The following is a 288330-nucleotide window of genomic DNA, read 5'->3' as shown; positions in this document are numbered from 1 at the left end:
CCATAGTTTTTTGAATTTTTGAAAAAAATGTTATCCTCATTTTTCATCATTTTTGAACATGGGCTATAGCCCCTACCGTACGGCATACTATAGCACGCCGTTTTTCATCATTTTTGAGGATTTGAAGAAAATTCAAAATTTCAAAAAACATGGGTTATAGCCCATCGTTTTTTGAATTTTTGAAAAAAATGTTATCCTCATTTTTCATCATTTTTGAACATGGGCTATAGCCCCTACCGTACGGCATACTATAGCACGCCGTTTTTCATCATTTTTGAGGATTTGAAGAAAATTCAAAATTTCAAAAAACATGGGTTATAGCCCATCGTTTTTTGAATTTTTGAAAAAAATGTTATCCTCATTTTTCATCATTTTTGAACATGGGCTATAGCTCCTACCGTACGGCATACTATAGCACGCCGTTTTTCATCATTTTTGAGGATTTGAAGAAAATTCAAAATTTCAAAAAACATGGGTTATAGCCCATTGTTTTTGAATTTTAAAAAAAAATGTTATCCTCATTTTTCATCATTTTTGAACATGGGCTATAGCCCCTACCGTACGGCATACTATAGCACGCCGTTTTTCATCATTTTTGAGGATTTGAAGAAAATTCAAAATTTCAAAAAACATGGGTTATAGCCCATAGTTTTTTGAATTTTTGAAAAAAATGTTATCCTCATTTTTCATCATTTTTGAACATGGGCTATAGCCCCTACCGTACGGCATACTATAGCACGCCGTTTTTCATCATTTTTGAGGATTTGAAGAAAATTCAAAATTTCAAAAAACATGGGTTATAGCCCATTGTTTTTTGAATTTTTGAAAAAAATGTTATCCTCATTTTTCATCATTTTTGAACATGGGCTATAGCCCCTACCGTACGGCATACTATAGCACGCCGTTTTTCATCATTTTTGAGGATTTGAAGAAAATTCAAAATTTCAAAAAACATGGGTTATAGCCCATCGTTTTTTGAATTTTTGAAAAAAATGTTATCCTCATTTTTCATTTTTGAACATGGGCTATAGCCCCTACCGTACGGCATACTATAGCACGCCGTTTTTCATCATTTTTGAGGATTTGAAGAAAATTCAAAATTTCAAAAAACATGGGTTATAGCCCATCGTTTTTTGAATTTTTGAAAAAAATGTTATCCTCATTTTTCATCATTTTTGAACATGGGCTATAGCCCCTACCGTACGGCATACTATAGCACGCCGTTTTTCATCATTTTTGAGGATTTGAAGAAAATTCAAAATTTCAAAAAACATGGGTTATAGCCCATCGTTTTTTGAATTTTTGAAAAAAATGTTATCCTCATTTTTCATCATTTTTGAACATGGGCTATAGCCCCTACCGTACGGCATACTATAGCACGCCGTTTTTCATCATTTTTGAGGATTTGAAGAAAATTCAAAATTTCAAAAAACATGGGTTATAGCCCATTGTTTTTTGAATTTTTGAAAAAAATGTTATCCTCATTTTTCATCATTTTTGAACATGGGCTATAGCCCCTACCGTACGGCATACTATAGCACGCCGTTTTTCATCATTTTTGAGGATTTGAAGAAAATTCGAAATTTCAAAAAACATGGGTTATAGCCCATCGTTTTTTTAATTTTTGAAAAAAATGTTATCCTCATTTTTCATCATTTTTGAACATGGGCTATAGCTCCTACCGTACGGCATACTATAGCACGCCGTTTTTCATCATTTTTGAGGATTTGAAGAAAATTCAAAATTTCAAAAAACATGGGTTATAGCCCATTGTTTTTGAATTTTTGAAAAAAATGTTATCCTCATTTTTCATCATTTTTGAACATGGGCTATAGCCCCTACCGTACGGCATACTATAGCACGCCGTTTTTCATCATTTTTGAGGATTTGAAGAAAATTCAAAATTTCAAAAAACATGGGTTATAGCCCATTGTTTTTTGAATTTTTGAAAAAAATGTTATCCTCATTTTTCATCATTTTTGAACATGGGCTATAGCCCCTACCGTACGGCATACTATAGCACGCCGTTTTTCATCATTTTTGAGGATTTGAAGAAAATTCAAAATTTCAAAAAACATGGGTTATAGCCCATCGTTTTTTGAATTTTTGAAAAAAATGTTATCCTCATTTTTCATCATTTTTGAACATGGGCTATAGCTCCTACCGTACGGCATACTATAGCACGCCGTTTTTCATCATTTTTGAGGATTTGAAGAAAATTCAAAATTTCAAAAAACATGGGTTATAGCCCATCGTTTTTTGAATTTTTGAAAAAAATGTTATCCTCATTTTTCATCATTTTTGAACATGGGCTATAGCCCCTACCGTACGGCATACTATAGCACGCCGTTTTTCATCATTTTTGAGGATTTGAAGAAAATTCAAAATTTCAAAAAACATGGGTTATAGCCCATCGTTTTTTGAATTTTTGAAAAAAATGTTATCCTCATTTTTCATCATTTTTGAACATGGGCTATAGCCCCTACCGTACGGCATACTATAGCACGCCGTTTTTCATCATTTTTGAGGATTTGAAGAAAATTCAAAATTTCAAAAAACATGGGTTATAGCCCATCGTTTTTTGAATTTTTGAAAAAAATGTTATCCTCATTTTTCATCATTTTTGAACATGGGCTATAGCTCCTACCGTACGGCATACTATAGCACGCCGTTTTTCATCATTTTTGAGGATTTGAAGAAAATTCAAAATTTCAAAAAACATGGGTTATAGCCCATTGTTTTTGAATTTTTGAAAAAAATGTTATCCTCATTTTTCATCATTTTTGAACATGGGCTATAGCCCCTACCGTACGGCATACTATAGCACGCCGTTTTTCATCATTTTTGAGGATTTGAAGAAAATTCAAAATTTCAAAAAACATGGGTTATAGCCCATAGTTTTTTGAATTTTTGAAAAAAATGTTATCCTCATTTTTCATCATTTTTGAACATGGGCTATAGCCCCTACCGTACGGCATACTATAGCACGCCGTTTTTCATCATTTTTGAGGATTTGAAGAAAATTCAAAATTTCAAAAAACATGGGTTATAGCCCATTGTTTTTTGAATTTTTGAAAAAAATGTTATCCTCATTTTTCATCATTTTTGAACATGGGCTATAGCCCCTACCGTACGGCATACTATAGCACGCCGTTTTTCATCATTTTTGAGGATTTGAAGAAAATTCAAAATTTCAAAAAACATGGGTTATAGCCCATCGTTTTTTGAATTTTTGAAAAAAATGTTATCCTCATTTTTCATTTTTGAACATGGGCTATAGCCCCTACCGTACGGCATACTATAGCACGCCGTTTTTCATCATTTTTGAGGATTTGAAGAAAATTCAAAATTTGAAAAAACATGGGTTATAGCCCATCGTTTTTTGAATTTTTGAAAAAAATGTTATCCTCATTTTTCATCATTTTTGAACATGGGCTATAGCCCCTACCGTACGGCATACTATAGCACGCCGTTTTTCATCATTTTTGAGGATTTGAAGAAAATTCAAAATTTCAAAAAACATGGGTTATAGCCCATCGTTTTTTGAATTTTTGAAAAAAATGTTATCCTTATTTTTCATCATTTTTGAACATGGGCTATAGCTCCTACCGTACGGCATACTATACCACGCCGTTTTTCATCATTTTTGAGGATTTGAAGAAAATTCAAAATTTCAAAAAACATGGGTTATAGCCCATCGTTTTTTGAATTTTTGAAAAAAATGTTATCCTCATTTTTCATCATTTTTGAACATGGGCTATAGCCCCTACCGTACGGCATACTATAGCACGCCGTTTTTCATCATTTTTGAGGATTTGAAGAAAATTCAAAATTTCAAAAAACATGGGTTATAGCCCATCGTTTTTTGAATTTTTGAAAAAAATGTTATCCTCATTTTTCATCATTTTTGAACATGGGCTATAGCCCCTACCGTACGGCATACTATAGCACGCCGTTTTTCATCAATTTTGAGGATTTGAAGAAAATTCAAAATTTCAAAAAACATGGGTTATAGCCCATCGTTTTTTGAATTTTTGAAAAAAATGTTATCCTCATTTTTCATCATTTTTGAACATGGGCTATAGCCCCTACCGTACGGCATACTATAGCACGCCGTTTTTCATCATTTTTGAGGATTTGAAGAAAATTCAAAATTTCAAAAAACATGGGTTATAGCCCATCGTTTTTTGAATTTTTGAAAAAAATGTTATCCTCATTTTTCATCATTTTTGAACATGGGCTATAGCCCCTACCGTACGGCATACTATAGCACGCCGTTTTTCATCATTTTTGAGGATTTGAAGAAAATTCAAAATTTCAAAAAACATGGGTTATAGCCCATCGTTTTTTGAATTTTTGAAAAAAATGTTATCCTCATTTTTCATCATTTTTGAACATGGGCTATAGCCCCTACCGTACGGCATACTATAGCACGCCGTTTTTCATCATTTTTGAGGATTTGAAGAAAATTCAAAATTTCAAAAAACATGGGTTATAGCCCATTGTTTTTTGAATTTTTGAAAAAAATGTTATCCTCATTTTTCATCATTTTTGAACATGGGCTATAGCCCCTACCGTACGGCATACTATAGCACGCCGTTTTTCATCATTTTTGAGGATTTGAAGAAAATTCAAAATTTCAAAAAACATGGGTTATAGCCCATCGTTTTTTGAATTTTTGAAAAAAATGTTATCCTCATTTTTCATTTTTGAACATGGGCTATAGCCCCTACCGTACGGCATACTATAGCACGCCGTTTTTCATCATTTTTGAGGATTTGAAGAAAATTCAAAATTTCAAAAAACATGGGTTATAGCCCATCGTTTTTTGAATTTTTGAAAAAAATGTTATCCTCATTTTTCATCATTTTTGAACATGGGCTATAGCTCCTACCGTACGGCATACTATAGCACGCCGTTTTTCATCATTTTTGAGGATTTGAAGAAAATTCAAAATTTCAAAAAACATGGGTTATAGCCCATCGTTTTTTGAATTTTTGAAAAAAATGTTATCCTCATTTTTCATCATTTTTGAACATGGGCTATAGCCCCTACCGTACGGCATACTATAGCACGCCGTTTTTCATCATTTTTGAGGATTTGAAGAAAATTCAAAATTTCAAAAAACATGGGTTATAGCCCATCGTTTTTTGAATTTTTGAAAAAAATGTTATCCTCATTTTTGAACATGGGCTATAGCCCCTACCGTACGGCATACTATAGCACGCCGTTTTTCATCATTTTTGAGGATTTGAAGAAAATTCAAAATTTCAAAAAACATGGGTTATAGCCCATCGTTTTTTGAATTTTTGAAAAAAATGTTATCCTCATTTTTCATCATTTTTGAACATGGGCTATAGCCCCTACCGTACGGCATACTATAGCACGCCGTTTTTCATAATTTTTGAGGATTTGAAGAAAATTCAAAATTTCAAAAAACATGGGTTATAGCCCATCGTTTTTTGAATTTTAGAAAAAAATGTTATCCTCATTTTTCATCATTTTTGAACATGGGCTATAGCTCCTACCGTACGGCATACTATAGCACGCCGTTTTTCATCATTTTTGAGGATTTGAAGAAAATTCAAAATTTCAAAAAACATGGGTTATAGCCCATCGTTTTTTGAATTTTTTAAAAAAATGTTATCCTCATTTTTCATCATTTTTGAACATGGGCTATAGCCCCTACCGTACGGCATACTATAGCACGCCGTTTTTCATCATTTTTGAGGATTTGAAGAAAATTCAAAATTTCTAAAAACATGGGTTATAGCCCATCGTTTTTTGAATTTTTGAAAAAAATGTTATCCTCATTTTTCATCATTTTTGAACATGGGCTATAGCCCCTACCGTACGGCATACTATAGCACGCCGTTTTTCATCATTTTTGAGGATTTGAAGAAAATTCAAAATTTCAAAAAACATGGGTTATAGCCCATCGTTTTTTGAATTTTTGAAAAAAATGTTATCCTCATTTTTCATCATTTTTGAACATGGGCTATAGCCCCTACCGTACGGCATACTATAGCACGCCGTTTTTCCATCATTTTTGAGGATTTGAAGAAAATTCAAAATTTCAAAAAACATGGGTTATAGCCCATCGTTTTTTGAATTTTTGAAAAAAATGTTATCCTCATTTTTCATCATTTTTGAACATGGGCTATAGCCCCTACCGTACGGCATACTATAGCACGCCGTTTTTCATCATTTTTGAGGATTTGAAGAAAATTCAAAATTTCAAAAAACATGGGTTATAGCCCATCGTTTTTTGAATTTTTGAAAAAAATGTTATCCTCATTTTTCATCATTTTTGAACATGGGCTATAGCTCCTACCGTACGGCATACTATAGCACGCCGTTTTTCATCATTTTTGAGGATTTGAAGAAAATTCAAAATTTCAAAAAACATGGGTTATAGCCCATCGTTTTTTGAATTTTTGAAAAAAATGTTATCCTCATTTTTCATCATTTTTGAACATGGGCTATAGCCCCTACCGTACGGCATACTATAGCACGCCGTTTTTCATCATTTTTGAGGATTTGAAGAAAATTCAAAATTTCAAAAAACATGGGTTATAGCCCATCGTTTTTTGAATTTTTGAAAAAAATGTTATCCTCATTTTTCATCATTTTTGAACATGGGCTATAGCCCCTACCGTACGGCATACTATAGCACGCCGTTTTTCATCATTTTTGAGGATTTGAAGAAAATTCAAAATTTCAAAAAACATGGGTTATAGCCCATCGTTTTTTGAATTTTTGAAAAAAATGTTATCCTCATTTTTCATCATTTTTGAACATGGGCTATAGCCCCTACCGTACGGCATACTATAGCACGCCGTTTTTCATCATTTTTGAGGATTTGAAGAAAATTCAAAATTTCAAAAAACATGGGTTATAGCCCATCGTTTTTTGAATTTTTGAAAAAAATGTTATCCTCATTTTTCATCATTTTTGAACATGGGCTATAGCCCCTACCGTACGGCATACTATAGCACGCCGTTTTTCATCATTTTTGAGGATTTGAAGAAAATTCAAAATTTCAAAAAACATGGGTTATAGCCCATCGTTTTTTGAATTTTTGAAAAAAATGTTATCCTCATTTTTCATCATTTTTTAACATGGGCTATAGCCCCTACCGTACGGCATACTATAGCACGCCGTTTTTCATCATTTTTTAGGATTTGAAGAAAATTCAAAATTTCAAAAAACATGGGTTATAGCCCATCGTTTTTTGAATTTTTGAAAAAAATGTTATCCTCATTTTTCATCATTTTTGAACATGGGCTATAGCCCCTACCGTACGGCATACTATAGCACGCCGTTTTTCATCATTTTTGAGGATTTGAAGAAAATTCAAAATTTCAAAAAACATGGGTTATAGCCCATCGTTTTTTGAATTTTTGAAAAAAATGTTATCCTCATTTTTCATCATTTTTGAACATGGGCTATAGCCCCTACCGTACGGCATACTATAGCACGCCGTTTTTCATCATTTTTGAGGATTTGAAGAAAATTCAAAATTTCAAAAAACATGGGTTATAGCCCATCGTTTTTTGAATTTTTGAAAAAAATGTTATCCTCATTTTTCATCATTTTTGAACATGGGCTATAGCCCCTACCGTACGGCATACTATAGCACGCCGTTTTTCATCATTTTTGAGGATTTGAAGAAAATTCAAAATTTCAAAAAACATGGGTTATAGCCCATCGTTTTTTGAATTTTTGAAAAAAATGTTATCCTCATTTTTCATCATTTTTTAACATGGGCTATAGCCCCTACCGTACGGCATACTATAGCACGCCGTTTTTCATCATTTTTTAGGATTTGAAGAAAATTCAAAATTTCAAAAAACATGGGTTATAGCCCATCGTTTTTTGAATTTTTGAAAAAAATGTTATCCTCATTTTTCATCATTTTTGAACATGGGCTATAGCCCCTACCGTACGGCATACTATAGCACGCCGTTTTTCATCATTTTTGAGGATTTGAAGAAAATTCAAAATTTCAAAAAACATGGGTTATAGCCCATCGTTTTTTGAATTTTTGAAAAAAATGTTATCCTCATTTTTCATCATTTTTGAACATGGGCTATAGCCCCTACCGTACGGCATACTATAGCACGCCGTTTTTCATCATTTTTGAGGATTTGAAGAAAATTCAAAATTTCAAAAAACATGGGTTATAGCCCATCGTTTTTTGAATTTTTGAAAAAAATGTTATCCTCATTTTTCATCATTTTTGAACATGGGCTATAGCCCCTACCGTACGGCATACTATAGCACGCCGTTTTTCATCATTTTTGAGGATTTGAAGAAAATTCAAAATTTCAAAAAACATGGGTTATAGCCCATCGTTTTTTGAATTTTTGAAAAAAATGTTATCCTCATTTTTCATCATTTTTGAACATGGGCTATAGCTCCTACCGTACGGCATACTATAGCACGCCGTTTTTCATCATTTTTGAGGATTTGAAGAAAATTCAAAATTTCAAAAAACATGGGTTATAGCCCATCGTTTTTTGAATTTTTGAAAAAAATGTTATCCTCATTTTTCATCATTTTTGAACATGGGCTATAGCCCCTACCGTACGGCATACTATAGCACGCCGTTTTTCATCATTTTTGAGGATTTGAAGAAAATTCAAAATTTCAAAAAACATGGGTTATAGCCCATCGTTTTTTGAATTTTTGAAAAAAACGTTATCCTCATTTTTCATCATTTTTGAACATGGGCTATAGCCCCTACCGTACGGCATACTATAGCACGCCGTTTTTCATCATTTTTGAGGATTTGAAGAAAATTCAAAATTTCAAAAAACATGGGTTATAGCCCATCGTTTTTTGAATTTTTGAAAAAAATGTTATCCTCATTTTTCATCATTTTTGAACATGGGCTATAGCTCCTACCGTACGGCATACTATAGCACGCCGTTTTTCATCATTTTTGAGGATTTGAAGAAAATTCAAAATTTCAAAAAACATGGGTTATAGCCCATCGTTTTTTGAATTTTTGAAAAAAATGTTATCCTCATTTTTCATCATTTTTGAACATGGGCTATAGCCCCTACCGTACGGCATACTATAGCACGCCGTTTTTCATCATTTTTGAGGATTTGAAGAAAATTCAAAATTTAAAAAAACATGGGTTATAGCCCATCGTTTTTTGAATTTTTGAAAAAAATGTTATCCTCATTTTTCATCATTTTTGAACATGGGCTATAGCCCCTACCGTACGGCATACTATAGCACGCCGTTTTTCATCATTTTTGAGGATTTGAAGAAAATTCAAAATTTCAAAAAACATGGGTTATAGCCCATCGTTTTTTGAATTTTTGAAAAAAATGTTATCCTCATTTTTCATCATTTTTGAACATGGGCTATAGCTCCTACCGTACGGCATACTATAGCACGCCGTTTTTCATCATTTTTGAGGATTTGAAGAAAATTCAAAATTTCAAAAAACATGGGTTATAGCCCATCGTTTTTTGAATTTTTGAAAAAAATGTTACCCTCATTTTTCATCATTTTTGAACATGGGCTATAGCCCCTACCGTACGGCATACTATAGCACGCCGTTTTTCATCATTTTTGAGGATTTGAAGAAAATTCAAAATTTCAAAAAACATGGGTTATAGCCCATTGTTTTTGAATTTTTGAAAAAAATGTTATCCTCATTTTTCATCATTTTTGAACATGGGCTATAGCCCCTACCGTACGGCATACTATAGCACGCCGTTTTTTATCATTTTTGAGGATTTGAAGAAAATTCAAAATTTCAAAAAACATGGGTTATAGCCCATCGTTTTTTGAATTTTTGAAAAAAATGTTATCCTCATTTTTCATCATTTTTGAACATGGGCTATAGCCCCTACCGTACGGCATACTATAGCACGCCGTTTTTCATCATTTTTGAGGATTTGAAGAAAATTCAAAATTTAAAAAAACATGGGTTATAGCCCATCGTTTTTTGAATTTTTGAAAAAAATGTTATCCTCATTTTTCATCATTTTTGAACATGGGCTATAGCCCCTACCGTACGGCATACTATAGCACGCCGTTTTTCATCATTTTTGAGGATTTGAAGAAAATTCAAAATTTCAAAAAACATGGGTTATAGCCCATCGTTTTTTGATTTTTTGAAAAAAATGTTATCCTCATTTTTCATCATTTTTGAACATGGGCAAAAGCCCCTACCGTACGGCATACTATAGCACGCCGTTTTTCATCATTTTTGAGGATTTGAAGAAAATTCTAAATTTCAAAAAACATGGGTTATAGCCCATCGTTTTTTGAATTTTTGAAAAAAATGTTATCCTCATTTTTCATCATTTTTGAACATGGGCTATAGCCCCTACCGTACGGCATACTATAGCACGCCGTTTTTCATCATTTTTGAGGATTTGAAGAAAATTCAAAATTTCAAAAAACATGGGTTATAGCCCATCGTTTTTTGAATTTTTGAAAAAAATGTTATCCTCATTTTTCATCATTTTTGAACATGGGCTATAGCCCCTACCGTACGGCATACTATAGCACGCCGTTTTTCATCATTTTTGAGGATTTGAAGAAAATTCAAAATTTCAAAAAACATGGGTTATAGCCCATCGTTTTTTGAATTTTTGAAAAAAATGTTATCCTCATTTTTCATCATTTTTGAACATGGGCTATAGCTCCTACCGTACGGCATACTATAGCACGCCGTTTTTCATCATTTTTGAGGATTTGAAGAAAATTCAAAATTTCAAAAAACATGGGTTATAGCCCATCGTTTTTTGAATTTTTGAAAAAAATGTTATCCTCATTTTTCATCATTTTTGAACATGGGCTATAGCTCCTACCGTACGGCATACTATAGCACGCAGTTTTTCATCATTTTTGAGGATTTGAAGAAAATTCAAAATTTCAAAAAACATGGGTTATAGCCCATCGTTTTTTGATTTTTTGAAAAAAATGTTATCCTCATTTTTCATCATTTTTGAACATGGGCAAAAGCCCCTACCGTACGGCATACTATAGCACGCCGTTTTTCATCATTTTTGAGGATTTGAAGAAAATTCTAAATTTCAAAAAACATGGGTTATAGCCCATCGTTTTTTGAATTTTTGAAAAAAATGTTATCCTCATTTTTCATCATTTTTGAACATGGGCTATAGCTCCTACCGTACGGCATACTATAGCACGCCGTTTTTCATCATTTTTGAGGATTTGAAGAAAATTCAAAATTTCAAAAAACATGGGTTATAGCCCATCGTTTTTTGAATTTTTGAAAAAAATGTTATCCTCATTTTTCATCATTTTTGAACATGGGCTATAGCTCCTACCGTACGGCATACTATAGCACGCAGTTTTTCATCATTTTTGAGGATTTGAAGAAAATTCAAAATTTCAAAAAACATGGGTTATAGCCCATCGTTTTTTGATTTTTTGAAAAAAATGTTATCCTCATTTTTCATCATTTTTGAACATGGGCAAAAGCCCCTACCGTACGGCATACTATAGCACGCCGTTTTTCATCATTTTTGAGGATTTGAAGAAAATTCTAAATTTCAAAAAACATGGGTTATAGCCCATCGTTTTTTGAATTTTTGAAAAAAATGTTATCCTCATTTTTCATCATTTTTGAACATGGGCTATAGCCCCTACCGTACGGCATACTATAGCACGCCGTTTTTCATCATTTTTGAGGATTTGAAGAAAATTCAAAATTTCAAAAAACATGGGTTATAGCCCATCGTTTTTTGAATTTTTGAAAAAAATGTTATCCTCATTTTTCATCATTTTTGAACATGGGCTATAGCCCCTACCGTACGGCATACTATAGCACGCCGTTTTTCATCATTTTTGAGGATTTGAAGAAAATTCAAAATTTCAAAAAACATGGGTTATAGCCCATTGTTTTTGAATTTTTGAAAAAAATGTTATCCTCATTTTTCATCATTTTTGAACATGGGCTATAGCCCCTACCGTACGGCATACTATAGCACGCCGTTTTTTATCATTTTTGAGGATTTGAAGAAAATTCAAAATTTCAAAAAACATGGGTTATAGCCCATCGTTTTTTGAATTTTTGAAAAAAATGTTATCCTCATTTTTCATCATTTTTGAACATGGGCTATAGCCCCTACCGTACGGCATACTATAGCACGCCGTTTTTCATCATTTTTGAGGATTTGAAGAAAATTCAAAATTTAAAAAAACATGGGTTATAGCCCATCGTTTTTTGAATTTTTGAAAAAAATGTTATCCTCATTTTTCATCATTTTTGAACATGGGCTATAGCCCCTACCGTACGGCATACTATAGCACGCCGTTTTTCATCATTTTTGAGGATTTGAAGAAAATTCAAAATTTCAAAAAACATGGGTTATAGCCCATTGTTTTTTGAATTTTTGAAAAAAATGTTATCCTCATTTTTCATCATTTTTGAACATGGGCTATAGCCCCTACCGTACGGCATACTATAGCACGCCGTTTTTCATCATTTTTGAGGATTTGAAGAAAATTCAAAATTTCAAAAAACATGGGTTATAGCCCATCGTTTTTTGAATTTTTGAAAAAAATGTTATCCTCATTTTTCATCATTTTTGAACATGGGCTATAGCCCCTACCGTACGGCATACTATAGCACGCCGTTTTTCATCATTTTTGAGGATTTGAAGAAAATTCAAAATTTCAAAAAACATGGGTTATAGCCCATCGTTTTTTGAATTTTTGAAAAAAATGTTATCCTCATTTTCATCATTTTTGAACATGGGCTATAGCCCCTACCGTACGGCATACTATAGCACGCCGTTTTTTATCATTTTTGAGGATTTGAAGAAAATTCAAAATTTCAAAAAACATGGGTTATAGCCCATCGTTTTTTGAATTTTTGAAAAAAATGTTATCCTCATTTTTCATCATTTTTGAACATGGGCTATAGCCCCTACCGTACGGCATACTATAGCACGCCGTTTTTCATCATTTTTGAGGATTTGAAGAAAATTCAAAATTTAAAAAAACATGGGTTATAGCCCATCGTTTTTTGAATTTTTGAAAAAAATGTTATCCTCATTTTTCATCATTTTTGAACATGGGCTATAGCCCCTACCGTACGGCATACTATAGCACGCCGTTTTTCATCATTTTTGAGGATTTGAAGAAAATTCAAAATTTCAAAAAACATGGGTTATAGCCCATTGTTTTTTGAATTTTTGAAAAAAATGTTATCCTCATTTTTCATCATTTTTGAACATGGGCTATAGCCCCTACCGTACGGCATACTATAGCACGCCGTTTTTCATCATTTTTGAGGATTTGAAGAAAATTCAAAATTTCAAAAAACATGGGTTATAGCCCATCGTTTTTTGAATTTTTGAAAAAAATGTTATCCTCATTTTCATCATTTTTGAACATGGGCTATAGCCCCTACCGTACGGCATACTATAGCACGCCGTTTTTCATCATTTTTGAGGATTTGAAGAAAATTCAAAAATTCAAAAAACATGGGTTATAGCCCATCGTTTTTTGAATTTTTGAAAAAAATGTTATCCTCATTTTTCATCATTTTTGAACATGGGCTATAGCTCCTACCGTACGGCATACTATAGCACGCCGTTTTTCATCATTTTTGAGGATTTGAAGAAAATTCAAAATTTCAAAAAACATGGGTTATAGCCCATCGTTTTTTGAATTTTTGAAAAAAATGTTATCCTCATTTTTCATCATTTTTGAACATGGGCTATAGCCCCTACCGTACGGCATACTATAGCACGCCGTTTTTCATCATTTTTGAGGATTTGAAGAAAATTCAAAATTTCAAAAAACATGGGTTATAGCCCATCGTTTTTTGAATTTTTGAAAAAAATGTTATCCTCATTTTTCATCATTTTTTAACATGGGATATAGCCCCTACCGTACGGCATACTATAGCACGCCGTTTTTCATCATTTTTGAGGATTTGAAGAAAATTCAAAATTTTAAAAAACATGGGTTATAGCCCATCGTTTTTTGAATTTTTGAAAAAAATGTTATCCTCATTTTTCATCATTTTTGAACATGGGCTATAGCCCCTACCGTACGGCATACTATAGCACGCCGTTTTTCATCATTTTTGAGGATTTGAAGAAAATTCAAAATTTCAAAAAACATGGGTTATAGCCCATTGTTTTTTGAATTTTTGAAAAAAATGTTATCCTCATTTTTCATCATTTTTGAACATGGGCTATAGCCCCTACCGTACGGCATACTATAGCACGCCGTTTTTCATCATTTTTGAGGATTTGAAGAAAATTCAAAATTTCAAAAAACATGGGTTATAGCCCATCGTTTTTTGAATTTTTGAAAAAAATGTTATCCTCATTTTTCATCATTTTTGAACATGGGCTATAGCTCCTACCGTACGGCATACTATAGCACGCCGTTTTTCATCATTTTTGAGGATTTGAAGAAAATTCAAAATTTCAAAAAACATGGGTTATAGCCCATCGTTTTTTGAATTTTTGAAAAAAATGTTATCCTCATTTTTCATCATTTTTGAACATGGGCTATAGCCCCTACCGTACGGCATACTATAGCACGCCGTTTTTCATCATTTTTGAGGATTTGAAGAAAATTCAAAATTTCAAAAAACATGGGTTATAGCCCATTGTTTTTTGAATTTTTGAAAAAAATGTTATCCTCATTTTTCATCATTTTTGAACATGGGCTATAGCCCCTACCGTACGGCATACTATAGCACGCCGTTTTTCATCATTTTTGAGGATTTGAAGAAAATTCAAAATTTCAAAAAACATGGGTTATAGCCCATCGTTTTTTGAATTTTTGAAAAAAATGTTATCCTCATTTTTCATCATTTTTGAACATGGGCTATAGCCCCTACCGTACGGCATACTATAGCACGCCGTTTTTCATCATTTTTGAGGATTTGAAGAAAATTCAAAATTTCAAAAAACATGGGTTATAGCCCATCGTTTTTTGAATTTTTGAAAAAAATGTTATCCTCATTTTCATCATTTTTGAACATGGGCTATAGCCCCTACCGTACGGCATACTATAGCACGCCGTTTTTTATCATTTTTGAGGATTTGAAGAAAATTCAAAATTTCAAAAAACATGGGTTATAGCCCATCGTTTTTTGAATTTTTGAAAAAAATGTTATCCTCATTTTTCATCATTTTTGAACATGGGCTATAGCCCCTACCGTACGGCATACTATAGCACGCCGTTTTTCATCATTTTTGAGGATTTGAAGAAAATTCAAAATTTAAAAAAACATGGGTTATAGCCCATCGTTTTTTGAATTTTTGAAAAAAATGTTATCCTCATTTTTCATCATTTTTGAACATGGGCTATAGCCCCTACCGTACGGCATACTATAGCACGCCGTTTTTCATCATTTTTGAGGATTTGAAGAAAATTCAAAATTTCAAAAAACATGGGTTATAGCCCATTGTTTTTTGAATTTTTGAAAAAAATGTTATCCTCATTTTTCATCATTTTTGAACATGGGCTATAGCCCCTACCGTACGGCATACTATAGCACGCCGTTTTTCATCATTTTTGAGGATTTGAAGAAAATTCAAAATTTCAAAAAACATGGGTTATAGCCCATCGTTTTTTGAATTTTTGAAAAAAATGTTATCCTCATTTTCATCATTTTTGAACATGGGCTATAGCCCCTACCGTACGGCATACTATAGCACGCCGTTTTTCATCATTTTTGAGGATTTGAAGAAAATTCAAAAATTCAAAAAACATGGGTTATAGCCCATCGTTTTTTGAATTTTTGAAAAAAATGTTATCCTCATTTTTCATCATTTTTGAACATGGGCTATAGCTCCTACCGTACGGCATACTATAGCACGCCGTTTTTCATCATTTTTGAGGATTTGAAGAAAATTCAAAATTTCAAAAAACATGGGTTATAGCCCATCGTTTTTTGAATTTTTGAAAAAAATGTTATCCTCATTTTTCATCATTTTTGAACATGGGCTATAGCCCCTACCGTACGGCATACTATAGCACGCCGTTTTTCATCATTTTTGAGGATTTGAAGAAAATTCAAAATTTCAAAAAACATGGGTTATAGCCCATCGTTTTTTGAATTTTTGAAAAAAATGTTATCCTCATTTTTCATCATTTTTTAACATGGGATATAGCCCCTACCGTACGGCATACTATAGCACGCCGTTTTTCATCATTTTTGAGGATTTGAAGAAAATTCAAAATTTTAAAAAACATGGGTTATAGCCCATCGTTTTTTGAATTTTTGAAAAAAATGTTATCCTCATTTTTCATCATTTTTGAACATGGGCTATAGCTCCTACCGTACGGCATACTATAGCACGCCGTTTTTCATCATTTTTGAGGATTTGAAGAAAAAACATGGGTTATAGCCCATCGTTTTTTGAATTTTTGAAAAAAATGTTATCCTCATTTTTCATCATTTTTGAACATGGGCTATAGCTCCTACCGTACGGCATACTATAGCACGCCGTTTTTCATCATTTTTGAGGATTTGAAGAAAATTCAAAATTTCAAAAAACATGGGTTATAGCCCATCGTTTTTTGAATTTTTGAAAAAAATGTTATCCTCATTTTTCATCATTTTTGAACATGGGCTATAGCTCCTCCCGTACGGCATACTATAGCACGCAGTTTTTCATCATTTTTGAGGATTTGAAGAAAATTCAAAATTTCAAAAAACATGGGTTATAGCCCATCGTTTTTTGAATTTTTGAAAAAAATGTTATCCTCATTTTTCATCATTTTTGAACATGGGCTATAGCCCCTACCGTACGGCATACTATAGCACGCCGTTTTTCATCATTTTTGAGGATTTGAAGAAAATTCAAAATTTCAAAAAACATGGGTTATAGCCCATTGTTTTTGAATTTTTGAAAAAAATGTTATCCTCATTTTTCATCATTTTTGAACATGGGCTATAGCCCCTACCGTACGGCATACTATAGCACGCCGTTTTTTATCATTTTTGAGGATTTGAAGAAAATTCAAAATTTCAAAAAACATGGGTTATAGCCCATCGTTTTTTGAATTTTTGAAAAAAATGTTATCCTCATTTTTCATCATTTTTGAACATGGGCTATAGCCCCTACCGTACGGCATACTATAGCATGCCGTTTTTCATCATTTTTGAGGATTTGAAGAAAATTCAAAATTTCAAAAAACATGGGTTATAGCCCATCGTTTTTTGAATTTTTGAAAAAAATGTTATCCTAATTTTTCATCATTTTTGAACATGGGCTATAGCCCCTACCGTACGGCATACTATAGCACGCCGTTTTTCATCATTTTTGAGGATTTGAAGAAAATTCAAAATTTCAAAAAACATGGGTTATAGCCCATCGTTTTTTGAATTTTTGAAAAAAATGTTATCCTCATTTTTCATCATTTTTGAACATGGGCTATAGCCCCTACCGTACGGCATACTATAGCACGCCGTTTTTCATCATTTTTGAGGATTTGAAGAAAATTCAAAATTTCAAAAAACATGGGTTATAGCCCATTGTTTTTTTAATTTAAAAAAAAAATGTTATCCTCATTTTTCATCATTTTTGAACATGGGCTATAGCCCCTACCGTACGGCATACTATAGCATGCCGTTTTTCATCATTTTTGAGGATTTGAAGAAAATTCAAAATTTCAAAAAACATGGGTTATAGCCCATCGTTTTTTGAATTTTTGAAAAAAATGTTATCCTAATTTTTCATCATTTTTGAACATGGGCTATAGCCCCTACCGTACGGCATACTATAGCACGCCGTTTTTCATCATTTTTGAGGATTTGAAGAAAATTCAAAATTTCAAAAAACATGGGTTATAGCCCATCGTTTTTTGAATTTTTGAAAAAAATGTTATCCTCATTTTTCATCATTTTTGAACATGGGCTATAGCCCCTACCGTACGGCATACTATAGCACGCCGTTTTTCATCATTTTTGAGGATTTGAAGAAAATTCAAAATTTCAAAAAACATGGGTTATAGCCCATTGTTTTTTTAATTTAAAAAAAAAATGTTATCCTCATTTTTCATCATTTTTGAACATGGGCTATAGCCCCTACCGTACGGCATACTATAGCACGCCGTTTTTCATCATTTTTGAGGATTTGAAGAAAATTCAAAATTTCAAAAAACATGGGTTATAGCCCATAGTTTTTTGAATTTTTGAAAAAAATGTTATCCTCATTTTTCATCATTTTTGAACATGGGCTATAGCCCCTACCGTACGGCATTTGTAAGTGTAAGGCTTAATTGGGTCGTCCACTCACAGTTAACAGTCTTTGTATTGAGTTTGTGCTTGAAATGTAGGCCTACTGTAATTCTGCAAACTGTTAATAAATATTTCAATCAAATATCAATCAAAATTGACATTTCAACTATTGATCAGACGCTATGCATTGACGACACCTAGTGGTCATTCATTTTAATTGCATGCATGCAGAGAAATCACAACATTGTGAGACGCACTGGGTCGTTGCCATGTTTTGCCACGGAAACCAGCGACCTGCCTTGTGTAAGTAAGTAAGTACATTTTATTTATAAAGCACCTTTCTTAACAATGTTACAAAGTGCTGTACAGTGACACAATAAAATCAATCATAATTAAAACAGGACAGTACAACAAGCAAATAAGAACAACATAATCAAGTCAAATAAAATCAGAAAAATGTTCCCGAAATAAAAACGTTTTCAGTGGACGAAGCCAGGCTTGATACGAGCAGACGTGGCAACGCGATCGAAACACAGGGGCAATCTCCCGTTGGCCGAGAGGTTGGAACTCACGGGCCAATGGGAGCCTGTGTCGTGTAATTTCTCCCTTTACACTGACTATAATTCTATCTATTTGAGACAGAAACGGCTAAGCAATACGGCAGGCTGTAGGCTGTAGTCAAAAGCACCGGACGAATGAAGGCAGGCAGAGAGTGTTCTGAAGTGTAGTGTAGAGTCGATCATTTTATTGCAACCGAGACCAAGACAGAGAGCTTCGCCATTGTCCCTGAGCCTGGAGCTCAGGGACTCCCTCGTACTGAACCGCTGCCGCGGCCAGTTTAAGACTCCCTAAACCTTGCATTTTACAGGACATATATACAGTGTTTTTGCATAGACACAGATATACGGAGGTGGAGACTGAAACTTTACATACCGGTATTCATCAACATATTGCCACTTGGTAAGCAAAGGTCTCTCCTGGATACAATAGAATGCTATGTTCCCTATCACACCTGGCCAGGCCAAGCTACTTGACTAAGGCCCACGACACCTTGACTTTAAATTTCAAAGACAGGCCTCTGCAGACACAGTGACTGCAGATAGTGACAGTTGACTTATTTAGCATGCCCTTAGCACAGTGACCAAATGTATAAGTCGGACATTTTAACATGGCTTATATATGAATATCATGAAATATAGATACCACACCTGCATGCTTTTGGGCGGCCAATAAGGGCAGGGGTAAAACAGAGAGAATTGTTCCGGATCCTTAACATCAACTAGCACAGAAAAGCTGTGTTATAGTAACCAGCAGTTAGCTCAGTGTGATGAGTGTCTGTGTTTGTGATCCACAGGTCCAGGGTTCAAATCCCACATTATTCATGTGTCTCTGTGATGCTTTGCTTTGCACACTGACTTTCAGAAGGACAACTTTAAAGCAGCACAGAAATTCCCAATGATTGTGTGCCTCAGTGGACCAACGGATAAGTCAAATGATATCCGTAGTATACCTAGTAGAAGTGTGCCGGTTCGAACCCCGACATACTCAAATCTTTACTGACACTTTGCATTCCACACTAACATCAACTAGCACAGAAAAGCTTTGTTGTAGTAACCAGCAGTTAGCTCAGTGTGATGAGTGGCTGTACTTAGTTGTGATCCACAGGTCCAGTGTTCAAATCCCACATTATTCATGTGTCTCTGTGATGCTTTGCTTTGCACACTGATTTCTTGAATAAAAAATAAAAACTCAAAAGCACCAGGAGACATCTGCTGAATGCCCCAAGGTGGCTTGGCTCAATGGTGTGGAGCGCTTGACCCAGTTGCCAGCTTCAGACAGTTGGCCGGTTCAAGTCCCATGTCATGACATCAAGGTGCTGGGAAGGACCATCGGGAGACGGTGCTCTCTCCCCCTGTTTCCTGAAAAGTAACGGTTGGGGGTTATGCCGTACGATATAGGCTATAGCCCACGGTCCAAAATGATGAGAAACGAGGATAACTTTTTTTTTCAAATTTTCAAAAAACATGGGCTATAACCCATCGTTTTTTTTCATTTATTCCGCAATTTCCGCAATTTCCATTTCCACAATTTCCATTTCCACAATTTCCATTTCCACAATTTCCATTTCCGCAATTTCCACAATTTCCATTTCCGCAACTTCCATTTCCGCAATTTCGCAATTTCCGCAATTTCCGCAATTCCCGCAATTCCCGCAATTCCGCAATTTCCGCAATTACAATTTCCGCAATTTCCGCAATTTCCGCAATTTCCATTTCCGCAATTTCCGCAATTTCCATTTCCGCAATTTCCGCAATTTCCATTTCCGCAATTTCGCAATTTCCGCAATTACCATTTCCGCAATTTCCGCAATTACAATTTCCGCAATTTTGCAATTTCCGCAATTTCCATTTCCGCAATTTCCGCAATTTGCGGAAATTGCGGAATAAATGAAAAAAAACGATGGGTTATAGCCCATGTTTTTTGAAATTTTGAAAAAAAAAAATATCCTCATTTCTCATCATTTTGGACGGTGGGCTATAGCCTATATCGTACGGCATAACCCCCAACCGTTACTTTTCAGGAAACAGGGGGAGAGAGCACCGTGGTGTTCCGTGGTCCTTCCCAGCACCTTGATGTCATGACATGGGACTTGAACCGGCCAACTGTCTGAAGCTGGCAACTGGGTCAAGCGCTCCACACCATTGAGCCAAGGCACCTTGGGGCATTCAGCAGATGTCTCCTGGTGCTTTTGAGTTTTTATTTTTTATTCAAGAAAGTCAGTGTGCAAAGCAAAGCATCACAGAGACACATGAATAATGTGGGATTTGAACACTGGACCTGTGGATCACAACTAAGTACAGCCACTCATCACACTGAGCTAACTGCTGGTTACTACAACACAGCTTTTCTGTGCTAGTTGATGTTAGTGTGGAATGCAAAGTGTCAGTAAAGATTTGAGTATGTCGGGGTTCGAACCGGCACACTTCTACTAGGTATACTACGGATATCATTTGACTTATCCGTTGGTCCACTGAGGCACACAATCATTGGGAATTTCTGTGCTGCTTTAAAGTTGTCCTTCTGAAAGTCAGTGTGCAAAGCAAAGCATCACAGAGACACATGAATAATGTGGGATTTGAACCCTGGACCTGTGGATCACAAACACAGACACTCATCACACTGAGCTAACTTCTGGTTACTACAACAAAGCTTTTCTGTGCTAGTTGATGTTAAGGATCCGGAACAATTCTCTCTGTTTTACCCCTGCCCTTATTGGCCGCCCAAAAGCATGCAGGTGTGGTATCTATATTTCATGATATTCATATATAAGCCATGTTAAAATGTCCGACTTATACATTTGGTCACTGTGCTAAGGGCATGCTAAATAATTCAACTGTCACTATCTGCAGTCACTGTGTCTGCAGAGGCCTGTCTTTGATATTTAAAGTCAAGGTGTCGTGGGCCTTAGTCAAGTAGCTTGGCCTGGCCAGGTGTGATAGGGAACTTAGCATTCTATTGTATCCAGGAGAGACCTTTGCTTACCAAGTGGCAATATGTTGATGAATACCGGTATGTAAAGTTTCAGTCTCCACCTCCGTATATCTGTGTCTATGCAAAAACACTGTATATATGTCCTGTAAAATGCAAGGTTTAGGGAGTCTTAAACTGGCCGCGGCAGCGGTTCAGTACGAGGGAGTCCCTGAGCTCCAGGCTCAGGGACAATGGCGAAGCTCTCTGTCTTGGTCTCGGTTGCAATAAAATGATCGACTCTACACTACACTTCAGAACACTCTCTGCCTGCCTTCATTCGTCCGGTGCTTTTGACTACAGCCTACAGCCTGCCGTATTGCTTAGCCGTTTCTGTCTCAAATAGATAGAATTATAGTCAGTGTAAAGGGAGAAATTACACGACACAGGCTCCCATTGGCCCGTGAGTTCCAACCTCTCGGCCAACGGGAGATTGCCCCTGTGTTTCGATCGCGTTGCCACGTCTGCTCGTATCAAGCCTGGCTTCGTCCACTGAAAACGTTTTTATTTCGGGAACATTTTTCTGATTTTATTTGACTTGATTATGTTGTTCTTATTTGCTTGTTGTACTGTCCTGTTTTAATTATGATTGATTTTATTGTGTCACTGTACAGCACTTTGTAACATTGTTAAGAAAGGTGCTTTATAAATAAAATTTACTTACTTACTTACACAAGGCAGGTCGCTGGTTTCCGTGGCAAAACATGGCAACGACCCAGTGCGTCTCACAATGTTGTGATTTCTCTGCATGCATGCAATTGTCGTGTAATTGAATCATATAGCATATTCATATTTACGTGTGTAGTCATAATGATACAGTATCTTAACTTCTGCATGGCCATTTGTCTCACCGAAGTGAGTCATCACCCACCCCACAGTGTCTTAAACCATTTGCATATCAATTGTCCACAGGCAGGAAGCCTCGTGGCTTCACTCTTTGACTAGATCATTCTTGAGTGATCTTGTATCTGATATTACCTTTAGGGTCTAGACCACCTGTGGATTTGGGCCTTCCTGTTTCATTGTTAAATGACAGAGCCAACAGACTACAGTTGGTCTCTTTACATTTTATGACTCACACACACACACACACACACACACACACACACACACACACACACACACACACACACACAAAAGGTGACACCAGACTGCATGAGGGGGATGGATAAAAGGGGTGGATGGAAAAGGACTTGGGGTTGGTTGTGCTCTGAGGCGGGGGAGTTGGAAAATGGAGGAGGACAGGATGGTCACCATGGCCTGAATGTGCTGCTCAGATGGAAGAGATGACTTTGCTATGCTTGTAACCTGTAACAATGGGAGATGCCTTGATTGAATAAAGACGGACTTGGCCTGGGAATCGGAACTCGTGTGTTGTGTTCATTCTGCATTAGGAAAATAAGGTACAGCTCCACAGGACAGTATACGACACAATTAAAATGAATGACCACTAGGTGTCGTCAATGCATAGCGTCTGATCAATAGTTGAAATGTCAATTTTGATTGATTGATTGATTGATTGAAATACAACAGTTTGCAGAATTACAGTAGGCCTACATTTCAAGCACAAACTCAATACAAAGACTGTTAACTGTGAGTGGACGACCCAATTAAGCCTTACACTTACAAATGCCGTACGGTAGGGGCTATAGCCCATGTTCAAAAATTCAAAAAACTATGGGCTATAACCCATGTTTTTTGAAATTTTGAATTTTCTTCAAATCCTCAAAAATGATGAAAACGGCGTGCTATAGTATGCCGTACGGTAGGAGCTATAGCCCATGTTCAAAAATGATGAAAAATGAGGATAACATTTTTTTCAAAAATTAAAAAAACGATGGGCTATAACCCATGTTTTTTGAAATTTTGAATTTTCTTCAAATCCTCAAAAATGATGAAAAACGGCGTGCTATAGTATGCCGTACGGTAGGGGCTATAGCCCATGTTCAAAAATGATGAAAAATGAGGATAACATTTTTTTCAAAAATTCAAAAAACAATGGGCTATAACCCATGTTTTTTGAAATTTTGAATTTTCTTCAAATCCTCAAAAATGATGAAAAACGGCGTGCTATAGTATGCCGTACGGTAGGGGCTATAGCCCATGTTCAAAAATGATAAAAAATGAGGATAACATTTTTTTCAAAAATTCAAAAAACGATGGGCTATAACCCATGTTTTTTGAAATTTTGAATTTTCTTCAAATCCTCAAAAATGATGAAAAACGGCGTGCTATAGTATGCCGTACGGTAGGGGCTATAGCCCATGTTCAAAAATGATGAAAAATGAGGATAACATTTTTTTCAAAAATTCAAAAACAATGGGCTATAACCCATGTTTTTTGAAATTTTGAATTTTCTTCAAATCCTTAAAAATGATGAAAAACGGCGTGCTATAGTATGCCGTACGGTAGGGGCTATAGCCCATGTTCAAAAATGATGAAAAATGAGTATAACATTTTTTTCAAAAATTCAAAAAACGATGGGCTATAACCCATGTTTTTTTAAATTTTGAATTTTCTTCAAATCCTCAAAAATGATGAAAAACGGCGTGCTATAGTATGCCGTACGGTAGGGGCTATAGCCCATGTTCAAAAATGATGAAAAATGAGGATAACATTTTTTTCAAAAATTCAAAAAACGATGGGCTATAACCCATGTTTTTTGAAATTTTGAATTTTCTTCAAATCCTCAAAAATGATGAAAAACGGCGTGCTATAGTATGCCGTACGGTAGGGGCTATAGCCCATGTTCAAAAATGATGAAAAATGAGGATAACATTTTTTTCAAAAATTCAAAAAACAATGGGCTATAACCCATGTTTTTTGAAATTTTGAATTTTCTTCAAATCCTCAAAAATGATGAAAAACGGCGTGCTATAGTATGCCGTACGGTAGGGGCTATAGCCCATGTTCAAAAATGATGAAAAATGAGGATAACATTTTTTTCAAAAATTCAAAAAACAATGGGCTATAACCCATGTTTTTTGAAATTTTGAATTTTCTTCAAATCCTCAAAAATGATGAAAAACGGCGTGCTATAGTATGCCGTACGGTAGGAGCTATAGCCCATGTTCAAAAATGATGAAAAATGAGGATAACATTTTTTTCAAAAATTCAAAAAACGATGGGCTATAACCCATGTTTTTTGAAATTTTCTTCAAATCCTCAAAAATGATGAAAAACGGCGTGCTATAGTATGCCGTACGGTAGGGGCTATAGCCCATGTTCAAAAATGATGAAAAATGAGGATAACATTTTTTTCAAAAATTCAAAAAACGATGGGCTATAACCCATGTTTTTTGAAATTTTGAATTTTCTTCAAATCCTCAAAAATGATGAAAAACGGCGTGCTATAGTATGCCGTACGGTAGGGGCTATAGCCCATGTTCAAAAATGATGAAAAATGAGGATAACATTTTTTTCAAAAATTCAAAAAACAATGGGCTATAACCCATGTTTTTTGAAATTTTGAATTTTCTTCAAATCCTCAAAAATGATGAAAAACGGCGTGCTATAGTATGCCGTACGGTAGGGGCTATAGCCCATGTTCAAAAATGATGAAAAATGAGGATAACATTTTTTTCAAAAATTCAAAAAACAATGGGCTATAACCCATGTTTTTTGAAATTTTGAATTTTCTTCAAATCCTCAAAAATGATGAAAAACGGCGTGCTATAGTATGCCGTACGGTAGGGGCTATAGCCCATGTTCAAAAATGATGAAAAATGAGGATAACATTTTTTTCAAAAATTCAAAAAACGATGGGCTATAACCCATGTTTTTTGAAATTTTCTTCAAATCCTCAAAAATGATGAAAAACGGCGTGCTATAGTATGCCGTACGGTAGGGGCTATAGCCCATGTTCAAAAATGATGAAAAATGAGGATAACATTTTTTTCAAAAATTCAAAAAACGATGGGCTATAACCCATGTTTTTTGAAATTTTGAATTTTCTTCAAATCCTCAAAAATGATGAAAAACGGCGTGCTATAGTATGCCGTACGGTAGGGGCTATAGCCCATGTTCAAAAATGATGAAAAATGAGGATAACATTTTTTTCAAAAATTCAAAAAACGATGGGCTATAACCCATGTTTTTTGAAATTTTCTTCAAATCCTCAAAAATGATGAAAAACGGCGTGCTATAGTATGCCGTACGGTAGGGGCTATAGCCCATGTTCAAAAATGATGAAAAATGAGGATAACATTTTTTTCAAAAATTCAAAAAACGATGGGCTATAACCCATGTTTTTTGAAATTTTGAATTTTCTTCAAATCCTCAAAAATGATGAAAAACGGCGTGCTATAGTATGCCGTACGGTAGGGGCTATAGCCCATGTTCAAAAATGATGAAAAATGAGGATAACATTTTTTTCAAAAATTCAAAAAACAATGGGCTATAACCCATGTTTTTTGAAATTTTGAATTTTCTTCAAATCCTCAAAAATGATGAAAAACGGCGTGCTATAGTATGCCGTACGGTAGGGGCTATAGCCCATGTTCAAAAATGATGAAAAATGAGGATAACATTTTTTTCAAAAATTCAAAAAACGATGGGCTATAACCCATGTTTTTTGAAATTTTGAATTTTCTTCAAATCCTCAAAAATGATGAAAAACGGCGTGCTATAGTATGCCGTACGGTAGGGGCTATAGCCCATGTTCAAAAATGATGAAAAATGAGGATAACATTTTTTTCAAAAATTCAAAAAACGATGGGCTATAACCCATGTTTTTTGAAATTTTGAATTTTCTTCAAATCCTCAAAAATGATGAAAAACGGCGTGCTATAGTATGCCGTACGGTAGGGGCTATAGCCCATGTTCAAAAATGATGAAAAATGAGGATAACATTTTTTTCAAAAATTCAAAAAACAATGGGCTATAACCCATGTTTTTTGAAATTTTGAATTTTCTTCAAATCCTCAAAAATGATGAAAAACGGCGTGCTATAGTATGCCGTACGGTAGGGGCTATAGCCCATGTTCAAAAATGATGAAAAATGAGGATAATTTTTTTTTCAAAAATTCAAAAAACGATGTGCTATAACACATGTTTTTTTAAATTTTGAATTTTCTTCAAATCCTCAAAAATGATGAAAAACGGCTCGCTATAGTATGCCGTACGGTAGGGGCTATAGCCCATGTTCAAAAATGATGAAAAATGAGGATAACATTTTTTTCAAAAAATCAAAAAACGATGGGCTATAACCCATGTTTTTTGAAATTTTGAATTTTCTTCAAATCCTCAAAAAAGATGAAAAACGGCGTGCTATAGTATGCCGTACGGTAGGAGTTATAGCCCATGTTCAAAAATGATGAAAAATGAGGATAACATTTTTTTCAAAAATTCAAAAAACGATGGGCTATAACCCATGTTTTTTGAAATTTTGAATTTTCTTCAAATCCTCAAAAATGATGAAAAACGGCGTGCTATAGTATGCCGTACGGTAGGGGCTATAGCCCATGTTCAAAAATGATGAAAAATGAGGATAACATTTTTTTCAAAAATTCAAAAAACGATGTGCTATAACACATGCTTTTTTAAATTTTGAATTTTCTTCAAATCCTCAAAAATGATGAAAAACGGCTCGCTATAGTATGCCGTACGGTAGGGGCTATAGCCCATGTTCAAAAATGATGAAAAATGAGGATAACATTTTTTTCAAAAAATCAAAAAGCGATGGGCTATAACCCATGTTTTTTGAAATTTTGAATTTTCTTCAAATCCTCAAAAATGATGAAAAACGGCGTGCTATAGTATGCCGTACGGTAGGAGTTATAGCCCATGTTCAAAAATGATGAAAAATGAGGATAACATTTTTTTCAAAAATTCAAAAAACGATGGGCTATAACCCATGTTTTTTGAAATTTTGAATTTTCTTCAAATCCTCAAAAATGATGAAAAACGGCGTGCTATAGTATGCCGTACGGTAGGGGCTATAGCCCATGTTCAAAAATGATGAAAAATGAGGATAACATTTTTTTCAAAAATTCAAAAAACGATGGGCTATAACCCATGTTTTTTGAAATTTTGAATTTTCTTCAAATCCTCAAAAATGATGAAAAACGGCGTGCTATAGTATGCCGTACGGTAGGGGCTATAGCCCATGTTCAAAAATGATGAAAAATGAGGATAACATTTTTTTCAAAAATTCAAAAAACGATGGGCTATAACCCATGTTTTTTGAAATTTTGAATTTTCTTCAAATCCTCAAAAATGATGAAAAACGGCGTGCTATAGTATGCCGTACGGTAGGGGCTATAGCCCATGTTCAAAAATGATGAAAAATGAGGATAACATTTTTTTCAAAAATTCAAAAAACAATGGGCTATAACCCATGTTTTTTGAAATTTTGAAATTTCTTCAAATCCTCAAAAATGATGAAAAACGGCGTGCTATAGTATGCCGTACGGTAGGGGCTATAGCCCATGTTCAAAAATGATGAAAAATGAGGATAACATTTTTTTCAAAAATTCAAAAAACGATGGGCTATAACCCATGTTTTTTGAAATTTTGAATTTTCTTCAAATCCTCAAAAATGATGAAAAACGGCGTGCTATAGTATGCCGTACGGTAGGGGCTATAGCCCATGTTCAAAAATGATGAAAAATGAGGATAACATTTTTTGCAAAAATTCAAAAAAACGATGGGCTATAACCAATGTTTTTTGAAATTTTGAATTTTCTTCAAATCCTCAAAAATGATGAAAAACGGCGTGCTATAGTATGGGTAGGGGCTATAGCCCATGTTCAAAAATGATGAAAAATGAGGATAACATTTTTTCAAAAATTCAAAAAACGATGGGCTATAACCCATGTTTTTTGAAATTTTGAATTTTCTTCAAATCCTCAAAAATGATGAAAAACGGCATGCTATAGTATGCCGTACGGTAGGGGCTATAGCCCATGTTCAAAAATTATTAAAAATGAGGATAACATTTTTTTCAAAAATTCAAAAAACGATGGGCTATAACCCATGTTTTTTGAAATTTTGAATTTTCTTCAAATCCTCAAAAATGATGAAAAACGGCGTGCTATAGTATGCCGTACGGTAGGGGCTATAGCCCATGTTAAAAAATGATGAAAAATGAGGATAACATTTTTTTCAAAAATTCAAAAAGCGATGGGCTATAACCCATGTTTTTTGAAATTTTGAATTTTCTTCAAATCCTCAAAAATGATGAAAAACGGCGTGCTATAGTATGCCGTACGGTAGGGGCTATAGCCCATGTTCAAAAATGATGAACAATGAGGATAACATTTTTTTCAAAAATTCAAAAAACAATGGGCTATAACCCATGTTTTTTGAAATTTTGAATTTTCTTCAAATCCTCAAAAATGATGAAAAACGGCGTGCTATAGTATGCCGTACGGTAGGGGCTATAGCCCATGTTCAAAAATGATGAAAAATGAGGATAACATTTTTTTCAAAAATTCAAAAAACGATGGGCTATAACCCATGTTTTTTGAAATTTTGAATTTTCTTCAAATCCTCAAAAATGATGAAAAACGGCGTGTTATAGTATGCCGTACGGTAGGGGCTATAGCCCATGTTCAAAAATGATGAAAAATGAGGATAACATTTTTTTCAAAAAATCAAAAAACGATGGGCTATAACCCATGTTTTTTGAAATTTTGAATTTTCTTCAAATCCTCAAAAATGATGAAAAACGGCGTGCTATAGTATGCCGTACGGTAGGAGCTATAGCCCATGTTCAAAAATGATGAAAAATGAGGATAACATTTTTTTCAAAAATTCAAAAAACGATGGGCTATAACCCATGTTTTTTGAAATTTTGAATTTTCTTCAAATCCTCAAAAATGATGAAAAACGGCGTGCTATAGTATGCCGTACGGTAGGGGCTATAGCCCATGTTCAAAAATGATGAAAAATGAGGATAACATTTTTTTCAAAAATTCAAAAAACGATGGGCTATAACCCATGTTTTTTGAAATTTTGAATTTTCTTCAAATCCTCAAAAATGATGAAAAACGGCGTGCTATAGTATGCCGTACGGTAGGGGCTATAGCCCATGTTCAAAAATGATGAAAAATGAGGATAACATTTTTTTCAAAAATTCAAAAAACGATGTGCTATAACACATGCTTTTTTAAATTTTGAATTTTCTTCAAATCCTCAAAAATGATGAAAAACGGCTCGCTATAGTATGCCGTACGGTAGGGGCTATAGCCCATGTTCAAAAATGATGAAAAATGAGGATAACATTTTTTTCAAAAAATCAAAAAACGATGGGCTATAACCCATGTTTTTTGAAATTTTGAATTTTCTTCAAATCCTCAAAAATGATGAAAAACGGCGTGCTATAGTATGCCGTACGGTAGGAGTTATAGCCCATGTTCAAAAATGATGAAAAATGAGGATAACATTTTTTTCAAAAATTCAAAAAACGATGGGCTATAACCCATGTTTTTTGAAATTTTGAATTTTCTTCAAATCCTCAAAAATGATGAAAAACGGCGTGCTATAGTATGCCGTACGGTAGGGGCTATAGCCCATGTTCAAAAATGATGAAAAATGAGGATAACATTTTTTTCAAAAATTCAAAAAACGATGGGCTATAACCCATGTTTTTTGAAATTTTGAATTTTCTTCAAATCCTCAAAAATGATGAAAAACGGCGTGCTATAGTATGCCGTACGGTAGGGGCTATAGCCCATGTTCAAAAATGATGAAAAATGAGGATAACATTTTTTTCAAAAATTCAAAAAACGATGGGCTATAACCCATGTTTTTTGAAATTTTGAATTTTCTTCAAATCCTCAAAAATGATGAAAAACGGCGTGCTATAGTATGCCGTACGGTAGGGGCTATAGCCCATGTTCAAAAATGATGAAAAATGAGGATAACATTTTTTTCAAAAATTCAAAAAACAATGGGCTATAACCCATGTTTTTAGAAATTTTGAAATTTCTTCAAATCCTCAAAAATGATGAAAAACGGCGTGCTATAGTATGCCGTACGGTAGGGGCTATAGCCCATGTTCAAAAATGATGAAAAATGAGGATAACATTTTTTTCAAAAATTCAAAAAACGATGGGCTATAACCCATGTTTTTTGAAATTTTGAATTTTCTTCAAATCCTCAAAAATGATGAAAAACGGCGTGCTATAGTATGCCGTACGGTAGGGGCTATAGCCCATGTTCAAAAATGATGAAAAATGAGGATAACATTTTTTGCAAAAATTCAAAAAAACGATGGGCTATAACCAATGTTTTTTGAAATTTTGAATTTTCTTCAAATCCTCAAAAATGATGAAAAACGGCGTGCTATAGTATGGGTAGGGGCTATAGCCCATGTTCAAAAATGATGAAAAATGAGGATAACATTTTTTCAAAAATTCAAAAAACGATGGGCTATAACCCATGTTTTTTGAAATTTTGAATTTTCTTCAAATCCTCAAAAATGATGAAAAACGGCATGCTATAGTATGCCGTACGGTAGGGGCTATAGCCCATGTTCAAAAATTATTAAAAATGAGGATAACATTTTTTTCAAAAATTCAAAAAACGATGGGCTATAACCCATGTTTTTTGAAATTTTGAATTTTCTTCAAATCCTCAAAAATGATGAAAAACGGCGTGCTATAGTATGCCGTACGGTAGGGGCTATAGCCCATGTTAAAAAATGATGAAAAATGAGGATAACATTTTTTTCAAAAATTCAAAAAGCGATGGGCTATAACCCATGTTTTTTGAAATTTTGAATTTTCTTCAAATCCTCAAAAATGATGAAAAACGGCGTGCTATAGTATGCCGTACGGTAGGGGCTATAGCCCATGTTCAAAAATGATGAACAATGAGGATAACATTTTTTTCAAAAATTCAAAAAACAATGGGCTATAACCCATGTTTTTTGAAATTTTGAATTTTCTTCAAATCCTCAAAAATGATGAAAAACGGCGTGCTATAGTATGCCGTACGGTAGGGGCTATAGCCCATGTTCAAAAATGATGAAAAATGAGGATAACATTTTTTTCAAAAATTCAAAAAACGATGGGCTATAACCCATGTTTTTTGAAATTTTGAATTTTCTTCAAATCCTCAAAAATGATGAAAAACGGCGTGTTATAGTATGCCGTACGGTAGGGGCTATAGCCCATGTTCAAAAATGATGAAAAATGAGGATAACATTTTTTTCAAAAAATCAAAAAACGATGGGCTATAACCCATGTTTTTTGAAATTTTGAATTTTCTTCAAATCCTCAAAAATGATGAAAAACGGCGTGCTATAGTATGCCGTACGGTAGGAGCTATAGCCCATGTTCAAAAATGATGAAAAATGAGGATAACATTTTTTTCAAAAATTCAAAAAACGATGGGCTATAACCCATGTTTTTTGAAATTTTGAATTTTCTTCAAATCCTCAAAAATGATGAAAAACGGCGTGCTATAGTATGCCGTACGGTAGGGGCTATAGCCCATGTTCAAAAATGATGAAAAATGAGGATAACATTTTTTTCAAAAATTCAAAAAACGATGGGCTATAACCCATGTTTTTTGAAATTTTGAATTTTCTTCAAATCCTCAAAAATGATGAAAAACGGCGTGCTATAGTATGCCGTACGGTAGGGGCTATAGCCCATGTTCAAAAATGATGAAAAATGAGGATAACATTTTTTTCAAAAATTCAAAAAACGATGGGCTATAACCCATGTTTTTTGAAATTTTGAATTTTCTTCAAATCCTCAAAAATGATGAAAAACGGCGTGCTATAGTATGCCGTACGGTAGGGGCTATAGCCCATGTTCAAAAATGATGAAAAATGAGGATAACATTTTTTTCAAAAATTCAAAAAACGATGGGCTATAACCCATGTTTTTTGAAATTTTGAATTTTCTTCAAATCCTCAAAAATGATGAAAAACGGCGTGCTATAGTATGCCGTACGGTAGGGGCTATAGCCCATGTTCAAAAATGATGAAAAATGAGGATAACATTTTTTTCAAAAATTCAAAAAACGATGGGCTATAACCCATGTTTTTTGAAATTTTGAATTTTCTTCAAATCCTCAAAATTGATGAAAAACGGCGTGCTATAGTATGCCGTACGGTAGGGGCTATAGCCCATGTTCAAAAATGATGAAAAATGAGGATAACATTTTTTTCAAAAATTCAAAAAACGATGGGCTATAACCCATGTTTTTTGAAATTTTGAATTTTCTTCAAATCCTCAAAAATGATGAAAAACGGCGTGCTATAGTATGGCATGAATTGAACAAAGGGCATTGTTCAATTCATCAAAACATTTAGAGACAAACAAATAGACACTTATATGTAGTTAAAGCAACAGAGTTAAGCAACAGAAACAAACAACAATGGATTCTACAGTGTAAAGACACCAATTTAATTATAAATGTCAATAAAGTTGAATATCTAATAATATCAATTTAAAATGTATTATCCAATACAAATTTCCTTACCATTTTTTATGTTTTAGTTTTGTATTGCTATTTTTATTTGCTAATTGTAGATTGACCTACTTTTTGTTTCTGGCATTCCGCTGCTTGTTATTTTTTATTTTATTTTCATGTGAAGTACTTTGAGTTGCATTTTATGTATGACATGTGCTATATAAATAAAGTTTAATATGTGAAGTACTTTAGTTGTCAAGGATGCAGACAGAGTTGAACCCAGGAGCAAAGTCACAACAAACTAGAGTATAATAATAAAGTATTTAATAAAGAATTACGAGATATCTTACACAGGGGAATGCAGGTAGGAATCAGGCATGAATCAGAATGACATCAAAGTCAACACATGAACAGGCAGGACATCTGTGACACAGGTTATGAACTGACAATGAGTGTTTGTACTGAGTCCAGTTTTATAGTGAGCAGGTTGATTGGAGAAGTGTTCACTGCTGGGCTGATTAGGTAGTTGACAGGTGTGTAAATGGAACTGGGTGTGCTGGAATGGGATATGGGAGGCCAGTGTGGAGACTGAGGGAGAGACAGAATGTGACAGAGTTGCATTTTATGTATGAAATGTGCTATATAAATAAAGTTTACACCACTGACTGTCCCTCCATATAAAATAAAGGCGAAAGTCACAAAAGAAAATTGATCAGTTACAATTCCAGACTATGAAGAATCATTTAATAAAGGAATACTTCCATATTCAGTTAAAGATTAGCTACAATAATTGTGATATTAAAAGTTAAATGCTCGTCATATGACATAACAGAGAGGAATGGGCCGGACCCTGCGCGCAAGGGGACAATTTACAATTTTACAATTTAGGCATTTAGCAGACGCTCTTAATCCAGAGCGACTTACATTAAGCAAGAACAAAAGCATGGGAATACATCACATAAAAGCATTTATCATGAAACATGCGTGCGTATATATAATTGCACCACTGAAGAATCCCAACAATGTGAAGTGAGGGGCGCTCTCATCGTCAGATTCGCCGCATGGAGCTGGGGGGCGATGGGCTGAAGTCCAGGGGCGATGAGCTGGATAGGGGGAGGAAGAGGAGGAGGAGGAGGAGGAGGAGGCAGCAGGTAGGCTGGCGGATGATGAGTGGAGGGAGACTGATGGCAGCCATTGGACGGTGAAGAGAGAGGCTCGGAGCTAATGTCAGAGACACTGGGCTGGTCCACAGTCAGGTGAAGGATCATTTAAAATCACAATAAAGTGGAAAACAGGAAACAAGAAATGGGTAATACATTTTAAATTGACATTGTAATCACAGACTATCTTCTTGGTGTCTTTGAACTATAATTTGACATTTGATTTAAACATACAAAAGGACAAAAGTGTCATCAAAGCAGGTTATTGAGCAATGCAGGGCCTCGCACCCCATATAGGTCAGCAGAAGCTGGCTAATAGTACTATTACCATCGCTTTTCGTGTTGCTTTGCTTTGTGACACTTGAGTTCATTGCATGTGAATAGGCCTAGACAGTTAAATAAATAAAACAAGAAAAATACTAAAATAGCCAATCTACAATCTGGCTCATATTACATAATTTTCACATTTTGTGCCCATATATGGAGCTGAGGGACCTGGCCCCTTTTGTGGCCATATATGGAGCTGAGTGATTGCTGATGCAACACACTCCATATTTGGATAGCGGGACAGACACACACACACACACAGACAGACAGACAGACAGACAGACATGATCTGCTAGGTCTCATAGTAAGTGCTCACTGAGTTCGCAATCACTGCGTTCGCAATAATGAGAAGAACCCAGCTAATGCTAACATATGCTGCAATGTCCATGTCTATGCCAAAATGAACCAAAAATGTTCCAAATTAAAGTCGATTCCTTGGTGAGACCTGGTTGAAGCCACGGTGCATTTCACTAATTTCCAAACGCCTTGTACGATTTAATAAAAAAATATGAAATATTCACACATAATAAGAAGAACCCATCATCATCATCATCATCCAGCAGCTAGCTAACATGCTAACAGATACTACATGTCCATAACTAAGCCAAAAATGGACAGAAATGTTCCAAATTAAAATCGTTCCCTTATTGGCCCCTGGAGAAAGCCCTGCTGCCTTTAAATATTTTCCAAACACCTTGTACGATTTATTAAAATTATGAATACCTCCATCCACCGCACACTGTAACAAGATGGCCGCCGCCGTGCTGTTTTGGAATTACTGAGAGGTAGGGGCGGGACCATGCCCCCATTGGCTCCTGGGTTGGAACCCCAGTTGGAACCAGCCAATGGTAGCCTGCACGATCCGGGCACCGGCCAATCGGTGGCCCGGAAGTTGAAACAATGTTGAAACACTTGGAACAAAAAAAGGACGAAGATGGAACTCGACCAAGCGCGCTGGTTACTACAACACAGCTTTTCTGTGCTAGTTGATGTTAGTGTGGAATGCAAAGTGTCAGTAAAGATTTGAGTATGTCGGGGTTCGAACCGGCACACTTCTACTAGGTATACTACGGATATCATTTGACTTATCCACTGGGCCATTGAGGCACAGAAACATGGTGAATTTCTGGGCTGCTTTAAAGTTGTCCTTCTGGAAATCAGTGTGTAAAGCAAAGTGTCACAGTTTTGACGAGGATTTGAAACCTGGACCTGTGGCTCTCAAACACAGCCTCTCATCACAGTGAGCTAACTGCTGGATACTACTACAAAGCTTTTTTGTTTGTTTTCTTCTTCTGAAATCGGTCTTGAACGTAAAGATATGAGTCAGGTTTGAACCGGCACACTTCTACTAGGTATACTACGGATATCATTTGACTTATCCACTGGGCCATTGAGGCACACAAACATGGTGAATTTCTGGGCTGCTTTAAAGTTGTCCTTCTGGAAATCAGTGTGTAAAGCAAAGTGTCACAGTTTTGACCAGGATTTGAACCCTGGACCTGTGGCTCTCAAACACAGCCTCTCATCACAGTGAGCTAACTGCTGGATACTACTACAAAGCTTTTTTGTTTGTTTTCTTCTTCTGAAATCGGTCTTGAACGTAAAGATATGAGTCAGGTTTGAACCGGCACACTTCTACTAGGTATACTACGGATATCATTTGACTTATCCACTGGGCCATTGAGGCACACAAACATGGTGAATTTCTGGGCTGCTTTAAAGTTGTCCTTCTGGAAATCAGTGTGTAAAGCAAAGTGTCACAGTTTTGACCAGGATTTGAACCCTGGACCTGTGGCTCTCAAACACAGCCTCTCATCACAGTGAGCTAACTTCTGGATACTACTACAAAGCTTTTTTGTTTGTTTTCTTCTTCTGAAATCGGTCTTGAACGTAAAGATATGAGTCAGGTTTGAACCAGCACACTTCTACTAGGTATACTACGGATATCATTTGACTTATCCACTGGGCCATTGAGGCACACAAACATGGTGAATTTCTGGGCTGCTTTAAAGTTGTCCTTCTGGAAATCAGTGTGTAAAGCAAAGTGTCACAGTTTTGACCAGGATTTGAACCCTGGACCTGTGGCTCTCAAACACAGCCTCTCATCACAGTGAGCTAGCGCGCCATCGGGAGACGGTGCTCTCTCCCCCTGTTTCCTGAAAAGTAACAGTTGGCGGTTATGTCTGAAAGAATCTTGTCCACCTAAAATATTACAGATAAGAATTAGGTCAAACGTTTAAAAATAAAATAGCAATGCATTTTGGCCCATCATCTGACAGAATAGGCTGTGTTTTTGCATACTGGGGCCCGATTATAATCGTGGACAATGGCAATGTCATTTTCTTGACTTTTGACAATGAAAAAAAATTGCGGAGGAATTGCGGAGTGTTGCAGAAAAATTGTGGAGTGTTGCTGAGTATTGCGGAGGAATTGCGGAGTGTTGCGGAAAAATGATGTTTTTTTCATTTTTTCATTTTTTTCAAATCCTCAAAAATGATGAAAAAAGCCGTGCTATAGTATGCCGTACGATATGGGCTATAGCCCATGGTCCAAAATGATGAGAAACGAGGATAAAAATAGCTTAGGCCTTAGGGAAATAAACAGGCTTCCCAATAGTTATTTGAAGTTATTAAATAAATGCTCTACCAAACACACATTTCACAGTATTCATGGAAAATGTTGTAAAGAAAAGCAAAACAAAAACATTTCCATAGTGGTCCAGACAAAATTTTGATAATTTTTTTATTTGTAATCACATATAATGCACATATAACAGTACCAAGCCGTTTTCTATCTTCAAACCATTTCTATCTCAACTGTTGTTGTTTTGGTTAAGTGTGTCTGTGGGTTTTGAGCCAATAACCAAAGTATTAGCACTCTGCTTCTGACAAAATAATAATACATTGGATCCATTGGAACACTCGTTATTTAAGAAATATGTAAAAAAAAAAAAACATCCCATGTGGTAATTTGAGTGTAAATGTGTGTAAACTGATGGAGTGCCATGTGCTTTAGGGGTGGAGGGGTGGGTGGGGGACTGGGGGTGTAGCAGAGGGCCAGAGGCATACAGGAGGAAATGCAATCAATAACACATTATGTACATTCATTCAATGTTGACGTGCGGAAGATCCACATGATTTGATTTCTCTACATCGATAAACAAAAGCATAATTGTAGCTAGTTGGAGTCAGGAGGGTAGATGTTGGATGTTCAACTCTGCACAGCCCTATCACATGGGTGCTGTCACTGCTGTGTGTGTGTGTGTGTGTGTGTGTGTGTGTGTGTGTGTGTGTGTGTGTGTGTGTGTGTGTGTGTGCGTGCAGCTGTGCACGTGCATGTGGTGTGTGTGTGTGTGTGTGTGTGTGTGTGTGTGTGTGTGTGTCTGCATGTGTCACACACACATGATTGTGTGAACACAACAGCAAGGTTTGTGAACTGTTCGACAAAATAAGGTCTAATGGAATACAACCACCCTAAGGACTACAATCTGTACCAAGTAGACCTATACTGCACATGTAAACAGAGCTGCGACCTTTGAACACATCTTAAATCTGATTTTTGTATACTATTTAAATAGTCTTGAGGAAAAAAAAGCTTTATACCCTGTATAACATATAACGACGCAATGTGACATATAGCTCCATCTACAAAATGCTGTACCCCCTCCAACTGCATGTACTTTCCCCATTTTCAACTGTTTTTATTGTATTGCGACACTTGCTTTGGCAACGTAAACGTATGTTTTCTCATGCCAATTGAATGCCTTTGAATTGAAATTTGAATTGAAAATTAAATTTTCCAGCAAGATGTGTTTTTAAGCCTGTTAAAATAACATGTGAAATATCCCCTGCTATAGACTATACAGCAACATACCCCCCATGACAAAAATTAGCATTTTAAAACAAAATGTGAGACACCAGAGGGATTTAATAGCAAAATGATAGGCAATATTAGGCCTTTGGTGGAATATGACATCAAGGCGTTTAATAGCAACTTTACTTTAGTAATACGTTGCTAACCCAGTATCCGTCCCGCCCCCCCGTCCTGCACTTGTCCCACACAAGCGATATATACTTGTGTCCCTCAAATGTTGTGCCAGTGTGTGTGTGTGTGTGTGTGTGTGTGTGTGTGTGTGTGTGTGTGTGTGTGTGTGTGTGTGTGTGTGTGTGTGTGTGTGTGTGTGTGAATGCATGTGTGGTGCATAGTGGTGGTGGTGGGGGGCTGTGGTTAAAAAGCATGGCTGAGAGATAACAGGGTGTGTGTGTGTGTGTGTGTGTGGGGGGGGGGGGGGGTATTCCTCTCTCACCACTCCTCCTGGCCTGATGATGCAGTGAAGTGCATTCCACTGATAAGCTCACAACAAACGGATCTTTGGACCTCAGCGAGTTCAGGACACACAGCCTGACTGACTGACGGACGGACTGACAGGTGAGTCTTCCTCTCTCTCTCTCTCTCGTTATTTTTATTAGACTGCTCTATAACATTACCATGGATGTAACTCTGAGAGGTTACAAATGTTACATTTGGAACATTCGTGGTCTGCAGGGATTGTGTGTGTGTGTGTGTGTGTGTGTGTGTGTGTGTGTGTGTGTGTGGGTGTGTGTGTGTGTGTGTGTGTGTGTGTGTGTGTGTGTGTGTGTGTGTGTGTGTGTGTGTGTGTGCGTGCGCGCACGCGCGTGCGTGCGTGCGTGTGCGTGTGTGTGTGTGTTACAAGTACAACACCACCACATACAGCAGCAGTGAGTTAGAATGAATGGCAGGACACAGGTAGACACAGCAGACCAGACCTGTCATTACTCTGGTCGGTTAGGTTGTTTGCACAACAGTTCAACAAAACAGCGGTGAAATGTTGCAACCATACAAGTCACAAGGAGAAAGTTTGTGCGGTGAGAGACAAAAATCGATATACCCCCCCCCCCCAAGTGTTTTTTTTTCTTTTTGCAATGACAGGGCCACAATAGCAGGGGGGACAATGGGTTTGGTTGACAGACGGGGAGACAGTGGAAATACTAATAGGCTAATGAATTAAACATGTTTGCCTACAATGATGACATGTCCTAGATTTTAAGTGGTGAAGATATATATATGTATACAGTACAGAATTCACCTGTGTATATGTATACAGTACAGAATTCACCTGTGTATTTGGAAATGAGTCCACTCAAAGTCTTGAAATAGTAGCCTACTGTACATTCAAAAAATGATTCATTTATTTGAAAACTTTAGATACTAGTTACTTTGTAGATTTTAATTATTATGACACAACATACACTAACCACTTCAGCCCTATACATGCAGCGCAGCCGATTTACAAGCTCACGAGTCACGACATTGTGAGCTTATAGATCTGCTATTTTCAAAAGATTTTTCTTTTGGTACTTTAAGTACACATTGATGCCAATAGTTTTGTACTTTTACTCAATTTCCTTTTGAATTCCAGGCTTTTACTTATAACGGAGTATTTCGAAATATATACTTTACGTAAAACATTTTAGTGCTTTTTCCACCACTGGAAGCTGCATGGACTACATGGACTAGCAAAAGAGCGTGCAAAGTCAAAGTCAAAGTCATACGATTTGTCACCCAAGTTGCCGCAGTGAAATTTGTTCTCCGCATTTGACCCATCTCTTGGAGCGGTGAGCCGCAGCCGTGCCTCGCTCGGGAATCAATTGATTAGTTGATCATGCACATGACCTGATCAACTACTTCCGGGTGCTTCGAACACCACTTAGAAACTTTAATTGAAATTAAAAGCTGGGGGTGGGGCAGTCAGCCCTCTAGTTATAACTATATGGTTGCCATATACATACTCCATACAGAACCATGACCTTTGACCAGAGAAATGAAGTGTTCTTTTGGATTTGATTGTGGGTTTGAAAACTGGCACCAAGTGCAGTTGATGTCAACAAAGGAAGCCATTTCTGAAATCTCTTATCAATAATTGCATTGATAATGATCGTCTTGTTTGGTCAGAAGCCAATTGGAACAGTGTGGTTGCCTGAACCATTCATTCTAGCTAGTTATAACTATATGGTTGCCATATACATTTAACAGACATGTAACAGACATACCGGTATACATTTAATAGACTCCATACAGAACCATGACCTTTGACCAGAGAAAATGAAGTGTTCATTTGGATTTGATTATGGGTTTGAAAACTGGCACAAAGTGCAGTTGATGTCAACAAGGAAGCCATTTCTGAAATCTCTTATCAATAATTGCATTGATAATGATCGTCTTGTTTGGTTGGAACAGTGTGGTCGCAGCAGCCTGAACCATTCATTCTAGTAGCACTGATCAATCATTATATTTATAGTCCAGTACAGTGGTTTTCAACCAGTGGTCCAGGGACCACCAGTGGTCCTTGAGGAGGTTCCTGGTGGTCCCCAGATAAATGATGGAGAGTTGGTAACCAAATTGACCCTTAGAGATCTTTAAAGATGGAGTGCCACAAATGATCAGATCATTCATTCTCATGGCTCTCGTCAATGTTTCTTTATCAGTGCAGTTAATAATTTCCTTGTGTTCATGGCATGTTCACCACTACGCACCGAGTTATGCAATAATCTCTGTTTAATTTGTGTGACACTGTCATGCGACCAAATATGATCTTAATTAATGAAAGAACATAAAAAGGTTGAAATATGGAGGTTTCTGTCAGACAGTGATAGCAGAACTCCAGCTTCCTTGTTGGTTAAGGTTTGTGTGACTCTGACAACTGAAAGGAGAAGAGAAAAACGTGACTTGTGTCTATAAATGTAGGGAAGCCCACAGATAATATATTGTGCAAGAAAGGGGGGTGGCAGGGAAAGTGACCACGAGGTGAAGTTACTACTGTTCAGTTTGTCAAAGAGACAAGAGACACGCAGCACTAAATACTAGGAGACAAGACCAGAAGACTTCAATGGTAACTAATGACAATTAATTCCGTGGGAGACATTCAGTTTTCAGCTTCACCCAGCTAATTACTGCCCAAGAGGTCAGGTGGGGCAGTTAGAGTAGAGTGAGAGAGTGAGTGAGTGAGTGAGTGAGTGAGTGACATATTCATATTCCCTATTTTATACTTTGGATATGAAAAACAAGGTGATCTACAAGCTCATAGTCATAACACATCACGATGCAACATTTTTTGGCTCAAGCACAAAATCTGTTGGCAGCTACTGTCCGTCTGGAAGCACAATGTTCCTTCTGTTCCAGTGTTTGCTTTTCTGGCTGCTAACAGAACAACGTCACATTTTTTTTGTGAGTGAAACGTTTCTGCAGATGTTTTTACTACTCTCATATTACCTTTAGTCTTAAGGTCTACTGCTGCAGTCCTCTCATATTAACAGCAGGGAATACACTGACAGGCTGCAAAGGCTCAGGCTTAATTGGATGAACCACAGACCACAGCCAGGTAAGAAAGTATGGACTGAGCCAGCTATAGGGCTGTTATATGATCATGACATTTTGACCATTAACTGTCATATACAATTAATAGTGATTCATTGTGTTTTTGCTTTGTTATATTGGACAACGTTTAAAAAAAACCATATACAGTATCAGATATGACGAATACATTACTTTGATTTTTGATTGAAAGGTTTATTTGAATAAGCAATTAAAAAAAACCAATATAAACAGAAACGTCAGAATAACAAAAAGTACAAAATAATAATAAAAAAGGCAAATTCAAAAGGAGTGAGAAGAAGCATAGCTTATTGCTCCCACCCCCTTTCCATCAATACTAAATATCATTCAATAATCTATTCAATACTTGTATTACTAAATCAGTGATATCTATGCATACAAATGAATATTACATACACACACAACTAGTACATACAAAGCATGTTACTGAAATACCGAATACAAAGAACTGACTGACAATTACCGGTACCATTAATGAATGATAAACAATGTATTATGGCCAAAACAGGCCATTGACTCATTTCACGTTAAAAAATATGTGAACATTTTTCAACATTTTATAATTGTTTTGCTCGGGACACCAGGTTGAAAGTGGTCAAAAGGGTGTGGACAAGTTACAACAACATAGAAATAAATAATGATGGAAAAGTTAATCTCATCCAGCTGCTAAGCATAATGCCAGGGACGTCGCTGACAATTAGTTTGCAGTACTCGCATATTATTTGTGCTGAATATTGATATGAGTGAATTCAGTCTGTGTTTGACTCTGCTGTGGTGTCGAACAGTGTTGTTAAGTGATCATTCCAGACGTCAGCTAAATGTCTGCCCTGCCACTTCTCATTTCCCGTTTTCTCTGCATTCTCAGCACGGCAGATGTGCAGACAGAAATAACATTTAAAAGAGCAGATTGATATTGATGACATTGCAAAGGAGACGCACACCCAACCTTTCACCTTTGAAGACACATGATGTGTATATGTGCCTTTCCCCACTCTAATGTCTGCTTTGATGTGTTGTTCATCTCTAAAGAACAATTCATACATTAACAATACATTTAAAGAATGACCTCGTTTGCATAAATTGATCTTCTAATCTCACCTTAAAACCTAATTTCACATATATTATATTTGATAAAATATGAATATTTTGTGCCCTATAAAGATATTACTATGTCAACCTATTGCCATATTATACATTCATGTATTTAATATATCTTTATTTCAGCTAATGTGTCTAATGTGCAAATTATCTCATTAACTATGCGCGATACGAAAATGTACAAGGCAGAATTAGATTCTACGTGAAAAATCTATGAAACAACTGAGAAAAGTTTGTCACACCCAGTTAACAGGTTGTTATAGCTTGTGCCCTATAGCTGTCCATCCATGCTCTCTCTCCCGGCATTGTCTGTCTCTCAGTTGTCCTACTGTCTGTCTCTCCTGCACTGTCTCCCTCCCAGCTGTCCTACTGTCTGTCTCTCCTACACTGTCTCCCTCTCAGCTGTCCTATACTGTCTGTCTCTCCTACACTGTCTCCCTCTCAGCTGTCCTACTGTCTGTCTCTCCTACACTGTCTCCCTCTCAGCTGTCCTGTCTGTCTCTCCTGCACTGTCTCCCTCTCAGCTGTCCTACTGTCTGTCTCTCTTACACTCATGTCTCCCTCTCAGTTGTCCTACTGTTTGTCTGTCCTGCACTGTCTCCCTCCCAGCTGTCCTACTGTCTCCCGGCATTGTCTGTCTCTCAGTTGTCCTACTGTCTGTCTCTCCTGCACTGTCTCCCTCCCAGCTGTCCTACTGTCTGTCTCTCCTACACTGTCTCCCTCTCAGCTGTCCTATACTGTCTGTCTCTCCTACACTGTCTCCCTCTCAGCTGTCCTACTGTCTGTCTCTCCTACACTGTCTCCCTCTCAGCTGTCCTGTCTGTCTCTCCTGCACTGTCTCCCTCTCAGCTGTCCTACTGTCTGTCTCTCTTACACTCATGTCTCCCTCTCAGTTGTCCTACTGTTTGTCTGTCCTGCACTGTCTCCCTCCCAGCTGTCCTACTGTCTGTCTCTCCTACACTGTCTCCCTCTCAGCTGTCCTACTGTCTGTCTCTCCTGCACTGTCTCCCTCTCAGCTGTCCTATACTGTCTGTCTCTCCTACACTTTTTCTTTACTTTATTCACATTTGTATTCTTATTATTAACATTACTATTGTTACTATTGACAGGTTTTGCTTGTTGTGAAGCACTTTGTGACTATGTTGTCTGTGAAATGTGCTCTATAAATAAAATGTACTTATATACTTACTTACTTACTTACTTACTTATTTACTTATTTACTTACTTACTTACTCGCTCAATTGCTCTCATCTTTCCCACGGTCTTTCTCAGTAAAGAAACAAACAAACAAACATTAAACATCTGGCCATAATGCAATTATTATGTTGTGGATGATTCTGCATCGCAGAACGTTGTAATTTACAGCCTGAAAAGTTGTGCAATTAGCTCTGACAGGAAGGGGTTACACTACAGTAGATAATATTCCCCAGATGATCCTCGCTGCCGGGGGAAGAAACCTCACATCTCCATATTTGAACTTTTTCAGTTTTTTCCGTAAATCAACACCCTACTCAGTGATCACACAGCGCCACACGTCACCTCAATAATAGCACATATGCAAAGACGAAACGTCTCAAGCTTGTATAGATCTGCTACTTTTGCTATTGTTTTGGAAACCTTGTATCTCCAAAGATGGTGCAAGTGAGAGGGTTTAAGTCTGTCTGTCGTTTTTTTTTTTTTAATATTAAACCAATGAAACGTATAAACAATTGAATTTTATAACTATACTGGATCCATTTGGAGCACACAAAACAGGTTATTTTCTTCCATTTCCTTGAAAAGAGACAGCTTTGGGTGACAAGGTTTCCAACGGACAGCGACGATATGCTTATTGAATATTATCACAGAGAGCTAAAACACATAAATAACAGAGTTGGACAGACATTTTAAAATTGTCACATTGAAATGCATTGAGGTTTGTGGGTAATTGCTTCTATAGAGCTGATCGACCCTGCGTGAACTTTCTCCAACACAGACCATTTCCTCTAGCTGGCTTCTGGGAGGACGGCATTGTATATAGATTTGGGTGATTACTGTCTACATTTTCAGGAATGAAATGAGTACTTCAGACCTTTTTCATAATAGCGAAAATAGCCAATCTACAAGCTCAAAACATGTTGCGATGCGTTTCTTTTTGTTATGGAGGTCCTTGGAATTAAAAATGGTTTGTTTGTTCTGTTGTAAATGTATACAATATGGGGTGGCGGTCATTTGAAATATTTTATTTTTTTTAAATAGGAAAATAAATGACCCACAACAATTGGTCCGTGACACACACATGGTGTGTCACTGGTTCCCTGTGTTTGGGAACCAGTTTTCTAGTTGAGTACTTTGTCCACCACTGATATCCGACCGTGCGTGAACTTTCACCTTCCCAGACCCACTGAGACAGATGTATGTTGCGTTTCTCTGGCAAAGGAAGGACCCCTTTAGCTGAGAGAGAGATGAAGCAGGGACCACGGCCCTCACTACATACTGTATAAAATTGTCTTGCAGATTGAATGTTTTGATATTTCTTCGTGTAGATTTGCTACATTCATCATTGCTGGATTTATGTTAATGTGCATAATTTCGGACCGAAAACAACCAATCTATAAGCTCACAACGCATCGCAGCGTGATGTGTTGTGAGCTTGTAGAGCAGGTATTTTCAGCAAATGGTATACCTCCAGAATAGAGATGCTAGTGTTCAAGTGGTTATAGTTTTCATTTTGTATTATGTTGCTATTACCAAAAAAAATTGGCCAAAAAGTAACGCAGAGGTCCCCCTAGAGGTCCCAGACCCCCTGTTAAAGACCCCTGCATGAGGTATAGGAAGAGTTAAGAGATTAAAGAGATTAAAAGTAACAAACCAGGGAAATGGATGCCGTTATAGCCCACTGGGCATTGTCTCTGCAGTGCGTTGATGCATTTATAATTGTATGTTTAGTGGCCGGTGCTGATTGGGGGCGTCCAGGGTGGCGCCAGGCAGTGTTGTACCACAACAAATTACATTTACAAGACTTTTGGCATCTATACTTTTTTAAGTATTCATTTGTAATATGCATCGTGACACATTTTACGCTCGTATATTGACAATTTTAGACGTTTTGAATTCGGTTTGAGAACTATTTTCATTATTCTTTTTATTTATTTAAACATATCAACATACAGCAGAGAAATCATTTGTTTGAATACTTGAGCATATATATTTTTAAATAAGCCCGCTTTTGAAATCTTTAAAAGCAACAGTCAACTCAACTCAAGTATACAAATTTCACTTTCACTTGCAGTTGAGTAATATTTGACTATAGGAGACTGTATACACGAGTATACTTTGTAGACAGGATGAAGTCCTCATCATCATGGTCTCTTTGTGTGACGCAGGGAGTGAGAGTTGGAGCTGATTAGACAATAGAGTGCAGTGTTGTTTTTGGCAGCAAATTTCTATTTTAGTTTTAGTCGTTGTCTCCTGAATATATAGTTTTCACTTAGTTTTAGTCACATTTTAGTCACCTAGAATGTTCTAGTGTTTAGTCTAGTTTTAGTCGACTAAATGTCATATGATTTTAGTCGACAAAATCTACATTTGATTTAGTCGACTAAAATGTGTTTTGACAGGCCTTGATGTCGTTGTAATGCCATATTTTACACTTTGGTTGCATGCTGAAAATAGCAGATCTACAATCTCGCGACGCGTTGCGAGATTGTAGATCTGCTATTTTCAGCATGCAACCCAGCATAAAACTGGATCTCTTGTCCACTAGTCCCTTCCTAACATTTTAGTCTAGTTTTTAATTTGTTGACAAATTGTCAGTATATTTAGTCTTCGTTTTAGTCATCATAGATTCGTTTTTATTTAGTTTTAGTCAGTGAAAGAAGGTAGTCGACGAACATATTAGTGTGTGTTATGGTTCTCCATGCAGGGTATGCCTATATGCCAGGCTAGCTTGTTGTTGCAGCAGCAGGGTTCATATACTCATGCATGCTATCCACAGTCTGTGGTGAGATTGTTGGGCAGTAATATTAAAAATTAACTGTTGTAACGGACAACCATGATCCTTGAGTCTGCCACTGAAAGTATTTAAAAAATGCACGATTGATGAGGTCAATTAAGACTCATTACCAATAACTACCACGAGAGGGAAATGTTTGTTGTGGTTGTGTTGGGGAGATTGAGGCATCTAATCACTATATACTGTGACTACTTTAGTTGGGGGAGAGTGACTGTAGGCTCTCCCTTGTGGAATTCAGTCGGCCTAGGAGGGAGGGAGAGAGAACGAGACCAGGTGAGCCACAACACACGCACAGCACATCCAAGTGGGTCCAAAGGTTTGAGTTAAGTCTTGTACTCACTTGTGAGATCTCCCTCATACCAGCCTCCTCATGAACAGAGTGATTCCTCCTTCCTCACTCCTCCATTAGTTGAAACTGACTCCCCAGACAGCTTGGGCGTCGGCTCTTTAAAAGCTTCTGGTGATTGCCTTACCGGCTGCAGGTGCGTCCATGTCCAGGCTCCCATTGGCTGCAATACCTGTACAGGGTGATATACTCCCTCTATCACCTCCCCCAGCCTCATTCTGTGGGTAATAGGCCTGGCTGTTTCCCCTGGTTTGCCACAATTACACTTGTTACACAGTTGCCAAAATGGGGACACCAATTATTACTGATATTTGGAAGCTTTGCTGGATGCTTGTGCTGCATTTCAATCACACTCAAAATCTATAGGCTATAGTACCAAGTGAAATTACTTACATGTATGTAAAACTAAATTAACTCAGTCAGTAGGCTATAGTAACAGTGTGTGTGTGTGTGTGTGTGTGTGTGTGTGTGTGTGTGTGTGTGTGTGTGTGTGTGTGTGTGTGTGTGTGTGTGTGTGTGTATGTGTGTGTGTGTGTGTGTGTGTGTGTGCGCGCGTGCATGCGTGTGTTGTAGACCACCTACCCAGTAAAATCCCAAATGTTAAAGTAACTCAGAGATAGCTCACACACTGGATGCAAAAAATATAATATTTTACTTACAAAATTAGGCCATAAAAACAATTAAAAAGTGAGATGGCGAAATAAAGTGACACAGAATGGTCTGTTTTGATGGTCTGAGAACACTTTATGGGTCACTCTTTCACCGTCTGGGTTGTATAGAACTGGGTTATAGAAGGTCATATCATACAACGTGTTGCTGCTATGGGGAGTGTTTTTTAGAGTGCATGTGGAATTCTGGACCCACACGCACACATGTGCGTGGTGTGGGGGGAAATTAACCTTCCAGATGAAATTCGTGATGCTGTTCAGTGCAATTTATGTATGACTCTGAGCGAGCAGACGTCACATGACATTGATTGATTGATTGAAATCTTTATTAACAGTTTGCAGAATTACAGTACATTTCAAGCACAAACTCAATACAAAGACTGTTAAATTTGACATTGATTGTGACGTTGATTATAGTGGTGACTTAACCAGGCAGTTTCCCTTGAGATTTAAACTCCCTTTTCTGTGGAAGTTAATTCTTGACATCCGACTTTCCACTGACAACAAATACCTTCCTGTGTACTAAATGAATGGTCAGGGACCAGTGACCACATGCAATACCTTCACGGACCACCAGTGGTCCACGGACAAAATCTTTTCAAATGGGAGTCCGGTGCCAAGTCCATATAAATGTGCGGTTCCTTGAAATGAAAATGTTTGAGAACCACTGATTTAACAGAGTGTCTTAACCAGAGCAACCAGAGCAACACAGCATGTCACATTTTAATAACGACAGTCGACATCATAGGAATGTACAGTAGTCAAAAGTGTATCTGTCTTTGAAATGTAGCTACTGGTGAAAACAATTGTTACAGAGCAGGGGTTATCAAACGGTGGTCCGTGAACCACTGGTGGAAGTACTGCATACATGTGGTCCCCTGACCATTCCTTTAGTAATGTAGGATTTGTTGATATTATTTTTTACATTTTCTTTCCACTATAGTTGAGAAACTGTGTACTGAATGACCCGGTGACCTACGTATATGACCATCCATGTATGTGTCATTTACTGACAAGTTGGAGGTCAAGAAATTCAACAGAAAAAGGGAGTTAGAATCTCAAGAGGGGGGGAGTGCACCGGATTGTGTGGTTGAGTCATTATTATTAGCAAATTATTAGTAGTCAATGGACCATTGGTTGAGAGACAGTGGGATGTATATACATATGGTTACAAAAGCACCGATCTTAACACCAGGTTGATTCAGAGTCAGGGTGGTGGTCCCTCGTTCACAATCAGTTGTAAACCCCTGTTCTAGTGAAGTACAGATGCTGTGGAAAATGTACTTAAGTGCAGTGTACTCGTATAAATGTACTTCTGAGCAACTAATATCGTGCAGAGCTGCATGTGAGTGGATGGATGGATGGAGGGATGTAGGGAGGGCTGGGTGGATAGATTAGGTGAATAGTTTGCACACTTCTCTCAGCCCCGTACTGCCTTGTACTTAGTGGTACTGTACTGTACATGCACGCACTATAAATTATTCTGTTTTGTTTATCTCACCGACTGATACAGATTCGGACCTCTGCGAGATGAATACAGTAAACCAGAGAGAGAGAGAGAGAGAGAGAGAGAGAGAGGTGGCAAAGTTGGCACCAGTGATACCAACAGCTTTTCACTATCAGCCATGTGCAGACACACGCACAGTCCACACACACACACACACACACACACACACACACACACACACACACACACACACACACACACACGCACACACACACACACACACACACACACACACACACGCACACACACACACACACACACACACACACACACACACACACACACACACACACACACACACACACACACACACACACACACACACACACACACAGGGAGGAGTTGCAGGGAGTATAGGTGTCAGTAGGATATAAACACACACAGTGATGTTATGTTCAACATTCGGTTGGACTGATGCTGTTCCCTGCTGACTGTGAGTATATAGCCTATACTGAATAGGGATGTAACGATACATTTTGACAGCGATACGATACGCATCACGATACGATAACGATACAAGGACGATATTAGTTCTTGCATGCAGGCGATACGATATGTATACGATTCAGCGATTTGGTACGTGTTGGTAGTGCAGTTTTCTTTAAAGGGAAACATTTGTTATTATGGATATCAATAAGTAAACGCAGAGATTTTCTGGCAATACATGGACATTGTATTTGAACACATTAGCGATATTGAATGGAAAAGTTGCCTAATTAAACATCTTTTTATTCTTTTCTTCTTAAAATTCCTAAATACTATATGCACAAGTACTTAGTATCGATACATCCCTATACTATACTGAATATACTGTTGTCGGGCAGAAGCCTCATATCTCCATAATATCAACTTTATTTCTTTATTATTATTAATATTTCTTTCATGGATTAATGCCTTACTTTGTCATAATGCAGTGTCGCACAAAAATAGCCAAAATATCCGCTAAACTTCTTTTCTACTTTTGACACTCTTTAAGTGAAAGTGTGTGTGTGTGTGGGTTGTATAAATATTTAAACCAATGAAAAGTACTATTGTAACTAAATAAAAACGACATTGTATCCATTGCAAAATGTGCAACAGAAGAAATGTTGTCCTGAGAAGTAACAGTTTTGAACATACAAGGTTTCCTGCACCCAACAGCGACGATATGTTGAAATACTGTCACAGAGAGCTAAACAAATAAATTACAGAGGGGGGACAGACATTTTAAATTGTTGAGGTCTGTGGGTTGCTTCTATAGAGCTGATCGACCCCGCATGAACTTTCTCCATCCCAGAGTCAGGGAGGCATGATGTACAACATGTCACTTTGGGACACGCTTGTGAGCTTGTATCTGCTATTTTTGAGAAATTGTGAATACATGGTAATGTTTTTATACACAGTATGTGTATTTCTTTTACTCAAATCTTCTCTTCTGGTGGTCCCTGGTCCTCTTTTCAGATGGGGGTCTGCATGTAGCCAAACTACATTTGCAATTTGGGGATCCTTGACATGAAAATGTTTGAGAAGCAGTGATTTAATGCAATGTGTTCCCGCAGTGTCTTAACCTTGTTATGAAGATCTCTTCATAATCTTTTCACTTCTCATACCCACTTGTCTCACGCACGCACGCACGCACATGCACACACAGTATCAGTCACATTGATTTTGATTTTCAGAGTACCTGTTGATCTGTGAAGGAGGGGTGTGTTGTAACCATGGCGACCACAGCTCCCAGAGACAAGTCAGTGCGCATTAATATGTGTTTATATATAGAATATACTCTTTACATACATCATATACATGTGTACCGTGTACCTTGGTGTGATTGTTTGTGTGTGTGTGTGTGTGTGTGTGTGTGTGTGTGTGTGTGTGTGTGTGTGTGTGTGTGTGTGTGTGTGTGTGTGTGTGTGTGTGCGTGTGCGTGTGAGTGTGTAGGTATAATGGCGTGTGGCTGGTCTTCTTCATGCTGGGATTAGGAACTTTGCTGCCATGGAACTTCTTCATGACCGCTGGAATGGTAGGTACAGTATCTAATGATAACCATAAGCTACAAGCTCACGTAGCCTATACTTATGGCTAATAGCTGTCTGTCTGTCCAGTACTTCACCGCCCGACTGCAGGACCCCTCATTGGCCCGCTCGGCGGCCAATGAGACAGAGGGAGGCGGCGACACGCGCAGCGTTCTGGAAGCCAAGTTCAACAACGTGATGACGCTGTGTGCCATGGTTCCTTTACTGATGTTCACCTGTCTGAACAGCTTCCTGCACACACTGTGAGTCTCTGGTCACAACCACTAATCATATAATACAATTTGAGAAAGACACAGTGTGAGGACCATTTTCCTGGTCATAAGAGAAATGGGTTTACAATTATAGGAAAGGATATAGGTTGGTATTAAGCCTGCATTAAAGATGAGGTTCAGGCATTGGAGTTGGAGTTACTTTTGCCTGATTTAGGCTTCGTTGAGTGCCAAAAATCAAAGCTGGTAGCTTTGATAAAATAGCACACTTTAGAAGCTTGTAACTCTGAGAGTGTATAAATTGAGCCTTACGGGTCCATTTGATTCCATTTGTACACTCCCTTATGATGAATTCCTGTTCTGTTCTTTGACTATATACTGTAGAAGTGTCTATTTGTACGTCTCTAAATGTTTTGATGAATTGAACAAGGTGGACCCTCTCTTGTAAACAAGTGTAATGCTTTATTGGGTCGTCCACTCGCAGTTAACAGTCTTTGTATTGAGTTTGTGCTTGAAATGTACTGTAATTCTGCAAACTGTTAATAAATATTTCAATCAATCAATCAATCAATCAATCAAAGGTCCCATTTTTTGTGACACTATACTGGATGTCTCACCCAATAGGATCCCTCAGAAGCTGCGCGTGGCTGGCAGCCTGCTGATCATCATGCTGGTCTTCATGGTGACCGCCATCTTGGTCAAAGTGGACATGGAGCCCCTCCCCTTCTTCACGGTTACCATGGTGAAAATCGTCATCATCAACTGTAAGTCGACGGCGAACTGATGTGCAATTCCAAATAATTCTACACGTATATATAATATCACTATATTGTGGTCAATACCAAGTCTAACCCCATATAGGCCTGACATCAAAATAAATAAAAAGTCTTCTGAAAGATATATATTAGATAATATATTCAAAGATTTGTGCCACATTTTCACGATTTTTCAAAAATAGCAGACCTATGAGCTTGTAAATCTGCTATTTTTCAATAGCTAAATGATGCTTATATAGTTAAAACACCAAAACGGGTTCCCGTCCAGAATGGGTTAAAGGTGATTACTTCTTTATCCCATTCTGACCGGGCAGCCATTTTGGTGTTAGCATCATGTTATGCTTTAGCTATTGAAAAATAGCAGATCTACAAGCTCATATCGCGCCACCGAGTGGCGCGATATGAGCTTGTAGGTCTGCTATTTTTGAAAAATCGAAGAACGACTGACATTTTTTAGAATCTGATCTCAGGTCAGAATGGGTTGATCAGACCAGTGTGTGTCCAGTGGAAACCTCGTATGAATCTGATCTCAGGTCAGAATGGGTTATTATCATTTCAGTTTGTGTTTTCGATTAATGTTTTCAATTTTGTTTATAGGGCTTTAATTCATTTAGTTAGGCCTACTAGTTAATTTGAAGATTTTTACATGTATCACTTCAGCCCTATATAACAAACACGTATTTGAAAATAGCCGATACAGACAAGCTCTTGTACTTGTGGGGTTTGCTATTTTTAACCCATTCTGACCTGAGATCAGATTCATACGAGGTTTCCACTGGACACACACTGGTCTGATGAACCCATTCTGACCTGAGATCAGATTCTAAAAATGTCAGTCGTTCTTCGAATTTTTCAAAAATAGCAGACCTACAAGCTCGTATCGCGCCACTCGGTGGCGCGATATGAGCTTGTAGATCTGCTATTTTTCAATAGGTAAAGCATAACATGATGCTAACACCAAAATGGGTGCCCGGTCAGAATGGGTTAAGGGATTTTTAATACATTTGGAAAATGTTCTGCATATCGAGTACTTTTACTTTTAAATATGTTTTTATTAGCATATTCATTCCATACATTCTGGACATGGACAAATTAAATCAGAAACCTGCGACAGGCTCTGTCCCCTTTGAGTAAAAGTTAGGATCATATGAAAATGAATTATTTTATTTTAGTTATAGAGGGCAATTAGGCCTATACTCATTGTTGTTTATTCAGAATGTCACGTCTCGCCAGCTCTTCATGAAAAAGAAAATGCATTTTCAAGTCGGGGTACCAATTTGATCCAATCAGAACTCAGTCAGGATACAGATTCATCTATTTTGAATTGAATTAAATTTAAAAAGAATCTTCTAAATCTTCCAGTTTTCAGAAATAAATATTTTCACGATTTTTCAAAAATAGCAGGCCTATACAAGCTTGTTAGCGTGCCACTCGGTGGCGTGCTATGAGCTTGTAGATCTGATCTATTTTTCAATATCTACATTATAACTATAGAAGAAAGTGCTCTTCGGAGCACAATCAGGACGGACGGACGGACAGACGGACAGAGTCTCTGCCATCTCTGTTTTGCACAAATAAAGCTGATCAATGGGTATACTCTCTCATGAATGGCTGCAGGCTTGTCACGACAACCTGAAAATAGACCCCCGCATCAGAAAATAGTTCTTTAGATCTAGATTGTAGATCAGCTATTATCGAGCTTTATAGGCTCATTGTTTAAAATAAATCATTTTATGCCATTCTTAAAATCACAAAAGTGCGGGTCCTCACGTGTGTGTGTGTGCGTGTGCGTGCAGCGTTCGGAGCCATCCTGCAGGGCAGTCTGTTTGGCATGGCCGGGTTACTGCCAGCCTCCTACACCACGCCCATCATGAGTGGGCAGGGCCTCGCCGGCACCTTCGCAGCCTTCGCCATGATCTGTGCCCTCGCAAGTACGTTCATATAAGACCAGGCCCGGCGCCGCCCACAGCGGTGCCGCAGAGGGGCCCTGGCAATCTCCGTTGCAAATTCGGGCCCCCTCAGTTTTAAGTTTCGTCTACATGTGTCACGGTGCGACTCAAGATGTGGAACCCAAATGGAGAACAGACAGGCAGGAGTAGAGTAGATCATATGCAAAGTATTTAATATACTGAAAACACTGAACAGAACACCATAACATAAACTATAATCAAGCCGGGAACACAAGGGACTGAGGGTTTAAGTAGACACGGGGATCACAATACACAGGTGAACAGAACAGACAATCAACACTGGGATTGGCTGGGAGACTCACAGGACACAGGTGGAGAAAACTAGTAATCACAGGTAGGTGAGACAAGACAGGCAAACACAACTAGGCAGAACAGGAAACACTAGGGCGACACTACATAATAAAAGTGCACAACAGACTGATATCGTGACAACATGTTTATTTTTCTATATGAAAAATCAACTGCCCCCCCCTCAGTCATTTAAAAAATGCAGCTGAGCCTGCATAAGACTTGACTTGACTTGACACCTAAACCCTAGGCCTATACGTTGTTGACCAGAGTCGGGGCTATAAAGCCTATATACTTGTCTTAGCATGTCTTCACAGAAAATAGCCAATGGACAAGCTCACAGCGCCTAGCCATAGCATTTGTGACGCGTTTGAGAGCTTGCTATCTTCTGCGATGGTATTCCACATAATACGGATATAAAATTGTATAAGCCTGAACACCTGCACAGGTGTGTTGATACTCAATTCACAATGGATCCTTTCATTAATGTCTCCATTCCTTCCCAGGTGGTTCAGCCATGCAGGATGCAGCGTTTGGATATTTTATAACCGCGTGTGTGGTCATCTCCATGTCCATCCTGTCCTATGTTGCCCTGCCTAAACTGGTAAACATAATAATAATAACACTCAAACATTCATTTAAAGTATAAGGTAAGTGATATCCGTTGTATGTATGTTGTAAGTATTTAGTTAAAAGGTTAAATCACAATAATATATAGTGACCGATAGTAATCGTTGCTATAGAGTGTGTGTTCAGTAACAGGGGTCTCCCTGTTAAACAGAAAATCAATTTTTGAGGTATAGTGACAAATTTTGCTCATTTATTTGTGTCATCACTTACAATTCACTTGTTTAATCTGTATCCTGACTGCGTTCTCTATCCTGATTGGATTAAATTGGGAGACATGGAGACTCCTGTTACGAACAAACTCTATAGCAATGAGTACGAGCTTTTTAACACCAAATAAAATCACTTACCCTATACAGCAGCCATATAGAAAGACATTGGGCGTCTTCTCTTTCTTCCAATCCTACCAATTATACTAATTAAGGCTCTGTTCCATTTAGTGTTAGCCTCACTAAATGTGTTAGCCTGCATGACACTCAGCCTGGATTTTTAATTTCGTTTCAGCGATTCTGCGGCTGGAGCCAGGCTAATTTAGTGTAGCAGTGTTTCTGCAAGGACCTCCATAACTGAGTGCACACATGGAACAGGCCCATTTGGTTCTAGAGTTACACACCTAGCTGTAAGGGGCCATTTTGAACCCCCTCAAATAACTGTGTATATAGCAGAGTGTTTCCAGTGAGCCAACATGCAGAATATCAACACTGCCTGACCTGTGAAGGAGGAGGCGAAACGAAACAATCGAGCCGTCCTCTGCCGGCATTTCAAATCGCCATTCCGATGGGAGGCGTATACTTAACCTATACCGTTAACCCTTCCTTCCAACAGGTGATTCTTAACCGGCCACGCATGTCGGACTGTTCAACGTACATGCCTCGTCGGAATGGCGGGGCGTCGGAATACCACTCTGTCCCCACATGGGTTTATAGCTTATTATAGGCGCTAAGCTAAGGAAGAGGCCCAATTTCTTTCCAATGTGGCTGCTGTGCATATACACACTACACTACACTACACTACACTACACTACACTACACTAAACTAAACAAACTACATTTCACAGGAGTTCTACCAGTATTTCCAGGACAGCAACGCTAATAAAAGAAACAACGAAGAAGACAACACTTTGGACCTGATGAAGAAAGGTAGTGAGAGACGTGAGAGCAAAGCATGCTTCAACACAACACTGATGTCAATGCACTGCTCAGTCAGGACAGGATGAAACACTTGAACCCTATAGCGCCCTCTATAATGGGGGAACATTCACTAAAATGATGCAGGGATAAAGTGGCTGTGACGCCTCCTCACTTTGTCTTTACATTTGTCCCAATATAAATCAAAATAATATAGCTAAATAAGATGTTATTTTTGTAAGATATTTTAAAGATCCTCAACGGTAATTGTCTCTCCCGTCTCTCGTACACTGTCTCCCATACTGTCTTCCTCTATCCGTACTGGTAGGGTACTTCTATAGTAGGCCTACTAAGAATTATTATACTTCTCCTTCTCTGTAGAGAACACTGGAGATGACGGACCATCGGACCACGATGCCAAGCAAAATGTGTCCATGGTCACCATCTTCAAGAAGGTCAGCTCCATTCAGTTCACTATCATCATAATTATATCGTCACTGTAAAGTGGAAATCCCATAGGCTATGCATGCCTACTATGTTATTATTTAGTCACACGCTCTCGTTAATATTCATAGGTTCAATGTTTATAACACACACACACACACACACACACACACACACACACACACACAGTCACACACACACATTAACTTGCACATTGTTTCAAATGTACCAAAACTGTTTGACGCACAAGGATGCAACGCGTCGTGACCTTGTAGATATTTTCGCTACTTTTGCGTGACAGTAAATAAAGTAGTAAAAAAACTACTTTATTGTGTGTAGATCCTGGGCTCTACACACCCTCCGCCAACCTAGTCCCCATATATGGGGGACATGGAGAGAGCAACGGACTTGAACTCATGCTTCCTTCATGCCTGAGTGTCCAAGTTGCTCCTTTACACCTGACAGGGGGGGGGGGGGGGGTTTCCCTGGGTGGACGTAGCGCGTGGAGGGAACACGTTATTCCGACCAGTTCCTTTCCCCTCCATCAGGCGCCCCGGCTGGCCAGGGGAAGGCAGTTTAGAGACCAGGATTACTGCATGTTTTTTGTGAGGATACCTACCCTATGGGGGACACGGGGAGAACATGCAAACTCCACACAGAAGGGCACTTTCGCCAACCCCGCCTCGGGTATATGGGCACTGATGGAAACACGCCCGAATCGAACCCAGGACCTTCTAGCTGTGAGGCGACAGCACTACCAACTGTGCGGCACCGTGCCCCCCCCATATGGTGACCTTTGACCTCTGTGTGTTACAGATCTGGGTGCTAGCGGTGTCCGTGTGTTTCTGCTTCACCGTTACCATAGGAACCTTCCCAGCTGTCACCGCCGACGCCAAGTCCACCATCGCCAATGGAGGAGCCTGGGGTGTGTGTGTGTGTGTGTGTGTGTGCGTGGTTTACAGCACACACTTGTATTACTATACTGCGAGGGTCAACTGCCAACAATAGACATTATGAGGACACCATTTCAGGTCCTCAAAAAGATAAATGGTTGTTTTCTATATGTTTAAAAGTATTGTTTAGAGATGCATCATGCTTTTGATTTATAGCCTACTTACTGGTATTTGTGTGTGACTGTAGGGGGTTGCACCAGTTCACGCTAAGTTCAAACTTAGCCTAGTTATAGTTTACCGTAAATGTCTTTCAGTAATGCACACGTTTAAGCTAACTAGTCTAGGCTATAGCTTTGAACCTAGTGTGAGGTGGTACAACTGCCTCCTGGTTAGCATCTACAAGCTCACAAGCCATCACGTTGTATCACATTGACCCCTTTTCCACCGGTTGGTTCCCAGTGGGAACCGGTTCAGTTCTTTTTGGTTTTTATAGTCCATGAGCCAGAGCTCCAAAATTGGTGGGAAAACTATACCCTATATTAAATTGTTTATAGGATCAATACAAGTAAATTATACATGATAACCCTTCCACAGTAGTAGCTTTATCCTATTTTCGATTATTTTGGATATTTTCCTACATAATGCCTCATTTGCATATTTAAAAATGTAAAATTTGTAATACTATAAATCATTGACTTCGTGTAAGTACTCAATTGGGGAAAATTTCATGGTGATAACAATCTAATATAGATATGGTTTTGCCCACTCAATTCATAATTAAATTTCAATTTTGGTGCTCTGGCTCATGGACTAAAAACCAAAAAGAACCAACCCGTGGAAAAGGGGCCAATTGTGAGCTTGTGGAGGTGCTAGTTTTGGAACGCATCACAGACACACAATTAACACATTGAAAATGGCAAGAACTTTTAAACACGGCATTCATGCACAATGAATTGAAGGGAGAGCCTCCACACACTCCAAAACTGTGAACATTTTATAGCTATTATGTAATGTATCACAACTTAACCCACTTTGGGGGCGGAAACCCCTTTTGGTGTTAGCATCATGTCATGCTTCTACAAGCTACTCGGTGGCAGACCTACGAGCTTGTAGGTCTGCTATTTTTGAAAAATCGAACGACTGACATAAAACTGTCAGTATGTAGAAGACATTTTTAGAATCTGATCTCAGGTCAGAATGTGTGTGGTGTGTGTAATCTATGGACTGCTGTCATTAACTAAACAAAATGACCAATACATGAATACAACATTTTTGTTCTTTTCTTCAGAGGTCTACTTCATCCCAGTCTCCTGTTTTCTGCTGTTCAACCTGTGTGACTGGGCTGGTCGCAGCCTCACTGCTGTGTGTATGTGGGTGAGTAACGGAACGGGCCCTTCAGGGAAGCTGGACTGTGCATTACTGGGTTTGAGGGTCTCGTGGGGGGCCTTCATTGGCCCTTGATTGTGTTAAATGTGTAAAAAAAAGAGAAAAGAAAATCCGGTTTCAGATCTGATGGTTATACTGGACGGTATATCCGATTCTTTTTAATAAATTCTTGGACGTATAAGGTATATATATACACAGTGTAACATGGTATAGAACAAACCACTGCATAAAACTGACCCTAAAAAGTATGCATTAAACCACTGTCACATTATCTCCTGTCTGTCTGTCCAGCCCGGCAACGACAGCAAGCTGTTGCCTCTGTCCATCTCGGCTCGCCTGCTGTTCGTCCCCCTCTTCATGTTGTGTAACGTCCAGCCGCGCCACAACCTGCCCGTCTACTTCCACCACGACGCCTGGTTCATCGTCTTCATGGTCCTGTTCGCCTTCAGCAACGGATACCTGGCCAGCCTCTGCATGTGCTTCGGACCAAAGTAGGTGTTGTAAAACTCTAAGTAGGTACTGAACCCTCGTCTGGCTTGACAAGACAGGTTGGTGTGTGTGTGCCGGCTGGGTGGTGTGTGACAATCCGGTTGAAGTATATACCTTTGGTACGGCGGCGGCGACGGGCCCGGGAAAACAATAACGCGACGCGAGACAGTATCACGCTAAAGGTTCACAAAGTTTATTACACACACACAGGAAATATATAGAGCTGGATCCTAATGACGCGACAACAACACATGAGACATGACAACCGCTAACTGCAGCAAGCTGACCTTGCTGTCTGAGATGTCTCCAGTAGCTATAATTATAAAGTATGCTACAGTTCAGGCAGTACACAATACATAACAAGTACACTGTGCTCTCACGTACAAGTACACAGCCATGGGCGATCAGATTACAACAGTAGGAATGACAGAAAATGTCTCTGTACGTCTGTCTGTACCATAGAGTATATATGAATAGAGACGGCACCCAGAGGAAACCCTGAGGCGAAATGGACATAGTGGCCAAATAAAGGTATTGCAGCCTGGCCCCAAACACATGAACGCGCTGGTCCGTTGACTATCTATCATTGTGCACGTTCACGACGGCAGCACGCTTGCACGTTCAATGGCAGCGCGTTCATGTGTTTGGGGCCAATCCATCCCAGAATGCTCTCTGTTCCTACCCGGAAGGAGGAGTGAAATCGCCTCATGCGCTTTTGAGTAACTTAATGCTAGTGGATGGAAGGAGAACTCGGGTGCCCTCTCTATTCATATATACTCTAAGGTCTGTACGTATACGTGTACGGCTGTAATGCACGTAACTCAAGAACCGTTTGCCCCACCGACTTCAAATTCGACACACGCGTTCCATACCCCCACAGGGACTGCAGTGCAGTGCCCGGTGTCAAGTCGTCGGACTGCACGGTTGTCCAGAACCGCCACAAAAGGCCTCAGGACAGGGCCCTTGTCCAGTGTCTATATATGGAGCTGGCCTGTTCTGACATCACAACACTCCATATTTGGGCATGCCTGACACAGAACTCCATAGGAATAAAGGGACACAAGAGACAGTTACAGAAGTCTCCATATACAGTATGGGCACAAAAGAGACACGGGTATTGCATATAGCCGGGTGGACATGGATAATGGATCTCCAACTTCCATCGTTACTGACTCGGTGCTCAACAGCCAGGCACTGCATGGTCTATACTCATAATTAGTAGAATAAAGAAAATCTGAAAAATGACTTTTCACACAAGTTTACACGTGTAAAGAAGTGAGTGAAATTAATATTTTGTGTGTGCCCGAATGCTCTGTATTCTTGTAGTTTCCGTGAGAAGGGAGAGGAGAGAGGTAGAGTGTAGGAGCAGTGAGAAGGGAGAGGAGAGAGGTAGAGTGTAGGAGCAGTGAGAAGGGAGAGGAGAGAGGTAGAGTGTAGGAGCAGTGAGAAGGGAGAGGAGAGAGGTAGAGTGTAGGAGCAGTGAGAAGGGAGAGGAGAGAGGTAGAGTGTAGGAACAGTGCAGGAGAGAAAAGAAAAACACTAAAATCAAAAACACACGGTGACGTTGCGGGATAGGGAGGAGGACGAGGCGAGGAGAGGATGTTCAAGTTGCTAACTCAATAAGATTGACATGAGCCCAGCGGTCTGTTTCACGAAAGCAAAATTAATTATCCAGGATATAAGCCAATTAAATCCAGGCTTGATAAAGCCTGCTCTGTACAGCCTGGTTTATTCCGTGTCAGTAAAGCCAAGCGAAGCTGACAAGGAGCGAATTTGTCGAGCCAGGATCATAACGCCTGGCTGAATGCACGTACACGTATTTCTTTAAAAGACCATGAGGTCGATCATAGATTCCTTGACCATAGTCCATAACCAATCATGGAACCAAAGACCAGAGCTGCATTCTTGCGCGCATGAAGCACGCGTGTGTGTCTAGTTTGTTCTTTGCGTAAATGTAGGTACTACTAATATATTCTCTTCTCAAAGCATTGTATATTGACTTTTCTTCACCGTTCTCCTCAGGAACGTTCTCCCTCATGAAGCAGAGACAGCAGGAGCCATCATGGCCTTCTTCCTGTCGCTGGGCCTGGCTCTGGGAGCCTCTCTGTCCTTCCTCACCAGAGCACTGGTCTAAAGCCTCCATGAAACCCTTTAAGCCTCTATAGGAAGCCTCTACTATTAAAGTAGTTTGAGACATGACTATTTCTATCATTTACATACCCAGTGGTGTCTTTGACGTCATATTAATTCATTTTCTTCTTCTCTGGTGATATTTTGGTAACATTTCTCAGCGGACTTTGGTACAAGAGAATCTCTTTTTTTATATAGTTTTGGTGTTGTTAATGCAGGGGTCTCAAAAATAATATTCTTTCCTTGGATCTTTGCGCGGATGCGTGTCCGAGCATGGAAAGCTGCAACATGATAGCTCTGAAATGTTTTACAACAGAAACTCTCCGTGAGTCAAAGATACCAGGCGGGCAAGCAGGTAAATGATAGAAGTAAAGTCATGTCTTGGGTGAACTACTCCGGGTGCGGTCACACCGAAGTCACACCGAGCTTTAATTCTGCCTATGAGGGCGGATTCTGCCAATGATTTTCTCTCGGTCAGTTCTTATGGGACCTTCTGTTTTTTTTTCTTCCAGACAGCCCCCCTCTACCCATATTATTTATGGGTGTATACTATAGTATACCATATATATTTTATTCAGTCTTTTTGAAATTACATTACTTAATGTGGGAATTCAACTGACAGATGTTGATCTGATCTGGCATTGACTGTGTTTTTTTTTTATATAGAACACACAAACTGCATCACCTCCCATCCATTATTATTATTAGTTCAGTTCAGTTTTATTTTATTTTCGGGAATGGTGGACATACAGTTCATACATAAAGCACATTATTTATTATATCAATTTTTTTCCCTTGATGTCCTGTCCGATATCCAAAAAAGGGCTAGTGAGAAGCCATAGGCCATAATTTGCATATTTAAGTGCACGTGTTGTAGACTGATGATATCCGTCTACCTGCACAGTGCATACGTTCATGTTGTCCTTAAAGGGACACTTCACCCTTTTTGCAAAAACAAATATGTTAATGACGTTTAGAAGCCTTAGAACACTTTCCTGGGGGGTCTTTATGTGTGTAATATGTGGTTTTAGATATTTTAGATTGTAGCAGTGAGCCCAGTGTCTCTGATGTCATGGACACTGGGCTCACTTCCTTCCTGGACTACAATTCCCATAATACTTTGGTGCACTGCTCCTCCTTGTGGATAGGGCAGGTCTGTCTTACTGAGACCACATGTAGTCCAGGAAGTAAGTGATCCCAGTGTCCATATCATCAGAGACACTGGGCTCTTTAAATATATACATTCCCCTACACATAATTATATATATATAAAGCATACATATAAATAAGCATATAAACATACATAAGCATACATACACACAGCTACTTACATACACAACAATATACATCGCATCAATACAATAATTCCTACTGTGTAGAGTCAATACCTTTCATTGTCATTGTGTTATGGTTTACCAATAATGATCGATTAGGCCAAGGCGGCAAGGAGTAGTATATAGTAGTAGTAGTAGTAGTTATTCATCAATGTGATCAGTATTAATACTTAGCACTTAGTCATTTAAAGTATTATTGAACACTATGTACTAACTTAACATTAATTAATGGAGCACTTCACCCTTTTTCCACCTTATCTTCATGCAATTGGTTCTCACTAATACCCATTATAACATGGCACCATTTCTGTCTACTCATTCTGTGTCTCAGAGGGCTGTATAGTCAGTTCAGAAGTCCGCCTACCAGCGACATAATCGGTGGGTTTGGTCATATCAAACAAGATTTGAAAATGTATTTTGTATTAATACAAGAACAATGGATTCTAATTTAGCATGCTGAATGACCAAGTAGACAAAAATGGTGCCATTTGATAACCCTTTTAAAATATATTTTTTAAGTGTCATAGGCCGGAGAACACATGTATAGTTTACTGCCAAATACAACTTTGTTTAATTCTCATGCCGTTATGTATTATGACATTTTATAGTAGACTATTATAACTGTTTTATAATCATCATTTTACATTCAATGTCATCTTTTTGTCGTCCACTCTAAGAGAACAGGAAGGTAAACACTTTGTGTAAATGTTACTCTGAGTGTACAAATGGAACCAAATGGACGCTCACGGGTCCATTTGTACAAAAACAGTACGAAACAGTGGAATAGAACTACTTTACACTGTCATGTCCTGAGCATTAACTTAACTCTCAGAGTGGACCAAATGGACCCTTATGGGTCAACTTTAAGTGCAACAGAAACCAAGAGCTGTTTGGGGGATTAAACGTATGATATTGTTGCTGTCAGGCTAAACACCCTTTTTATTGAAAAATGAATGCCTTTCTTCAGCACACTAGTGTCCACACACACATAGCTGATTGTTGTGAGGTTGCTATGTTTTTGTTTTGAAAGTGCAAGTGCTTAAGTATGTGTAGTGGTTTTAGGAATATTGTATATAAGTATTATTGCGGCTGTATCTCTAGGCAGTTCAAAAAAGCTGCGAGTGAGAAGCATGCAAACATGGAAGTTTAACATTGTATGACATTTACAAATTCAGGTCCACTCCCAATTCTTTGACCATTCATTTATTCTCCTGACCTTCACACATTAAAGTTAAAGTACAACAGTTCCCAGCAATTAACTATTATACTAACGTGGATGTGTTAAGTTGTGATATTTACGTTAGTTGCAGTAGGCCTATTTGTGTTAATTGCGTTCAACAGAAATTGTCTTCTCCCACACTCTCGTGAATAATAACTACATTGGATCCATTGGAACTCAACAGGTTTTATTTTCTCCATTTCCTGAAAAGTAACAGTTCTGGACATACAAGGTTTCCACCCGACAGCTACGATGGACGTCCTTGTTATGAATAAAAGCAACACTACCTCTTCCATTACTTTGTGAAACATTAAGCATGTAAATGTCTTAGCGTATACATGATACAGTATGACGCATACTGGGGTTTGTATTACTGGTCAGTCTTTTCATTGTAGTGCTCTGACCCTTTTAAGTTGTTTTAAATGTCATTACTGTATATTCAACAACTTAACTCACTTCTAATTAAAAAGAAAGAAAAGAAAATATTTTGTTCCTCTCGTTATATCATATTGCACTGTGCAATACAAACATTCAAGATGTAATTTCAGTGAAATTACTAAATTCAACTGCTATAGAGGGTATGCGTGTGACATCACCATCACAGCCCACACATCCACACAGAAAAGTCCTATCTGATTGAATTAAACAACGTTAAACAATGTTAAAATCACTTTGCATGTTGCTTTGCCACTCGATGTGCCATTCACTTTAAGCATGCGCATACCTTCTATAACTAGAGGGATTTGTGTAAACAGCACATGGAAAATTCCTCTGCATGATAATCAGATAATCTTACATTTCCTCACAGAAAAGCTTGAGTCCAACACTCTTTAACTTTATGTTGCTAAAGGGGTTGTGACTTTGAATTACTATACACACAAAAGTAAAATGGAAAACAGCACACAGTAAAATTGGTCTTCATTTATCAAACTTGCTCAGACTGAAATACGGCTGTACACCGAGATCACTGTCACTTTCGGGATTTAGCATTCTAACGTCACTTTGACTACAGTGTACGACACTTAAATCTGACGTCAATGTGTTGCAGAATTGACAGGCATTTTAACATTATGCAGCAGCCAATATTCACAAATTATGTATCTTGAGTCGCTAAAGTAAGTAATAAATATCATGTTTTCTAACAAAGATTTGCCACAAAGTAAAACTGCCCCCCCACCCCCTATGAGGTGTCATGTGCTTCTTTATATTGCATCTGTCATTAAAGTTTGTCACAAACTTTACAAGGGGTTTTCCCCTGTATCAATCCTCATGTGCGTCTTGAAATTAGCCATCTGCCTAAATCCTGTGCTACAAACTGTACACAAAGGGTTTTTCCCCTGTATGAATCCTCATGCGTGTATTCAAATCACCCATATGACCAAATCCTTTACCACAAACTGTACACATAAAGGGTTTTTCCCCTGTATGAACTCTCATGTGTACCTTCAAATCAGACATCTGACCAAATCCTTTACCACAAACTGTACAAGTTAAAGGTTTTCCCCCCATGATTACTCATGTGTAACTTCAGCTTGTCCTTACGGTTAAAGCTTTTGCTACAAACTGTACACGTAAAAGGTCCTTTCCCCTGTATGAATCATTGCATGTCTCTATTCAAGTTTCCCACTTTTGCCACACTCTGTACAACTAATTAGTTTCTTCTCTGCGTAAATGCAAGTTTGTGTCTTTTGATGTGTTTAGAGCCGACTGGTATTCCCTGGCCTCTGTAAAATCTGAATCTGAATTGATGTTCCACAGTCCTCTACATCAGCGTGCGTTTTAATGTGTCGTTGAGTTGAGGTGCTGGCTATACAGGCTCTGTCTCTCTGTTTTCATCATCATCATCTTCACTTTATCACTGCTAGTAATGTCCACGTTGACCCATCAGCCTCCTCTGCGCTTTGAAGTAGCTCTGCATGTTCATCTTAAATATTATATATCGTTGCTGTCAGGAGGAAACGACCCAACTCCATTTTTTATTTCTCTCTTTTTTTGTAATATACATACTGTGTATATATATATATATATATATATATATATATATATATATACATATATATAAATCAGTGCTATTGAACTGTGTGTCGCTTTGCAAATATTGAACCAATGAAAAGTACAAAATCTCTTGACTCCATTGGACCCAAACACTGTATGCTAAAGCAACTAACTCCACCACCTCTCCCCTCTCATGCAAGTAATTGATAATATATAAAGTCACAACACCAACTTTGATGAGGCAGTATTGCTTTGTTTTCAAAAATATAAGGTTTTCTTGATTTCCTGACATTTGAACATTTTGGAGTGAGGTGGTTTCTTCCCGACAGCGATATGCAATCATACCAATGTAACTAATGTATTATTAATGAAACACCCATACCTGAACTTGAGGGTTAAATGTGACTCTCTTCACAGGCTTCTTGGAGCTGGTGTGATCACGGACTGTCTCCAGAGTGGCGTATCCCTCGTCGTTTACTGCAACCTGGCAGAAGAGAATAGTGTTAACCATTTTAATACTTATTTCAGATTAACTACAATATTTCATTTAAAGTAGAGCTGGTAGTAAAACAAAAATATATGGTTACAAAAAAAATATATATATATATATATCAAAGAGCTTGAGAGACAGGGAAACCCCAGTTACTGAACAAACACTCTAAGCGATGATTACAATCAGAATATAGAACTTTAACTTTTTCTTTTAAAATAATACTATCTTTAATAGGCACATTAACAATAGGATGTCATTTCAAATAAATGGTAAGACATCTTCAGTTCTGTTGATTAGAAATTGATAGTCCAAAATAGTCTCCCTATTGAATTACATTGCACAGTGAAACAGATCTCAGAGGATCATGTTACATTATGATCAGAATCAGAATTGTTTGTTTGTATGCTAAAAGATTGAGTTTGAGACCGGTTTCATTGTGCAAAGTTAAATGGGAGAATATTTAGAATTCTCCTTTTTTTATCAACAGGGAAACTCAACGTGTAATTTTGATTTAATGTGTCAAGCGGTGGCTGGATGGTAACCGCAAAGTTGCCAGTTCAAACCCGGGCTCCCCCAGAGTTAGTGTCGAAGTGTCAAGCAAGACACTGAACATATTGCTCCTGATGTGCTGGTTGGTGCCAGCACAATGTATTTAATACATTCATTCCTCATGAAACACTTACCTTCAGTGTGGGTCCTGTAGCTGGGAGTGGCAGGATGGCACCAATCATCTGCAGATCAACCTGGAAATTAAACAGATGAGAATATTGTTATTTATTTAGTTCTCCAAGATGAATCTGATTTAAGAACACACACACACACACACACACACACACACACACACGCACACACACACACACACACACACACACACACACACACACACACACACACACACACACACACACACACACACACACAGTTAATGTCCTTTTTTAAATGTCCTAACAGGTGTCCCTCTGACTCTCTCAGGAAGACCATGTTGGTTTTATAGCCTACATTAGGCTAGGGGCAAGGACCACCATTTGATACTACAGTAGCCTACAATCTCTAAAGTGTCAATTTAACTGTCTCTGAGAGGACGTCCTATAAACACAACAAAGTATGTAGCCCTAAAGGAGCCAATGGTCAATCCATTTGGTTACATTTGTAAGTCTCCACGTTACAGTCCCGTAATGCGTTTAACGTCCAGTCTATTTTTCAAATCCAAACGTGCATGATGTAGGACTACTGTACACGGATACAGTCCGGTTACCAGTCTAATTTAAAATCAAAACAATTTAGCTAGCTACTGTACTGTACTATGCAGTTAACACAAGTTCAAATGATAACATAAAAATAAGAACCACAATACAATAAATAACAGGGTTATTGGCCTCCCTCTACACAGGCGATACAACAGCTTAACCATTCAAAAGTTCAAGAAGACAAAAAACTAGGCGTGTCGTCATCTTTCATCTTTACTTGAAGATTTGCACAAATTGGTAAAACTGTAACAGAAATACAAAATACAATAAATGATATGGCATTTACATACAAACTTCTTCACACAAAATCACAACATTATACAATAAACTTACAGACGTGACCTTCTAGTCAAAGGAAAGGCAGAAAGTGAGCTCTGCACAGCACCAAACATTTCACACACTGAGAATCACATTAAGCTGAATCCAACTACTAATTAGGCTAGTAATACAATGAGTGAGTGAGTTGCAAAATCAAAACACGCCAACAGGTGGCAAACTTTTCACTTTAACACAAAGGTTATCACAATTTCAGAATACACTTCTACTGTATGTAGAATATAGCCATGGCACCTATAGGGCCATGACAAACAGCGCAGAGGCCGTTGGAACGAGAACAAAGTCCACAACTTTAAAGCTAACCGGCTTCCATTTTTAAATGCCCGTTGTTGGCGCACAGGACAGCCACGGCCACAGGCTCCCATACAGAACCGTAGTGTGGTCGCACAAGCATGTCCTCTCTAAATGCACCGTCATGTCAACTTCCCCATCAAACTAAAACAGGTTGGATGATGATGATATTCATGACACTTACCTGATTAAAGGTCTGAAGTTTAAAGTCCCAGCTGGTCCTCTGGGTGTCGCCGACTGGATCCGGACGACGGGGTTTTGGTCCTGAGACGCACTGGCCCATGATGGACGGTCACTCGGTTGGTTAGGGATGGTTAACTGGTCGGTCGGTCAGCTGGTTGGTTAGTTAGTTGGTCAAGGTCGGTTAGTCAGTTCAGGGGTTTTCAACCGGTGGTCGGCGGGCCCCTGGTGGTCCGCGGAGGTACTGCTGGTGGTCCGCAGCCAGGCATTCAGAAAAGTTGTATTTTTGCCTTTATAATATATATATATATATATATATATAAAACTTATTTGCACTCTTTTTAGTCAAGTGCTCAACGCGTCAAACAAACAAAAAAAAGACGTCAGCTGCTGCAGCGGAACAACCATCCTGCTCTTCCACCCAACGCATTTTGTGCCCAAGGCAAGCACGGTAAGACGTTGCCATAGTTGGTCAGTTGGTTGGTAGTACTCAGGCCCCGAGTGGAACTCCAAATCAGACCGGGAGTTATACTACGCCCTGGCAGGCCACACCGCGCGCGCCGAAATTTTGGGGGCCCTTTGGGGGACATTTTGGGGGCCTTTTACTGCAATTTCACGTGAGAAATGTACCATCTCATGTTATTTATATTATTCCCCCCATTAACATAAGACACACAATGTAGTTGTGCTGCAGCAACACTGCCTGAATTTAATTGAAATTGACTGTGGCTGGCCTGGCCTGAGCTTAGGAGAGATTTCTTTTTTTGCTGGCCTGACCTAATGGCCAGGTCACTAGGAGGCAGGCCACCGGGAATAGTCCCGGTCCTCCCGACGGCCAAACCGGGCCTGATAACTGGTTCTCTCTCTCTCTCTCTCTCTCTTTCCGTGGCTTCTCTCTCCTCTCTCGCTACAAGACTACAACTGCTCTTCTCGGTATTTACCAATCTCAATCTCACGGGAGGCCCGTACGTTGAGTTGACCAATCAGGAATGAGGCCCGCGTGGCGCATGCGTGCTGCGGTTTCTCTGAGAAGACCTATGTACAGTATGATGTAATGACAGGAAACATTCTTCTCTCAACATTACTAGTGGGCGAGCTGGGGGAAGGGGCAAAAATGCTCGTCTGACGCTGGCCTTGGGAAAATGTCCTTCCATCATCTTACCTCCTCTGATGGAACGACATGTTCCCAATGCCTCCAGACCGAACTGATACCTCGGCTTCTCCCCAGCTTCATGTCCACAGACTTCACATCAGCGTTTCACTCAGTTCCTTCCATCATTCGTCTTCCATTTTTCTGGAGTTCAGCCTCTACCTGTAAAATGACACACACACAACGAGATGATTATAAGATCACACAGTGGCATTACAAAGAGCCCGGGAAAACACAATCAAATATGCTACTGAAAACAATACAGTTAAGTGGACATTGTCACATGATTATACACCTTACCTGAAGTAATGACAGGAAACATTCTTCTCTCAACATTACTAGTGGGCGAGCTGGGGGAAGGGGCAAAAATGCTCGTCTGACGCTGGCCTTGGGAAAATGTCCTTCCATCATCTTACCTCCTCTGATGGAACGACATGTTCCCAATGCCTCCAGACCGAACTGATACCTCGGCTTCTCCCCAGCTTCATGTCCACAGACTTCACATCAGCGTTTCACTCAGTTCCTTCCATCATTCGTCTTCCCTTTTTCTGGAGTTCAGCCTCTACCTGTAAAATGACACACACACACAACGAGATGATTATAAGATCACACAGTGGCATTATAAAGAGCCCGGGAAAACACAATCAAATATGCTACTGCAAACAATACAGTTAAGTGGACATTGTCACATGATTATACACCTTACCCACTTCGTACCTACCGTGCACAGAAAATGAAGCGTATGAAGTAATGACAGGAAACATTCTTCTCTCAACATTACTAGTGGGCGGGCTGGGGGAAGGGGCAAAAAAGCTCGTCTGACGCTGGCCTTGGGAAAATGTCCTTCCATCATCTTACCTCCTCTGATGGAACGACATGTTCCCAATGCCTCCAGACCAAACTGATACCTCGGCTTCTCCCCAGCTTCATGTCCACAGACTTCACATCAGCGTTTCACTCAGTTCCTTCCATCATTCGTCTTCCCTTTTTCTGGAGTTCAGCCTCTACCTGTAAAATGACACACACACACAACGAGATGATTATAAGATCACACAGTGGCATTATAAAGAGCCCGGGAAAACACAATCAAATATGCTACTGAAAACAATACAGTTAAGTGGACATTGTCACATGATTATACACCTTACCCACTTCGTACCTACCGTGCACAGAAAATGAAGCGTATGAAGTAATGACAGGAAACATTCTTCTCTCAACATTACTAGTGGGCGGGCTGGGGGAAGGGGCAAAAAAGCTCGTCTGACGCTGGCCTTGGGAAAATGTCCTTCCATCATCTTACCTCCTCTGATGGAACGACATGTTCCCAATGCCTCCAGACCGAACTGATACCTCGGCTTCTCCCCAGCTTCATGTCCACAGACTTCACATCAGCGTTTCACTCAGTTCCTTCCATCATTCGTCTTCCCTTTTTCTGGAGTTCAGACTCTACCTGTAAAATGACACACACACACAACGAGATGATTATAAGATCACACAGTGGCATTATAAAGAGCCCGGGAAAACACAATCAAATATGCTACTGAAAACAATACAGTTAAGTGGACATTGTCACATGATTATACACCTTACCCACTTCGTACCTACCGTGCACAGAAAATGAAGCGTATGAAGTAATGACAGGAAACATTCTTCTCTCAACATTACTAGTGGGCGGGCTGGGGGAAGGGGCAAAAAAGCTCGTCTGACGCTGGTCTTGGGAAAATGTCCTTCCATCATCTTACCTCCTCTGATGGAACGACATGTTCCCAATGCCTCCAGACCGAACTGATACCTCGGCTTCTCCCCAGCTTCATGTCCACAGACTTCACATCAGCGTTTCACTCAGTTCCTTCCATCATTCGTCTTCCCTTTTTCTGGAGTTCAGCCTCTACCTGTAAAATGACACACACACACAACGAGATGATTATAAGATCACACAGTGGCATTATAAAGAGCCCGGGAAAACACAATCAAATATGCTACTGAAAACAATACAGTTAAGTGGACATTGTCACATGATTATACACCTTACCCACTTCGTACCTACCGTGCACAGAAAATGAAGCGTATGAAGTAATGACAGGAAACATTCTTCTCTCAACATTACTAGTGGGCGGGCTGGGGGAAGGGGCAAAAAACTCGTCTGACGCTGGCCTTGGGAAAATGTCCTTCCATCATCTTACCTCCTCTGATGGAACGACATGTTCCCAATGCCTCCAGACCGAACTGATACCTCGGCTTCTCCCCAGCTTCATGTCCACAGACTTCACATCAGCGTTTCACTCAGTTCCTTCCATCATTCGTCTTCCCTTTTTCTGGAGTTCAGCCTCTACCTGTAAAATGACACACACACACAACGAGATGATTATAAGATCACACAGTGGCATTATAAAGAGCCCGGGAAAACACAATCAAATATGCTACTGAAAACAATACAGTGAAGTGGACATTGTCACATGATTATACACCTTACCCACTTCGTACCTACCGTGCACAGAAAATGAAGCGTATGAAGTAATGACAGGAAACATTCTTCTCTCAACATTACTAGTGGGCGGGCTGGGGGAAGGGGCAAAAAAGCTCGTCTGACGCTGGCCTTGGGAAAATGTCCTTCCATCATCTTACCTCCTCTGATGGAACGACATGTTCCCAATGCCTCCAGACCGAACTGATACCTCGGCTTCTCCCCAGCTTCATGTCCACAGACTTCACATCAGCGTTTCACTCAGTTCCTTCCATCATTCGTCTTCCCTTTTTCTGGAGTTCAGCCTCTACCTGTAAAATGACACACACACACAACGAGATGATTATAAGATCACACGGTGGCATTATAAAGAGCCCGGGAAAACACAATCAAATATTATGCTACTGAAAACAATACAGTTAAGTGGACATTGTCACATGATTATACACCTTACCCACTTCGTACCTACCGTGCACAGAAAATGAAGCGTATGAAGTAATGACAGGAAACATTCTTCTCTCAACATTACTAGTGGGCGGGCTGGGGGAAGGGGCAAAAAAGCTCGTCTGACGCTGGCCTTGGGAAAATGTCCTTCCATCATCTTACCTCCTCTGATGGAACGACATGTTCCCAATGCCTCCAGACCGAACTGATACCTCGGCTTCTCCCCAGCTTCATGTCCACAGACTTCACATCAGCGTTTCACTCAGTTCCTTCCATCATTCGTCTTCCCTTTTTCTGGAGTTCAGCCTCTACCTGTAAAATGACACACACACACAACGAGATGATTATAAGATCACACAGTGGCATTATAAAGAGCCCGGGAAAACACAATCAAATATGCTACTGAAAACAATACAGTTAAGTGGACATTGTCACATGATTATACACCTTACCCACTTCGTACCTACCGTGCACAGAAAATGAAGCGTATGAAGTAATGACAGGAAACATTCTTCTCTCAACATTACTAGTGGGCGGGCTGGGGGAAGGGGCAAAAAAGCTCGTCTGACGCTGGTCTTGGGAAAATGTCCTTCCATCATCTTACCTCCTCTGATGGAACGACATGTTCCCAATGCCTCCAGACCGAACTGATACCTCGGCTTCTCCCCAGCTTCATGTCCACAGACTTCACATCAGCGTTTCACTCAGTTCCTTCCATCATTCGTCTTCCCTTTTTCTGGAGTTCAGCCTCTACCTGTAAAATGACACACACACACAACGAGATGATTATAAGATCACACAGTGGCATTATAAAGAGCCCGGGAAAACACAATCAAATATGCTACTGAAAACAATACAGTTAAGTGGACATTGTCACATGATTATACACCTTACCCACTTCGTACCTACCGTGCACAGAAAATGAAGCGTATGAAGTAATGACAGGAAACATTCTTCTCTCAACATTACTAGTGGGCGGGCTGGGGGAAGGGGCAAAAAAGCTCGTCTGACGCTGGCCTTGGGAAAATGTCCTTCCATCATCTTACTGATAAGTCAAAAACGACAACCTTCTTCTTTGTAATATGAAACTTTATATCAGTTGAACATAGCGTAAAACAACAACCTGGCCACTGCCATTGATTCATATAATAGACTGTCTGCTAAAGCCCGCGCATAGTGCAAAGCCCGCTGGGTAGTGGGATGTACCATAGTGACAGAACCGTAAGTACCATAATAGTAGAATGCACAAACAGAATATTTACAATCTCCCACTTTTCTTTTCTTTTTCCCTTTTTTTTATAACAAAGAAACAAAGTCTATTATTAATGTCCATAGGCATGAAAGAACATAATGACCAAAAACAAAAATTACTGTTAAAAGAAAAAGAGTCTCTATTCCAGTTTCCATACTCCAACACTGAGTGCCTTTAGGAGCTGAAGTGCGGATGCACCTCGTTTTGTCAAGCAATCAGCTAGCTGCTCTCCTGTAGGTGCCCACAGTATCCGTTGGATTCTTTTGCTCTGAAGAAGTTCCTTGATACCACTTATTTCAATGCGGAGCCTTTTCTCTGTCACTGACTTAGTAGACTTGATGGCATCAGCAAGAGAGTGGTTATCAGTGACACACACTATTGGTAAGACATGCTGGGTAAGATGTCCAGTGGTTAGTTCTGCATGAAGGTCAGAAAGAGAAATGGCACTGTCAACAGCATCTGCGAGAGCGAGTGTTTCACCAGCAAGTGTGCTTCGGACGACTCTCCTGATCTTCTTTGACTGCCAATAAACAGGTGAGAATCTTCCTTCCTCACCCATCAGCACAATGAGATGTCCCCCTTGAGTGCCACCATCTGGAAGGTTTCCCAGTGAGGCATCACAGAACACTACTAGCTTTAGAGAGTTGTCTTTTCCTAGGTTCTGAAATTTCAGTGTCACTTTTTCTGATTTTAGCTTTCTCACCACCTTGTTTGTGTCATGTAAACTCTGTACAGTAGCATGTTTTATGTTAGCAGCAAGGACACAAGTATCAAACATAATATCAGGTCGACTTTGTCTGGCAACCCACAGAAGTTGACCTATCTTTGATCTAAGGTCATCGATTTCACTCTCAGTCAGGGGAGCATCACGGCTCATCGCTCTGGAGGTGTCCATGTGAATTGGCTGAAGATTCTGTATATAATGGTCTTGATGCATATAAGTTACTCCACTTTCAGTGACATACTCCATGCCTACATAGCGAAAACTGTCATGTTCTTCTCTGCCCACTTGGAAGGCAGTTTGCAGGTGAGGGATCACTGTTGTTGCGAAACTGTGTGAACCACCCCAGATAAAATCATCAACATGACAAGCAAGCACTCCAGACACATTACAATCATTATCCAACCAATAAAAAATGGCAGGGTCAACTTGTGACATCTTTCCTCCAGTTTGCAACATTGTTTCTTTAACTCTATTGTACCAGTACAGTGATGCATCATTTAGTCCATAAACACATTTATTCAGCTTCCACAGAGTTCCTTCACTCTTTGCTTCAGGTGGTGGACGGAGATAAATGTCTCGGGATAGCTCATTTCCTTGAAGGAATGCTGACTTAATGTCCATAGAGTGGGGTGTCCATTGGTTTTGACATATCACTGACATGAGTAGTCTAAGAGACTCTGAGGCACATGTTGGAGAGTCCTTTGGGAGGTCCTTTGTGTTTAGCTCTTCAAAACCTCTCGCCACTAGTCTTGCTTTTGGAACTATGCCGTCTGCTGTGTCTTTGAGTGTGCACACCCATCTTGTGGAAATACACTTTTGTCCCATATTTTTTACTTCATTGAACACTCCATGTTTTTCCCAGTTACTGATTTCAGTAAGTTTAGCTGATTCAAATGACACATCCTTTGTAACCAGTACATCATCGTGGTGTCTGTCAGGTGGCTGTTCCACCCTGTCCAATAGTTCAACCTGCAGTGTGTCAACCTGTGAAAGGTCAGCTGACCTGGTTGTGCCAGTGAGGCTAACTGGCTCAGTGTACTCCAGATTGTACCAGTTCTTGTTTTTTCCTGTTGCTTTTCCTGCTCGGCTGAGCACTTTTGCTGTGTGTGAAATTCCAGTGTCTCTTTCCACATACTTAATGAATTGACCTGCCTTTAGATTCTCACTGCAGTCTGTTCTTCTGATAGTAGGTTGTCGGTTGGATGGATCATTGGTCTGCTCAATGTTGTCTGTGTCATTATTAGAGTCCCCTGCAGCATTCTCTGTGTCAGGTACATCACTAGATTCAGTATCAGGTACATTTACAACATTGTTCATGTCACATTCTGCTGCATTATATTCTGTCTGACTTTCTTGGCTGTCACCTGACTTGTCAGTGTAGTGATCTTTGGCCTTGCGTAGTCTACAGTGATGCACCCGGACATAGGTGCCCCCATGTCTAACAAATATGACCACGCCGTCCCGTCCAATTACCACTCCAGGGCCTTTCCATTCATTGCAGTCCATTCTCTTGTAGTACACTTTGTCTCCAGTTTCGTAGTGTTCATCTGTGGGGCGAAGCTGTGTGCGTAGAGCTCTCCTGATTCTCTCAGAGCACTCTGCCTCAGTAAACGCTGTCCTTGCTTCATGCAATGCTGAAATGTGCTGTCCTACCCATTTACTTATTGTAGTACCCTCCAGGGCAGGCGGTTTATCAACTAGCACAGAAGGTAGGTTTGGATTTTGCCCAAATACTAGCTGATATGGACTAAATCCATGTACATTGTGCATTGTATTCTTTGCCATGAGAGCCCAATCTAGGGCTGTTTTCCAATCACATCCACTGCTTTTCTTCACCTTTAACATTATCTCTGTAAGGGTCTGGTTATGCCTTTCACACAATCCATTACTCCATGGACTGTAGGCAGCAGTGGTTTTGGTTTCAATGTTAAAGTTCTCTGCCATGTCTCTCATTTCCTCATTGTTGAATTCTCCTCCGTTGTCAAAAAAAAGTTTTGCCGGGGCTCCATGAACACTCACCCAGGAATGAATAAAGTGCCTCACAATTTCACTGGATTTTTTTGTGGTCACAATACTACCAGCACTGAACCTGGTGAAATGATCAATCATGTGAAGGTACCACACATTAGGTTCTAGCTCATGCAGATCTAATGCCACAGTTTCATTGTAGGTTGAAGCCATTGGTAGACCAACTGATGGCTTTGGCTTGGGTTTGTTGTACCTGAGACATGTTTCGCAGCTGCTTACAATGTCATTCAAAATAGTAATGCTCTCATCATCATTACTTCCAGCACTAGTCAGTAATTTTTTAAGTTTATCAACTGAAGCATGTCCAAACTGCTTGTGAAGTTTCACCAAGGCTTTGTGTTTTTCATCTTTACTCATGTCATCTGTTATGGCCAGAACCTCATTAGCTTGGGGTTCATTCTCACAAGTGGCTGTGCAATCTCTGTCCACTATGCTGACACAGTAGTGTCCAGAGGAGGTGATTTCAAGGGGCACAGGTTCATGAAACATTGTGGCTTTATCATTCTCAATGTCAAGCACAGCTTTTGCCCTCTTAAGTGATGCTTTGCTTAGTAGTAAAGGAATGTCCACTGGGACCACCTCAGTCTCTATATGGCACTTAGTTTGGCCTATCTTAGCTGGGACTTTCACCTTTTTTGTAGAATGAACAACTTGACCATCACCAAACTTGAAAGCTCTTCTACTCTGTGTACTTTCCATTTTATTCCTCTCACTCTTCTTCAGTGTATGAATGTAACTGTCCAACCATTTTTCACCACAGACTGTTCTGGTGCATGCAGTGTCAATTACAGCTGAACCCAAGGCCTCCACCATGAATATTTCAGCATCAGATATTGACTCTTTAGAAAACAAAGTAATGTTGCACTTTTCAATTTGATCTGCCTCTGAATTTTCTTCCGTCATTTTCACATGCTCAGCTTTGTGTGGGCAGTCCTTAGCCCAGTGGAACGTACTCTGACAAATAGCACATTTTGTTCTTTTTCCATACCTGTCCAGTGGGTTTGAGCCAGTCAATGGCGCCCTCGCATGGTTGGTTTGGGGATGGAATTTGCTCCCGTATTTACCGTCTTTCCTCTGATCAACATACAAAGCATGCTCGTCTTGTCGCACTTGAATTCCTCCACTGCTGCTCGTGGATAACACAGTCTTGTCTCCAAAAATCCTTTTTAGAGCTGACTTCATGCTTGCAAATGTAAGTGTTGAACACGCTGTAAGAGCAAGCTGCTTATCTTTAACATCCAGATCGGCTGTATCCAACAACTTAAATGCTAAAACAGTATCAGGAAGAGTCATGTCAAATTTTCGCATTTTGTTGTACCTCTGCTCGAAATGGACGATGTAATCCGCCATGGAAACGTCACGTTCTCTCCGAGTCTTGTCAAAGTCCGTGTATGCGTCGTAAGCCCGGTCTTTTTCTTCTTTTAGGAATACATTATCCAATGCCTCTACAAGTGTCTTCATCCCATCATCTTTGTTCAAATCGTCCGCAGGTATTTCCAACGCTGTATCTCTAGCTCGTCCCGTCAGTGAAAGAGCAACAGCTAAAGCCTGTTTCTTCGGATCCAGTTCAGTGACACGTTTCCACATTTCAACTTCATTTTTCCAGCTCTCATAAGACTTCTTTTCTTCAAACGCCGGTGGGACTCTGTAGTTAATGTTGTTAGCCATCCTCTGCTACCATTGATAAGTCAAAAACGACAACCTTCTTCTTTGTAATATGAAACTTTATATCAGTTGAACATAGCGTAAAACAACAACCTGGCCACTGCCATTGATTCATATAATAGACTGTCTGCTAAAGCCCGCGCATAGTGCAAAGCCCGCTGGGTAGTGGGATGTACCATAGTGACAGAACCGTAAGTACCATAATAGTAGAATGCACAAACAGAATATTTACACTTACCTCCTCTGATGGAACGACATGTTCCCAATGCCTCCAGACCGAACTGATACCTCGGCTTCTCCCCAGCTTCATGTCCACAGACTTCACATCAGCGTTTCACTCAGTTCCTTCCATCATTCGTCTTCCCTTTTTCTGGAGTTCAGCCTCTACCTGTAAAATGACACACACACACAACGAGATGATTATAAGATCACACAGTGGCATTATAAAGAGCCCGGGAAAACACAATCAAATATGCTACTGAAAACAATACAGTTAAGTGGACATTGTCACATGATTATACACCTTACCCACTTCGTACCTACCGTGCACAGAAAATGAAGCGTATGAAGTAATGACAGGAAACATTCTTCTCTCAACATTACTAGTGGGCGGGCTGGGGGAAGGGGCAAAAAAGCTCGTCTGACGCTGGCCTTGGGAAAATGTCCTTCCATCATCTTACCTCCTCTGATGGAACGACATGTTCCCAATGCCTCCAGACCGAACTGATACCTCGGCTTCTCCCCAGCTTCATGTCCACAGACTTCACATCAGCGTTTCACTCAGTTCCTTCCATCATTCGTCTTCCCTTTTTCTGGAGTTCAGCCTCTACCTGTAAAATGACACACACACACAACGAGATGATTATAAGATCACACAGTGGCATTATAAAGAGCCCGGGAAAACACAATCAAATATGCTACTGAAAACAATACAGTTAAGTGGACATTGTCACATGATTATACACCTTACCCACTTCGTACCTACCGTGCACAGAAATGAAGCGTATGAAGTAATGACAGGAAACATTCTTCTCTCAACATTACTAGTGGGCGGGCTGGGGGAAGGGGCAAAAAAGCTCGTCTGACGCTGGCCTTGGGAAAATGTCCTTCCATCATCTTACCTCCTCTGATGGAACGACACGTTCCCAATGCCTCCAGACCGAACTGATACCTCGGCTTCTCCCCAGCTTCATGTCCACAGACTTCACATCAGCGTTTCACTCAGTTCCTTCCATCATTCGTCTTCCCTTTTTCTGGAGTTCAGCCTCTACCTGTAAAATGACACACACACACAACGAGATGATTATAAGATCACACAGTGGCATTATAAAGAGCCCGGGAAAACACAATCAAATATGCTACTGAAAACAATACAGTTAAGTGGACATTGTCACATGATTATACACCTTACCCACTTCGTACCTACTGTGCACAGAAAATGAAGCGTATGAAGTAATGACAGGAAACATTCTTCTCTCAACATTACTAGTGGGCGGGCTGGGGGAAGGGGCAAAAAAGCTCGTCTGACGCTGGCCTTGGGAAAATGTCCTTCCATCATCTTACCTCCTCTGATGGAACGACATGTTCCCAATGCCTCCAGACCGAACTGATACCTCGGCTTCTCCCCAGCTTCATGTCCACAGACTTCACATCAGCGTTTCACTCAGTTCCTTCCATCATTCGTCTTCCCTTTTTCTGGAGTTCAGCCTCTACCTGTAAAATGACACACACACACAACGAGATGATTATAAGATCACACAGTGGCATTATAAAGAGCCCGGGAAAACACAATCAAATATGCTACTGAAAACAATACAGTTAAGTGGACATTGTCACATGATTATACACCTTACCCACTTCGTACCTACCGTGCACAGAAAATGAAGCGTATGAAGTAATGACAGGAAACATTCTTCTCTCAACATTACTAGTGGGCGGGCTGGGGGAAGGGGCAAAAAAGCTCGTCTGACGCTGGCCTTGGGAAAATGTCCTTCCATCATCTTACCTCCTCTGATGGAACGACATGTTCCCAATGCCTCCAGACCGAACTGATACCTCGGCTTCTCCCCAGTTTCATGTCCACAGACTTCGCATCAGCGTTTCACTCAGTTCCTTCCATCATTCGTCTTCCCTTTTTCTGGAGTTCAGCCTCTACCTGTAAAATGACACACACACACAACGAGATGATTATAAGATCACACAGTGGCATTATAAAGAGCCCGGGAAAACACAATCAAATATGCTACTGAAAACAATACAGTTAAGTGGACATTGTCACATGATTATACACCTTACCCACTTCGTACCTACCGTGCACAGAAAATGAAGCGTATGAAGTAATGACAGGAAACATTCTTCTCTCAACATTACTAGTGGGCGGGCTGGGGGAAGGGGCAAAAAAGCTCGTCTGACGCTGGCCTTGGGAAAATGTCCTTCCATCATCTTACCTCCTCTGATGGAACGACATGTTCCCAATGCCTCCAGACCGAACTGATACCTCGGCTTCTCCCCAGCTTCATGTCCACAGACTTCACATCAGCGTTTCACTCAGTTCCTTCCATCATTCGTCTTCCCTTTTTCTGGAGTTCAGCCTCTACCTGTAAAATGACACACACACACACACACAACGAGATGATTATAAGATCACACAGTGGCATTATAAAGAGCCCGGGAAAACACAATCAAATATGCTACTGAAAACAATACAGTTAAGTGGACATTGTCACATGATTATACACCTTACCCACTTCGTACCTACCGTGCACAGAAAATGAAGCGTATGAAGTAATGACAGGAAACATTCTTCTCTCAACATTACTAGTGGGCGGGCTGGGGGAAGGGGCAAAAAAGCTCGTCTGACGCTGGCCTTGGGAAAATGTCCTTCCATCATCTTACCTCCTCTGATGGAACGACATGTTCCCAATGCCTCCAGACCGAACTGATACCTCGGCTTCTCCCCAGCTTCATGTCCACAGACTTCACATCAGCGTTTCACTCAGTTCCTTCCATCATTCGTCTTCCCTTTTTCTGGAGTTCAGCCTCTACCTGTAAAATGACACACACACACACAACGAGATGATTATAAGATCACACAGTGGCATTATAAAGAGCCCGGGAAAACACAATCAAATATGCTACTGAAAACAATACAGTTAAGTGGACATTGTCACATGATTATACACCTTACCCACTTCGTACCTACCGTGCACAGAAAATGAAGCGTATGAAGTAATGACAGGAAACATTCTTCTCTCAACATTACTAGTGGGCGGGCTGGGGGAAGGGGCAAAAAAGCTCGTCTGACGCTGGCCTTGGGAAAATGTCCTTCCATCATCTTACCTCCTCTGATGGAACGACATGTTCCCAATGCCTCCAGACCGAACTGATACCTCGGCTTCTCCCCAGCTTCATGTCCACAGACTTCACATCAGCGTTTCACTCAGTTCCTCCCATCATTCGTCTTCCCTTTTTCTGGAGTTCAGCCTCTACCTGTAAAATGACACACACACACAACGAGATGATTATAAGATCACACAGTGGCATTATAAAGAGCCCGGGAAAACACAATCAAATATGCTACTGAAAACAATACAGTTAAGTGGACATTGTCACATGATTATACACCTTACCCACTTCGTACCTACCGTGCACAGAAAATGAAGCGTATGAAGTAATGACAGGAAACATTCTTCTCTCAACATTACTAGTGGGCGGGCTGGGGGAAGGGGCAAAAAAGCTCGTCTGACGCTGGCCTTGGGAAAATGTCCTTCCATCATCTTACCTCCTCTGATGGAACGACATGTTCCCAATGCCTCCAGACCGAACTGATACCTCGGCTTCTCCCCAGCTTCATGTCCACAGACTTCACATCAGCGTTTCACTCAGTTCCTTCCATCATTCGTCTTCCCTTTTTCTGGAGTTCAGCCTCTACCTGTAAAATGACACACACACACAACGAGATGATTATAAGATCACACAGTGGCATTATAAAGAGCCCGGGAAAACACAATCAAATATTATGCTACTGAAAACAATACAGTTAAGTGGACATTGTCACATGATTATACACCTTACCCACTTCGTACCTACCGTGCACAGAAAATGAAGCGTATGAAGTAATGACAGGAAACATTCTTCTCTCAACATTACTAGTGGGCGGGCTGGGGGAAGGGGCAAAAAAGCTCGTCTGACGCTGGCCTTGGGAAAATGTCCTTCCATCATCTTACCTCCTCTGATGGAACGACATGTTCCCAATGCCTCCAGACCGAACTGATACCTCGGCTTCTCCCCAGCTTCATGTCCACAGACTTCACATCAGCGTTTCACTCAGTTCCTTCCATCATTCGTCTTCCCTTTTTCTGGAGTTCAGCCTCTACCTGTAAAATGACACACACACACAACGAGATGATTATAAGATCACACAGTGGCATTATAAAGAGCCCGGGAAAACACAATCAAATATGCTACTGAAAACAATACAGTTAAGTGCACATTGTCACATGATTATACACCTTACCCACTTCGTACCTACCGTGCACAGAAAATGAAGCGTATGAAGTAATGACAGGAAACATTCTTCTCTCAACATTACTAGTGGGCGGGCTGGGGGAAGGGGCAAAAAACTCGTCTGACGCTGGCCTTGGGAAAATGTCCTTCCATCATCTTACCTCCTCTGATGGAACGACATGTTCCCAATGCCTCCAGACCGAACTGATACCTCGGCTTCTCACCAGCTTCATGTCCACAGACTTCACATCAGCGTTTCACTCAGTTCCTTCCATCATTCGTCTTCCCTTTTTCTGGAGTTCAGCCTCTACCTGTAAAATGACACACACACACAACGAGATGATTATAAGATCACACAGTGGCATTATAAAGAGCCCGGGAAAACACAATCAAATATGCTACTGAAAACAATACAGTTAAGTGGACATTGTCACATGATTATACACCTTACCCACTTCGTACCTACCGTGCACAGAAAATGAAGCGTATGAAGTAATGACAGGAAACATTCTTCTCTCAACATTACTAGTGGGCGGGCTGGGGGAAGGGGCAAAAAAGCTCGTCTGACGCTGGCCTTGGGAAAATGTCCTTCCATCATCTTACCTCCTCTGATGGAACGACATGTTCCCAATGCCTCCAGACCGAACTGATACCTCGGCTTCTCCCCAGCTTCATGTCCACAGACTTCACATCAGCGTTTCACTCAGTTCCTTCCATCATTCGTCTTCCCTTTTTCTGGAGTTCAGCCTCTACCTGTAAAATGACACACACACACAACGAGATGATTATAAGATCACACAGTGGCATTATAAAGAGCCCGGGAAAACACAATCAAATATGCTACTGAAAACAATACAGTTAAGTGGACATTGTCACATGATTATACACCTTACCCACTTCGTACCTACCGTGCACAGAAAATGAAGCGTATGAAGTAATGACAGGAAACATTCTTCTCTCAACATTACTAGTGGGCGGGCTGGGGGAAGGGGCAAAAAAGCTCGTCTGACGCTGGCCTTGGGAAAATGTCCTTCCATCATCTTACCTCCTCTGATGGAACGACATGTTCCCAATGCCTCCAGACCGAACTGATACCTCGGCTTCTCCCCAGCTTCATGTCCACAGACTTCACATCAGCGTTTCACTCAGTTCCTTCCATCATTCGTCTTCCCTTTTTCTGGAGTTCAGCCTCTACCTGTAAAATGACACACACACACAACGAGATGATTATAAGATCACACAGTGGCATTATAAAGAGCCCGGGAAAACACAATCAAATATGCTACTGAAAACAATACAGTTAAGTGGACATTGTCACATGATTATACACCTTACCCACTTCGTACCTACCGTGCACAGAAAATGAAGCGTATGAAGTAATGACAGGAAACATTCTTCTCTCAACATTACTAGTGGGCGGGCTGGGGGAAGGGGCAAAAAAGCTCGTCTGACGCTGGCCTTGGGAAAATGTCCTTCCATCATCTTACCTCCTCTGATGGAACGACATGTTCCCAATGCCTCCAGACCGAACTGATACCTCGGCTTCTCCCCAGCTTCATGTCCACAGACTTCACATCAGCGTTTCACTCAGTTCCTTCCATCATTCGTCTTCCCTTTTTCTGGAGTTCAGCCTCTACCTGTAAAATGACACACACACACAACGAGATGATTATAAGATCACACAGTGGCATTATAAAGAGCCCGGGAAAACACAATCAAATATGCTACTGAAAACAATACAGTTAAGTGGACATTGTCACATGATTATACACCTTACCCACTTCGTACCTACCGTGCACAGAAATGAAGCGTATGAAGTAATGACAGGAAACATTCTTCTCTCAACATTACTAGTGGGCGGGCTGGGGGAAGGGGCAAAAAAGCTCGTCTGACGCTGGCCTTGGGAAAATGTCCTTCCATCATCTTACCTCCTCTGATGGAACGACACGTTCCCAATGCCTCCAGACCGAACTGATACCTCGGCTTCTCCCCAGCTTCATGTCCACAGACTTCACATCAGCGTTTCACTCAGTTCCTTCCATCATTCGTCTTCCCTTTTTCTGGAGTTCAGCCTCTACCTGTAAAATGACACACACACACAACGAGATGATTATAAGATCACACAGTGGCATTATAAAGAGCCCGGGAAAACACAATCAAATATGCTACTGAAAACAATACAGTTAAGTGGACATTGTCACATGATTATACACCTTACCCACTTCGTACCTACTGTGCACAGAAAATGAAGCGTATGAAGTAATGACAGGAAACATTCTTCTCTCAACATTACTAGTGGGCGGGCTGGGGGAAGGGGCAAAAAAGCTCGTCTGACGCTGGCCTTGGGAAAATGTCCTTCCATCATCTTACCTCCTCTGATGGAACGACATGTTCCCAATGCCTCCAGACCGAACTGATACCTCGGCTTCTCCCCAGCTTCATGTCCACAGACTTCACATCAGCGTTTCACTCAGTTCCTTCCATCATTCGTCTTCCCTTTTTCTGGAGTTCAGCCTCTACCTGTAAAATGACACACACACACAACGAGATGATTATAAGATCACACAGTGGCATTATAAAGAGCCCGGGAAAACACAATCAAATATGCTACTGAAAACAATACAGTTAAGTGGACATTGTCACATGATTATACACCTTACCCACTTCGTACCTACCGTGCACAGAAAATGAAGCGTATGAAGTAATGACAGGAAACATTCTTCTCTCAACATTACTAGTGGGCGGGCTGGGGGAAGGGGCAAAAAAGCTCGTCTGACGCTGGCCTTGGGAAAATGTCCTTCCATCATCTTACCTCCTCTGATGGAACGACATGTTCCCAATGCCTCCAGACCGAACTGATACCTCGGCTTCTCCCCAGTTTCATGTCCACAGACTTCGCATCAGCGTTTCACTCAGTTCCTTCCATCATTCGTCTTCCCTTTTTCTGGAGTTCAGCCTCTACCTGTAAAATGACACACACACACAACGAGATGATTATAAGATCACACAGTGGCATTATAAAGAGCCCGGGAAAACACAATCAAATATGCTACTGAAAACAATACAGTTAAGTGGACATTGTCACATGATTATACACCTTACCCACTTCGTACCTACCGTGCACAGAAAATGAAGCGTATGAAGTAATGACAGGAAACATTCTTCTCTCAACATTACTAGTGGGCGGGCTGGGGGAAGGGGCAAAAAAGCTCGTCTGACGCTGGCCTTGGGAAAATGTCCTTCCATCATCTTACCTCCTCTGATGGAACGACATGTTCCCAATGCCTCCAGACCGAACTGATACCTCGGCTTCTCCCCAGCTTCATGTCCACAGACTTCACATCAGCGTTTCACTCAGTTCCTTCCATCATTCGTCTTCCCTTTTTCTGGAGTTCAGCCTCTACCTGTAAAATGACACACACACACACACACAACGAGATGATTATAAGATCACACAGTGGCATTATAAAGAGCCCGGGAAAACACAATCAAATATGCTACTGAAAACAATACAGTTAAGTGGACATTGTCACATGATTATACACCTTACCCACTTCGTACCTACCGTGCACAGAAAATGAAGCGTATGAAGTAATGACAGGAAACATTCTTCTCTCAACATTACTAGTGGGCGGGCTGGGGGAAGGGGCAAAAAAGCTCGTCTGACGCTGGCCTTGGGAAAATGTCCTTCCATCATCTTACCTCCTCTGATGGAACGACATGTTCCCAATGCCTCCAGACCGAACTGATACCTCGGCTTCTCCCCAGCTTCATGTCCACAGACTTCACATCAGCGTTTCACTCAGTTCCTTCCATCATTCGTCTTCCCTTTTTCTGGAGTTCAGCCTCTACCTGTAAAATGACACACACACACAACGAGATGATTATAAGATCACACAGTGGCATTATAAAGAGCCCGGGAAAACACAATCAAATATGCTACTGAAAACAATACAGTTAAGTGGACATTGTCACATGATTATACACCTTACCCACTTCGTACCTACCGTGCACAGAAAATGAAGCGTATGAAGTAATGACAGGAAACATTCTTCTCTCAACATTACTAGTGGGCGGGCTGGGGGAAGGGGCAAAAAAGCTCGTCTGACGCTGGCCTTGGGAAAATGTCCTTCCATCATCTTACCTCCTCTGATGGAACGACATGTTCCCAATGCCTCCAGACCGAACTGATACCTCGGCTTCTCCCCAGCTTCATGTCCACAGACTTCACATCAGCGTTTCACTCAGTTCCTTCCATCATTCGTCTTCCCTTTTTCTGGAGTTCAGCCTCTACCTGTAAAATGACACACACACACAACGAGATGATTATAAGATCACACAGTGGCATTATAAAGAGCCCGGGAAAACACAATCAAATATGCTACTGAAAACAATACAGTTAAGTGGACATTGTCACATGATTATACACCTTACCCACTTCGTACCTACCGTGCACAGAAAATGAAGCGTATGAAGTAATGACAGGAAACATTCTTCTCTCAACATTACTAGTGGGCGGGCTGGGGGAAGGGGCAAAAAAGCTCGTCTGACGCTGGCCTTGGGAAAATGTCCTTCCATCATCTTACCTCCTCTGATGGAACGACATGTTCCCAATGCCTCCAGACCGAACTGATACCTCGGCTTCTCCCCAGCTTCATGTCCACAGACTTCACATCAGCGTTTCACTCAGTTCCTTCCATCATTCGTCTTCCCTTTTTCTGGAGTTCAGCCTCTACCTGTAAAATGACACACACACACAACGAGATGATTATAAGATCACACAGTGGCATTATAAAGAGCCCGGGAAAACACAATCAAATATGCTACTGAAAACAATACAGTTAAGTGGACATTGTCACATGATTATACACCTTACCCACTTCGTACCTACCGTGCACAGAAAATGAAGCGTATGAAGTAATGACAGGAAACATTCTTCTCTCAACATTACTAGTGGGCGGGCTGGGGGAAGGGGCAAAAAAGCTCGTCTGACGCTGGCCTTGGGAAAATGTCCTTCCATCATCTTACCTCCTCTGATGGAACGACATGTTCCCAATGCCTCCAGACCGAACTGATACCTCGGCTTCTCCCCAGCTTCATGTCCACAGACTTCACATCAGCGTTTCACTCAGTTCCTTCCATCATTCGTCTTCCCTTTTTCTGGAGTTCAGCCTCTACCTGTAAAATGACACACACACACAACGAGATGATTATAAGATCACACAGTGGCATTATAAAGAGCCCGGGAAAACACAATCAAATATGCTACTGAAAACAATACAGTTAAGTGGACATTGTCACATGATTATACACCTTACCCACTTCGTACCTACCGTGCACAGAAATGAAGCGTATGAAGTAATGACAGGAAACATTCTTCTCTCAACATTACTAGTGGGCGGGCTGGGGGAAGGGGCAAAAAAGCTCGTCTGACGCTGGCCTTGGGAAAATGTCCTTCCATCATCTTACCTCCTCTGATGGAACGACACGTTCCCAATGCCTCCAGACCGAACTGATACCTCGGCTTCTCCCCAGCTTCATGTCCACAGACTTCACATCAGCGTTTCACTCAGTTCCTTCCATCATTCGTCTTCCCTTTTTCTGGAGTTCAGCCTCTACCTGTAAAATGACACACACACACAACGAGATGATTATAAGATCACACAGTGGCATTATAAAGAGCCCGGGAAAACACAATCAAATATGCTACTGAAAACAATACAGTTAAGTGGACATTGTCACATGATTATACACCTTACCCACTTCGTACCTACTGTGCACAGAAAATGAAGCGTATGAAGTAATGACAGGAAACATTCTTCTCTCAACATTACTAGTGGGCGGGCTGGGGGAAGGGGCAAAAAAGCTCGTCTGACGCTGGCCTTGGGAAAATGTCCTTCCATCATCTTACCTCCTCTGATGGAACGACATGTTCCCAATGCCTCCAGACCGAACTGATACCTCGGCTTCTCCCCAGCTTCATGTCCACAGACTTCACATCAGCGTTTCACTCAGTTCCTTCCATCATTCGTCTTCCCTTTTTCTGGAGTTCAGCCTCTACCTGTAAAATGACACACACACACAACGAGATGATTATAAGATCACACAGTGGCATTATAAAGAGCCCGGGAAAACACAATCAAATATGCTACTGAAAACAATACAGTTAAGTGGACATTGTCACATGATTATACACCTTACCCACTTCGTACCTACCGTGCACAGAAAATGAAGCGTATGAAGTAATGACAGGAAACATTCTTCTCTCAACATTACTAGTGGGCGGGCTGGGGGAAGGGGCAAAAAAGCTCGTCTGACGCTGGCCTTGGGAAAATGTCCTTCCATCATCTTACCTCCTCTGATGGAACGACATGTTCCCAATGCCTCCAGACCGAACTGATACCTCGGCTTCTCCCCAGTTTCATGTCCACAGACTTCGCATCAGCGTTTCACTCAGTTCCTTCCATCATTCGTCTTCCCTTTTTCTGGAGTTCAGCCTCTACCTGTAAAATGACACACACACACAACGAGATGATTATAAGATCACACAGTGGCATTATAAAGAGCCCGGGAAAACACAATCAAATATGCTACTGAAAACAATACAGTTAAGTGGACATTGTCACATGATTATACACCTTACCCACTTCGTACCTACCGTGCACAGAAAATGAAGCGTATGAAGTAATGACAGGAAACATTCTTCTCTCAACATTACTAGTGGGCGGGCTGGGGGAAGGGGCAAAAAAGCTCGTCTGACGCTGGCCTTGGGAAAATGTCCTTCCATCATCTTACCTCCTCTGATGGAACGACATGTTCCCAATGCCTCCAGACCGAACTGATACCTCGGCTTCTCCCCAGCTTCATGTCCACAGACTTCACATCAGCGTTTCACTCAGTTCCTTCCATCATTCGTCTTCCCTTTTTCTGGAGTTCAGCCTCTACCTGTAAAATGACACACACACACACACACAACGAGATGATTATAAGATCACACAGTGGCATTATAAAGAGCCCGGGAAAACACAATCAAATATGCTACTGAAAACAATACAGTTAAGTGGACATTGTCACATGATTATACACCTTACCCACTTCGTACCTACCGTGCACAGAAAATGAAGCGTATGAAGTAATGACAGGAAACATTCTTCTCTCAACATTACTAGTGGGCGGGCTGGGGGAAGGGGCAAAAAAGCTCGTCTGACGCTGGCCTTGGGAAAATGTCCTTCCATCATCTTACCTCCTCTGATGGAACGACATGTTCCCAATGCCTCCAGACCGAACTGATACCTCGGCTTCTCCCCAGCTTCATGTCCACAGACTTCACATCAGCGTTTCACTCAGTTCCTTCCATCATTCGTCTTCCCTTTTTCTGGAGTTCAGCCTCTACCTGTAAAATGACACACACACACACAACGAGATGATTATAAGATCACACAGTGGCATTATAAAGAGCCCGGGAAAACACAATCAAATATGCTACTGAAAACAATACAGTTAAGTGGACATTGTCACATGATTATACACCTTACCCACTTCGTACCTACCGTGCACAGAAAATGAAGCGTATGAAGTAATGACAGGAAACATTCTTCTCTCAACATTACTAGTGGGCGGGCTGGGGGAAGGGGCAAAAAAGCTCGTCTGACGCTGGCCTTGGGAAAATGTCCTTCCATCATCTTACCTCCTCTGATGGAACGACATGTTCCCAATGCCTCCAGACCGAACTGATACCTTGGCTTCTCCCCAGCTTCATGTCCACAGACTTCACATCAGCGTTTCACTCAGTTCCTTCCATCATTCGTCTTCTCTTTTTCTGGAGTTCAGCCTTTACCTGTATAATGACACACACACACAACGAGATGATTATAAGATCACACAGTGGCATTATAAAGAGCCCGGGAAAACACAATCAAATATGCTACTGAAAACAATACAGTTAAGTGGACATTGTCACATGATTATACACCTTACCCACTTCGTACCTACCGTGCACAGAAAATGAAGTGTATGAAGTAATGACAGGAAACATTCTTCTCTCAACATTACTAGTGGGCGGGCTGGGGGAAGGGGCAAAAAAGCTCGTCTGACGCTGGCCTTGGGAAAATGTCCTTCCATCATCTTACCTCCTCTGATGGAACGACATGTTCCCAATGCCTCCAGACCGAACTGATACCTCGGCTTCTCCCCAGCTTCATGTCCACAGACTTCACATCAGCGTTTCACTCAGTTCCTTCCATCATTCGTCTTCCCTTTTTCTGGAGTTCAGCCTCTACCTGTAAAATGACACACACACACAACGAGATGATTATAAGATCACACAGTGGCATTATAAAGAGCCCGGGAAAACACAATCAAATATGCTACTGAAAACAATACAGTTAAGTGGACATTGTCACATGATTATACACCTTACCCACTTCGTACCTACCGTGCACAGAAAATGAAGCGTATGAAGTAATGACAGGAAACCTTCTTCTCTCAACATTACTAGTGGGCGGGCTGGGGGAAGGGGCAAAAAAGCTCGTCTGACGCTGGCCTTGGGAAAATGTCCTTCCATCATCTTACCTCCTCTGATGGAACGACATGTTCCCAATGCCTCCAGACCGAACTGATACCTCGGCTTCTCCCCAGCTTCATGTCCACAGACTTCACATCAGCGTTTCACTCAGTTCCTTCCATCATTCGTCTTCCCTTTTTCTGGAGTTCAGCCTCTACCTGTAAAATGACACACACACACAACGAGATGATTATAAGATCACACAGTGGCATTATAAAGAGCCCGGGAAAACACAATCAAATATGCTACTGAAAACAATACAGTTAAGTGGACATTGTCACATGATTATACACCTTACCCACTTCGTACCTACCGTGCACAGAAAATGAAGCGTATGAAGTAATGACAGGAAACATTCTTCTCTCAACATTACTAGTGGGCGGGCTGGGGGAAGGGGCAAAAAAGCTCGTCTTACGCTGGCCTTGGGAAAATGTCCTTCCATCATCTTACCTCCTCTGATGGAACGACATGTTCCCAATGCCTCCAGACCGAACTGATACCTCGGCTTCTCCCCAGCTTCATGTCCACAGACTTCACATCAGCGTTTCACTCAGTTCCTTCCATCATTCGTCTTCCCTTTTTCTGGAGTTCAGCCTCTACCTGTAAAATGACACACACACACAACGAGATGATTATAAGATCACACAGTGGCATTATAAAGAGCCCGGGAAAACACAATCAAATATGCTACTGAAAACAATACAGTTAAGTGGACATTGTCACATGATTATACACCTTACCCACTTCGTACCTACCGTGCACAGAAAATGAAGCGTATGAAGTAATGACAGGAAACATTCTTCTCTCAACATTACTAGTGGGCGGGCTGGGGGAAGGGGCAAAAAAGCTCGTCTGACGCTGGCCTTGGGAAAATGTCCTTCCATCATCTTACCTCCTCTGATGGAACGACATGTTCCCAATGCCTCCAGACCGAACTGATACCTCGGCTTCTCCCCAGCTTCATGTCCACAGACTTCACATCAGCGTTTCACTCAGTTCCTTCCATCATTCGTCTTCCCTTTTTCTGGAGTTCAGCCTCTACCTGTAAAATGACACACACACACAACGAGATGATTATAAGATCACACAGTGGCATTATAAAGAGCCCGGGAAAACACAATCAAATATGCTACTGAAAACAATACAGTTAAGTGGACATTGTCACATGATTATACACCTTACCCACTTCGTACCTACCGTGCACAGAAAATGAAGCGTATGAAGTAATGACAGGAAACATTCTTCTCTCAACATTACTAGTGGGCGGGCTGGGGGAAGGGGCAAAAAAAGCTCGTCTGACGCTGGCCTTGGGAAAATGTCCTTCCATCATCTTACCTCCTCTGATGGAACGACATGTTCCCAATGCCTCCAGACCGAACTGATACCTCGGCTTCTCCCCAGCTTCATGTCCACAGACTTCACATCAGCGTTTCACTCAGTTCCTTCCATCATTCGTCTTCCCTTTTTCTGGAGTTCAGCCTCTACCTGTAAAATGACACACACACACACAACGAGATGATTATAAGATCACACAGTGGCATTATAAAGAGCCCGGGAAAACACAATCAAATATGCTACTGAAAACAATACAGTTAAGTGGACATTGTCACATGATTATACACCTTACCCACTTCGTACCTACCGTGCACAGAAAATGAAGTGTATGAAGTAATGACAGGAAACATTCTTCTCTCAACATTACTAGTGGGCGGGCTGGGGGAAGGGGCAAAAAAGCTCGTCTGACGCTGGCCTTGGGAAAATGTCCTTCCATCATCTTACCTCCTCTGATGGAACGACATGTTCCCAATGCCTCCAGACCGAACTGATACCTCGGCTTCTCCCCAGCTTCATGTCCACAGACTTCACATCAGCGTTTCACTCAGTTCCTTCCATCATTCGTCTTCCCTTTTTCTGGAGTTCAGCCTCTACCTGTAAAATGACACACACACACAACGAGATGATTATAAGATCACACAGTGGCATTATAAAGAGCCCGGGAAAACACAATCAAATATGCTACTGAAAACAATACAGTTAAGTGGACATTGTCACATGATTATACACCTTACCCACTTCGTACCTACCGTGCACAGAAAATGAAGCGTATGAAGTAATGACAGGAAACCTTCTTCTCTCAACATTACTAGTGGGCGGGCTGGGGGAAGGGGCAAAAAAGCTCGTCTGACGCTGGCCTTGGGAAAATGTCCTTCCATCATCTTACCTCCTCTGATGGAACGACATGTTCCCAATGCCTCCAGACCGAACTGATACCTCGGCTTCTCCCCAGCTTCATGTCCACAGACTTCACATCAGCGTTTCACTCAGTTCCTTCCATCATTCGTCTTCCCTTTTTCTGGAGTTCAGCCTCTACCTGTAAAATGACACACACACACAACGAGATGATTATAAGATCACACAGTGGCATTATAAAGAGCCCGGGAAAACACAATCAAATATGCTACTGAAAACAATACAGTTAAGTGGACATTGTCACATGATTATACACCTTACCCACTTCGTACCTACCGTGCACAGAAAATGAAGCGTATGAAGTAATGACAGGAAACATTCTTCTCTCAACATTACTAGTGGGCGGGCTGGGGGAAGGGGCAAAAAAGCTCGTCTTACGCTGGCCTTGGGAAAATGTCCTTCCATCATCTTACCTCCTCTGATGGAACGACATGTTCCCAATGCCTCCAGACCGAACTGATACCTCGGCTTCTCCCCAGCTTCATGTCCACAGACTTCACATCAGCGTTTCACTCAGTTCCTTCCATCATTCGTCTTCCCTTTTTCTGGAGTTCAGCCTCTACCTGTAAAATGACACACACACACAACGAGATGATTATAAGATCACACAGTGGCATTATAAAGAGCCCGGGAAAACACAATCAAATATGCTACTGAAAACAATACAGTTAAGTGGACATTGTCACATGATTATACACCTTACCCACTTCGTACCTACCGTGCACAGAAAATGAAGCGTATGAAGTAATGACAGGAAACATTCTTCTCTCAACATTACTAGTGGGCGGGCTGGGGGAAGGGGCAAAAAAGCTCGTCTGACGCTGGCCTTGGGAAAATGTCCTTCCATCATCTTACCTCCTCTGATGGAACGACATGTTCCCAATGCCTCCAGACCGAACTGATACCTCGGCTTCTCCCCAGCTTCATGTCCACAGACTTCACATCAGCGTTTCACTCAGTTCCTTCCATCATTCGTCTTCCCTTTTTCTGGAGTTCAGCCTCTACCTGTAAAATGACACACACACACAACGAGATGATTATAAGATCACACAGTGGCATTATAAAGAGCCCGGGAAAACACAATCAAATATGCTACTGAAAACAATACAGTTAAGTGGACATTGTCACATGATTATACACCTTACCCACTTCGTACCTACCGTGCACAGAAAATGAAGCGTATGAAGTAATGACAGGAAACATTCTTCTCTCAACATTACTAGTGGGCGGGCTGGGGGAAGGGGCAAAAAAAGCTCGTCTGACGCTGGCCTTGGGAAAATGTCCTTCCATCATCTTACCTCCTCTGATGGAACGACATGTTCCCAATGCCTCCAGACCGAACTGATACCTCGGCTTCTCCCCAGCTTCATGTCCACAGACTTCACATCAGCGTTTCACTCAGTTCCTTCCATCATTCGTCTTCCCTTTTTCTGGAGTTCAGCCTCTACCTGTAAAATGACACACACACACACAACGAGATGATTATAAGATCACACAGTGGCATTATAAAGAGCCCGGGAAAACACAATCAAATATGCTACTGAAAACAATACAGTTAAGTGGACATTGTCACATGATTATACACCTTACCCACTTCGTACCTACCGTGCACAGAAAATGAAGCGTATGAAGTAATGACAGGAAACATTCTTCTCTCAACATTACTAGTGGGCGGGCTGGGGGAAGGGGCAAAAAAGCTCGTCTGACGCTGGCCTTGGGAAAATGTCCTTCCATCATCTTACCTCCTCTGATGGAAGGACATGTTCCCAATGCCTCCAGACAGAACTGATACCTCGGCTTCTCTCCAGCTTCATGTCCACAGACTTCACATCAGCGTTTCACTCAGTTACTTCCATCATTCGTCTTCCCTTTTTCTGGAGTTCAGCCTCTACCTGTAAAATGACACACACACACAACGAGATGATTATAAGATCACACAGTGGCATTATAAAGAGCCCGGGAAAACACAATCAAATATGCTACTGAAAACAATACAGTTAAGTGGACATTGTCACATGATTATACACCTTACCCACTTCGTACCTACCGTGCACAGAAAATGAAGCGTATGAAGTAATGACAGGAAACATTCTTCTCTCAACATTACTAGTGGGCGGGCTGGGGGAAGGGGCAAAAAAGCTCGTCTGACGCTGGCCTTGGGAAAATGTCCTTCCATCATCTTACCTCCTCTGATGGAACGACATGTTCCCAATGCCTCCAGACAGAACTGATACCTCGGCTTCTCTCCAGCTTCATGTCCACAGACTTCACATCAGCGTTTCACTCAGTTACTTCCATCATTCGTCTTCCCTTTTTCTGGAGTTCAGCCTCTACCTGTAAAATGACACACACACACAACGAGATGATTATAAGATCACACAGTGGCATTATAAAGAGCCCGGGAAAACACAATCAAATATGCTACTGAAAACAATACAGTTAAGTGGACATTGTCACATGATTATACACCTTACCCACTTCGTACCTACCGTGCACAGAAAATGAAGCGTATGAAGTAATGACAGGAAACATTCTTCTCTCAACATTACTAGTGGGCGGGCTGGGGGAAGGGGCAAAAAAGCTCGTCTGACGCTGGCCTTGGGAAAATGTCCTTCCATCATCTTACCTCCTCTGATGGAACGACATGTTCCCAATGCCTCCAGACCGAACTGATACCTCGGCTTCTCCCCAGCTTCTTGTCCACAGACTTCACATCAGCGTTTCACTCAGTTCCTTCCATCATTCGTCTTCCCTTTTTCTGGAGTTCAGCCTCTACCTGTAAAATGACACACACACACAACGAGATGATTATAAGATCACACAGTGGCATTATAAAGAGCCCGGGAAAACACAATCAAATATGCTACTGAAAACAATACAGTTAAGTGGACATTGTCACATGATTATACACCTTACCCACTTCGTACCTACCGTGCACAGAAAATGAAGCGTATGAAGTAATGACAGGAAACATTCTTCTCTCAACATTACTAGTGGGCGGGCTGGGGGAAGGGGCAAAAAAGCTCGTCTGACGCTGGCCTTGGGAAAATGTCCTTCCATCATCTTACCTCCTCTGATGGAACGACATGTTCCCAATGCCTCCAGACCGAACTGATACCTCGGCTTCTCCCCAGCTTCATGTCCACAGACTTCACATCAGCGTTTCACTCAGTTCCTTCCATCATTCGTCTTCCCTTTTTCTGGAGTTCAGCCTCTACCTGTAAAATGACACACACACACAACGAGATGATTTTAAGATCACACAGTGGCATTATAAAGAGCCCGGGAAAACACAATCAAATATGCTACTGAAAACAATACAGTTAAGTGGACATTGTCACATGATTATACACCTTACCCACTTCGTACCTACCGTGCACAGAAAATGAAGCGTATGAAGTAATGACAGGAAACATTCTTCTCTCAACATTACTAGTGGGCGGGCTGGGGGAAGGGGCAAAAAAGCTCGTCTGACGCTGGCCTTGGGAAAATGTCCTTCCATCATCTTACCTCCTCTGATGGAACGACATGTTCCCAATGCCTCCAGACCGAACTGATACCTCGGCTTCTCCCCAGCTTCATGTCCACAGACTTCACATCAGCGTTTCACTCAGTTCCTTCCATCATTCGTCTTCCCTTTTTCTGGAGTTCAGCCTCTACCTGTAAAATGACACACACACACAACGAGATGATTATAAGATCACACAGTGGCATTATAAAGAGCCCGGGAAAACACAATCAAATATGCTACTGAAAACAATACAGTTAAGTGGACATTGTCACATGATTATACACCTTACCCACTTCGTACCTACCGTGCACAGAAAATGAAGCGTATGAAGTAATGACAGGAAACATTCTTCTCTCAACATTACTAGTGGGCGGGCTGGGGGAAGGGGCAAAAAAGCTCGTCTGACGCTGGCCTTGGGAAAATGTCCTTCCATCATCTTACCTCCTCTGATGGAACGACATGTTCCCAATGCCTCCAGACCGAACTGATACCTCGGCTTCTCCCCAGCTTCATGTCCACAGACTTCACATCAGCGTTTCACTCAGTTCCTTCCATCATTCGTCTTCCCTTTTTCTGGAGTTCAGCCTCTACCTGTAAAATGACACACACACACAACGAGATGATTATAAGATCACACAGTGGCATTATAAAGAGCCCGGGAAAACACAATCAAATATGCTACTGAAAACAATACAGTTAAGTGGACATTGTCACATGATTATACACCTTACCCACTTCGTACCTACCGTGCACAGAAAATGAAGCGTATGAAGTAATGACAGGAAACATTCTTCTCTCAACATTACTAGTGGGCGGGCTGGGGGAAGGGGCAAAAAAGCTCGTCTGACGCTGGCCTTGGGAAAATGTCCTTCCATCATCTTACCTCCTCTGATGGAACGACATGTTCCCAATGCCTCCAGACCGAACTGATACCTCGGCTTCTCCCCAGCTTCATGTCCACAGACTTCACATCAGCGTTTCACTCAGTTCCTTCCATCATTCGTCTTCCCTTTTTCTGGAGTTCAGCCTCTACCTGTAAAATGACACACACACACACAACGAGATGATTATAAGATCACACAGTGGCATTATAAAGAGCCCGGGAAAACACAATCAAATATGCTACTGAAAACAATACAGTTAAGTGGACATTGTCACATGATTATACACCTTACCCACTTCGTACCTACCGTGCACAGAAAATGAAGCGTATGAAGTAATGACAGGAAACATTCTTCTCTCAACATTACTAGTGGGCGGGCTGGGGGAAAGGGCAAAAAAGCTCGTCTGACGCTGGCCTTGGGAAAATGTCCTTCCATCATCTTACCTCCTCTGATGGAACGACATGTTCCCAATGCCTCCAGACCGAACTGATACCTCGGCTTCTCCCCAGCTTCATGTCCACAGACTTCACATCAGCGTTTCACTCAGTTCCTTCCATCATTCGTCTTCCCTTTTTCTGGAGTTCAGCCTCTACCTGTAAAATGACACACACACACAACGAGATGATTTTAAGATCACACAGGGGCATTATAAAGAGCCCGGGAAAACACAATCAAATATGCTACTGAAAACAATACAGTTAAGTGGACATTGTCACATGATTATACACCTTACCCACTTCGTACCTACCGTGCACAGAAAATGAAGCGTATGAAGTAATGACAGGAAACATTCTTCTCTCAACATTACTAGTGGGCGGGCTGGGGGAAGGGGCAAAAAAGCTCGTCTGACGCTGGCCTTGGGAAAATGTCCTTCCATCATCTTACCTCCTCTGATGGAACGACATGTTCCCAATGCCTCCAGACCGAACTGATACCTCGGCTTCTCCCCAGCTTCATGTCCACAGACTTCACATCAGCGTTTCACTCAGTTCCTTCCATCATTCGTCTTCCCTTTTTCTGGAGTTCAGCCTCTACCTGTAAAATGACACACACACACAACGAGATGATTTTAAGATCACACAGTGGCATTATAAAGAGCCCGGGAAAACACAATCAAATATGCTACTGAAAACAATACAGTTAAGTGGACATTGTCACATGATTATACACCTTACCCACTTCGTACCTACCGTGCACAGAAAATGAAGCGTATGAAGTAATGACAGGAAACATTCTTCTCTCAACATTACTAGTGGGCGGGCTGGGGGAAGGGGCAAAAAAGCTCGTCTGACGCTGGCCTTGGGAAAATGTCCTTCCATCATCTTACCTCCTCTGATGGAACGACATGTTCCCAATGCCTCCAGACCGAACTGATACCTCGGCTTCTCCCCAGCTTCATGTCCACAGACTTCACATCAGCGTTTCACTCAGTTCCTTCCATCATTCGTCTTCCCTTTTTCTGGAGTTCAGCCTCTACCTGTAAAATGACACACACACACAACGAGATGATTATAAGATCACACAGTGGCATTATAAAGAGCCCGGGAAAACACAATCAAATATGCTACTGAAAACAATACAGTTAAGTGGACATTGTCACATGATTATACACCTTACCCACTTCGTACCTACCGTGCACAGAAAATGAAGCGTATGAAGTAATGACAGGAAACATTCTTCTCTCAACATTACTAGTGGGCGGGCTGGGGGAAGGGGCAAAAAAGCTCGTCTGACGCTGGCCTTGGGAAAATGTCCTTCCATCATCTTACCTCCTCTGATGGAACGACATGTTCCCAATGCCTCCAGACAGAACTGATACCTCGGCTTCTCTCCAGCTTCATGTCCACAGACTTCACATCAGCGTTTCACTCAGTTACTTCCATCATTCGTCTTCCCTTTTTCTGGAGTTCAGCCTCTACCTGTAAAATGACACACACACACAACGAGATGATTTTAAGATCACACAGTGGCATTATAAAGAGCCCGGGAAAACACAATCAAATATGCTACTGAAAACAATACAGTTAAGTGGACATTGTCACATGATTATACACCTTACCCACTTCGTACCTACCGTGCACAGAAAATGAAGCGTATGAAGTAATGACAGGAAACATTCTTCTCTCAACATTACTAGTGGGCGGGCTGGGGGAAGGGGCAAAAAAGCTCGTCTGACGCTGGCCTTGGGAAAATGTCCTTCCATCATCTTACCTCCTCTGATGGAACGACATGTTCCCAATGCCTCCAGACCGAACTGATACCTCGGCTTCTCCCCAGCTTCATGTCCACAGACTTCACATCAGCGTTTCACTCAGTTCCTTCCATCATTCGTCTTCCCTTTTTCTGGAGTTCAGCCTCTACCTGTAAAATGACACACACACACAACGAGATGATTATAAGATCACACAGTGGCATTATAAAGAGCCCGGGAAAACACAATCAAATATGCTACTGAAAACAATACAGTTAAGTGGACATTGTCACATGATTATACACCTTACCCACTTCGTACCTACCGTGCACAGAAAATGAAGCGTATGAAGTAATGACAGGAAACATTCTTCTCTCAACATTACTAGTGGGCGGGCTGGGGGAAGGGGCAAAAAAGCTCGTCTGACGCTGGCCTTGGGAAAATGTCCTTCCATCATCTTACCTCCTCTGATGGAACGACATGTTCCCAATGCCTCCAGACCGAACTGATACCTCGGCTTCTCCCCAGCTTCATGTCCACAGACTTCACATCAGCGTTTCACTCAGTTCCTTCCATCATTCGTCTTCCCTTTTTCTGGAGTTCAGCCTCTACCTGTAAAATGACACACACACACAACGAGATGATTATAAGATCACACAGTGGCATTATAAAGAGCCCGGGAAAACACAATCAAATATGCTACTGAAAACAATACAGTTAAGTGGACATTGTCACATGATTATACACCTTACCCACTTCGTACCTACCGTGCACAGAAAATGAAGCGTATGAAGTAATGACAGGAAACATTCTTCTCTCAACATTACTAGTGGGCGGGCTGGGGGAAGGGGCAAAAAAGCTCGTCTGACGCTGGCCTTGGGAAAATGTCCTTCCATCATCTTACCTCCTCTGATGGAACGACATGTTCCCAATGCCTCCAGACCGAACTGATACCTCGGCTTCTCCCCAGCTTCATGTCCACAGACTTCACATCAGCGTTTCACTCAGTTCCTTCCATCATTCGTCTTCCCTTTTTCTGGAGTTCAGCCTCTACCTGTAAAATGACACACACACACACAACGAGATGATTATAAGATCACACAGTGGCATTATAAAGAGCCCGGGAAAACACAATCAAATATGCTACTGAAAACAATACAGTTAAGTGGACATTGTCACATGATTATACACCTTACCCACTTCGTACCTACCGTGCACAGAAAATGAAGCGTATGAAGTAATGACAGGAAACATTCTTTTCTCAACATTACTAGTGGGCGGGCTGGGGGAAAGGGCAAAAAAGCTCGTCTGACGCTGGCCTTGGGAAAATGTCCTTCCATCATCTTACCTCCTCTGATGGAACGACATGTTCCCAATGCCTCCAGACCGAACTGATACCTCGGCTTCTCCCCAGCTTCATGTCCACAGACTTCACATCAGCGTTTCACTCAGTTCCTTCCATCATTCGTCTTCCCTTTTTCTGGAGTTCAGCCTCTACCTGTAAAATGACACACACACACAACGAGATGATTTTAAGATCACACAGGGGCATTATAAAGAGCCCGGGAAAACACAATCAAATATGCTACTGAAAACAATACAGTTAAGTGGACATTGTCACATGATTATACACCTTACCCACTTCGTACCTACCGTGCACAGAAAATGAAGCGTATGAAGTAATGACAGGAAACATTCTTCTCTCAACATTACTAGTGGGCGGGCTGGGGGAAGGGGCAAAAAAGCTCGTCTGACGCTGGCCTTGGGAAAATGTCCTTCCATCATCTTACCTCCTCTGATGGAACGACATGTTCCCAATGCCTCCAGACCGAACTGATACCTCGGCTTCTCCCCAGCTTCATGTCCACAGACTTCACATCAGCGTTTCACTCAGTTCCTTCCATCATTCGTCTTCCCTTTTTCTGGAGTTCAGCCTCTACCTGTAAAATGACACACACACACAACGAGATGATTTTAAGATCACACAGTGGCATTATAAAGAGCCCGGGAAAACACAATCAAATATGCTACTGAAAACAATACAGTTAAGTGGACATTGTCACATGATTATACACCTTACCCACTTCGTACCTACCGTGCACAGAAAATGAAGCGTATGAAGTAATGACAGGAAACATTCTTCTCTCAACATTACTAGTGGGCGGGCTGGGGGAAGGGGCAAAAAAGCTCGTCTGACGCTGGCCTTGGGAAAATGTCCTTCCATCATCTTACCTCCTCTGATGGAACGACATGTTCCCAATGCCTCCAGACCGAACTGATACCTCGGCTTCTCCCCAGCTTCATGTCCACAGACTTCACATCAGCGTTTCACTCAGTTCCTTCCATCATTCGTCTTCCCTTTTTCTGGAGTTCAGCCTCTACCTGTAAAATGACACACACACACAACGAGATGATTATAAGATCACACAGTGGCATTATAAAGAGCCCGGGAAAACACAATCAAATATGCTACTGAAAACAATACAGTTAAGTGGACATTGTCACATGATTATACACCTTACCCACTTCGTACCTACCGTGCACAGAAAATGAAGCGTATGAAGTAATGACAGGAAACATTCTTCTCTCAACATTACTAGTGGGCGGGCTGGGGGAAGGGGCAAAAAAGCTCGTCTGACGCTGGCCTTGGGAAAATGTCCTTCCATCATCTTACCTCCTCTGATGGAACGACATGTTCCCAATGCCTCCAGACCGAACTGATACCTCGGCTTCTCCCCAGCTTCTTGTCCACAGACTTCACATCAGCGTTTCACTCAGTTCCTTCCATCATTCGTCTTCCCTTTTTCTGGAGTTCAGCCTCTACCTGTAAAATGACACACACACACAACGAGATGATTATAAGATCACACAGTGGCATTATAAAGAGCCCGGGAAAACACAATCAAATATGCTACTGAAAACAATACAGTTAAGTGGACATTGTCACATGATTATACACCTTACCCACTTCGTACCTACCGTGCACAGAAAATGAAGCGTATGAAGTAATGACAGGAAACATTCTTCTCTCAACATTACTAGTGGGCGGGCTGGGGGAAGGGGCAAAAAAGCTCGTCTGACGCTGGCCTTGGGAAAATGTCCTTCCATCATCTTACCTCCTCTGATGGAACGACATGTTCCCAATGCCTCCAGACCGAACTGATACCTCGGCTTCTCCCCAGCTTCATGTCCACAGACTTCACATCAGCGTTTCACTCAGTTCCTTCCATCATTCGTCTTCCCTTTTTCTGGAGTTCAGCCTCTACCTGTAAAATGACACACACACACAACGAGATGATTTTAAGATCACACAGTGGCATTATAAAGAGCCCGGGAAAACACAATCAAATATGCTACTGAAAACAATACAGTTAAGTGGACATTGTCACATGATTATACACCTTACCCACTTCGTACCTACCGTGCACAGAAAATGAAGCGTATGAAGTAATGACAGGAAACATTCTTCTCTCAACATTACTAGTGGGCGGGCTGGGGGAAGGGGCAAAAAAGCTCGTCTGACGCTGGCCTTGGGAAAATGTCCTTCCATCATCTTACCTCCTCTGATGGAACGACATGTTCCCAATGCCTCCAGACCGAACTGATACCTCGGCTTCTCCCCAGCTTCATGTCCACAGACTTCACATCAGCGTTTCACTCAGTTCCTTCCATCATTCGTCTTCCCTTTTTCTGGAGTTCAGCCTCTACCTGTAAAATGACACACACACACAACGAGATGATTATAAGATCACACAGTGGCATTATAAAGAGCCCGGGAAAACACAATCAAATATGCTACTGAAAACAATACAGTTAAGTGGACATTGTCAAATGATTATACACCTTACCCACTTCGTACCTACCGTGCACAGAAAATGAAGCGTATGAAGTAATGACAGGAAACATTCTTCTCTCAACATTACTAGTGGGCGGGCTGGGGGAAGGGGCAAAAAAGCTCGTCTGACGCTGGCCTTGGGAAAATGTCCTTCCATCATCTTACCTCCTCTGATGGAACGACATGTTCCCAATGCCTCCAGACAGAACTGATACCTCGGCTTCTCCCCAGCTTCATGTCCACAGACTTCACATCAGCGTTTCACTCAGTTCCTTCCATCATTCGTCTTCCCTTTTTCTGGAGTTCAGCCTCTACCTGTAAAATGACACACACACACAACGAGATGATTATAAGATCACACAGTGGCATTATAAAGAGCCCGGGAAAACACAATCAAATATGCTACTGAAAACAATACAGTTAAGTGGACATTGTCACATGATTATACACCTTACCCACTTCGTACCTACCGTGCACAGAAAATGAAGCGTATGAAGTAATGACAGGAAACATTCTTCTCTCAACATTACTAGTGGGCGGGCTGGGGGAAGGGGCAAAAAAGCTCGTCTGACGCTGGCCTTGGGAAAATGTCCTTCCATCATCTTACCTCCTCTGATGGAACGACATGTTCCCAATGCCTCCAGACCGAACTGATACCTCGGCTTCTCCCCAGCTTCATGTCCACAGACTTCACATCAGCGTTTCACTCAGTTCCTTCCATCATTCGTCTTCCCTTTTTCTGGAGTTCAGCCTCTACCTGTAAAATGACACACACACACAACGAGATGATTATAAGATCACACAGTGGCATTATAAAGAGCCCGGGAAAACACAATCAAATATGCTACTGAAAACAATACAGTTAAGTGGACATTGTCACATGATTATACACCTTACCCACTTCGTACCTACCGTGCACAGAAAATGAAGCGTATGAAGTAATGACAGGAAACATTCTTCTCTCAACATTACTAGTGGGCGGGCTGGGGGAAGGGGCAAAAAAGCTCGTCTGACGCTGGCCTTGGGAAAATGTCCTTCCATCATCTTACCTCCTCTGATGGAACGACATGTTCCCAATGCCTCCAGACCGAACTGATACCTCGGCTTCTCCCCAGCTTCATGTCCACAGACTTCACATCAGCGTTTCACTCAGTTCCTTCCATCATTCGTCTTCCCTTTTTCTGGAGTTCAGCCTCTACCTGTAAAATGACACACACACACAACGAGATGATTATAAGATCACACAGTGGCATTATAAAGAGCCCGGGAAAACACAATCAAATATGCTACTGAAAACAATACAGTTAAGTGGACATTGTCACATGATTATACACCTTACCCACTTCGTACCTACCGTGCACAGAAAATGAAGCATATGAAGTAATGACAGGAAACATTCTTCTCTCAACATTACTAGTGGGCGGGCTGGGGGAAAGGGCAAAAAAGCTCGTCTGACGCTGGCCTTGGGAAAATGTCCTTCCATCATCTTACCTCCTCTGATGGAACGACATGTTCCCAATGCCTCCAGACCGAACTGATACCTCGGCTTCTCCCCAGCTTCATGTCCACAGACTTCACATCAGCGTTTCACTCAGTTCCTTCCATCATTCGTCTTCCCTTTTTCTGGAGTTCAGCCTCTACCTGTAAAATGACACACACACACAACGAGATGATTTTAAGATCACACAGTGGCATTATAAAGAGCCCGGGAAAACACAATCAAATATGCTACTGAAAACAATACAGTTAAGTGGACATTGTCACATGATTATACACCTTACCCACTTCGTACCTACCGTGCACAGAAAATGAAGCGTATGAAGTAATGACAGGAAACATTCTTCTCTCAACATTACTAGTGGGCGGGCTGGGGGAAGGGGCAAAAAAGCTCGTCTGACGCTGGCCTTGGGAAAATGTCCTTCCATCATCTTACCTCCTCTGATGGAACGACATGTTCCCAATGCCTCCAGACCGAACTGATACCTCGGCTTCTCCCCAGCTTCATGTCCACAGACTTCACATCAGCGTTTCACTCAGTTCCTTCCATCATTCGTCTTCCCTTTTTCTGGAGTTCAGCCTCTACCTGTAAAATGACACACACACACAACGAGATGATTATAAGATCACACAGTGGCATTATAAAGAGCCCGGGAAAACACAATCAAATATGCTACTGAAAACAATACAGTTAAGTGGACATTGTCACATCATTATACACCTTACCCACTTCGTACCTACCGTGCACAGAAAATGAAGCGTATGAAGTAATGACAGGAAACATTCTTCTCTCAACATTACTAGTGGGCGGGCTGGGGGAAGGGGCAAAAAAGCTCGTCTGACGCTGGCCTTGGGAAAATGTCCTTCCATCATCTTACCTCCTCTGATGGAACGACATGTTCCCAATGCCTCCAGACAGAACTGATACCTCGGCTTCTCCCCAGCTTCATGTCCACAGACTTCACATCAGCGTTTCACTCAGTTCCTTCCATCATTCGTCTTCCCTTTTTCTGGAGTTCAGCCTCTACCTGTAAAATGACACACACACACAACGAGATGATTATAAGATCACACAGTGGCATTATAAAGAGCCCGGGAAAACACAATCAAATATGCTACTGAAAACAATACAGTTAAGTGGACATTGTCACATGATTATACACCTTACCCACTTCGTACCTACCGTGCACAGAAAATGAAGCGTATGAAGTAATGACAGGAAACATTCTTCTCTCAACATTACTAGTGGGCGGGCTGGGGGAAGGGGCAAAAAAGCTCGTCTGACGCTGGCCTTGGGAAAATGTCCTTCCATCATCTTACCTCCTCTGATGGAACGACATGTTCCCAATGCCTCCAGACCGAACTGATACCTCGGCTTCTCCCCAGCTTCATGTCCACAGACTTCACATCAGCGTTTCACTCAGTTCCTTCCATCATTCGTCTTCCCTTTTTCTGGAGTTCAGCCTCTACCTGTAAAATGACACACACACACAACGAGATGATTATAAGATCACACAGTGGCATTATAAAGAGCCCGGGAAAACACAATCAAATATGCTACTGAAAACAATACAGTTAAGTGGACATTGTCACATGATTATACACCTTACCCACTTCGTACCTACCGTGCACAGAAAATGAAGCGTATGAAGTAATGACAGGAAACATTCTTCTCTCAACATTACTAGTGGGCGGGATGGGGGAAGGGGCAAAAAAGCTCGTCTGACGCTGGCCTTGGGAAAATGTCCTTCCATCATCTTACCTCCTCTGATGGAACGACATGTTCCCAATGCCTCCAGACCGAACTGATACCTCGGCTTCTCCCCAGCTTCATGTCCACAGACTTCACATCAGCGTTTCACTCAGTTCCTTCCATCATTCGTCTTCCCTTTTTCTGGAGTTCAGCCTCTACCTGTAAAATGACACACACACACAACGAGATGATTATAAGATCACACAGTGGCATTATAAAGAGCCCGGGAAAACACAATCAAATATGCTACTGAAAACAATACAGTTAAGTGGACATTGTCACATGATTATACACCTTACCCACTTTGTATCTACCGTGCACAGAAAATGAAGCGTATGAAGTAATGACAGGAAACATTCTTCTCTCAACATTACTAGTGGGCGGGCTGGGGGAAAGGGCAAAAAAGCTCGTCTGACGCTGGCCTTGGGAAAATGTCCTTCCATCATCTTACCTCCTCTGATGGAACGACATGTTCCCAATGCCTCCAGACCGAACTGATACCTCGGCTTCTCCCCAGCTTCATGTCCACAGACTTCACATCAGCGTTTCACTCAGTTCCTTCCATCATTCGTCTTCCCTTTTTCTGGAGTTCAGCCTCTACCTGTAAAATGACACACACACACAACGAGATGATTATAAGATCACACAGTGGCATTATAAAGAGCCCGGGAAAACACAATCAAATATGCTACTGAAAACAATACAGTTAAGTGGACATTGTCACATGATTATACACCTTACCCACTTCGTACCTACCGTGCACAGAAAATGAAGCGTATGAAGTAATGACAGGAAACATTCTTCTCTCAACATTACTAGTGGGCGGGCTGGGGGAAGGGGCAAAAAAGCTCGTCTGACGCTGGCCTTGGGAAAATGTCCTTCCATCATCTTACCTCCTCTGATGGAACGACATGTTCCCAATGCCTCCAGACCGAACTGATACCTCGGCTTCTCCCCAGCTTCATGTCCACAGACTTCACATCAGCGTTTCACTCAGTTCCTTCCATCATTCGTCTTCCCTTTTTCTGGAGTTCAGCCTCTACCTGTAAAATGACACACACACACAACGAGATGATTATAAGATCACACAGTGGCATTATAAAGAGCCTGGGAAAACACAATCAAATATGCTACTGAAAACAATACAGTTAAGTGGACATTGTCACATGATTATACACCTTACCCACTTTGTACCTACCGTGCACAGAAAATGAAGCGTATGAAGTAATGACAGGAAACATTCTTCTCTCAACATTACTAGTGGGCGGGCTGGGGGAAAGGGCAAAAAAGCTCGTCTGACGCTGGCCTTGGGAAAATGTCCTTCCATCATCTTACCTCCTCTGATGGAACGACATGTTCCCAATGCCTCCAGACCGAACTGATACCTCGGCTTCTCCCCAGCTTCATGTCCACAGACTTCACATCAGCGTTTCACTCAGTTCCTTCCATCATTCGTCTTCCCTTTTTCTGGAGTTCAGCCTCTACCTGTAAAATGACACACACACACAACGAGATGATTATAAGATCACACAGTGGCATTATAAAGAGCCCGGGAAAACACAATCAAATATGCTACTGAAAACAATACAGTTAAGTGGACATTGTCACATGATTATACACCTTACCCACTTCGTACCTACCGTGCACAGAAAATGAAGCGTATGAAGTAATGACAGGAAACATTCTTCTCTCAACATTACTAGTGGGCGGGCTGGGGGAAGGGGCAAAAAAGCTCGTCTGACGCTGGCCTTGGGAAAATGTCCTTCCATCATCTTACCTCCTCTGATGGAACGACATGTTCCCAATGCCTCCAGACAGAACTGATACCTCGGCTTCTCCCCAGCTTCATGTCCACAGACTTCACATCAGCGTTTCACTCAGTTCCTTCCATCATTCGTCTTCCCTTTTTCTGGAGTTCAGCCTCTACCTGTAAAATGACACACACACACAACGAGATGATTATAAGATCACACAGTGGCATTATAAAGAGCCCGGGAAAACACAATCAAATATGCTACTGAAAACAATACAGTTAAGTGGACATTGTCACATGATTATACACCTTACCCACTTCGTACCTACCGTGCACAGAAAATGAAGCGTATGAAGTAATGACAGGAAACATTCTTCTCTCAACATTACTAGTGGGCGGGCTGGGGGAAGGGGCAAAAAAGCTCGTCTGACGCTGGCCTTGGGAAAATGTCCTTCCATCATCTTACCTCCTCTGATGGAACGACATGTTCCCAATGCCTCCAGACCGAACTGATACCTCGGCTTCTCCCCAGCTTCATGTCCACAGACTTCACATCAGCGTTTCACTCAGTTCCTTCCATCATTCGTCTTCCCTTTTTCTGGAGTTCAGCCTCTACCTGTAAAATGACACACACACACAACGAGATGATTATAAGATCACACAGTGGCATTATAAAGAGCCCGGGAAAACACAATCAAATATGCTACTGAAAACAATACAGTTAAGTGGACATTGTCACATGATTATACACCTTACCCACTTCGTACCTACCGTGCACAGAAAATGAAGCGTATGAAGTAATGACAGGAAACATTCTTCTCTCAACATTACTAGTGGGCGGGCTGGGGGAAGGGGCAAAAAAGCTCGTCTGACGCTGGCCTTGGGAAAATGTCCTTCCATCATCTTACCTCCTCTGATGGAACGACATGTTCCCAATGCCTCCAGACCGAACTGATACCTCGGCTTCTCCCCAGCTTCATGTCCACAGACTTCACATCAGCGTTTCACTCAGTTCCTTCCATCATTCGTCTTCCCTTTTTCTGGAGTTCAGCCTCTACCTGTAAAATGACACACACACACAACGAGATGATTATAAGATCACACAGTGGCATTATAAAGAGCCCGGGAAAACACAATCAAATATGCTACTGAAAACAATACAGTTAAGTGGACATTGTCACATGATTATACACCTTACCCACTTCGTACCTACCGTGCACAGAAAATGAAGCGTATGAAGTAATGACAGGAAACATTCTTCTCTCAACATTACTAGTGGGCGGGCTGGGGGAAAGGGCAAAAAAGCTCGTCTGACGCTGGCCTTGGGAAAATGTCCTTCCATCATCTTACCTCCTCTGATGGAACGACATGTTCCCAATGCCTCCAGACCGAACTGATACCTCGGCTTCTCCCCAGCTTCATGTCCACAGACTTCACATCAGCGTTTCACTCAGTTCCTTCCATCATTCGTCTTCCCTTTTTCTGGAGTTCAGCCTCTACCTGTAAAATGACACACACACACAACGAGATGATTTTAAGATCACACAGTGGCATTATAAAGAGCCCGGGAAAACACAATCAAATATGCTACTGAAAACAATACAGTTAAGTGGACATTGTCACATGATTATACACCTTACCCACTTCGTACCTACCGTGCACAGAAAATGAAGCGTATGAAGTAATGACAGGAAACATTCTTCTCTCAACATTACTAGTGGGCGGGCTGGGGGAAGGGGCAAAAAAGCTCGTCTGACGCTGGCCTTGGGAAAATGTCCTTCCATCATCTTACCTCCTCTGATGGAACGACATGTTCCCAATGCCTCCAGACCGAACTGATACCTCGGCTTCTCCCCAGCTTCATGTCCACAGACTTCACATCAGCGTTTCACTCAGTTCCTTCCATCATTCGTCTTCCCTTTTTCTGGAGTTCAGCCTCTACCTGTAAAATGACACACACACACAACGAGATGATTATAAGATCACACAGTGGCATTATAAAGAGCCCGGGAAAACACAATCAAATATGCTACTGAAAACAATACAGTTAAGTGGACATTGTCACATGATTATACACCTTACCCACTTCGTACCTACCGTGCACAGAAAATGAAGCGTATGAAGTAATGACAGGAAACATTCTTCTCTCAACATTACTAGTGGGCGGGCTGGGGGAAGGGGCAAAAAAGCTCGTCTGACGCTGGCCTTGGGAAAATGTCCTTCCATCATCTTACCTCCTCTGATGGAACGACATGTTCCCAATGCCTCCAGACCGAACTGATACCTCGGCTTCTCCCCAGCTTCATGTCCACAGACTTCACATCAGCGTTTCACTCAGTTCCTTCCATCATTCGTCTTCCCTTTTTCTGGAGTTCAGCCTCTACCTGTAAAATGACACACACACACAACGAGATGATTATAAGATCACACAGTGGCATTATAAAGAGCCCGGGAAAACACAATCAAATATGCTACTGAAAACAATACAGTTAAGTGGACATTGTCACATGATTATACACCTTACCCACTTCGTACCTACCGTGCACAGAAAATGAAGCGTATGAAGTAATGACAGGAAACATTCTTCTCTCAACATTACTAGTGGGCGGGATGGGGGAAGGGGCAAAAAAGCTCGTCTGACGCTGGCCTTGGGAAAATGTCCTTCCATCATCTTACCTCCTCTGATGGAACGACATGTTCCCAATGCCTCCAGACCGAACTGATACCTCGGCTTCTCCCCAGCTTCATGTCCACAGACTTCACATCAGCGTTTCACTCAGTTCCTTCCATCATTCGTCTTCCCTTTTTCTGGAGTTCAGCCTCTACCTGTAAAATGACACACACACACAACGAGATGATTATAAGATCACACAGTGGCATTATAAAGAGCCCGGGAAAACACAATCAAATATGCTACTGAAAACAATACAGTTAAGTGGACATTGTCACATGATTATACACCTTACCCACTTCGTACCTACCGTGCACAGAAAATGAAGCGTATGAAGTAATGACAGGAAACATTCTTCTCTCAACATTACTAGTGGGCGGGCTGGGGGAAGGGGCAAAAAAGCTCGTCTGACGCTGGCCTTGGGAAAATGTCCTTCCATCATCTTACCTCCTCTGATGGAACGACATGTTCCCAATGCCTCCAGACCGAACTGATACCTCGGCTTCTCCCCAGCTTCATGTCCACAGACTTCACATCAGCGTTTCACTCAGTTCCTTCCATCATTCGTCTTCCCTTTTTCTGGAGTTCAGCCTCTACCTGTAAAATGACACACACACACAACGAGATGATTATAAGATCACACAGTGGCATTATAAAGAGCCTGGGAAAACACAATCAAATATGCTACTGAAAACAATACAGTTAAGTGGACATTGTCACATGATTATACACCTTACCCACTTTGTACCTACCGTGCACAGAAAATGAAGCGTATGAAGTAATGACAGGAAACATTCTTCTCTCAACATTACTAGTGGGCGGGCTGGGGGAAAGGGCAAAAAAGCTCGTCTGACGCTGGCCTTGGGAAAATGTCCTTCCATCATCTTACCTCCTCTGATGGAACGACATGTTCCCAATGCCTCCAGACCGAACTGATACCTCGGCTTCTCCCCAGCTTCATGTCCACAGACTTCACATCAGCGTTTCACTCAGTTCCTTCCATCATTCGTCTTCCCTTTTTCTGGAGTTCAGCCTCTACCTGTAAAATGACACACACACACAACGAGATGATTATAAGATCACACAGTGGCATTATAAAGAGCCCGGGAAAACACAATCAAATATGCTACTGAAAACAATACAGTTAAGTGGACATTGTCACATGATTATACACCTTACCCACTTCGTACCTACCGTGCACAGAAAATGAAGCGTATGAAGTAATGACAGGAAACATTCTTCTCTCAACATTACTAGTGGGCGGGCTGGGGGAAGGGGCAAAAAAGCTCGTCTGACGCTGGCCTTGGGAAAATGTCCTTCCATCATCTTACCTCCTCTGATGGAACGACATGTTCCCAATGCCTCCAGACCGAACTGATACCTCGGCTTCTCCCCAGCTTCATGTCCACAGACTTCACATCAGCGTTTCACTCAGTTCCTTCCATCATTCGTCTTCCCTTTTTCTGGAGTTCAGCCTCTACCTGTAAAATGACACACACACACAACGAGATGATTATAAGATCACACAGTGGCATTATAAAGAGCCCGGGAAAACACAATCAAATATGCTACTGAAAACAATACAGTTAAGTGGACATTGTCACATGATTATACACCTTACCCACTTTGTACCTACCGTGCACAGAAAATGAAGCGTATGAAGTAATGACAGGAAACATTCTTCTCTCAACATTACTAGTGGGCGGGCTGGGGGAAAGGGCAAAAAAGCTCGTCTGACGCTGGCCTTGGGAAAATGTCCTTCCATCATCTTACCTCCTCTGATGGAACGACATGTTCCCAATGCCTCCAGACCGAACTGATACCTCGGCTTCTCCCCAGCTTCATGTCCACAGACTTCACATCAGCGTTTCACTCAGTTCCTTCCATCATTCGTCTTCCCTTTTTCTGGAGTTCAGCCTCTACCTGTAAAATGACACACACACACAACGAGATGATTATAAGATCACACAGTGGCATTATAAAGAGCCCGGGAAAACACAATCAAATATGCTACTGAAAACAATACAGTTAAGTGGACATTGTCACATGATTATACACCTTACCCACTTCGTACCTACCGTGCACAGAAAATGAAGCGTATGAAGTAATGACAGGAAACATTCTTCTCTCAACATTACTAGTGGGCGGGCTGGGGGAAGGGGCAAAAAAGCTCGTCTGACGCTGGCCTTGGGAAAATGTCCTTCCATCATCTTACCTCCTCTGATGGAACGACATGTTCCCAATGCCTCCAGACCGAACTGATACCTCGGCTTCTCCCCAGCTTCATGTCCACAGACTTCACATCAGCGTTTCACTCAGTTCCTTCCATCATTCGTCTTCCCTTTTTCTGGAGTTCAGCCTCTACCTGTAAAATGACACACACACACAACGAGATGATTATAAGATCACACAGTGGCATTATAAAGAGCCCGGGAAAACACAATCAAATATGCTACTGAAAACAATACAGTTAAGTGGACATTGTCACATGATTATACACCTTACCCACTTCGTACCTACCGTGCACAGAAAATGAAGCGTATGAAGTAATGACAGGAAACATTCTTCTCTCAACATTACTAGTGGGCGGGCTGGGGGAAGGGGCAAAAAAGCTCGTCTGACGCTGGCCTTGGGAAAATGTCCTTCCATCATCTTACCTCCTCTGATGGAACGACATGTTCCCAATGCCTCCAGACCGAACTGATACCTCGGCTTCTCCCCAGCTTCATGTCCACAGACTTCACATCAGCGTTTCACTCAGTTCCTTCCATCATTCGTCTTCCCTTTTTCTGGAGTTCAGCCTCTACCTGTAAAATGACACACACACACAACGAGATGATTATAAGATCACACAGTGGCATTATAAAGAGCCCGGGAAAACACAATCAAATATGCTACTGAAAACAATACAGTTAAGTGGACATTGTCACATGATTATACACCTTACCCACTTCGTACCTACCGTGCACAGAAAATGAAGCGTATGAAGTAATGACAGGAAACATTCTTCTCTCAACATTACTAGTGGGCGGGCTGGGGGAAGGGGCAAAAAAGCTCGTCTGACGCTGGCCTTGGGAAAATGTCCTTCCATCATCTTACCTCCTCTGATGGAACGACATGTTCCCAATGCCTCCAGACCGAACTGATACCTCGGCTTCTCCCCAGCTTCATGTCCACAGACTTCACATCAGCGTTTCACTCAGTTCCTTCCATCACATGTCTTCCCTTTTTCTGGAGTTCAGCCTCTACCTGTAAAATGACACACACACACACAACGAGATGATTATAAGATCACACAGTGGCATTATAAAGAGCCCGGGAAAACACAATCAAATATGCTACTGAAAACAATACAGTTAAGTGGACATTGTCACATGATTATACACCTTACCCACTTCGTACCTACCGTGCACAGAAAATGAAGCGTATGAAGTAATGACAGGAAACATTCTTCTCTCAACATTACTAGTGGGCGGGCTGGGGGAAGGGGCAAAAAAGCTCGTCTGACGCTGGCCTTGGGAAAATGTCCTTCCATCATCTTACCTCCTCTGATGGAACGACATGTTCCCAATGCCTCCAGACCGAACTGATACCTCGGCTTCTCCCCAGCTTCATGTCCACAGACTTCACATCAGCGTTTCACTCAGTTCCTTCCATCATTCGTCTTCCCTTTTTCTGGAGTTCAGCCTCTACCTGTAAAATGACACACACACACAACGAGATGATTATAAGATCACACAGTGGCATTATAAAGAGCCCGGGAAAACACAATCAAATATGCTACTGAAAACAATACAGTTAAGTGGACATTGTCACATGATTATACACCTTACCCACTTCGTACCTACCGTGCACAGAAAATGAAGCGTATGAAGTAATGACAGGAAACATTCTTCTCTCAACATTACTAGTGGGCGGGCTGGGGGAAGGGGCAAAAAAGCTCGTCTGACGCTGGCCTTGGGAAAATGTCCTTCCATCATCTTACCTCCTCTGATGGAACGACATGTTCCCAATGCCTCCAGACCGAACTGATACCTCGGCTTCTCCCCAGCTTCATGTCCACAGACTTCACATCAGCGTTTCACTCAGTTCCTTCCATCATTCGTCTTCCCTTTTTCTGGAGTTCAGCCTCTACCTGTAAAATGACACACACACACAACGAGATGATTATAAGATCACACAGTGGCATTATAAAGAGCCCGGGAAAACACAATCAAATATGCTACTGAAAACAATACAGTTAAGTGGACATTGTCACATGATTATACACCTTACCCACTTCGTACCTACCGTGCACAGAAAATGAAGCGTATGAAGTAATGACAGGAAACATTCTTCTCTCAACATTACTAGTGGGCGGGCTGGGGGAAGGGGCAAAAAAGCTCGTCTGACGCTGGCCTTGGGAAAATGTCCTTCCATCATCTTACCTCCTCTGATGGAACGACATGTTCCCAATGCCTCCAGACCGAACTGATACCTCGGCTTCTCCCCAGCTTCATGTCCACAGACTTCACATCAGCGTTTCACTCAGTTCCTTCCATCATTCGTCTTCCCTTTTTCTGGAGTTCAGCCTCTACCTGTAAAATGACACACACACACAACGAGATGATTATAAGATCACACAGTGGCATTATAAAGAGCCCGGGAAAACACAATCAAATATGCTACTGAAAACAATACAGTTAAGTGGACATTGTCACATGATTATACACCTTACCCACTTCGTACCTACCGTGCACAGAAAATGAAGCGTATGAAGTAATGACAGGAAACATTCTTCTCTCAACATTACTAGTGGGCGGGCTGGGGGAAGGGGCAAAAAAGCTCGTCTGACGCTGGCCTTGGGAAAATGTCCTTCCATCATCTTACCTCCTCTGATGGAACGACATGTTCCCAATGCCTCCAGACCGAACTGATACCTCGGCTTCTCCCCAGCTTCATGTCCACAGACTTCACATCAGCGTTTCACTCAGTTCCTTCCATCATTCGTCTTCCCTTTTTCTGGAGTTCAGCCTCTACCTGTAAAATGACACACACACACAACGAGATGATTATAAGATCACACAGTGGCATTATAAAGAGCCCGGGAAAACACAATCAAATATGCTACTGAAAACAATACAGTTAAGTGGACATTGTCACATGATTATACACCTTACCCACTTCGTACCTACCGTGCACAGAAAATGAAGCGTATGAAGTAATGACAGGAAACATTCTTCTCTCAACATTACTAGTGGGCGGGCTGGGGGAAGGGGCAAAAAAGCTTGTCTGACGCTGGCCTTGGGAAAATGTCCTTCCATCATCTTACCTCCTCTGATGGAACGACATGTTCCCAATGCCTCCAGACCGAACTGATACCTCGGCTTCTCCCCAGCTTCATGTCCACAGACTTCACATCAGCGTTTCACTCAGTTCCTTCCATCATTCGTCTTCCCTTTTTCTGGAGTTCAGCCTCTACCTGTAAAATGACACACACACACAACGAGATGATTATAAGATCACACAGTGGCATTATAAAGAGCCCGGGAAAACACAATCAAATATGCTACTGAAAACAATACAGTTAAGTGGACATTGTCACATGATTATACACCTTACCCACTTCGTACCTACCGTGCACAGAAAATGAAGCGTATGAAGTAATGACAGGAAACATTCTTCTCTCAACATTACTAGTGGGCGGGCTGGGGGAAGGGGCAAAAAAGCTCGTCTGACGCTGGCCTTGGGAAAATGTCCTTCCATCATCTTACCTCCTCTGATGGAACGACATGTTCCCAATGCCTCCAGACCGAACTGATACCTCGGCTTCTCCCCAGCTTCATGTCCACAGACTTCACATCAGCGTTTCACTCAGTTCCTTCCATCATTCGTCTTCCCTTTTTCTGGAGTTCAGCCTCTACCTGTAAAATGACACACACACACAACGAGATGATTATAAGATCACACAGTGGCATTATAAAGAGCCCGGGAAAACACAATCAAATATGCTACTGAAAACAATACAGTTAAGTGGACATTGTCACATGATTATACACCTTACCCACTTCGTACCTACCGTGCACAGAAAATGAAGCGTATGAAGTAATGACAGGAAACATTCTTCTCTCAACATTACTAGTGGGCGGGCTGGGGGAAGGGGCAAAAAAGCTCGTCTGACGCTGGCCTTGGGAAAATGTCCTTCCATCATCTTACCTCCTCTGATGGAACGACATGTTCCCAATGCCTCCAGACCGAACTGATACCTCGGCTTCTCCCCAGCTTCATGTCCACAGACTTCACATCAGCGTTTCACTCAGTTCCTTCCATCATTCGTCTTCCCTTTTTCTGGAGTTCAGCCTCTACCTGTAAAATGACACACACACACAACGAGATGATTATAAGATCACACAGTGGCATTATAAAGAGCCCGGGAAAACACAATCAAATATGCTACTGAAAACAATACAGTTAAGTGGACATTGTCACATGATTATACACCTTACCCACTTCGTACCTACCGTGCACAGAAAATGAAGCGTATGAAGTAATGGCAGGAAACATTCTTCTCTCAACATTACTAGTGGGCGGGCTGGGGGAAGGGGCAAAAAAGCTCGTCTGACGCTGGCCTTGGGAAAATGTCCTTCCATCATCTTACCTCCTCTGATGGAACGACATGTTCCCAATGCCTCCAGACCGAACTGATACCTCGGCTTCTCCCCAGCTTCATGTCCACAGACTTCACATCAGCGTTTCACTCAGTTCCTTCCATCATTCGTCTTCCCTTTTTCTGGAGTTCAGCCTCTACCTGTAAAATGACACACACACACAACGAGATGATTATAAGATCACACAGTGGCATTATAAAGAGCCCGGGAAAACACAATCAAATATGCTACTGAAAACAATACAGTTAAGTGGACATTGTCACATGATTATACACCTTACCCACTTCGTACCTACCGTGCACAGAAAATGAAGCGTATGAAGTAATGACAGGAAACATTCTTCTCTCAACATTACTAGTGGGCGGGCTGGGGGAAGGGGCAAAAAAGCTCGTCTGACGCTGGCCTTGGGAAAATGTCCTTCCATCATCTTACCTCCTCTGATGGAACGACATGTTCCCAATGCCTCCAGACCGAACTGATACCTCGGCTTCTCCCCAGCTTCATGTCCACAGACTTCACATCAGCGTTTCACTCAGTTCCTTCCATCATTCGTCTTCCCTTTTTCTGGAGTTCAGCCTCTACCTGTAAAATGACACACACACACAACGAGATGATTATAAGATCACACAGTGGCATTATAAAGAGCCCGGGAAAACACAATCAAATATGCTACTGAAAACAATACAGTTAAGTGGACATTGTCACATGATTATACACCTTACCCACTTCGTACCTACCGTGCACAGAAAATGAAGCGTATGAAGTAATGACAGGAAACATTCTTCTCTCAACATTACTAGTGGGCGGGCTGGGGGAAGGGGCAAAAAAGCTCGTCTGACGCTGGCCTTGGGAAAATGTCCTTCCATCATCTTACCTCCTCTGATGGAACGACATGTTCCCAATGCCTCCAGACCGAACTGATACCTCGGCTTCTCCCCAGCTTCATGTCCACAGACTTCACATCAGCGTTTCACTCAGTTCCTTCCATCATTCGTCTTCCCTTTTTCTGGAGTTCAGCCTCTACCTGTAAAATGACACACACACACAACGAGATGATTATAAGATCACACAGTGGCATTATAAAGAGCCCGGGAAAACACAATCAAATATGCTACTGAAAACAATACAGTTAAGTGGACATTGTCACATGATTATACACCTTACCCACTTCGTACCTACCGTGCACAGAAAATGAAGCGTATGAAGTAATGGCAGGAAACATTCTTCTCTCAACATTACTAGTGGGCGGGCTGGGGGAAGGGGCAAAAAAGCTCGTCTGACGCTGGCCTTGGGAAAATGTCCTTCCATCATCTTACCTCCTCTGATGGAACGACATGTTCCCAATGCCTCCAGACCGAACTGATACCTCGGCTTCTCCCCAGCTTCATGTCCACAGACTTCACATCAGCGTTTCACTCAGTTCCTTCCATCATTCGTCTTCCCTTTTTCTGGAGTTCAGCCTCTACCTGTAAAATGACACACACACACAACGAGATGATTATAAGATCACACAGTGGCATTATAAAGAGCCCGGGAAAACACAATCAAATATGCTACTGAAAACAATACAGTTAAGTGGACATTGTCACATGATTATACACCTTACCCACTTCGTACCTACCGTGCACAGAAAATGAAGCGTATGAAGTAATGACAGGAAACATTCTTCTCTCAACATTACTAGTGGGCGGGCTGGGGGAAGGGGCAAAAAAGCTCGTCTGACGCTGGCCTTGGGAAAATGTCCTTCCATCATCTTACCTCCTCTGATGGAACGACATGTTCCCAATGCCTCCAGACCGAACTGATACCTCGGCTTCTCCCCAGCTTCATGTCCACAGACTTCACATCAGCGTTTCACTCAGTTCCTTCCATCATTCGTCTTCTCTTTTTCTGGAGTTCAGCCTCTACCTGTAAAATGACACACACACACACAACGAGATGATTATAAGATCACACAGTGGCATTATAAAGAGCCCGGGAAAACACAATCAAATATGCTACTGAAAACAATACAGTTAAGTGGACATTGTCACATGATTATACACCTTACCCACTTCGTACCTACCGTGCACAGAAAATGAAGCGTATGAAGTAATGACAGGAAACATTCTTCTCTCAACATTACTAGTGGGCGGGCTGGGGGAAGGGGCAAAAAAGCTCGTCTGACGCTGGCCTTGGGAAAATGTCCTTCCATCATCTTACCTCCTCTGATGGAACGACATGTTCCCAATGCCTCCAGACCGAACTGATACCTCGGCTTCTCCCCAGCTTCATGTCCACAGACTTCACATCAGCGTTTCACTCAGTTCCTTCCATCATTCGTCTTCCCTTTTTCTGGAGTTCAGCCTCTACCTGTAAAATGACACACACACACAACGAGATGATTATAAGATCACACAGTGGCATTATAAAGAGCCCGGGAAAACACAATCAAATATGCTACTGAAAACAATACAGTTAAGTGGACATTGTCACATGATTATACACCTTACCCACTTCGTACCTACCGTGCACAGAAAATGAAGCGTATGAAGTAATGACAGGAAACATTCTTCTCTCAACATTACTAGTGGGCGGGCTGGGGGAAGGGGCAAAAAAGCTTGTCTGACGCTGGCCTTGGGAAAATGTCCTTCCATCATCTTACCTCCTCTGATGGAACGACATGTTCCCAATGCCTCCAGACCGAACTGATACCTCGGCTTCTCCCCAGCTTCATGTCCACAGACTTCACATCAGCGTTTCACTCAGTTCCTTCCATCATTCGTCTTCCCTTTTTCTGGAGTTCAGCCTCTACCTGTAAAATGACACACACACACAACGAGATGATTATAAGATCACACAGTGGCATTATAAAGAGCCCGGGAAAACACAATCAAATATGCTACTGAAAACAATACAGTTAAGTGGACATTGTCACATGATTATACACCTTACCCACTTCGTACCTACCGTGCACAGAAAATGAAGCGTATGAAGTAATGACAGGAAACATTCTTCTCTCAACATTACTAGTGGGCGGGCTGGGGGAAGGGGCAAAAAAGCTCGTCTGACGCTGGCCTTGGGAAAATGTCCTTCCATCATCTTACCTCCTCTGATGGAACGACATGTTCCCAATGCCTCCAGACCGAACTGATACCTCGGCTTCTCCCCAGCTTCATGTCCACAGACTTCACATCAGCGTTTCACTCAGTTCCTTCCATCATTCGTCTTCCCTTTTTCTGGAGTTCAGCCTCTACCTGTAAAATGACACACACACACAACGAGATGATTATAAGATCACACAGTGGCATTATAAAGAGCCCGGGAAAACACAATCAAATATGCTACTGAAAACAATACAGTTAAGTGGACATTGTCACATGATTATTGTGCAGAATTCCCCCCTTCCACCAGTAGATGGTGCTGTGTGTTTTGATATGATGCCATGTTACATTATTTCAGATTTAGTTCAGGCAGTGTTTAGGACAGCTAAGGGTCCTTGGATCTGTATAAATGTGCTCAGCAACCATTTTGTGCTCTCTTTGCATCAGACTGTCAGAGGAGTCAGATGAGTGAATGCTCATGTAAGTTGTGTTTGTTGTTTGCCATGTATGCAACATTTATCTGAAGACACACTGTTGTCATTTATATTATTTACAGCACTTGTTTATCTAAGCATTGTATGTTCTTTTGTGCTTGTATTGCAGAAACTATAATACATTCTGACTTCTGTGATGAACAATATAAAGCAATCCCCAACTATGACCTTGCATCCATGTTACTCTTTGACCGGAGCTCATCAGTAGATGAAGAACTGGCCAGTCTACTTAGCTGAGATAGCTATATTCTCTAATATTGGTCCTTCGAACCGGAACCTTCACCTACGGTGGTTACAACATGGCAGAGCAAGGCGCAGCAGCCCCAGATGGATTCTCAAGGGAGTCACGGATCAGATATCCACCAAAGCATCTACAAGAATACGAGGTAACACTACCACCGTCCTTCCTGGGACGAAGGACCTTCAGTGCCAGCACTCAAGAGCTGTGGCAACCAAGTAGTCCGGTCGATACCACTACAGCAGTTGGCCATCTGTACCCAGTGCTCGGGCATCAGACAGGTTTTGCGCCACTGGGACTGGAACAACGTATACCTGTTCTCTCTAGTCAGCTAGGTCAATTTCTGACACTCCACAATACTCCTCCTGTGAGCAGCCATCGTAACAGTGCAGTGGCCTCTGTGCATAATGCTTCTCCTGAGAACAGCCAACACGCCAGTGCAGCAGCCTCTGACGACGGGAGTGATGCGGGCGAGTCTAATGCCTCCGACTCGACCAGCCATCATGGTCTACCACAGATCTCTACTACCCGAAGCGTAATGTCGATGCCCGGCTATGCCTCCACATCAATGACCTCCCAAGCTGGAAACCATGCACCTGTTTCACTGCCCCAGTCGACACATGGACATGACAGGTCGGCACCACCTCCAGCCCAATCGATGACACATAGCTACAGATTGACACAAGCTTTACCTTCCTTGGTGTCATCGACATTACCCGTCCATTCAGCTACAATACATCCACAGCTGGTGTCTCAGTCTTCACAAGTAGGCATTCAAGGCTCATTAGCCTACCAGCCCATGATGTCCAACGCACAGGTAATGTACACCCCTGCTTCAACAGCTGTACATTCACTACATCAGTCTTCCCTCATGGCACAGGCTAACCCATCTCATCAGCCTACACATGTGGCACCATCATATCAGGCCCAAACCGGGGTGACCTCTATATCAGGCTACAATTATGCCCCTTCGACATCTGTGCAACAGGTTTCTTGGCCATCGCAGAATATGGTACCTGTGCAACAGCTCTCTTGGCCTCCATTATCTACGCCATATCTGCCCCCGAATGCGGCACCTATGTCACATGTCTCTTGGCCTCAATCGGCTCCTACTGCCTTCCCCTATCTGCCTCCGAATGTGGCACCGACTCAACAGAGTTACTCCTTTGCTGGTTTACCAGCACAATATCAGCTGATGCCTACTTCCGCTGCACAGCCAGTTTCCTTCCATGCTGGGATACAGATCCCACCGGGGATCCAGTCATTTAACCATTCATCTCAGTTTCCCTACCAATCCTTGCCTCCTCCTAACATGCCAGCTCAGCAGATGGCAGCTCCAGCACATTCAGCATCGTCATTCCCATACCAGCATCATACTCAACCTGTACCAGTGCCGAAACTCCCCAGGCTTGAACATGACAGCGAGAGAGAATTTACAGATCTCAAGATGGCCCTGGATTATCTTCTAGATCCCCACCCAGAGCTCTCTGAGCACTACAAATACAGAGTGCTCATGGAACAACTCATTCTGGATGAAGCACGCTTGATCGCACAGTCATGTCGACATTACCCTAATCCTTACACAGCGGCGATGCAAGCTTTACAACAGCAATATGGGCAGCCTCACCAACTAGCCCAGAGTGAGATCGCTGCCATGCTGAATTCCCCAGATGTGAAGCCAAATGACACAAAGGCATTTCAGAGCTTCGCTCTTCATGTCGACTTACTGGTGGGGATGCTGATATCTCTTGAAGGCCCCTACGGGATGGAGCTGATGTCTACTGGTCATGTGGACCGTCTTTTGAGTAAGCTTCCCAAATACTCACGAGACTCCTTTGTGGAGCACCTACAGGCTCAGGGTCGGCTTCACACCAACCGCATAAACCCTTATAACCTGAGAGACCTCTCACACTGGCTCAAGGGCAAGGCAGAAGCTCAGCGTCTGTCCGCTAAGATGGCACAGCGCTACCAGTCTGAAAATCCTTCAGGCTCAAGGATGGAGAAACCTTCGGCCACAAAGCCGAAGAACCGACCTGTAGCAGTCTACTATGGCTCAGATAATTCCGAGACCAATTATGTGTCCTCCAGTGAGACCGCTCAATTGGACAAGAAGCAGACGAGGGACAAGCGTATCTGTCTCTTCTGCAAGAGCGTTGAACACTACCTTTCGCAGTGCCCCAAGATTACCACCTACACAGCCGAACAGGTGGAAAAGTGGATCACTGAAGGTAAACGTTGTCGACAGTGTGGTCGCACCAATCATAGGCCAGATGCATGCACCCTGAAGAAGGCCTGCAGTGAATGTCAACAGATACACCTTAAAGTCTTGCATGGCATTGCAGAGACAAGCTCTGATGTCTACCTTACTACCCCGATGGTAGCCAAGCAGGGAGGAAAGGTCTATCTAAAGGTTGTGCCAGTAATCATTAGCCATGGTAGTAAATCCTTGCACACACATGCTATCCTTGATGATGGAGCCGAACGCACTATCATCCTCCCTGCGGCAGTGCACTACCTTGGTCTCCGGGGTGAGCCTGAGTCTATGGCTTTGAGAACTGTGCGTCATGATGTTGCACACCTCACCGGTTCCTCTGTGAACTTCCATGTGTCCTCTGTCACACAACCTGATCAGACACATCTTGTTCAAGGTGCCTTTACCGCAAATCGTATGGCCCTGACCGAACAGTCTTATCCGGTAGCAGCCCTGCAGAAGCGCTACCATCATCTGAGGGGGATACCTATCCAGTCCTTTGATAAAGCACATCCACTTCTCCTTATTGGTGCCGATTACACACGCATCATTACCGCTAAGGAGCCCATCCGTCTTGGCCCAAGCGGAGGACCCATTGCAGTTCATACTGAGCTTGGTTGGGCCTTACAAGGTCCAGATGGTCTCACACCACACAGGGTTCAGACCCAAGCTCTTTACTTTACCACTGTCCAACTGACACCTGATGACCTCTATCGGCAGGTGGAGCGCCTGTGGCAGGTCGATGTCTTGCCATTTCGAAGCGAGAACCTGGCGATACGTTCTCGCCAGGACCAAGAAGCTATCGACACCTTGGAGTCTCGCACAGTTAGAGTGAAAGTCGGTGACACTCTCCGATACGCAACGCCTCGTAAGAAAGATGCACCACCACTTCGGGCCCCGATGGAAGCAGTGATGGCAACATTACGAAGCACTGAACGCCGGCTGGTGAAGAACCCAGACAAGGCTCAGATCTATGAAGCGGAAATACAGAAGCTTATTGATGGAGGATGTGTGGCCAAGCTCCGCCCGGATGAAGTATGCCAATCAACAGAGTCATGGTTCATCCCCCATAACCTCGTCGAACATAACGGGAAGCACCGCCTCGTTTTCAACTGTTCGTTTTCCTACCAAGGGTTTTCTCTCAATGAGCAACTGCTCGCAGGCCCGTCCCTTCGAGCGATGTTTCATCAAGTGCGTCTGTTACCAGAGGACCAGCCCCTGGTGAGGTTCGTCTGGTGGAGCCTGCGGAGAGAGGAGCCACCTGACGTATACCAGTGGCAGGTCTTACCATTTGGTACCACCAGCAGCCCGTGCTGTGCAACCTTTGCATTGCAGAAGCACGTCAAGGATCATAAGAAGGGGAACGAAGATGTGCTTCAGTGTCTGGAACAGTTCTACGTGGATAATTGTCTCCAGAGTCTCCCGACTGAATCCACCAAGCACTTGGTTGACAAGATCCGGCAGGTTCTCGCTGATGGAGGGTTCGAGATCCGGCAGTGGGCGAGTAACGATCCATCGACTGTCGCCCATCTACCAGCCACTGCCAAGTCCGAGACCACCGAGCTGCAGCTGTCAATGCCACGTTTAGAGCTGTTTGCAGCATTGACAGGAGCGGAGCTATCCGTCTTGATTCACAGAGAGCTCACTCTGCACATCACCGAGACTAACCTTTGGACGGACTCAACGACAGTTCTCCAGTGGCTGAAATCTGAGTCCTGCAGGTTCAAGGTCCTTGTAGGGACAAGAGTCTCTGAAATCCAGGAGCTCACCCAGGACCATGAGTGGAGGTATGTAGACGCTCCCAGCAACGCGGCAGACGACGTCACCCGAGAGAAGACCTTGGCTGAACTTGCAGTCCAAAACCGCTGGATTGAAGGCCCAGTGTTTCTCCGTCATTCCTCGGACCATTGGCCTTCATCGCCCGTCTACATTGAGCAGGAGGATGCAGATGAGATCAAACGAAGTACGTTCTGTGGGCTCACTCAGACGACTCGAGCCATTCTCATTCCAGATGCAACCCAGTTTAACACCTGGGCCGATCTGGTCAATGCTACTCAACAGTCCTTGCACGGGGCGGCCATGGCTGACCCTGCTGCATCCCCATCAGATCTCAGAGATGCTGAGCTCCATCTGTTCAGAGATTGTCAAGCAGACAGCTTCCCTGACCCTGTGACACCAAGTATGTTGCTGATGGGGCGGCGGAACGCTTCACTGCCACAGGTGTCATATGCTCCTGATGTTCTCACCAAGAGGAGATGGCGACACAGCCAGATGATAGCAGATCACTTCTGGTTGCAATTCATCCGTGGATACTTACCTACCCTTCAGGTTAGACAGAAGTGGCGCCGACCTACTGACAATCTGGCAATGGACGATGTTGTCATGATTGTTGACCTGCAGTTACAACGTGCTCACTGGCCCATCGGAAGAGTAGTAAAGCTGAACGTCAGTACAGATGGATGCGTCCGATCAGCAGAGGTGAAGGTCAAGGACCACATCTATCTACGTCCTGTTGCACGGCTGGTCCGACTGCCAGCCATACCAGATGACGACAGCAAAGGGACTACTCCTGGAACACAGAATTCTGGAACATTACATAATAGCCCTGCTATTCTGGGGGCGGCTGTGCAGAATTCCCCCCTTCCACCAGTAGATGGTGCTGTGTGTTTTGATATGATGCCATGTTACATTATTTCAGATTTAGTTCAGGCAGTGTTTAGGACAGCTAAGGGTCCTTGGATCTGTATAAATGTGCTCAGCAACCATTTTGTGCTCTCTTTGCATCAGACTGTCAGAGGAGTCAGATGAGTGAATGCTCATGTAAGTTGTGTTTGTTGTTTGCCATGTATGCAACATTTATCTGAAGACACACTGTTGTCATTTATATTATTTACAGCACTTGTTTATCTAAGCATTGTATGTTCTTTTGTGCTTGTATTGCAGAAACTATAATACATTCTGACTTCTGTGATGAACAATATAAAGCAATCCCCAACTATGACCTTGCATCCATGTTACTCTTTGACCGGAGCTCATCAGTAGATGAAGAACTGGCCAGTCTACTTAGCTGAGATAGCTATATTCTCTAATAATTATACACCTTACCCACTTCGTACCTACCGTGCACAGAAAATGAAGCGTATGAAGTAATGACAGGAAACATTCTTCTCTCAACATTACTAGTGGGCGGGCTGGGGGAAGGGGCAAAAAAGCTCGTCTGACGCTGGCCTTGGGAAAATGTCCTTCCATCATCTTACCTCCTCTGATGGAACGACATGTTCCCAATGCCTCCAGACCGAACTGATACCTCGGCTTCTCCCCAGCTTCATGTCCACAGACTTCACATCAGCGTTTCACTCAGTTCCTTCCATCATTCGTCTTCCCTTTTTCTGGAGTTCAGCCTCTACCTGTAAAATGACACACACACACAACGAGATGATTATAAGATCACACAGTGGCATTATAAAGAGCCCGGGAAAACACAATCAAATATGCTACTGAAAACAATACAGTTAAGTGGACATTGTCACATGATTATACACCTTACCCACTTCGTACCTACCGTGCACAGAAAATGAAGCGTATGAAGTAATGACAGGAAACATTCTTCTCTCAACATTACTAGTGGGCGGGCTGGGGGAAGGGGCAAAAAAGCTCGTCTGACGCTGGCCTTGGGAAAATGTCCTTCCATCATCTTACCTCCTCTGATGGAACGACATGTTCCCAATGCCTCCAGACCGAACTGATACCTCGGCTTCTCCCCAGCTTCATGTCCACAGACTTCACATCAGCGTTTCACTCAGTTCCTTCCATCATTCGTCTTCTCTTTTTCTGGAGTTCAGCCTCTACCTGTAAAATGACACACACACACAACGAGATGATTATAAGATCACACAGTGGCATTATAAAGAGCCCGGGAAAACACAATCAAATATGCTACTGAAAACAATACAGTTAAGTGGACATTGTCACATGATTATACACCTTACCCACTTCGTACCTACCGTGCACAGAAAATGAAGCGTATGAAGTAATGACAGGAAACATTCTTCTCTCAACATTACTAGTGGGTCGGGCTGGGGGAAGGGGCAAAAAAGCTCGTCTGACGCTGGCCTTGGGAAAATGTCCTTCCATCATCTTACCTCCTCTGATGGAACGACATGTTCCCAATGCCTCCAGACCGAACTGATACCTCGGCTTCTCCCCAGCTTCATGTCCACAGACTTCACATCAGCGTTTCACTCAGTTCCTTCCATCATTCGTCTTCCCTTTTTCTGGAGTTCAGCCTCTACCTGTAAAATGACACACACACACAACGAGATGATTATAAGATCACACAGTGGCATTATAAAGAGCCCGGGAAAACACAATCAAATATGCTACTGAAAACAATACAGTTAAGTGGACATTGTCACATGATTATACACCTTACCCACTTCGTACCTACCGTGCACAGAAAATGAAGCGTATGAAGTAATGACAGGAAACATTCTTCTCTCAACATTACTAGTGGGCGGGCTGGGGGAAGGGGCAAAAAAGCTCGTCTGACGCTGGCCTTGGGAAAATGTCCTTCCATCATCTTACCTCCTCTGATGGAACGACATGTTCCCAATGCCTCCAGACCGAACTGATACCTCGGCTTCTCCCCAGCTTCATGTCCACAGACTTCACATCAGCGTTTCACTCAGTTCCTTCCATCATTCGTCTTCCCTTTTTCTGGAGTTCAGCCTCTACCTGTAAAATGACACACACACACAACGAGATGATTATAAGATCACACAGTGGCATTATAAAGAGCCCGGGAAAACACAATCAAATATGCTACTGAAAACAATACAGTTAAGTGGACATTGTCACATGATTATACACCTTACCCACTTCGTACCTACCGTGCACAGAAAATGAAGCGTATGAAGTAATGACAGGAAACATTCTTCTCTCAACATTACTAGTGGGCGGGCTGGGGGAAGGGGCAAAAAAGCTCGTCTGACGCTGGCCTTGGGAAAATGTCCTTCCATCATCTTACCTCCTCTGATGGAACGACATGTTCCCAATGCCTCCAGACAGAACTGATACCTCGGCTTCTCCCCAGCTTCATGTCCACAGACTTCACATCAGCGTTTCACTCAGTTCCTTCCATCATTCGTCTTCCCTTTTTCTGGAGTTCAGCCTCTACCTGTAAAATGACACACACACACAACGAGATGATTATAAGATCACACAGTGGCATTATAAAGAGCCCGGGAAAACACAATCAAATATGCTACTGAAAACAATACAGTTAAGTGGACATTGTCACATGATTATACACCTTACCCACTTCGTACCTACCGTGCACAGAAAATGAAGCGTATGAAGTAATGACAGGAAACATTCTTCTCTCAACATTACTAGTGGGCGGGCTGGGGGAAGGGGCAAAAAAGCTCGTCTGACGCTGGCCTTGGGAAAATGTCCTTCCATCATCTTACCTCCTCTGATGGAACGACATGTTCCCAATGCCTCCAGACCGAACTGATACCTCGGCTTCTCCCCAGCTTCATGTCCACAGACTTCACATCAGCGTTTCACTCAGTTCCTTCCATCATTCGTCTTCCCTTTTTCTGGAGTTCAGCCTCTACCTGTAAAATGACACACACACACACAACGAGATGATTATAAGATCACACAGTGGCATTATAAAGAGCCCGGGAAAACACAATCAAATATGCTACTGAAAACAATACAGTTAAGTGGACATTGTCACATGATTATACACCTTACCCACTTCGTACCTACCGTGCACAGAAAATGAAGCGTATGAAGTAATGACAGGAAACATTCTTCTCTCAACATTACTAGTGGGCGGGCTGGGGGAAGGGGCAAAAAAGCTCGTCTGACGCTGGCCTTGGGAAAATGTCCTTCCATCATCTTACCTCCTCTGATGGAACGACATGTTCCCAATGCCTCCAGACCGAACTGATACCTCGGCTTCTCCCCAGCTTCATGTCCACAGACTTCACATCAGCGTTTCACTCAGTTCCTTCCATCATTCGTCTTCCCTTTTTCTGGAGTTCAGCCTCTACCTGTAAAATGACACACACACACAACGAGATGATTATAGGATCACACAGTGGCATTATAAAGAGCCCGGGAAAACACAATCAAATATGCTACTGAAAACAATACAGTTAAGTGGACATTGTCACATGATTATACACCTTACCCACTTCGTACCTACCGTGCACAGAAAATGAAGCGTATGAAGTAATGACAGGAAACATTCTTCTCTCAACATTACTAGTGGGCGGGCTGGGGGAAGGGGCAAAAAAGCTCGTCTGACGCTGGCCTTGGGAAAATGTCCTTCCATCATCTTACCTCCTCTGATGGAACGACATGTTCCCAATGCCTCCAGACAGAACTGATACCTCGGCTTCTCTCCAGCTTCATGTCCACAGACTTCACATCAGCGTTTCACTCAGTTCCTTCCATCATTCGTCTTCCCTTTTTCTGGAGTTCAGCCTCTACCTGTAAAATGACACACACACACAACGAGATGATTATAAGATCACACAGTGGCATTATAAAGAGCCCGGGAAAACACAATCAAATATGCTACTGAAAACAATACAGTTAAGTGGACATTGTCACATGATTATACACCTTACCCACTTCGTACCTACCGTGCACAGAAAATGAAGCGTATGAAGTAATGACAGGAAACATTCTTCTCTCAACATTACTAGTGGGCGGGCTGGGGGAAGGGGCAAAAAAGCTCGTCTGACGCTGGCCTTGGGAAAATGTCCTTCCATCATCTTACCTCCTCTGATGGAACGACATGTTCCCAATGCCTCCAGACCGAACTGATACCTCGGCTTCTCCCCAGCTTCTTGTCCACAGACTTCACATCAGCGTTTCACTCAGTTCCTTCCATCATTCGTCTTCCCTTTTTCTGGAGTTCAGCCTCTACCTGTAAAATGACACACACACACAACGAGATGATTATAAGATCACACAGTGGCATTATAAAGAGCCCGGGAAAACACAATCAAATATGCTACTGAAAACAATACAGTTAAGTGGACATTGTCACATGATTATACACCTTACCCACTTCGTACCTACCGTGCACAGAAAATGAAGCATATGAAGTAATGACAGGAAACATTCTTCTCTCAACATTACTAGTGGGCGGGCTGGGGGAAGGGGCAAAAAAGCTCGTCTGACGCTGGCCTTGGGAAAATGTCCTTCCATCATCTTACCTCCTCTGATGGAACGACATGTTCCCAATGCCTCCAGACCGAACTGATACCTCGGCTTCTCCCCAGCTTCATGTCCACAGACTTCACATCAGCGTTTCACTCAGTTCCTTCCATCATTCGTCTTCCCTTTTTCTGGAGTTCAGCCTCTACCTGTAAAATGACACACACACACAACGAGATGATTATAAGATCACACAGTGGCATTATATAGAGCCCGGGAAAACACAATCAAATATGCTACTGAAAACAATACAGTTAAGTGGACATTGTCACATGATTATACACCTTACCCACTTCGTACCTACCGTGCACAGAAAATGAAGCGTATGAAGTAATGACAGGAAACATTCTTCTCTCAACATTACTAGTGGGCGGGCTGGGGGAAGGGGCAAAAAAGCTCGTCTGACGCTGGCCTTGGGAAAATGTCCTTCCATCATCTTACCTCCTCTGATGGAACGACATGTTCCCAATGCCTCCAGACCGAACTGATACCTCGGCTTCTCCCCAGCTTCATGTCCACAGACTTCACATCAGCGTTTCACTCAGTTCCTTCCATCATTCGTCTTCTCTTTTTCTGGAGTTCAGCCTCTACCTGTAAAATGACACACACACACAACGAGATGATTATAAGATCACACAGTGGCATTATAAAGAGCCCGGGAAAACACAATCAAATATGCTACTGAAAACAATACAGTTAAGTGGACATTGTCACATGATTATACACCTTACCCACTTCGTACCTACCGTGCACAGAAAATGAAGCGTATGAAGTAATGACAGGAAACATTCTTCTCTCAACATTACTAGTGGGCGGGCTGGGGGAAGGGGCAAAAAAGCTCGTCTGACGCTGGCCTTGGGAAAATGTCCTTCCATCATCTTACCTCCTCTGATGGAACGACATGTTCCCAATGCCTCCAGACCGAACTGATACCTCGGCTTCTCCCCAGCTTCATGTCCACAGACTTCACATCAGCGTTTCACTCAGTTCCTTCCATCATTCGTCTTCCCTTTTTCTGGAGTTCAGCCTCTACCTGTAAAATGACACACACACACAACGAGATGATTATAAGATCACACAGTGGCATTATAAAGAGCCCGGGAAAACACAATCAAATATGCTACTGAAAACAATACAGTTAAGTGGACATTGTCACATGATTATACACCTTACCCACTTCGTACCTACCGTGCACAGAAAATGAAGCGTATGAAGTAATGACAGGAAACATTCTTCTCTCAACATTACTAGTGGGCGGGCTGGGGGAAGGGGCAAAAAAGCTCGTCTGACGCTGGCCTTGGGAAAATGTCCTTCCATCATCTTACCTCCTCTGATGGAACGACATGTTCCCAATGCCTCCAGACCGAACTGATACCTCGGCTTCTCCCCAGCTTCATGTCCACAGACTTCACATCAGCGTTTCACTCAGTTCCTTCCATCATTCGTCTTCCCTTTTTCTGGAGTTCAGCCTCTACCTGTAAAATGACACACACACACAACGAGATGATTATAAGATCACACAGTGGCATTATAAAGAGCCCGGGAAAACACAATCAAATATGCTACTGAAAACAATACAGTTAAGTGGACATTGTCACATGATTATACACCTTACCCACTTCGTACCTACCGTGCACAGAAAATGAAGCGTATGAAGTAATGACAGGAAACATTCTTCTCTCAACATTACTAGTGGGCGGGCTGGGGGAAGGGGCAAAAAAGCTCGTCTGACGCTGGCCTTGGGAAAATGTCCTTCCATCATCTTACCTCCTCTGATGGAACGACATGTTCCCAATGCCTCCAGACCGAACTGATACCTCGGCTTCTCCCCAGCTTCATGTCCACAGACTTCACATCAGCGTTTCACTCAGTTCCTTCCATCATTCGTCTTCTCTTTTTCTGGAGTTCAGCCTCTACCTGTAAAATGACACACACACACAACGAGATGATTATAAGATCACACAGTGGCATTATAAAGAGCCCGGGAAAACACAATCAAATATGCTACTGAAAACAATACAGTTAAGTGGACATTGTCACATGATTATACACCTTACCCACTTCGTACCTACCGTGCACAGAAAATGAAGCGTATGAAGTAATGACAGGAAACATTCTTCTCTCAACATTACTAGTGGGCGGGCTGGGGGAAGGGGCAAAAAAGCTCGTCTGACGCTGGCCTTGGGAAAATGTCCTTCCATCATCTTACCTCCTCTGATGGAACGACATGTTCCCAATGCCTCCAGACCGAACTGATACCTCGGCTTCTCCCCAGCTTCATGTCCACAGACTTCACATCAGCGTTTCACTCAGTTCCTTCCATCATTCGTCTTCCCTTTTTCTGGAGTTCAGCCTCTACCTGTAAAATGACACACACACACAACGAGATGATTATAAGATCACACAGTGGCATTATAAAGAGCCCGGGAAAACACAATCAAATATGCTACTGAAAAAAATACAGTTAAGTGGACATTGTCACATGATTATACACCTTACCCACTTCGTACCTACCGTGCACAGAAAATGAAGCGTATGAAGTAATGACAGGAAACATTCTTCTCTCAACATTACTAGTGGGCGGGCTGGGGGAAGGGGCAAAAAAGCTCGTCTGACGCTGGCCTTGGGAAAATGTCCTTCCATCATCTTACCTCCTCTGATGGAACGACATGTTCCCAATGCCTCCAGACCGAACTGATACCTCGGCTTCTCCCCAGCTTCATGTCCACAGACTTCACATCAGCGTTTCACTCAGTTCCTTCCATCATTCGTCTTCCCTTTTTCTGGAGTTCAGCCTCTACCTGTAAAATGACACACACACACAACGAGATGATTATAAGATCACACAGTGGCATTATAAAGAGCCCGGGAAAACACAATCAAATATGCTACTGAAAACAATACAGTTAAGTGGACATTGTCACATGATTATACACCTTACCCACTTCGTACCTACCGTGCACAGAAAATGAAGCGTATGAAGTAATGACAGGAAACATTCTTCTCTCAACATTACTAGTGGGCGGGCTGGGGGAAGGGGCAAAAAAGCTCGTCTGACGCTGGCCTTGGGAAAATGTCCTTCCATCATCTTACCTCCTCTGATGGAACGACATGTTCCCAATGCCTCCAGACCGAACTGATACCTCGGCTTCTCCCCAGCTTCATGTCCACAGACTTCACATCAGCGTTTCACTCAGTTCCTTCCATCATTCGTCTTCCCTTTTTCTGGAGTTCAGCCTCTACCTGTAAAATGACACACACACACAACGAGATGATTATAAGATCACACAGTGGCATTATAAAGAGCCCGGGAAAACACAATCAAATATGCTACTGAAAACAATACAGTTAAGTGGACATTGTCACATGATTATACACCTTACCCACTTCGTACCTACCGTGCACAGAAAATGAAGCGTATGAAGTAATGACAGGAAACATTCTTCTCTCAACATTACTAGTGGGCGGGCTGGGGGAAGGGGCAAAAAAGCTCGTCTGACGCTGGCCTTGGGAAAATGTCCTTCCATCATCTTACCTCCTCTGATGGAACGACATGTTCCCAATGCCACCAGACCGAACTGATACCTCGGCTTCTCCCCAGCTTCATGTCCACAGACTTCACATCAGCGTTTCACTCAGTTCCTTCCATCATTCGTCTTCCCTTTTTCTGGAGTTCAGCCTCTACCTGTAAAATGACACACACACACAACGAGATGATTATAAGATCACACAGTGGCATTATAAAGAGCCCGGGAAAACACAATCAAATATGCTACTGAAAACAATACAGTTAAGTGGACATTGTCACATGATTATACACCTTACCCACTTCGTACCTACCGTGCACAGAAAATGAAGCGTATGAAGTAATGACAGGAAACATTCTTCTCTCAACATTACTAGTGGGCGGGCTGGGGGAAGGGGCAAAAAAGCTCGTCTGACGCTGGCCTTGGGAAAATGTCCTTCCATCATCTTACCTCCTCTGATGGAACGACATGTTCCCAATGCCTCCAGACCGAACTGATACCTCGGCTTCTCCCCATCTTCATGTCCACAGACTTCACATCAGCGTTTCACTCAGTTCCTTCCATCATTCGTCTTCCCTTTTTCTGGAGTTCAGCCTCTACCTGTAAAATGACACACACACACAACGAGATGATTATAAGATCACACAGTGGCATTATAAAGAGCCCGGGAAAACACAATCAAATATGCTACTGAAAACAATACAGTTAAGTGGACATTGTCACATGATTATACACCTTACCCACTTCGTACCTACCGTGCACAGAAAATGAAGCGTATGAAGTAATGACAGGAAACATTCTTCTCTCAACATTACTAGTGGGCGGGCTGGGGGAAGGGGCAAAAAAGCTCGTCTGACGCTGGCCTTGGGAAAATGTCCTTCCATCATCTTACCTCCTCTGATGGAACGACATGTTCCCAATGCCTCCAGACCGAACTGATACCTCGGCTTCTCCCCAGCTTCATGTCCACAGACTTCACATCAGCGTTTCACTCAGTTCCTTCCATCATTCGTCTTCCCTTTTTCTGGAGTTCAGCCTCTACCTGTAAAATGACACACACACACAACGAGATGATTATAAGATCACACAGTGGCATTATAAAGAGCCCGGGAAAACACAATCAAATATGCTACTGAAAACAATACAGTTAAGTGGACATTGTCACATGATTATACACCTTACCCACTTCGTACCTACCGTGCACAGAAAATGAAGCGTATGAAGTAATGACAGGAAACATTCTTCTCTCAACATTACTAGTGGGCGGGCTGGGGGAAGGGGCAAAAAAGCTCGTCTGACGCTGGCCTTGGGAAAATGTCCTTCCATCATCTTACCTCCTCTGATGGAACGACATGTTCCCAATGCCACCAGACCGAACTGATACCTCGGCTTCTCCCCAGCTTCATGTCCACAGACTTCACATCAGCGTTTCACTCAGTTCCTTCCATCATTCGTCTTCCCTTTTTCTGGAGTTCAGCCTCTACCTGTAAAATGACACACACACACAACGAGATGATTATAAGATCACACAGTGGCATTATAAAGAGCCCGGGAAAACACAATCAAATATGCTACTGAAAACAATACAGTTAAGTGGACATTGTCACATGATTATACACCTTACCCACTTCGTACCTACCGTGCACAGAAAATGAAGCGTATGAAGTAATGACAGGAAACATTCTTCTCTCAACATTACTAGTGGGCGGGCTGGGGGAAGGGGCAAAAAAGCTCGTCTGACGCTGGCCTTGGGAAAATGTCCTTCCATCATCTTACCTCCTCTGATGGAACGACATGTTCCCAATGCCTCCAGACCGAACTGATACCTCGGCTTCTCCCCATCTTCATGTCCACAGACTTCACATCAGCGTTTCACTCAGTTCCTTCCATCATTCGTCTTCCCTTTTTCTGGAGTTCAGCCTCTACCTGTAAAATGACACACACACACAACGAGATGATTATAAGATCACACAGTGGCATTATAAAGAGCCCGGGAAAACACAATCAAATATGCTACTGAAAACAATACAGTTAAGTGGACATTGTCACATGATTATACACCTTACCCACTTCGTACCTACCGTGCACAGAAAATGAAGCGTATGAAGTAATGACAGGAAACATTCTTCTCTCAACATTACTAGTGGGCGGGCTGGGGGAAGGGGCAAAAAAGCTCGTCTGACGCTGGCCTTGGGAAAATGTCCTTCCATCATCTTACCTCCTCTGATGGAACGACATGTTCCCAATGCCTCCAGACCGAACTGATACCTCGGCTTCTCCCCAGCTTCATGTCCACAGACTTCACATCAGCGTTTCACTCAGTTCCTTCCATCATTCGTCTTCCCTTTTTCTGGAGTTCAGCCTCTACCTGTAAAATGACACACACACACAACGAGATGATTATAAGATCACACAGTGGCATTATAAAGAGCCCGGGAAAACACAATCAAATATGCTACTGAAAACAATACAGTTAAGTGGACATTGTCACATGATTATACACCTTACCCACTTCGTACCTACCGTGCACAGAAAATGAAGCGTATGAAGTAATGACAGGAAACATTCTTCTCTCAACATTACTAGTGGGCGGGCTGGGGGAAGGGGCAAAAAAGCTCGTCTGACGCTGGCCTTGGGAAAATGTCCTTCCATCATCTTACCTCCTCTGATGGAACGACATGTTCCCAATGCCACCAGACCGAACTGATACCTCGGCTTCTCCCCAGCTTCATGTCCACAGACTTCACATCAGCGTTTCACTCAGTTCCTTCCATCATTCGTCTTCCCTTTTTCTGGAGTTCAGCCTCTACCTGTAAAATGACACACACACACAACGAGATGATTATAAGATCACACAGTGGCATTATAAAGAGCCCGGGAAAACACAATCAAATATGCTACTGAAAACAATACAGTTAAGTGGACATTGTCACATGATTATACACCTTACCCACTTCGTACCTACCGTGCACAGAAAATGAAGCGTATGAAGTAATGACAGGAAACATTCTTCTCTCAACATTACTAGTGGGCGGGCTGGGGGAAGGGGCAAAAAAGCTCGTCTGACGCTGGCCTTGGGAAAATGTCCTTCCATCATCTTACCTCCTCTGATGGAACGACATGTTCCCAATGCCTCCAGACCGAACTGATACCTCGGCTTCTCCCCAGCTTCATGTCCACAGACTTCACATCAGCGTTTCACTCAGTTCCTTCCATCATTCGTCTTCCCTTTTTCTGGAGTTCAGCCTCTACCTGTAAAATGACACACACACACAACGAGATGATTATAAGATCACACAGTGGCATTATAAAGAGCCCGGGAAAACACAATCAAATATGCTACTGAAAACAATACACTTAAGTGGACATTGTCACATGATTATACACCTTACCCACTTCGTACCTACCGTGCACAGAAAATGAAGCGTATGAAGTAATGACAGGAAACATTCTTCTCTCAACATTACTAGTGGGCGGGCTGGGGGAAGGGGCAAATAAGCTCGTCTGACGCTGGCCTTGGGAAAATGTCCTTCCATCATCTTACCTCCTCTGATGGAACGACATGTTCCCAATGCCACCAGACCGAACTGATACCTCGGCTTCTCCCCAGCTTCATGTCCACAGACTTCACATCAGCGTTTCACTCAGTTCCTTCCATCATTCGTCTTCCCTTTTTCTGGAGTTCAGCCTCTACCTGTAAAATGACACACACACACAACGAGATGATTATAAGATCACACAGTGGCATTATAAAGAGCCCGGGAAAACACAATCAAATATGCTACTGAAAACAATACAGTTAAGTGGACATTGTCACATGATTATACACCTTACCCACTTCGTACCTACCGTGCACAGAAAATGAAGCGTATGAAGTAATGACAGGAAACATTCTTCTCTCAACATTACTAGTGGGCGGGCTGGGGGAAGGGGCAAAAAAGCTCGTCTGACGCTGGCCTTGGGAAAATGTCCTTCCATCATCTTACCTCCTCTGATGGAACGACATGTTCCCAATGCCTCCAGACCGAACTGATACCTCGGCTTCTCCCCAGCTTCATGTCCACAGACTTCACATCAGCGTTTCACTCAGTTCCTTCCATCATTCGTCTTCCCTTTTTCTGGAGTTCAGCCTCTACCTGTAAAATGACACACACACACAACGAGATGATTATAAGATCACACAGTGGCATTATAAAGAGCCCGGGAAAACACAATCAAATATGCTACTGAAAACAATACAGTTAAGTGGACATTGTCACATGATTATACACCTTACCCACTTCGTACCTACCGTGCACAGAAAATGAAGCGTATGAAGTAATGACAGGAAACATTCTTCTCTCAACATTACTAGTGGGCGGGCTGGGGGAAGGGGCAAAAAAGCTCGTCTGACGCTGGCCTTGGGAAAATGTCCTTCCATCATCTTACCTCCTCTGATGGAACGACATGTTCCCAATGCCACCAGACCGAACTGATACCTCGGCTTCTCCCCAGCTTCATGTCCACAGACTTCACATCAGCGTTTCACTCAGTTCCTTCCATCATTCGTCTTCCCTTTTTCTGGAGTTCAGCCTCTACCTGTAAAATGACACACACACACAACGAGATGATTATAAGATCACACAGTGGCATTATAAAGAGCCCGGGAAAACACAATCAAATATGCTACTGAAAACAATACAGTTAAGTGGACATTGTCACATGATTATACACCTTACCCACTTCGTACCTACCGGCACAGAAAATGAAGCGTATGAAGTAATGACAGGAAACATTCTTCTCTCAACATTACTAGTGGGCGGGCTGGGGGAAGGGGCAAAAAAGCTCGTCTGACGCTGGCCTTGGGAAAATGTCCTTCCATCATCTTACCTCCTCTGATGGAACGACATGTTCCCAATGCCTCCAGACCGAACTGATACCTCGGCTTCTCCCCATCTTCATGTCCACAGACTTCACATCAGCGTTTCACTCAGTTCCTTCCATCATTCGTCTTCCCTTTTTCTGGAGTTCAGCCTCTACCTGTAAAATGACACACACACACAACGAGATGATTATAAGATCACACAGTGGCATTATAAAGAGCCCGGGAAAACACAATCAAATATGCTACTGAAAACAATACAGTTAAGTGGACATTGTCACATGATTATACACCTTACCCACTTCGTACCTACCGTGCACAGAAAATGAAGCGTATGAAGTAATGACAGGAAACATTCTTCTCTCAACATTACTAGTGGGCGGGCTGGGGGAAGGGGCAAAAAAGCTCGTCTGACGCTGGCCTTGGGAAAATGTCCTTCCATCATCTTACCTCCTCTGATGGAACGACATGTTCCCAATGCCTCCAGACCGAACTGATACCTCGGCTTCTCCCCAGCTTCATGTCCACAGACTTCACATCAGCGTTTCACTCAGTTCCTTCCATCATTCGTCTTCCCTTTTTCTGGAGTTCAGCCTCTACCTGTAAAATGACACACACACACACAACGAGATGATTATAAGATCACACAGTGGCATTATAAAGAGCCCGGGAAAACACAATCAAATATGCTACTGAAAACAATACACTTAAGTGGACATTGTCACATGATTATACACCTTACCCACTTCGTACCTACCGTGCACAGAAAATGAAGCGTATGAAGTAATGACAGGAAACATTCTTCTCTCAACATTACTAGTGGGCGGGCTGGGGGAAGGGGCAAATAAGCTCGTCTGACGCTGGCCTTGGGAAAATGTCCTTCCATCATCTTACCTCCTCTGATGGAACGACATGTTCCCAATGCCACCAGACCGAACTGATACCTCGGCTTCTCCCCAGCTTCATGTCCACAGACTTCACATCAGCGTTTCACTCAGTTCCTTCCATCATTCGTCTTCCCTTTTTCTGGAGTTCAGCCTCTACCTGTAAAATGACACACACACACAACGAGATGATTATAAGATCACACAGTGGCATTATAAAGAGCCCGGGAAAACACAATCAAATATGCTACTGAAAACAATACAGTTAAGTGGACATTGTCACATGATTATACACCTTACCCACTTCGTACCTACCGTGCACAGAAAATGAAGCGTATGAAGTAATGACAGGAAACATTCTTCTCTCAACATTACTAGTGGGCGGGCTGGGGGAAGGGGCAAAAAAGCTCGTCTGACGCTGGCCTTGGGAAAATGTCCTTCCATCATCTTACCTCCTCTGATGGAACGACATGTTCCCAATGCCTCCAGACCGAACTGATACCTCGGCTTCTCCCCAGCTTCATGTCCACAGACTTCACATCAGCGTTTCACTCAGTTCCTTCCATCATTCGTCTTCCCTTTTTCTGGAGTTCAGCCTCTACCTGTAAAATGACACACACACACAACGAGATGATTATAAGATCACACAGTGGCATTATAAAGAGCCCGGGAAAACACAATCAAATATGCTACTGAAAACAATACAGTTAAGTGGACATTGTCACATGATTATACACCTTACCCACTTCGTACCTACCGTGCACAGAAAATGAAGCGTATGAAGTAATGACAGGAAACATTCTTCTCTCAACATTACTAGTGGGCGGGCTGGGGGAAGGGGCAAAAAAGCTCGTCTGACGCTGGCCTTGGGAAAATGTCCTTCCATCATCTTACCTCCTCTGATGGAACGACATGTTCCCAATGCCACCAGACCGAACTGATACCTCGGCTTCTCCCCAGCTTCATGTCCACAGACTTCACATCAGCGTTTCACTCAGTTCCTTCCATCATTCGTCTTCCCTTTTTCTGGAGTTCAGCCTCTACCTGTAAAATGACACACACACACAACGAGATGATTATAAGATCACACAGTGGCATTATAAAGAGCCCGGGAAAACACAATCAAATATGCTACTGAAAACAATACAGTTAAGTGGACATTGTCACATGATTATACACCTTACCCACTTCGTACCTACCGTGCACAGAAAATGAAGCGTATGAAGTAATGACAGGAAACATTCTTCTCTCAACATTACTAGTGGGCGGGCTGGGGGAAGGGGCAAAAAAGCTCGTCTGACGCTGGCCTTGGGAAAATGTCCTTCCATCATCTTACCTCCTCTGATGGAACGACATGTTCCCAATGCCTCCAGACCGAACTGATACCTCGGCTTCTCCCCAGCTTCATGTCCACAGACTTCACATCAGCGTTTCACTCAGTTCCTTCCATCATTCGTCTTCCCTTTTTCTGGAGTTCAGCCTCTACCTGTAAAATGACACACACACACAACGAGATGATTATAAGATCACACAGTGGCATTATAAAGAGCCCGGGAAAACACAATCAAATATGCTACTGAAAACAATACAGTTAAGTGGACATTGTCACATGATTATACACCTTACCCACTTCGTACCTACCGTGCACAGAAAATGAAGCGTATGAAGTAATGACAGGAAACATTCTTCTCTCAACATTACTAGTGGGCGGGCTGGGGGAAGGGGCAAAAAAGCTCGTCTGACGCTGGCCTTGGGAAAATGTCCTTCCATCATCTTACCTCCTCTGATGGAACGACATGTTCCCAATGCCTCCAGACCGAACTGATACCTCGGCTTCTCCCCAGCTTCATGTCCACAGACTTCACATCAGCGTTTCACTCAGTTCCTTCCATCATTCGTCTTCCCTTTTTCTGGAGTTCAGCCTCTACCTGTAAAATGACACACACACACAACGAGATGATTATAAGATCACACAGTGGCATTATAAAGAGCCCGGGAAAACACAATCAAATATGCTACTGAAAACAATACAGTTAAGTGGACATTGTCACATGATTATACACCTTACCCACTTCGTACCTACCGTGCACAGAAAATGAAGCGTATGAAGTAATGACAGGAAACATTCTTCTCTCAACATTACTAGTGGGCGGGCTGGGGGAAGGGGCAAAAAAGCTCGTCTGACGCTGGCCTTGGGAAAATGTCCTTCCATCATCTTACCTCCTCTGATGGAACGACATGTTCCCAATGCCTCCAGACCGAACTGATACCTCGGCTTCTCCCCAGCTTCATGTCCACAGACTTCACATCAGCGTTTCACTCAGTTCCTTCCATCATTCGTCTTCCCTTTTTCTGGAGTTCAGCCTCTACCTGTAAAATGACACACACACACAACGAGATGATTATAAGATCACACAGTGGCATTATAAAGAGCCCGGGAAAACACAATCAAATATGCTACTGAAAACAATACAGTTAAGTGGACATTGTCACATGATTATACACCTTACCCACTTCGTACCTACCGTGCACAGAAAATGAAGCGTATGAAGTAATGACAGGAAACATTCTTCTCTCAACATTACTAGTGGGCGGGCTGGGGGAAGGGGCAAAAAAGCTCGTCTGACGCTGGCCTTGGGAAAATGTCCTTCCATCATCTTACCTCCTCTGATGGAACGACATGTTCCCAATGCCTCCAGACCGAACTGATACCTCGGCTTCTCCCCAGCTTCATGTCCACAGACTTCACATCAGCGTTTCACTCAGTTCCTTCCATCATTCGTCTTCCCTTTTTCTGGAGTTCAGCCTCTACCTGTAAAATGACACACACACACAACGAGATGATTATAAGATCACACAGTGGCATTATAAAGAGCCCGGGAAAACACAATCAAATATGCTACTGAAAACAATACAGTTAAGTGGACATTGTCACATGATTATACACCTTACCCACTTCGTACCTACCGTGCACAGAAAATGAAGCGTATGAAGTAATGACAGGAAACATTCTTCTCTCAACATTACTAGTGGGCGGGCTGGGGGAAGGGGCAAAAAAGCTCGTCTGACGCTGGCCTTGGGAAAATGTCCTTCCATCATCTTACCTCCTCTGATGGAACGACATGTTCCCAATGCCACCAGACCGAACTGATACCTCGGCTTCTCCCCAGCTTCATGTCCACAGACTTCACATCAGCGTTTCACTCAGTTCCTTCCATCATTCGTCTTCCCTTTTTCTGGAGTTCAGCCTCTACCTGTAAAATGACACACACACACAACGAGATGATTATAAGATCACACAGTGGCATTATAAAGAGCCCGGGAAAACACAATCAAATATGCTACTGAAAACAATACAGTTAAGTGGACATTGTCACATGATTATACACCTTACCCACTTCGTACCTACCGTGCACAGAAAATGAAGCGTATGAAGTAATGACAGGAAACATTCTTCTCTCAACATTACTAGTGGGCGGGCTGGGGGAAGGGGCAAAAAAGCTCGTCTGACGCTGGCCTTGGGAAAATGTCCTTCCATCATCTTACCTCCTCTGATGGAACGACATGTTCCCAATGCCTCCAGACCGAACTGATACCTCGGCTTCTCCCCATCTTCATGTCCACAGACTTCACATCAGCGTTTCACTCAGTTCCTTCCATCATTCGTCTTCCCTTTTTCTGGAGTTCAGCCTCTACCTGTAAAATGACACACACACACAACGAGATGATTATAAGATCACACAGTGGCATTATAAAGAGCCCGGGAAAACACAATCAAATATGCTACTGAAAACAATACAGTTAAGTGGACATTGTCACATGATTATACACCTTACCCACTTCGTACCTACCGTGCACAGAAAATGAAGCGTATGAAGTAATGACAGGAAACATTCTTCTCTCAACATTACTAGTGGGCGGGCTGGGGGAAGGGGCAAAAAAGCTCGTCTGACGCTGGCCTTGGGAAAATGTCCTTCCATCATCTTACCTCCTCTGATGGAACGACATGTTCCCAATGCCTCCAGACCGAACTGATACCTCGGCTTCTCCCCAGCTTCATGTCCACAGACTTCACATCAGCGTTTCACTCAGTTCCTTCCATCATTCGTCTTCCCTTTTTCTGGAGTTCAGCCTCTACCTGTAAAATGACACACACACACAACGAGATGATTATAAGATCACACAGTGGCATTATAAAGAGCCCGGGAAAACACAATCAAATATGCTACTGAAAACAATACAGTTAAGTGGACATTGTCACATGATTATACACCTTACCCACTTCGTACCTACCGTGCACAGAAAATGAAGCGTATGAAGTAATGACAGGAAACATTCTTCTCTCAACATTACTAGTGGGCGGGCTGGGGGAAGGGGCAAAAAAGCTCGTCTGACGCTGGCCTTGGGAAAATGTCCTTCCATCATCTTACCTCCTCTGATGGAACGACATGTTCCCAATGCCACCAGACCGAACTGATACCTCGGCTTCTCCCCAGCTTCATGTCCACAGACTTCACATCAGCGTTTCACTCAGTTCCTTCCATCATTCGTCTTCCCTTTTTCTGGAGTTCAGCCTCTACCTGTAAAATGACACACACACACAACGAGATGATTATAAGATCACAAAGTGGCATTATAAAGAGCCCGGGAAAACACAATCAAATATGCTACTGAAAACAATACAGTTAAGTGGACATTGTCACATGATTATACACCTTACCCACTTCGTACCTACCGTGCACAGAAAATGAAGCGTATGAAGTAATGACAGGAAACATTCTTCTCTCAACATTACTAGTGGGCGGGCTGGGGGAAGGGGCAAAAAAGCTCGTCTGACGCTGGCCTTGGGAAAATGTCCTTCCATCATCTTACCTCCTCTGATGGAACGACATGTTCCCAATGCCTCCAGACCGAACTGATACCTCGGCTTCTCCCCATCTTCATGTCCACAGACTTCACATCAGCGTTTCACTCAGTTCCTTCCATCATTCGTCTTCCCTTTTTCTGGAGTTCAGCCTCTACCTGTAAAATGACACACACACACAACGAGATGATTATAAGATCACACAGTGGCATTATAAAGAGCCCGGGAAAACACAATCAAATATGCTACTGAAAACAATACAGTTAAGTGGACATTGTCACATGATTATACACCTTACCCACTTCGTACCTACCGTGCACAGAAAATGAAGCGTATGAAGTAATGACAGGAAACATTCTTCTCTCAACATTACTAGTGGGCGGGCTGGGGGAAGGGGCAAAAAAGCTCGTCTGACGCTGGCCTTGGGAAAATGTCCTTCCATCATCTTACCTCCTCTGATGGAACGACATGTTCCCAATGCCTCCAGACCGAACTGATACCTCGGCTTCTCCCCAGCTTCATGTCCACAGACTTCACATCAGCGTTTCACTCAGTTCCTTCCATCATTCGTCTTCCCTTTTTCTGGAGTTCAGCCTCTACCTGTAAAATGACACACACACACAACGAGATGATTATAAGATCACACAGTGGCATTATAAAGAGCCCGGGAAAACACAATCAAATATGCTACTGAAAACAATACAGTTAAGTGGACATTGTCACATGATTATACACCTTACCCACTTCGTACCTACCGTGCACAGAAAATGAAGCGTATGAAGTAATGACAGGAAACATTCTTCTCTCAACATTACTAGTGGGCGGGCTGGGGGAAGGGGCAAAAAAGCTCGTCTGACGCTGGCCTTGGGAAAATGTCCTTCCATCATCTTACCTCCTCTGATGGAACGACATGTTCCCAATGCCACCAGACCGAACTGATACCTCGGCTTCTCCCCAGCTTCATGTCCACAGACTTCACATCAGCGTTTCACTCAGTTCCTTCCATCATTCGTCTTCCCTTTTTCTGGAGTTCAGCCTCTACCTGTAAAATGACACACACACACAACGAGATGATTATAAGATCACACAGTGGCATTATAAAGAGCCCGGGAAAACACAATCAAATATGCTACTGAAAACAATACAGTTAAGTGGACATTGTCACATGATTATACACCTTACCCACTTCGTACCTACCGTGCACAGAAAATGAAGCGTATGAAGTAATGACAGGAAACATTCTTCTCTCAACATTACTAGTGGGCGGGCTGGGGGAAGGGGCAAAAAAGCTCGTCTGACGCTGGCCTTGGGAAAATGTCCTTCCATCATCTTACCTCCTCTGATGGAACGACATGTTCCCAATGCCTCCAGACCGAACTGATACCTCGGCTTCTCCCCAGCTTCATGTCCACAGACTTCACATCAGCGTTTCACTCAGTTCCTTCCATCATTCGTCTTCCCTTTTTCTGGAGTTCAGCCTCTACCTGTAAAATGACACACACACACAACGAGATGATTATAAGATCACACAGTGGCATTATAAAGAGCCCGGGAAAACACAATCAAATATGCTACTGAAAACAATACAGTTAAGTGGACATTGTCACATGATTATACACCTTACCCACTTCGTACCTACCGTGCACAGAAAATGAAGCGTATGAAGTAATGACAGGAAACATTCTTCTCTCAACATTACTAGTGGGCGGGCTGGGGGAAGGGGCAAAAAAGCTCGTCTGACGCTGGCCTTGGGAAAATGTCCTTCCATCATCTTACCTCCTCTGATGGAACGACATGTTCCCAATGCCTCCAGACCGAACTGATACCTCGGCTTCTCCCCAGCTTCATGTCCACAGACTTCACATCAGCGTTTCACTCAGTTCCTTCCATCATTCGTCTTCCCTTTTTCTGGAGTTCAGCCTCTACCTGTAAAATGACACACACACACAACGAGATGATTATAAGATCACACAGTGGCATTATAAAGAGCCCGGGAAAACACAATCAAATATGCTACTGAAAACAATACAGTTAAGTGGACATTGTCACATGATTATACACCTTACCCACTTCGTACCTACCGTGCACAGAAAATGAAGCGTATGAAGTAATGACAGGAAACATTCTTCTCTCAACATTACTAGTGGGCGGGCTGGGGGAAGGGGCAAAAAAGCTCGTCTGACGCTGGCCTTGGGAAAATGTCCTTCCATCATCTTACCTCCTCTGATGGAACGACATGTTCCCAATGCCTCCAGACCGAACTGATACCTCGGCTTCTCCCCATCTTCATGTCCACAGACTTCACATCAGCGTTTCACTCAGTTCCTTCCATCATTCGTCTTCCCTTTTTCTGGAGTTCAGCCTCTACCTGTAAAATGACACACACACACAACGAGATGATTATAAGATCACACAGTGGCATTATAAAGAGCCCGGGAAAACACAATCAAATATGCTACTGAAAACAATACAGTTAAGTGGACATTGTCACATGATTATACACCTTACCCACTTCGTACCTACCGTGCACAGAAAATGAAGCGTATGAAGTAATGACAGGAAACATTCTTCTCTCAACATTACTAGTGGGCGGGCTGGGGGAAGGGGCAAAAAAGCTCGTCTGACGCTGGCCTTGGGAAAATGTCCTTCCATCATCTTACCTCCTCTGATGGAACGACATGTTCCCAATGCCTCCAGACCGAACTGATACCTCGGCTTCTCCCCAGCTTCATGTCCACAGACTTCACATCAGCGTTTCACTCAGTTCCTTCCATCATTCGTCTTCCCTTTTTCTGGAGTTCAGCCTCTACCTGTAAAATGACACACACACACAACGAGATGATTATAAGATCACACAGTGGCATTATAAAGAGCCCGGGAAAACACAATCAAATATGCTACTGAAAACAATACAGTTAAGTGGACATTGTCACATGATTATACACCTTACCCACTTCGTACCTACCGTGCACAGAAAATGAAGCGTATGAAGTAATGACAGGAAACATTCTTCTCTCAACATTACTAGTGGGCGGGCTGGGGGAAGGGGCAAAAAAGCTCGTCTGACGCTGGCCTTGGGAAAATGTCCTTCCATCATCTTACCTCCTCTGATGGAACGACATGTTCCCAATGCCACCAGACCGAACTGATACCTCGGCTTCTCCCCAGCTTCATGTCCACAGACTTCACATCAGCGTTTCACTCAGTTCCTTCCATCATTCGTCTTCCCTTTTTCTGGAGTTCAGCCTCTACCTGTAAAATGACACACACACACAACGAGATGATTATAAGATCACACAGTGGCATTATAAAGAGCCCGGGAAAACACAATCAAATATGCTACTGAAAACAATACAGTTAAGTGGACATTGTCACATGATTATACACCTTACCCACTTCGTACCTACCGTGCACAGAAAATGAAGCGTATGAAGTAATGACAGGAAACATTCTTCTCTCAACATTACTAGTGGGCGGGCTGGGGGAAGGGGCAAAAAAGCTCGTCTGACGCTGGCCTTGGGAAAATGTCCTTCCATCATCTTACCTCCTCTGATGGAACGACATGTTCCCAATGCCTCCAGACCGAACTGATACCTCGGCTTCTCCCCAGCTTCATGTCCACAGACTTCACATCAGCGTTTCACTCAGTTCCTTCCATCATTCGTCTTCCCTTTTTCTGGAGTTCAGCCTCTACCTGTAAAATGACACACACACACAACGAGATGATTATAAGATCACACAGTGGCATTATAAAGAGCCCGGGAAAACACAATCAAATATGCTACTGAAAACAATACAGTTAAGTGGACATTGTCACATGATTATACACCTTACCCACTTCGTACCTACCGTGCACAGAAAATGAAGCGTATGAAGTAATGACAGGAAACATTCTTCTCTCAACATTACTAGTGGGCGGGCTGGGGGAAGGGGCAAAAAAGCTCGTCTGACGCTGGCCTTGGGAAAATGTCCTTCCATCATCTTACCTCCTCTGATGGAACGACATGTTCCCAATGCCTCCAGACCGAACTGATACCTCGGCTTCTCCCCAGCTTCATGTCCACAGACTTCACATCAGCGTTTCACTCAGTTCCTTCCATCATTCGTCTTCCCTTTTTCTGGAGTTCAGCCTCTACCTGTAAAATGACACACACACACAACGAGATGATTATAAGATCACACAGTGGCATTATAAAGAGCCCGGGAAAACACAATCAAATATGCTACTGAAAACAATACAGTTAAGTGGACATTGTCACATGATTATACACCTTACCCACTTCGTACCTACCGTGCACAGAAAATGAAGCGTATGAAGTAATGACAGGAAACATTCTTCTCTCAACATTACTAGTGGGCGGGCTGGGGGAAGGGGCAAAAAAGCTCGTCTGACGCTGGCCTTGGGAAAATGTCCTTCCATCATCTTACCTCCTCTGATGGAACGACATGTTCCCAATGCCTCCAGACCGAACTGATACCTCGGCTTCTCCCCAGCTTCATGTCCACAGACTTCACATCAGCGTTTCACTCAGTTCCTTCCATCATTCGTCTTCCCTTTTTCTGGAGTTCAGCCTCTACCTGTAAAATGACACACACACACAACGAGATGATTATAAGATCACACAGTGGCATTATAAAGAGCCCGGGAAAACACAATCAAATATGCTACTGAAAACAATACAGTTAAGTGGACATTGTCACATGATTATACACCTTACCCACTTCGTACCTACCGTGCACAGAAAATGAAGCGTATGAAAGAATGACAGGAAACATTCTTCTCTCAACATTACTAGTGGGCGGGCTGGGGGAAGGGGCAAAAAAGCTCGTCTGACGCTGGCCTTGGGAAAATGTCCTTCCATCATCTTACCTCCTCTGATGGAACGACATGTTCCCAATGCCTCCAGACCGAACTGATACCTCGGCTTCTCCCCAGCTTCATGTCCACAGACTTCACATCAGCGTTTCACTCAGTTCCTTCCATCATTCGTCTTCCCTTTTTCTGGAGTTCAGCCTCTACCTGTAAAATGACACACACACACAACGAGATGATTATAAGATCACACAGTGGCATTATAAAGAGCCCGGGAAAACACAATCAAATATGCTACTGAAAACAATACAGTTAAGTGGACATTGTCACATGATTATACACCTTACCCACTTCGTACCTACCGTGCACAGAAAATGAAGCGTATGAAGTAATGACAGGAAACATTCTTCTCTCAACATTACTAGTGGGCGGGCTGGGGGAAGGGGCAAAAAAGCTCGTCTGACGCTGGCCTTGGGAAAATGTCCTTCCATCATCTTACCTCCTCTGATGGAACGACATGTTCCCAATGCCTCCAGACCGAACTGATACCTCGGCTTCTCCCCAGCTTCATGTCCACAGACTTCACATCAGCGTTTCACTCAGTTCCTTCCATCATTCGTCTTCCCTTTTTCTGGAGTTCAGCCTCTACCTATAAAATGACACACACACACAACGAGATGATTATAAGATCACACAGTGGCATTATAAAGAGCCCGGGAAAACACAATCAAATATGCTACTGAAAAAAATACAGTTAAGTGGACATTGTCACATGATTATACACCTTACCCACTTCGTACCTACCGTGCACAGAAAATGAAGCGTATGAAGTAATGACAGGAAACATTCTTCTCTCAACATTACTAGTGGGCGGGCTGGGGGAAGGGGCAAAAAAGCTCGTCTGACGCTGGCCTTGGGAAAATGTCCTTCCATCATCTTACCTCCTCTGATGGAACGACATGTTCCCAATGCCTCCAGACCGAACTGATACCTCGGCTTCTCCCCAGCTTCATGTCCACAGACTTCACATCAGCGTTTCACTCAGTTCCTTCCATCATTCGTCTTCCCTTTTTCTGGAGTTCAGCCTCTACCTGTAAAATGACACACACACACAACGAGATGATTATAAGATTACACAGTGGCATTATAAAGAGCCCGGGAAAACACAATCAAATATGCTACTGAAAACAATACAGTTAAGTGGACATTGTCACATGATTATACACCTTACCCACTTCGTACCTACCGTGCACAGAAAATGAAGCGTATGAAGTAATGACAGGAAACATTCTTCTCTCAACATTACTAGTGGGCGGGCTGGGGGAAGGGGCAAAAAAGCTCGTCTGACGCTGGCCTTGGGAAAATGTCCTTCCATCATCTTACCTCCTCTGATGGAACGACATGTTCCCAATGCCTCCAGACCGAACTGATACCTCGGCTTCTCCCCAGCTTCATGTCCACAGACTTCACATCAGCGTTTCACTCAGTTCCTTCCATCATTCGTCTTCCCTTTTTCTGGAGTTCAGCCTCTACCTGTAAAATGACACACACACACAACGAGATGATTATAAGATCACACAGTGGCATTATAAAGAGCCCGGGAAAACACAATCAAATATGCTACTGAAAACAATACAGTTAAGTGGACATTGTCACATGATTATACACCTTACCCACTTCGTACCTACCGTGCACAGAAAATGAAGCGTATGAAGTAATGACAGGAAACATTCTTCTCTCAACATTACTAGTGGGCGGGCTGGGGGAAGGGGCAAAAAAGCTCGTCTGACGCTGGCCTTGGGAAAATGTAATTTCATCATCTTACGTCCTCTGATGGAACGAAATGTTCCCAATGCCTCCAGACCAAACTGATACCTCGGCTTCTCCCCAGCTTCATGTCCACCTTCATGTCCACAGACTTCAGCGTTTCACTCAGTTCCTTCCATCATTCGTCTTCCCTTTTTCTGGAGTTCAGCCTCTACCTGTAAAATGACACACGAGATGATTATAATTAAGATCACACATTACAAACAGCAAGTGCAAAACACAATACGCTACTGAAAACAATGAAACAGCACACAATAATAGTGTTGTCATTGTCAAACAAGTCTATGGAATCTATGGAAAGGTTTAATCTGCAACTATGCAACTTTGAAAACCTGATCTGCAATTCTGCACATCTAACACCAGTAACAACCCTAATATAGCCTAATACAAATACAATCGACACATGACAGTAACAGCATATAATACTAGTACAATAACATAAACCATTAATTATGTAGATTAAAGACATACATAAAAACAACTTCAAAAACCGACATTTTAAATTATGCATAAGGGAAATATGACTCATCAATCAAGCCTCAACAACACCTTAACTATGTACAACCAACCTTCAATAAGATTTTAACCAACCACAACGTGTTTAACCATGCCAACAGACAACCAGCCATTACTGTTATTAGCGTCTTTCTAACGGGACAAATAACACACAAAAATAATGAACTTAAATGTTTCATTTTGCATTACTTTTACAGAACTTTAGCACCCTCCACTGGTAAAACGAGTAGTCCCTGAATCGTTAACATTCACTGTACGAGGAGCGTTGCCAGATTTTGCGGGAGAAATAAGCAACCAGGATATGAAAACAAGCCAGAAACTGCCGAAAGAAGAAGGCCACATCATGACTTTAAAACTATGTGCATGCATTGGATATTTGAAAATAACCGATCTACAAGCTCACAACGTATTGTGTTCGTGAATCAGCAGACCATGACAAACAACCAACAGTCTGGCAACGCGAGACTAGCAGAACAGTAGCCTCGGTCCCAGGCTTACTTTTCTGCGGCAGAACAGACAGTTGGAAAGTCCCGGAAAAGGACTGTTGTGATTGGCCGCCCGTGACGTCATCGCGGAATGAGTCACTCTCATTGGTCGTAAGCGCCAAGTCCCATGTTCAAAAATACTCCGCACCTAGTTATAACGTTACGGAGTTTTAAAGTTTTAAAATCATTGTGTACTTTTACGTTAGCATTAGGCTACATTACGTTAGCATATTACAACTGACATTAACATAGCCTAATCTCTGTGTTTGAAAATATATATCAATTCGGACGTTAGTTTTAAATAGGTCGGGGACATGATGTATGTGTGTACATTAGCATCAGATGACATAAGCGTTCAACATGACAGTTGCTACTAGCTTGTTAACAACAGCTAGTAGCAACAACAGCTTGTTAACAACAGCTAGTTAACAACAGCTAGTAGCAACTGTCGTTGCCTAAACACACAAACACGGACACCACCACACACAGAGAAACCAAGTACAAACGAAACGTAATGATTCTGCCTAATTCTTAAAATAAATCATCTACCTGCATGCAATTGCATGTAACGGTATCCAAGAGAGGCCCCTCCTGGCGAAACCATCGAAACGAGCCGTTGCTCTTTCACAGTCCAGTTGGTCATGGTGCGTCGTCGGTCAGTTGCCAATCTGAGAGCCCATGCCCAAAAAAAAAGAAAAACAGCGCCGAGACAGACTAGTACATAGTACATACATAAAAACAACTTTAAAAAACCGAAATGTAGGTATCCAACTATCCAAAAGAGTCCCCGGGCCTAGTGGTGAACGTCGCCAAGCTTGGAGGGCCATCTGCTGGCGAAACGAGCCGTTGCGAGCGACTGCTCCTTGCTCTTTCGTCCAGTTAAAGTTGACCATGGTGCGTGTCGTCGATCAGTTGCCAATCTGAGAGCCCATGCCGTCAAAGAATAAAGGAAAAACAGACTAGTCAACGGTCTGTCTCAAGAAACGAGTCAGTTGCGGACAGGTGTTGTGGGTGCTGCTGGTCAGGGTGGTGGCGCGACGTCATCTGAACTTCTGGACACAGTGCGTTCGGATCTGACTATTTGCTCCTCCCCCTCCCGCACCCAAGCTCGTGATAGGTTGACAGGCGCCCGTGCACATGAGCAATGAGTCCCGCTCATTAGTCCAAACTGTTGTCAACACAGGTGCTGTGTGCGTGGCCAATGTTGAATTGCGCACTGTAGCCTAGCAACCGAGCAGCCAACCGCTAAAACACTTTGAAACTGTGAAAGTATAACATTTTAACATATGGACGAGTGAAATTAACATGTAGATTAAGTCTACCATCTGTGTTGTTTAAGAGTGAGGTTGTTTGTTTTTTTTGTATTTTTTTTTTCAGGGTTATTATGTCTGTAGGCCAAAATTAAATTAAGATCAGCAGAATAAGGCCGCGGGCGCGTTCGGAAATAGCGCACTGAGCGCACTGTGCAATGCAAACTAATAAATAGTGCGCTCTGGTGCGGTATTTCCGAACGTGCCCCACCCTCCATGCAGAATGCAAATGTTGTCCAGCAGGGGGAGTGGTTTCACCAGTCTACCACCCTCCTGAGCCTATTTTGAATCTCATTGACTAAATCCCCGCCCCCTCACCTCAGGCCAACCAAGATGGCGGCGCCCATTCAGGACTGGGAATGTAACGCAATTTTAATTAATTATAGGTCTGGTGAGCAAATTCTGACGGTCTGTTGGTGCTTGATTTTAGGTTTTGTGTTTTTTTAAAACATTTTGGGCACGAGTTTTATATCTTATCTCCACCTTATGTGTGATATAAGTGCAGGATGCAGGCAGTTGCAATGGAGGAGCACAGCAGACCGTCACCACAGAGGTACGGCGCCTTGTTTTTGGAACATGTAACATTATAAACTAATGTAACATTGTGTGTTTAGATTGCCTGCTTTTTATTTGGTCCTCTTTGAGCCAAGGGAGGCCGTGCTAACGACGTTAGCGTGATGCTAACGCAGCTCACACCGTGAGCCTCACTGTACGTGGCATCAATACACCATTGTCTGATGTCAATTCAAACGTTTTTAATGTTGTGTTGAGTTGGTGATCACACAGGACTGATTAGTTAGATCAACCTGGGATTTTATAATAGGTACTAAGTTGTGTGCTATGTGTCCATCCAGGCTAGCCTAATAATATCCTAAGGATTGATTGTTAGGGTGTACTGATTGTGTGTATTCATATTATTTGAGACATGTGTAGGTGCCTTTGTGTAGTGTACATGATTGTGGATGCTGTGTTCAGCATGTTGCCAACTAGTGTCATATTTAGAGTTGAGGCTTTGGACGGTTCGTTATCAACCACTGCAACACATCCCTATTTTAATTTATTTAGTCACATGCAAGTAGTGATGGTAAGTAGCGATGACATAGCAAACAAAGCCCTGGTAGGTAGTACATGCCAGCTATATGTTGGGATCTGGGTGCAACTCCCAGGAGGGCTGTCAAATGCTGTCTCACTGCTGTCCACTGTCCAGTAGTTGTATGTTTACAGAAAATGTTGTCACGCTGTCCAGTTAACAAATTAAGATCGGCTCATCTGAAACCCACTTATGTTTTCTTGTAGACACTGTCCTACGACCAGATAGCTCTGTGATTACACCTTTAGCACATGGTGGCTTTACTCTGCAGCCACACTAGCCTCGGAAACAGACATTATTTCCAGGAAGAAAAAAATTAACCACTAATAACCCTATTAAAATAGTATAAAAAAAGAAGTGAGGGGTGCTCTCTACATCGTCATGATGTATAATAGACACTGTCTATTTGCTCAGACACTGATGTAAAATTGTCCATTCATTGTCAATGGGAATTTAATGTTTGTGTAAGACAGTGCCCCTCAAAACAGAGCAGGCAGTTTCAAAAATAGTGAAAATGGCCAAGCTACAAGCTCAGCTTGTAGATATTTTCAGAAGAAATCTATTTTTGAGGGGTGCTAGCCTCTCACTCTATGGGTTTGTGTAAACACAACTATTGATGACGAAGGTGAGGACGCAAATTGTGATTGGCCGGAATGAGATGATGAATGATAAGAGTGACCCTCACTTCACACAGGTGTGATTTTTATTTCTCACATGTTTGTTTAAATGTTCTGCAGTGTTGAATTGTGTTATCATATATCTATTCTGCCATTATTCTTCAGGCCATAGGGGGCAAATTTATAATTGTGCTACTGTTAACTACTACAAATAAGATCTTTTACGCTCGAGTGTAAAATGAAGCCAAATGAAACCCTTACAGTCCATTTGGTTTCATTGTACGCTCTTAAGAGTACAATTGTTAAACACCTGCATTACTTCATTTACAGTCTACAGAATTGGAGAATGTTGAATTATTCTGAACAACTCCTGTTGTCTCTTATACCAACATCCATACAGTATGGAATTGTGGACAAAATCCTATCCGTCAACAAAATATTCTGTCTTGAGTCTGAGAGGCTAAGGGCTCCATCTTGCGCCACCCTTATCCCTAAACGTATTTGCCATTTTTTACTATTTTGAAAAACATTTTAAAATAGTTCAACTAGCCGATTTACATCGAGACATTGTGAGCTTGTAGATCAGCTATTTGAACTATTTTAAAAGGTTGTGTATTGAAGAGTAGTTAACATTTCGACTTTTGTGTGAAGTTCAAGGCCTTCTGTCTTGAACTTGACAGCCATAGGGAATCTGAGGGGGGTTCAGGGGAGTCCCTGCTAAATGTGATTACTAATACTACAGCATCAAAATCAGTACTTTAACCACTTAAACCCTATAGGCTAGTCTATTTGAAAATAACAGATCAACAAGTTCACAGGATGGGTAAAATGCAGAGGACGAATTTAACCTATGTGCTAGATATATATGGTAAATGGTGCATTTGTATAGCGCCTATATCCAAGGCGCTTTACATAGATTGTGCATTACATTCACCCATTCACACTGTACACACACATTCATTCATACACCGATGGCGGAGAAAAGCATGCAAGGCACCAACCTGCTCATTGGGAGCAATTTCAAACCTCGGAGGAAAAGTCCAAATAGACTAGCTCGCATAGGATGGATTTGACTTCAATCCGTGGCTACAGGCCAATGAGCGAGCCAGAGGCGTGTTCGCAGGTGTATTAGAATATTTGGGAAATCATGGTTTACTTTATTTTATACATTTGAAAATGTAATGCAACACATAGAATATCACCTGAGGAGAAATATATTAAAACAAGCTTTGAATAATTTGTAAATAAAAGGAAAGTATGTATGGGAACAACCAAACCAAACAATGTTCTTCTTATAACACAGTCTAAGGGCACTGTTTATTTAGCAAATAGCAATATCAACAGTCCATGTTGGGATCTACTGAGTGTGTAGTGTGTACAGCTGGATACCTGAGGCTTACACAGCACAAATAGTTTCAGAATTCCTTACTAACGGTTTTGTTTCATTTAAGAAAAAATAATCAGCATAAAATAGCTGGAGACCCAGTCCAATCATCTATCTTTCTTGGTAGGTGGCTTCCGTTCAGGACTAGTTGGATAAATTTGCTTTTATAAATACGCTCTTTGAAAAAATGAATTAAGATTATTCTTTTAAAATAGCATCAGTTATCAATCTGTTAACTTGTGGCAATATGTATTCGTGCAGAGCAGGATGTAATCAATTCATTCACATTATCATTTCACCCGACCGCCTATGCACTTTATGCAAATGTCAGAAACATCAAAGAATCAACATAAGATGAAACTCTTTGATAATGGAAGTGGAGGTAATGCTGAGTGTCCTTTTCCCCTCTCAATTAGTCAATTCCCCCCCCATCTTTTGGGACTTAGGCACCTTCTCTTTTGCCTAAGTGCCCCTTTCCCCCCCAATTTTTTTTTTCCAGGCTGTAAAAATAGCCGTTATCAATATTATATATTGTAATGTTTACATTGTCTTTTTTTGGGCCTCTGCCCTCTCAGTGCTCTCTGGGACAGAGTAACATAGACCAGAGAATCACAAGTAGAAGACACCTCTTAACTCACACTTGATGGCATTAGCCTAATAATGGTGTGATACTAGAGAGTTGTTTTTATATATCACCTGCTGTTCATGGCCACTATAGTTTCTCATTGTCTAGATCTAGTTGACATTGACTGGTTAATTTTGGTGTGATGTTTGCCAACTTGATGTATTACATTTCAAATGTATGCATGACAGGCCTGTGCAGAGAGCACTGGGGGGGCAGGGGCTCAGCGCGTGGAGTCCTTCCCTTGTGCCATTTCATGTCATTGGACAGTAAAATAAACAATATGTTCTCATTAGTTTGAAACTAAAACTGACTAATGGCAGATTAAAGGATAATTCATTATGATAGTGGAATTTAATTTTTGTAATTGTATTAATATAGCGTCTGTTATCCACATATTATGTCACTGCACACGCACGCACAAGTCTAATTGATATCGCACTGTAGTTAAATAAAATGGTTATAATAATGTGATGCATTTGTGAAAGAGTGGTGGCACTCGGAAAGAGTTCGTATAGGTACAGGTGTAATGGACAAATGGTGGGCAGGCTGGCCACCGGCCAGGCTGACCCCAGAAGAGGCAGAGGCAGATTCCTTTTCAGGTTTTTTATTGGTGTGTGTGTGTGCTGTACAAAGGGAATATACAATGTTTGGCATCAGTAAACATATCCAAACATATCCAACAAACCAAATCATAAATAGCAGTTAAATCCAATAACTTCAATAGTAAATAATATTCATATCATGAAAGAATTAATATCCCAATAAGTCATGATCATCAATAATGTAGGCCTAATAAGTAGGATGAAAGCATCAAGGGCTGCCTATATATAAACACACTATCAAACACCTACACAATACACACATATCTATAATGAATATAATATGTCGAATACACAGTATATATGCATACATATATATACACACATATGCATATATATACACATATACATATATATACACAAACACACATGTGTGTTCACACATGTGTGTGATGCAGTTAGGCAGGCCAAACAATAGGTCTATTAGTCCACAGTTCAATTCAATGAACCATTAAGGAAATAAACAACTCAAAGAACTGCTGTTCATAGCATAAACAATATACACAGTGAGTCCATGATCGGTGATTATGGCAATGAATAACAGTTGGGTTTCCAGAGGCTGTCTGACTCACGCACACAGTTGGAGGGTGAAGAGAGAGATGGTGCTGGAGGTTGGTAGACAACAAGCCGGTGTGGTGAAGCATGCATGAATGAGTGAGTGCATCTAGTCCTATTTGTAGCCTCCCACACCTGTGTGCAGAGCAAGCTGCCAGCCACTCAGCCTTGATTGCAGGATTGGCAGGGAGGCTCCATGGGCCTTTTCACAATTTGTATGCGACTTTGTTATATTAATCATGTATGCCAGGAGATGCAGTTGGCCCTTGGTACCCTTTGAAAAAGGTTTGGACACCCCTGGTCTAGACTAGAGGAACACAACTGCCTGACGTCACGTCAGGCTCGATTCCCGTTCCTTACGACCTCCGCTGAATGTCAAATGTCAAATGTCAAAACTGCTCTCAAAGGGAACCTACGGACGGCTGCAATTCGAAACTGGCCCCTGTAAAATTTGAATCCCCCCCTTTTCCCCTCACTGTATATGTATCTTTTCCCTTTTTGCTTCCTTTATGATGAATTCCTGTTCTGTTCTTTAACTATATAGAAGTGTCTATTTGTATGTCTCTAAATGTTTTGATGAATTGAACAAGGTGGACCCTGTTGTAAACAAGTGTAATGCTTAATTGGGTCGTCCACTCACAGTTAACAGTCTTTGTATTGAGTTTGTGCTTAAAATGTACTGTAATTCTGCAAACTGTTAATACATTTTTCAATCAATCAATCAAGTCTCACCCCATCTCTCTCTCCCTTTTTCCTGTTCATCTCTAGTCTAATTTTTAAGGTTTTGTTCAGAGATTAGACGGCCAATACTGTCAATATACCATTGTCTTTTGTTACTCAACTCCTATACCTCAACATCCCCATCTTCAAATGAGTCCAGTACAGTGACTCTGCTTGGTCCATGGCTGAGTGTGTATGAACTTTTAGCTTATTTTATAAAAACCGCAAAGGAGTTGCAGGCAGGAACTGTTCTGCTTATGAGCAGATTAAGTATGTATGATGTGCATTATAGACATGGGATGCATGCTGTAGTAGTTACCGCAATTTATGTCTGTTTTGTTTCTTTGTACAATGAAAAGTACTTCCTATAGTTTTACTTTTGATGCCCTAACCACTGATTGATTGATTGAATACTGTATCAACACGATTACTGACAGTAGTAGGTTTAAACAGATGCTTTTGATACTTACAAGTTTAAAGGGAGCTTAACTGTCTTCCTGCCCTCAACTTATCTTAACCGCAGTGCATATGTATCTGAACAGTACAGTACAGTACAGTAATTCCTGAGGTGACATTACTTCTTTGCATTGACCCAGCAGTGTTGCTCCAAGTGACCACATGGGGGAGCAGTTGGGCTTTACGTAAAGTGTGTTGAGAGCAATGAAATGTGACTTGTGTGACATATCGACATATGTGACATTTGTCATAGTGCTTTTAATAGTTTAAACAGTTTACAATGCCAGCATTGTTTTCATCAAAAAGTAGGCTATAGTGCAAAGTTTTCATAAAAAAATAAATAAAATAAAAATGGTGCACAATCTATGTAAAGCGCTTTTATCCAAATTCACCACCGGTGGGGTGGAAGAAACCACACAAGGCACAGTGAGGCACCAACCTGCACATCGGGAGGGGTTCAGCGTCTTGCTCAAGGACACTTGGACACTAAAACTCTGGAGGAGCCCAGCCCCGGAATCGAACTAGGAACCTTCCATCCTTGCGGTTCCCATCCGTCTGCTCTACCAGCCTCTACCCCTGAGCACAGGCTGCCACCCATTCAAATAAATGTATACCATGTAATAAACATGGTGGAATTATGGTTTTGAACAGCAACGTCTTGGAGGCAACATATCTCTGAGCTTTACCGGTAACTGAGATTGTTTTGGATAGAAGTGAGAGGGAGCAGTCATTTAAAAGCGTTGTCGAAGCAGAGATAGATAGAGAAGGAATTGCAGCATGTTCCATCAAGGTTACACCTTCAGACCTGGTTTGTTGACACTCCGTTCATAGGACTGACCCCTTGCACAAGAAAGGGAGTAAATTAGACCCTGGCAACTACCGCCCTATTTCTATTCTAAGCTCCATCTCGAAAGTGATGGAAAAAATAGTCTATGAACAGGTTGGAAAGTATCTTGCCACAAATAAATTAATGTACGAGTTCCAATCTGGCTTCAGAACATCCCACTCCACTGACACATGCCTTCTCTATTTGAGCGACCACATCAAACATTAGGTGGATGCTGGCAAATACTGCGGCATGGTCATGCATGTATACGCAGTATACAAAAGGCTTTTGACACCGTGTGTGAACCACTCCATACTGGTTAACAAGCTAAAAGCTATTGGTTTTGATAGCACATTAGTGAGCTGGATGCAATCCTACCAGGAGGGGAGAGAACAGATGGTGGAGGTGAACGGAACTCGGTAGAATCTGCACCTGGCTCGCTGATAACTTACACCTGGGAAAAACTGAATCCATTCTCTTCGGATCAAATAGTAATCTCAGGCAGATGACTTCTTGGTTAGAGTGGGTGACAATATTATCACACGAAAAGATGAAATTACCTACCTAGGTTCCATCCTGGAGGCTAATCTTTCCGGTGATAAAATGGCCTGCACAAACGTAATCAAAAAAGTCAATCAAAGAACAAGATTCCTTTACAGGATCTCCTCAACAAAAAACCCTTGAAGACCTTAACAGGAGCCCTCGTACAAGGTTTCTTTGACTATGCATGCACCTCTTGGTACCACAGCACCTCAAAGGCCCTAAAAACAAGGCTCCAGACCTCCCAAAACAAACTGGTCAGGCTCCTACTTGGCCTCACCCCTGCCCACTTTGACAGGCTGGAATGGCTTAGGGTCGACGACAGAGTACAGCATCTTGTGGCTTTTCTTTTGATTCTTCCATACAAAACATGCAAACGGTTATCAAAATGTGTTTATTTCCTCTTTTGTACAACTTGATACCACGTCGGACCTTGATATAATAAATAAAAATGTCATATAAAACTGCTAGATAGGTTTTCAAACAATGCTGCCCTCCAAAAAAAAAAAAAAAAAAAAAAGACACAGCACTCAGCATTACAAAGAATTCAAAATATCCTACCTAGACTGAGGGGGAAAAAGCACAGGGCTTGTTGAGTGGATAAGCAAAGATGCTCAAACAATTGTAAGTTATCCAGCACAGTATAATTTGCAAATTAATTTCATATTGACACATTTACATGAACACACACACAGTACATTTTTCAGACTTGCCACATTGTTTCATTTTGCTTTCACTGTATAGGGGAGGGACAGGTAGGTTGTATGTTAACATAGATTAGAGTACCCATTTTGATGATGAACTGATTATTTATCATTTTACACAGATGATAATGTTGAGGTAAAAACTATTTGTCATTCAGTGGAGCACTGTTATGGTTTGTATACATTTATGTTTTTTATAGAGGGTCGAACAACCCCCACAGAAATGGCATTGATTGAAAATTGTATATGTTCCAAATTAATGAAAAACAGACAAATCGCAATCCGGACAAATGTTTCCTGGAGTGATATTTTCTCCATTAGTCTCTCAGTTGCCTCCTCCCCCCGGGAGCCTCCTCCCCCCGGGGGCCTCCTCCCCCCGGGGGCCTTCCCTTCAAGGGTCCATCTTAGGCCCACTTCACATCTCATTGGGGCCCTTGGTGCCGGAATCCTTGGCAGACACCCCCGACGCCACCATGGGAAGGATGCACTGTGACGATTCACAATAGCCGTTAATTCCTTGAGCCCCAGGAGGACCGGGAACGCCTGGAACTCCGGGAACGCCGCGCGCTCCCCTCACTCCGTCACGGCCGTCTGTGCCATAGGCTGGTCTGCCATGATCACCTGAAAAAGTTAAAATAAAAATTAGGTCCAGTTAGATTCAAAACAGTACAAATTGCACATTGTCCCACAGGATATTGCTTACACCCCCACATGAGGAGCGCCATATCGTCACTGTCAGGTGGAAACCATCATGTGTTCAAAACTGTTGCTTTTCAGGAGACAAATTCCGAGGTTTGATGGAGATAAGGGGGTTCTGCCCAACAGCAACGACATCAATGATGGGGGTTTACACGTGAAGAAATTGGAAATATCTAGGCGGACTGACAGGATATTTCTTTAGCACCTGCATGAAACTATGAAGAACCATTGCGATGGTTATTACGGTATTGGCCAAATGCGCCCCCAAACTGGAGGGCCTCACGATGCATGTTGAGTGGCCTCCAAAACCTTCTTTTTTTCAAAATAAATTGTCATAGAAATTCTATTTCTATGTTTTTTGTTACAGTAGGCTGACAGGAATTGGGAAGAGAGATGGGGGTGACATGCAGCAAAGGTCATCATTCATCATTTTCAGCAACGACGTGCACATAGAAACGCACAGACAGATGTGCAGGTTCTGCCTGGCTGGAACTATCACAACGATGTATTTACCTGGTAGACCAGGTGTGCCAGGTGCTCCCTTGGACCCTCTTGTTACGGGCCCTCTGTCCCCCCTGTCACCGGTATCACCTGTGGACAAATATGATTAGAAAGGTGTTACTATCCAGGCAGAATCATTTGTCACACCTCAGATACTTAACAACCCTTAGTTGACCGGGGTCTCCCAAGTCTGTTCCTTTATTCCAATGTGCAAGCTCACATATTATGACATGTTGTGAAAAGATCTGATTCTGCATCAGAACCCCATAATCTCACCTCTCTGTCCTTTGCGACCCAGCAGCCCTGGTGGCCCCTTGAGACCGGGCAGTCCTCTTGTTCCGGTATGTCCAGGGAAACCGTTCTCTCCGGAAGAGCCCGGAGGTCCAGGCGGACCTGGCGGACCTGGCAGGCCAGACATGCCTTCTTCAGGCCTGCTCAGGCTGGCTGCTAGCTGGGCCAGCTGCTCTGTGACACAGCAACACATTGTTTCCGCTTATTACAGGCCTACATTTGAGGCATTTGGCTGACACATTAATCCACAATTGCAGTGAGTTCGGCTGTAGCATAACATCACTATACTCATTGGAAACAAAAATGTCTTATCCAGGGTGACCTGCGAAAAGTATGAAATATGACGATGACTGACACTTACCTTGCATTACCCTCATGCAAACTTGTTTGACGTGTGTATCTGTTGGCATCTTGCCCTGTTAGAACAAGGATTTGGTAAGTACAGAGAAAACCACATTGTTCACAGCATCAACATAAGCCTATATGGTTTGGCCTTTCTAGCAGTAGCTCCTCATATCTTAATGATATGTAAGGTCTTTTTTCCTGTGAGATTTGCCACTAAAGTTTCTCAAAGTGGGGCGGGGCGGAAGCAAGGTGCTGCCCGGGGGAAAAAAACACTTTTTCGTAAATCAATGGCCGCTACTGCTTGATCATACTACAGCACACAGAAGCATCAAAAGTAACAGATCTGCAAGCACGAGACGCGGTGCAACGTGACATGTTTAGAGCTTGTACATCAGCTATTTTTGAAAATGTTTAGAAAAATCTTGAATAATAATAATCTGGGGGTCCCTGTGCCTTACCGCTGGGCCCTGTTGTCCTGGGACCCCTGGAAGCCCCCTGTCTCCCTGCATGCCTCGTGGTCCAGGCAATCCTTCCTTGCCCTCTTTCCCTTCTTGGCCTCTGCCTCCCTCGGGTCCTTTGTTTCCTGTCTCTCCTGGTGGGCCTGTCTGGAACAACACAGTGAGTGGGTTTACGTGCAACACAAAATGCCACCTTGCCATCGGCTTTCTTTTGAGATATTTGGTGTTTAGATCGTTCGTCATAGCACAAAATATTCTGTGGGCCTTGAAATATTAGTAAAAACCCTACAAAACGCTGGCAAGGCCTGCAATGGGCTATGTAAAAACTCTGGCAGTTAATGATTAAAATGTTTAAACATTTTTATCATAAACAAGGGACCGGTTTTGTACATACAAGGTTTCCCACACGACAACAAAGATAGATAGCATTTTCAGATTTTTCATAAAACAGGATTTAGAAGGCATGTAGAATTGGCCTCAGGTCTTAAGGGGTTAAAAAATGTACACTAATAAAAAATAAACACTACAGTAGTGTAGTAGTCAAATGATACTTCATGGATGTATGGCTTTTTTGTGCTGAACATACCGATCCTTTTTCTCCTGGTTCCCCCTCATCCCCCTGGAAAGGATTAGACAGATAGACACTGAGATAGCATGATATACTCTGCAACGACACATAGCATGATATACTCTGCAACGACACATAGCATGATATACTCTGCAACGACACATAGCATGATATACTCTGCAACGACACATAGCATGATATACTCTGCAACGACACATAGCATGATATACTCTGCAACGACACATAGCATGATATACTCTGCAACGACACATAGCATGATATACTCTGCAACGACACATAGCATGATATACTCTGCAACGACACATAGCATGATATACTCTGCAACGACACATAGCATGATATACTCTGCAACAAAGTTCAAGGGAGTCAAGCGAGTGTGATCCACCCTCGATGTACTGCTATACCGTATGCAAAATAGATCTGCAACCACCATTTAAAGCATACGTAGTAGATTAGGGAAAATTAAGATAATAGTTTTAGTTGAAAAGTTTGTTTGCACTGCACTGGTAATTGACCATATAGGCCTTATAGGGCATTGATCACATAATCACAACATCCCCAGTTTGATTTTGGTGGGAGAGCTGTGTTGCATCATGTTCTTCGCTCTTTCCCCCTCTCTGCCCTCACTTTCCTCTACTATAGTCTCTACTAGCCTAATAAAGTTTAAATAAATAAAATAAAATGAAGAACAATATTTGGTCACATTATCAAGTAGGGCATTAATTAACAAAAGGTCACAATGCTAAAACACAGAAGGAATCTGAAAGATTTCGCAGATAAGATGAAAAGGGAAAAAAAGAACAAAGCACATATTTTCGTGGCTGATCACTCACCAAGTCTCCTCTTTCTCCTGCCGTGCCCTCAGCACCTGCGTCACCCTGAAACACAGGAGAACATGTCACATCTTTGGCAGGGACTGGCCTGAGTCCCAAAACACTCAATTCTGAAAGACTATAGACGCATTAGTATATGCGTATATGTATTATTGCATCTTGTAAAACATACTGGTTCTCCCGTGGGACCATCTAGACCGACACCACCCTGCAAAAAGAGAACAGACAACTTGGTGTAACCACTTTATTCAAATGTTATACATTGTCTATAAAATAAAGCAAGCAAGGCAATTGCAAACAAGTCACGGTTTGCGAGCTTGTACATCTGCTTCAAGTTGTTGAATTGTTTTCATTTTCACAAATCTTCTCTTCCCTGGCACAAAATATTCTCAGATGGGGGTCCGCGACCAAACAAAGAAAACAAGTTTGAGAACCACACCACTGCTCTAGACTAAAGTGTTTAATCCTTGACTTATCTTCTTAACGTTTTCTTAACGTTTTCTGTCAAAACAATTGTAAAGCGTTAACTTCTTATATTTTTTACATAAACATTTAAACTTTGGCTGGGACATATTCATATGCGCAAAATATGGGGGTTAATTTTTGCCAATTCATCTAGTATGGTCAATGGTCATTGCACTTCAATGGTTGCTCTTACCCTGTCACCTTGTTGACCAATCAAACCAGCAGGTCCTGGGAGACCTAGAAGACCATTATCGCCTTTACCTCCCTGTATGAACACACAGAAACACTGGGTCACCTGTGTGAAGCTATATGCACCCACCATGACATTGAGCCACCAACCATATTTCCAGAATGAAAATGTGTGTGTGTGTGTGTGTAATTGTGGGGGTACTGAGTAGGCCTACTGATTGTGGCATCCTCTGGGCAAACCGATCTCAAGCATTCCTAGGGAACAGAGGTCCCTTTCAGGATTTCTCAGATTTTTTTCCCCCTGCCTTGAATCCCCTTTAACTGAAGAAATACTCTTGGTCCCCCCTGGGCCTTTGTAACAAGAGTTCATTCATCCCCCCCCCCCCCCCCCTACAAGTGGATTACTGCATTACCAGAGCCAGAGAGCCAAAGGTTTTTAGAACGACCTGACACTTCTAATATATACGTCCAGCACATGGCTCCATTTACCTGCAGCAGATGTTCAAGATATGAGGTCCATCTTGGTCAGTGTTCCCCATGTTGAATGATACATTATTATTCATAATGATGCACAGGATGATAGATATTTATATACACTTGATGATCGCCTGCTTTATGTCACGGGGAATGGATTTCTAGTTCTATAGTTAACAGGGCCAAGGTGCGGTAATACAAATCAGGTTGGAATTGGGTGAAATAGCTTACCGGTAGTTTGGCCTAATTTCTTTTTGCTCGTTGGGACTTGAGAAGTGATTAATGATGAAGCACCAGAGGGAAATGAGTGGGCTGTTCGATCTCTTCATGCTTTTTCAGCGCTGCATGACCCAAAATAATTTCATATCCTCAGATTATTTCCTTTCCTTTCTGCCTGGTTTCCGTTCCCATTATGCAGATCTTTCTCAGGGTTTTTATTAGAATGTAGCAGGTTGCATGGTAGACCCATACAGTCAAATGAACAACCTTGTCCTTTTTCATCAACTTGCTGTCAAGCCTTGTATCTTCTCCATATTTCAATGTTTCGTTGTTTCTTGCAAATGAATGCCCCACTTCGTCATACGAGAGTGTTACACAAAAGTAGCAAAATAGCTGATCTACTGTAGAAGCTCACAATGCTTTGTGATGCGACACACTGTGAACTTGTAGATCTCACAGGATGCATCATTGGTATATTTCCATTTATAAAGCCATTCTTGGTGATTTGCCCCCTTACATTTCCAGCAAATTTAATTTGGTAAAAAATGGTCTAAATCTCAGATCAAATGCCTGGCCACGGTGTGTAGAAGTGTCTTGCTTTCTTTGGCCCCTGGTCGTGGAATGATCTGCAATCCAGACTAAAGTTGGCCCCAAAAGTTCCTTTGAGAAGTTTCAAAAGAGTCATCTAAAATGTACAGTCCAACACCTGCACATGTTCGGACGTGTAGGCTACTAGCCTTTGCATAGGCCCTTATATACATTGTTTCCTGTTTTAAAATGTACATTGTACTCTGTGCACAATCTCTTGCGCCCGGTACCATTGTACACTATGCTTTGCACTTTTTTTGATAACCCTGTTTTTAACCTTCTATGATTGATTATATGTTTTAACCATGTGCAATACAAATAAAATTCATCATTATTACTGGTTAAATAAAGGTTGAATAAAAAAATAAAAAATCTTCTATTTTTGCCTTTTTTTAAGTTAAAGTGAAAGTTGGTTATGTGTGTCTATGGGTTTTATATTGAACCAATGAAAAGTATTAACAATAGCTTGTGACTAAATAATAACTACGTTGGATCCATTGGAACACAGGTGGTTTAATCCATTTCCTGAAAATTCATGTTTTTGGACATACCCTTAAGGCTCCTTTAATGTTAAAGAGCTATAAGTAATAATATATCAATATCAACATTTTAATGACATTTTCCTATATTCAGCTATTAGTGTAGATTTTCGTCTTACATAAACATTAAATTAATGGAGAATGTACGTCATATGTGGACGAGCAAAATTTGAGGCAACAGGCATTCTGATTGGCCAGTATGAGACGATGCATGATGACGTACGTACGATGATAAGAGTGCCCCTCACTTCACAGTTCACACGGGTGTGATTATTAGTATTCAGACAGCCAGCAATGGATTAAACGCCCCCAAACAAGTGTCTCCGTGACACCTCTAGGGGCCGCAGTCTGCATTCAAAGATTTTCCTAGAGCTTTGTCATTGGTCCAAACCTTTAAAAGTGAGGGGCACTCTTATCATCTATTGCTTCATTGTTAATTAATGGGAATTTGTGTAGGACCAAAATAGTCTACATATAACGTAAATCCTCCATTCATTGCCAATGCCTTTTATGTTTGTGTTGTCTACATATGACTTAATTCTTCATTCATTGTCAAGAGGAATCTACACAAAATCTACACTATAGCTGAATATAGGAGGGGCTAGCGCCTAGAAAAAGAAAATCATTCAAATGTGGATATAGAGTATATACTTGAAGCTACTTTAAAGCTACTTTAAGTTAATCAAGGCCTCATCCAGGTTACATCTCTTACCTCCTTAGATATGCTCTCATTGTGTTATTCCCAATATACGAAGATCTGGTGTGTCCAAGATGAAGGTTGTCTTCTCTTGTTCATTAGCATAATATCAGGGTACCAAAACACAGCTGGTAGCAGTTCTTCTCTCAACAGATGTAGAGAAGCACGAGGCTCAGAGTGTACAGCACGTATATTCATTCTTACCCTTTATTTTAAAGGACAACTTTAGTTTTTTCCAACCAAGGTTCATGTTTTAGGTTGTTATTAGAGAAAGTAAAAGATGAGTGTTATTATTTTTTTCATTTGCTGCTTTCTTTCGTTTTAGGGATTTTAGCTGTTTTGACAGGGGGAGGGGGCATTCGAGCATGGGGCTAAATATGTATTTCTTTACAAAATTTGATAGCGATTTCTTTCATCTTTTACTTTGTCTAATAACCTAAAACATGAACCTTGGTAGAAAAAAAACTAAAGTTGTCCTTTAACCTCATTGGAGAACCAAATGGGTGGCTTCAACAAGACAATACAACAACATCAGCACCAGAGAGAGAGAGAGAGAGAGAGAGAGAGAGAGAGAGAGAGAGAGAGAGAGAGAGAGTGTAGACAATCACATGTGTTAATTTCTGTAATTGATCACTTTCAACTGTTCTGACGGAGCGGACTCCAACCATTGGCTCTTCTAAGGAGGTTAAAATATAGTACTTGTTCTGTCACAACTATTGCTGCAGACACCATGCATGCACAATCATCACTGCACCATGAAACATCTCAGAATGTATTTTCAGTTTCAGTTTGGCCGTTTCGCCCCCAACATTCATTTCCAGCATTACCATCTTCCCGGGTCAGTTCATAAGGTTAATAATAATGGTTCATGTCTGTGATAAATTACAGATATTTATGCTGCAATATTTATCACTATATCTGGTCTGCCCCATGTCTAGTCAGTGTCCCTCCATAGATTGGATGTTGACAAGAAAGTGGTGAGAGGGTAATTGTCACTGGGATAATCAAGATGCTGTATGAATAATTACTAATCAGTGAATCCTTTGATACCTCTTGGATCCTTCACAATATCTTCATTCTTCTCGTGACTTACCCTGGGTCCTGGCTCTCCCGCGGGTCCTTCATTTCCCCTCGTGCCTCGCTCCCCCTAAAAAGAAGGAATATTTAACTCAGCAAGAGGCTAAAGGGAGAGCTGAGCCTGTCCGCTTGTCATCGTGCCTAATGACGATTAGGACGTGGATAACCCTGCTGACTGGAAAACCGCCACTTAGGTCACATTCCCACCTAATACTTCGGTGGACTCGATGCGAATGGGCGGTGAAATTGGGATTCTTGCAAAATTATACTCATAACGTGCATGTGTCGTGCCGTCTAGGACTGGAACCCCCCCCTCTATCTCTCACTATACGCACGCAGCCACGCACTGTTTCTTTTGGGCATGGAGGCACAGCGCTGAGCGCACTGATATAACAGACAGCAGCGCAACATGTTTACAAGTTTATCGAGTTGAAAGTCCCTACTCCCCAGTCCCCACACAGTGACAGCACTCCATGTTTACGGCACGCACGCACAGACAGACAGAATATTCTGTAGGCTATAATACACTGCAGTGTTTTTATGTGTTTCCTTAAGCAATTGATTAATGTACTCGATCCTCATTCGACCACGTCTATCCACGGTAACGAGACATCTTTGCGCTGCGTAAAATACGCCTTCTCTGTCTCCAACAGCTCCTCACCCGCCACATTGTTTGCTTCATTTCCTTTATTTACTACGGATTGCATTCACACCTGCACCGAATCGTAATCAAGTGCGATTGGAAGCGAAGGGAAACGTAGAATGCGGTTCTTTGATACGCATTCGAATGAGCCTTCACACCTGCCAACCGAAGTGCACTTTCTGACAATCCGCAGCAGGATTCGTTTTAATCGCAGCAAAGCTTTCTAGTGTGAATGTCACCTTACACTAAGCATTCTTTTGTTCATGTTCAGATAAAAAATGTTGTGAATTCCTTAAATGTATCTCTGTAATGCAAACTAGAATCTTTGACAGTCTCCTTAAAACAAATCTTATCTGTGCAATAAAAGGCAAAAAAAAAAGAAAGAAGAAAAGATTGCTGGATCATACTCACAGGTCCACCTCTTGGTCCAGGAGGTCCAACTTCTCCCTGCTCGCCACGTTCGCCCTGTAAGCAAGAGAAATGCTGCCTGACATCTGTGACTATATGGCACAGGACACGATATTGTGACTATACTAGCCGGTTTTACAAGCTCACAACATGTCCCAACTTAATAGATCGTTTATATAAGGTGTGGTTGGGAACCACTGTGGATAGATGTTTTATCTCTACTACTGTACACCACCTGAAAGCCCAATGAAGGTTGTTTGAACTTGGCTCCATACTTACTGATTTCCCTGGAGACCCCATTACTCCAACAACACCTGGGTCCCCAGAAATACCCTGGAGATGAACATATGTACAGTATTATTATCCACGTTGTACTATTTATACTTCATACAATGTCATACCTTATTAGCAGAAATGTACGTCATACCCCTTCGCCACTGACGCCTTTTTGTCCAAAAGAACCTGGCAAACCCTAGGAAAAGAATCACATTAAGAACACCAGTTGAGTCCAGAAGGCACAGCTTGACACTTGTTGGAGTTTGATCGGAGATGCATTGCAGTCAGAGGTAATACATACAGGAAGTCCTTGGAGGCCGGCATCACCTGGACCGCCATTTTTCCCTGGAATACCCTGTATAATAATAGAAACAATAAGCATTAGTTGTTTTAACCATTTTATCAAAGGGTTATTGAGCATGTACACTACAGTATACACACACAGTCAGCACTGTTCTGCTTCGCATAAATAAAATTCAACTATAAAAAAATTTGACCGCTGAGTAGCATCATTGGAGAAAGTGGTCTTAAGTGCCTTGCTCAACGACCAGGAATCTTCCTCTTCTCAAATCTTTAGACAACCACCAGCACCCATACGCTTATTGCTTGCTTCACAGCCACACCAATCAAATAGTTGAGCAGTACAGTACCTTGGATCCGGGCAAGCCAGGAATTCCCTCACGGCCATCTGGACCGGCAAGGCCCTATTAGAGAATGAACAGAGAAATCTACACAATCTGTGTTTCTTTGACAAATACTGTCTGTCCCAGACAGATACTACAACAACAACAGAACAAAAAACAATTTCAACAGGCATTTAGGTACAGTAGACAGACAGACAGACAGACAGACAGACAGACAGACAGACAGACAGACAGACAGACAGACAGACAGACAGACAGAACGTTATATGTGTTTTATAACATTCAACACTAACAATTGCGTTGTGTCACTCACAGGCTCTCCTTTGGGCCCTGGAACACCTCTGATTCCAGGTGGACCTCGAGGCCCCTGCAAATCACCAAGCATAAAAAATTAATAACACAGTAAGAACAATTATATCGTCACTGTTGGGTGGAAACCCATTCACTGTAATTTATAGCCCTACCGACGTCATCAGACAAGTGTGTCAAGCTAAAATACTGAAAGTAGTATTTTCACTATTTCTGAAAGACGCTCTACAATTAAAACTAGTACATACACAGAAAATAGCTACATAATACATACATATTTCATGCAATAATCATGCACAAATCAATACTAAATCATGATCAGAGTAATACGGATGAGTGACGGCTTTCGATGGTGACGTAATGACGATATGTTTTAGTGTCGGGAGGATTAGAGGTAATGCCCCTATGTGTATGTAATCTGACACCACTGCCATATCAAGCACAAGTAGTCATTACATCATACGCTCGCACGGCGCGTACGCATCAAACGGCGTCGCACTAGACGAAATCTACTACTTGCACACTCTGCTTGCGCAAATAATGACACTTCGAGGACATCTTGACAGAACAATGTTAAGTGGTTACGACTAAGTTAGTACAATTATGTTTTCCCTTTTTCCAAGGCATTTACTTACTTGTGCTCCGCCCGGCCCGGTCTCGCCTACCACTCCTCTCTGGCCCACGTCACCCTACAAAAAATAGCCACATTCCGTTTAAGGGACGTTCATTGGAAAGCACAGACAGGGCTCGACAGAGGTAACAGTGGTATAACAACAGCAGCAAACACACAGGCACTTACTGGGGCACCCACGATTCCCTGAGGACCCAGGTCACCAGACTTTCCACGAGGTCCCTGTTTTGATATGAAGTTTGGAATTAGTGATTTAACATGCGCAAGCGCCTTTGTTCCAAACAAAAGGAACAAAGAGTATGCCAAGAAATTGTGAGTGAGAGTAGTGGTGTAAACTTGGTTTACCCTATCACCTTTGGATCCCACTATCCCTGTGATGCCCCTTGGCCCACCTTGACCCTAAAAGCAGATAGAAGGAGAGAGACAGCACCGTATTATCGTGTTAACATGTTTGAGATGTTACGAAAAGACAAAACAAAATGCATTATAATAACACTGTCGAGAAAAAAATAATAAAATATGTTACTGGTAGTCCTTGAGCTCCCAGGTCACCCAACTCTCCTTGATCGCCCTCCTCGCCCTTAAAGAGAACACAACCCAAACGTGTTAATACATGTCAACGTTATATTCTCGAATGCAGCTTGCAAGTCCCTCACACACCTATGAGGGATGTTTGTGAGAGTTGCACAGGAGAATGAGATGACTATTGACCCTACAAAACATAATATGCAAAGAAAATACACTCTTGCAATTCAAATATTTGATTGAGCAAATAAACCCCAAACCCTTTTGTTATTTACTATTGGCCTTATTCTAAATAATACAATACCGTATTTTGATAAAAGCTGATTGTTGAACAATTCCATTCATAGTGTCATCTATTTACATGCAAGTGCCTCTATGCCTCTAGTTTGCTTATACGGCAAGAAGAGTTGAATGTGCTACTTCACCCCAGTTAAATCTTGTTATCTAGAAAGGAAAAACAAAAGAAAAAAGAAAAAATATGCTCTTCGTTGACTTTTACACTTTAGGAAATGTGTTCAAATGCACACGGATATGGGTGAACATAATTTGGTCAGCACTCGGCAACCAATTTGAAAGATCCCTGCTGCGATGTTTGCACCCATTAAAAACGTCCCTTATGCTCAAAGTCCTACACATGGTAACAGTTATTTTTAGCCTCACCACAAACATAACCTCTTATAGTCATAGTTAGATTTAGATTTAGATGTACACATCTAAAATGACCTTCAAACTACCAGTAAGACGCCTGAGTGCGAGAAGCGACATCGCCCTAAAGGGCGAGGTCGCGTGCATGCATGCTGGGTGACAGCAGACTATGGGCGAGCGCTGGCACTTTGGAATGGGGGGTCAGATCAACATATCCGCCTGGGTGACAGCAGACTGCTGGGCGAGCGCTGGCGCTTTTGCATGGGGGGGGGTCAGATCAACATATGGAATATATGGAGCGTGTCTTGAGTGTACAGGGTTTGATGACGTCAGATCAACATATGGAATGTCAGAACAGGTCAGCTCCATATATGGAGATCTAAGGGTGTACACACGAGTGTCTTGAGTGTACAGGGTTTGATGAGGGCCTGTTGAGAACTTAGTTTTCACCAGCTGCCGGGCGCGGTTGCACTAATAACAGTCAATATCAGTCAAAAGGGAGACATCGAAAAGGAAGGATGGATGAGGAAGGATCAACATATGGAATGTCAGAACAGGTTCTGACATATATCCATATATGGAGATCTAAGGGTTTGAGGTTTGAAGTCAGATGAAGAGTTGCTGGCCAATATTGATGACATCAGGGGTCTCCATATATGGGCCTAATTGCGACAGCAGGTCGCATTTACTATGACATCAAGGATCTCCATCCCTGATGATGTCACGTAATGTCACAAGACCTGGGCACCATATATGGGTGCTTTCCCATGTATGGGGATTTTGAGTGATATACTGATGGACAAAAATGTACGATTTCATAGCAGTCTAAATTGGGTTATGCTTACTCTGATTATGCCCTAATCAGAAACCAGCATTACATGGTAATTTCTTATTAATATTATATTATTAATACTGCATTCATTGTAAATGTAGTCAGTTATCATTGTACAATTTTCTTTCTTTTTAATGTTTTTTTTTGTGGCTTTCGCCTTTATTTTATATCTTTTATGGAGGGACAGACAGTAGGCTGACAGGAAATGGGGAGAGAGATGGGGGGTGACATGCAGCAAAGTCCGTCGGGATCGGGAGTCGAACCTGCGGCACACTGCCATGACTGGACCACCAGCCAAGGCGTCTGGACCACTGAGCCACGGCCCAGGCCCACACAATTCACTTTTTAAATAGCAAATGAATGACAGTGGGAGGAAAATAGCATGTCATGCTAATTCCTCCTCAATAAGGACAGGCCTTTGTGAGGATAAAAGTGAAACACTACCTTGTGTCCTTGTTTTCCAGGCTCACCAGATTCACCCTTCGCTCCTTTGTGACCCTAAATGCAGAGAAGACATTCCAAGTCAAATTAGGAATCAAATGTTTTTTTTTGTTGTTTTCTTTAAAACATTCTTCACAGAGTTCACTGTTCAGATATGATGCCATGATATGTGTGTGTGTGTGTGTGTGTGTGTGTGTGTGTGTGTGTGTGTGTGTGTGTGTGTGTGTGTGTGTGTGTGTGTGTGTGTGTGTGTGTGTTTGTGTGTGTGTGTGTGTGTGTGTGTGTGTGTGTGTGTGTGTGTGTGTGTGTGTCAATATCTAACATTCATTGATTGATTGGATACTATATTTGCAAAAAGTACAGTTATGCAATAGGCCTAACTGGTAAAAGGATAACACAAAAAGCCTCGAGGGCCTAATTCCATTGTGATTAGTAAGTACGTGTAAATTTGAGAACCATGTCATTGACTTACTTTCATGCCTGGTAGCCCAGAGTATCCTGTTAGACCTGCAGGGCAGGCATTGGGGCACTGAAAAACACAAAGTCAGCCTATTTGAGGTCATGGAAGAGCCCTGCCACTAGGGGGCTCGACTGACAGTAGCTCACCTTAGCATAATGTGCAGCAAAAGGAAAGGAGGATCTAGAATAATAGCCATATTATATGTATAGCAAATTGTAACTTTGATTGCTACATTTATTGTGCACAGTAATTGTAATTTCATTGTCAATGCATCCCCCAAAAAAAGAAAATTAATGATGTCATAAATAACAACATAAAACACAATATTTTAACAATGTAGACACAAAGCACTGTGAAATCTCTTTTGAGTCCGCCTACTCTTTAACCTGATATTTTAAGGTTGAAAACTGGTCATCATTTTGGCACAGAGAGACAAACAAACAAACAAATAAATAAATACAAACCACAAATACATAAATAAATAGCACAATAAATACATTAATATAATGTATATATATGTATAAATGTGTGCTTTTTATTTGTGTAGGCTATTATGTATTTATTTTATTTGTTTATTTATTTAGATAGCCTATTAATGTTGCACAATAATCCTCATAGGCTACCATTCCAATCTTCCAAAGGATCTGTATAGAACTTTTACTTTTTAACTGTACACTGTGTTGTTTTTACTTTTACTGTCCACTCCTGTCTTAAATGTGACATCTATTTGCCTATTAACTAATTGTATATTGATTTTCTTGTACTGTATGGCATGACATATTTATATATCTGTCCCTGTATTATTGTAATTTGTTTATTTTCAATAGTATCCGGGGAATGTCACAGAGGCATTGTAACTTTAAGAGTCACATGACTGTGGACTATGCAGCTGCCGCCTGTTTTGATGATTACGTGCGTTTCTGATTGGTTGTCTATACCTAGACTATTCTGAATCATGCCTGAGGAAGGTCGAAGGACCGAAACGTTGCACATTTTGGACATTAAATAAAAAGCTCTTGAACCAGCAAGTGACAGTGTGCGGGTCTCCCTCCGTGTACTGTACATAGCAAAATATTCAGTTAGTTTTGTGCACTCTCAAAGTTAAACTAACAATTAATTTTGCTGTATTGGAAACACTGGCATCTGAGCATCATGGTGTTTTGCTGGTGTTTTACAAATGTGTGTAAATGAGGCAATGTAAAACATGAATTTCAGGAACAAGTGAAGTCCAGGTGGCCCATTGGACACATGCAGACCACACGGTTGTGATCATGTCACTCATTTAAATCTGGTTCATCGCCATGTATCAACGCAGACAAACTACATTTGGATCAAACTCACCAGGTCCTCCCCATCCCACACGCCTGGAGGCCCCTAGGAAAGAAACAATAAAAAAAAAACAGCCTGTTGGCTTGCTTGGAATTCTCTTCAGTAGCTGCAGCTCATACATTTGGTGTAACCAGCTGTACCTGATTCATGGCCAATGGGTACAAATACAATGTGCGTATACAGACTATAGTATACACTAAAGAGAAGATCTGAAATATCACTGCAAAATGCACCAGGTCCCGTATACCCATGGGGTATAGGCACAAGACACATTCATTATGTCAACAATCACTCAGACTTGGTGAGCAGCCAGATGAGACAATAGTGCTGCGATTGCGTTTGGGAAGAGAAAGATGTCACTCAATACAAAAGACAGCGGAATGAGAAGATCATAATTTTTCGGTCATGTCTAATGGAATTTTTTTGCAACCCATTTTTTTCCACACAGTGTCAATATCTAATGTAATCCTGGGCACTACACTCCCTCTGCCAACCTGGGGAGAGCAACGGACTGACCTCATGCCCCCTTCTATGCATGAGGAGTCCAAGCTGCTTCTTTTCACCTGACAGGGGGAGTTTCCCCGGTTGGACGTAGCGCATGGAACACGCTATTCCAACCAGTTCCTTTCCACTCCATCAGGCACCCCGGCTGGCCAGGGGGAGGTAGTAGAATAGACTGTACTTTCTGCATGTCCACCTACCCTAGGGGACACAGTGACAACATGCAAACTTCACACTGAAAGGCCTTTTGCCAACCCCACCCAGGGTATGGGCACTGATGACACCGAGGAGAGAACACGGCCCCAGTGCCCACAGCATCCCCAGAGGGAATCGAACCCAGGACCTTCTATGCTGTGAGGCAACAGTGTTACCGACTGTGCCACCGTGCCACCACACCTGTGTGTTTGTAAAAAAAAATCACTCTTCCCAGAAACTAAGAACCACATAGGCCTAAACATTTGTTATACTGTTTATGCATGCGTAATTATTAAACATAATATTTTAATAAGACGACATAGATGCAATTATAATTAAGGACACTTAATTAAATAACTAAAGATAAGGCTTCACAAAAGGGCCCAGTTCATCCCCAGACCAGGCCAATATTGCAGTTATCTTATCCACACTTTTCCTGGCCTGTGTGTGCTCCACTTCCTGTCGATTTGATCCAATGAAAGCCAATGAAACTGGTCAGATGACCAATGATATCCAATGAAATCAACGGGAACTGGAGCACACACAGCCCAGGAAAAGTGTGGATATATTCACGTTAGCGTCCCCCTACTTCCTGGTTCGTGCCCCTGAGGTGTACCCATAGCAAACAAAAATAATTAAAAAAAAGACTACACCACTGTATACATTTTCTTCCATTTACAAAAGTCAAGCTCGAGGTTTTCCATTGTGTCCAGAATTGCCTGAAAATCATAGGTTGTTGTTTTATTTGTTTTCATTTTGTTCAAATACTGTAAGTATATATCTAATATGTTGTGTAGGCAAGATGCAATATGAACAGGAAGGACTGTAATGTCAGTTTTTCATTCATTCTGTTAAATGTGTCATATGATCCCATATGGGATGGGCCAAAGTGGCATGACACGAAAATAAAAATGTCATTCATTCATAGGTTTTAACCCATGATTTGCAGGCAATTCTGGATGCTCAGACAAATAGCGTATATCTACGTCCGAGCATATTGGCCATTGGCCCGTCTTGCCCCAATGGTCTCACCAGACTGTCCTCCTATACTCCGTGGTGGGAAGTACAAGAGAATGACAGTAACTTGTAACGTTTGTAGAAGAGGCAAACTAATATTGTTTATGCCGTTTGCTTTGATTGAATGATTGATTGAACACGTATTTTGTATGATTTGATTTGGGTGTGCTGTCCCCATACATGGGGACAGCTGGAGAGATTGGCCCAAGACCGGGATGCCTGGAGAGCTCATGTTCGTGGCCTATGCCCAAGGTTGGGCGATAGGCGTAAGTAGTAAGTAGTGTTGTAAATTAAAGTTTTAGTGTTGATTATCGTGTATTAATCTCATTATAGTAAACTAATAATATTATACTAAAGGCGGGGTGTTACTCAGACGTAGAATAGATATACGCAGACAAATAGGTTCTCCATTAGAGATTTGTAGAGTGTTGACTTGAGCCATGAACCTTTAGTTGAATATATACTGTACATCACAAAATGCAGGACTCGTGACTTGTGACACATGGGCTTGTCTCAAATGACTTGAGACTTGACTTGATTTGAAATCAGCTCATTCTCACCAAGACTTGGTTGATGAGCCACTCTGTTTGGCTGCATCTCTGATGGTTTTACAGACATAGTTATGATAATTACCCTGTTTTACAGACATAGTTATGATATTTATCCTGTTTTACAGACATAGTTATGATATTTACCCTGGGCCCAGCAGCGCCGGGAAGACCAACTGGACCTTTCTTTCCTCTTGCTCCCTGTAAGCGAACCATGAGTCAAATGAAAACATGTTTAACCCATTCTGACCTGAGATCAGATTCATACGAGGTTTCCACTGGGGACACACTGGTCTGATTAACCCATTCTGACCTGAGATCAGATTCTAAAAATGTCAGTCGTTCTTCGATTTTTTTCAAAAATAGCAGACCTAAAGCTCGTAGCGCACCACTCGGTGGCGCGCTATGAGCTTGTAGATCTGCTATTTTTCAATAGCTTAAGGCATAACATGATGCTAATACCAAAATGGGTTCCCGTTCAGAATGGATTAATACTATAAAAAAGTGATGGTAATAATAGCAATTGTATATATATCATTTTCCTCATTTCATTTATATCATGATGGGTGGAGCAACAATTACTTACAGAGGGTCCAACTTTGCCTAGTTCACCTGGTAGCCCATCTGTACCAGGAATACCCTGGAAACAAAAAGAAAATAAACAGTTTGATGAGTCATCTCGCTGTTGTAATGAAGGCAAATTGTCCTTATTAGTGTATTTTACTTTTGTGGAAGTGCACTTTTTACATTTGCAGTTGGAAGAAAAGGCTGCATGAATAGTTTATCCTTTTTTCTTTTTCTTTTTTAACTAACATTTTATCCCACAGTTTTTGTAACCCATTTCTTTTTTCACCCAATTGCCTAAGCTGTAATCCTCACTGCTACGCTCCCTCTGCCAACCCGGGGAGAGCCCTGAACTGAGCTCATGCTTCCTTCATTGCATGGGGGAGTGAGCAGGCCGCTTCTTAATCACCTGACAGGGGAGTTTCCCTGGTAGGACATAACGTGTGGAAGGAACACACTATTCCAACCAGTTCCTTTCACCTCCATCAGGCGCCCCAGCTAACCAGGGGGAAACAGTATATAGAGACCAGGATTACTGCATGTTTTTTGTGACAGTATACCTACCGTAGGGGACACTGGGAGAACATGCAAACTCCACACAGAAAGGCCCTTTCGCCAACTCTACCTACCTAGGACCTTTTAGCTGTGAGGCGACTTTATCTTTAAAAGAGTGACACAAATATCCAAGAAGTACTTACATCGAGACCGTCAGGTGCCTCGCCCTGTGGGAGACAGGAGACAAATCATGGTAAGCATGTAATGAAGGATAGTTTGGAAACAATGTCATAAAAAAGAGAAAAGAGACCAAATAACACAACAAAAGACAAATCACAGCTGTGTGAAGTGAGCGGTGCAACTATACATGTATTGTTATAGTTACTGTACTGTGGTCTGTATGCTGTATTGTAGTGCACCATGCTCTCTACTGTACTGCCACTTTACTCTGTGCTGTACTTGCACGTACTTGTAGGTGGTGCAGCTTTCCGTGCTTGGACATACAGACACAGGGACAGACATACAGACCCACATAGCTCCGTAATGGAGCGGTGGCACCGCTCAAAAACACACAGTTGAATGTATTGTAGAATATGTTGAATTACCTGCTGAATTACATAATAGGAAACAAAATATATCTATCATGTCAACACACAACCCTTGGGATTGTGACATTTGTTTTAGGTTTTCCGAGCTCAATTGCACCCAAAAACCCTGAACTTTTAACATTCAGTAGATTTTCTGTGGTCTGGGATTTTCTGGCTCAAACAAGTACTCTGATTCTCCTGCTATCTGTGATGTCACAGCCTGCAAATGCCATATATGACAATGGGATTTGCCAATTGCCAGCATGTCACTGTTTTCACTGTTTTGCCTGTTTTCATTTCATTTCATTTCATTCTCAATAGGCTGAAATTGACGGACAGAATAAAATCCCAGAACACAGAAAATCAACTGAATGTTCAAAGTTCGGGTTTTTTGGGTGTAATTGAGGTCATAAAATGAAAATGAATGTCATGAAACCTTTAAATGTCAAGAAGAAACAGCAATAAAAGTAAGAAAGAAAAGTAAGAATTAAGAATGTAACAAATAAAGGGGAAATAGAAAGGTGCATAAATGATTGGAACAATAACCTGGAGTTGTTTCCAAAATGATAGTCTTAACATTCGATAATTTTCAAGACCACATGGACGTGATGTACCACAGAGCCACACTGTGACCATAGACTGTAAAAAAAAATATGGACAGAGCGTTCTCCGGGTCTGATATGGACGGAAAATGAAGCATGTCAGTCCTTGAACCGTTTGGGCCCAGCTGGCCATTGGCTGGCCCAGACAACGAGGCGGAACTTCCCCCCTTCTTCTTCTTCACTCCCGATCATAAACTGTAACGGTAGCCACGCCCCATAGAACATACGTGACTTTATGGTCATTTTTTAATAAATGGGACCATAATTTTCCAAAAAGAATATTATGACATGATAAATGAGACTTTAAACTAGTGACTGGTAGCAGAAAGTATTCATGACCATGTTTATTAAGTTAATACAGTCTAGGTGAAGTTGGGCCCAAATACATGGACTTCTATGGGGCTATGGGTTTTTTTGGGCCCATGAATTTTCAGGAAGTCCCGATTTCCTTAGTGGCTTCACAAAATATCTGTCTGACTGCCCCCCTGACTGTGACAAACATTTTGATGATGAAACTTTGGTTAACATAGGCTTACAGTATAGTACTTCAGGATATGTGCAACTTACAATCTCTCCGAGAGGTCCAGCCAGACCAGTTTCACCCTGCAAACAAAACAGAAATTAAATTAACCTAGTGGTGCAAACCCTGCCTGACCTAACCTCCTCCATAAATGATCTGGTGTACTTTCCGCCCCTTTTACATCTTCCTTTAGCACGTCCATGTCGGTCAGTGATTGATCCATGAGCCTCATGATTGATGCCTGTGTGTCTGTCCCTGGGATATCCTGACTTTTGTCCTTTCAACGCTAAAAGGTCATCTTTATTGTTACCTCTTGTTTACCAAACAATTATGTCAAATAGTTACCAAACATGCCTTTTCTGTACAAGATAGGAACAATACAGTTATTTATTGGAATGCTCCAATGTTTTATACAGACTACAGCCATTGCCCAGCCCTTTGGTATTGGAGGATCAGACGGCAAAATGCTCAGAATGGGACAGACATTTGTATTTCTCAGCTAGCATTGCATGTAATCAAGAAAGTTAATGTCACATGATTGATTAAAATCCACACATTTGACAGTGAATTAATCGATACAAGCCCTTACCCGAGATATTGCCCCCCCGTGGGGGGTACTGCGCCCTGGGTGCGTTTTCGCATTTTTTATTCACTAATAAATTCATTATTAATCATTAATGTGTGAAATCGAAACAAAAGGTTACGCCCTCCATATTATTATGGTCAATGCCTGTGTGAAAAGTGGGAGTGATTGGTGCAGGCAAGTGAGGAGCTACGGCAGTCACAGTGACACACAGACATTCAGACAGACATTTTCAGACATTGTCAGGATTATAGTATGATTATAGTATGATGATGATGATATAGTATGATGATGATGATTGTCCTTTAAACTCCTCCAGTGGAGGCGATAATGCTAAACTTACTTTTGGCCCTTGTGGACCATCAGCGCCAGGATCTCCGAGGGGTCCTATGGGTCCCTAAAAGACAAAACAAAAGTCGAAACAGGTCGAATTAAATAATACGTTGAATACATTAATACGCTGAATAGTACAAATTAGTAACTGCCCTGGCCTAGAGAACATAGTGGGAGTCCCATTGAGAATGTGTTTCTCTTCCCTCCTTTGCATCATGAAATGATGTTATTCACCCATTTAGGCCTGACCTCGAATTTTTTTTTTTTTAATTTAAATCCTCCAGTTTTCTGAAATAAATATTTTTCAAAAATAGCAGACCTACAGCTACGAGCTTGTTCACTTTTGTGAACCCCCAGCATCCGTATTCTGGGAGGGAACGGTTGCCAAAACAACCGTTCACAGCTCGAGCTTGTACATCTGCTATTTTTGTCGAATCAATTTGTATAGACTAAGTGAAATAAGAGTGTATACCAAATGCGCTCTTCACGGGTTCGTTTCATCAAGTAGGGCCTATAGAAGGATTGCGTGGTGTTGAATTTGCAGCTCAATGAAAACCAATTCATCCCAATGTATGTATGTAATAATCAACTAAGAGCTGTGTTAACAATAATAAACAAAATAAACAAATGATCCCGGCGGTTTGACTCATTCTCCTCCATAGAGAAAAACTTCTGTGACCCAGAGGATGAACATGAGTGACTTCAGACTTCGGTAATATATTTCAATGAAGGTTGCTCACAAGTGCATGAAGTGTCTGGAAGAAGTACCTCTACTTCCTGGATTGGCTCAAGGACTGTCTAAAAAGGACGAGACGTGAAGACCGCAAGGGCGCCGCCATGTTGCTCACATGGAAGGAAAGAAACATGCGCAATGGCCTATATGCAGCCGACACTTCCTCGTTCAGCTTCCTTGGTCTCAACTGCGCATGTTTCTTTCCTTCCATGGAGCACCATGTGAGCAACATGGCGGCGCCCTTACGGTCTTCGCGTCTCGTCCTTTTTAGACAGTCCTTGGATTGGCTCCAATATTCAGTTGGATGCACTGTGAGTGGTCAGCTGTATAAGCCTGGCACTGGCCAGACTGATCACATTATGCATTCACAAAAGTTCCCCACCACAGGGCGTTAGCAAATGGTGGAAATATTGTGGTGCCACAGATGGAGGCTGATGAAGTCTTAAACGCTGAAAGGTTGGATTCATATATGTCTTAAAGGGGAATAAATAATACCACTCATCCTCAACATTTTACTATGTCATTAATATACCTTTGAGCTGTTGTGTGGAAATAATAAAAAGGTCCCCCCCACTCTGTGTTTCCTAGAACTGGAGGTATGAAAAACAATCATTAACATTGTGAATCACATCTTGATGATGTCATCAGGATGTGATTCACAATGTTAATGACTTTTTTATTATTTCCAACAGTTGACCAAAGTGCTGTACAGTATAGGCATAAGAATAAATAAAGACGTAATGCAACACAGGGAGAACGTAAACTACAATTAAATACAAAATCAATCGGGGTGTAAAAGCCAATTAATACAAATTAGTTTTAAGATGGGATTTAAAAACAGGTAGTGTAGGAGCCAGCCTGACATGTCTGGGTAGTTGGTTCCACAGTTTGGGAGCAATAACTGAGAAGGTTCGTTGCCCTTCTTTGCATAATAGGCCTGACATCGAAATAAAAAAAAGTCTTCTGAAAGAATATATATTCAAAGATTTGTGCCGCATTTTCACGATTTTTCAATAATAGCAGACCTACAAGCTCGTAGGGCGCCACTCGGTGGCACGCTATGAGCTTGTAGATCTGCTATTTTTCAATAGCTAAAGTATAACATAATGCTTAGTTAAACCACCAAAAGGGGTTCCCGCCCAGAATGGGTTAAGCCTCGTCTTAGGGACGACAAGCAGCAATTGGTCATCTGACCTCAGTGATCTGATATGAATTAAGAAGATCAGAGACGTACATTGGCACTGATCCATTTAAAGATTTAAAAACAAACATTAAAATCTTAAAATGGATCCTAAAACATACTGGGAGCCAGTGGAGTGACGCTAGAATGGGGGTGATGTGCTCATGTTTCAGCAGCATTTTGTACTAATATGTAGGTGATGCCGGCTTTGTGGGCATTACAGTAATCAAGGCGAGGAGTGATAAAAGCATGTATCGCTCTTTCAAAATTACTAAAGACAATAAAGGACTTATAACCTTGAATAAAAGGCGTAGTTGGAAGGAGGATATATGATACCATCATACCAGGGGAAGGTTTTGTGAACCCACGTGATCAACCTGGACTAGCCTCGCGTAGATACTAACACTAATATCAATATGCATTGCAAAGGCAGATGAAGGCTGGCTACACGAGGCTAAACCTGGCCAATGCCAAGCTACCATGGATTGTATCTATTCAAGTTCAATACCGTGTACTCGTATAAAACAAACTATACAAATGAATCGTCAATCTAAGGAACGATCAATAATCAATGCTACAATCAACAGGTATCAATACATCAACCAAAATAATGTGTTAAATGAGGTGTTGACCGTTGGGGGGTGAGGAAGACACTTTTTCACTTTCCCCAAATATAGTTTATTATCTCCAGTCTCCACCAGGCCTGAAGGGCATCTACATTTCAGAACAGTAATATTAAAAATATTAGTGTGTGTGTGTGTGTGTGTGTGTGTGTGTGTGTGTGTGTGTGTGTGTGTGTGTGTGTGTGTGTGTGTGTGTGTGCGCGCGTGCGTGCAATGTTTAATCAGTTTCAATCACAAATCCTGAATGCAGTGTCTGATCTGCCTCAAATTTGAATCACACACAAAATTGCTTCTACAAGCAATTTTACTTGATTTTCTTGAGATTAAGCACAAATAGTCTCATGAATCATGTGACAATGACTGTCAAACAGGTCTTTGCCTGTAATTGCATTCAAGAATGTGTGCATGCGTGAGGCCTATATTTCTTACAAGAAATCACACCCGTGTGAAGTGAGGGGCGCTAATATATTAAAGTCTAACTCATGTTGATTAGGTGATGTAATGGTGATGTAAAACAAATGGTGCCAACACAAACATTAAGCTCCATTAACAATAAAGAGAAAATATGACGTAATGAGGTATATTATGACGTACATTTTCCCTTCATTGTCATTGTCAAAACATTGAACTAAAGACAACCATTAAACCTGTGTACAGGAGGGGCTGGCGCCCCTCAAAAACACATAAGCGTCTGTTTTTTTTAAATGAAGCCAGTGCTGAATTCCCTGCTGTTCTCATTAGTGACCTAGCAGGTGTCGCTATTTCCCCTCCTGCTGGCTGCAGAAGAATTACCACGCTTCGAAAACCAATGGGTCACGTCACATGGACTTCATCCATATTTTTACATACTATAATGGCACACACACAAGGTGTTATAAGGCCAAGTGTACACACACACACACACACACACACACACACACACACACACACACACACACACACACACACACAGGGGCGAAAACATAATATTCGTCTCAGTCATGTGGCATGAAGGAAATAATTAATAAAAGGTATAGCCAAATATACAAGTTAGGATAAGTAAAATGAACTGCTGCACAGCCTCACATTAACTGCTCACTGAATTAATCCATTTAAAAAACACCTGACCAGAGGCCAAATACAGCAACAATCCGTTACTGGCACATGAAACCGTGGCTGATTTTGATTATGTTTTCCAATCAGGTCTAAAACTACAGCAGGTTATAAACATGGCAGGGTAGTAAACAGCTATTTATTTAAAATAAATTACCCTGCTGTAGCTTTTAACCTGAACTGAAAAAAGCTACAGAAATTGCCCCTTTTAAATTGGAGAAATTTTAAGGCCCAAATATATTCCAATGCCTTTCACAATGCCGAACATTTAAATCTGCATGACTGAATTAGCCCAACAACATCTAATTGTATGAAATGGAAGGATTTGTCTGGGACAAAAATCAGGAATAGATGACTATGCAGGTCAGGATCATTTGATAAAGCCCATTGTACACTTTTACATTCAGGACTGGCCGAAGCCTATACTGTCAAAGCTGGATAATTAGCTATAATTCCATGCCATAAATCCATGCGGAACGTGTGCACGCTCGTTTTCCCTTCGTTTTTTCCTCTTTCTACTACATGCTTAAAAAGAATGCCAATAAAAATGAAAACTTTCAATTAAATTACACCAACAGTACTAAGAGCAACTAAGTAGCCACCTCTGTGAGGGATAATCTCATGTACACACTACACAGTATGTATACCTCTCTGTCAATAGGGTTGGGAACATCTATCTATAAATAAGTCTGGCTGTCTAGCTGTCACGTCCCTTTTATGACCATACTGTATAGAGATCCCAAAGTTGGTTCTTTATAGATAGTCAGGTCAGTAATAAACATTACTGGCCAGTACTGATATCAGTTCTGAAAAGCACAGTATTGATGTCATAGTAGTCTTGTTGTGACCGTAGGTCGCATTCACTATGAAAACCTGCATTTCCGTGTTTCACCTCACACCTCCGGTCATGCCTTGTGACATCACGCCTCCATCTCCATATATGGAGCTGACCTGTTCTGACATTCCATATATTGATCCTTCCCCCACCTGTCGTTCCTCTTCCATGTCTCCCTTTTGACTGATACCATGTCCATTCAACCACTAGACGGGCCTGCCCCAAAGTTATTAGTTCAGCCTAGCCCGGCAACCGGCGAAAACTACAGTTCTCACCCGAAACGTAAGGCTTGGCCCTACCTGGACCCTCATCAAACCCTGTACACTCAAGACACTGCACCCGCTGCCACCCTTAGATCTCCATATATGGAGCTGACCTGTTCTGACATTCCATATTGTGGTGTCTCGCTAAGGGACCGCCGGCCAGCTAGGCGCCTCCACGCCGGAGAGAGATGGGCAGAAGGAGGTGGAGCCTCTCAGTCGCATCATAGAGGGGCGGTACATACCGGCTGTCATCCTCTATCAGACCGATAGCTTCCCACCTGCGTCTCTCACCTACAGCCTACAAGTAGCGCAGCCTCCCTCTCAGTCAAGGTCTGGTCTCTCTGGTGTGCACACGCTTGACGCTATCGAGCACCTGGCGGTAAGACACTCACCTCCTTCCCTCACTAAATATGACACGTACTGTATATCGAACACTGCAGTAGTAACTGCATGTCTCTCGTCCGCAGGCAAACTACGGCTCTGACGAGTCATACGAGGACTCGGAAATAAAACCCGGGACGGGACCGGGAGGATACGAGGAACATTCATAATGGAATAGTTGACTTATAGACTGAAGGCAAACCCCCTTTGTTGACGGTTGCCCGAAGCTACGTGACGTCACGTGCCTCGATCACCCCGACCAGAAAGGAAGGGAAATAACTAGTAGATTAAATAAACCTCCCCTCGCGCCTACCAGGAACCACGGGAACCACGGAGGAGAGGAAGGGGATAGACATTTGTTGCCTGAGTGCCTCTGTGAACGGCTACCTTAGTTCACCTCTTTCGGTGGTCAACTCACTTCTAAATAAATGAAGGCTATACAAATACCCAGTAGCGCTGTCTCTGTCTTGGTTTTGTGATCAAAGTGCGGCAATATGTTGATCTGACCTCATCAAACCCTGTACACTCAAGACACTGCCCCCGATGCCACCCGTAGATCTCCATTATATGGAGCTAACCTGTTCTGACATTCCTTATGTTGATCTGACCTCATTAAACCCTGTACACTCAAGACACGCGCCATATATGGCCAGTACAGAATTCATTACATGTTGATCTGACCCCCCCCATGCCAAAGCGCCAGCGCTTGCCCAGCAGTCTGCCGTCACCCAGGCGGATGCGTGCACGCCCACAGGGCGTCTTATTGGTCTAGAGTCCCTATCTTGCGTGCCGCCTTATCCCTTATCCCTTAAATTCTCAGCAATTTTTTAATATTTTGAAAGAATATTTTTAAATATTGCAAATAGCCAATCTACAAGCTCACAACGTGTCGGTAGATCGGCTAGTTGAACGATTAAATAAAAATGTTTTTAAAAATAGTAAAATATGGCTACATGACGTCACGCTGCGGTGGTCAGCCACTCACCGTTCACCCAAACACATCTCTCTGTTTTTACTAACCACCGTTTCAGTATGAATATAGGCCTTAAGACTATCCTCCAAATGCTCTGATGTCATAGTGCATATCCCTGCTTACAACTGTACTTACTGCACAAGTACATAATAAAAGTACAGAGATAGAGAATATTAAGAACCCTACTTCTGTGTTCATATGAAGCCCCCAGAACCGAGAGGAAGAACTGAATGAAGCCCCCAGAACCGAGAGGAAGAACTGAAGCCCAATCGACATGCTGGACAATATATATATATATATATCTGCGGCATATTACTTCACGTCTCATGGGCTCAACTCACAAGCTTGTGCACAAGCTGTGAATGCGAGACAACGCAAAATGTGTCACAGAGGCCCCAAATATGCACCGCCCGTCACACTTTTCCTACCTGGAAGAAGAGGTGAAAAGGGAGTATGCGACTCCATGCAAGTGGATGGAAGGGGATTTCCGGTGCCCTCTCTATTAATTTTGACTCTATGGTTCATATCTGCTTAAGGGTTATATGACTGTGACTGTGAATACCTTGCCAGAATTAGGCCTCTTCTGTTTCTTGTATTGCTGATAATAAAGTTGGAATTCATATGAGACAACAAACGTGACTGAGATTTCCATTATTCTTTCTTTTAACGGGACGAGGTTAACATTTACACATCTGTGTAAGAGATGAATGAATGAAGACACTGCAGTATTGTGGAAGAGGGCGGCGCCTTCCACGGGCCTTCCACCACATATTAACAACTTTTGCTTTGCATTCTGACCATTCAGAGGTTTTAGCAGCCAAAAAGCATGAAAATACTTCAAACATAGTTTTCTTACAACACGGCACTATACTATTGCCAAGGATAGAGCATTGCAGTCCCGCCCTCCTGCGAGGGCACCGGAAGAGAATTTCCCATTAATTTGTCCATAGACGTTTCAGAAAGGATTTATTTTAAGCCTCGGACAAAGCCAACTCGGATCATGATAAATCATGACAATAAACATTCTTTTGGGGGCCGAACAAATAATTAGAAAGAAGTAAAAATAAAATAAAAAAAAGGGGCAGGGTACAACACTTTTGTTTTTCTTTCTATAGTTTGCCAAGCTTTTAAAGGTCTTTAAATAAATACTTTTTGAAACGTCTATGGTGCCCTTGTCCTTCTGAAAGGGGCGGGACTGCGACGCTCTATAGGCCTCCCATTACCAAATGGGGATCCTATAAAGTTTAAAAAGAATGCATGTTGTACATGTATTGTATTGCAGGACCATGGACAAACATGTCTAATTATAAATAATATATGTTTAGTCTATTTCAAAACATTTCTTTGTGCTGCACATCAGCTCGCACCGATCCTGACCACCACTTCTGTCCAGCTGCTTATTCATTTCAATGCTGCTTGTGCAGAACCATCAGCATACACACACACACACACACTGGGTCCATTTTGCACAGCCAACCGTTACCAGCATACAGCTCTTTCCTGTCAGCCATCTCTGGGCATTTGATCCCCCCACTGGCCCAGCACCCCCCTGCCTTATACAAAAAGACTTCTGTTTCTGACAGGAAGCTATTTGAGGCGCACTACTCACCCTCCTAAATATTGATGTATTCGAGACTTTCGTTTTTTCCAAACTTTTTGCTCTGCGGCCAAGATAAACTACTTTCCCCAGTCGTAGATGTGCATATCCTTGTATTCAGATACTACAGTGATTCAGCACAATACCCCCCCCCCCTCCCCCTGAACTAATAGAAGGACATTTATTGTTATTCAAATTCAATACTATGGTTGGTCAGAGTACAGAATTTACCAAATTGCCTTTTAGAATAGAAAACAGACAGGTTAGTTTTGATTTCCCAGGTTGTTACCCAGGTGTTTTAACTTACATCTGCGCCTGGGAGGCCTGCTGTGCCCGGAACTCCGTCTTTGCCATTATCACCATCCAGACCCTGGAATCACAATGTTCATTTAGCGGTGAAAAACAACATATGAATTAAGTTTACAGTATAAGTGGGTATCTGTTCGTGAGAATAACAATGCAGAGAAAGAATTCCACTCACAGGTCCGCCTTCGATGAAGTTGTCTTCTCCTGTCTCACCCTGAAAATATATTATGAATGTCATGCATGCGATTGTGAATATTTATGGAACTAGAAAATTATGCAGTAAATGCATAATGGTCATAAATAACAAAGCTGGTGTTCAACAAAAAAAATGAAGTTAACTAAATGGAACACAAACTATTAAAATGGATGGTAGGCCTACATGTATATGCTCTATCAGAAATGGAATATTACTTTTACTTTTGAATTACTTAAAATGATACTGACCCCCAGCTTTGATATAGATATGAGAAGGAAAAAAGAAGAATTGGGCTTACATCAATGCCATCTACGCCAGGTACCCCAGCTATTCCTGCCGGTCCTGGAAGACCCCTGGGACCAACTGGGCCCCTCTGCAGATAAACAACACAAACAATTCCCCTTAAAAAAACATTATTTTCTGCTGAAATCCATCCTCAAACCAGGGCTGGTGGTCTGCAAGTAGCTCACACAAAGTCCCTTTGTGTGGGAGCAGTCATGGTGCTAGAAGTAATAAGGTCAGGGAATATGAACTAAAGATCCCATTATAGTCGAGGAACTCTTCTTAACTGAATATGCTGAGATTAACTGTTGTTTTAGTCTCATTGGTTCCATATGTCCACTGAGAGGATACAGACATCATTCCTGTTTTGAGTTCCAAATGTAGGCTATTAAAGATATCACACAAAGGAAACCTGTCAAATATATATATTGCAAGGACAGAAGGTTGGTATACCGGATGGACATATTGTTGAAAATGTATTACATCTAGAATTAGCAGTTTACAAAATGCTATGCCTATTGCAGTTTGATACAGTAGCCTAAACAAACTAGCCCATACAGAAGTGGTAAGTACCTAGCCTACTATGGATATAAATAAAACTGAATTAGAGAACAATTTATCACTTACCTGAGCGGAGCAAATTAGGAAGATTTGCAATAAAATCACCAACAAAGACTCCCGGGAGATCCTGGCGCCAGCCATGGTCTTCCTAACGACGCGCGGAAGACGCGAAAACTCCTTTTTCCAGGATTAGTTGGGGTTCGTGGAGTACCTGTCAATATCCCCCTCACTGAACCCCACCGCGTAGTGAAAAGGTACGATGTACTACTAAACACTCATGTTTATTCATGAGGCGCTCCATCGCTGCACAGTGGTTGGAGGAGGGACCGAAGGTGCATGCTAGGATGCTACCGGGGGAGTGAGTTTCTACGAATGTCCACCAGTCCGGTCCACTACACGAGGGTGAGCTTATCTGGCCTACTTCAATAATACCCAAATAAACCAGTGGTTTATTGGTTCTCGAACTTTGTTTTTAATGTCAAGGACACTATACTAGTATACATTCTTCTCTGACAGACAGTGTGCAAATGGAACCAAATGGATCCGTTATTTTCCCTGGTCTAAGTCTTCTCCTCCTGACTTATTCCAATCCATACTACACTATAGCCTAATGCAGGAATCAAATAACCACTATAGGATAGGCCTACATGACTAAATTGGTAAAATGTTAGATCCTAAATCAGTAGTACACAGCACCCTTTTATGGTTTAAATTAAATCATGCTAAATTCTACAATACAACGATTACATTTGCACATACAAACAGTGGATATTGTGAAAACTTTACAATTTTAATTGGCGAAATGTTTTAATTGATTTAATCGTTCGTTCGTATATATCATACTTTTGACATCGTTTTGATTATTTAATTAATTTCTGCTGTGTTTTTTTACACTGCCCCGGTCACATTGGGCGACAGGGGCGCTGTTTCTAAACAAACACACATCCGCGAGGAAGAAGTGACTAGGGCGCAGTGTTGCCATGTCTGCTTATTTTAAGCGATTTTGGGTAGTTTTGATCGATTGATTGAAATTTCTATTCAGATTTCAGAATGAGTACAGTTCAAGGAAAGTACAGGTCAATACAAAATCTCCTAAGAGCGCAAATCCAGAAAAAGCACAAGACTTATTTTTACATATTGGGTCCTCCATTTTCAATTGATCAGAATATAGAATATTATGAATATTATTAGAATATTAGAATTGTCTGTAGGCTACAGTTGCTTAAATGTTGTAGTTGTGGGCAAAAATGAAGGGTTGCATTTTTTAATTTATATATATATATATATATATTATTATTATTTTTTTGGGGGGGGGGGGGTGTTCTTTCTACAGTGTACTTGCTTAATTGGGCTTGTTTCCAGTTCCACATCATCATTATTATTACTAGACAGGTGCCTGGCTGGAGAGGCACTCCACATTTGGACGTATAGCTGCTTTGGGGACTCCTTATATGGTTATGGCTAAGTTAAAAACTTAACTTAAAAATAACTTAACTTAAAATAAATCTTTAAAAAACCCAAATATGTACGAGCTGCGTTCGCTTCCCGCGTTTGCGCGTCTTACTGGTTTAAACCAGTGCTTCTCAAATATTTTCATGTCATGGACCCCACACATTTTTGTGTGCATTCATCCCTATAACCCCCACCTGAAAATGTTTTGTGTCAGGTACCAGATTTTGTTTGGTAGAATGTTTCAAAAACCGTCCAAATATTCCACACTTTATTTAAATGAAAAAAATAGTTGCTTCATATTTATCTCGCAAAACCAAACCTGGCAACACTGCTAGGGCGTCCCTTTCAAACGGCTGTAAACAGTGTTGTTGTCTTGGCACTGGATTTTACTGTTGTAAACAGTGGAGCACTGTGCTGTGTTTTACTAGTTGCGTTCACCAACTATCCATGTAAAGGTAGGACTAGGAAGCATACCCATCAACAACATGCCATATACAAATAGGACTTTTCACACAACGAGCGGTTGTTTTTTTAACCATTTGTAGACAACAACAGAGCAGATTAGCTAGTTGCTGCTAGCTGTTAGCTCGTTGGGTTTAAAGGTGACGCTAGATAGTGAGTAGCCCAACATTTAGACTCTCGTAGAGTTTTTTTCGATTCTGACGATATCGCTCGAGCGATCGAAAAAAACTCTTGGGCTAGATAGTGAGCTTGGTAGACATGATCAGATATCGCGTTAAGCTGCATTAAAGGTGTTCTGTTACCGTCTGTTCTTGCTGCAGCGATACCTTTGCATCCACAATTCATGAATCAATGGTGGTTTTGGTTCTTTAAAACGTCTCGTTTCCTGTAACGCTAGGAGGAGGTCTGGTGGTGGTGTGGTGTGTGTGTTATGGACAACATTCTGGATTTCTCTGAAGAGGAGATAGAGCAACAACTGGCCTCACTCGGGTACAGGGACATACCGAAGCACCGACTGCGTCAATTCAAACAAGGTGGGTACTACGGTATATTTTATATTCAGTGGTTATCAGACCCCCTAAAATCATATTTTAACCTAATCATATTTGAACCGGAGACCCCTCATAATAATCATATTTGAAATGGGGACCCTCCAAAATAATCAATCATATCTGAAGTCTGAACTGGGGACCCAAATTTAAACTGGGGACCCCCACCAACCTGACAAGCACATGGAATTGTAGGAGTTGATGCATTACATTTAGCTTGAGGTGTTGTGAGCTTATAGACAGTCTATTTTCACAAATGTTGAATTTCCTCTTGTCTTATAGAATTTGGCCAATGTTTGACCAGTTTTTGTAGAATAGTTGATTAATTATTTGATGCAGTATTAAATGGTATTTTTCTTTTAAAAGTCCTTAAATTATCACTTCACTGTCATCTGGGGGTCCTGATCTAATAACTGATCTATATATCCGTCTTTGCATAATTCTGTCTACTTTTAGTCGTGGGTGCAACATGCATATTTGTGTGCTGAAAACTGTCTCAATTTGTAATGTTTAGATCTTGATGAGCTGATTCGACATGAGAAATCAAAGAGCCACGATGAGTCATCATTCTTTGAACTGAACTCCTACACACTCACTTCCCAGCCAAGTCCTCCTGCAGTCATCAAGGAAAAAGGTATGTTATGTGTCTGTATAAATTATTAGCCTTGGCTCAATTCAAGACTATCATATATGTATTTTTTTTTTATCAAGTCTGACTTTCACTGTCATATCATAAATGTATGATACGACAGCAAAAGTCAGACTCAAAAGTTTCTCTGGATTAAGAGCGTCTTCTAAATGCCTAAATTATAAAATATAGATCTGACAGTCTTGAGCAAAGGCTACCACTAGTAAATTACAATCATATTTGCACAGCATCTTTATTCTGGATGAAGAAGATGGTTATTGCATATACAATACATTATTGCAAAAACAACGATAAGGGTTAGAGTTAGGTAATAACTAATTTATGTAGCTGACCAAAGCAGTATAAACATCTCCACTAATGGTTAGGTTGTGGTTTGGATGTTTACTTTGAGGACCAACTTCCCATGGTCAGGTTTCACCACAGCCCTAGTGTACTGTATCTCACGTGTACCTTTCAAGTCCGGAAACCATCCATCTACCGTTAAAAAAGTTTTCTTGTCAGTAAGTTATTACAGTTACCAAGTGCTGTACGATTATGTTAATGTCCTCTCATAGCCTGATTTTCATTTAATTTCACTTCAGAACATGTATTTTGTTTTATTGGCGTAGCTAGCGATTCAGGGCTGGAGTCAGGCTAGTCCTCTTAGGGCGGACATGGTACAATATTATATATTTGGAGAAATCTGACTTATCTTTCTCTCCACAGTTAATCAGTCTTATATTGCAGACCCTGGTGATGGGTTCTTCTTGCATTCTGGTAATCCAGACCGTGATAGACAGGTATGTAGTCATCATTCAACTTGCATAGCCTGTATTACCCCTTCTAAGTCGCGCACACACTATTCTTTTGGGCACATGGTGGAGGAACAGCGGATACAGCAGCACAAAATGTATCGGATGTTTACAATATGTACTCCCATTGATGATCCGATCCATCATATAAAATGAGTATGCACATTCCATGTTAGCTGTTTTAGATCATGCTGAGCTAATTGTGTTTAATTTTGAAGTATTTATATTTAAACGAGATGAAGAAAGTCACCACTCCCCACACAGTGACAGCACTCTATGTTTAGGCACAGACATGTTTTTATTTTATTTACAAATTGATTATTGTGCTCGTCTGATCATATTTTGATGAGGGCTTCGGTCTCCTCATTCGACCACATCTTTGCGCTGCGTAAAATATGCCTTCTCTGTCTCCCAACTGTGTTTAACCCATTTTGACCCGGGCACGATTCTGCAAATGTCCTGACTGTTTTCTTGAAAAAGCTATGTTTCTATGTCAGTGGTTCTCAAACTATTTAATGTCAAGGACCGCCGACCCCCATCTGAAAATATGTTATTCCAGGGACCCCCCAGAAGCAACGATTTGAGCTAAAAACAAACACTCTGAAAGAATATATTCAAACATTTGGGCCACATTTTCACGATTAAAAAGAAATAGCAGACCTACAAGCTCGAGTGCCGCGCTATGAGCTTGTAGATCTGCTATTTTTCAATAGCATAATGCTTAAAACACCAAAATGGGTTAATCCTCATTCATCCGCCACATTGTTTGCTCCATTTCCTTTATTTGATGTGGATTGCATTCACACCTGCTGCAGTGATTCGAAGTCAGGTGCACTTGGAAACGAAACCTGTTTCTTGGCGAACTAGAATGCGATTGTTTGATTCGCACCAGAATTCGAATGAGCCGTCTCACCTGCCAAACGAAGTGCAATTTGCAGCAGGATTCGTTTTAACATCCTGGTGTGAAGGCGACCTTAGAACCAGCCTTTACTGCATTGCGATCACTTTCCCATTTATATATGGACTCATGGAGATATGTCATGAAAATTAATATATAAAATCCTTAGTCATGTAGCAGGCCAATATGTGTGTATATACCCTGAAAAAATACAGATACTCTAAACACTACTAGACTGCTTAAATCAAATCTTTGACCACCAATGTGCACTAGCTTATCTAACTATACAACAACTGCAAAAAAAAAAATGAAATTAGAGAAAACAATTAACATCCGCTCACTGGGTAAAGATTGGGAAAAAAAACTAATGTCCTAATGTTGAAATACTAAAAACAAAGACACCCGAGCACCACTATTCCAAACGAAATAGTAAACATGGCACGGTTAACTGTATTATTCCCCTACATACATAGGTACTTATGCCCTGTCAGAACCAATACAATGGGACCAGGATGGAGGGATACTGTGACTCCTATGCACAGCACTCGGTGGCTCCCAAGTCCACACGGCCCTCATCGGCTCCTACCAGTCTAGAGGTGGAGCCCGGCCCGACGGACACCCGATACACTTTCATCCAGACATCCACCCCAGACAGAGACACGGGACAAGTGCACGGGAGGAACTTCATCAAGAGAAAGGTTTTGAGGTAACATCAAACGGAATAATCAGGATATATATATATATATACCGGTGTGTTTGTATATATATATATACTAGAATTTCGCCGGCCTTCGGCCGGCGAATCCTAGTTACATTGCAGCACAATATGGGAAGAAGGAAATTGCGAGTTGACAGACTCCACTTCATGTTTCAGCTGTGTTTTTAAACTCAGTAGTGTGCCCTGCACATGTAGTAACGGATGGGTTATAAATTATTATAATAACAGAAAGTGTTTTTTATTTCTCATAAATACGCAAACATGGTGAAACAACTACAGTCACAGAGAGCAGTGGCAAGGTAGCTGCTGCCTGCTAACGATGCAAACAACAGCCTTGCCTGTCGTGTGTGTGTGTGTGTGTGGGGGGGGGGGATAGCACTAATTTTCGACATTTTACTGTGTCATAAATATTTACATCTGTAGCCTATATTGTGATTACATTTGACCGTACATTTGACTCTTGTGTTATATTCTTGTGAAATATTCAGTAAAGTATTGTGGTGAAATATTCACCCCAAGTTGATAAGATATGCAGAGAATATAATACCAAGAAGCCCCAGTTTGAAATGCATTAGGCCACAGACCCCCATTTGATACCATTTGCTCTCTGGGAAAATCAGGGTCCATTTGGTTCCATTTGTATGCTCTTGGAGTATGATGACTGTGCTAACAGTATTATCATCAAATATGTCTCAGTTTGAAGATTCAAAAAAACATATTTCATATGTGTGAGCTTGTAAAGTCGAACGTTCAACCTAGAGACAGTGTTGCCAAGTCTGATCATTATAAGCTACTTTGGACTTGTTTATCTATTGGTAGTCCTTGACATGGAAATGTTTGAGTTCCACTGCTCTGAAACAACATTAGACAACAAAGTGTGACAGTCAACACTATAATTGATTATTTTAAGACTAATTTCCGGACCATTTCTGATTTACCTACTTTGAACTGGCCTATTAACATTTTTATAGACCTGGTTGCTTGTTTCACTCTCACATCCACGATATGTGGCAACCCTGGTCCCTGGTTTGTTTTGCGTGTGGATGTTGTTTTGTGTTGCTTTAGCATCTTTAGCACAGTATCTATCACAGGGTGCAGCAGCTGCTGCTGTCATGAAAACGCAAGTTTCTGTCCCAGAAGCTCACGTTAGGTCTGCGCACACTGTACGTTGCTATGGCAAGCTGTCATCAAATGCTGCTAACGTTGTGGTCAGCACTGTTAGCATGTGTGCTATCAGGCAAAAGCTGAGATAGATATAAAACTACTGGCCAAAATGTCATACAAAACACAACCCCTCAAATCGGAATGTGATTGTGACCTACAGACCATCATGATTTGCTTGCTGGACCTATAAATAATTTATTTGCATTAAATTGCCACTCGCCTTAGCCTGCATGCCTATTCCTGTGTGTCTCTGTGTGTGTGTGTGTGTGTGTGTATGTGTGTGTGTGTGTGTGCGCGTGTGCGCAAGACAGACGTGCGTGTGTGTGCAGGCTGAGAGCTGCTGACTGTGATTGACGTGTGAGCTGGATAAATCAGTGAGAGTTGGAAAAAGCGCACGCAGAGCCAACTCGCAGGCAGTGCCTCAGGCCAGATGCCTGAGAATCGGCACAGGATTCTCTGGGTCACCAGTGTTGGTGTGACACACACGGCTTCCACATTTAGCTTCATACTGGGTGAAAGTGGCGTTCCAAAAATTATTTTTCCCCTCGGAATTCTTATTCACAATGAGATGGAGTTGAGGTGTTTGTGTTTGCTTGCTGGAGCTATAATTAATGTATTTGCATTAAATGTCCACTCGCGCATCGAAGTAAAAAGCAAGATGGCCGATTGTGAGAGTGAAAAGTAGCTGTGGGGGCGGGCCTGGAGGGCCTATGAGAACACGGAGAAGTGTTGCCAGGTTTGCGAATTGTAAGCGAGTTGTAGTGTGTGTAAATAGCGTGGTTGTGGCCTTGTTTCTGCCCGTTTCTGCCCCTGTTGGGGCAACAGAACATGTCGACCAGTTTTGTTAACCGCTTTTGGTCAGGTGACCAACTCCACAAATGTTAAATTAGATATATATATATATATATTAAATAAATCTTATATTAACCCATTTAGGCCTGACGTCGAAATTAAAAAAAAAACTTCTAAATCATGACAATTTTCGGAAAGATTTGAGGCACATTTTAACGATTTTTCAAAAAATAGCAGTTCATAGCGTGCCACTCGGTGGCGCGCTATGACCTTGTAGAGCTGCTATTTTTCAATAGCTAAATTATAACATAATGTATGTAACACCAAAAGGGGTTCACGCTCAAAATGGGTTAAAATTAAAACCGGGAAAGCATCTGTGCCATTTTATATTTAAGTTATATAGCAACATACATGTTTATGCTTAGGATTTATATAACAGCGGTTCTCAGAAATAGCAGATCTACAAGAAAAACATAGAAAAACTTTGAATAAAACCCCCCCCACAAATCCGTTCCTCTGGGGGGTCCCCTGCCTGGCACAAAACATTTTCAGATGGGGGTCTGCGGCCAAATATATATCAATTTTGGGGTCCTTGGCACGAAAAAGTTTGAAAACTGCTGATTCAGAAGGCATTTGTAGAATCGGCTTCAGGTCTTAATCACCAATCAGGCCCCTGCTTTGGACATTCATTCACACTATATATATATTCACAACTACACGTGTGCCATTGTTGGAAGTGAATCAAATACTATTGTAAGACATTTTGCTTTGTTTTTTCTAAAGGAAACATAAAGGACAACGTGTGGTATGTGATGAATCAGTACACAGTGAAGAATTGGGTAAGAACGATACCAATTAACCATCTCTGTGTGTGTGTGTGTGTGTGTGTAAAATAAATCAAATAAAAACGTACTACTATACTATCATCTTTAAAAATGTACGGTTATCTTTTCCACACACAATGACATTTTTAAATTAAGCCAGCACATATATTTTATTTGGTGATACTAATTTGACTCGGATACAAAAGTTAGAGATGCAATCCCCCTTGTCTCCAGTATTGGGTGCTGTGACACTGGGAGCAGAGGCACTGAGCTAGAGTTAAGGATCTTGAGTACTGGCTAATCCTCTTTAGTACTTGTGTTGAGCCATCTGCCTCAGTCAGCAGTTCACCGTATACTAACCACACAGCAGGTGTACGAGGCCTCCGTTTCTATAACTATGTACAAAATGTACAACGCTCAATGTGAGGACGAGAGCCCGGATGAGAACAGTCTAAAGTCGTCTGAGGAAGAGAAGGAAGAGGAGATCGAGCGAGCGTGTGACGAGGAAGAGTCCATTGTCTCCGAGGACACTCGCTCAGACCCTTCCGTGCGTAGCGAAAGTGAACGGAGCAAGCGGGGCGATTTCGGGGCGATTGAGCAGGGGAGGACCGACGGAGAAGGCTGCAGCACCAGGGGCTGTAGTCCAGACGGAGAAGGCTGCAGCACCAGGGGCTGTAGTCCAGACGGAGAAGGCTGCAGCACCAGGGGCTGTAGTCCAGACGGAGAAGGCTGCAGCACCAGGGGTTGTAGTCCAGACGGAGAAGGCTGCAGCACCAGGGGTTGTAGTCCAGACGGAGAAGGCTGCAGCACCAGGGGTTGTAGTCCAGACGGAGAAGGCTGCAGCACCAGGGGTTGTAGTCCAGACGGAGAAGGCTGCAGCACCGGGGGCTGTAGTCCAGACGGAGAAGGCTGCAGCACCGGGGGCTGTAGTCCAGACGGAGAAGGCTGCAGCACCAAGGGTTGCAGTCCAGCGCTGAGCTTTCTCACGTCCGGCTACGGCACCTACAGACCCGACTCTGTGTGTAAGGACGAGCAAGAGGGAAGTGACTGCGGAGACGACTGCAGTACCATCGCCGAGTTTGACAGAGAGAGTTCCTCTCAGTGCCTTCCCGAGACGAGGGACGACGAACAGGACTGTTGTTCCCTTTCTAACTATGGCGGAGACGGCGGGGAACCCAGTGACACGCGGCTGAAATACGAAGACAAACATTCGTTGGCTGAGTCGGAGGATAGTCGACATGATCTAGACACAGATTTGGACAACGAGGATATCAAAGAAGCGGGACTAGACGTAGATGACCCCTGCAATGCCGAGGAAAATTATGCATGTCTGACGGACGCGAAACCAGCGGAAGAGAAGAGTGGCGATCATCTTCATGCCTCGTGCGATGACAAAGATCTCACAGATACGACGACAAAAGATGAGCATCTCATTGCCGAGGTAGAAGATCATGAGCGTCCAACAGACCGGAAGCCGCTGGAAGATGAGAGTGATGAACACCTCTATGCCTGGTTTGACAACAAAGGCGTTCCAGATATGAGAGCACCGGGAGAAGATGGGCACCACCGTATGGAGGTAGAAGCCGCGGAGGAGCGCTGTTTTAAAGAGCAGATCGGGCTTGTTGTGGATGCAGATTATGAAAGGCTGGTGGTAGAGATGCAGTCACTCGAGGAAGAAGGAACGGTGGAGAAAGGAACTGAATATGAGTTGGAATGGGAGGATGCCGCGGAAGAGTCTTCAAGCAACAAGGACATCAAGTTCATTGATTCCAAAGTGGATTCCATCTACGTGACGTATAACCTTAAACCCCATGAGGAATGGCAAGGGAACTATAGACACGGGAAGGGTAAACGATTTAGTTGTATTTAATATGCATAAATATAGTCGTGGCTAAAATGAGTAACATCAGTGCCATCGGTATACATTTCTAACGCTTCGACATGACATCCCTCAGAGAAAAAACATTTGTACTCACACACTCGCTATATAATGGATGTCGAGTTAACGAGTCAATATACATTTCTCCTAAAACTAATTTCCCACAAAATATGAGAGAGGCTCTACAAAGCCTGTTTGTTATATTAAAAAAAAAAAGACAGCAAATCTCACATTGGTAAGTCACAGCCATGGTCACTCTAATTGTACATTTGTGGTTTGTTCCCTGCAGATGCAGTGAGCGGTCTGGAGGAGCGTCTGGGAGGCCTGCATGTGTCCATGCCCACCCAGGAGAACTCTGAACCAGAGAGTGAAGACGGCCGAAGTCAGAGTGATGAGCAGAGCTCGGAGAATGATGGATTGAGTGCCTTTGAAGCCTACATCAGAGGCATGGTGGGTATTGGAGTCATTACAACAAAAGTCTTAACTAACTAAATTGCCATGTATCTTAAGTATTCTATATTCCATAACTGCATTCAAGCAGATTCATTCAAGAGCTTTTATTTGTCGCTTTCATAGAGTTTGAGTTGAAGTTTAATTGTTTGTATTGAATGTTGTTGAATGTACATAATATGATGGGGAAATAATTTAGCAACCATTATATACAGAATATATAGTACATATCCTGTTTCATATGATGTAACAGAGGGATATAACTGCTCCTAAACAGTCTTCATCTAGACAGAATAAGACCACGCTGCTCCTCCCACTGATATTACAAGGGCTATTTATTTCAGACCCGTCTGAAGTGAGTGGTGCTGCACTTGTGCTGTATGTAGTGTACTGTACAAGCCCTCCTCCCTTGCCTGTTAGGCTGTGCAACAGTGACACTTGGTGGTGAACAATCACTACAATGCTATTTTCGTGCGGACACAGGGACACAGCCACACATATGTCTATAGGAGTGGTTGCACCACTCAAAAATGACAAAATGGTACAACATATCCATCCCTGGGACAGCTACAAGAGACGTATAGTATAGTCAATATATATTCTTTCTGTAACTTATGTCTTCATGAGATGAGTTTGCTTCAAGTCTAGAATGTTTCCAATACACAATCATTAAATGTCATGTCTCTTCAAAACTCAAAACAAATCTATTGTATTTCCGCCAGAGTCGAATGCAGACTCATCACGACTTCAAGCCAAAACCCAAGTCCTGTAAGTATCTAGCACAGTGGTTTCCGAAGTCCCCAGTTGATTATATAAATGTTCAACTTTGTTTTCTCACATACAGTGTATACAGAGTTTCATTTTAATGACTTAAGAGGCAAACGTTGTGAAAAATAGCTCACAACGCCTCGCAGTGTGAGGTGTTGAGCTTGTAAACTTTGCTAACCAACTCATATTCCCTAAACAGTCATCCGCCCAGCACGGGGTCACCCTCACACGAGAAACCTGAAGAAGAATGACCCCGTCACAAAGTAAGTAATCAAGCTGGGTGGAAGTGCCGTTGTTAAAATATCACATTTGATTTAAACCAATAAAAAGCGAGAGAGACTCGTGCTAACACGCAGCTCTCAGCCAATCAGATTCCTTGATCTGAAGAACCAACTGTTGTACAGTATAATCAAGGTTAAAACAGCACTATGTAACTTTCCTCTTCTACCCTGGATTTGAACCTGTTCTGAAATGGCATTGAGCCAATAGAGCCGGCCTGCTTGCTCAGGGGGATGAATTGAATCAGTTAATTCGTGTAATTACGGTCCTGTGTCTAGATGATGAACTTTGACACAATCTAAAGTGTATTTTCAAAAAGTTGCATAGTGAGGCTTTTAACATTAAACTACACACAGGACAAGTGAAAAGCATAACAAAATTACATTGCATCCTGCTCATGCATTCCGTTTGAGAATACGATACTATACTAAAACTGACATAGTATAATATCAGCAATCCCCCCTGGACTTGAGACATGTCTTTTTCCCCCCAAATGTTTTATTAAGTTAAGATTATATACAATTTGTAATTTTTCATAACAAATCTCACTAATCCCTCGCAGGTATTTTGAATACAAGCAACACTGGGAGACATTCAAACTTCCTGGAGAAAGGGACAGGAAAGTTCTACATCGGGAGATCAGGGTAAGTAGTTTGAAATGAACAAATGGAAAAGTATGTTCAAGTTGATTTCTTTAGTTGGGGGAACATAAAAAATAGTAGCGTAAAACCAGTAGCTTCCTGGTTTGACATAATCAAAGATCCTTAATTTAGCAAGATAATCTCACGCCTCTTCCACCCCCATTTTTACTTATCACAATGTCTGCTGTGAAAAGTCTATTGTGGATCCTAGTCTTTTAACCCATTTAGACCTGTTGTACCCTATACGTTTATACCTTTCAATCCGGGAGAAACCTCTGTCTCATTAGTTGTTGCTATACACAAGAATGTGAAGGTTTTAGATAGAAGGCGTTTGGCCTCAGGTCTAAATTGGTTCAAATAGCTTTAGCTCAGTCAACGCCTCCTGTGGTACATGGCAACTTATTGAATTATTTAAATGTTTTTCCTCACTTTCCAGGAACAGCTTGCATACCAGCCTCCACGGGTAAAGTATTGCACTACAAGATTTGCATTGAGCACTTAGTTGAATGAATCTGCAATTGTGAATAAATGCAGATTGGAATTTGGCACACAATGCAATTATTATTTTTACTCTTTTTTTTTTTTCCCCCCAGCCCAAACCTCAAAAAGTGTATGTGCCCAATACCTACGTTGTGCCAACAGAGAAGAAACGCACAGCCCTGCGTTGGGAGATCAGGAATGATTTGGCCAACGGCCTCGTACCACCCAGACTCAATTATCGATTTTAGGCCTTTTTTGTATGTGCTGTGCATGCCTTTTATGGCTCTTTTTGACTACAAGGACTAAGCAAACCGTGCAGTGTATCCTACATTCCACTTAATCTCCATTTTATACTTTTTTTTAAAAACAAATATACGTGTACCTCCCTTCAGGGGTGGTTCTGGTTATAATGGAAACGCAATTCTCAAGTTTCAGGTTATGGAAGCAAGGGTTACCCTTCATAGTCAAAAAGAGCCACTAGACTCTTAGATTAATGACCACATGAAATAATTTTTTATCGTTGACATTTATTTATTGACAAGTTTGTGTAAAGACAATAAAGACATGAAACCAATTGAGGCTTTGATGAATATAAATGTGCATGCTGATCTTTTATGGGAGGTCAGAGTAGGGCAATTTATACGGGTGCACGGGCGAATAGCGATGGTCGTGCCAGAGCAGTTTATTTTCCAAAAACTTGACGGTTTCCAGGGTGAGGATAAGAGTCTCGTGTTTCAACATGCTGTGGACGTTCAGGCCTGGAGAAGACAATGAGGGTTGTTTATATTAGGACAGGAACCTCTTGGGGTACATTTCCTTTTGTTTAGTGGAGATATTACTTATATACATGTAAAAGATGACAGAATACTGTTCCCACAGGTTATATTTTGACAGTCAACAGGGGGTAAATTGTGGTTGAGCACAATGGCAGGTAGTCAAGGGCAACTTCTCCAAAATCTCCACCTACCGAAATGTCTGGGATAGAACAGAACAAGGACAGCCAACACAAACCTGCGATACCGTCCCAATATGAAGGACCACTCTAAGTTGGTTCTGCAATGAATGCAGTTTGTTTGAACCTTTTACAACATTTCCAAATAGTTTCTACAGAGTAGAGATCGCCGATCTGGCTACTCTACACAAGACTAGAGTAACTTATGCTCCATAATGACGTCTTGAATTTTCAGGGAAAACCTTAATTTGTCTTACTTCATAATATATCTCAGCCATTTTTAAATACTTTCTGCCAGGTGTAACCTTACCAATTGCTGGAATGATGTTCACAGACTTGAGACCTGCTGTGGCTTGAATCATGTTTTCAGGAAACTCTTCATCCCTAAAGGCACACAGAAACGAAAGGTTAAAAGGTGTTATTGAAGTGTTTTATATAGGGGATTTTTTAAGTTCCACTGAAGGTTAGAGAAGCATGCTTGTAGACATCAGGCTGATGGTTCCATACCCTGCCTGGACTATGACTGGAAGTGAGCAACACTCACCCCACCCTCAATACGCACAGGGCTTAAAGTTCTCTGTTGCCACAATGGATTGCTGTCATAATACCCACAGAGGGCATCTTTGGGACGGACGCAGCATGCTGGCAATGGAGCAGCTGATGAATATGTAATACATTATGGAAAATCACCTGGAACCCGATATCTAAAAGTAAAGACCTGGTGTATGCTTCTGCACCATTTGCTTAGTGAAAAGGCATGGCAAGAAAGTTCTCGCTCTTAAAGGGATAGTTCAGATTTTTTTAACTTAAGCTGTATGAAATACATTTTCAGTTTTGTATCGTTTTCAAAAATATTAGCTCAACTTTGACCCCTCTATCACATGGAACTATTGTTTGGGCGTAGTGATATGGACACAAAAAACATAGTTCTGTGTGATAGAGGGGTAAAAAAATGAACGAAAGTTGCACTAATATTTTAGAAATGTGTCAACACATTAATTTACTTTTAATGCGTGGCCCCCTGTGCCCCCCACAAAATGACCGGAACTACTTAATATTTCACCAAAACCAGAGCAGAACTCCCACCACAGGACTCTGGCAATCAATTAATACAGTTGCAACCACTATATCAATGACAAGTATTTCATACAGCTTCAGTTAAAAAAAAAATCTGAACTATCCATTTCCAAGAAAGATCCCAAACACATAGCCACTTTATATCAGACCGTGTGAGGCAAAGTAAGTATTTTATATGGCTAAGACTAAAATGTTGCATTCATTATTATTAATGTGCACTCCTGTTATCCTCTGAACATCTTGACTGCTGAAAAGATTATCCTTCAGCAAAGCTCCAAAATGTGCTCGTTATGTGTACCTAACAAACATTGTGTTTAGTTCAAGACTTCAAGTCCATTATTGACACATGCAGTGGGTAGTGACTAGTGAAGACATCTCCTCAAAAAGGGCATCTGTTTTAGATTTTTGAGTGGTGCAACCACTCCAAGGAACAGCAATGTCCGTGTTCACCTATGTACCTATGTAAAATCTGTTCTGGGAGTCCATGGGACAAAGATATTTAGAGATTGGGGTCCACAACCAAATTCATATAATTTTGGGGGTCCTTGGCCACTGATATAGCAACACAGAATTTCCAGAAAACTGTTGTACATACATTCTCCCAGGTGAGAATGTGTGTGTGTAACTGGTACCGTTTGAAGCAGGACATTGAGTGGCGCAACTCTCTTCTCCTCCCCCCCCCCCTCCTCTCTCTCTCATTAGCAGGCAACAGTGCAGCACTATCTCTCTCTGTTTCTGGCACAATAGCGCCCCTACTGGTACTAATAGTCATACTGGTGCTCATTAACGTCACACACATAGGTGAACACAGACATTGCTGTTCCTTGGAGTGGTTGCACCACTCAAAAAACACCTTTGTGCTCAGTGAATCTCAGCCTACATGGATAAATAAAAGGTTAAAGTGTTTTCATACTTACACAGCTACTATTAAAACAGATTCTCCCCAGTGTCTGTCTCTGATCAGATCCATTAGGTACTGTGAGTCAGGAGTGGGAATGTTCAGGGAGTCCACAACATAGAGGTAATCCTGGAATAATACATATTATATATATATATATTTTTTTTTACAGCAGCTTGGAATCATTTTGTAAGAGGTTTGTCAGAGATCAGATAAAACAAGAAAACCACCACTGCCACCATCCAAATTAGAGCGTGTGTGTCTTTGAAAAGTAGATATTCATAGAGCCCCATGCAGGGCAGGCCCATTGATTAAAGCAAAATGTTTGTATGACAAAGTCCTAATGTGCAATTTCTGAAACAGTGTGAAAGGATCTCCCCACACTAGCACTGATTCCTAAACAATGTAATGTAAAATGATGATGTTTTAGTAATATTGTTCCTGCTGTTCTATATGCCAGTGGTTCCCAAAGTGGGGTCCAGGGGTACCTGAGGGAGTTCCAGGGGGTCCCCAGCTAAATGATAGTTTGTAACCAAATGGACCCTTATGGGTCTGTAACTCAGAGAGTGTACAAATGGACCCTAACGGGTTAATTTGGTTCCATTTGTACACTCTCAGTGTTAAAATAACATTGATTTTAAAATATAAATTGGGGGTCCCAGAGATAGAAATTACATTAAATGGGGGTCCGTAGACTAATGCATGTCAAACTGGGGGGTCCTTGGAATTAAACGGGTTGAGAATCATTGCTAGAGCCTTAAAACTCTTCTCTTATGGGGGTCTCTGGCATATCTTTTCAAATGGGGGTCTGCAGGCTAATTAGTGTCAATGTGGGGGTCCTTGACATGAAAAAGTTTGGGAACCACTGCTATATGCCATACTAACAGGTGAAGAAATCACATATTTAGGCTTTAATCTTTGCTTTTTTTTTATGAATCTGAGACTATTAAGATTTTATAGGAGATGCTTCTCCACTCCAAATCCTGTACTCTTAAAATAATGTCTACAAGCTGGCTTCATATGGAATCCAAATGACTGAAATAAGTCATGGCGATAGACCTTTAATCCAGTGTGAATTGTGTTGATTCAAGGTGCGTTCAAGACTTACAGAATACATACAAAGTCAATGCAAAGACGAGAAGTTGTGCGAGCGCCGCGAACGGGCCCGGGCAACCTGGCGCAGCACAAACGGGACGAACCGAGGCGAATATTTAAATGAAAGTCTGAACGCACCTTAAGACTAAAAATAAAAATCGACTAAGGTTTTTCAGAAGACTAAATAGGACTAAGACTAAATGGTGTGTTATTCAAAAGACTAAGACTAAATCAAAATACTACCGTATTCTAAAAAAAAATAACACTGCTTTAATCCATGTCTAGAACTCTTATCTCATTCCAAGGACAAATAAAGGTTGAATCAAATGAGCATCACAAATGAAGGGTTTTCATTGAGGCATTTACCTGAGTCAGCTTGGAGCTGAGAGCCACCTTGAGTCCTTGCACACGCGTCTTCATGGGCAACATGTAATAATAACTGGTTGGACCTCTAGGTCCATGAGCGACCCCACCTGAAATATGCAATCATTCTGTTACAGTTTATTACAGTAAAGTAAGTAGCCTTGCCGAGCCATGAGGCCCATAGGGCAGGAGCCTATCTCCTGTTTCTGTAGCGTGAGGCAGCTTGATGTACAAGTACACCCCCTGGACATGACGCTAGTATGTCGCAGGGACCCCCAATCCAACCCTTGATGCTGAGTGTCAAGCAGGGAGGCACTGGGTCCCATTTTCTCCCAGTCTTTGGTATGACCTGGCCGGGGATTGAACCCCGACCTCCCAGTCTCAGGGCGGACACTCTAACCACAGGGCCACTGAGCTGGTTACAGTAAAGGACACTCTGAAATGGTTACCGTGTGTTTTCTCCTGCATAATGCATGGCTTTTGTGGTATGTGGTATATCTGTATAACTATTGATGGCGTTTATTTGTTTACCTTTCTCTTGCCCTATAATTGTATTGTAACTGCTGTGCTACTCTCCATGCAGGATAAAGTCTCATCTTATTTGATAGCTTCTGGGATTGACGACAGGGGCTACATATTAGAAATCACTCTCGTGTGAAGTGAGGGGCGCTCTTATCATCATACATCACATTCTGTGCTGAGCCAATGAAATCATCACAAATGTCATTCTGGACCAATCACTTTTCTGCCCTCACTTTGTACTTTGCTCAGCCAGTACAAATCATCGCTATGGGCTGATCAGCCAATCAAATCTGGTTCACACAAACAGACAAAGCTGGGCATAGGAGGAGGCCCCTCTAAAACAATAAAATGCCAAAGATGCCGACACAGTACTACCGTTTAATGTAACTGTATTAAAGGGAGGTTGATCATCAGTTTAATCATCATTGCTGTGTTTCATGCTTCGTCATACCTCCTTTCCATAGAGGTGATCTGATACTTCCGTGACGAGCGCGTCCACTTCCCTTCTGTCTCCATGGTTTTTTGCCGCCACCTCTGACCTCTGACCTGACCTTTGTGTTGGCATGGCTCTGAGCAGGGGTTTGGATAGAACAATTAAATACAAAAGCACCGTGTAGTTTGCTGTGTATTTGATTGACAGCAACGTTATTCCATAACGTTAACCGTTCATCACGAACGACTTACAATTCTCTGGTATTTTCTCTGCCACATTTCAACTTCATAGAGAATGTCAAGCCTAATGGAGAGAGAGCACATTATTATTAGATTTATGTGTTTAGCTTTTGGCTATTCAAAACCAGCAGATCTACAAGCTGATTTTCTGAATAAAGCTGGCATGAAACCTTTGCAAATGGGGGTCCATGGCAAATACATATCAATTTTGGGGGCCCTTGACATGAAAACAAAATGTCAGAAACAGCAAAAGTCGCGTCACATTCCGAGCTTGTGGATCTGCTGCTCCTCCGACGCGTTTATGATCAAGCAGGGCGTTCATTTACGAAAAGTTAGAATATGGAGACGAAAGGTTTTTTGCCCGAAAAACAACAAAATGTCTTCAAAATGTTACTGGTATGGCACTTTACCTGGCAGGCACTGCAAAGACATCAGGATGTAGTTGAGCCAAACCTACAGGTTCCCCGTCCTGCTTCTCCAGGCTGTCCACCCAGGTCTGCAGCGGGCTCAGGTGAGACGGGATCACCTCATCACACCTTCTCAAGAGGGGGAGACTGCAATCCAGAGGGGGCGGGGGTCGCTCTGCAAAGGGAAAACATATTAAAGAACAACTGAATTCAACTATCAAAATACCATATAGTGTCGTGAAGGATAATGAAATGTGTCATAACGTGAACATTTGGGAGACAAAGAGCTTTACTTGTTCTTGAAGGATCCACTAGATTTGGGGGGATGAGTAGATTGGACGGGGCCGCGTTCTCACCGGCGAACGATGAGAGCTGAGGGAGAACATTTGAGAAATGCCTTCATTTAGACGTATAGAACTAGCCTAGGATGGTGGAGCAAATGGAATGCATTGTTCGTGTTCTATAAATACGGCCATAGAATACATGGAGGTCACTCAACGGTCCGGCGCACCATCGCACATAATGCAGGTGGCAGCAGGACGCTGCGATATGGAAAATGAGCGCTTCCCAACTCTGACACTTACAAATAATCGATTGACAGAAAGTACTTCATAACATGTCTACGGTGGATTTTCATGAAACAAAAGCTTGGTAGATCTATAGAATCTATAGATCTATACACCCACAACACCAGAGGGAGTGCAACAAACAATGTTGTGCAACCCAGATTCGGCAAAAACAAGGGACTACATTCTTTTCGCTCCTATGCCACCAAAATGTGGAACGCCCCCACCAACAGTCATTAAGACATGCGAATCCCTCGACTCCTTCAAAACCGCTCTCAAAGGGCACCTACGGACGGCTGCAATTCGAAACTGCCCCCCCGTAAAAAATCTGAATCCCCTCCCACCACCCACCCCTTTTCCCCTCACTGTATTATGTTTCTTTCCCCCTTTTTTTACTTCTTTTATGATGAATTCCTGTTCTGTTCTTTTTGGCTATATAGAAGTGTCTATTTGTACGTCTCTAAATGTTTTGATGATTTGAACAAGGTGGACCCTAAATGCTTTATTGGGTCGTCCACTCACAGTTAACAGTTTTTGTATTGAGTTGTACTTGAAATGTACTGTAATTCTGAAAACTGTTAATACATATTTCAATCAATCACTCAAACCAGAGCTAGTAATCGCCGCGGGTAATCCACTCCCCACGATCACTTATTCAAAAATGTGCAATAATAGCAGACCAAAAAGCGACCAGCTTGTATCTTGATGGAGAAACAATTTTGCGTCCCATGGTAAAAAGCTGAAGAGATATACAGTGTTAAAGTGTTTAACTACAGTAACTTACCCTTCTAGCGATGCCTCTGCCACAAGCTATGATTGAAACGCGAAGCATTTCGACTGAGAACAATTCCTCTTAGATCATTAATAACGGTGAAATCATTATAATACAACAGCTTCTTGAAAGGTCATGTGGAATTGTGGATGCACTGTTTGTCGCACGATTAATGACGTCTTCTAAGTTCTCCTCCTTCTTCGTCCTACAGCTGTTGGCATCCATGAGCGTTACATTATCGCCATCTACTGGATCGTAACAGAATCACAGCGCGACAAAATTACAATGTTGTCCAGCAGTGTCCTCTTCTCCTCTACCCATAGAGCTCTACCAGTTGTTTATTCTAATCACAACCACCACTGCCAAACAAAAAAAGAGAAAAAAATAAAGGTGGAAAAAAAGATTCAGATTTACAGTAAGTGGAGATTAAAATGTATTTTTTTTAATCTCTTACAGTTGTTTAGTCTGAGGTTACCCAGGGGATTTTGCTTGTCAAGCTCAGTGGATTTGTTTTTGATTGAATGTAATAGAATTTGAATCTGTTGTAACATGTTTGTTTTTTATTTATATTTATTTATTATATTGTTTGTATTATTTTGTAATTGTATTGTGATTTATGTGTTTTTACACTTTATTCTTGCTTGTATTGATTACATAGCTTATTATGGTTATGATTTGTTTTTATTGTGCTTTCCAATCGGTTTGGAAAACACTTTGGGTCAACTCCTGTTGCTTTGTACTATTATACAAGTCATTAGGTGACGACTTGACTTGGAGTATTATGAGTCTCCAGACTGTCATGAATGGGATCAAAAGGGTGGATAGGGTGGACACTGTACATAGTTATATTAGAGTCACTTATTCTACAATGGCCACCAGGCCTAAGGGCAAGGGGATTGTTTTTGCAAAACCCTACACTGATCAGTGTCAAGCTTGTTATGCACAATGCCAGTACACCAAGGAAGTCAATTATTTTTCAGATTTTATGTATTGTTATAGCACTTGTTTTGTACTTTTTTTGTATAGAAGCCAAGTCTATGGACTTTTAATGTTTGTTTAGAGCACTTATGTCAAACATTGAGTAGCCACATTTTGTTTAAAGCACTTTAAACAAACAGGCGCCACTCACTTCACACAAGTGTGATTAAAATATATTAGATTTTTAAAATATTGAATAGGCCTTTGATCCCTTATTGTCACAGGTTGGTCAGATGAAGTCCAAGATCCATATTGGAGCCATACAAGTCCAACATCCACATTAGCCGTTTCTATGTGGATCTGGTAGAGATTTGCGCTCCATGGAGAACACTTTTCTAGTGATATATTTATATAGCACCTTTACTCAAAGCGCTTTGTGCATTACATTCACACATTCACACACTGATGGCAGGGGAAACCATGCAAGGCACAAACCTGCTCTCATTGGGAGCAACTGCCTTGCTCAAGGGCACTTCGACACTAACACAAGATGCATTTCCCATGCGGCCGCTCTACCTCCTGATCCACCCCCTCTGGTCTGTGTGTTGTGGCTGTCTGTCTGAATTGTCTTTCAAAGAACCAGGAGACCACTCAGTGCATAGATTTCTTGTTGTCCACGCTGCCAGCAGGCCAAGGGAACCCAGTCCGGGAAGATGTTTCACATTTTGTGAATTAATTCTCAGATCCACATACCAGTGATCCATGGAACTGGTGATCAGTCTTACCCAAAAATGGAGCCTGTGGAACCGAACCCCACATTGGGATGTCAATTTCAATATGATGGAGATTTGTCACTGCATTAAAGACTGAGCCCACCTTTCTAGTTTTTGTTTTTGTTTATTCTCTTGTAACTTTATTTAATATGATTGAAATACTCAGAGGTTTACTTTTCACTCGCTACATAAGTACAAGCAGTGGAATGTTGGTGAGACAGAAAATGAGCCAGATGTTCTGAATGCACGTGAAAATACAACGACATATACAAACTCAATGTGTGTTACAGTCAATATACTGTAAATTCAAGTCACCCATCCAAAATCTTGAAGAAGTATTGCACCTCCAATGTTCCATCTTCAGGGATGTCTGTACAGTGGACAGCATTGTGCACTTTGTCTTTGCCATAAAGTGCGCGCAACGTGGTTGGACGTAGAATGCGTCCAACCCCCGGGTCGACAGGTCCACAGAATTCCCGGAATGTTTTCGGCGAGCCCATGCCACGGATCTCCAGGACCATGCAGGGTCCGGAACACAACTCATTTACCATACTACTGTATATGCTTTCCGTCACAACCCCTTTGTAAACCTCATAGAATTGTTCTGCATTCACGCGGACAATATTGAACATCCGAAGAGCGGAGATCTCAAATCCGGCCGCCATAATGGACTTCAGTATCTTCCCGGCCAGACGTTCTGACATGGCGTGGGGTTTAATGATGCAGCATGTGCAATCTATAAACGTCGCCGTGTTTGAGGCGCCGCGAGCAGGAGGAGGCGGGAAGAAGAACTGCAGTTCTCTCGCTGCCGCGTTGTACGAGTGAGAGCCATGTGCCGCGTTCTGGATGCTATCCGTTCCGAACTGGGCACGGATGCTATGCTGAGCCTCGCCCTGTGCCGTGGAAGGTTCTGTTGGTCCCAACAGTCTCCTCCAGACACTTATGGCCTGCTCACCCATGAGCTCCATGACGATGACGGGGCCCGAGGACATGTGCTGGGCCACGTGCAGAAAGGTGGAGTATGGTTTCGATTCTTCTTCCATATAAAAGTCTGCTGCTTGTCCCCCCGTCAGCTTGGTCATCTTGGCTTTGGTCACGACCAAGTCGGTGGTGTATATCATCTCAATGATGTGTCCTATCTTGGCGAACGCGTCCGGTTTTATCATCGCGAGAGTTCTTTCCTTTTGGCTGTCGAGGATGTTTTCTGTGTACAGGTCTCCGTATCCGACCAGGTCGAGCTGCCGGGAGCACACATTTACTCGATTCCCGATATACAGATCCGACTGATTAATGTTTTCACATTTGGTCCTTCTCAGAAAGAGCCGTTTGCTTCTCAAATCAAACATCTCGACTGTGCCATCTCTGGGGTAGTACATCAGCTGGTAACGCAGCATGAGAGACGGATAGGGGTCAAACCACTCCGCAAGGAAAGCATAGCGTTCATCCATTGCATTCACCCATTCATATGGGAAACACGTTGACCGTCATTAAGTTGATGGGCTCCAAATTCTGCACCATACTTGCCTACCACAACAATTTATAATTCATGGCTAAAGGCCGATGACGTCATCTGAAAACATTGAGGGTCAGGTGACCTACTACTGACCAATGGGAGGCCATTAGGCCACCTGCCTCAGAAAGCCGTGTTGGGATTTAAAATGGCACGCGGAAAGGAGGGAGAGACACAATGATGATGTCATTCCTGAGAGCAGCACTGATAACTGCATCAAATACAAGAGCACTGAATATTTCTAGGAGGGCTTCTGTGTCTTATTTCCACAATATCTGTGAGAGACATCAATTGCAATGGCGTCCCCAAAGCCCAAATCCTGCCTACACAGCTAGGCTTCAGTGCTTCAGCAGTTCCTCAGCCCAGGAGAAAATAGTGGGGTCAACTCCACCTGTAGATAAAGTCCACCTCAGTGAATCATGTGTTAAGAGGCTAAAGGAGATACTGGAGAAGGGAGAATATCTGAGGATCCAAGTGGAGGGAGGAGGCTGTTCTGGATTCCAGTACAATTTTTCAATATGTAGTGACATAGCAGAGGATGACAGATTGTTGGAACAGGAAGGAGTGGGAGTACTTGTAGATCAGGAAAGCCTGGAGTTTGTGAAAGGAGCCACCATTGACTTTAGCCAGGAGCTGATCCGCTCCTCCTTCCAAATACTGAAGAACCCTCAAGCGGATAACAACTGCTCCTGCGGCATCTCCTTCTCAGTCAAATTATGAACAACAATATCCCTCTCCATAAGCAGTTCTCCATTAGGACTGGACTGCACAGCATTGATGAGGAGTTCCAGCAGAGCTTCATGGTCAAAAAACAAAAAAGGGGTTAGAAAAATCAGAGGAAAACAAACATACCACGTATACAGCTACACACCAGTCGTCAGTGAATATCGGGATCTGCTGGAGAAATACCAGAGGACTGGACCTAAGCCAAGGACTGATGGTCATCCCTTAACCTTGGTAGCTCCAGCTTCACTAAACCACAGTGACAGTGACACATTACGAGAAACCTCTGTGTTTAGTCATGGGATAAATCCACCTGCAATTTCTACTGTGTTTGTTCTGCAGGAGTCTATAGCCATAGTGGTCTATAAGAGGTTGGTCTGTCTGTCTGCGTGTCTGTCCTTGCAAACTGGATCTCTGGATCGACCGATCAGCACAACATTTCTTGAGAACACGACCAGTATAGGTCACAGAAGTTAGCCTACCTCCACATTGTTCACGCATGTATTTTTTTTATTTTTAATATTTAACAATGGAAGTCAATGGGGCTCTGACCGGGTTGAAACCTTGCCCATATTTGGAGTCACATGATAGATATGTCATACGACTGATGTCATCACAGGCTGGCTACATGATGTGCAAGATCCACAAAACTGTTCTCGCCTCAAAGCAACATGGTATAGAACAGTCAGACGTTATGATGATGATAGTGCAAATGTAGGCTATTCTAACCCTAACTGACATACTTGAAATGATACCTCCCAGTAAGGGCCGATTCATACTCCTATTTTACCGCTGTTTCGGTGCTGTAGTGCCGAAATGATTTCGGCTCGTCAGAAATTTTCAGTAGCACCGAAGACTCGACTTTAGGACGGTACCCGCCCCCCCCGAACCTCAAATGACGTCAAATTGTAGGCTCTACAGCGCCGAACCGACTTTTATTCGGCTCTAAAATAGGAGTATGAATCGGCCCTAAGACGCCCTGAGGGCGAGAAGCGACCTTGCCCTTGCATGCACGCATCCGCCTGGGTGACGGCAGACTGCTGGGCGAGCACTGCCGCTTTGGCATGGGGTGTCAGATCAACATAATGGAATTAATTCTGTACTGGCCATATATGGAGCGTGTCTTGAGTGTACAGGGTTTGATGAGGTCAGATCAACATGCGGAATGTCAGAACAGGATGGACGGGCGGGGAAGTATCACCATAATTATGGAATGTCAGAACAGGTCAGCTCCATATAATGCATGGATGCATGGTTTGAGGTCAGATGTAGAGTTGCTGGCCGGCTCCATATATGCAGATAGGTGACTATCCATTCTTCTCCATGTAGGATATCCAGGGTTAGATGAGTCAGTGTTGCGGTCTTCATACATGGCCATTTATGGTGGCGTGACGTGTCATGAGGTGTGATGTCATGATGCGTGACCATATATGGAGGCGTGATGTCACACCTCGGTGCTAGCCCCTCCTATATACAGGTTTAATTTTGTTTGTTTTTAGTGTTTGTTTTAAAAACACCATTGACAATGAAGGTAAAATGTACGTCATATTGTCTCTTTATTGTTAATGGCATTTAATGTTTGTGTTGGAACCGTTTGTTTTACATCACCATTACATCATCTAATAAACATTTAATATATTAGCGCCCCTCACTTCACACAGGTGTGATTTTTTTGTAATTAGATTAATACATCTCAAGATTAAAATCATTTACCATAGCATGTTGGAACATGCAAGTCCTGCCTTGTATTAAAAATCACAACCATATCAAGTTAGGGGCGCTCATTCATTCTGGCCAATCACAATTTGTGCCCTCACTTTTGTCTTCAATGTTTGTGTTTACACAAACACTCAAAGCTGGCCATTCATTGTCAGTGGCATTCAATGTTTGTGTTTACACAAACCCTCAAAAACATTTCCACTGTTTGTCCTCACAGTTACAGTTGCACAAATCGGTGAACCAATATAGGATCAATTTGAATCCGCCTCTCTAGACCAACCAATCACACTGGCTGGGAAAGGCTAATAACTGGTCTGTAACGCAGAATGTACGGGTCCATTTGGTTCCACTTGGACTTAGGCCCAAACCACACCAATGCAACTATAGTCGCAACTCCTTGCAACAAAACAGTTGTAAGGACAACTGCCAACATGCAATACTACTCGCAACCGTTAAGTTGCATCATGGCGAATCATGATTTGGGCCTTATATCAGACGATTTTACATGATAGATTCGCTTTCATCAATTTGAGGGTCTGTGGACCGTGGCCTAATGCATACCAAACTGGGAGTCCTTAATTGAAGCAAAGAAGGTTGAGCTTTTGTCTCCGTGCTTTCATAGTGCTATCAGACAGTAAAGATCACCGTCTACCTGAAGAGAGCGGACTACCACATAAGCACGCGCGCACACACACACACACACACACACACACACACACACACACACACACACACACACACACACACACACACACACACACACACACACACACACACACACACACACACACACACACACACACACACACACACACACACACACACACACACACACACACAAAAAGATGGATGCTTTTCAATCATCCACATTAATTGTACAATGAAACTTCATGGCAATAAAGCATCTTTATATCATCAAATGATTTACAAGAGATTGTTGTTTACAGTACAAAAATCACACCCGTGTGAAGTGAGGGGCGCTCTTATCATCATCGCCTCCTATATATATATACACAACGTATGTTACATATCAATGTTATTGTTTGTTACGCAATGTTTGTGTTTACACTATTGTCCATTCATAGTCAATGGGAATTTAATGTTTGTGTAGGACAACGTTTGTACATACACACTAAAAGCTGGACATAGGGGATCAAAAATGTTGAGATATCGTTTTAATTCATAAAATAACGTTCACCTAACACACAGTATAGTATAGTACAAACATGCAGTCGCATATAAAATAAGTGCAAGAGTGTTATTCTGTAACAAATAGGACATATTTAGCTGTACATATACAAATATAGAACGATATGACACAATATACAGCAGCATCATGAGTGACAATAAATAACAATGTATCAAGCAATTGAATAAACCCTAGCGTAACATTGCGTCCTTACAAATCTGCTATTTTTGGTGAAGAAGTTGGGTGCAGAGGGAAATACTAGCAAGCCTAGTATAGAGCCCTGGGGGACACCGGTCAGCTAAGTAAAGCATATAGGTTTTAAGTGGTTAAAATAAACGTTTGTATGGCAGTGGTCTGAATTCCACTAGATAAGTTTGGAAAACCAGTATGTTGACCCTTTCAGGTCATCAGCATCTGGAACTTCTAGATCCACACTTGACGGACGGAAGTCAAGCTTTCCAAGTGTGTTCGATTTTCGGTTTGACGTCTTTCCGTCATTTGCTTGCTTGGGGAAAACAGTGACATAATATCCGTCTGTGTCGTCAGATGCTTTTTGTTTTGTGCTCGGTTTCTTTGACCTAATTCTTTTCATGTCAATTTCACCGGCTGTGGCTGACCTGTGGTGGTGACCCTGTTCGTAAAGCTTTGGTATTGGCAACGGTGGAACTGCTACTTTGACACCTTGATCATTCTGCACTCCAGCCGCAGTGAGGTCTAACCTGGAACCTCTGGCTCTGGGAATGTGATCCTTTCCAGTGAAATCGTCAATATTAAGATCCGAAGCCTTCAGATCAACACTGGAACCTAAAAGATCTGCTTTCGGTAAGTCACAATCCAGAAGGGGGTAGCTGAGCCTGGCGTTGGCCTTCCTAGACTTTCTGTTGGTGTTACGCAGTTTCACATCAGCATCTATGTCCAGAACAGGTGTCTTTATATTTGCTCCTGTGATGTCAGACCTTTTATGGGAAGACCCGGTGTATTTTAATGAAGGAGTATCGACGTCAAGCTCTGGAGCTTTAAATTGATAGTGGCGACTCTTCATACTAGCTTTGGGCATGCTATGGTCAACATTTGGAGACCGAACCTTTGGAGCAACAACATTTCCCTTTAAGTCGTGTTTTTTCACATCCATTTTTGCATTTGGAGGATCGATATTGAGATCTAGTGCTCTCATAGTTGCACCAAAGTCAATATCAGATTCTGTCCTATTAAGATCTGGGCTACCGAATTGAGGCATTTTGAAGGAAGGAAGGAAGGATTTTCTATTCTGCAAATCAGTATCAGTTTGAGGACCACTAATTGTAATGTCTGGTCCCTCTATGTTACCTTCCATTCCAAGATCTGTACTTTTTACACCAGGAGAGCCAAATGTCGGCATTTTGGGCATCTTGAATTTCCAAGAGGGAGAGCCAACGTTTATATCTGGAGTGCTTACATCTAATTCTGGAGCTTTGAGGTCTATGTTTGGTAAATCCAATCCACGGGTGTCAATCTGACCTTTAATCTTTGGACCTTTAATCTTTGGTCCTTTTGGTGACGAGAAATCAAGATCAGGTGATTTTAAATCCATTTCAGGACCTTTCAACTTTGGGCCACAGAGACCAAAATCTGGCATTTTCAAATGTGGCTTTTTAAATTTTGCTGATGGGCTCCCAAAATCAAAGTCAGGCATCTCAAACCCACCTTTGGGACCTTTCAGATTTACATTTGGAGCATTTATATCTAAATCTGGGCCTTCTAAATCACCATCAAGGTCCACATCTGGCCCTTTCATGCGTGGAAGGGTAAAAGTGGGCATCTTCAATTTTGGCATTTTGAATTTTGTTTTTGGTGAACCAATGTTAATATCTGGTGTATTTACATCAAGTTTGGGAGCTCTGAGATCCATGTTTGGTAAATCCAGTCCAGGGGTGTCAAACCTACCGCTTATCTTTGGAGCTTTAAGGCTTAGGTCTGGTGTTTTTAGATCTGTATTTATGTCCAAACCGGGTCCTTTTGGCATTGATAAATCAAGATCTGGTGATTTTAAATCTATTTCAGGACCTTTCAACTTTGGGCCAGAGAGACCAAAATCTGGCATTTTCAAATGTGGCTTTTTGAATTTTGTTGATGGGCCATCAAAATCAAAGTCAGGCATCTCAAACCCACCTTTGGGACCTTTGAGATTTACATTTGGAGCATTTATATCTAAATCTGGGCCTTCTAAATCACCATCAAGGTCCACATCTGGCCCTTTCATGCGTGGAAGGGTAAAAGTGGGCATCTTCAATTTTGGCATTTTGAATTTTGTTTTTGGTGAACCAATGTTAATATCTGGTGTATTTACATCAAGTTTGGGAGCTCTGAGATCCATATTTGGTAAATCCAGTCCAGGGGTGTCAAACCTACCGCTCATCTTTGGAGCTTTAAGGCTTAGGTCTGGTGTTTTTAGATCTGTATTTATGTCCAAACCTGGTCCTTTTGGCATTGATAAATCAAGATCTGGTGATTTTAAATCCATTTCAGGACCTTTCAACTTTGGACCAGAGAGACCAAAATCTGGCATTTTCAAATGTGGCTTTTTGAATTTTATTGATGGGCTCCCAAAGTCTGCATCAGGCATTTCAAAGCCACCTTTGGGACCTTTAAGGTTTACATTGGGGACATTTATATCGACATCTGGACCTTCTAAGTCACCATCAAGGTCAACATCTGGCCCTTTAATTCTTGGGAGGCTGAATGTAGGCATTTTAAATTTGGGCAGTTTGAATTTTGGTTTTGGCGAACTAATATCCATATCTGGAGTATTCACATCAAACTTGGGGGCTTTGAGATCCATATTCGGTAAATCCAGTCCAGGGGTGTCAATCCCACCTTTAATCTTTGGTGCTTTAAGGCTTAGGTCTGGTGTTTTTAGATCTGTATTTATGTCCAAACCTGGTCCTTTTGGTATTGAGAAATCAAGATCTGGTGATTTTAAATCCATTTCAGGACCTTTCAACTTTGGGCCAGAGAGATCAAAATCTGGCATTTTCAAATGTGGCTTTTTGAATTTTGCTGATGGGCTCCCAAAATCAAAGTCAGGCATCTCAAACCCACCTTTGGGACCTTTAAGATTTACATTTGGAGCATTGATATCTAAATCTGGGCCTTCTAAATCACCATCAAGGTCCACATCTGGCCCTTTCATGCGTGGAAGGGTAAAAGTGGGCATCTTCAATTTTGGCATTTTGAGTTTTGTTTTTGGTGAACCAATGTTAATATCTGGTGTATTTACATCAAGTTTGGGAGCTCTGAGATCCATGTTTGGTAAATCCAGTCCAGGGGTGTCAAACCTACCGCTTATCTTTGGAGCTTTAAGGCTTAGGTCTGGTGTTTTTAGATCTGTATTTATGTCCAAACCTGGCCCTTTTGGCATTGATAAATCAAGATCTGGTGATTTTAAATCCATTTCAGGACCTTTCAACTTTGGGCCAGAGAGACCAAAATCTGGCATTTTCAAATGTGGCTTTTTGAATTTTGCTGATGGGCTCCCAAAATCAAAGTCAGGCATCTCAAACCCACCTTTGGGACCTTTAAGATTTACATTTGGTGCATTTATATCTAAATCTGGGCCTTCTAAATCACCGTCAAGGTCCACATCTGGCCCTTTGAGGCTCGGGAGACTAAATTTTGGCATTTTAAATTTGGGCATTTTGAATTTCATTTTGGGTGAATCAATGTTTATGTCTGGAGAATTCACATCTAACTTGGGAGCCTTGAGGTCAGTGCTAGGTAAGTTTAAGACTGGGGCATCAATATTACTGTTGATTTTTGGAGATTTAAAGTCTAGCTTGGGGGGTTTCAGGTCCATGTTCAACTCTGGGGCCTTTAGCTCACTACCATGCCCATTCAGCCCCAAATCTGGCATTTTTAAACTTGGCATTTTGAATTGACCGGATGGACTTCCGATATCAACATCAGGCGTTTTCAGCTCTATCTGTGGAGTTTTTAGGTTGAATGCTGGTGCATCAATGCCAGTCTCTGGCTTTGTTAAATCTAGATTAAGATTACCCGATGGCAATGTTAAATCTGGTCTATCTAGATCTGCATCTATATCGATATTTAGCCCTTTCTGACCTTTTAGTTTGGGCATTTTGAATTTCCCTTCTACTTTCGGAGGTTTGAGATCTGCGTTCTGTAAATTCAAATCAGGTGCTTCTAACCCCTTTACATTAATATTCACATCTTTCTTCTTTGGTAATGTGCCAAACAGTTTAAGTTTTGGACGTTTAAGTTTACCAGAAGGAACATTGGGATCTAGCTTGGGGCCTTTGAGATCAAGATCAGGAAAATTAAAATCTGGTGTACCGATTTCACCTTTAAACTTGGGCGCTGACAGATCAATGTCTGGGGTCTTTATCTCATAATCCCCATTCATTTCTGGTCCTTGGTGGTCAAGGTCCAAGCTGGGCATCTTGAATTTGGGTATCTTGAATTTACCCGATGGTGCTTTGATGTCAGCCTCTGGAGTGTCAATCTCTAAATCAGGTACCCTCAGGTCCACTTTGGGTAGATTAACATCAGGGACGTCAATCTTGGGAGTTTTGAGACCAAGACTGGGTGTTTTTACATCAGCATCAATGTTAAGATCTGGTCTACTGCCAGACAGTCCAAATTTAGGCAGCTCGGGCATTTCCATGTAGCCAGACGGATCATCCACATTTAGGTCAGGGTTTCTGAGTTTCTTGGAAGAGTTTACTCTGATTTTATGTGACGGTAATTTAATCTCTGGTGTTTTACGGTCTATGTCTGGGCCTTTCAAATGGACATCTGGAGTATTTATGTCTGGTGCATTAACGTCACATTCTGACCCACTTAAAGAGAGATCTAGGTTTGGCAGTTTAAATTTGGGCATCCTGAATTTGTTTGCTTCTTCAACATCCACGTTTGGGGCATTGACATCAAATGATGGGAGATTTACATCAACTTTAGGCAAAGCTGCATCAACTTCCACAGAATTCTCCAGTCCAATTATTTGAGGTATTTCAACATCTGGCATTGTCAAATCAACTCCTGGACCCTCTGTGTTTGGCAGTTTTACACCAGCTTCGGCTCCTAGCTCTGGGCCCTCTGGTAATGTCCCACATAGTTGGATATCTGGACCATTCAGTTCTGAATGACTTTCATCTATGTTCAAACTTGGTCCCTGAATTCCTCCATAATCTGTGGGTGCTTTCAAGCCCAGGCTTGATAACGGAAGATTCAGGTTGCTTCCAGAAAGATCACCTTCTAATGCTACATCTAAGTCTTGAGGTATGGAGGGGCTCGGTGCACTCAGATTGGCAACAGGCAGTGCCAGTTCTCCACTGGGAGATTCAGGTGTGGAAGGAGTCGCAGCTTTGATTTCTGGTACCTTTAATTTCGGCGTCTTTGTTTTTAGAACCCCAAAATCCACTCCCAAGCGAGGTATTTCAGTGTCGTCTTTTAAGCTGGTCCTGGGAAGCTGGTGTGGCGTGGATCCCTCGGCTCCGACCGATGCGCCCTCTGTGTCCGGGGCGTCGTCCTTCATGAACTTTTTGATTTTGGCATTGTAGAGTTTGTTGTAAGAATCCTTCAGCATCTGGAAAAGATACATTTTGTTGGATTACACTCCAACTTAAATATTCCTTCACTCTTACATTCATATTCTTATTCGTTTCTGTTAAAAAAAAAGGAGGAAAAACTAACTCAAATAACTATTCAGCTATTGTACATACATGAACCAAAACATCCCATGTATACTGTAACATCGTTGCTGTCAGCTGGAAACCTTAATGTTCCAATGGAGAAGCTCTTGTTAATACTTTTCATTAGGTCAATATTTATCAAATCCGCAGGGCGCACTCGACCACCTTGACCCTGGGGTCCCTAATTTCAGCATGTCATCATAGGCAGAAAAATCCAAATGTTTCCAATATAGTGGATGGACGCACACCTGTCACTTCGCGATGTGTTGTGAGCTTGTAGATTGGCTATAACAACTTTTGCTTGACACTGTTATACGACAAAGAAATTAACCAACCAATAAAACAAAAGATTAACAATACAATAGTTGAATGATATGGAGAGTAGACAGGTTTCTGCCTGGCAGCAATGATATATGAAGAAGACAAGGAATCTATACAATCCAAAGATCTGTGTAGATTCAGATGTAATGCACCAACCTCCTCTGGACCTTTGATGCCTTTGTCCAGGTTCCCAAGGCTCTTGCTGAAGTTACTCTTTGTGAGAACTCGGATCTTGTCATTAAATGGCTCCATCAGATTGAGCAATTTCAACACGTCCTCCTTTGACAGTTGTTCAAAATCTATAGCAGCCCCCACAATTTCATCCCCTGCAAAACAAAAGTTTTTGAGATAATTATATTGATTGTTTTAATCAGATGAAAGCACAAAGCAGCCATCCCAGATAACTTACACATGTGGTTGTCAGAAACCTTGAAAAATAAGGTTATTTGTGTGGTATTTCTCTGGACTAAGTTCTTGGTTTGCCTAGTTCTTGAGGCTCTGATAAGAGCCTAAAATTGTAATTTTATATTATTTGGCAATTTATTTATTGTTTGACCAGTTTTGATAGTATAGTTTGTTGATTAATTTTCATGCAGTAATGATTTAGCTATTGAAAAAATAGCAGATATACAAGCTCATAGCGCGCCACCGAGCGAACGACTGACATAGAAACAGCTTTTTCAGAAAACCGTCAGGATGTAGAAGAAATTCTTTTTAATCTGATCTCAGGTCAAAATGGGTTAAAGGTCCTTAAATTGTCACTTTACTGTCATATATGGATCCCCCCCAAAAGGACACTTCAGAACCGCTACTCTCTAGTCTAGAATACCTGCAACAACTGCTTCCAGTAAAAGTGTCCTACCTTCCTGGAGCCCCTGGGCGGCTGAGGAGTCATCAGTGATGCTGGAGATGACCAACCCTCCGCTGTCAGATTCCTCCAGAGTCAGCCCGTCAGACAGGCTCCGCCCTCTCCGGTGTGTAGGCTAAAACAAAGGCACACATTTGACAGCACAATTTATGATCGCCTCACTTATGACAGAATGTATGTGTCCTGAAAAGTGCTGCTTGGCATGTCATATACTATAGGTGAACCTTTAAAGAATGTTTCACATTCTCCCAAAAAATAGCATACATAGCAGATCTACAAGCTCGCGATGCAAGGCATTGTGGGCCTGTATAGGCTATTTTTCATCACAAGTGGTTAATCCAAAGGTGTCTTAATTGCAATATAGGAATCCAATGACAAAGGTTGGAACAATAATGTAAAAAGAAAAAAACAGTCACTGTCTCATACCATGATTCTTGTGATGATGGCACAGAAGTAATGAATAGTCTCTCTGTATTAAACCTATAAGGAAATGAAAATAATGAAACATTTAATCAACAAGTATTGTACAACATGTAATACATGTAAAGAGCTCATGATGTTATGTAGTGTAGTGATATCTGTTTTGTATAGTTATGTTGTTGTTGTTGTGATATCTTGTCATGTTGTTTATCTTTGTATTTTTGTATTTTTTTAGGACCGCAATGGAAATATATATTGTGTTTTTTTTCATCCTCGGTGATGCATTGACTGTATGTCAGAAAGTGCTGTGCACTATTTTATGTCACCAAATACAATCAAGGCTGATCAAATGTGAAATGGTCCATTCATAATGATAATATTGAGTACTTTAGTATTTAGTTAAAGGACCATTTCACCACTTTTCAATCTATCTTCATTATAATTGGTCCTCACTATGTTCATGATAAAATACCACAATCTACTCGATCTGTGTCTTATAGGAGGGCGGTGGGCAGTTCAGAATAATGTATTATCGTGAGAACGATGGCTTCCATTTTCGCATTGCAACTTTTCAGGAATAGAAAGCCCGGGTTTCTGAACTGCCCACAGCCTTCCTATGAGACACAGACTATGCTATTTTATCATTATTATTATTAGTTAGGACCAATTATATGAAGATAGGTTGAAAAGTGGTGAAGTGGACCTTTAAGTATATTTGTATACTTTTGTATACTTTTAACAGAGTACTTCTTCCACCAACTGGGTTCTAAAGCCATGCCAAAAAATGTCTAAAAAGGGAAAGATTTCTGGAACCACGATGACACACAAGTTCTGCGGCCTGAGTACCTTAATTTGCACATCAAATAGGAAAGTGAGTGAAACCTACATAACCTAACTCAGAACAGGTGCGCCTTCAGGTATTCAAGTTATGTCCTCGGGCACGTGGGAAAACAAGGAACAGGTTTGTCTTCTATAGCTGTTACAATTTCAAACAATGTTTGATTCTGTTGTTGGGCGTTTTCCTTTGTGTGTGTGTGTGTGTGTGTGTGTGTGTGTCTGTCTGTCTGCCATTATGCATCCCTAATCCCTATAGATTTGTTTTATGCCATACTGACTGTCAGTGGTGGAAAGTAACTATATAGTACATTTACTTTACTCAAGTATATGTACTTAAGTACAATTTTGAGGTATTTTTTACTTTACTGGATCTCTCCAATTGTCAATACTTTTACTGCTACTCCACTACATCTCAAAGGCAAATATTGTAGGCTACTTAGTTACTAGATACAGTAGCTTGTAGGTCTGCCATTTTCAAAAGATCTTTACGCATTTTATACATTTAAAAACTTAAAAAAAACATGACTACTTTTACTTTTGGTACTGTGTTTTGGTACATGTGACATGCGAGTATCAGCTACTTCTTCCATCACTGTGAACATATTAAAGTATTAGAATATGAGCACATTAAAACTGGCACAAGCACAAAATGGTGTGTGTACTGTGTATGTGTGTGGGTGTGCGTGCAAAAACCAAGACAACCCCGCCCACCACTTTCTAGTATAGAATCTGTGCACAATGCCAGCGCATTCAGTGATAGCAGCTGTGTTATCAGCTGAAAGGTTTATTGTTGTTTAAGTCTTATCATTAACTAGATTTAACTACGCGCTGCACAAAGGTGAGCTGCAATCATGTGTAAAACACTTGCCATTCAAACTCACACTGCTGTGTTCTAAATCCCTTCATTAAGTAGATCTCACACAGCACTGTTTAAACCTAATGTTGGTTAATACATAATAATGATATGGTAATTCTACGATTCTCGGTAAGGAACCTAAAAGTGGATTGGGATAAGTTGATACCATGCATTCCAACGAGGACAAAATCTTATCCAACGATAACAAAATCTAAGTTTTGGGTCTGAGAGGCTAGATCTCATCAAATGGTGGTCCGTGGCTCAAATGCAGAATAAATGGGCCTTGTTATGAAAAAGGTTGAAAACCTCTGCTCTACCATGTTGTGTCAAGAAAGCAGGACAATTCCCGCCGATGACAATAAATACATTACACATCAGCCACAGACACAGTGAGTGCACATACCTAAGGGTAATAAAACCCCCTTTAACATTCTTTGACTATGGACACAAAGCTTGTTTTGTTCTCGACTGTCCGTGCATATCACAAATGTCTCTCAGTTTTACAACACAAGGCTGAATGGCATCTGCACATAAAGATAAAGTCACCTACAATACAGCAGTCTGTGAGGCTTAACCCGAAACTGCAGCAATCAATGACCTCGTAGTCTGCCAACTTGTGTCATTGACAACTATTAGGCTACCAACACTACACGCAGCATGGACCCTGGCCCTGCACATGGCACTAATGTTTAAAAAAAACAGTGTCAGTTTAAAATAAATCTTACCATGTGTTCCATTGGGCAGCCTGCTATTTTGTTGCCATTGCGGGTGTTATTCCTGACTGTTGCAACACAGTGTTATCAGTCCATGCTGTTTGTTCTGTAGGCTGTTCTGTAGCTGCAACTGCCGACCTGGAGAGCCTGTCAAAGGATAAATACTCATGTGGTGTGAACTAAGCAGCCAAACTGGTTCCCCATTGAACATCCTCCCGCCTCTATCGCCCACATGTTCCCACCCATATGATCTGATTCTCTCTCTCTCTCTCTCTCTCTCTCTCTCACACACACACACACACACAATGAACACCCAGAATTTTTATATAGGCCTATTGACCACAACCCCCAACGCCCCCCTGCTCCAAGCACACACACACATACCTGGAAATGACATACTATATACTTTTCATATACAAATACTCAAGTTTGTGGAAGAGTAAAAACCTCACATTTCAGCTAGACAGCTACCCACAGACACAAAACAAAACATAAACACGGCACTCCCCAGAGCAACAGAAACAGGTGTGTGTGTAAGTGATGATATTACGTAAACGCTCACCCAAAGAACCACCACCCTTGGGTGGTACAAGGGATTAACATTCTATCAGAGTAGTCATTGAGATTATAACTAAGGCCCCGGTAGCCTGTAGGACACAATGACTGCTACCTGAACAAGAATGTGGCACCGACTTGTCACTCCTCTGAAGTTATGTTAGGACAAAGTTGCAGGCAAACCCTGTCAGCAGGGGCGGAATCTTTGTATAACGTTCGTGAGTGCTCAAATCAGCGTGAGTGTGGAGATTACCTGGTGGTGTTCGGGTGCATATTGGCTTATTATTTTAACCGTGGGTGTTTCAGCTACCAGGCACCCCCGGAGTCTCCGCGCCTGCCTGTCAGGGCAAAAAGAATCATAGTCCAGACAATTACACAGTAAAACAAAACTATCTGAGACAAATTAAACCAAACCATTATGAGTGAAAGTGGAGCTTGTGGGTCCATTTGGTTACATTTGGGTGTTGGGCGGACGAAGGCTCTACGTCCTCCCGGTGGGGGCTCCAGTCACTGGTAGATGAATCAGTACTAGCTAGGATTCAACAGCAGTGACAAGAAATGTGTGTGGGGAGGATACAATTGGCAAAACGACATAAACGACACAAAATGTAACATAACCCAAACAAATTATAAGTGTGAACATAATGCCAGCTAGGTATACAGTATTTATTTATATTTATAACAGATTTATTCATAAAACACTTACAGTACAAACAGTCATAAAGTGCATTATGGAAAACAAAAGAAGAGCAGGAAAACAGGAGACAACAAACACATCAGAACATGATGTGATGACTGCAGCATTTATAGACCAACAGTACACTACAAACCTCTCTTCTTAATTATTGACATCACAACGCAAATAATTTGCTCTGGACAGATTGTCCTTTATTTCCATTTGTATAAAAAATATTCCCTCTGCTTATACTGTATAAAAACTCTTTCTTCTTTGCCCAAATCCCTTTCACAGGTGACATTCACTATTACGATTAGTTTTTGTTCTTTTCTTTTACAATAAAAGGCAAAATAATTAACTAAATATATATATATATATATATAAAGTCCAGTTTATAAAATTAACCAGACTACTTCCAATTAGCAGTACAGTCCATTCTGACCTCTTCCCCTCACATGCTGTAGTGTAGAAGGTCAACGGTGTCTTGGCTCAAAACGGAGGGATCCAAAACTGACCTAAGATCAGTCCATCGTGCAACAGGGTTCAAAGTGTTTCCGTTAACAGAAGGAATATCATCTGATCCTGTAACAGTGTGTAGAAGAGCATTTCAAGAACTAATTGAGTCAATGACCAGACTGGGTGATCTCCATTCCTTGACAGCAAATAGAACGCTGCCATGATAATGTACGATATCGTTGCTGTCCGGCAGAAACATCTTGTCTCCATAGACTAACTACTATGTGTTTTTTCCCCTGTAAACTAACACCCTACTTGATCATATTATAGTCACACAAAACCATCAAAAGTAGAAGATCTGCAAGCTCAAAACGCAGCGCAAAGTGACCCATTTTGAGCTTGTAGATCTGCTACTTTTGCAGTTAATATTGGAATATTAATCCTGAAAAGCAGACATATGAGGTCCACCCGACAGACATGATATGCTGCATTGTATCGTTCAACAATGTTAGAACTTCAAAACTGGACTGTAAGCGTGAAAAACTCACGCACATCATGACTTATGATTGGAATATTCGTAATATGCATGGATGTTTAGGGCCAAGCCCATCTTTAGTGTGCCACATTGCAGAAAAACGAGGGTGAGGTGGGCAGAGAGGGTGATATTGATCATTGCACGCACTCCTACAGGCTAAGGCGGCACCTGTCAGCTGGGAGTGTTGGGGCGGAATGAGTAGGACAAAGGCCCTCCGTCCTCCTCACTGGCAGGTGAGCCAGCAATGGCAACACATAAATGTGTGTGGGGAGGAATTAGTTGGCATGAGAACTAAATTGGGGAGAAAAGGGGTGTAAAACATTAATGGCTACTAACAATTTTAAACGAAAATGCCATCTCTGCTTGTGGCTACTGGCTAGAAGTCCAAATTAGGCTGTTGTGGCCTTTTAGCTGTGTATTAAAACAGGTTTCCTGAAATAAATAATTCTTCAAAACTAAAAGTCCTTCTCATGTCTTGGCACAGTGTCAATTGTCTCTTCCATCAACTAGTCTGTGGAACACAGTGTTGTCTCTCTGGTACAGAGCAGAGGGCGTGTCGAACTCCACCACCTTCCCAGCATGCATCACCAGCACTCTGTCAGAGTCCATGATGGTGTTGATTCTGGTGACACCAGAAGGAAGGAAGGAAGGAAGGAAGGAAGGACATGTCATTGTTGTGTGAGTGACGGTAAATGACTTGCTCAAGAACTCTTGCCGTTCATTACCAAACCACACATGGATGATGGGGTTCGGGAAACCATCATTTTTATGGGTCACTCATTGGTAAATGTGAAATTAATGGTTTACTAAAAAAGTATAAAACATATGTATTTGGCACTGATCAGTCCTGCAGTTTGCAAGATTAGCTCCGGACACACACAGGCACACACACACCTGCTCTTACAAACTATCTTAATTATCAAACGATAGTAAAAAAAAGTACTTCATAATTACCTGTGAGCAATTGTGAGAACAGTCTTGTTCTGAAACCTTTCTCTGATGGTCTGCTGCAGTAGTTTATCAGTCTTCTGATCCACGCTGGCCGTGGCTTCATCAATACACAGAACCTGTAGACAGGACAGTTTATTGTAGCAGTTATGGAGAGTAATATAATGGTATAAAATGTGTTGCTGTCAGGAGAAAAACAACATTTTTGAGGTTTTGTCAAGGCTATTGAACACCCTTTACGTCTGTGTGTTGGTTTAAAAAAAATTGAACCAATGAAAAGTATTAAAAAGCGCTTCGGACAAAACCTCTTAACTCTTAACATTGGACCCTCAAACTGTCTGCTAAAACAGCTAACTCCACCACCTCTCCCCCTCTCATGCAAGTAATTGACAATATATAAAGTCACAACACCAACTTTGATGAGGCAGTACTGCATTGTTTTACAAATATAAGGTTTTCTTCATTTCCTGAAAGATTTACATTATTCATTTCCAGAAGAATTAGCATTTAGGAGATAGTGGTTTCTCCCCGACAGCAGAGATATATATATATATATATATATATATATATATATATATATATATATAACCAGATAACTGCTTTGAGGACTCTCAAAATACTAGAGGCATCTGTTAGTGTCAGTGAGTGGTAAGAAAGCATTTTTCAGTGTAGTGAGCTGATGTATTTATTCATGTAAGTCTTCTTCATACAAAAAACAGCTTATACGTTATGTTCACCACTAGAGGGGGTGGGAGTGGTTTCTACCAGTAATCGGCCAAAAATACTCCTGTATACATAGGCCCTGTACTGTAGTGTCAAAAACACAATTAAATCATCAATCACAATTATTTATGTGAACATTTTCTTACATTGGCCTGGGTCAGCAGAGCCCTGGCGAGACACAGCAGCTGTCTCTGACCTAGAGAGAACATTTTTCCCTTCTCTCCTACCTCAGCATCCAGACCACCTGAGACACACACACACACACACACACACACACACACACACACACACACACACACACACACACACACACACACACACACACACACACACACACACACACACACACACACACACACACACACACACACACACACACACACACACACACACACACACACACACACACACACACACACACACACACACACACACACACACACACACACACACACACACACACACACACACACACACACACACACACACACACAGAGAAAATGTCATGTTACAGAGGAAGAGTCACTTTCAGTCCAGGCAACAACGCCTGCGTTCCTCGCTTCACGTTTGCAAGGCCCTTACGTCTCACGTGGCCAGACTGATGCCTTTTCAAATGCTTCAAGATACCCATGTACCTGTCTAAATACTTCCTTAATGTCAACAAAGTCCACACGCACAACACCAGAGGGAGCGCAACAAACCATGTGCAGATTCGGCACAAACAAGGGACTAAATACTTTTCGCTCCTACACAAAAATGTGGAACGCCCTACCAGTCATTAAGACATGCAAATCCCTTGACTCCTTCAAAACTGCTCTCAAAGGGCACCTACGAACGGCTGCAATTCAAAACGGGCCCCTGTAAAACCTGAATCCCCGACCCACCCCCTTTTCCCCTCATAGGGTCACTGGGCCCTATTGTAAACAAGTGTAATACTTTATGGTGTCGTTAACCGTTTTGTATTGAGTTGTGCTTGAAAGGTACTGTAATTCTCCAATCTGTTAATACATTAATCAATCAATCAATTCATTGCAACATATTTTGAGATGTGGATCTGCGGCCAATTACAGATCATTTTTGGGGTCCTTGACATGAAATAGTCTGAGAACCATTGATACATAGAAACATAGGTTTTTCAGAACACTGTCGTGATTTAGAATTAGACATTTGTGGAATCTGGTCTGCAGGTCTTAAACGGATTCAACTCTGCTCTCATCCCACACCTGTCCCATGTCTCTCACCCATCCTGTGGACCACGGGGCTGAGGTGACACTGGTCCAGGGCGTCCAACAGGCTTTGGTCCGCGTGCTGCCCGCGAGGGTCCAGATTCTCCCTCACGGTACCGCTGAACAGAAAGGGATCCTGCGGGATGATGGCCAGCTTGGACCTGCAGGGCCAACAGCACACAGCAAATGAATATGGTTTGATCCCCCAGTTATTGGTACATACAATATAGATTCAAGATTCAAGATTCAAGACTTTATTGCCATGTCAACAGTTGATTGGAATTTGTTTCAGTGCACTAAAAACATACATACGATACATACACATATTCACATCACATAATCAGACAGAACACGATACAAAAGTACAGACATCATATGAGGGGGACCAATAAATAAGAAGAATATACTATATAATACTGCATGTTATACACATTCTGTGCGTCTACCCTGCTCATAATGTCTCAAAAACAGATTCCGAGCAATGCAACAGCAGTTGGCGCTGTTTTTCCTTTTTTTGTCGATGGGTTCTCAGATTGCCCTTCTCAAAAACGGCACATAATATCGTTGCTGTCGGGCACAAACCTCTTATCTCCATATTCTAACTTTTGGTGGTTTTTTTTTGTAAATTAACGCCCTACTTGATCATACTACAGTGTCACGCAAATGTAGCAGATTCACAGTAATGGTCTTATTTAATTGTATTTATTTATTTTCTTCTTAGGTATTAAAGGTCTTAAAAGTCCTTAAATTGTCACTTTACTGTCATCTGGGGTCATCATCTGATCTCAGGTCAGATTTCAGGTTATAACTGGTGGTTTGGGTCAGACCTGAGGTGAGCCAGGCCCACGGTGCTGATGTCCACGTCGTCCAGGAGGATGTGTCCGCGGTTCAGCTCCACCATGCGGAACAGGGCCAGGAACAGGGTGGACTTACCGGAGCCGGTGCGGCCCACCACGCCCACCTTCTCCCCCGGGCGCACCGCCAGGCTCACCCCGTCCAGGGCGTTGGGCAGAGACGCCCGGTAGGCCAGCGCTGCGCCGCGGAACTCCAGCCTGCCTTTCTGAGGCCAGGACGGCGACACCTGAGATCAATCACCAATTGATTAAGAAGTATATTTAAAAAAAAATGCTGCCCCCTGCCACACACCACCTCGTTAGCCCATACACTCACCTGTGGGTTGTGGTGCTGTGGCTCCGTGGGCAGGCCGCTGCAGTACTCCTCGGTGCGCTCCACGCTGACCAGCTGCATCTCCGTCTGTGTGAAGCTGAAGACGAGGCCAGACAGCAGGCCTGTGATGGACAGGGCATAGGACAGGGACAGACCCACCAGACCTAGGACCATGGAGGACAATCCACAACAAAAAAAAGAATACACAGCTTTTATTTACACAAAGATATACAGTAGTATTATGCTCATTTTGGATGTTCAAATTGTGGTCAAATGGTGGCTATATATGCACACGCCAGTTTGGAAAGAACTTGGGGCCCCTTCCCTACTTTCTGGTCAAACAGTGGTCAGGGTGCTGCTGTTGTGCATGTATAGGCTCAATGGAAACGCTCTGCTACACCAGTGGGTCTGGTTCCTAATGGCCCCGTACGGGCGTGTAGAACTCTGAGAATGTACATTTGTACACTTATGGGGATCCTTGAAAATTTAGTTTGAGAACCACTGTAAAACTTGGCTTCGTACGAAGCCAACTCTTGTCGTGACAAATCATGACAACACACACACACAATATTTTGGACCAAACTAATAATTACAAAGAAGAAAAAACAACAAAAAAAGTGTTTTTTTTCTACTTTCTAATTCTTTGTTTGGCCCGAAAAATTGTGGTTTTGTTGTCATGATTTGTCACGACGAGAGTTGGCTTTGTCCGCGGCGTATAAACGTCTTTAAATAAATACTTTCTGAAAAGTCTATATGAGGGAAAATGAACGGGACTGCGACGCTCTATTCAGTATTTAAGTCCGACGTCATTTTGTAGTGCTACGTTACGTCCAGGTCCAAGTGGCACCAGCTCCCGTCCACATCCCATTGTAAATAGAATATCTAAACGCATGAATCTTTTTACAATGACGTTATTTTTCAGAAAGGAAGCCATTGAGGGGTTAAAATGGGTCTTAATGCTTCCAACTCGAGTAGAATTATTAATGTTTTGTACAATTAAGTGTCCATGATAATAAAAATATATTATGTGGAGACAATTAAAACTGTTATTATCATTATTATTGAAGGTGGCAACAGTCCATTTGCTCGGTAAAATATTTCGGGGGCATATTTAGAATGCGTGCAGGCTTAGTATGTTGAATCTAGTTTGCATTAATGAGGATTTAGTTGACACAATAAAATAAAATGGCGATAGTATTCCATGTGGGGCAGACGGCCTGTCACAGCCAGATTTGGGAGAGCAGCGCAGCTTTGTTGTTGCGAGGAAAGCGGTAAAATGAGACTTTCGTGGTTGTTTTCGTCTCAGATTTAGTCCGACGGAGCGTCACAGTATAACTCTATGGGGACACAACAGCGACACAAAAGTAGGACCCGGAAGTATCTCAGGAGGGGGCGCTCACGTCACGGCTGAAATACTGAATTACCCGGGTCTATGGAGCTGTAATGGTGCTGGACGACGGCGATGGCGGCGATGCCCGTCACCACGGCGACGCCGATCATCTGCAGGCGGATGTCCAGCCACTGCATGGCGGCGTTGCTGAGGAACACGCAGCGCTGGTTCTGCTCCAGACGCCGCAGGTTCTCCTCCTCGAACCTGGAACCGTCATCGTCACACACACACACACACACACACACACAGTCCCACTTCACCAACCATCGATCGCCACACACTCCATAAGCCAGCGCTTCCCACTCGAGAATCGCGGTGAATATCCAACTTAAAGAGAACATGATCCTCAGGTACTATGATTATACAAGGAAGATCTCTTTTTTTTGTACAGCACGTGTTAAAATGATGTTTTTTATGTGGCCAAATCCACCAGTTCATTAACTCCATTATTGCCCGCTAGGTGGTAGCATAAGCACACCTAACCTGTGCCACCTGTCCACTCTCACTCTACAACCCTTGTTTCATGTAAGTGAGATGGGGGCTGTTTTTGTGAGGACAAGATGTCACTAAAGTGGTGTATTTTGACTGGGCCTTTTGACTCAAAGGCTTTCAGCTCTCAGGAAGAAACCAAATATACACAGGGAAGACATATTTTAATATTATAACCACACCTGGGGGTCTATTAAGAGTAATGGCAACTCCACAGACACATACAAAACAGAAAAAGTACAAACATCAGTAAATCACAGCACTCCATCTTTAAATGACAAATTTAGTCTTTTTTCAACCGAGGTTCATGTTTTAGGTTGTTATTAGAGAAAGTAAAAGATGAGTGTAATTTCTTTTCATTTGCTGCCTTCTTTAGTTTTAGGGATTTTGGCTGTTTTTTACAGGGGGCGGGGGCATTCGAGCATTTCTAACGATTTTATTTTTAAATGATTTACTATAGTCCTACTAGAAGAAATTACATCTGGCCACAAAAGATCACTGAATGTGTCAAACTGACATATTGAGCCTATGTATGACACACAGTGTGGCTTCCCCCCAGTAGGCCTCCTTCACAGTCAATAGATCCTGTGATCCTCTGTGGCCAGATGTAATTTCCTGGGGTCTATTAGGACTATAGTAAATAATAAGAAAATAAATCGCCATAATATTTTGTAAAGAAAATACATATTTAGCCCCATGCTCGAATGCCCCCGCCCCCTGTCAAAAACAGCTAAACTCCCTAAAACGAAAGAAAGCAGCAAATGGAAGAAAAAAAATTAACACTCATCTTTTACGTTCTCTAATAACAACCTAAAACATGAAAAAAAAACGAAAGTTGTCCTTTTGGTGTTGTCATGCTTTAGCTATTGAAAAATAGCAGATCTACAAGCTCATAGCGCGCCACCGAGTGGCGCGCTACGAGCTTGTAGGTCTGCTATTTCTTTTTCATCGAAGAACCACTGACACAGAAACATAGCTTTTTCAGAAAACTGTCAGGACGTAGAAGAACATTTTTTAGAATCTGATCTCAGGTCAGAGTGGGTTAATAATATTATTGGCCACAAAACAAAAACCAGTTTCTGACCTTGCCGAGCTCCGACTGGCCCGGATGGTGCCCAGGCCGCTCAGCGTCTCCGAGAAGTGCGAGTAGACGGGCGAGAGCGTGAGGCTGCAGAGGCGCTTCAGCTCGCGCGACGACCGCCGGTAGAAGGCCTGCGTGTTTAGGTTTATTTAGGTTTATATATTTAGCATGTAGTACAAAAAATAGACAATAACATATCAAAGAACAAAAATACAATGCAAGGAAGGGAAGAAGCCAGCTGGCTTATTTGGAATCCTTTCCTGTAGGAAGAGGTCATTGGTTTAAAAGATTAAAAGTTCATAAAGAACAGTACATAAGTCTACAAGTTGGCAAAGGGGGGCAGCTGTGCAGTAAAGAAATAAAAACACAGACTGCACAAAAAACAGAAATAAACAATACAACAACAAACACACGAAAGAAAATATCAAGGTAAAACATGTAATCTACAGAGAGGAAGAAATTAGATATTTCTTTAGATGTTTTTTTAATATTGGCAAGGATAATGAGGATTTAAGTGAAGCATCTAGGGAGTTCCATAGATGAGGGCCTCTACATTTGATGAAAGATTGATGTTTGGAAGTGCGACAATAGGGTCATTCAAAATGATCTCTTTGCCTTGTGGGGTAGGGGTGAATGTCAGAAGTAACACGGAAGGAATTGTGAAAAGAAGACGGAATGTCTTGTATGCATTCTTTTGAATTTAAACAATTTAAACTATACCTGCGTGCGCTGGTAGAGCAGGGCGAGGGGCATCAGGGGCACTAGGACCCAGGGCAGGCCGTAGCTCATCACCGCCAGCGTGCCCAGCAGGCCGAAGGCGTTGGCCAGAAGGATGTTGAGCACGAAGGGCAGGCCGTCGTCCACCGTGCACAGGTCAGAGGAGAAGCGGTTGAGCACGCAGCCCAGCGGCGTCGTGTCGAAGAACGCCATGGTGGCCTAGAGAGAGAGAGAGAGAGAGAGAGAGAGAGAGAGAGAGAGAGAGAGAGAGAGAGAGAGAGAGAGAGAGAGAGAGAGAGAGAGAGAGAGAGAGAGAGAGAGAGAGAGAGAGAGAGAGAGAGAGAGAGAGAGAGACGGTCAAACGGCGGGGGTTGAGAGACGCAAAGGTATGTTTGGACCACCCGCTTCGATAATCACCAGTAGGTTACTGATGCACTACGATCTCATCGACCTAGTGCAGGGGTTTTCAACTGATTTTGACCCAGGGACCCCCATCCTCACTAAGAGCAACCTGGGGACCCCCATCCTCATTAAGAGCAACCTGGGGACCCCCATCCTCACTAAGAGCAACCTGGGGACCACCACTATTGTGCGTGGCGGGTCCATCATAGACCCACGCCACACAATAGGGGTGGGGGGTTCATGCACCACAGGGAGCTGGAGAAAATAGCTATAATGTCAATATAATATCTAATAAAATACAGTGATTTTGTTTGAAAATGATGGAATATGATTAAGGATTACTGTGATTATGGTAATCTCACATTTCATATCACTCTCACACACACACACACACACACACACACACACACACACACACACACACACACACACACCATACAGTAAGAACTCCTGTAAGTTATTAAAAGTTTAAAAAGAATGCATGACCAGGGACCACCTGCAATATCTCCATGGACCACCAGGGGTCCGCGGACCACCGGTTGAAAACCCCTGACCTAGTGCATGTATACTGGGAGCCTATACTTACAGGCTCACTGGCTTTGATCAACGTGATGATAATCGTTAATCGCAATAATCTTTGCCACAATAATGGTGGCGTGTCATTTTCATAATATGGTCCCATCCCTACGCCACAGAATCAGGTGGAGACAGTTACCCCCCGGGGTTAAGAGCTCAGGTGACATACTGTGCACACACACACACACACACACACACACACCTTAAGGACCTTGTCCAGAAGCCTGTTGTGAATGACCGTCGCAGCACAGATGGCTCCGTAGGCGAAGAGGAAAGCCCGGAAAGCGGCGAACACGGTGTTGCCGATGGCGATGGAGCTGTACACCGTCAGGTAGAACTTCACGTCTGAGCTCACGTTGGCTACAGGAGAGCTTTCCACAGAGGAGGACAATGGAGACCTGTATGGGAAGACAGGCTCAACTATGAAGAACGTCGTGATGAAATCATATTATTTCAATGTTTAAAAACATGCGTAAAGCCTATTTAAAAAAAAGTTAAAACGTTTGTGATCCTTTTCCAACTCAATGACCACTGGGCCATGGCTCAGTGGTCCAGGCATCTTGGCTGGTAATCCAGTCTGGCAGTGTGCCGCGGGTTCGACTCCCGATCCCGACGGCCTTTACTGCATGTCTCCCCCCCCCCATCTCTCCCCCTACTGTCTGTCCCTCCATAAAATATATTTAAAAATAAATAAAGGCGAAAGCCACAAAAAAACATAAAGAAAAACAAAAAAAACAGTGGTTCTCAAACTTTCTAGTTTGAGACCCAAAAGAGAAAGTGAATGTCTCCCCGAGACCCAAACTAGTGAAAATAGCCTATCTCTTTGTGAGCTTGTAGATGTGTTATTTTCCCAACTTCTCAAATGTTCTTTTAAAAAAATATATATATATGACATTTCTTGAAAGACACCTCAGAATTGGCTCCCGAGTCCCGGGCCCGGCCCAGTGTTTGGGGAAATACTGATACGAATGTATGTACAGTATATAGTTACACCACTTCACCACCAACATGAAGTAGGTGTAACGTATAACGTGACGCGTGCTGATGTTGTGTGACTCACACTAGTCCTCCGGGCGAGAACAGCAGCAGGTGTGGTGAGCTGTAGGCCACTGTGCAGGAACTATTGCTGCAGGAGGAACCGTTGTTCTTCAGCTCAGAGATCCAGTGGGACAGCCACCAGTCGGACACGTTCTTGGAGGCTGGATTTGAGAGAACCAAACAATACCAGGTGACTTTCTGACACTGCTGGAAGCAGGCCTTGGGTGCGTCCGATCCCCTACTAATTGATTAAAAAAAACTGCAACCAGAATACTCACAAATACCAACCGTAGGGCCCACATAACCCCTGTATTAGCCTCTTTGACCTGGCTTCCAATTAAGGCCAGAATTGATTTTAAAATGATTTTAACAACCTACAAAGCATTAAACGGGCTGGCCCCTTCATATATTTGTGACCTACTGCCCCCAAAGTATAATGTAAGACCCCTTAGGTCCTCAGACAAATATCTACTGAAGATACCAGGGTCTAACCTAAGAACAAAGGGCGACCGGGCTTTGGCAGTGGTTGCCCCTACTCTTTGGAACGCCCTGCCCCTCATGCTAAAGAATGCTGAGTCAGTAGACTCTTTTAAGAGACAGCTAAAGACATATTTATTCCGTATTTATTTTCCCATGTAGTTTACATACCTATGTTTTTGTGATTCTGCCTCTAGCTTACCATTTTACATGCCTATGTTTTCAGTTTTTGCCTTGTATATTCTTCGTTAAATTCTTTATTGTCTTTTTACTTTATTGTGCTATGTTTTCCTGTTTGGTTTTAACTTGTTGATTGCTTGTTCTGTGTTCTGTTCAGCACCTTGTGACTTTGTCTTGAAAGGTGCTTTACAAATAAAATGTACTTACTTACTTACTTACTAACGTACTACATAGTACATACTAAACAGTATGTGGTTTTCAACATGCTATTGATCCCCTACTAAATAAAAAGTTATGTTTCACATACTAATGAGACGAGACCAGTTAGGAAAGTGCCTCGTCTTGTGGCATATCACTTATTAAAAGTGGTATGTACCACTTTTTGTAGAGTAGTAGTATACCAATTACCAAAGACCACTTTTGGAGCTCGCCCCTTATGGACAGCAGGGGTACTACACATATGTTTCTGTTTCATCACTGCATAGCAGTTAAACCTAAACAAATTTCAACAAAGAACTATATTCTGCAAGTGTTTCATATATGTTATTCAAGGTGTATATATATACAACCTGAAAACCGGTGAAATACAATCGTTTTTAAAGAAAAAGAAAAATAGCTGAGCAATGGTGATTAAGCCGCTGTTTTCTCTCTTTTTCATCTTGAATTAAGATAAGATAAAATATGATTTCAAACTTTATTGATCCTTGACTTGACTTTCTGGTGTCCTTGAAGTGACAACAGCAAAGTTGAATCGGAAAGTTAGATAGTGCTGCTTTAAAACACAGGAAAAAACACAGTTGGAGTAAAGGTAAAATAAATAAATATTAAAGGTTGATTTTCAACCTATCTTCATATAATTGGTCCTCACTAATGCTCATTAATATGGTACCATTTTGGTCTACTCATTCAGTTTCTCAGAGGACTGTGGATTTTAGAAACCCACCTACAGTACCAGTGACATCATCAATGGGGAATCCAGGCTAATAGAAGCGGTAGGATTTTTCTTTTGTATTCCTGGAAAGATATTCTTCAAAAGCCATGCATTGGATGGTCTAGCCTAGCGCCTCTCAAAAAGTGTATTGTTATTTTTTAACATTAATGAGCATTAATAGAGGACCATTTAAGCTCACGACACGTCAAGCTTGTAGATCGTCTATTTTCAGCATGCAAATAAGTGTAAAAAACTGCCATTACGATGCCATCAAGGCCCACTAAAACAATTTTAGTCGACAAAACCAACTGTAGAATTAGTCGACAAAGGTCGTATGATATTTATCGACAGAAGCTAGACTGACACTAAAACGTTGAAGTCGACCCAAATGTGATTTAAAGGACCACTTCACCACTTTTCAACCCCATCTTCATATAATTAGTCCTCACTAATGTTCATGATAAAGTAGGCTCTGGGAGCCTACTGAGAACGACAAGCCTCCTCATACCCTCACCTAAACGTAACCGCAAGCACGTAGCAGCGTGTCTCAACCTTATAACGCCTGTTCGCCAACCTTAATCTGGTCGTTTTCCGGGTTTTCGTTTTATCAATGCAAATTGCAGCCAGTAGGTCTGATACCATTCAAAGCGGGTGGATTTTTTTTATATATAATAGAAAGCCTGCAGTTTCTAAGAGCTTGGATTCCCCATCGATGCCCACAGCCCTTCTATGAGACACAGACTGAGTAGATTTTTTTTGTTGCTATTTTATCATGATTATTAGTGCGGACCAATTATAGATAGAAAGTGAAAGTAGAAAGTGGTGAAGTCGTCCTTTAAACCAAATGAAATTTTATTCTAAAGAATCAAAGAAAATCAAAATTTGCTGTCAAAATCACCACTAGTGGAAAACCTTGCATGAGGAGCAGAGACAGCAGGATGGAGGACGCCAGCGCGCTGCCCACGGCCACCCAGTAGGTCTGGTAAACGCTCCACGCCAACCCGCCCGTCTGCTTCTGCTCCTCCCCTGATAGGTCGGCTTCATCCTCCCCTCGCAGCTCATTGGATGCGCCCAGGTCCTCCTCCACCTGCTTTATACCGTCTGACCCGAATCACATGTGGGATGAAAACAAAACAAAAGCTGATAAGTGACATACTGTAGACCTATTTAACCCGTTCAGACCTCAGACCAGATTCTACTAATGTCTTCTATCATGAGAGTTGTCTGAAAGAACTACTGTATATTTCTATATCAGTGGTTCTCAAACTAGGTCAGGTAAGGACCCCAAAAATTATCTGAAAATATGTTGTTCCCAGGGACCCCCCCCCCCCCCAGAAGCAAAGATATGAGTTAAAAACATTTGCTGTGAAAGAATATATATTCCCAAAATTTACAAAAAAAAAAAAGAAAAGAATAGCAATATTCAAATTTTAAATAGCTAAAGTTCTAAGTGGTTAAAAGCTAAGGTGACACAGATGCGTTCCAGGTCTTAATGGTCAAATTGACAAATATTACATAAGAAATAGGCAAACATTAAAAATTGTAGATTGGCTATTTTCACAATATTCAATATTCAGCATAATTTATACCGTTCTGTTCCAATGCTTTGTCACCATGCTGTTTCAACATAACTATCTACGTTGAACAGGCTTTAAAAACACATGCTGTACGGGTAGATGCCAAATCTGAGTATTACTGTAATGAGTGGAAAGAATTGTTTGCAAACAATTGTTCAGTGACGTTAGGCGGCCAATGGCCATACAGAATATCAGAATTTGGTTTTATTAAAACACATTTTGTGCCCAAGACGTCCACAGACGTCCTGGGAATTACCGTATGCGGTGCCCAGGACGTCTGTGGACGTCTTAAAAATAAAATAAAAAATAAAATAAATAACATTGGGCACCGTGGGTCACTATTTTGAAAGTGTTGTGTGGGCACACAAAGCGTAGTAGATCAGATAGTGGAACTACTTTGAATTAAAAATAAACTACCTTTCTCTTTAGCATTGCTGTCATTCTTGCGCTTTTTGGGCACTGCCTCCACCATTGGCAGGACCTCTGCTGGTGTGCCTGAGCAAAGAGGAAAGTTATCTGCTGAACCATAGAAAACTGCATGAAACACAATGTTGATTAAATTATAAACTGTTGTAGCCTCATTCGGAACACTCATACATTGCTGCCATTGTAGGTAATGTTAGGTTAAAAACGTATTTATTTTGTCAGCACTTTATTTTATGATGTATTTTTACTTGAATTATTTGCATCTCAATGTTTTACCTTCTACTGTTTGTTTCATGCCCTTGTTTTAACATGATTGTTTTACCTTGTTGTACAGCACTTTGTAACATTGTTTCGAAAGGTGCTCTACAAATAAAATGTACTTACTTACTTACAATTATAGCTGAGCTATTCAGTATATTTCATAGAGACTCATACATATAAAGTGAGTGACATTTGAGACATTTGGGAAGGTGGTGTGTGTATTTGACTGCATTAGGTACATTGGGTATTTAAGTCAGGCTTTACGAAGTCAGAAAAGTGTTCTACCCGTTTTGACGATGGTCCCGTTGTCCATGAGGACCACCATGTCAGCTTTGTCCACAAACTCTATGCGGTGTGTGCAAAGGATTCTGGTCTTGTTCCGGAGGATTCCCAGGATGCATCTCTGCATGAGGTGATGGGCAACGTCGGCGTCAACGGCCGCCAGTGGATCATCAAGGAGGTAAATATCTTTCTCCTTATGAAGTAACATACAAAAATAAATGTAGAAAATACATTCACATGCCATGCTGGATTTAGAAAAGAAAATGTATCTCCTTCTTTTATTTTGTACAATTTATAAGACTTATTATAATGAACTGTATGCATATTGGAAAGGTTTATGACTGAAGAGAAGCCTAAACTGATTATTTGTCACATATCAATGAAATGTACCCTGTCCATTATTATTTCAGACTAATATGACTACAGCTCATATAATGTTAGAGACAGGCATCCAGATAAAACATGCTGCAGTTATTATGGCGATATCTAACCCAAATCTGAAATGACTAGCTGAAAACAACAAGCTAAAACATGGTTGTTTGATTTTGTTTAGTCGGATGATTCTATTACCACTTGAGTCTGCTTCTGTTTATTCAATGATTCCGTTACCACTTGACACACCAATCTGAACAGATGGCCGTTGCCGTGGTTACCGTGGCGTACTGACCATATACACAGCTCTGGCCAAGGCCAAGCGAGCCTTCTGTCCTCCGCTCAGAGTCACGCCGTTCTCGCCTACTTCTGTCTTGTCCCCGTGTGGAAGAATCTGCACAAATACAACAACACAGTGAAAGAAGACCCTGGACGAACCTTCCCTGTCAACGCTTCAGTGTCAAGCTGCCGAAACACGACACCAAGCGCACTTAATGAAAAAGACGGCTTGACTACCACTCTGCGATGTAGCTTATAGGTTTTTACAGATTTATTTGCTAAATTAATTTCGTGGTGTCGGGAGCATGGATGAGCATCACAAGACAAGTGAAATCATAATTGACTGAATAAGTAAAGAAAGCAGAGAAGAAATTAGAGACAGAAAATAAGGCATTTCTGCATTACTAAGCAAGGCAGGCCTGCAGACAGACAGACAGACAGACAGACAGACAGACAGACAGACAGACAGACAGACAGACAGACAGACAGACAGACAAAGAGTTTATTTTATTTTTATCTCACGTTGAGGTCATCTGTGAGGGCACAGGCCTCGATCACAGTCTGGTAAAAGGTGGGGTTGTAGTCTCTTCCAAACAGGATGTTGTCCCGTACTGTGGCGTGTTGGATCCAGGTCTCCTGAGAGGCCAGGCCAAAGCCGGCCTCTCTTCCCTCAACGTACACCACGCCACCAAGCCTGAACCACGACAAGATGTTTTAATGTACAGTACAGTACACCACGCCACCAAGCCTGAACCACGACAAGATGTTTTAATGTACAGTACAGTACACCACGCCACCAAGCCTGAACCACGACAAGATGTTTTAATGTACAGTACAGTACACCACGCCACCAAGCCTGAACCACGACAAGATGTTTTAATGTACAGTACAGTACACCACGCCACCAAGCCTGAACCACGACAAGATGTTTTAATGTACAGTACAGTACACCACGCCACCAAGCCTGAACCACGACAAGATGTTTTAATGTACAGTACAGTACACCACGCCACCAAGCCTGAACCACGACAAGATGTTTTAATGTACAGTACAGTACACCACGCCACCAAGCCTGAACCACGACAAGATGTTTTAATGTACAGTACAGTACACCACGCCACCAAGCCTGAACCACGACAAGATGTTTTAATGTACAGTACAGTACACCACGCCACCAAGCCTGAACCACGACAAGATGTTTTAATGTACAGTACAGTACACCACGCCACCAAGCCTGAACCACGACAAGATGTTTTAATGTACAGTACAGTACACCACGCCACCAAGCCTGAACCACGACAAGATGTTTTAATGTACAGTACAGTACACCACGCCACCAAGCCTGAACCACGACAAGATGTTTTAATGTACAGTACAGTACACCACGCCACCAAGCCTGAACCACGACAAGATGTTTTAATGTACAGTACAGTACACCACGCCACCAAGCCTGAACCACGACAAGATGTTTTAATGTACAGTACAGTACACCACGCCACCAAGCCTGAACCAGATGTTTTAATGTATGCTTCGGCCATGTCTTGTGACTCCCGCCACGCCCCCACCCCCAATAGAGCGTCCCAGTCCCGCCCCCTTTCAGAACGACGAGTGGCCCAGGAAATGATTCTCCATTCATTTTTCTCCATAGGCTTTTCAAAAAGTCTTTATTTAAAGACGGTTACGCCGCAGAGACAGAGCCAACTCGGATCGTGACAAATCATGACAATAATTACAATGTTTTGGGCCGATCAAATAATTTGTAAGAAGAAAAACAAAACAAATAGTGTTGTATCTTGCCTTTTATTTTCTTCTTTCAAATTATTTGATCGGCAACAAAATATTGTGTTTGTTGTCATGATTTGTCACGATCCGAGTTGGCTTTGTCCGCGGCGTAACCGTCTTTATATAAATACTTTTTGAAAAGCCTATGGAGAAAATGAATGGGACGGGACTGCGACGCTCTATACAAACTGACTGAAAGAATAAGCTTAATAATAGAGAAAATATATCATAAATGAATACTGAAAACCAGATATGAAAACTGAAACCAGATATAATCATTCAGGAAAGTCTATGCAGAAACCCGTCCACCAGTGACATCATAGATAGGGAATCCGAGCTAATAGACACTGCAGGCTTTCTATGGGTTTCTGAACTGCCCACAGCCCTCCTATGAGACACAGACTGAGTAGAAAGAAATGGTGCCATTTTATCATGATTATTACTAGTGAGGACCTATTATATAGGTTGAAAAGTGGTCCTTCATTTCAGCATTCTGAGTGAACGTTCACAACAAAAGCCGTACCTGTTGAGTTCCCCAGTGATGGCTGCTAGTAATGAACTCTTCCCACAGCCAACCTTCCCCACCACAACCACCAGGGAGCCCTGAGAAACAACACAACAAATACACTCTTACCAATCGCAATCTGATGACGACAGAGACCCCTAGATTGGAACATAAGACACCAAGAACACCGAAAAATGAGCCTGTAGTTATAGATAAGACACCTTAGTGATGTTGAGATTCAGGTCGCGTAGCAGCAGACTCCCTTTACGAACGCCAGCGTCCGTCTCGGTGTGTTGCTCTGCACTGAGGTCTGGGTCAACGGAACCGTGCCAGGAGAAAGAACCCTGACCCAACAGGACAGACGTCCGAGGATCGTCGGGACAAACTGTAGGACAGAGACAGTAGTATACAGTCATTTACATTTGAAGACTCTCAAGAGTTACCAATGGGCTAAATTAACACTGAGGATTATATTCTATCAGCACAAATGGCTTAACCCATTTTGGTGTTAGCATTATGCTGTAGCTATTGAAAAATAGCAGACCTACAAGCTCATAGCGCGCCACTGAGTGGCGCGTTACGAGCTTGTAGGTCTGCTATTTTTGAAAAGTGTAAGAACGACTGACATAGAAACATAGGCTTTTTCAGAAAACTGTCAGGATGTAGAAGACATTTTTTTAATCTGATCTCAGGTCAAAATGGGTTAATAACGCGCACATGCTCACACGCACGCGCAGTCGCGCACGCACACGCACACGCACAAACACACATACACACACGCACGGACACACCCGCGCACGCGTGCATGCGAGCAACCAGTCGCCGACAGCAGCCTACCCAGACTGTAGTATGCGCAGAGGTCCTGGTTGGACAGCTTGAGGAAGCGTTGGATTCGCTCCAGGGACACCTTGGCCTCCAGGATGCCGTTGAGGACCCACGGGAAACAGTTGAGGGGCAGGATCAACATGCCCACCAGAGCCAGGGTGGTGAACACCTGCAGTGCAAAGTGAAAGAGGTCCAATGATGTCATCAATAGATCGTATTGGAGCAGATGAGTGTGTGGGTTCATTCTTCTATTTTCTTTCTAACCCTAACTAGTCGGCTTACCTCTAGTAAGTGATGGGCGTATTCTACTAGTTTTTGTTTCCATTGGGGGTCCTTCATATTCAATCGCCGGTGTAAGAGAAGTTTATTAAATACACCATTCTTTATATATTGTTCATTGTTAGTCAGATGGGGTAAAGAGTTTAGTTTAGTTTCTTTAGATCCACTAGTGTAAAGTGTTACGTGTTGTGTGAAAGACCAAAGAGAATCATAATTATATTAAAAAAAACGAATTATGTCTTAATAGACTAGTATTATATTAATAGAGACGGCAGCGGGAGGAAACCCTGAGGCGAAATGGACATAGTGGCCGACTGTGGCATTGCAGCTCAGCTCGATACATATATTTGTTATATATATACATACACACTTTCAAAAGAACACGTCTTAACGACCGTGGCAATCAGTCCATAATTGGATTCAGCTCGTCTACACGTTTATGGCTCTTTTAATAGTATAGTATAGTATAGTATAGTATAGTATAGTATAGTATAGTATAGTATAGTGACTATAGTCCTTAAATTGTCACTGCACTGTACCCCCCTCAAAATCATGATGTGGGGGAGACCCCCCCCTGGGGGTGGTTGGTTGAGAACCACTGGTCTACCTTGGCTGCGGTCAGTTGGTTTCCCAGCAGCACGTACGTGACGAAGGTGAGGATGGAGATGACCACGGGCAGGGCGGCCCAGGTGTACACGCACACGGCGTCCAGGTACTTGATGGCCTTGAGGTGAGACAGCTCTCGTTGGCGACAGTCTGTGATCTTCTGTGCAAAATGACTCTCCCAGTTGTACAACTTGATGACGCGCATTCCAAAAAGGACCTCTGTCATCAGCTGGGGAAAGAAAGAAAAAGAGGGTGAAATATATGACAATGACATTCTTGTATTGGACCACGTTGGTGGTGTGCAAGACTATAGTTGGGCTCCGTTCATATGATACGCTGTTAAGAAGTTAGCATTACGCATTATGCTTTAGCTATTGAAAAATAGCAGATCTACAAGCTCATAGCGCGCCACCGAGTGGCGCGCTACGAGCTTGTAGGTCTGCTATTTTTGAAAAATCGAAGAACGACTGACACAGAAACACAGCTTTTTCAGAAAGCCGTCAGGATGTAGAAGAACATTATTAGAATCTGATCTCAGGTCAGAATGGCTTCAAATAAAACCAGTGAGGGTGCACACAGATCTCACCTTGACGCGACTGTCCTTGTGCCTGAGCATGTGCTTGTTGTTGTCGAGGATACGCGAGGCCAGCATCTTATTGAGCGGGATGAGCAGCAAGGCCACGCCCAGCCCTCCCAGGAAGGCCAGGCCCACCTGCAGGTACAGCAGGTAGAGGGCGATGGAGAACTGGAAGGGCAGACTCCACAGCTCGTGGAAGCTGTTGAAGAAGTTGACCACTCGGTCCGTGTCCGTGCTCATGAAGTTGACCACCTCGCCCAGGGCGAAGCGCGCCAGCCCGCCGCCGCTCACCCGCAGGGCCTTCCCGTAGACGGCCGACACGAGCGCGGCGCGCGCGCACAGCGACACCTTGGACACCCGGAAGGCGAAGACGTTTCGGACGACGGCCGAGAGGAGGGCGCTGGCGAAGAGGGCCAGGGCGCACCAGGCGCCGCGGCTGACGGGGGCGCCCTCGTCCTCCATGAAGCCGACCAGGCCGCTGAGGAGCAGGGGGCCCGCGAAGCCCAGCATGTTGCTCGCGAGCTTCAGGACGCCCAGCGCGTAGTACCTCGCGCCGAAGGCCTTGTGCAGCACCCTCGCCAGAGACACCTCGCCGTCCAGCTCCAAGTCCTCCTCCCGCTGAGGTGACGTCCAGCTGCCGTTCAGCAGGTTCCTGTTGACCGGGCTGGGCCACTGGTCCTGCCCGCCTCTGTCCCGGGCCGATGCGTCTCGCCAGCAGCGGTAGAAGTGTCGCTGGACGACGGCGGTGCGCAGCTTTCGAGGGAGGTGGTAGAGGTCGCTCGCTCTGTCCAGCTCCCCGCGCTGCCCTCGCCGAAGGAGAGGATTCAGCCACAGGTACAGGAGCCGCGAGACGCAGCCGCTTCCGTCCTCCGCCACCATCTCGCCCGTGTCCGGACGAGCGCTCTCTGGAATGAGGCGAGCGCCGTCGTCCCCGGCGTTGACGTACAAGGTCGCCGTTCCGCCACCGCCGACGCAGGGAAACACAAATGCCAGGATGTAAAATGCGAGGGGCAGCGTCCGCGCCGAGGCGAGCACCGACCGTGCCATTTCGAGGGGTTCTGCGTGGTTTACGTACGCCCCGCTGCGGTAATAAGCCACCAGGGTGATCACGAGGTTGGGAACGGTGAGAAGGACCAGCAGTGGTAGAATCAGAGGGCCTCTAGTTCCTCTGAGAACGGACCTCTGGAGGACTATCATGGTGGCAAACTGTAGCAGCCAGGCCAAGGTGGCACAGCCGTCGGCTAATAGTGCGTCTAGGTACACGTCACCATGGCTGAGAAGGGCTGTCACGGCTACGTCTCCCATGAAGAGCAGCGTCACTAGCAAGGCCGATGACACCCTGACAGTCCAGCCACATGGAGGAGACGTCTGAGGAAGTCTGTAACTGAGAAGAGGAAACAACATGTACACTGTTCAGTATATGAAAAGAATCCCCAAAAAGATCAAATCCCGAACATCCCAAATTTCGAATCAATGGAGGAGAAAGTACAGTATTCACATTCCACTTTTTTATTGGCAATAAAAGAACGCTTGCACGTTTCTTCATCCTTCATCAGAGCATGCTTGCCCAGTTTTCGTTTTTGTCGATTTATTTATAAGCTTAGAGTACCACTTCACCACTTTTCCATCTATCTTCATATAATTGGTCCTCACTTAATGTTCATGATAAAATACCAAAAACGAATTCTGTCTCTCATAGGAGGCCTGTGGGCAGTTCAGAAACTCGTCCACCAGTAACATCATCGTTAGGCAGATTTTTTCAGGCTTCCATTTTCAAATAGAAAGCCTGCCGTTTCTATTATCTTGGATTCTCAATCGATTATGCCACTGGTGGATGGATTTCGGAACTGCCCACAGCCCTCCTATGAGACACAGACTGAGTAGAAAGAAATTGTGCTATTTTATCATGATTATTAGTGAGGAGGACCAATTATATGAGATAGGTTGAAAAGTGGTGAAGTGGTCCTTTAATCTGTAACTGAATATTCTTTTTTTAAATGCTATATTTTCTTGAGTTTACTTACCTATTCAATCCTGACCTGCACCAGACATATTCAATCCAGCACACGACATATTCGTCAGGTGCAGGATTGAAAAGGGCTATTACTAAAAACTATTACTAGAACTAATAAAAACTAAACTAAAACTAAGCGTTGTCACAAAAATACAAACTAAATAAAAACTAGTAAACCCGCTCGAAAAACTGAAACTAACTGAATTAGTCCGAAACAGTCGAGAAATTACAGAGTTACCGTGTGGGGGTCACCTGTGTGTGTGTGTGTGTGTGTTGTTAGGCCAGTCGTCTTTAAGGTATCTGGAGAACTCGCCAGGTTACCAACTCGCCGCAGCAAAAATTCTTCATCGATGTCTTCATCGTTATGCTAACCTGCTGTCTTCATCAGTGTAGTATGTCAAACCCACAGATATTATAGTTAATTTCCAAATTGACACTTATTAGACCGCAGACCCCCATTTGAAGAGATATGCCAGGGACCCCCATGAGAGAAGATTTTCACGCCTCTAGCAGTGATTCTCAACCCGTTTAATTTCAAGGACCCTCAGGTTGATATGCAACCGGCTACAGACCCCCATTTTATGGCATTTCTATCTCTGGGACCCCCAATTCATATTGTAAAATCAATGCAAATTTAACTCTTGAGAGTGTACAAATGGTACACTCTCTTGTACACTCTCAGAGTTACAGACCCATAAGGGTCCATTTGGTTCCTAACTATCATTTAGCTGGGGACCCCCCTGTAACTGCCTCAAGGCCCCTTGGGAACCACTGTGTTAGGCTGCACAACAGTGACACTTGGTGGTGAAAACCAACCAAAGATACTTTATTATCAGCTTCATCAGCCCTGATGAAGACCGGTCGAAACATGTTGGATTAATAAAGTACCTTCTCCTCTTTTTAATGATCCTTTAACTGATCCAGGAGCACCTTTTTATTATTTTAACATTTTTCGACTTGTACGTCTCCGGTGAGCACCTGGTTGTTTCACATTGTAAATGTATTGAATTCATGATGATCTTATTGTGCTATAAATCATGTTGTTCATTATTAAAAGATATGATTGAGCAGGTGAGAGGTGTCATTAATTACAACAAACAGATTGGCTGCTGTAGGGATTGGAGCCATATAGCAGAGCTCTATGGGTATAGAACTTGTGAGTTGCGACCTTAATTCACACTTGGCCCTTTCTAATGTATTTGATAAGGCAGTGATGCAGAAGCTGGCCGTGAACAGTATTAAGTAAGTGCAAAGTGTACATTATTCTGGTGTCATCTACCTTGGAATGCTAAGGTAGTAGGCACTGATGATTGCCATGCCAGCATGAGGCAGGGCCCCCAGGACCAGCTGGTTGAAACAGGGGCTCACCAGGGTTCCATTCTGCCAAACAGGGAATGGGTCGTGGACATCTGTATGACAGATGCCCGAGATCAACTCTGCTGGGCCAAAATCACCCATGTCTCCTCCTCCTAGTCTCAGTTCATTCTATAGAAAGAAAATGCCAGAGTTGACAACAAAATAAATGCTATGTCAAAATTGGCAGCTAACAAACATTCCCTTTCTACAGCCACTTGGTTGTTATGATTGTCCAATCTTGCATTGTTGTAGTCAATTAAACATAGATTCCAATAACATACAGTATGCAGTGAGTATACAGTAGTTCTCTGAGAGGGAATGACTGACAACTCCACTCTACAGGGTCGTCCTTAAGGTATCCGGAGAACTCGCCAGTTTACCAACTCGCCGCAGCAAAGGTTCTTCATCGATGTCTTCATCGTTATGCTAACCTGCTGTCTTCATCAGTGTCAAACCCACAGATGTTATAGTTAATTTCCAAAGTGATCAAATTATTTTATTATTAAATTATTATTTTAAATGGTCAGCTATTCAATGATAAAACGTTGAGTGAATACCAATATGATAGTAGGCCTACCAATTCAGATATTGTTTACTAATGAATTACATTGTTTCGGTACTTTGGTGTTTAAACTTTAGCATTCCCACTTCATCTAGTGTAAACTCTAAACAACTATCCTCTCTGAGTCTCTCTATTCAATGCAATTTAAATGAAGGTGACGTAAAACTAAAATGCACTAAACCGCGGCAAGTCGGTAAACTGGCGAGTTCTCCGGTATCCGTCTTTAACAGGGGGACCCCTAGGGTGTCCGCGCAAGTTACTACAGTGGTATGTCACTGTGTTAGGAGATGATTTCAGATGATAGATAGTGTCACTGTCAACTGTCAAGCAAGTCTATTAAAAATCTATGAAATAGTTGAATCTGCAACACAATTCTATACAATTTAGTGGTCCCTGCTTCATCTCCCTCTCAGCTAAGGGGTCCTCCTTGGGATGAAAAACATTGAAGACCCCTAGACTATACTGTACATGTTGCTATGTTGCTACAGTAGCTCGGTAGGTTGCAGGAGAATTTACAGAGATTATGTGTACGTGTAGGCTATGTATTGCTTCGTTTACGGGACACACAGTCGAAAAAGATGCATATATATATGGTAAATATCTTCTGATTTGCTAATAACGCAACAATTACCTTGTCAACAAATCAGATGTAAACGTCTCTACTTTGTTTTATTTATGAAAGTAGCTGCCGTCGACTCCTGATGACGCAAGGCGATTAGGTTTTCAAAATAAAGGTCTAGAGAATGATATTGGTATTTGGTATGATAATGGCATGAGTATCTATTTTGTGGACGACCATACCAATATCATATTTTGTTCGGATAATATTTAGCAACTGTAACCTATATGATATAGCATGCATTATTATTGTAAAAATAGTCTCAATAGGTGTCTCTTATTATAAATCACAGGAATGCGAGGCATTAAACCTGGATTTGCCCGTGGTAAAATAATAATAATAATTATAGCTCTACCATGCTATCTGGTTGGAAACAGCGAAATATAATTTCGCTATATATAACATAAATTGTTATTTTTAATAACAATCATGTGTGTCCTGGTTTTGGGTATCATCTCCAAAAACAGATAGTTTTTTAGATGGTCTACAGAGGGGACAGTTGTTAATTATGTGTTTGGCAGACTGTTGAGGATCACCACATTCATATACTGTAGATATTGTTCTATGAACACTGTAATAGAATAAAAGCTACAAGGCACATTTTTTAAACCAATGTTATTTTCTTTCTTTTAGTCATTTCTAACATCCATGATCCCCCCAGTACCTCCCCAGTGTCCCCACCATGCACACCACTCAAAACATAGCCAGCATTTTATATGTAGCCTACCGGTATATATATATATATATATATATATATATATACACACACACACACACATACATATATATATATATATGTATGTGTATATATATATATATGTGTGTGTGTGTGTGTGTGTCTGTTATTTTTTTTGTATAATGCCATTAATTTGAATAATAGGCATACATGTAAACGGGCCTGTTTTCCAAGGCAATGGCATATGGTTCACAAGACAAGACAGTCAAAATGATTTTAATTCTTTATTGAGGGGTAGACTGTAGAAAAGGGAGAAGCTCTCTGTAGTAAGCACCTTAATACAAGTTGTAAAAGTAATTGCTGGATCTCTGGTTTCTCCTAATATACAAGGAGCATGGGGAAGGGAGTCTAGAATGTTAGATGAAATAAGGGCTTGGGAAGGGAGAAAAGCACTTCATTCACAAAAAATTAACATCTTAATTTAGGTAACTGTCATACTTTAAACACAATTAAAACCAAAATAACAAATTTAGAGCCTGGCATGAAAGTCAGTGCACATTAAATTGGCATGTAACATAAGTTAAAACAAAAGAATAAGTCTACAAACATCGTTCCCTGGAATTAGAAATCTCTTTAAATACTGGGTGTAGCTGTCTAAGGCATATTTACGTAATTCAATAGAAAAGAAATCTAGAAGTCTTATACAAAGCAGGAATGAAGCTATACAATGTCACATTATATTTTATTCCTTACGCACTGTACAAAGTCCACTTCCTTTAGGTCTGGTCATGCCAGCCACAATACTAGGCAGTGTAACTTTTTATCCTACATTTTCTGTGTCAAATAGACATTGATTTATATACATACTGTATTATTCAGACATAAAATACAAACTTAAATATGAGAAGGCTCCGGCTATTCTTCCCACTGGCCTTTCAGGTCTCCAGACATTAAAAAGGAATATACAGACCCCCCCCCCCCCCCCAAAAATAAGCTATATGAAATGTTGCCCTGTAAAGCACTTTAAGACAACCCTGTTTGTCGTAAGTTAAATGAACGTCAAATCACCATAGTGCAAATTGCAATGAGACTAGCAGGAGTGTCACCGCTGTGTAGCGTTTTGTACACAACACTGCTTTATTGTTAAAGGGAAAGTTCATCCAAAGTACATCACCCCAATACAACGGAGCTCAATGGTATCTTCTACTCCAAATGACATTTGGAAAAAAAGATCTTATTGTGCATTTTGGGTGAACCACCCCGTAAACTAGCTTGTACCATCCAATAATAGCTACAATCCCTAAATTTGATGTCCTCTCCCGACAGAGAGCGGTAGTTGCAACTGTAACCAACACCTGGGATTCAATCCCGGGTCTCCCACATCATGGGAAACCAAACATGTACCGCTCAGCCTCAGAGGATCAAGGGAACCCACCCTTGGCCAGTGGAGATATTTGGGATTTAGAGCTTCAGGCAGGGTAACTTAAGTGGTTCTCAACCTTTTCAGGCCACAGGCCTCCAAAATAATCATAATTGAAGTGGGGCTCCACACACAAGGTTTTTTTGTAGATTGTTGATTACCTTTGATGCAGCAATTTGCTTTTGCTGTTTTATATTTAGGTATTAAAACGTTTCTTATAGGGATGTCCCGATCACATTTTTTTGCTCCCGATACGATTCCGATCATTTGATTTTCATATAACACTTATGCCATATCGCAATAGCAAAAATCCTAATGTATGTCACTCTAGTGTAGTCTGTTATGTTGCCTTTCAATTATTTAAAGGCAAAATGTGACTATACTTTTATTAGAATGACTGTCATTGTGTTTTTTTTTCTTTCTGTAAAAGCATGGAATCATAGCAAAATAATGATGTATTGGTTAATTAGAGTGAATACAGTTCTACAGCTTATAGAACTGAAGTCCAGTTAAAACTCTTAAAGATCTTTTCTCCCCCAATCTGATCTTTTGAAATTCATGAGATCGGAGCCGATTTCCGATCACCCGATCTGATCGGGACAAACCTAGTTTCTTATATTGTCACGTCACTGTCGACACAAAATCATGTGGACAAGTCCAAAATCATGTGGGGACCCAGACCCACAGGTTGAGAACCACCGTCCTACCTGACACCACCTGTGTGTGAATATGTAAAGTAGGATGCCGGATGCCGACCTCAAACCACTGCAGATGTGCCGGTTATATCATATTAACATGATCTACCATACAGATTGGTAAAAATCTAATATTAACCATTGAAATAATAAGGATTGCATGATTGCAGCTTTAAATGTTTAGGATGTACAGTATAAATCAAAATTAACACTGAACAAAAAGTGTGGGCGCCATCAGGTGCACCAATGGTAAATTGTTGAAAAAGAGTTTGTCTATCCTGTTAATGGAAGTCATTTCCATAAAAGCGGATCAGATTTAGCATTTTCATAATAGAGAAAATGTGGTGCGTCAGAACTTCCAAATAAACGTCAACAAGCTGATTTGATGAATATTGTACACCATGGTTAATGCTGGTTTTCTGTATATAAATAGTAATCAAAACTCCTCAAGTGCGAATTCAAAGTTAAAGCTATTATATAGCCGGTAATGTAATAAATGTAACAAAGTAACTGATCATAGGCCTGAGAAAGCTTTTGATGTTGACATGATTGTCAAGTCAGGCCGGTTATTTGGAAATCAAATCATACTAGCGATGAATATAGCCATACAAACCACCACATCAAAACGGTACCGTCAATCAGAATAACTATTACTCTGGAAACAGCTCGCCCTAAACATACCATCTGATGTAACTGTCCTACTAGTGCTACTAAACCCAAGCCGGAGGCCTGTGTTGAACGCGGATGGCAGAGGGAAACAGGGTTGGATGAGAGAGAGCAGGTGTATAGAGTATCATCTAGTGCCTCATCGATGGCCCGTGGCATGCCAGGACTGCCTCTCTATATAGAATCATTGGTTTCCCAAAAACATACACCCAGTATCTATGCACTCTGCATGTTAAGTAAGTATGATGTATGTACATATACACGCATAAGATTCAAAAGAAAACAGAAGTAAACTTGTAGAAGATACAGAGCTTCAGATAATGGTCCTCCAGATTCCTCGATACGTTGGCCAAAATATGTTGAAATCCAAACGGCTGAAATGATAGCAACCAATCACAAAACGCAACAAATAAATGTTGATCAAATGGTCAAATAAGATCTGCACATTCACTTTTTTACCCTTTTCACAGGGCCAACTTTGGAGTTCTGTTGCTGTTCCACAACAACAAAACCATTGGAAAATAATAACAATAATAATAGTTAATGGTTGGAAAGTCTGACTGGAGTTCTGCAGGGCTTGGGTGTTATGGATGATGACACAGGGCATGTTACACATTGAAGTCTTCAGATCCAAGCTGCATCCAGCTGTCCATCTGAAGAACCCATCTTAAATCCGGCCCACCTCGCCCCCTACGCATTTCACTTACGTAGCGGAGCTAGACATCCATTGGGTTGAGGGTTAAATAAAAACCTTCGTTAAAACAAATAAAATCCTGAAACAGTTTTAGAATCCCTGCCAAGGAGGGATTGTTTTATGTACATCAGGCTACAGAGCGTCCTCGAGGAGTGGAAGGGTGATCGGAGTCTTCTTTGTGGAGTTGTCCCATTATGGGACAATGGACAGACAACCCATTATGTATGCTTGTCCTATACCCCGTTCCATATTCTGTGGGGTTGGGTCCATGAGGGCGGGTGGGTGTATATACTCTGTAATACAGTCCAGTCCACTCATAAGTTCTTTGTGTTTATGTGCGTCTTGTAATGCTTGGTCAGGTGGTCACTCCTCATGAAGCGTTTCTGACACTGGTTGCACTCAAAGCGCTTGTCTCCTGTGGGAAACGAGAACTGATTAAAGCAAAATACAATCTCACAACGTGAAATCTGTGTTAGGGCAAGCCCTAAACTGCGTTTTGTGAACCAGCGTGAAAGGAGCCCCACACTCTGGTCCCGTTGCGTTCTCATTTTTTATTGACACGATATGAAAACGCTATAATGTCACTAGGTGGCGGTAACGGGCTGCCAAATAGACCAGTCGCCTCAACATAACAAATGTTACTATTAGAAATTATAGCAGACAAACCTGTGTGTGTCCTGGCATGTCGCTGCAGCTCATCACTGCGTGTGAAGCGCTTGCCACAGAAGACCCAGTTACAAACAAAAGGCCGCTCGCCAGTGTGCAGCCGCACATGTGCTCTGAGAAGGGAGGTTTTCCTGAATGTCTTCTCACAGCCAGGGATGTGGCAGATGTGCTTTCTCTTTCCCACCTCACCAGGCCTGCAGTTTATACAAGACACAGGTGCACCAACGACATTAGACGAATACTGCACAGTGCACACACACACGCACACACATATATATATATTCTCCCTGCTTTACAGCACCGCCTCTGCACAAACACCCCAACTGTGGGTGAATGAATATCATTATTATATCATTTTATCCATAAGCAGATAAAAAAAGAAAAAATAATATTCAGCTACTTTTTTTTACACAATAGGACCTCTTTGTTGAGTCGGAGCCGGCAAACCAAGTGCGAATAATGAGAGAAAAGAGGTCCCGCACACCGTCTTCACTTATAAAGTAGCAGTTTATTCAGCTGAGTTACATCGTCTCGGTCTCACGACCGTCATCAGGTATCGCAAATATATGCCAAACAACAATAGGACCTCCAGTACCGTACACTTCCCATCCGTAGCACATTATAATAATTATTTTAAATCCCACTATTGTAAATAAAGATCCTACATAATCCTCCCCTCCCCCCAATGTGACACAATCTCTGGCAGATCCCCGACTTGCCTTTTGTCCGCGTCCTTACAGTTGGGACAGGTGCAGGCCATGCGCCGTTTCTTCTCTCCAGGCTGGGTGGGCAGCTCCAGAGTGAGGCTCTGGTCTACCTGGACAGCCGTTTGACCCTGGGAGCCTGCCAGCTGGAGGCCTCCTCCCTGTATCTGCTGCACCGTGAGGTGCTGCTGGCCTGACGAATGCAAAAACCATACGTCAGATAATTCATCAAATGAAGTAGAATTAACTCATCAAGATTCAAGACCTGCCCAGACGGTGGCGTAACCGTCTGGGCACCCAACTGGTAATCCAGTCGCAGTGTGCCGCGGGTTCGACTCCCGAGCACGAAACGGCCTTTACTGCATGTCTTCCCCCATCTCTCTCCCGTTTCCTGTCAGCCTACTGTCTGTCTCTTTAAAAAAAAACAATAAAAGGCGTAAGCCGCAAAAAAAATATCTTAAAAAATATATATATATTCAAGACCTGACTATGTTAAAAAAAAAAGGCTTCTAAATCTAAACCCAAGTATTCAGAAAGACTTTCATTTTACTCTTGAAATACTGCTAGAAGCATAGCTTTCCCGGTTTTAAATGTATAACAACCTATAGGCTTTCCCGGTCTGAATGGGTTAAGACCGGAGGCAGATTCAGAAAAATATATGTTGCTATATACAGTAGTTGCCGTTGGGCAGAAACCTCTTATCTCCATATATAATTGTTTGGTGTTTTTCCGTTAATTAATGCCTCACGTGACCATGCTACAGCGTCACACAAAAGTAGCAGATCCACAAGCTGGAAGCACAGCACGTGTTGAGCTTGTATCTGTTCCTTTCCTATTTCAATCTTGAAAAGTACGTATGAGGTTTCCACCCGACGGGGACGATATAGCTAAAATATGAAATGACAGATGCTTTCCCGGTTTTAATGGGTTATCTATAAAAGTGGATAATTAATTTAGTGATGCACAACATAAAAACTTTTAATATGTTCCAGTCTCTTAACTAAAATGTGAATGCTCTCTTGGTTCCATATAATTCAAATATTAAAACTAGCTTTAGATCGCAGGGTCAGGTCATTTCAAGATGGCTGAACTTGTCATGACTATTTTGTTCTTTTTACTACTTTTCCTTTTTTTACAACAATTATATGTTCAATAATGAACCACATTAAGTTGGTTTCTAAATCTAGACATGCCTAGCTCAGTTGTACCGTCTTATTAGTGATTATTCCCTTTTCTGGTTGAATAATTCTTAAGACAATGTATCAGATAATATCAAGTAGTTTTTCGCCCACTACACCAAATCTGTTGCAACAAAAATGTGTTCACAACTTATCGTGTTTAGATAATCGATTTCCCATTTTATTTCCATCACATTTCAAGACTCATGGAACACTGACTGACAATATATTTGCACTGTATGTGTCTGGTGGTTTTTTGGGAGTCGCATTTCTATCATCCCTATAGTACCGTTTCTGATCTCATCAGGACAGCACAACTGCAACTTCTCGTCTTTGCATTGACTTTGTATGTAAGAATCACTCCGCTCTAACCAAGTCTAGGCGGTAACTGAACCATACAGAGCAACTCAACTCTAAATGTATTATATAGGAGCCCTTAATAATTGTTACAACCTCCTTACAACCTTACAATGAGAATTCCGAATAACCTAGATCCCCCGCGTATAATGCAAAGTTGCAAACCTACACATCAGCTAGCATATGCCTCAGTCAGAGCATAGGAGTTAACAGTGACATGGGACAGGCCAGTCCGTTGCTCTCCCTAGGTTGGCAGAGAGTGTAGAGCCCAGGATTACATTGGATAATTGACACTGGGTGAAAAAAATGGGTCAGAAAATCTTGGGATAAGATTTTTAAGTAAAAAATAAAAATAAAGAGAAAGTGGTTCTCAAGCGAAATGTGTTCTTGGCTATTATCATATCTTGGCTATTAAAAAATAGCAGAGGTAGTGGTACACACGCTTATTTTTCTTTACATAAATCTTCTCTTCTGGTGGGTCCCACTCCCAGGCACAAAACATTTTCATATGGATGTCCGTGGCCAAATGTGGGGGTCCTTGACATGAAAACGTTTGAGAACCACTGGACTAGAATACTCAGAGGATCTGATTGGCAACGACTAATAAATTGGGATGGGGGAGGTCAAAAGAAGCTAGTGCACACCTTTCAACAGAAACTCACCTCCAGCATTGGTAATGGTGACCGGTACACCCTGCACCTGGACCCCATTAATGTTGATCGTCTGTACTGATTGAGCAGCTGAGGTGAGCTGCGCCGTGTTCAATGCAATCATCCCCCCTGCTGGGGCAATCTTTGCCAGAGTCCTCTCTTTTCGCCCCCCTGCCAACGTCCTCTTGGCAGCGCCCACGGCCGACGTGGTAACAACTGAAGTGGTGGCGGTTGCTCCTGCGGAAATGGCCTCGTGTAGCTGAACCGTTTGCCATTCTCCTGACTGTGTCTTGATCAGGATCTGACAAAACGTGACAACAAAAGGACCTTGATTAGCACTGTCGTGGGGGAAAAATGTAGGGAGCCGTTCCGTTTTTTCCACACAATACAATTTATATACCAACGTACCAGTTATTCTTTTAAATCGCAGGATCATATGAAAATGAACACTACCCAGAATTGTCAAGGCTTGTGTGTGTGTGTGTGTGTGTGTGTGTGTGTGTGTGTGTGTGTGTGTTGAGATTACATTTAGATAAACATTGTTTAGTCTATCAAGAGCTCACTTAACATAGGCCATTTCTATTATTTTCAATAACATTGCTTAGGATGGAATACAGGTTACATAGGTTTTGCATGTACTGTACAAGCTTTTGGTTATTTTCTGTTGTAAAAAACATGGTTAACTGTACATACGTCATCAGAAAGCTTGCCGACAGTGCATTATCTGTACCTGCGTTTGTGTGGGTTCTGCCGCGGCCTGGAGGCTGTGTGGGTTGGACTGTCTCTGCGGTACGGTAGGCAGAGTTGCCGACGCGGCCTGAACAACCTTCAGGGCCTGCTGAGGAATCTGAACCATCTGAGGTTCCTGTTTGGGCTGGATCAGCTGCACCTGTTGTACCATCGGCGGCTGGCCAGGGCTCTGCACAATCAGCAGGTTGTTACCTGCCTGCAAGCACAGTGAGAGACAGCCACGGTTATGACTAGAAATGCACTCTGTCGAGGTTCCAGCTTTCGCCTTGCACAAGTACTGTAGGCAATACATGGCCTACTTGTGTACTGGGTTAGGGTTAGGGGTACTGCTACTGTCTATTACAAGTACAACTGCTTGCGCAAGTAATTGATAAGGCTGCAACTAACAATTTATTCATAATTTGGCAATTTGAATCATCAGAGTCAACTGAGGTTCAGTGGTGGAATATTCGAATATTCGTTATTATTTTACTGCGAAGTAGGAATATATTCGTCCCAGCTATGGGACGTCATCAGCCAGGTACGAGGTATGTACATGTTCGTACCCCACGTATACTCTGTGTACAGTATATAGTGGTTGAGCCCTAGAGCAGCTTTCAACATTGATCCGGTTGCTATGCAACCCCTCCATCACCACCAGCCAGCTATGGGACGTTTACAACTCCTCTCCATTTACCTCAGTTCAAAGCAGGGTTTTCAAATATCCATAACTCAGGAATCTACAAGCGCCGTCCTTGGCGATTGTCAGCCATCCAAAGTTCGTGTGTCATTTGTGACTTTGTCACCCACCCTTTAAGTCATTGGTATGCAATGCATGGATCGACCATCGTTTAGTGTCTGTTGTTTTAGGCTGTTGAACTGTTGAAGTTTCTAGACTCCATATTATCCCAACTAAGGACGAGGACGTGTGCGTTTGTGCATATCATTTTTTGTCTTCAGCTCGGGACAGGGGACACAGTATAAGAAATATGGTGTGTTGACCTACAGGCGCTATAGTATATATGGTTTCCACCAAGCACATTGCTTAGACATAAAATGTACTAGGCAATACACTAAAACTATACAGGGACCTTGGTTGATTTGGCCATCTTTATAGCAGAATAATAAAATAAGGAAATTCGCCGTGTCCCTCCCGAGCTGCATGTCGTTTTCACAGATCCACCAAAAGGATCCTGCAACAACATACAAACCCTTTGTAGACACACATGAGCTCATTTTAATGCTCACAAATAATATATAGCAGCAGGAAAGTCAACCGAGCCGGCCGGGTCCATTTGGTTACAAACGCAAGATTATTACAAAGATTATTGAACACAGTCTTAACGTCAGAATCGATAACTAACTCCACACCATGCTCAAGATCGACAGTCGATTGGCTATTAGCATGAAATATACACATTTATCCTATATCATATTATATTATATAGCGGAATCTGCACCGGTGTGGAAAACCGCGGGTCCTCGGTTCTTCTGACTATATTTAACATAATTCCTGGCCTGCTATAAATCATATCATTTGTGAGCATTAAAATGAGCGTGTATACTCTCTACAAAGGGCTTGCATGTTGTGAGATCCCGGTGATGACTCCGACGAGACATTGAGCTTGGGACAATATTGGCAAATCTAACAAGACTTTTTTTTCCTCATCACCACCACTGGTGACTGATCTGCGTGTGTGTGTGTTTAGGCTACTAGTGCTGTACGAATGAAATGCAGCATAATACAATTAAGGCAGGTTCTTTTTTTTTCTCTATAATTTTTATTCCACGATTTTGTAACCCATTTTTCACCCCTGTGTCAATTATCTAATGTGATCCTGGGCTCTACACACCATCCGCCAACCTAGTCCCCATATATGGGGGATATCGGGAGAGCAACGGACTTGAACTAATGCTTCCTTCATGCCCAAGTTGCTCCTTTACACCTGACAGGGGGGAGTTTCCCCGGCCGGATGTAGCGCGTGGAAGGAACACGTTATTCCAACCAGTTCCTTTTCCCTCCGTCAGGCACCCCGGCTGGCCAGGGGGAGGCAGTTTAGAGACCAGGATTACTGCATGTTCTTTTGTGAGGGTACCTACCCTAGGGGACACGGGGAGAACATGCAAAGTCCACACAGAAAGGCCCTTTCGCCAACCCCACCTCGGGTATGGGCACTGATGACGCGGAGGAGGAAACACGCCGCCAGCAGCCACAGCGTCCCGAGCGGGAATCGAACCCAGGACCTTCTAGCTGTGAGGCGACAGCACTACAGACTATGCCACCATGCCCCCTAAGGCAGGTTATTTTACTTGTCAAAATGTTACTTATACAAATAAATTGTAAATTGTACAGAAATTGAACCCAGTCGTCCCATTTTGTAGCCTATCCCGCTAACCACAGGGTTACAAAAACAGATCAATTCTATATATTTGACATAATTCCTGCTGGGATCCACTCGTAATTCCGATGGCTTGTCATGGAGCTGGATGAATAATTATAAAACCAAACACTACAGATAAAACCCAAAATGATTCCGGCCGGGGCTTCGGACAACATCAACGCTGATTGATCAGCTGGCACATAATCTTGAGACATTCTATTTTACTTTGTCAATAATTTCTGTATTTGCATTGTGAAGAATTTCCCCCTTATCGCAAGTTTCAACTTCCAACATGAAACAAACTTGTTTCTCTCCTCAGTCCCCACCGAGACTGAGGTGGATGGGGATATGTGGTGAGGAGGACAGGGGGCTTGGGTGTGGACATTTTTGGTATTGCAGCTGAAATGGCTTGGAATATAGTATCCTGAGAGAGGATGAAAACGTATGATCCGAGTGATTGTTAGTTAGTTAGTTAATAGTAGTAGAATAATCAACTTTAAATTTGGTCAGTCCTGCACATCCATTCCTTACGTCATATTGAAATGCAGAATACGACACTGGATAAAGCCCTATATTAGAATACATGGTCAACACAGTACCGGTACATGAGCAGCCTACCTGAATTATGTTGTCTGTTTCAATCAATATGGTCTCCATCTGTTCTGGGGGTGGGGAGGGAGGCTGTGGAGGGGGCGGAGGGGCCAAAACCTTCTTCTTTCTCCCTCTGCGTCCCTTCACCGGAGTGGAAGGGGACGCTGCAGTCTCTGTGACTATTTGGGCCCCACCCATCTCCCCGGTGGCCACATTGAGTGGCAGCGTGAGTCCGCCGGGCAGATGCACGATGTTGGAAGCCACATGGTTGGACTTACGCCCCCTCGGAGACGGTTTGATGGCCATCATCTTCTGTGGCGTAACTGGGGCGGTGGCAGGCGCCGGCATAGCCATAGGAGAGGATGTGAGGATGGCCTGGTTGGTGCCCGGGATGAGCTGGAAATGTTGGCCACCCTGTTGCATCACCTGGATGGTCTGGGTGCCCTGCATCTGGGGCACCACTTGGTACTGGATGCCGGGAGCCGAGGCATTGCTGCGGGTCGGGCTCTGAATGGTGAGCACAATGGGGCTGCCGGGGCTGGGAGAGCCCAGGCCAGCAGGCAACTGGATCACATTGCCCTTGGCAGAGAGGAAGCTCAGGTTTTTGGGCGGTGCAGGAGCAATGGGGGCGGGTTTAATAGGAAGGAGTCTACGAGGCTGCGGGTTCGCTGGAGGAGAAGTGACTGTGGCCTGGGCAGCAGGAGGGCCGATCTTACTGCAGGTGGCAGCCAGCAGGGCTAAGGGAGAGGGCTGAGAGTCCTGTGGACAGAAAACAAAAGGCACTCCATTACAATCCCTGATGGGAGGAATACATTTAAATGAATAGTTGGTTCATTCCAGGAGGGGGATCTGGTCAGCAGTAACCATTGTAACCAGACATAGTAAATATGAAAGGATAACAAACATACAAAGACGTAGTACAAAAGCCATGCTCCTTGGCTTTTATCTCCTAGCCTGAGAGCCACGTGAACTGTATTGAACCACACACACACACACACACACACACACACACAAACACACACACACATTTTAATCATTTATTTATGTCCACATAAGAGATACAAATACAAGGACACAAATATTTACAAGGTGCCATACAGAATGCAGTCAGCAAATCCCGAACAAATACCCACACACCCTTCAGGGGTACAGGTAACAGCGTCTTCGCCATATTTGGCGGCTACCGATAATGGAAGATACTGAACAGAATTTTGCAAGCCGTTTGGCTGCTTTTTTTGGCATCCCAAGTTGTTGGAAGCCTCTTACGACCAAACTATGTACATGCCCTAGGCTGCCGAAGATAAACACATAAAGATTGCACCTATAGCCTAGTTCAATGATGGTCTGGAGGAGCGGCTGGTACTTAATGACCTTAGTCATAAAGGCTTCCTCTAAGCTAGAGTCAAAGGTGCAGGCCATTTCAAGAATGAAAACTGATTTGTTCCCTTCATTGACCACAACAACATCTGGTGTGTTAGCAGAGAGATGTGCAAAAATGTCAGTATTTTCAGTACAGAGTTGAAACATGGAAGGTTTGACACAGGAATGTTTGTACATTCTCACAGACAGTGCAAAATGTTTAGATATGTCCTTAGTTATGAGATCAACTATTCTGTCGTGGCGTGCTATGTAAAGCCCTTTATAGGCAAAACAGCCATTCAGAATGTGTGACATGGTTTCTGTAACAAGCCCTGTGGTGTGATGCAAGCAATGAGGTGCATGGGTGGAGGGAAACCAGAGGGAAAGGTTGAGTTTGGTGGGAAGGATCTGTAGCCTGGCTTTTACTGTAAAGGTGATAATGTCCTCATTGAGAGCAGTGTTCCTTATAAATGAATGGGAAACAGAGTGGTCAGCATGGGGAAGACAAGCCAGTTTCCCCTGGAGTTTGAGTCCAGTCCAGTGTTGTTGTTGCCGATGTTGGAACATATCCAACAGGGTCCGCCGGGTACCCTTAGGTGTCAACAGGTGGGTGTGTCCGCTGTAGGTCACTGTTGCTCTAACAGAGGTGAGAAGGTCAGTTATTATGTCCTCAGAGACCTCCACAGTCTCAGAGTCAGGCCGCGCCCACTCCAGGGACACACCGGCTTGGATGCAGAGGTCGTTCAGATCCGGCCAATCTGACGAGACTCCGAAGCCTGGGGAGCGAGTGTCCAGTTTCCCACTGGGTTTCCTTTTGAACCCAAGGAAGTGGGGCTGTGGCTCCCTGGCTAAGGGGACCTTGCGTCTCCTCATATCGAGGAACAGGGAAGATCTGGCTAGCTCCCTAACATCCTTATCATCATTATTCAGCATGCTTAATAGATGAGCTATGCGCATGCTGATATAGATCCATGACACATTCGGTACACCCAGCCCGCCCCCCCCACTGAGGATGGTGAATAATGTCACGGGTGCTGTGTGTGTTCAGGGAAAACCACTTACGTACTAAGCTCACTGTTTTGTTGTTCATTTCGCTTAGTACCTTCTGCATGAGGTGAACATTGGAGAAAAACACACACACACACACACACACACACACACACACTTAAGCCTTGTGTTTACATAATGCGTCTTCCGTTTGCAGAAGACAATTGTACACACTTTGCCCAGTGCTGCACGTTTCTTACTCAAATGTGAGTCTCAATTTTCCTCCACAAGAATTGATTCTTGATTTCAAATTTAGAAGGTGTCCGAATCTAGATCTCGATCTATTTTTGATTAATTGTGCAGCACTATTATTGACACCGTTATGTTGTTGTATTGGCTGGTTTTTATCTCTGTTTTTACAAGATTGTTATGTTAGCAGAGCACTGAGACACAACATCTGTGTCATACTTATGGCTGACCCTGAATCTCTGCAATTCTCATAGTCAGTCGAGACACTCTTTCACACAGTGGTAACCATTTTGGCTGTGCTGGCTGCATGCTCCAAAGATATTCTTACAAATGTAGAATTTTGTAATTAAAATCAATTGAGAATCCCAAGCTCTCTTTTCTCCATACTTGTCTTATGGCCCCATACACAGTGCAAGATAATTGCTCCAATTATGCTGTCTGAGGACTGTTTTGTCACTCGCCAGCAAAACCCGTGATCGGACGCTTGCCGAGATTTTGCTCGCCGAGTGTGAATTCTGGGAAAGGTCCAAGTGCTCGGCGTCTGTCTGTATTGATTGACCTTTATTCCGTGGGTAAATTCAGATGCCATACATATTGGCAGCTATATTAATATTGCAGTTAAATATCGTGTATAACGAACACATCTCACTTGAATATGTTAATAAAACCGCGTTGGAATCAGCAGGCATGCTACATGATGCTCATGGGACCATGTGCTCTCTCTCTCTGTGTATCATACTTAGCGCAGGAGAGAGAGAGAGAGATGCAGAGAGAGCATCATTTAATGAGAATCTTAAGCGCCCTGTCTCACTCTCACGCATGTATCACGGGAGCCTTGCACTGGAATAAAAACAAATCTATCGGCGTATCGCATCCAAATGTATCGTGTGTCACATCCACACTGATCCCCGGCAAGGCATCAGTGTGTGATCCCTTGTCGGCGAACAATGTGTAATGTGAAAATCTCAACAATATAATGACTGACGATTTTAAAGAAGAGACTCCTGTATTGTGAAATAGTTAACAATCTGGTCACTCCGGGACCTTCCAACGTGTAAATGTGATTTCCTAATCAATCTATTCTACAAACTCGCAACAATGCGTCGAGGATACGGTGCATCGTGAGATTGTAGATCTGCTATTTATGGCACGAGACACCGCTGGAAGACAAAACGTGAATAATAACGATTGACTGCATCTTACTTGTGAAGAGGAATTGGTAGAAGGCTGGAGATACTCGCTGGGACTGACGGCAACGGTGGCAGCCATACTGTCCTGTTGATCTGAAATGACAGATTACCATTAGATACATGTAGTGTTAAAAGGGATAGTTCACCTACACTTTTATTCTGACTCACCCCATCGAGACTTGAATCATGGATATTGTTTTGTTGCATTCCTAAGCCAATAATTTGATGACCAGCAGTGGTTCCCTAATGGAGACACAAAGGGTACTCTTTATGTATCCATAGGGAACAACTGCTGGTCATCAAATATTTATTTAGTTAGGACATGTGAAAATCTGACATAAGAAGAAATATAGTCTGCACTCTGCACACTCTTGTAATGCTGAATTTTTATTGTTGACATTGACAACGTTTAATCGAAGCATATACAGCAATAGAAATACACCGGAACTTTTGCAGCATTTCCGGGGGGGGGGGGGGGGGGGGGGGTATTAGGCTATATTTTGATCAATTTCAGAATTGGGACAATTAAGATGTAGAAACTAGAAAGAACCATTTAGGTGCGGATTGTGTATCAAGTATAAAATTACCCTTTTCTGAGTATTTTCTATGAAATGTTGTATAGCCACCTGCACCTGCTTAATGTTTGGCTGACATCGGTATGTGAAGGGCACTGTGAAAATAAATTAAATCAATCAACCCCCAAAATGGAAACAAAGAAAAGAAAAATCGCCAGTCCGGCAGTCAACAGGCTTCTTTTGTTTAAAGTGGGAAATTTGGTATTTAGTCTTTTTTTATTGGGCTAAAATATTGTTTTTATATATATATATATATATATGTATACACATTCGTGAATCCACTTGCTGACCAGCTGTCAGTATTGAGCAATTTTTATATGGGTTTCTTCACTTTCTTGTGACCCTACTACAACATCCTGTATAAGGCAAAATGTCATGTGGATTCATAAATATATGCTGTAGACAATATTTTAGGCCAAAATAAAATACTATAGTATATACCAAATTTCCCACTCCACAACCCGACTGCCAGACTACCATGTTTAAGCATCTACCCAGTGGTGCTACCAGGCAGTACCAAATCAAGCAATTAAAAGTTCACGGAGAGGAATGAGTCTCCTTTGAGTACACTACACAACATTTATAATTAATTACACATTTACAGACATTGGCTCCTGTTGGGAACTCCTATTCAAGAACAGGCATTACTGTGACTCATTCAACTGCTGTTGACCACAATAGCATACATAGACACACAAACACATTTACACTATATTTGGACATACGCCAAATATCTATTCATCAATCATATTCAGCAGAATTTTAGGTGGGGGTAAAATAAATCCTGAGACAGGGCAAAACAGGCAAATAAGCTAGCTAATGGCTGAAGGGGGCTTAGGTTGCTGCTGCGTATATCTAGTTTGTGGCTGAGCATAGACATGGTAAACGCCCTGGCTGCCTCTGATTGGCCTACTGACACTGCCCGTCTTGACTGTCCACTGAGGTGGATATAGCTATGCTGGATAGTCTGATCTCTGCTGCGAGGTGGTGGAAAATAATACAAGTATACGGTATCGGTATGATACAAGAGAACTGCCTGTAACTTGTACGTTTTATTTTTGTAGAAGAGGCCAACTAATATTGTTTATGCAGTTTGCTTTGATGGAATAATTGATTGAACATGCACGCCGTAATATGATTTGATTTGAGTGTGTTATAAATAAAGTGTTTGTGTTGATTATTCTATTGTGTATTTTATTTGTATGTGTAAACGTGAAACATTTATTGTATTGTAAAAAGGTCTCTTTTCCCTTCACCTTTATCCTTTTTAGTATTAGTTTACTATAATTAGATTAATACACGATAATCAACGCTAACACTTTATTTAGAAGTACACACCCAAATCAAATCATAGTACATCATACACGTGTGTTCAATCAAAGCAAACAGCATAAACAATATTAGTTTTGGCTCTTCTACAAAAATAAAACGTACAAGTTAGTTACAAGGCTGCATTCTGTCGCACGTGCCAAGCTGTTATTCGCTTGTATTATTTCCCACCACGGAGTAACCTCGCATCTAGCCTCGGCCCCAGGCTTACTCATCTGCAAAAAGAAAAGCCTGGTCACAACCTAAGGCAGAGACGCGATCAGGCAGAAGTGTCAGTGAGTCCGGAACATCCGACAAATGTATTTCCCCCGGATACGATATTATTCCAACCAATCACAACACTTATTCCATTCACGGAGAATGTAAACTTATTTGTAAAGCATCAACATAATTTCCTTGAGCGGTACTTCCGGCAAAAACAAATAGCCTCTACAGCTTAGGTCAGGTCCAGCGTGCCTCTCATCTCGGAGGACAGTCGAGATGCAATACTCTATGGTGTCGGTAGGCCAATCAGAGGCAGGCTGGGCGTTATGCGTTACCATGTCTATGCTCAGCCACACACTAGATATACGCGTTGCTGCTACCCAACAGTGTCAAATCAAGCTAGGAATCACCATATAATATGGAAGCCATGATATTCCTTTGGGTCAGCTTAATTGAACTTCTGAAACATATGGGAATCTGTTCTGCATCAGCAGCATTGGACAAGAAAAAAGGTAGACTAAAGCGTTATTCATAGTATGGATTTGCGGTGGTGAGGTGACCACCGAACAACAACATGACGTCACTGAGCCGCGGTGAAGAGCAAACCACCGCTCTCCCCAGCCCTTCTCTCTGTTTTTATTCACCACCGCTCCACGTTATTGCAGCTCCGCTCTGGTGGTCACCTCACCACCGGAGCGTTGGTCACCTCACCACTGAAAATCCAGACTATGAATAGGCCTTAACCACATACAACACGTCAATGACAACCCTCTCACAGCAATACCTCTAATTGCAGCATAACAATAATGGGTATTTAAGTTTTGCTCCCAGTTGCACAAATTCAATGCACATGTCATAAAGCTTGTGCTGCTAAAAGACCAAAAAGGGGTTAATTTGTTTAGTTGTTAATTGGTTGTGCATCAGATTCGTTCTTTGCAACACTTAACTTTGCAGGTTAATCGAGGCGAGGGAACTGTGGCTCTAGTCTATGGGATCAGGATGGTGCACTACTGCAACTGTAGCAAACTCTGGTGAAAGCTATGCAAGTTAAACATCATGCAATCATGGCTTGGCAGTGTCTTGAATCTGCTAACGTGCAACAAGCCACGGTTCCTCAAAAAGTTGGGCTACTCTTCAGTTCTCTTCTTGCTCAAGGTACATTCTGGCACGAATCAATGGCTCTATGCATATTGGGTCTATGCATACTACATCGTAACAAACAGTAGTAGCCGTTTGCTACTTGTTCACTTTACATGACAGCAGGCACAAGCAATATAAAAGGCACATTTATTCCCCGATTTTCACAAGCAGCAGAGGCGTCCCTTGCAACCCATGGGGGTGCAACCACAAAACTGTGTGTGTATGACTGTCTGTGTGTGTGTGTGTGTGTGTGTGTGTGTGTGTGTGTGTTGAACTCAAGACTCCAGCTAGTAGTGCAAGATTGGGGAAAGGGAGGAAAAATGAAGAAAGAGTAGAAACACCACACAAACAAATACGTGCTGCGCGCGGCCTTAAAAAAGCGCCGCCATCAAAAACATATAGTGGTGGTTGATTCTCTGGACATCCATATCTAACGTTACTTCTGACAAGCCGCGGACAGGCTTCTGAAACGGATACTGGTAGCAACAACGAGCTTCAATGGCTCTACTGCTGCTGTAGCTTGTTTTCCACTACACCCGTGAGAGGCGGTGATAATAATAATGCAAATTCTAGTTAAACAAAACGACAATCAAACGTATTTCAATTTAATATCGGTACAGAGCAATGAAGGAAGTTTGATAGCGTTATGCTAAGACTGGAACTGAAGTAAGTAAAGAAAAGCAAGCAAACAGTGAGCTTACCACTGAGCTAGCATATCCGTTAGCTAGCCTAGCTAACGCGTAGCACTAGCAAGTCAAACTCTTTGATAACGTTACACAGAAAAAGGCTGCCCCTTTTTCCGGAAGTGCATTGCTTTATTGAATGGCATAATGCCCCAAATTTTGAATCCCAAACATACTTATTGATATTACACGAAAAATTAAGTGTGTTTCGGTTCAGAACGAACATAACGTTTTACTAAAGTACAATGTATTATAAACAACCAATGTTTTAATTCCTACCCACCGCTCATGACGACATTCGCTCTCCGCGAGCCTTGAAGAGCAAGCCCTGATGGAGAGTCCGCCCGCGCGCCTGCACCAATCCACGGACAATAGATCCCCGACGAATGTCCGCGTCGACCAATCGCTGCGAGCCGTCGTACTGATTGACATCTGATGCGGCCAATCACGAGACGCTGTTTTGTCATCGACGGAGATGGATGACATTTTGACCAATGGCACGCCGAGATTATGTCGGAGAGGGCAGTTCTAGAACGATAGATAAACCTTCGACGAGCGTTTTAACCACTTTATAAACCCTGTTTTTATACTTCGTCATACGAGGGTATCGCATGGCGAAAATCTCCAATGGACAAGCCCACAATCCGTCCCAATGCGAGGCATTGTGAGCTTGTAGATCTTCTGAAACGATTTTCTGTGCGTGCGTGTGTAAATTCTGCACATAATTATAATGACACGCCCATAACAGGAACGCCCGATTTAACCTATAACAGCAGAGATAAAAATCCAATCTGATATTAAGGGCTGACATTAATGCTAGATGCATGGATGCTGCAGACAGTTTATTAGTTGATTTTAAAACTAGCATTGAATGTAACCATTCAATGCATTCAATCAGAGTTATTGCATTACCCCAAGCATCTCACCTGATAATTAAATTGTGTGTGTAATTAGTGTGGTTGCCTCTGGAGAGGCAACCAGACTCTTGTAATTGTAACACTTTATTATTATTATTCCACACCTGGAGTAAGACAAAGTTTGCCGCCCTACAACAACAAGAAGTTTTGACTGTACGCACTTGAGCCATATGTCAAATTGACCGGAAAAATCGGGAATCGTGTGCTTGTACTTTGCTAAGAGAAATGTTGTATATTTTATTTGATATGAATTTATTAGTGAATTAAATTTCCCCATTGACATGAATGGGGAAATGCAAAAAAACACATTCAAGTATTTTTCCCTCTGAGACTGTAAGCACTATAGTTACAAAACTTTCAGGGATATTTCCTAATTATCACTAAAATTAATTAAAAATATAATTTTTTAGGTCGGCCTCATGGTGGCGCTATAACATCCCACTTTACCTTTTGGCTCATAACTCTTGAACCGTAGGTCGTAACATCAAAATTATTTTTCCCCTGGATTCCTTGGGTCATGACGCGTCTCCCCATATAGGCCACGCCCTTTTCCGCCATGATGGATTTTCCGCCATTTTTAATTTTGTCCAAAACACACTTTTTGCTTTTCCCCCTACAGATTTTGTACAAATGTCACAGAAATCGGCACACGTGACCTCTGGACCCATCCGATTAAAAAACCGACTTCAGATTTTCGATAGTGCGTGTCGTTCGGCCGTAACCGTCGTCCGAAGTCAGTAGGAGGGGCCTATATCACGAAAAACGCCATAAATCACGAACGGAATGTCCAATCCATCCAAAATTCGAATCGCACGTCCGGGGTGGTTCGTTCGACCGAGTTCCGAAAGCAATTCCATTTTCATCCACAGGGGGCGCCGCAAACGCAATAAATGTAACCGTCTGTCGGGAAAACATGAATTTCGGGGGTCGAATCCCCTCCGAATGACTTACACGCAACCTGAGACGTGACTCGAAACCGTAGCAGGCCGGCAATATCAGCGGGAGGGGTATCTTTGCTAAGAGAAATGTTGTATATTTTATTTGATATGAATTTATTAGTGAATTAAATTTCCCCATTGACATGAATGGGGAAATGCAAAAAAACACATTCAAGTATTTTTCCCTCTGAGACTGTAAGCACTATAGTTACAAAACTTTCAGGGATATTTCCTAATTATTACTAAAATTAATTAAAAATATAATTTTTTAGTTCGGCCTCATGGTGGCGCTATAACATCCCACTTTACCTTTTGGCTCATAACTCTTGAACCGTAGGTCGTAAAATCTAAATTATTTTTACCCTGGATTCCTTGGGTCATGACGCATCTCCCAGTATAGGCCACGCCCTTTTCCGCCATGATGGATTTTCCGCCATTTTGAATTTTGTCCAAAACACACTTTTTGCTTTTCCCACTACAGATTTTGTCCAAATGTCACAGAAATCGGCACACGTGATCTCTGGACCCATCCGATTAAAAAACCGACTTCAGAATTTCGATAGTGCGTATCGTTCGGCCGTAACCGTCGTCTGAAGTCAGTAGGAGGGGCCTATATCACGAAGAACGCCATAAATCACGAACGGGATGTCCAATCCCTCCAACATTTGAATCGCACGTCCGGGGTGGTTCGTTCGACCGAGTTCCGAAAGCAATTCCATTTTCATCCACAGGGGGCGCCGCAAACGCGATATATGTAACCGTCTGTCGGGAAAACATGAATTTCGGGGGTCACATCCCCTCAGAATTACTTACACGCGACCTGAGGCGTGACTCGAAACCGTAGCAGGCCGGCGAGATCAGCGGGAGGGGTATACATGTAAGCCGCCGCGGCAACCACACTCTGCAATTTTTCAAAATTGCGACCTTTCTAGTTCCCTGATACTTTACTAACTAGACAACCTCGGAGAGGTCGCAATTTTAAAAAATTGCAGAGTGTGGTTGCCGCAGTGGCTTACATATATATACCCCTCCCACTGATATTGCCAGCCTGTTACAGTTTGAAGTCACACCTTAGATCGTGTGTAAGTAATTCGGAGGGGATTTAACCCCCGAAATTCTGGTTTTCCGACAAACGGTTACATTTATCGCGTTTGCGGTGCCCCCTATGGATGAAAATGGAATTGCTTTTGGAACTCGGTTGAACGAACCACCCCGGACATGTGATTCAAATTTTGGATGGATTGGACATTCCGTTCGTGATTTATGGCATTCTTCGTGATATAGGCCCCTCCTACTGACTTCGGAAGACGATTACGGCCGAACGATACGCACTACCGAAAATCTGCGTTTCTGTTTTAATCGGATGGGTCCAGAGATCACGTGTACAGATTTTTGTGAGATTTGGACAAAATCTGTAGGAGGAAAAGCAAAAAGTGTGTTTTGGACAAAATTCAAAATGGCGGAAAATCCATCATGGCGGAAATGGGCGTGGCCTATATGGGGAGATGCGTCATGACCCAAGGAATCCAGGGAAAAAATAATTTTGATTTTACGACATACGGTTCAAGAGTTATGAGCCAAAAGGTAAAGTGGGCTGTTATAGCGCCACCATGAGGCCGACCTAAAAATATATATTTTTAATTAATTTTAGTGATAATTAGGAAATATTCCTCCAAGTTTGGTAACTATAGTGCTTACAGTCTCAGAGGAAAAAATACTTGAATGTGATTTTTTGCATTTTTCCATTGAAGTCAATGGGATAATTTAATTCACTAATAAATTCATATCAATTAAACTATACAACATTTCTCTTAGCAAAGTACACGCCATCGATTCCCGATTTTTCCGGTCAATTTGACATATGGCTCAAGTGCGTACAGTCAAAACTGAGGGAGGGGTAGTGCGTCAAAATAAAGACTAGTGGAATAAACTATGGAATAAGTGGAACTAGAAAGGCAGTTCCTGTAGAAACTGCGTGGGCTCGCATAAATTGCAATGTATAAAGTTTTTGCCGTGTCAAGTTTGAAACTCGGGGACCGGAGTAATAGTGTTCCCATTGGTGGTCTAAATCCATAATCAATATTTCGGGACTGTAGCATATTGTAAACAAAAGTAGAAAATGTATTAAAGCTGAAGTAAAAGTTAAAAAAAAGTATGAACATTTGGAAAAACTATAGTTTAATCATAAATAACTGCATAAAGCGGAATAAAGTATGTGGAAGCTGTAGAAGTGTTTTTAAAAGTTTTTCTTTAAATGAAAAAAAAAAATTCAAGTTTTTTCTTTTAAGTAAAAAAAAAAAAAGAGGTTAAAGTTTTTTTTTTTTTAAGTTTTCATTTTTTTCAAAAAATTACTTTTTTTTCAAAAAATTACTTTTTTTTCAAAATAATACTTTTTTTTCAAAATAATACTTTTTTTTCAAAAAAATACTTTTTTTGGAAAAAATACTTTTTTTGGAAAAAATACTTTTTTTTGGAAAAAATACTTTTTTTGGAAAAAATACTTTTTTTGGAAAAAATACTTTTTTTGGAAAAAATACTTTTTTTGGAAAAAATACTTTTTTTGGAAAAAATACTTTTTTTGGAAAAAATACTTTTTTTGCGTGCGTGCGTGCGTGCACTTGCGAGAGCTGTGTAAAGGCCAGCCAATAGGAAGACAGGGTGTGTGTGTGCGTGTGTGCGTGCGTGCGTGCTCTTGCGAGAGCTGTGTAAAGGCCAGCCAATTGCACAAATAGCAGACCTACAAGCTCACAAGGTATCGCAGAGCAACTCATTGAGATCTTGTAACTTTAATGTCAGCCCTGTAATTAAGCCCTTATATGTCTCAGCTGTGGAAGTAAAAGACTTCCAAGTTCTATGCCAGTACTATGACTGGGAGATTACAATGGTTCTGAAGGGGGGAAAACTATGCCCCGAACAAATTGCTCTATCGCAAAAAGTAAAAGTCGAATGCAAATATTTTTTTCGCTGTGAGTGGCCTGAGATATTGAGGTACACCATGTGCGATTGTGGTGTTGGTACGATTGAAAATGTGGTTATAAGAGCGAGTTAAGAATTGTCAGCGCGATAATTTCCTCGTAAGAATTATACAATGGAGGTCAATGAGCAGATTGACTGTTTTTGTGTCACTTAAAAGGCCGTAGTTCACATTCTGTATGTCTTTGTGCTTTGGTGGTCACATTGTGTGAAAGAGGACATGTGTGGCTACAAAATGACAAAAGAACATGCGTGTAAAATGAATACTTTGGCCGGGACGACAATTTGTTTGGTAAATTTTCAAGGAAAGAATTTCAGACTCCACACTCTAGTCAAAGAAGCTCCGCACTCTAAAATGGCACTAATTATGCGAAACGGCCTGCGATTGAACTGCGATTTCGGAAAAACCGTTTAACGTATTCGAATACGGTTTGAACCGTTTAGAGTCCAGAGTCGTGTGAGCGTTCTAAAGTTTAAATCACGTTTCTACGACAAAGTATGCCAGAGTAATGAGGCTGCAAAAGTGAGCTTGATTTAGAGATAAATCCCATACATTGTCAATGGGAGGGAAAAACTATAAATAAAGTTAAATATTTTAAAAAGTATAAACTTTTTCAAAACAACTTTTTCACCAATGAAAGTTCAAAGATAGATGAACATTATAAAGTTTAAATGAAGTTTCAAAGTGAAAGTATGACGGAGTAATAAGAGCTCAAAAAAGTTAACTGTGAAAAATGGGACCTTTCTTCCATCGACTCTCATTATAAAGGATGTTAAAAAAAGTTAAAAAGTATAAAAAGTATAAAAAGTATAAAACTTTGTAAAAATAAAAATACAAGCCACAATCACTTCAAAGAGCTGAACAGTTTGAAGTTTGAACTAAATTTCTAGCATAAAGTATGTGGAAGTAGTAGCGTGTCAAAAAAACGGGTGGAATAAAGAACTAGAAAGGCAGTTCCTGTAGAAACTGCGTGGGCTCGCATAAATTGCAATGTATAAAGTTTTTGCCGTGTCAAGTTTGAAACTCGGGGACCGGAGTAATAGTGTTCCCATTGGTGGTCTAAGTCCATAATCAAAATTTCGGGACTGTAGCATATTGTAAACAAAAGTAGAAAATGTATTAAAGCTGAAGTAAAAGTTTAAAAAACTATGAACATTTGGAAAAACTATAGTTTAAGCATAAATAACTGCATAAAGCGGAATAAAGTATGTGGAAGTTGTAGAAGTGTTTTTAAAAGTTTTTTCTTTAAAGGTAAAAAAAAAAAAAACTTTAAAAAAAATTCAAGTTTATTCTTTTTAAGTTAAAAAAAAAAAAAAAGTTGAAGTTTTTTCTTAATAAGTAAAAAAAAAAAAAAGTTGAAGTTTTTTCTTAATAAGTAATTATTTTTTTAAGTTTTCAATTTTTTCAATTTTTTTCAATGTTTTATTTTTTTTCATTTTTTTTCAATTTTTTTCAATTTTTTTCAATTTTTTTCAATTTTTTTCAATTTTTTTCAATTTTTTTCAATTTTTTTCAATTTTTTTCAATTTTTTTCATTTTTTTTTTTTTAAAAAAAAAAATCAAAAAAAAAAAAAAAAAGTTTCATTTTTTTGTGCGTGCGTGCGTGCGTGCGTACGTGCGTGCGTGCGCTTGCGAGAGCTGTGTAAAGGCCAGCCAATAGGAAGACAGGGTGTGTGTGTGCGTGTGTGCGTGCGTGCTCTTGCGAGAGCTGTGTAAAGGCCAGCCAATAGGAAGACAGGGTGTGTGTGTGCGTGCGTGCGAAGACAGGGTGTGTGTGTGTGTGTGTGCGTGCGTGCGCGCGCTTGCGAGAGCTGTGTAAAGGCCAGCCAATAGGAAGACAGGGTGTGTGTGTGCGTGCGTGCGTGCGAAGACAGGGTGTGTGCGTGCGTGCGTGCGTGCGTGCGTGCGTGCGTGCACTTGCATGTGTCTAGCCTAATTGCACAAATAGCAGACCTACAAGCTCACAAGGTATCGCAGAGCAACTCATTGAGATCTTGTAACTTTAATGTCAAGCCCTGTAATTAAGCCCTTATGTCTCAGCTGTGGAAGTAAAAAGAGTTCTACTACTTGCCAGCACTATGACTGGGAGATTTCAATGGTCCTGGATGGAGGAAACTATGCCCGAACAAATTGCTCTATCGCAAAAAGTAAAAGTCGAATGCAAATATTTTTTTCGCTGTGAGTGGCCTGAGATATTGAGGTACACCATGTGCGATTGTGGTGTTGGTACGATTGAAAATGTGGTTATAAGAGCGAGTTAAGAATTGTCAGCGCGATAATTTCCTCGTAAGAATTATACAATGGAGGTCAATGAGCAGATTGACTGTTTTTGTGTCACTTAAAAGGCCGTAGTTCACATTCTGTATGTCTCTGTGCTTTCGTGGTCACATTGTGTGAAAGAGGACATGTGTGGCTACAAAATGACAAAAGAACATGTGTGTAAAATGAATACTTTGGCCGGGACGACAATTTGTTTGGTAAATTTTCAAGGAAAGAATTTCAGTCTCCACACTCTAGTCAAAGAAGGCCCGCACTCTAAAATGGCACTAATTACGCGAAACGGCCTGCGATTGAACTGCGATTTCGGAAAAACCGTTTAACGTATTCGAATACGGTTTGAACCACGAAAAAGTCCAGAGTCGTGTGAGCGTTCTAAAGTTTAAATCACGTTTCTACGACAAAGTATGCCAGAGTAATGAGGCTGCAAAAGTGAGGTTGATTTAGAGATAAATCCCATTCATTGTCTATGGGAGGCAAAAACTATAAATAAAGTTAAATATTTTTAAAAGTATAAACTTTTTCAAAACAACTTTTTCACCAATGAAAGTTCAAAGATAGATGAACATTATAAAGTTTGAATGAAGTTTCAAAGTGAAAGTATGACGGAGTAATAAGAGCTCAAAAAGTTAACTGTGAAAAATGGGACCTTTCTTCCATCGACTCTCATTATAAAGGATGTAAAAAAAAGTTAAAAAGTTAAAAAGTATAAAAAGTATAAAACTTTGTAAAAATAAAAATACAAGCACCCATCACTGCAAAGAGCTGAACAGTTTGAAGTTTGAACTAAATTTCTAGCATAAAGTATGTGGAAGTAGTAGGGTGCCAAAAAAAAGCGGCGGAATAAAGAATAAATATAGGCTGGCAATAACTAGTGTGTGCTCGCTGTAGCGAGCCCACAACTAGACAACCTCGGAGAGGTCGCAATTTTAAAAAATTGCAGAGTGTGGTTGCCGCAGTGGCTTACATATATATACCCCTCCCACTGATATTGCCAGCCTGTTACAGTTTCAAGTCACACCTTAGATCGTGTGTAAGTAATTCGGAGGGGATTTAACCCCCGAAATTCTGGTTTTCCGACAAACGGTTACATTTATCGCGTTTGCGGCGCCCCCTATGGATGAAAATGGAATTGCTTTTGGAACTCGGTTGAACGAACCACCCCGGACATGTGATTCAAATTTGGGATGGATTGGACATTCCGTTTGTGATTTATGGCATTTTTCGTGATATAGGCCCCTCCTACTGACTTCGGAAGACGATTACGGCCGAACGATACGCACTACCGAAAATCTGCAAATCTGTTTTAATCGGATGGGTCCAGAGATCACGTGTACAGATTTTTGTGAGATTTGGACAAAATCTGTAGGAGGAAAAGCAAAAAGTGTGTTTTGGACAAAATTCAAAATGGCGGAAAATCCATCATGGCGGACATGGGCGTGGCCTATATGGGGAGATGCGTCATGACCCAAGGAATCCAGGGAAAAAATATTTTTGATTTTACGACATAGGGTTCAAGAGTTATGAGCCAAAAGGTAAAGTGGGCTGTTATAGCGCCACCATGAGGCCGACCTAAAAATATATATTTTTAATTAATTTTAGTGATAATTAGGAAATATTCCTCCAAGTTTTGTAACTATAGTGCTTACAGTCTCAGAGGGAAAAATACTTGAATGTGATTTTTTGCATTTTTCCATTGAAGTCAATGGGATAATTTAATTCACTAATAAATTCATATCAATTAAACTATACAACATTTCTCTTAGCAAAGTACACGCCATCGATTCCCGATTTTTCCGGTCAATTTGACATATGGCTCAAGTGCGTACAGTCAAAACTGAGGGAGGGGTAGTGCGTCAAAATAAAGACTAGTGGAAGAAAAATAATAAGTGGAATAAAGTGTTACAATTACAAGAGTCTGGTTGCCCTGTTGGGCAACCACACTAACTAGAAAGGCAGTTCCTGTAGAAACTGCGTGGGCTCGCATAAATTGCAATGTATAAAGTTTTTGCCGTGTCAAGTTTGAAACTCGGGGACCGGAGTAATAGTGTTCCCATTGGTGGTCTAAATCCATAATCAAAATTTCGGGACTGTAGCATATTGTAAACAAAAGTAGAAAATGTATTAAAGCTGAAGTAAAAGTTTTAAAAAGTATGAACATTTGGAAAAACTATAGTTTAAGCATAAATAACTGCATAAAGCGGAATAAAGTATGTGGAAGTTGTAGAAGTGTTTTTAAAAGTTTTTCTTTAAAGTAAAAAAATAAAAAAACTTTATTAAAAACATTCAAGTTTATTCTTTTTAAGTTAAAAAAAAAAAAAAAGTTTAAGTTTTTTCTTCAGTAAAAAAAAAAAAAAAAGTTGAAGTTTTTTCTTAATAAGTAATTAAAAAAAAAAAAAAAAACAATTTTTTTCAATTTTTTTCAATTTTTTTCAATTTTTTTCAATTTTTTTCAATTTTTTTCAATTTTTTTCAATTTTTTTCAATTTTTTTCAATTTTTTTCAATTTTTTTCAATTTTTTTCAATTTTTTTTTTTTTTTTAAAAAAAATAAAAAAAAATAAAAAAAAATGTTTTCATTTTTTTGCGTGCGTGTGTGCGTGCGTGCGTGCGTGCGTGCGTGCGCTTGCGAGAGCTGTGTAAAGGCCAGCCAATTGGAAGACAGTGTGTGTGTGTGCGTGCGTGCTCTTGCGAGAGCTGTGTAAAGGCCAGCCAATAGGAAGATAGGGTGTGTGTGTGCGTGCGTGCGAAGACAGGGTGTGTGTGTGTGTGCGTGCGTGCGTGCGTGCGTGCGTGCGTGCGTGCGTGCGTGCGTGCGCTTGCGAGAGCTGTGTAAAGGCCAGCCAATAGGAAGACAGGGTGTGTGTGTGCGTGCGTGCGTGCGAAGACAGGGTGTGTGTGTGCGTGCGTGCGTGCGTGCGTGCACTTGCATGTGTCTAGCCTAATTGCACAAATGGCAGACCTACAAGCTCACAAGGTATCGCAGAGCAACTCATTGAGATCTTGTAACTTTAATGTCAGCCCTGCAATTAAGCCCTTATATGTCTCAGCTGTGGAAGTAAAAAGAGTTCTACTACTTGCCAGCACTATGACTGGGAGATTTCAATGGTCCTGGATGGGGGAAAACTATGTCCGAACAAATTGCTCTATCGCAAAAAGTAAAAGTCGAATGCAAATATTTCTTTCGCTGTGAGTGGCCTGAGATATTGAGGTACACCATGTGCGATTGTGGTGTTGGTACGATTGAAAATGTGGTTATAAGAGCGAGTTAAGAATTGTCAGCGCGATAATTTCCTCGTAAGAATTATACAATGGAGGTCAATGAGCAGATTGACTGTTTTTGTGTCACTTAAAAGGCCGTAGTTCACATTCTGTATGTCTCTGTGCTTTGGTGGTCACATTGTGTGAAAGAGGACATGTGTGGCTACAAAATGACAAAAGAACATGCGTGTAAAATTAATACTTTGGCCGGGACGACAATTTGTTTGGTAAATTTTCAAGGAAAGAATTTCAGTCTCCACACTCTAGTCAAAGAAGGCCCGCACTCTAAAATGGCACTAATTACACGAAACGGCCTGCGATTGAACTGCGATTTCGGAAAAACCGTTTAACGTATTCGAATATGGTTTCAACCACGAAAAAGTCCAGAGTCGTGTGAGCGTTCTAAAGTTGAAATCACGTTTCTACGACAAAGTATGCCAGAGTAATGAGGCTGCAAAAGTGAGGTTGATTTAGAGATAAATCCCATTCATTGTCTATGGGAGGCAAAAACTATAAATAAAGTTAAATATTTTAAAAAGTATAAACTTTTTCAAAACAACTTTTTCACCAATGAAAGTTCAAAGATAGATGAACATTATAAAGTTTGAATGAAGTTTCAAAGTGAAAGTATGACGGAGTAATAAGAGCTCAAAAAAGTTAACTGTGAAAAATGGGACCTTTCTTCCATCGACTCTCATTATAAAGGATGTTAAAAAAAGTTAAAAAGTTAAAAAGTATAAAAAGTATAAAACTTTGTAAAAATAAAAATACAAGCACCCATCACTGCAAAGAGCTGAACAGTTTGAAGTTTGAACTAAATTTCTAGCATAAAGTATGTGGAAGTAGTAGGGTGCCAAAAAAAGCGGCAGAATAAAGAAACATAATAAATATAGGCTGGCAATAACTAGTGTGTGCTCGCTGTAGCGAGCCCACAACTAGAAAGGCAGTTCCTGTAGAAACTGCGTGGGCTCGCATAAATTGCAATGTATAAAGTTTTTGCCGTGTCAAGTTTGAAACTCGGGGACCGGAGTAATAGTGTTCCCATTGGTGGTCTAAATCCATAATCAAAATTTCGGGACTGTAGCATATTGTAAACAAAAGTAGAAAATGTATTAAAGCTGAAGTAAAAGTTAAAAAAAAGTATGAACATTTGGAAAAACTATAGTTTAAGCATAAATAACTGCATAAAGCGGAATAAAGTATGTGGAAGCTGTAGAAGTGTTTTTAAAAGTTTTTCTTTAAATGAAAAAAAAAAAATCTTTATTAAAAAAATTCAAGTTTTTTCTTTTAAGTAAAAAAAAAAAAGAGGTTAAAGTTTTTTTTTTTTTTTAAGTTTTCATTTTTTTCAAAAAATTACTTTTTTTTCAAAAAATTACTTTTTTTTCAAAATAATACTTTTTTTTCAAAATAATACTTTTTTTTCAAAATAATACTTTTTTTCAAAAAAATACTTTTTTTGGAAAAAATACTTTTTTTTGGAAAAAATACTTTTTTTCATTTTTTTGCGTGCGTGCGTGCGTGCGTGCACTTGCGAGAGCTGTGTAAAGGCCAGCCAATAGGAAGACAGGGTGTGTGTGTGCGTGTGTGCGTGCGTGCGTGCTCTTGCGAGAGCTGTGTAAAGGCCAGCCAATTGCACAAATAGCAGACCTACAAGCTCACAAGGTATCGCAGAGCAACTCATTGAGATCTTGTAACTTTAATGTCAGCCCTGTAATTAAGCCCTTATATGTCTCAGCTGTGGAAGTAAAAGACTTCCAAGTTCTATGCCAGTACTATGACTGGGAGATTAAAATGGTTCTGAATGGGGGAAAACTATGCCCCGAACAAATTGCTCTATCGCAAAAAGTAAAAGTCGAATGCAAATATTTTTTTCGCTGTGAGTGGCCTGAGATATTGAGGTACACCATGTGCGATTGTGGTGTTGGTACGATTGAAAATGTGGTTATAAGAGCGAGTTAAGAATTGTCTGCGCGATAATATCCTCGTAAGAATTATACAATGGAGGTCAATGAGCAGATTTACTGTTTTTGTGTCACTTAAAAGGCCGTAGTTCACATTCTGTATGTCTCTGTGCTTTGGTGGTCACATTGTGTGAAAGAGGACATGTGTGGCTACAAAATGACCAAAGAACATGCGTGTAAAATGAATACTTTGGCCGGGACGACAATTTGTTTGGTAAATTTTCAAGGAAAGAATTTCAGTCTCCACACTCTAGTCAAAGAAGCGCCGCACTCTAAGTTGGCACTAATTACGCGAAACGGCCTGCGATTGAACTGCAATTTCGGAAAAACCGTTTAACGTATTCGTATACGGTTTGAACCACGAAAAAGTCCAGAGTCGTGTGAGTGTTCTAAAGTTTAAATCACGTTTCTACGACAAAGTATGCCAGAGTAATGAGGCTGCAAAAGTGAGGTTGATTTAGAGATAAATCCCATACAAAGTCAATGGCAGGAAAAAACTATAAATAAAGTTAAATATTTTAAAAAGTATAAACTTTTTCAAAACAACTTTTTCACCAATGAAAGTTCAAAGATAGATGAAAATTATAAAGTTTGAATGAAGTTTCAAAGTGAAAGTATGACGGAGTAATAAGAGCTCAAAAAAGTTAACTGTGAAAAATGGGACCTTTCTTCCATCGACTCTCATTATAAAGGATGTAAAAAAAAGTTAAAAAGTTAAAAAGTATAAAAAGTATAAAACTTTGTGAAAATAAAAATACAAGCACACATCACTGCAAAGAGCTGAACAGTTTGAAGTTTTAACTAAAATTCTAGCATAAAGTATGTGGAAGTAGTAGGTGACCGAAAAAAGTGGCGGAAATTGGAATAAATATAGACTGTGGATACCTATTGTGTGCT

At 41.9% G+C, this 288330-nt stretch overlaps 8 protein-coding genes across 15 annotated transcripts; 2 read left to right on the top strand and 6 right to left on the bottom strand.

Annotated features, from left to right (window-relative positions):
- Nucleotides 1-39013: 39013 nt before the first annotated feature.
- On the top strand, nt 39014-62054 carry slc29a1b (solute carrier family 29 member 1b). Of its 5 annotated transcripts, none has more exons than XM_080759599.1 (13): nt 39014-39027; nt 51284-51348; nt 51543-51624; nt 51707-51879; nt 52471-52610; nt 54419-54553; nt 55387-55484; nt 56565-56658; nt 57016-57089; nt 57895-58003; nt 59260-59345; nt 59649-59848; nt 61869-62054. In XM_080759599.1, the coding sequence occupies exons 2-13, from the start codon at nt 51323-51325 to the stop codon at nt 61978-61980; spliced, it is 1329 nt and encodes a 442-aa protein (XP_080615725.1). In that variant the 5' UTR covers nt 39014-39027; nt 51284-51322; the 3' UTR covers nt 61981-62054. The 5 variants fall into 5 exon arrangements, with proteins under 5 accessions (XP_080615725.1, XP_080615726.1, XP_080615727.1 ...); XM_080759600.1 differs by lacking the exon at nt 39014-39027 and adding an exon at nt 41477-41509; XM_080759601.1 differs by lacking the exon at nt 39014-39027 and adding an exon at nt 41902-41998 and having other exon boundaries at nt 56565-56646.
- Nucleotides 62055-163041: 100987 nt separating this feature from the next.
- Nucleotides 163042-193803, bottom strand: col9a1a (collagen, type IX, alpha 1a). The gene is made up of 32 exons (XM_080760206.1): nt 193508-193803; nt 192897-192971; nt 192578-192616; nt 192404-192466; nt 184430-184483; nt 183551-183586; nt 181998-182021; nt 181322-181375; nt 180883-180936; nt 178487-178519; nt 177158-177214; nt 176689-176742; nt 174769-174822; nt 174588-174641; nt 174411-174464; nt 174247-174300; nt 173616-173669; nt 173309-173362; nt 172960-173013; nt 172810-172854; nt 172662-172715; nt 172386-172439; nt 171348-171401; nt 167742-167813; nt 167256-167291; nt 167084-167128; nt 166248-166280; nt 165662-165808; nt 165220-165274; nt 164844-165032; nt 164580-164657; nt 163042-163988 (listed from the first exon to the last, which is right to left on the bottom strand). The coding sequence occupies exons 1-32, from the start codon at nt 193580-193582 to the stop codon at nt 163783-163785; spliced, it is 2064 nt and encodes a 687-aa protein (XP_080616332.1). The 5' UTR covers nt 193583-193803; the 3' UTR covers nt 163042-163782.
- Nucleotides 193804-195236: 1433 nt separating this feature from the next.
- hyls1 (HYLS1 centriolar and ciliogenesis associated) lies at nt 195237-206484 on the top strand (the record flags this gene model as incomplete). Of its 2 annotated transcripts, XM_080759812.1 has the most annotated exons (12): nt 195237-195348; nt 195753-195888; nt 196418-196537; nt 197258-197331; nt 198715-198947; nt 201699-201754; nt 203908-204068; nt 204791-204836; nt 205036-205099; nt 205678-205759; nt 206193-206219; nt 206350-206484. In XM_080759812.1, the coding sequence occupies exons 2-12, from the start codon at nt 195786-195788 to the stop codon at nt 206482-206484; spliced, it is 1101 nt and encodes a 366-aa protein (XP_080615938.1). In that variant the 5' UTR covers nt 195237-195348; nt 195753-195785. The 2 variants fall into 2 exon arrangements, with proteins under 2 accessions (XP_080615938.1, XP_080615939.1); XM_080759813.1 differs by lacking the exon at nt 206350-206484 and having other exon boundaries at nt 205678-205799; nt 206070-206203.
- A 319-nt stretch (nt 206485-206803) lies between these two features.
- LOC308312979 (large ribosomal subunit protein uL4m-like) lies at nt 206804-213721 on the bottom strand. Its single transcript, XM_080759814.1, has 9 exons — nt 213573-213721; nt 212516-212594; nt 212226-212397; nt 211828-211879; nt 211595-211712; nt 210625-210731; nt 209183-209292; nt 207499-207572; nt 206804-206994 (listed from the first exon to the last, which is right to left on the bottom strand). Exons 1-9 carry the CDS (start codon nt 213618-213620, stop codon nt 206849-206851), a joined length of 906 nt encoding a protein of 301 aa, XP_080615940.1. The 5' UTR covers nt 213621-213721; the 3' UTR covers nt 206804-206848.
- A 1841-nt stretch (nt 213722-215562) lies between these two features.
- LOC308312776 (nucleoside diphosphate kinase homolog 7-like) lies at nt 215563-216699 on the bottom strand (the record flags this gene model as incomplete). The annotated part of the gene is made up of 1 exon (XM_080759487.1): nt 215563-216699. One exon carries the CDS (start codon nt 216697-216699, stop codon nt 215563-215565), a length of 1137 nt encoding a protein of 378 aa, XP_080615613.1.
- Nucleotides 216700-217429: 730 nt separating this feature from the next.
- Nucleotides 217430-230750, bottom strand: LOC308312001 (uncharacterized protein; the record flags this gene model as incomplete). The annotated part of the gene is made up of 8 exons (XM_080758845.1): nt 230657-230750; nt 230107-230241; nt 227695-227748; nt 227263-227383; nt 226557-226726; nt 225335-225973; nt 224722-224947; nt 217430-217557 (listed from the first exon to the last, which is right to left on the bottom strand). Exons 3-8 carry the CDS (start codon nt 227695-227697, stop codon nt 217430-217432), a joined length of 1287 nt encoding a protein of 428 aa, XP_080614971.1. The 5' UTR covers nt 227698-227748; nt 230107-230241; nt 230657-230750.
- A 559-nt stretch (nt 230751-231309) lies between these two features.
- abcc10 (ATP-binding cassette, sub-family C (CFTR/MRP), member 10) lies at nt 231310-256066 on the bottom strand. The gene is made up of 23 exons (XM_080759222.1): nt 255996-256066; nt 254726-254931; nt 251442-252816; nt 250857-251084; nt 249983-250139; nt 249367-249530; nt 249164-249243; nt 247381-247552; nt 246875-246973; nt 246211-246400; nt 245656-245733; nt 244574-244762; nt 242096-242234; nt 241238-241433; nt 240061-240276; nt 239344-239471; nt 237805-237974; nt 236384-236544; nt 236041-236294; nt 235229-235374; nt 234134-234231; nt 233271-233383; nt 231310-232938 (listed from the first exon to the last, which is right to left on the bottom strand). The coding sequence occupies exons 2-23, from the start codon at nt 254902-254904 to the stop codon at nt 232803-232805; spliced, it is 4668 nt and encodes a 1555-aa protein (XP_080615348.1). The 5' UTR covers nt 254905-254931; nt 255996-256066; the 3' UTR covers nt 231310-232802.
- An 890-nt stretch (nt 256067-256956) lies between these two features.
- On the bottom strand, nt 256957-275429 carry sp2 (sp2 transcription factor). 3 transcript variants are annotated; one of them, XM_080760071.1, is made up of 8 exons: nt 275390-275429; nt 271189-271268; nt 267418-268149; nt 264420-264635; nt 263702-263990; nt 261520-261697; nt 260801-260994; nt 256957-260549 (listed from the first exon to the last, which is right to left on the bottom strand). In XM_080760071.1, exons 1-8 carry the CDS (start codon nt 275394-275396, stop codon nt 260449-260451), a joined length of 1797 nt encoding a protein of 598 aa, XP_080616197.1. In that variant the 5' UTR covers nt 275397-275429; the 3' UTR covers nt 256957-260448. The 3 variants fall into 3 exon arrangements, with proteins under 3 accessions (XP_080616197.1, XP_080616196.1, XP_080616195.1); XM_080760070.1 differs by having other exon boundaries at nt 271189-271260; nt 275390-275403; XM_080760069.1 differs by lacking the exon at nt 275390-275429 and adding an exon at nt 275125-275349.
- Between the last annotated feature and the right edge of the window lie 12901 nt (nt 275430-288330).

This window comes from Protomyctophum bolini (assembly GCF_963924005.1).
Source record: "Protomyctophum bolini genome assembly, chromosome: 3".
Taxonomy (NCBI): domain Eukaryota; kingdom Metazoa; phylum Chordata; class Actinopteri; order Myctophiformes; family Myctophidae; genus Protomyctophum; species Protomyctophum bolini.
This window is presented reverse-complemented; position numbering and strand designations above follow the sequence as displayed.

Coding starts and splice junctions, on each gene's coding strand:
- slc29a1b (XM_080759599.1), top strand. CDS start 51,323: ATGGCGACCACAGCTCCCAGAGACAA. Junction 57,090..57,894: donor TGGTCACCATCTTCAAGAAG/GTCAGCTCCATT, acceptor TGTGTGTTACAG/ATCTGGGTGCTAGCGGTGTC. Junction 59,346..59,648: donor TCACTGCTGTGTGTATGTGG/GTGAGTAACGGA, acceptor CTGTCTGTCCAG/CCCGGCAACGACAGCAAGCT.
- col9a1a (XM_080760206.1), bottom strand. CDS start 193,582: ATGGCTGGCGCCAGGATCTCCCGGGAGTCTTTGTTGGTGATTTTATTG. Junction 182,022..183,550: donor CTGGACCTCTCGGAGAGATT/GTAAGTTGCACA, acceptor TGTCTCCCACAG/GGCGAGGCACCTGACGGTCT. Junction 163,989..164,579: donor TGGCACACCTGGTCTACCAG/GTAAATACATCG, acceptor TAACTTTTTCAG/GTGATCATGGCAGACCAGCC.
- LOC308312979 (XM_080759814.1), bottom strand. CDS start 213,620: ATGCTTCGCGTTTCAATCATAGCTTGTGGCAGAGGCATCGCTAGAAGG. Junction 212,595..213,572: donor GCAGAGGCATCGCTAGAAGG/GTAAGTTACTGT, acceptor GTTCTCCCTCAG/CTCTCATCGTTCGCCGGTGA. Junction 211,880..212,225: donor GTCTTTGCAGTGCCTGCCAG/GTAAAGTGCCAT, acceptor TCTCTCCATTAG/GCTTGACATTCTCTATGAAG.
- abcc10 (XM_080759222.1), bottom strand. CDS start 254,904: ATGGGTGATTTTGGCCCAGCAGAGTTGATCTCGGGCATCTGTCATACA. Junction 240,277..241,237: donor TTCTGGACAAGGTCCTTAAG/GTGTGTGTGTGT, acceptor CTCTCTCTCTAG/GCCACCATGGCGTTCTTCGA. Junction 236,295..236,383: donor CACAGCACCACAACCCACAG/GTGAGTGTATGG, acceptor GATTGATCTCAG/GTGTCGCCGTCCTGGCCTCA.
- sp2 (XM_080760071.1), bottom strand. Junction 261,698..263,701: donor CACCATTACCAATGCTGGAG/GTGAGTTTCTGT, acceptor TGCATTCGTCAG/GCCAGCAGCACCTCACGGTG. Junction 260,995..261,519: donor TGTAAGGACGCGGACAAAAG/GCAAGTCGGGGA, acceptor TATAAACTGCAG/GCCTGGTGAGGTGGGAAAGA.